At 39.4% G+C, this 236,759-nt stretch overlaps 4 protein-coding genes and 2 pseudogenes across 13 annotated transcripts in view; 1 reads left to right on the top strand and 5 right to left on the bottom strand.

The window, feature by feature from the left end:
- Window positions 1-4,199: 4,199 nt before the first annotated feature.
- Window positions 4,200-42,272, bottom strand: LOC143736336 (NACHT, LRR and PYD domains-containing protein 3-like; annotated as a pseudogene). Its single transcript, XR_013203413.1, has 15 exons — window positions 41,650-42,272; window positions 32,955-33,071; window positions 31,876-31,960; window positions 29,455-29,650; window positions 28,305-28,730; window positions 19,386-20,760; window positions 18,666-18,733; window positions 16,062-16,232; window positions 15,530-15,697; window positions 15,142-15,315; window positions 14,410-14,898; window positions 13,977-14,150; window positions 13,551-13,724; window positions 4,393-4,573; window positions 4,200-4,208 (listed from the first exon to the last, which is right to left on the bottom strand). The product of XR_013203413.1 is annotated as an NACHT, LRR and PYD domains-containing protein 3-like (transcript).
- A 2,903-nt stretch (window positions 42,273-45,175) lies between these two features.
- On the top strand, window positions 45,176-46,976 carry LOC143735466 (CD48 antigen-like). Of its 2 annotated transcripts, XM_077225653.1 has the most exons (5): window positions 45,208-45,353; window positions 45,437-45,742; window positions 46,386-46,471; window positions 46,568-46,670; window positions 46,768-46,976. In XM_077225653.1, the coding sequence occupies exons 1-5, from the start codon at window positions 45,317-45,319 to the stop codon at window positions 46,950-46,952; spliced, it is 717 nt and encodes a 238-aa protein (XP_077081768.1). In that variant the 5' UTR covers window positions 45,208-45,316; the 3' UTR covers window positions 46,953-46,976. The 2 variants fall into 2 exon arrangements, with proteins under 2 accessions (XP_077081767.1, XP_077081768.1); XM_077225652.1 differs by having other exon boundaries at window positions 45,176-45,353; window positions 46,386-46,670.
- A 7,459-nt stretch (window positions 46,977-54,435) lies between these two features.
- On the bottom strand, window positions 54,436-72,266 carry LOC143735477 (uncharacterized). 7 transcript variants are annotated; one of them, XM_077225671.1, is made up of 7 exons: window positions 71,691-72,266; window positions 71,136-71,278; window positions 69,911-69,982; window positions 69,317-69,646; window positions 57,489-57,623; window positions 56,800-56,899; window positions 54,436-56,427 (listed from the first exon to the last, which is right to left on the bottom strand). In XM_077225671.1, coding segments are annotated over exons 2-7 (684 nt in total). In that variant the 5' UTR covers window positions 71,182-71,278; window positions 71,691-72,266; the 3' UTR covers window positions 54,436-56,426. The 7 variants fall into 7 exon arrangements, with proteins under 7 accessions (XP_077081786.1, XP_077081787.1, XP_077081783.1 ...); XM_077225672.1 differs by having other exon boundaries at window positions 71,136-71,209; XM_077225668.1 differs by having other exon boundaries at window positions 71,136-71,204.
- A 2,806-nt stretch (window positions 72,267-75,072) lies between these two features.
- On the bottom strand, window positions 75,073-229,704 carry LOC143735398 (uncharacterized; annotated as a pseudogene). Its single transcript, XR_013203164.1, has 65 exons — window positions 229,657-229,704; window positions 228,673-228,802; window positions 227,401-227,499; window positions 226,950-227,024; window positions 223,102-223,203; window positions 222,802-222,858; window positions 222,466-222,567; window positions 222,244-222,345; window positions 221,771-221,872; window positions 221,549-221,650; window positions 220,917-221,018; window positions 217,935-218,036; window positions 214,258-214,374; window positions 213,750-213,834; window positions 213,034-213,229; window positions 211,109-212,936; window positions 209,645-209,815; window positions 208,967-209,137; window positions 208,687-208,866; window positions 208,331-208,501; window positions 206,466-206,639; window positions 206,117-206,290; window positions 205,369-205,905; window positions 204,215-204,388; window positions 202,171-202,341; window positions 200,213-200,386; window positions 199,893-200,063; window positions 199,592-199,762; window positions 199,306-199,476; window positions 195,206-195,376; window positions 193,750-193,923; window positions 193,268-193,435; window positions 192,633-192,806; window positions 189,517-189,681; window positions 188,025-188,198; window positions 187,686-187,856; window positions 187,368-187,538; window positions 186,424-186,597; window positions 186,012-186,182; window positions 185,040-185,213; window positions 184,745-184,918; window positions 183,821-183,994; window positions 135,558-135,728; window positions 135,194-135,364; window positions 134,797-134,970; window positions 131,073-131,246; window positions 130,619-130,792; window positions 130,265-130,435; window positions 129,898-130,071; window positions 129,346-129,516; window positions 124,555-124,728; window positions 118,295-118,465; window positions 98,820-98,993; window positions 98,443-98,616; window positions 90,692-90,862; window positions 90,288-90,458; window positions 89,731-89,904; window positions 88,272-88,445; window positions 87,846-88,019; window positions 87,305-87,478; window positions 87,043-87,216; window positions 81,241-81,414; window positions 77,302-77,463; window positions 76,510-76,652; window positions 75,073-76,128 (listed from the first exon to the last, which is right to left on the bottom strand). The product of XR_013203164.1 is annotated as an uncharacterized LOC143735398 (transcript).
- On the bottom strand, window positions 137,641-176,538 carry LOC143735404 (NACHT, LRR and PYD domains-containing protein 3-like). The gene is made up of 11 exons (XM_077225520.1): window positions 176,257-176,538; window positions 175,659-175,794; window positions 166,574-166,675; window positions 157,846-157,944; window positions 157,245-157,349; window positions 155,751-155,849; window positions 155,137-155,241; window positions 154,064-154,180; window positions 153,552-153,636; window positions 139,574-139,769; window positions 137,641-139,475 (listed from the first exon to the last, which is right to left on the bottom strand). The coding sequence occupies exons 2-11, from the start codon at window positions 175,715-175,717 to the stop codon at window positions 137,641-137,643; spliced, it is 2,802 nt and encodes a 933-aa protein (XP_077081635.1). The 5' UTR covers window positions 175,718-175,794; window positions 176,257-176,538.
- A 2,690-nt stretch (window positions 229,705-232,394) lies between the features above and the next one.
- LOC143735780 (uncharacterized) overlaps window positions 232,395-236,759 on the bottom strand; it is a 6,039-nt gene continuing 1,674 nt past the window's right edge. The window contains exon 2 of the mRNA XM_077226025.1: window positions 232,395-236,410. Coding sequence (XP_077082140.1) covers window positions 234,996-236,410 — 1,415 coding nt within the window. The 3' untranslated portion in view covers window positions 232,395-234,995. The remainder of the gene's footprint in view (window positions 236,411-236,759) is intronic.

Below are 236,759 nucleotides of genomic sequence, written 5' to 3'. Positions count from 1 at the left end.
AGCAGGAAAAGCAATCACACATAGAGCTGTCCAACACTATTTCTGCTGAGGACTTGTATGTCAGTTAAGACAGATAACTGTCAGTGAGATGAGAATGGGTTATATGACTTATGTCTTCATATAGCCTAATATTCAGGCCAGCATGGTTCTTCTCAAAGCCAGCTCATACTGTTGTGAAATTTTAAGTTTAAGCCTACAGCTTTGGAGAATCTCAACTTACAAACAAAATATTATCAACTTTATATTTTTAATATGCCTTACAACACCATGGCAAAAGTGAAGATTATAATCACTAAATGAAATACATTAGATAGACTATCTAGACGGGATAGCAATAACTTCAGACAAGGAGGAGGATGGCCAGGCTACATAAATGCTGTGAGTAAATACTGAAGCTTAATTAGATGGGAGAAGAGACTCATCAAAGCATTATTGTCTAATGTACAGAATACCAAACATAATGACATTCTTACTTGGATGCTTCTTTGCAGGAATTGTTTTGCTTGGATGTTGTCTTTGCCAGGCAAATGTGTGCATTAGTAATAGACATATAATTAACTTAAAGCTGCAGTCCGTAACTTTTTTGGGTAAAATTATCCAAAATAAATTTTTGAGCAAGTACATAACCAGACAGTGTTCAAAACTGCTTGCCTTAGCCCGATTCAAAACGGTAAGCTTGTAATAATGTTTGTAATTCCAGTGGTACTGGTGGATTTCCGCGGGAAATTCGAGCATGTCTTTGCGTCATTACATCACATCTGTACACATAAAGAAGGAGTCTCGGCTAGGCTATATTGCGTGTGAGGATGTTGGAGGTGGAGATTTATAGCCTTTTCTCACAGCACTTGATACAATTAAACTTAGCAATTTGATGGCAGATCCAGAAAGGTTCAAGCGACAAACACCAGTGACAACTGGAGATTCAACCGTTGTAAAATGCAAAAGACATCGTTCGGACTTCGAAGTGGCTACAGAAAAAAAGAGACTGCAACCGAACCCATGCAAAAACAAGGATAAATATCAGAAGGGCATTAAATGTAGTCAAGGAATGCTGATGTTGTTAATATTACCATTTTGAGAACAAAGTGTAATTTGCACGGTTTGACGTGATACTAGAAGCAATCGTTAGATTTAATCAGCGTGATTTACTGCAATGTTTTTTTTTCCCTTAGTTGGTCAGAACAAAAGTGGAATTTACTTACTTGTTCAGATTACATTTTCCAGTGAAAATCTTATGTTGGTCATACTTCTAATGACAGTATCCATAGATTTTGAACACAGATACACAGTAAAAACTACGGCCTGCAGCTTTAATGCAAATTAAAATATATATACATATTGATAGTATTAATTTGAATCTGTTTATGTAGCCCATAATGATTTTAATCCCAACGTAATTATGTTTCAGGCCTGAAGACTAATAATCCACCTCGTCTGAGCTCTGACCACATTCTCCTTCCTCCTCTTTTCCACCTGTAAATAAAACAAAATTAATCAAGGTATTCATATGTATTAATCAGTATAAATACATAAAAGCTAGTATAAAAACTTTACATTTGTAAAAGCAATGCTACTTGAAGCGGTTTAAATTTGCTATCAAATAAATGCATGCGTGTATAAACGCATTGAATTCATAATTGCTGTAGGTTTTGAACAGTGTTTGCATTTATGAAATGCTGTTTGGCATCATCTCACCAAAAATCCCAGTTGTGAGTTAGTTCAGTTTTTCTTTTTTTGTGTGTGTGCTGACATTCATAGTTGACAACAGAGTTTATTTGAATATAATGTTAGATTTTGGTATACAGACATATTTCTAAAAAACACAAAACACAAACACAAATTACGTTCATATTTTTGTTGGTGTTAGCATGACTGTAACAAAAATATTTTTACTCACCTCAGTTTACAGTTTGAGTCTTGAAGCACGTCAATGAGCTGTTCCTTTGAGTCGCCTGTGTTATTTTTACTCATCAATCTCTTTTAAAAACGTCAGTGCTTTTGTGTATGTCAAAGACTGAGTTAAAGAAGAAACGTCTGTGATTCCACAGTCATTTAGGCTAGAAAGAGACAAACAAACAGAAAAAGAGAGAGTTCACCCAAAATGTGAAACTTTTAAGGCATGGTCATATTTACCATGAAAAATAAAAGCACAATCAAAGTGTCAGGGGTAGAAGGTTCTGCAGGTACACATACATTCTGCAACTTATTAATGATATTTTTCTGCAAATATTATTCTCATTATCTCATTAATCTGATTTAATTACAGTTAATGTTATTTAGAATCACATCAATTCTCAAATTTTAGAAAAAAATCAATGAGAAATATTTAATAAAAATGCTCATTTTAGTCAAAATATTTTGCTCTCATTATGATTCTTGTATGTGTATGTTACTGACCTCAGTCTCTACAGTTTGAATCCTTCAGTATGTCAAAAAAGTGCTTTACTTCTGTGTTTTCTATTTTATTTCCACTGAGGTCCAGCTCTCTCAGGTGTGAAGGGTTTGATTTCATAGCTGAAGTCAGGATGAGACACTGTTTCTCTGTAATAATGCATTCACACAGACTGTAGACAAAAAGGACAATGGCTCAGATCCATGTTACGTACCTGCAAGTTATCATGATTAAATGCCATACAGTACACTAATACAGCACCAGACACCTGTAAACTTAACAATATTACAATAAACCAACAAAGAAGCATAACTAGGATTTGAGGATACTAGTTACAACCCATGTCGGCAGCCATCTTCAAAAGTTTGTGCACTATCAATGTATCTTCAGATGTTAAAATGCAAGAAAGTGCAGAGCTATAAACTATGCAACTTGGGCCTTGTTATCATAAAATATATAACTAAATAGTGAACTTTAACTGTACAGTGTAATATTACTAACTCTAGTATTTCCAGCTTGCACTGTGAATTTATCAGTAGATCACACATGTTTTCAACTCCAGAGTCTCCAAGTTTATTCCCACTCGGGTTCAGTTCTCTCAGGTGTGATAGGTTTGATTACAGAGCTGAAGTCAGAGCAGAACAACACTCATATGTCATTTCACAGTATCTTAACCTACATTGGGAAAAATGAGACAAACACTTCATTATGTTTCATTCAAATATCATCTTTTTTCATGTACACTCTCGGGCAAAAACAATGGTCTAAGCCTCAAAATAGTTAAACACTAGTTTTTAATAGTCTTAACCGCAAATTATTGGTCAGGAAATTAGCTAAATTTAAGCAAATTTATTACTTAAAAAGCCATTGCTGTTTCAGAAAAAAACCATCAAAGACAGAATGAAGTTTCTGGGAGAATATGGGAAGTTTGATATAGAGTGGTTCAGCAGATATGAGTAGATTGATGAATCGCAATGAAACATGAGTTGCACGGTGAGGCTCTAGAGTGGTGTCTTCGAAGATCTGGTGAGAAATATAATAAGAAATGCATCTCTACCACAGTAAAGCATGGAGGAAGATGTGTATTGTGTGGAAAGCCTTATTAGTTGCCAGGATATGTGAGCTGCTTCACTGTGAAAAGTCAATTCATGTGTTGGAGTACAGGCGAATATCACAGAATGACTTGCTTCCCACAATTGAATTTTTTTTCCCAAAGTTGTTATTTTTCAACAAGACCCAAGTTCCAGCCCAAATAGCAAAGAAAACCATGAAGTGCCTTGAGAATAAGTCCATCAGGGTCATGTTTTGACTCGGTCAAAGTTAAGATTTAAACCCTATATATTTTGTATTAAATAAAACTCAAACGACCTGGGAGACATCTTTCAACTGCTTATGAACTGTTTGGAGCCATCGACATTGAGTGGAACAACACTGACTCTTCTTCCTGTAAAAAGCTGTGTGCAAGTTGGCTGAAAACAAAGGGAAAGGCTATTCCAAGCTATGTTACTTTAGTAATTGCGCAATTTTTGTTAATTGCCTGACCAGTGATTTGAGAATAAAAAGGGTTAAGACAACTATAAGAACACTAAATATTTGTGCCATTTTTGGCTTGCCCCCTTTTTTTTTTGCCCAGGAATGTAGTTGAATGTTCCTCACCTCAATCTCTCCATTTTACAGTGTGAATCCTTCAGTGCATCACATAAGTGCCTCACTCTTGTGTTTTTTAGTTCATTCAGGTCCAGCTCTCTCAGGTGTGATGGGTTTAAATGCAGAGCTGAACAGATGGTGTTTCTCTTTAATACTGCATTCACACAAACTGAAGACAGAAAGAGAAAGGACAGTAGCTCAGATCTATGATGGCCACCATATTGATGAGCTACAGGCATATGCATAAGGTATAATGTACATCCAGCCAATTGTTATTGCACAATAAACCCTGACAGGGATGTATCCTGGGCCCTGTGGTCTTTAAATAAATAACTAAACAGTAAACTATAAACAGTAAACTCTTGTTTCTCCAGTTTGCATTGAGGGTTCATCAGTAGATCACAGATGTTTTTCACTCCAGAGTCTCCTAGTTTATTCCCGCTCAGCTCCAGCTCTCTCAAGTGTGATGGGTTGGATTTCAGAGCTGAAGTCACAACAGAACAACCTTTATCTGTCATATCACAATATCTTAACCTACATTGGGAGACATTAGTAAAACAAACTCTTCATTCTGTAAAGTTATAGCATCTTCACAACAAACATACAAACAGACATAAAACAAAATTATCTTTTTTTTTAACCAGATAACAAAATACATCACTAAGGTGAAGAATTTTCCACAAATTTAATGTGAACTCTTTACAACAGATTGAGTACGAACGCTGCGATATATTGAGCATAAAAGTCGTTCTTCGCTCAGGTGTGAAAAGAAGTTGCACAGCTGAGCAGTGGTATAGTGATGCAAATATTCAGAAGCTTCCCACACCACTGGTTAGTTTACGCATTCACTTTACATTAATAACAGGTTTTTCTTCAAAGTTATGTTAACAGGTTAATCACAGTTAATAACAGGTTAATCACAGATATGATTAGCAATATTTTGAATTGCTTCAATATAGTTTAATCCCAATATCATTATGATTGTAGGCCTTGTGCTAAAGACATGTATATATTATATTATTGCTTCATCTCTACTTCATCTCTGCTCTAACCAGGCCCTTCTTAATCTATTTCTTCTCCCTCCTCTATGTAACCTGTAAAAAAAAAAAAAAAAAAAAAAATACCATGTACTATGAATACTAAACCAACAATAAACATTAAAAATTACTCATGTGTGCAGGTATGTTTCTATTATTGGGTTTTATTTATTTTGTAATAATAAAATATAATATATTTAATATGTACTTGTAATAAACTTTACATTTGTTAAAGCAATGCTATTTGAAGCTGTTTAAATAGGCTATCAAATAATTGCATGTGTGTGTACAAATTGAATTCATTATAGCTGTAGGCTTTGTTTGCATTTATGTATTGTTTAGCAACATCTCACCCAAAATACCTGTGCTGGTGTTTTTTTTTTAAGTTTTAAAACACAAATATTGATTTTCATTTTTTGTGCTGATACTCGCAGTTCCTATTTGAATATATAATGAACATTTTAAATGTTTAGTATTTTTTTAGATTTCAAATATTTGGAATGATACCAATCCACAGTCTACTTTAAAAAAAAATCTTACCTTGATAGTCATAGTCCACAGGGATGCACTCTGTGTGGTCATTGCCTTTTTTCCCCATCAAATGGCAACAGATTGGCTTTGTGCATGTTAATAACAACACATTGACTTTGATTTGACAATGATTATATGACAACTGACAGTGAAATGAGAATGGGTTACATATACAGGGCTTGACACTTGTTAACTTTTTTGCTCACCAGCCGCAGTAGCTGGTTTTCCAAAGTTAGCCATTCAGCATTTTCACTGGCTCCAATTTTGATACTGATACCATGGGGAAAAACTGCCATATTGATATTTTAAATATGATCTCATAATTTGGAAGCAGCTATATTAGGCTGCTGTGACTTTAAGAACAGACACACGGATCCATTTTACTGTTACACACGCGTTTTCTTTCTGTTTACATTCACTTAAAACATAACTGACTGTTTACGTGTATCCTCACCAAGCCTGGAATTTTGACATTATTTTGTGTGTATTTGACTGTTTAAGCGCAACAAAATCTCAAATTAGTACTGCGAGCAGGGTTTTTCAAATTAAAATACTACAATTGGAAAATGTATATATTAGGCCTATATCCTAAAACTCTATTACTCTAAAAACTCTATAACCCGCCAAAGTGGCTAGTAGAAGTGACTGCTTTACACACCACTGCTGAATTTAATGTCAAGCCCTGGTTACATAATATTTTATATTATCTTTATAATATATTGTCTGTATATTAGCCATAAGTTCTTCTCAAGACTTCTTCTCCCCCCTGAAGGAGGGAACGGAGGTCGTAGTCGACGGTCGACTGAATGGGGATCTCGCTAGAGAGCCTATCCTCTTCGAGTACTATTGAACGAGCCAATGTAATTGGCGTGCGTGATTCGCATCACACACTCCGCCCCCGCGGCGTGGGTATAAATACGGAAGTGGATGCACACACTAGTTGCTTTTCACTGAGGAGCCGAGAGTTACCCGGTGTCAGCGGTGGTCCAGCGGTAGTGGCAAGGGGACTACGTCCTCCGTTCCCTCCTTCAGGGAACGGTGGGTTGCATACGCAACCAGGACGTTCCCTTTCAGTCGATAACGTCAGACTTTGTCGACGGTCGACTGAATGGGGATAACCTTTGAAAACGCCACTAACGCTGCCACCTTCCAGTGCCGAAACCAAAGCCTCCTGATGCCCCTGCAAATTTAAGGCGGGGAAGGACAGGGCTTAGGCCAGGGAAGTCACTGCTGTTCCTACAAGACCACTGGGAAAGCGTTCCCCGTACATTGGAAGGAAGGGACGCTGCGGAAACCATATCCAACCAAGAGGGAGGTAACGTGGAAAATACACATATGAACTGGGCGGAAACCGGGCAGTCTAACATATGGAATGTCACTGGGGTGGCTCCAGCCTAAGATGGGGGGAGACACACCGGACAGTGACGGCAGAGAGACTCTGCCGAGGGAAGACACGGGCTCACCGCAGGGAGCCGTATCGTGGAAGAATACACATATGGGGTCGCCGTAGGGACCGCAACATATGGACCCAGCCTAACACAGGTTCCACACTGCTTACGAGTGGTAGGCCTAACACCAGACGTTCCGCACGTCCGACGTCGGAGGGGTGTGGAGGAACTCAACAGGGTTCAATTTTAAGGGAACTCAACTGGAGTAGAAAGGCGCACGTATCCAGTCCATCGGAGGGGAATGGCGCAGCAAGCCGACACTTGAACCGGGCTCACGGTGAAACTGGCTTCATGAGAAGGGAGCCCACGGGAAGCAGCGGCTCAACTAGGTGTCGTCCAGCCCCCAACTCTAGAATCTGTTTTAGCAGAGCATATTGTCAACGCCCAGGCGGAGCACTTTACACACATCATAGAGGAGCTCAACACCTAAGTGGACATGTTGCATCTCGGATTTTTACCGAAATGAAGGCAAGCACTAGTGTGACTTCGCATGGAAACAGCCTTCCCTCTCTGCTGAATTCCAACAGATATTTGTAGAGCTGGTCTGAGGTCTATGGCTTGCGTTCTGTACACGTCCAAGTGAACGGACAGAGAAGCCAGGGCTGGATCTGCCTCCTCCAGGGCAGCGCTTGCAGGCTCACCACCTGCTCCTATTACGGGAGAGGTAGGAACCTTGGGCACAATCCGAGCCGGGGTCTCAGCTTGTGAGAGTTAGCCGGCCCAGACTCTAGGCACAATACGTTGTCCGAAAGCGAGCAAGTCCCTACCCTCTAGTAGAGACCACGCGAGCAGGAGAACTGATATAACAGAATTTTTAACTCACTGCCTGCAGTGGCTCAGGGGCGGTCTCTGCAGTGCATCGCACCAGGGACAAGGCCCAAGAGGATAAAGAGGGACGCAAGGATTTACAAGACCTTGCTCCTCAGGAACCTGACGATCAGAACGTGCTTCTGCACACTTCTGCAACACGATGAGCATCGTTTAAACACCGAGGCAACATCATTTTGAGAGTGAAGGAAAACAGCCTACTCCAACCCATTTTGCAGGAAAGAAAGCACTGAAGTGATCGAAAAGCTTTCAGGATCTCCTCTGGAGAGAAGACGCACTCAACGACTAGGTTCCACTTCTAAAGGCGTAAGCACGCTACCCATTTCTAGGGGGCGCTCGCAGAAGTGATGGTAACTATCACATGCCTGTGATAGCCACCTGAACCTCTGCGTTCAGATGGAAGACCGCCCGGAATCTCCGGGGGAAGAACACGTGTGACATCGTGCCCCGTCCCTGAAAGAGTTTTCAGGGGAAGTCAGGAAGGCTGTCGATGCGAACCAGGTCTAGTTGGGCCAATAAGGGGCAACTATGAAGACCTGTTCCTCTCCTGACTTGGCACGTAGGTGCAAGCGACGGGCGCAAAAAGACAGGAGCATTGCTCAACACAACATGTAAAGATCACTGGGCTTCAGGAGCATTTTCTGCTCAGCACTTGAGTGTGATAAGTTCACTGAGCTTCAGGAGCATTCCTGCTCAACACCTGAGTGTGATAAACTCACTGAGCTTCAGGAGCATTTCTGCTCAACACTTGAGTGCGAAGAACTTCACTGAGCAACAGGAGCATTTCTGCTCAGCACTGCGTGTGATGAATTCACTGAGCTGCAGGAGCATTTCTGCTCAACACCTGAGTGTGATGAACTCACTGAGTTACAGGAGCATTGCTGCTCAACACCTGAGTGCGATGAACTTCACTGAGTTTCAGGAGCATTTCTGCTCAACATGAAGTGTGATGAATTCACTGACTTGAGCAGGCGCAAGGCGACCATGAGTCGCAGTCGCTTTTAGAAGGCTCACTGGGGTTAAACGCATTTCTGCGGGCCCCTGGGGCAGCTGAGAGCCAGTGTTTGTCCAAGGGTAGTCCGCTCGGTTTATACAAACACTGGCAGGAAGACGAAACTGGAGGGGCAACTGAGCGGCCCCGGAATGGTCATGACCCAGCTGGATCCAGGGGATGGAGTCTCCACTTGCCCTGGCTATAACTGTCGTGAGGCTCGATGGCGGCACGATTGAGTAGAGCAGGAAGAGTGGAACAACGCGTCCTCAGAAGCTTCTGACTCCAAGGAGGAGGTGACGGGTGAGTTGTGACATGCAAGGGAAGCTTGCGCAACGGTCGCAATGTCTAACAACTCGAGGCACGAATGCCCGTGTAGTCGAGGGTCGCCCCGGCCCCCGTTAAAACACGCCCTTTGTACATGGCCCCTCTGTTGAAGAGGGTTTGGCAGCAGACCGGGATGAACTATAGTCACACAGGGTGAACTGCTCTGCCACGATCACCTCGGGACTCGATAATGAAGCTAGCACTGAAGCGGTCACATATGGAGGAAGCCAAAGGCTGCAACTACCATATACCCCAGGAGCCTCTGAAAGTTCTTTCAGTGGGACCCTTTCTCACTTCAAACACCAGCTGAACACATTCTCATTGGAGAGACGTGTTAGACCGAGTCCATCTCCAAAACTGAAAAAGAGATACTCAGCCCGTGAGCGAGATTACTCTCTTCCAGTTGACCTGAAGACCCAACGGGCTCTGGAGCACTCGAGGGGAAGGACACTGTACTGATACTCCACCCTAACACGCAACACACAGGGTGGCCTGCGGTGCGGAAGGTAGAGATCTGAAGCACATGTCTTTCAGGTCGGAGCTGCAGACCGATCTTGGGCCAAGATGGTCACGACCCACCACCTAGTAGCACGAAGAACGAGTTTACAACTGGCCTTCGTACCGGCTGGAGGAGCGGCTATATCAAATCCTTCGCCAGCAGGATAAGATAAGCACGCACAAGTCAGGAGCACTGCTCAACACTCGGTGTGATGAATATCACTGAATTTTCGGGAGCACGTCTGCTCAACACCTAATGTGATGATTATCACTGACTTGAGCGGGGTAGCCGAGCCTGAGGTGAGGCAGCAAAGTAAAGAGAGTGGTGTTAGTGTGCTGTGCAACACTTACCTGTCTCCACTAGCGGCAGGGGGTGCGTGAGAAGGCGGATGACCGGGTCCTCGAACACACCAAGCTGCCTGCTGGCGACCAAGGGGGAGCTGAGGGGTGTAAGGCTATACAGGGTCACACCCGCCAGACTGGCCCTCTTGGGACCCAGGAACAGATGAAATTGCTCTCTCTTTGAAGTGTGGGTACCGGTTGCTCCGTTTTTTTTTTTTTTTTTTTTTTTAGGGAGCCAGCGGCCGAACAGACACACACACAAACAAAAGGCTCCACCCGGCCCTCACCCGGGGGGAGGGAGTGAACCCTTCAGTCAGGTTTTCGTAAATTACATAGCACTGAAAAGGGTTGGTCAAAGTTACCAATGACTTGTTGATGGCCTCTGATTCTGGAGCTACCTCACTTCTCATTCTTCTTGATCTTCGAGCTGCTTTTGATACTGTGGATTATGGTCTATTACTTACCCGTCTTGAAAGTGTCTTTGGTGTGTCCGGGACAGTTTTAAACTGGTTTAAATCCTATTTTACTGACCGTTCCCATTTCATTTCTATGTGTGGCTTTAGCTCTGACACTTGCTCAGTGCTCACTGGTGTTCCTCAGGGATCAGTTCTGGGCCCTCTACTCTTCAATATTTATCTATCTCCACTTGGGCATCTGCTGCAATCGCTTGGTCTCCACTATCACTTTTATGCTGACGATACCCAAATCTACATCCATTCTAAATCTGGTGAAGACATCGATGCTTGTTGTCTTTCTGGCTGTATCTCTGAGGTATAAGCATGGTTGAACAATAACTTTCTTTGCCTGAACAGCGGGAAAACTGAGGTTATGCTTATTGGTTCCCGTCATCAAATTCGCAAAGCGGCTCCACTGTCCCTGTCTGTTGATGGCTCTGTTTTAGAGACCCAAAGTACGATGAGGAACCTTGGTGTAATTTTTGACACCAGCCTCACTTTTGATTTTTTTGTCCAGAGGACTGTTAAGGCATCCTTTTTCCATCTCAGAAATATTGCCAGACTACGCCTAATGCTAAACCTATTTGTCGCTGAAAGGTTGATTAATTCATTTGTGTTCTCACGGCTGGATTATTGAAATGCTGTTTTAGCTGGAGTTTCTAAAACCACTATTAACAAATTGCAATATGTTCAGAACTCTGCTGCCCGGATCCTGACGGGAACCAGGAAATTTGACCATATTACTCCAGTTTTGAAGTCCTCACACTGGCTCCCGGTCAGGTTCCGTGTTGACTTTAAGATCATGATGCTGACATACAAGGTTTTACACGGCTTAGCTCCGCAATACTTATCTGGCTTATTAATCACTTATTCTCCAAATCGCTGACTGCGTTCCTCACAGTGCAATCTATTAACTGTTCCACAAACACATCTAAAATCTATGGGTGATAGGGCTTTTTTCTGTTTACGCTCCTAGACTTTGGAACTCTCTCCCTCCTGAACTAAGGGAAGCAAAGACTCTTGGCATTTTTAAAGCTCTTCTCAAGACACATTTTTTTAAACTTGCATTTGACTGCTGATGTCTCTTTGTGATCACTTTACAGCTATTTTTTATTATTAATGTTGCTGCTTTTGTTTTTATTAACTTTTATTTGTCTTTTCCGGTGGATTGTGATTTTATGTACAGCGCTTTGAGAAGCTGCTTTTAAAGGCGCTCTATAAAATAAAGTTTATTATTATTATTATTATTATTATTATCGTGCCACTCCAAGAGCATCTCATCCATTCCTGGGCGGCCCGCTCCGGAATGCTTTCGCTGTCGCTTGCCACCTGGCTTGGCAGCGCCTGGAGCGGGCTGGGCGTCTCTACTGTGGCCGGCTCCATGCTGAGGCCTGGGTGGAGGCTGGTGCGGAGGCCTAGCAGGAGCGGCGGCCGGGGAACGCCCACGGCGACGAGCAGGCGGAGGAGCTGCCACCGGCGGCGGGTGGAGGCAGCAGCTGGCCACCGGGGCAGGATGTGCCAGATGACCTCCGTCTGTGCTTGAGCGGCAGAGAACTGTTGGATGCAGTTCTCCACTGCGTCGCGGACTAGCCCAACCTGGGAAATTGGGGAGACCAGGAACCGAACCTTGTCCGCATCTGCCATACCAACCAGGCTGAGCCAACGAAGGCGCTACTGGACCACCACGTTGGACATCGCCAGACCGATCACGCACGCTACGACACTCGTGCCCCGGAGGGTGAGGTCGGATGCAGTGCGGTGCTCACCTATGATTACCCTCGTGCATGCCATGGGTGCCCTAGCCTGCAGCAACGCCATGGCATGCAAGAGGAAGCGGCTTGCCCACAGGCTTTGTAAGCTCTGCCCGTTGGAACGGACGAAACTCACAGGCCTTAGGGGGAGACGAGGATCCCCCCAAAAGGCAGCGGCCGCTGGACACAGGTGCACCTGTGTCGACAGACCGCTCCAATGGAGGGACACCTCGCAACCCTTCACCGTTCCTCCATCAAGGGTAATGAGGGGGAAAAGCTATTCAGGCAGTTTCTGGCAGAGAAAGATGCTGTTCACCACCTGATAAGCTCTCCATGCATTTCGGGAAAGAAAGGCACTGGGGCGGCGAGCTGAGAACCAGCGCGGCCCGCCCCAAGACACCAAACTCCAGATTCCAACCGAGACTGAACGGGACACGGTGGAGGTTCCACTCGAGCCCGGCAGCCTCGGCGGCCCGTTTCAGCATAGCTGATAATTCTGGATCCGGCTCGGGCAACATTGAACTCCCGGAGGGAGACAATGCAGCCGAGTCATCATCTCTAGAAGTCAGCTCACCCTGCGATGATGCAATCGACGTCCTGTCCTCCAGGGGAGCCCCGAGTGAAACCGCTGGCCCACCCATTACAGATGGACCAGCAGACAACACAGGAGGCTCCAGTGGTTGCAGTGGAAGGGTACTGAAACAGTGAAGCACTCACTTTTCCGCCCTCTAACCAGCCATCAACACACATAAACATTTAGAAATTTGTTGCTGTTAAAACAGCAGTTGAGAGCTCAAAGCTCGTGATCACCGCTGCACTCGTGCTGTAGAACACCAGCACTGTGAGAGTCTTCCTTAAGAACACCGACACACTCGCTCGTTGTAGACAACAGCACTCTCAGAGACATGAAACGATCGGCTCCGAAGCGAAAGGTAACTAGTGCGTGCATCCACTTCCGTATTTATACCCGCGCCGCGGGGGCGGAGTGTGTGATGCGAATCACGCACACCAATTACATTGGCTCGTTCAATAGTACTCGAAGAGGATAGGCTCTCTAGCGAGATCCCCATTCAGTCGACCGTCGACTACGTCTGACTTTATCGACTGAAAGGGAACAGTAGCTAGAACTGAATAGCTTTTCTCTGTCAGCTCACAATTATTCAGCCTAAACACAAAATAAGCATTATTTATTATTCAATACACGTAGATCAGCAGGTCTTCATCTCTGCTCACAAATGTAGCTGACAGTCTTTTATAATGAATAAACAGAGAAGTTTAAATGTCTAAAATCATGTTCACTCACTTCAATTTCTCCAGTTTGCTATGAGAGTCCACCAAAAGACTGGAGAGCTTCTTCCCATCCAGGTCTCCTAGTTTATCTTCACTCAGATCCAGTTCTGTCATTAATAATGGACTTGTACCCAGAACTTCAGTGAGATACTCACATGCTTCCTCTGCATCAGGACTTTTTAAAAACCTACATGAGGTAGAACAACAGTAGAATGCATTATTAGTTCAAATTAATGATTTAATTATGTTTTGCTATGCCACTTGTGTAAGAAATGAAAATCAGTTGTGTGGTTGTGTTGAATTTCCTTTAAGTGAAATTCAGTAAATTCCTCTTCCAGTCATTCTTATTCTACACTGAACCATTTGACCCCTTTACCTAGTTTCATATAGTGAACTTTATGTTTGTCTATAATTTTTTAAATTGTAAAGCTTTAATTACCTGATAGTTTTCAGTTGATTATGTCCATCCTGAAGTAAATCATTGAGCTCCTTCACTCCTGATTGTCCAGGATCATTTCCTGTGAGATCCAGCTCTATCAGGTGTGAAGGGTTTGATCTCAGAGCTGAAGCCAGAGCTTTATAACCTTCTTCTGTGATACTGCAGTCTGAAAATCTAGAGAAAATATCAACAAAAAAAATTATTACATAATCCCATTGGGGGAAATAAATCATCATAAAAACTTATATTGTGTAGTAAAATAAAAAATATATATTTTGAATTATTTTCTGGTAAGTGAAGAATACAAAATACACCATTACTGCTGAAGCAGATTAATCTCTCTTATTTCTTTAGTTTTCTAGAGGAATCCAACTTTAAACAAAATAAAATGTATTCGATAGTTTAACAAAAATGGTTATTTTAAATAACTCACCTGAGTTTCTCCATTGTGCAGTTTCTATTCTCTAATCCGTTCTGGAGTTTCTTCACTCCTGAATCCTGCAGATTATTGTTGCTTATGTCAAGCTCTTTCAGACTGGAGTTTGATCTCAAGACTGTAGCGAGAGCTGAACAGCTTTCCTCTGTTAGACCACAATTACGAAGCCAAAAATAATCAACAGGAGAGAGAGAATTTACAAACACAAAGTACTTGATGTTACTATTCAGTGATTACTGAAAATCATTGTGTTTTGGTCACCTGATTTCTTTAAGAAACGTTAAATGTGCCATAATAAATTAACAAAATACTCACGCCAGTATGTTGAGTATAGAGTGTTTATCCTGCAGTAGAGCAGCAATCTGATTCACTCGTGTGTCTCCTTGTTCACGATCACTCAGATTCAGCTCTCTCAGGAGTAACAGGTTTTTACCCACAATTCCAATCACATACTGACAGGCTTCCTCTGCAGCAGGACTCAAAAATCTGCAGAAGGGAAGTTGAAGAACAATTCAATTAAATTGCCAACTAAAAGTGGTGTATGTAAAAAAAAATGTTTAATGCTAAAAAACCTAATAGCCTGCTTTTTTATTTAATATATTAATATAAGTTACTGGGATAGTTCACCCAAATATATAAATTCGGGCATCATTTACAAGCTGTTGTTGTATTACTGAAATAATGTTTCTGTAAAAATAATTAGCATGCATATTGCTTATCACTTCTCACCTCAGTGTCTTCAGTTGACAGTTTGGATCCTGTAGTAAATCACTGAGCTTCTTCACTCCTGATTGTCCAGGATCATTTCCTGTGAGATCCAGCTCTATCAGGTGTAAAGGGTTTGATCTCAGAGCTGAAGCCAGAGCTTTATAACCTTCTTCAGTGATACGACAGTTTGAAAGACTAGAACAGGAATGAACATCAGAAAATGAAAATTTAACATTCAGATGATTAATCAATTATTCTTGAATTTACCTGAATATTAAATCATAAAAGAAACTGAATTTTGTTCTTTACACAAATTAATAAAAAAATAAAAATCAAACAAAAACTCATGACTGAACATGGAGGCAAACAAAAGGCCCAGAGACATTTACTATGTTAGACATCCACTCACCTGAGTTTCTCCAGTTTACAGTCCTTCAGCCCATCAGCGAGCAGCTTCACTCCAGAATCCTGAAGATTATTATTGCTCAGGTCAAGATCTTTCAGACTGCTGGAGTCTGAACTGAGAACTGAAGCCAGAGCTAAACAGCTTTCCTCTGTTAGTGCACACTGACTGAGTCTGGAAATAATTAGCTTGTCAATGTATACACATTGTAAGAAAAACAAAAAAACAAATGCAAAATTTACGAGTCATATGAACCAAAAAAAAATCTTGACCACAAATTTCTTCCTGATGAGTATATTAATCTTAATCATTACAATTTCCACATGGTTTTACCATGCATTTTATATGTCTCCTGTGACCACTTATGTTCAGATTTCGTCAAGACACCCCTCTTATTTTGTCACACTCTACATGATTTTCATGTAAGTTCAACTTTACATTATCTTAATAGATAGTATTTCAATACATTATTTAACAACAATTTTAAAAAGAATATCTCAAACAAGTCAAAATTTTTGTCTGTTTTTTCACAACTTACCTCAGTATCTCTAATTTACACTTTATATTATTCAGGCCAGTGCAGAGCACCTTCACTCCTGAATCTTGGAGATTATTATTGTTCATGTTCAGCTCTTTCAGATTGGTATCTGATCCAAGTACTGTAGCCAGAGCTGAACAGCTTTTGTCTGTTAAGTCACAATCATTTAGCCTATAAGAAGGAAAATGTTAAAATATAAAGATAAGATTGAATACATACAATATATTTGCTGAATACCAATATTAAAATATTTTTAATGTATTATTTTTAGATTTATTGTAAATTTACTCTGAGGATGGTGGACTACAGTGACATTTCAACTAAATTTTAAGACTATTTTGAATATTCTGCTAGATAAAAACAAACAAGCATGCTTGAAGAAAAAAAAATGTTTGGGGATTGTAGCTTTAATGGATAGGAGATTCATTAAAGCCATAAAAGTGCATTTCAAGTGTGTGCTTATGTATTGTAGCTAGCCATAATCATCGTAATGAGTGTCTTGAGGTGGAGAATCTGGGGGTTATTGACTTGAAATGGGTGACATAAGCATATGTGTTTTAAATTTTGTAGGTTTACATGTTGTGCTTCTTTCTCTGTTAAACTAAAGTGCCCACTTTGTTGAAAAAATAAAACTTTCTCAGTAATAAATAAACATAAATTCAATAAATATTAGCACTGCACTGAACTGCATTCTTTTAAAAGATTCTTACATTTTAACCCCTGGGGTCGGCAAACGGCGCGTTTTGCTCGATTTTTTTCACAGAGCAGCAAAATAGACTTAAAATACTCTGTCATTTTTGGTCATACAGACTTAAGAAATATGAAAAAATAAACTGTTAAATGTCTACTTTTTTACGTGTTCACTTACAATCAAAATAAAACATTGTGCTTTTGTAAAATAAAGAAAATAAACAGGGTGTGCTTTCTTCCTTTCCGTCTCCGTGAACTTTTTTTCTGGAGCACGTCTCTAAACTTAAACAAAACTCAGTGAATACTATTCACCCAGGCATGAGCAATATATCTTTATAATCATTTAAGTGTGTACTTTTAAATTATCTAATTCAAAACTAAAATAAATATTCTCTGTTTATATAATCTATATAAAAAGAGAGAGATTTGAGTCGTTCTCATTATCGTTCTCGCTGCTCATTATTCTGCTGATGTGACACGCCCACGGAGAGCGCACGCTATTCAAACGCAAATGATCTGAGGCAACACATGCAAATGTGTCAACGCCCACATCAACTCGATAAAACACACCAAGTTTAGTCAGATTAATGTACTATGACGTCTTGCGAGGCTGTGAGGAATAATCCTGTGGAATTTACCTCAGAACAAGTGCTGGTTTATTTTCATTTTGAGGAGCAACGGATCTAGCCGAGAATTGTGAATAGTACGTTTTTTATTCTTGTGCTTTGTTCTAATCCCGATATGGAATAGTGTCTGTAAAGGCAAAAAGACTGTTTAAATTTGAATCACGTTTCTGTGTGTGAATGAATTAACGGCACAGATGAGCGCTGTTGTTTACTATGTTACAGACGAAATATGAAAGACAACATTTCGTAGTTTTGGATAGATTATAAAGATTATAAATTATTTTTACTCTAAAATAGACACCAAATAAGCTTTTGTTAGCCAGTTGCTGCTCATACGTTAAATATATAGTACTGTATGTTTAGTCAAAAATAAACTCATCAACTAAGATGTTATTATAGTGTTTGTTCCAATGTAAGCTATATCAAACTAATTAATCCTCAACTTTAAAATATGTATGATACAATGTATTTGCCTACTTTAAAAAAGAATACATTATAATAAATTTATGGAAAAAAAAAAATTTATTTTCAAGATGTTTCCAACTTTGAACCAATTCTGTAGAATTGCCCATATAGCCTATTTGAACAGGATTTGTTTCCTGGTATGACTATGTAATAAAAAATGTGCTTTTGACTTTCATTTATATTTGGATTATATATATATATATATATATATATATATACAGTATATATAAATATGTCCTCGCATTCTTTCTTGTGTGACACACCTGAATTTAAGGCTCATTATGCAGCTCATTATGCGGGTCATTGTCTTCTCAGGTGTGAATCACGCACCAACGCATATTGCCTTTCCAAACAAAAAGTGTTTTACAAAATTTAAATCAATCTATTGTTTTATGTGAATGATTTTCAGATCATTTTGAAGCAAAAACTCTATTTAGTATGTATTTTGTGGCCTTATTTCAGAAACTTTAATTTTTATTTTTTTCAATAACCATGAACATTATTCTCTCAAAAATACAAACACGTAGATACATGTTGCTCACATATTATGGTAACCCTGTTTGTGCTAAATAGAGTGTAATGACACCTTTGCCATTAATATGTTTAAAAGCATCTGAAAAAAGCACAAATGTCAGGGCATGTCAAAACATCTCAAGGACCCCCAAAACACCTTAGACCCCAGAGGGTTAATTTAACTATATAAGAGTTCAGTTAACCTAATATGGACATATTACATAAGTTCATATACTTATAAAGGATAAATTGGCATGTTGTCTAACACAGTGGTTCTCAATCCTGGTCCTGGGGACCCACAGCTCTGCACATTTTATATGTCTCCTTTATCTGAAACACGCAGTTCAGTTCAGAGCTCTTTCCTAACGAGATGATGATCTGAATCAGGTGTGTTAAATGAGGGAGAGATACAAACTGTGCAGAGCTGTGGGTCCCCAGGACCAGGATTGAGAACCACTGGTCTAACATATACTTATATTTAGAGCTAGATTTACTAAACATGGCAAATTAACATGAGAGAACAATCCCATAAAAGCGCAAATGGGAGTGGAAAGTTCAGAGCTTGATCTACTGATGACACACAAATTAAAGAACACAGATGCAGCCAGATCGTTTCCATAATGACCAAAGCAATATACCAAGAGCAGCGCAAATTAGGGTCATATTTAAGACATGCTTTTTTGGGGCAGTAAATAAGGACGCAAATACCAGTGCATTTTAATAACATTGCGTGATTAATTTTACTTCCCTCTCATAAATTTTGTGCCTGAAAGGGAAACTTCTACTGGATATGCAATAAGATCAACCACAAAAATAAACCTGTCCGTGCCTTTTCAGCACTAATTTTTTCACTGCGTGTCTTTAGTAAATACCGACAGTAGTTTTTAATGCGAAAAGAGGGGTTGCACTGACGCAAGCTGTTAGTAAATCTGGCCCTTGGTATTGATTGAAAATTAACTATAAATTGATTTAATAAATGTACTTTTTAGATGAGAGCAAAAATGTTACTTTATTAAATGACTTAAAGAGCTGTTTTGGAGGTTTTGACGACTTCCAGTAGTCTAAAGAAACACTCTTCTGATTTTTTGAATTTCTGTAGGTCAAACTCCTCCAGCTCCTCCTCTGACGTCAACAACACAAAGGCCACAGCAGACCACTGGGCAGGTGAAAGGTCAGCAGATGAGAGACTTCCTTTGTTATTTTGGTTTTGAATCTCTTTCACCAGAGTTTCGTCATTCAGTTCATTCAGGCAATGAAACAGATTGATAGATCTCTCTGGAGACATATCATTATCTAATTTCTGCTTTATGTACTGAACTATTTCATTGTAGCTCTGGTCACTGCCATCTTGTTGTGTCAACAGACCTCGTAAAAATGGACGATTAGACTGGAGTGACAGACCGAGAAGGAAGCGAAGGAAAAGATCCAGTTGTCCAGTGTCACTCTCGAGCGCCTTGTCCACTGCAGTCTTAAGCAAATGAGTCATGGCTTCATTTTTGTTGTCTTGTTCTGTTGACTCTTGATTAAACACACTTTTCTTGTTGGTAGCTAGACACAGATGTGCATAAAGGGCTGCAATAAACTCTTGAATGCTCAAGTGAACAAAGCAGTACATGGTACCAAAAATGATCCCAATTTCCTGCTTAAAGATCTGGGCACACATGCCTGAATGCTCTGATGCTTTAGAGGCATCAATACCACAGGATTCCAAGTCTGTGTCATAGAAGAGCAGGTTGTTTCTTTCAAGCTGTTGAAATGCCAGTTTCCCTAGTGAAAGGATGGCATCTCTATCCCAAGAAACATCATACTTTCGTTTACTCTGCTGGATCTGAAATCTGAGAAAGTGTGTATACATTTGTGTCAGTGTCTTGTGAGTGTCTTCAGTATTTGATTCCTGCAGTGTTATGGAGGTGTCATCTGCCTGATTGATTTTCAGATCATTATTTCTTTTCTTTTCCAAAATGTTCTGAAGAACAGTGGCTGAAATACAGCAGAAGACTGGGATGTAGCACATGATAAAGAGACTCTTTGATTGTTTAACAAGATCAACAATTTTGTTTGCCATAGTCTCATCTGTGAATCTTTTTTTGAAGTACTCCTCCTTTTGAGCATCATTGAATCCTCGTATCTCTGTCACACGGTCGATACAGTAAGGAGGACTCTTACTGGCAGCTTCTGGTCTGGTGGTGATCCAGATAAGAGCAGAAGGAAGCAGATTTCCCTTGATGAGGTTCGTCAGAAGAACATCCAGAGAGGCTGGTGACCATACATCACGCCACATCTCATTGCCCTCAAAGTTTAGAGGAAGTCGGCATTCGTCCAATCCATCAAGGATGAACAAGACTTTGAATTTATAATTTCTTGCAAGGTTTAGTCCTTTTACCTCTGGGAAAAACTGTTGTTCCCTTTCGTTGTCACTCCGAGTTACGTCGGATGACGACGAATGGGGTTTCGCTTAGAAAGCCTATCAACTTCGATTATTACAAAACGAGCCAATGGCAAAGAAATGCCATGGGTCTGCGGAATTTGCATGGCGTAACTCCGCCCCACCTCGTGGGTATAAAAGGAGGAAGCCGGCAGCAAGCAGATATGTTTTCGCTTCGGAGCCAAGTGTATTCTTCTCTCCACAAGCCATCTCTGAATTGTCAGCTTTACAAACGAGTACCTCGAGTGTTGGTGTGACGGCGATTTACGGCGAGAGCGTGCTTCCTGCTGATCTGTTGCAGTGGTCTGCCAGTCGGTGCGTTTCTCCCCGGGTGCTTCAACACTTGAGTTTTCTCTCACTAAAAGAGCTTACACGTGGCACGTCTTTTTAAAGATGTCTCGCCTGTGTACTTCTGGTTGCGGCAGATTGGTATCGGACTCTGATGGGCACGAGCGTTGCATAGTATGTTTGGGCATTGATCATGCTAGAGCAGCGCTCGTGGATGACTCATGTTCTCTCTGTGGGAACATGACCATCGCGTCATTACGGTCGAGACTCCGTGAACTCGCAAGAGTGAGAGTCCCCTCATCCACCCCCCGTCCTGCGGCTGGTGGCCAGGGTGATCTGAGGGTTACGGTCTGGAACAAGGCGCCGACTATGTGTCCGCGACCCCAGCCCCCCTCTTCAATGACGGTGCCCGCTAGTGAACTGCTGATTCCCGCGGGTCTACCCTCTGGTGGCCCGCGTGCTTCAGTTGAAGCTACAGAGGAAGATGCCATGTCTGTTGCAGCATCACTAGGCGGGTTTGACTCTTCTGGAAGTGAGGGCTCGTCACAGCTGCCACCTTCCGGTGTGCATACGGCTGTGCTCGAGTCTGATCCGGAGATGACGGCCATGCTTTCCCGGGCAGCCGCGAGCATCGGACTTGAGTGGAGGCCTCCACCCTGTCCTGAGCGCTCGCGGCTGGACGATTGGTTTTTGGGTAAGGCCGCCGACCCTCGTCCTCGGCAAACCCCAATACCTTTCTTCCCGGATGTGCATGATGAGATCTCGAAGTCCTGGAAGACCCCCCTGTCTTCTCGGGACCGCTCGCTGGTCTCATCCGCCTTTCCTCCCCTCGATGAGGCAGCTGCCCGTGGGTACACTGGGCTTCCCCCGGTTGAACGCTCTGTTGCCATGCAACTATGTCCTCAGAGTGCTTCTTCTCGGGGCGAGCCTAAGCACCCATCCAAAGCCTGTAGATTTTCGTCGACCCTGGTGGCGAAGTCTTACAGAGCGGCGGGACAGGCGGCTGCTTCACTGCATGCTATGGCCACTCTGCAGGTCTACCAGGCCCAGATGCTCAGAGACATGCACGAGGGTAGGACAAACCCAGGGCTCTTTGATGAGCTGCGCGCCGCGATCGACCTTGCTCTCCGGGCGACGAAGGTTACCGCGCGCTCCCTGGGTTTGGTGATGTCCACAGCTGTGGTCCAGGAGCGACATCTGTGGCTGAACCTGGCTGACATGCGGGACGCTGAGCGGACCCGTCTGCTTAACGCCCCCTTGTCCCAGGCCGGCCTCTTCGGCGGTGCAGTTGAAGACTTTGCCCAACAGTTTTCAACTGCCCAGAAACAGACCGAGGCCATCAGACACATTCTGCCCCGCCGGCCCGCTGCTGCCTCCACCTTGCCGGCCGGGCAGACGCCTCGACCTGTTTCCCGCCGAGGGCGCCCTCCTGCGGCTCCCGCCCCTCCCGCCCGGACCACGCAGCAGCCTCCACCCAGGGCCGGTCGCGGAGGAAGCCGTAAGAAGGCGCCACAGCCCTCTCCTGCCCCGCCCCCCGCTAAACGCCGGGCCAAGCGGCGCTCCTGAGACGGGCTGCTCAGGGATGATGATTGTTTCGCAGGAGGTGGTAGCAGGACCACTCCTTCCCCCGGTGGAGGGCCGGGGGAGAATCTTTTGTTCTCCACTCCCCGCTGCTCACCCACGGGTGGGCAGCACACTAATGTGGTTAAAGTCAGAAACAATCCCCTCTTCCCTGAGCTCACAGAGTTCTCGGGCGACACAGAGCGCCGCCCACAAGCCGTGCTCTCCTCGCCCCCCTCTGTCCCAGAGGCGGTTGACACGGCGTGCCGTCCACGGACCGCTTCGCCCCTGTCCCCCTCTGTCGCCAGACCCCTGGCAGAGCAGGCCCCCGCGGGACGACCAGCCTGGTCCTCCCATGGCCCCCTCTGCCAGGGCGCGGTTGCTAACTGTGCCCCCTCTCCGGGCCGCTATGCCGTCCACATCTGGGCCAGTTACTCCGCTTCGCTGCCCCTCCGGGGGGACGCCTGTGGCTCGCATGATCCCGTTGGTTCAGTTCCTGGGAGCCTGGCTAGAGCTTCCCCATCTGTCCCACTGGATCGCGCGTACCGTCAGGCTCGGCTATGCGATTCAGTTCGCACGGTCTCCTCCCCGCTTCAGGGGAGTCCGCTCCACTTTGGTCGGTGGCAATGCCCCTATCATGAGAGCAGAGATTGCCACCCTGCTGGCGAAGGGTGCAATCGAGACTGTCCCTCCAGCCGAGATGAGGTCAGGCTTCTACAGCCCCTACTTCATTGTCCCCAAGAAAACCGGTGGGTTACGGCCAATCCTGGACTTGCGCGTGCTGAACCGCTCCCTTCACCGGATGCCGTTCAAGATGCTCACCGCCAAACGCGTTTTCGAATGCATACGGCCCCAGGATTGGTTTGCAGCGATCGACCTGAAGGACGCCTACTTTCATGTCTCCATTCTTCCTCGACACAGACCGTTCCTCCGGTTTGCTTTCGAGGGGCAGGCATACCAGTACGCGGTTCTCCCTTTCGGGCTAGCCCTGTCTCCTCGCATCTTCACGAAGGTCGTCGAGGCGGCCCTTGTTCCCCTTCGAGAGCAAGGGGTTCGCATCCTGAGTTATATTGACGACTGGCTGATCCTAGCTCACTCTCGAGATCAGGTTTGCGAACACAGGGACCTAGTGCTTCGGCACCTAGCCCGTCTGGGCCTTCGGGTCAACTGGGAGAAGAGCAAACTTTGCCCCGTGCAGAGGATCTCTTTTCTCGGTATGGACATCGACTCGGTCGCCATGTCCGCGCAGCTTACGAGCGAGCGCGCGCAGTCACTGCTGACTTGCCTAAGGCAAGGCAAGGCAAGGCAAGTTTATTTATATAGCACATTCCATACACAATGGTAATTCAAAGTGCTTTACATAGAAGAAATTAAAATAATCAAAAGAAATCAGAATAATTAAAACAGTTTAGAATAAAAGATAAAATACAGAAATCAGAATAATTAAAACATAAAATAAAATACAGTGCAAACAGTCGGACGAACAGTGGCACAGTGCTCATTCAGTAAATGCACAGTTAAACAGATGTGTTTTGAGTCTGGATTTGAATGTGACTACTGTAGGAGCACATCTGATCTCTTCTGGAAGCTGGTTCCAGCTGCGGCTGGCATAGTAGCTAAAAGCAGACTCGCCGTGCTTAGAGTGAACCCTTGGTATTTCTAGCCGATGTGATCCTAATGATCTGAGTGATCTGTTGGGTTTATATTCACTGAGCATATCTGCAATGTATTGAGGTCCTAGGCCATTGAATGATTTATATACCAGTAATAATACTTTAAAATCAATCCTAAATGTAACTGGCAGCCAGTGTAAAGACCTGAGGACTGGCGTGATGTGTTCATATTTTCTGGTTCTGCTCAGAATCCTAGCAGCAGCGTTCTGTATGAGCTGCAACTGTCTTATGGTCTTTTTGGGAAGGCCAGTGAGAAGTCCATTACAATAATCCACCCTACTGGTGATGAAAGCATGCACAAGTTTTTCTAAGTCTTGACTGGAAACAAAGCATCTAATTCTTGCAATATTTTTCAGGTGATAATATGCTGATTTAGTTATTGCTTTGACATGACTACTGAAACTAAGGTCTGACTCCAGAGACACACCCAGATTCCTGACTTGATTTTTAGTTGTTTGACCCCTAGACTGAATGTATGCGTTCACCTTGAGAACTTCATCTTTGTTTCCAAACGCAATGACTTCAGTTTTGTCTTTGTTTAACTGAAGAAAGTTTTGGCACATCCAATTGTTTACTTCATCAATGCATTGGCAAAGGGAGTCAATGGGGCTGTAATCGTTAGGCGATAGGGATAAGTAGAGCTGTGTGTCGTCTGCATAGCTATGGTAAGCGATTTGGTTCTTTCTCATTATTTGGCTCATTGGGAGCATGTACAGGTTGAATAGGAGTGGCGCAAGAATTGAGCCTTGAGGGACTCCGCATGTCATGGATGTCCACTCAGACTTATGGTCTCCTATACTCACATAATAACCTCTGCCTCCTAAGTATGACCTGAACCATTTTAGGACTATCCCAGAAAGCCCGACCCAGTTTTCCAGCCTGTCAAGAAGTATTTTGTGATCGACAGTGTCAAATGCAGCACTGAGGTCGAGTAGTACCAGCACTGATAATTTGCCTGTTTCAGTATTTAAGCGAATACTGTCCCTCTTGAGAGGTCCCTCTTGGGACCTCTCAGTGGTTCTAACTGCGAATACTAAGACAATTCGAGGGCAAGAGTGCGGCTCCACTGAAACTTTTTCAGAGGCTCCTGGGGCATATGGCATCTGCAGCCGCGGTCACGCCGCTCGGATTGCTTCATATGAGACCGCTTCAGCTTTGGCTTCGCGACCGAGTCCCGAGGTGGGCATGGCAACACGGCACGTTCCGAGTACCAGTTACTCCGACCTGCCGTCAGTTCTTCACCCCGTGGACGAACCTCGATTTTCTCAGGGCCGGTGTCCCCCTGGCACGAGCTTCCCGGCATGTTGTTGTCTCAACAGATGCCTCCACCACGGGCTGGGGCGCCATGTGCAGTGGACATGCTGCTGCGGGCTCCTGGATAGGACCCCAGCGGCTGTGGCATGTCAATTGCCTCGAGTTGTTGGCAGTACGCCTTGCCCTGCACCGCTTCCGGGCGTTGCTCAGGGGTCAACACGAACTAGTCCGCTCAGACAATACCGCCACTGTAGCGTACATCAACCATCAAGGTGGTCTACGCTCCCGCCGTATGTCACAACTCGCTCGCCACCTCCTCCTATGGAGTCAGAAGCATCTGAGGTCGCTTCGAGCCATCTTCATTCCCGGAGCGCTGAACTGTGCAGCCGACGAGCTCTCACGGCTTCAGCCCCTCCCTGGAGAATGGCGACTCCATCCCCAGTCGGTTCAGCGGATTTGGGACCAGTTCGGGGACGCACAGATAGATCTGTTTGCCTCTCACGACTCGACCCATTGCGCCCAGTTCTATTCCCTGACCGAGGGCACGCTCGGCACGGATGCTCTGGCGCACAGCTGGCCGCAGGGCCGCAAGTATGCGTTTCCCCCAGTGAGCCTTCTTGCGCACACTTTGCGCAAGGTCAGGGAGGACGAGGAGCAGGTCATTCTGGTTGCCCCTTACTGGCCCAACCGGACCTGGTTCCCCGAACTAGTACTCCTCGCGACAGCACCTCCCTGGCCGATCCCTCTGAGGAAGAACCTTCTTTCTCAGGGACGGGGCACCCTATGGCACCCTCGTCCCGATCTTTGGAACCTCCACGTGTGGCTCCTGGATGGGACGAGGCAAGTTTGAGTACCCTACCACCAGCGGTGGTGGCTACCATCACTTCCGCTAGAGCGTCGTCCACGAGACACGTCTATGCGTTGAAGTGGAACCTCTTCGTCAACTGGTGCTCTTCTCACCGAGAAGACCCCCGGAGATGCTCGATCAGTGTTTTGCTTTCCTTCCTTCAACAGGGGCTGGAGCGAAGGCTGTCTCCCTCCAGCCTGAAGGTCTATGTTGCCGCCATTGCCGCACATCATGACCTCATCGAAGGTAAGTCGGTGGGGAAGCACGACCTGATCATCAGGTTCCTGAGAGGAGCGAGGAGACTAAATCCTCCTCGTCCTCCTCTCGTTCCCTCTTGGGACCTCTCAGTGGTTCTAACTGCCCTGAAGAGTGCTCCCTTTGAGCCCCTGCAATCAGTCGAGCTTAAGTTCCTGTCTATGAAGACAGCGCTCCTGGTTGCACTGGCCTCCATCAAGAGGGTTGGGGACCTGCACGCATTCTCCGTTGACGAAGCGTGCCTGGAATTTGGGCCGGCTTCCTCTCACGTGATCCTGAGACCCCGGCCTGGATATGTGCCCAAGGTTCCTACCACTCCCTTTCGGGACCAGGTGGTGAACCTGCAAGCGCTGCCCTCGGAGGAGGCAGACCCAGCCTTGGCACTGCTCTGTCCAGTACGCGCTCTCCGCGCCTATGTAGACAGAACGCAGTGTTTCAGGACCTCAGACCAGCTCTTTGTCTGTTATGGTGGGAAGCTGAAGGGAAAGGCTCTCTCCAAGCAAAGGTTGTCTCACTGGATAGTGGACACCATTGCTTTGGCTTACCAGCAGCAAGGTCGACCGTGCCCCCTTGGTGTGACTGCCCACTCCACCCGGAGTGTGGCGTCCTCTTGGGCTCTAGCGCATGGCGCCTCGCTAACAGACATCTGCAGAGCTGCAGGCTGGGCGACACCTAACACATTCGCCAGATTCTATAATCTCCGAGTGGAGCCTGTGTCCTCTCGTGTACTCGCTTCAACCAGCTAGTACCGGACCCGCTCAGGTGTCTTCGCTTGCTCGCCATTCCACTCCACGGACTGGATACGTGCGATATTTTCCTCAGGTGAGCTTCTCCGAAAGCCCTGAGCTCCTCCAGCACTCCTGACGTCGGCGCCAGTGTCTATTGCCTGTGCGTCGGCTAGGTGCCTCCCGTGTGCATGGTCCCTCCCCTGCGCGACCCCCACATGTGTATTTCCACTGTAAGCCTCTCTGAGCGTGTGTCTTTCCCTTGGCAAGCCACCTTGCCACCCCTGGGGTTGAAATATTCCACCTGCGGCTGGACACCCCAGTGTTTTCCATATGCTTCCTTCGGGTCATATGTGTATTCTCTAAGTCCCCCCCCTCCGGGCTGGCATTAATTGCATACTTCCCCTAAGCTTGGGATATGCTTCCCAGTGTACCTTGGTATTCCTGTGTTATATGGAGTCCTTTGTCCAGGCTGACAGGGATCTCGATTTACGCAGGGCACTGGAAGACAGCTGAGAAGGTGGCGTGATTAGACTGGTAACCCCATTCGTCGTCATCCGACGTAACTCGGAGTGACAACGAAAGGGAACGTCTACGGTTACGTATGTAACCCTCGTTCCCTGAGTAGGGAACGGAGACGTTACGTCTGCCTGCCACTTTCCGCTGTACCGCGGGGATCGCCTGAGCTCAGTCTTGGCTCCTCAGCGAAGAAACATATCTGCTTGCTGCCGGCTTCCTCCTTTTATACCCACGAGGTGGGGCGGAGTTACGCCATGCAAATTCCGCAGACCCATGGCATTTCTTTGCCATTGGCTCGTTTTGTAATACTCGAAGTTGATAGGCTTTCTAAGCGAAACCCCATTCGTCGTCATCCGACGTAACGTCGTTCCCCTACTCAGGGAACGAGGGTTACATACGTAACCGTAGACGTTTTTCTTCCTTTAAGTTCATCTCTCTGAATGGAAGAGGAAATATGAAGCTGATATCTTTTTTTCTTTTCCTTCAGCCCAATCCAGAACAAACTTTTGTACAGAGACAGATTTTCCAATGCCAGCAACTCCTTTTGTCAGTACAGTTCTGATCTCTTTGTCTTATTCAGGGGCTTCAAACAAATGTTTGCATTCAATCGGTTTCTCTTGTGAGTCTACACTCCTGAAAGCAACCTCAATCTGTCTGACCTCATGCTCAGTATTGACCTGTTCACTACCACCCTGAGTGATATAGAGATCTGTATAGATGTTATTCAGAAGTGTGGAGTCACCATGCTTTGCAATTCCTTCAAACACACATTGATTCTTTCTCTTCAGGTTAAATTTTAGCTGGCGCTGATGAATGAGGACCAGCTCATCTAAATACACAAACAGGGACGAAACAACAAAGGGATTTAACTTTTTTTCTCTTAAAGGGACATTGTGTAGGAATTTCTCCCATCTAGCGGTGAAATTGTATTTTGCATTCAAACGAATTGTGCCCTCCAGCGCCTCGCTTTTTCAAATGCGTGTTGCATCTACGGTAGCTGTTATGTACCAAAAAGCTATGACAGGGTGTCTTCTAATAGCACTTCAGGTGTCTTCTAGTTTTCCTACGGGTGAACAGGTTTGTTATTTCAAACAAACTGCAACTTGACACAACGAACAAACGAATGTTATATTATGAATAATAACAGTGCAATGCAACCTTTTAAACTTGCCAGGGCAGTGACAAGCGCCTCTCTCTGCTCTGCTCCTCCGTTTATGCTGCTTTCAGTTACGTGACGCTGGCTCTGAACGAAAACGCATTGTGGAAACGCGTTGGCCTAATACTTTTTGACCCTCTCTGCTATTATAGTTTTTCAAGATGGCGGAACTACATGGAAGCCTCAGTGGACCTACCCGTCACATGTATATAAAGATAATAAATTCTTCGTTTACGAGGATAAGTCAGATAATTGGCAGAGGCATTTGTACACCATTGAGGACATATTTATTAATACAAATATTGATGTTATATAATAAAATACATAAAAAACTACACATTGTCCCTTTAAAAATATATGAGTGACAATATGTCAGATTATGTCATGAGCATCTTACCTTCTAGAGTCTATGCGAGGTCATCTTGCTTCATATCTCTCAGGAAGTAGAGCGTGATATCAAGAACTGCTTCTTTGATACTACACATGCCCTCATTGAAGTCCTGCACAAAGTATTGAGTGTTCTCCTTTTGTAATATTTTCTTAAAATTTTCCAGCTCATTTTTCAGAAATACGATTAATTTGTTCTCAAGATCCTAAAAGTACGTAAAAAAAAAGAAGTAGAACAAATTAAACATATGCTTAAAATATAAACATTGTACATAGTACAAATTACAGAAAATCAGCAAATACATTAATGAAGTTGCACTAGTGAGACAAGTTGCACTAGTGTCTAGTAAAATAGACAAAACTAGTTCATTTTTAATAATAATAGTCTATTTTTATTTGATACATTTATGAGATTAAAAACACAACATAACCTAACGTTTTTGGTGATATGTTCTAAAATAAAAGCTGCTCAAAACCAAGATTAAATATGAATAAACAGTAAAGGTATAGAAATAGAGATTATTTTAGAATGTCAGTTAGCATGCAATAAAAACTATTGAAATAAAAATTATTATAAATTTCTTTATTAACACTCTGGGGTCGACGAACGTGCCGACACTTTTGGTGGATTTTTTCCACATAGCAAGAAAAAATCAACTTAAAATACTCCATATTTTTTTGTCACACAGAATTAAGTAATACATTATTCGAAACTGATCAGGGTCTACTTCTATTTGTATACACTCAAAATAACAACAAAACTTTGAGCTTTTGTAAAGTAAAGAAAACAAACAGGGTGCGCTTTTTGCTGTCTCAGTCTCTGTGAAGTGCTATGAGTTTAAGTCACTTACGATGTGCACTTGAAAAGCAAAACGCATCAAATGTTACATGTTTTTAATCTAAACTCACTTCATAATGTCAGACGAGTGTTTGAAATAACTTCCATTTGGGGTCTGAAGTGGCTTATCACAGAATGAGGCAGACGGTATATTATTTTGTACTATTCTATACGTAATTAATACTATGTCGATTAGCATTGCATTATAAATATACTTTATTATTGTGAAAATACCCGAGATGGCTTGAAGAGTACAGATACACCATATATTGTCGCATTTGTGTGTTTATTGTCTTCAGATCTTTTTATTCAGCTACAGCAATAACTGTATTAGAGGTTTACTGTAGACATATGTAAACATATGATAATCCATATATTTTTCTCTACTGAAGTGTTCCTTTCTAGTTATTTATTAATATAGGCCACCTGCATTTTTCCCACAAAATAATTTCTTTTGAAAAGTAAATTTTAATTACAATATAATTATATTTTAAATCTTAAATAACGTATTTTTCATTTAATAATGAAATCGTGTTATTACTATAGTAATAAATCTATTTTTTAAATATTTTTATTTAGTACTAACAATAATAGAAATCATAATAATCATTATGATTAATATCATTAGTCAAACTGATCTATAAGCACCAATTTTTTGGGTCAAATTGTGCAGCCCTATAAGTAGACACAACAAACCTGGTGTTCTTTGTCATTTTTTTTTGGATGTTAAATTGCAAATCGCAATTTTAACCAAAAAGGTTATTCCTAAATCATGCAGCACTTGCTCCTGATATCAAAATGTTCACAGTTTTTACAGGGACCAGATGCCACTGGTGAGTCCTGCAGACTCAAACTTTCAAACAAGTCTCTTTAAACTTTTTTACTCTTATGACATGGTAAATGACAGGTATGTTGAACAGGAACTGTTTCAGGAATGGCACAAAGGTCTGTGACTGTTCAAGTCTCTGTGTTCAGATCAGTGTGCTCAATAACGTGACGTGACACACCAATATTCAAGATGATTCACAGCTCCGAGCATACAGCCTTTGTGACACAAAATATGTCTTACAAATTTTAAATCAATATATTGTTTTATGTGAATGAGGAGGCAGGATTTTCACATCGTTTTGAAGCAAAAATTGTAGGCTACAATTCTAGTTCTACTTCCCAAAAGTTTTGTGAACAAATATTTAGTATGGGTTTTAAGGCCTTATTTCAGCGACTTGTTTTTTTTCCCCTCAAACCCAGCATAAACTTAATTTTCTCAAAATGACTTACTTTTACATACATGCTGCTCACACTTTATTGTAGCAGAGTTTGTGATGAATACAGTGTAATCAGACTTTAGCCATGAAAATATTATCGGTAATAGTAAAAAAGGGTAAAAATGGCAGGGCAGGGTCAAAACACCTACAGGGCCCAGAAAACACCTCAGAGAAATGTTAATTACCAATATATATATATATATATATATATATATATATATATATATATATATATATATATATATACACAAATACACAATTTTACATTTTTTCAATAACATATTCATATTCGTTATAATCTAAATATATAAAAAAATGTCTTTCCTACCTGGAAGATCCATAGGTGATTTTCACTGAACTCCTTACGGAGGCGGTACTTCTGGAATTCTGAGTTTGATTTCTCATATTGAACCCTGTTAGCAAAATAGATTTGGCCAGTGGTTGCAGTAAATTAAAATAAAATTCTGTGGTGTCAGAAAACATTTTAATATATCCAAAGCAATCTGAGGATAAAAGTACTTAGTGCGCAAATATGTTGTATGCTGAGAAGCAGCTTCATACGCAATACAAGACTATTCTTGAGATTAGCATTAACAGTGGGATTTTTTTCTATTGGGGTGTAAGCAATTATTATTTTGTAACTCAACATGAAGGCAAGCATAAATGTCCTTGATCATTTCACCTTGACAAAAGTGCAACACATCAGTGTAATCAAGAACAGGAGATAGAGAAGACAATTGCCAAAACCAAAATTATCACACAATTCACACAACAAAATATTTATTTTTAGCTACACACATTTCCTCTTCAGCCTGTTAAGGCTAACTGGGTCCGAATGTTCTGGGTCCAAATTTATGTTCTGATCGCAAGACACTGAATTTTACTTACAAGAAATGTTCAATATGATTCATATTTTCATCTTTAAATTGAACACGGTCAAACTTGATTTAGAAGATGAAATCACATATCACATTTAAAAAGCAGGGATGAAAAACATCAGAGGTGAAAAGGGTGATCAAGATGTGAACCATTCTATTAAGCTTCTGTTGTTTTCAGTGCGATTGGCTTTTGCCCACTTTCGCAAGCAACAAAAGTAGGCTACTGTAACATGCATTCCATTTAATTACATAAGTAACATACAGTAGGTCCATTTTTAGCCAAATGTCTACACCGTTGTCTCATGACTTATGTCTCATTACTCACAGATCCGAAAGCAAATTGTTTAATTATATTGAGGTTATGACACTATTAGCCTTGCTTATGTTAAATACAATGGAACCATCAGAGGCTATAACATTAACATTAACTTGGCAGTTTAGAGTGAGGAGGTCAAGGCATTGGCATGGAACATTATTTATGTTGTAAATTAAACAGTGCACGGTAAACTGTGGTCTCTTGTGTTCCCACCTGTTGAGAAGAAAAGATGCCAGTTCCAAATCACTCTTCCATCCCTTCTGTGCTTTCAGAGTTTGCCATCGTGTAAATTCTGCACCAATATTTACTGTAGTCTTCTGCTCTTTGTAACTAAACCACACATTAAAAAGAAAACATATGGATTCTATCAGGAACACAGTTGTCTTTATCAATTGGGTCAAACCATCATCAAACCAGAGGGTTATTATTACCCAGCCTTCCTCAATACAGAAACAGAGTTGGTGGGAAATGTAGTTGTATAACCAGTCAATGAATTACTTTCTAACACAGTCTATGTGTGACCAACAAGTCTGATTGAATAGTCACTCTTCACAGACACAGAGCTTAATATATGTGAGCCATAGGATAACACCATGTCTTTAAACTTTAAAGCCAGAAGTTCTCCGTGTGCATTTTGCAGTATTCCTGTTAACAATTAATTATTTACTTTGCCTGTTTCTTTTAATGAAAATCAATTATTAATATTTCTGAAAATGTACATACCTATCCCAAAATTAAGAACTTTTCAGATACTAACATTATCTTCTATGATAGTGGGCAAAACAATCTCAGAAAATGAAGTTTAACATTGAATGACCTTTTAAAGAGTACCTTATCTTGTTCTGTGATTGTTTTATTTATTAAGTTTTATCACAGTTAACACAAATCAATGTAAAACACATTAAATACCTTTTGGTAGATGATGTTTTTTTCTCACTATGTAGGGCCGGAATCTTTCGATTGGTCACTCTTCACAGACACAAAGCTGAAAACATGTGAGCATGTTCTTTAACTAATGACAAAAAGAGAGAAAGAAAAAATATATATACAGGTGATTTGTGGTTTATTGTATTATTCAGTGAAGTTCTATTACATACACCACATTGGAGAAATTAGCTAACACAACACTTCTAAAACACATGAAATACCTTTTGGTTGGTGATGGTGTTTTCTCACTGAGGTTTGGTGGCAAATTTATTGAAATGTCACTCTTCAAAGACACTGAAACATATGAGCCTGATCTTACACTAATGACACAAAGAACAGAGAGAGAGAGAGAGAGAGAGAAGAGAGAGAGAGAGAGAGAGAGAGAGAGAGAGAGAGAGAGAGAGAGAGAGAGAGAGAGAGAGAGAGAGAGAGAGAGAGAGAGAGAGAGAGAGAGAGAGAGAGAGATACGAAGACATAGCACTGTGAATTGTTTCTGCAGTTTAACAAAACCTGTACTGTCTGAAACTAATTATTGGTTCAATGCTTTTTAATCCATGTGTATAACAAATATTGATTTAGGCAGTTCTAAATTTATATTTGAAAATATAAAAAAACACAGCAAGTATACAACACTCCTTGTTAAAAAGGTTTTGTTGATTAAAACGTGTTTAAAGTTAAAAAGTGTTCAAAATGATTAATTGAAAACTGCCTCACCTCTGTTTCTCTTGGAGATTCACTTCAGAGAGAGTTCTTTCCTCGCTCCTCTGACATTACTGCAAAGATCCCAGTGCAAACAGCAAAGCATTGATTTGTGACAAAAATCAGCCACTCAGTATGACCTGGAAATTACATGTAATTAAGATCAATAACATGGTAGTTGTTCAAGAAAAGAAAAGAGACAAAAAGTAAAGTCAAATTAAAAAGTACTTCTATTCAGAATAATCACAGCCTAAAAAAGAGGGGAAATGGGGAAATCCTTCAAAAATATGTTGTCAAAAGTTTTAATTTGTTGCAGCTGCTTGGTCTGTTCAATAACTCTGGAATAAGAACAAGCCTTCTAACTTCTAATTTGAATAATACATGCTTTGCCATTCTAAGTTCACAAGACAGAAAGTGTACATGAAGTGTGCCATTTGACAAAGCATCAAAAATAAGAAATACTCAACTTCATGCAAATGAGAAGCGACAACCACTGGAATAAAATAATGCTTAAGAGACACAATGGAGCATTTAAAAAAACTTGTATCACTATCAGCATAGTAATACAGTAGCAACATCAATAAACTTAATTTAATCTTTCTCTTTTTTCTCAGTTGTGAGTGGATTCTGTTTTTGTCTTTATCATTTTCTTTATAATTAAATTAACCAAATTCGCTCCATGAACTAGCTATCCGTGTGTTTTCTCAACTCTGTGGTTTAAGTTTTTATGTAATAGTTTTGATTACATAATCCTCAATTAAGTAATTCTAGGGAATGTCGAACATTGTTAATAATTCAACCCTTTACTTGTGTAGCCTAAAAAACAGCATCTTCCAATTCCAAGTTAGAAACAGTTAAAAAAAATGTTTTGCCATTGTACATTGTGATAAAAGTAAATCAAAATAATTCCTGCACTGAATGTTTGTATACAACAAAGTTAGAAACAGTTAAAAATGATTAGCTTTATGTGTTGTAGGCCTAAATTCGATGCAGAGGAACAAAGGCTCTACTCTAAACCCCTCCCGAACATCCGAGCTTCACACCCCGTTTTGTTTTCTTCGTAAACCCTAGATTGCATTAAAGTCATGGCTATTTGGAACAATATCTACGTAGGTCTACAACATTGCACTTTTACACAGGCAGCAAACACAACACTAATACAACAACGAAGTAAACAGCTAAACAGGGAACAAACAGTAAAGCGGTTGCTCATATTTATGCTTGTAGAAACTTTCATACTAGGGTAGGCTACAGAAATAATTTCATAAATAAGTTAACTATCACAAAACAACAACCTAAACGCACGCACAGACGTTTAATGAGTAACACGAAAAGCGCGTAACGTAGATAAATTTAGGCTGATCGGAAGACAAAATTCGTGGCAGCCTATAGGCTAATTGATCTCAGAAGCCTACACACACTAAATGACGCACACGCAACAACAACTCAAGACTGCGGCTTTGGATTCAGAGTTAGAGATCCTCTGGTCAATCCCAAATGTCAAGCTACGCCCATGCCTATGGGATTAAATTCCAGAATATCATTATGATTGTTAGTCAGAGCATAAGAAATTTTGGCAGTCATTAATGTATTCATTTCAAATGACATAAACAGCTGAAAAAGCATTACGTGACCAATGACGTTTAGGTTGTTGTGGTGGAAACTCTATAGGCTACCTTTACAGGGGTGAGCGGGGCACAAACTAGCAGGGCTAGTTGTAACACACATGGTTTAAAACTTTCCACACATGCCAGCATGACGAAACGTAGTGTATTTACTAGTTGCCATATCAACACTATATAGAGAAAAAATTGTGCCAAAATTAAAATAATCTTTGGAAGATATCACTTAAAATGTATTTAAACATAGCAAAATTAAATTTCTTACTTGGGCCATTCTACAGAATAGGTGCAAACTGCTGTCCCACAACCAAAAAACACATTTAAAAAGCATTTAAATCAAATTTGAGAAGTTTACCAAGATCCTTCTATTATCTATTGAATCCCACAATAATATTTAAAATATCAGTAAGCTTAATATATATATAAAATCATAATTTATTGGGTACTTTCAATTTGGAGGTGGCTGTCCCAAACCATATCCTTGTGAAAATGAAATTAATTTCTTTTAAAAAGTGACGTTAAAAAAAAATACATTTATTTTATATTTTATTTTTATTAAAAAAAAATGTGTACCACATTTTCATGTCACTACCGAAACAGTGTGTGTGTGTTTATGCATGTACAACTGTTCCGAACTGCACTAGGTAACCATGTGCTGGTTATCATCTTTGAACTATAGGCTCAAAAGTATCTAAAATGGTGACTACCGAAACATGTCATCATTGTTTGGGCTTCTTCTGATCCAGAAGTCTTTGAAGCACTTTTAATGTCTGATCGCTGTTGAGAAAATAATGCGTTTTCTTTTCTTTTTGAAGACATCTTAGAGAAAAGGGAAAGAGAGATTCTGCACCATCAACTATAGGTTACTTCACGTCTGCAATACTTCTTTTCTCGATTAACATGGTTGACTGGGCGTTTTGACATCCTCCATTTAAATTCTTTAGGTTGAAAAAAGAAAAAGTAATAAAGCGTCTCTGTCTGGTAGACATGGAAACGGCGCCGTCTAGAGACACAACATTTCAGTTCATTACAGAAAGTCCACTGTTCATATTTATTATTAGCCTGAAGTCTTCAGCAACATGAATGGTATTTCAAAATTTCTTTTCTCTTATTTTTGGCACTAAGTTTTAACTCTTTCAGCTTCGTTTCTACAAACCGTTTTTCGTAGTATTTTACTGCATCCTATTGCACTGTATAAATTAATTTCTTTATTCTTTAAATATATTTGATATAAATTTGTATTGTTATTTCTATTTCCTATTTTATTTTTATTTAATTTCCTTCACTTTTATATAAAGTAATTTGAATTACCATTTTGTATTAAATATAAATAAACTTGCCGTGCCTTTCTTGGTTATCAGGGGGAAAATTGGATTTAACCCTTAACTCATTTTAAAACACTGTCTGACAAAACATTGCTATTTACAGTTAAGTAATAGTTGTTTAAAAAAATGTAGTACAGGTAAATAATACAAAAAAGTACAATTGTAGCCTACCTATAATTTCAGTAGGCCTATAGCAATGATTCTTTCACAAAATACATGTAATGCTATTTTAACATTTTGTGTAAAACAGTTAATGGAAACGCAGTCAGGAAACAATAAGATTTAAAGACTTCTCAGTTTATTTGCTTTCTGCACTCTCTGTTCCCCAATGAAGTAAAGATTATATATGCTACTTATTGAAAAATACTATAATTTAAAAAGAACATCACGACAGGAACACCACACGGAGAGACAACATCCACGAATCCAACAGGAACACCACACGGAGAGACAACATCCAACGATCTGACAAAGGAGATGAGAGAACTGTGAGAATATATGGTGAGATGAGATCGGCTGCAGCTGGTGATGTGATGACGATCAGCTGGAGCGGATCAAGGAATGACACTCATTCACGCCCACTACACACGTGCTTTCATACAACAACATAAACACGAGACGAGAAGGAAGCAATGAACTTGTATACCGTGACAGTACCCCCTCTCCTAGGAACGCCTCCTGGCGTTCCCAGACTCCCTTACCTGTCGATTGAAATCATCGATCAGAGAGTGATCCAGGATGTCTCTAGCCGGAACCCAACTTCTCTCCTCCGGACCGTAACCTTCCCAGTCCACCAAGTACTGAAATCCACGTCCCCTCCGTCTAGAATCCAGAATGCGATTTACCGAATAGGTGGTCTCCCCATCTACGAGACGCGGCGGGGGGGGAACCGGGACTGGCGGATTAATACGAGCATGAAACACGGGCTTGATTTTTGAAACATGGAAAACGGGGTGAACCCTCCTGTACGCTGGAGGTAAACTAAGGCGGACTGTCACCGGACTAATGATCTTGGTGACAGTGAACGGGCCAATGAATTTGGGGGCAAGCTTATTAGAGACGGATCGGAGAGGAATGTTCTTAGTTGAAAGCCACACTTTTTGACCAACGACGTATACGGGAGGCTTTGACCGGTGGCGATCGGCCTTAGCCTTGGTGCGCGCCCCCACTTGGAGTAGAGCCTCACGGGCTCTAGTCCAAGTGCGGTGACACCTCTGGATTAAGGCGTGCGCGGAGGGGACCGCGACCTCGGATTCCAGACTAGGAAAAATAGGTGGCTGGTAACCTAAACTACACTCAAACGGAGATAGGCCCGTAGCCGACACTGGTAACGTATTGTGGGCGTACTCCACCATGGAAATCTGTTGACTCCAAGAGGAAGGATTCTTAGAAACCAAACATCGCAACACCCTTTCCAGATCTTGGTTGGCTCTCTCGGTCTGACCATTGCTCTGGGGATGGAACCCTGAGGACAGACTAACCGTCGCCCCCAGTAACTTACAAAATTCTTGCCAAAATTTGGACACAAACTGGGGTCCTCTGTCAGAGACCACGTCCATCGGGAGGCCATGTAAGCGAAAGACGTGGTCAATGACTGTCAACGCTGTCTCCTTAGCTGAGGGTAATTTGGGTAAGGGAATGAAATGAGCCGCCTTCGAGAACCGGTCCACCACAGTCAAAACGACTGTGTTGCCCTGGGAGGGCGGGAGGGCGGTGACAAAATCTAGAGCGATATGGGACCAGGGTCTCGAAGGGACAGGCAGCGGTTGAAGGAGCCCATCAGGCGGACGATTGGAAGTCTTACCAGTGGCACAGACCGAGCAAGCCAAAACAAAACTGTGGATGTCACGAGCCATAAGTGGCCACCAAAATCGTTCCTTGACTAAAAACTTAGTACGATTAACTCCTCGATGACAAGCTACGTTGGAGCAATGACCCCACTTTATAACGTCGGACCGTAATCCCTCCGTCACAAATAAGCGATTCGGTGGGCAACCGGGCGGAGGCATTACCCCTTCTAAGGCCGTCTTGACCTTCGATTCGATCTCCCATACGAGTGTGGAAACAAATAGGGTTTCCGGTAAAATGCACTCGGGAGTAGACGGGCGTTCGGAACGATCAAAAATGCGAGATAAAGAGTCGGGTTTGATGTTCTTAGAACCCGGGCGGTACGAGAGAGAAAAATCAAAACGACCGAAAAAAAGTGCCCACCGAGCCTGCCTGGAGTTCAATCTTTTGGCGGTTCTGATGTACTCTAGATTCTTGTGATCGGTCCAGACGATAAAAGGAACCCCCGCACCTTCTAACCAATGACGCCATTCCTCCAACGCTAACTTGACTGCCAACAACTCCCTGTTACCAATGTCGTAATTGCGTTCGGCTGGGGATAAACGATGAGAAAAAAACGCGCAAGGATGCATCTTATCGTCTGCGGGCGAACGCTGGGACAGGACTGCTCCTACCCCCACCTCTGACGCGTCGACCTCCACCACGAACTGACGTGAAGAATCAGGGGCAACGAGGATGGGAGCTGAAACAAAGCGGCTCTTGAGTTTGGCAAACACAGCCTCGGCTGTATCTGACCACCTGAACGGAGTTCTGGGGGAGGTCAAGGCAGTCAGAGGTGCGGCTAGTTGGCTGAAGTTGCGAATGAAACGCCGATGGAAGTTGGCGAACCCCAGAAACCTCTGCAGGGCCTTACGGGAATCTGGACTTGGCCACTCTACCACAGCCTTAACCTTCTCAGGGTCCACACGCATTCCCTCAGACGAAATGATGTATCCTAGAAAAGGAACAGACTGTGCATGAAAATCGCATTTCTCCGCCTTGACAAAAAGCCCATTCTCTAGCAACCTCTGAAGCACTCGTTGTACGTGTTGCACATGTTCCTGGAGAGACGAGGAAAATATCAATATGTCATCCAGGTAAACATATATGAACTGATCTATCATGTCTCGCAACACGTCATTGACCAGTGCCTGGAAGACTGCTGGGGAGTTGGACAGCCCGAAAGGCATGACCAAGTATTCAAAGTGCCCCCTGGGGGTGTTAAAGGCAGTCTTCCATTCATCCCCCTCCCTAATGCGAACCAGATGATAAGCGTTACGCAAGTCCAATTTCGTGAAAACGGACGCTCCCTGCAACCTCTCGAAGGCTGAAGACATTAACGGCAAAGGATAAGTATTCTTTACCGTGATGTTATTCAGCCCCCGGTAGTCAATACAAGGTCGCAGAGACCCGTCCTTCTTTCCCACAAAAAAGAACCCCCGCCGGAGAAGAGGAAGGACGGATGAAACTGGTTGCCAGAGAATCAGAAATATATTTCTCCATAGCCTCCCTCTCCGGATTGGAAAGCGAATATAACTTGCCCTTAGGCGGAGACTTACCTGGCAGTAAATCTATGGCACAGTCATAGGGACGATGCGGAGGAAGAGAAGCAGCCCGAGACTTACTGAACACTTCCTTCAGATCGTGGTACTCCTCGGGCACGTTAGACAAGTCCCCTGCCTCCTCCTGTAACACAAAAACAGGCACAGACGGACAAGCAGACATCAGACAAGACTTATGACATTCCTTGCTCCACTCCAGAATAGCTCTTTGCTGCCAGTCCACACGAGGGTTGTGATGAATGAGCCAGGGGTGTCCAAGAACTACAGGTGCCAGGGGGGAATCCAGTATATAAAAAAAAATAGTTTCTGAGTGATTGCCTGAGGTGATGAGTGTGATGTTTTCGGTGATGAGCGAGATGATGGGAAGTTCTTGACCATTTAATGCGTGTGCTGCAATCCTCTGTGTGAGTGGTTTAAGGGGAATCTGAAGTCTATGTGCAAAAGTACTGTCCATAAAATTACCCTCAGCCCCGGAGTCCAGAAGTGCTTGACAGTCGTGCTGGTGAATTGACCATCTCAGTCTTACCGGAAGGAGGGTAGATGTGGATGAGGTCTTCTCGGCGGAGATCCCACCCGATAGTAGCCTCATACTTACTATCGGGCTTGGCCTTTTACCGGGCAGTTGTAGGCAAAGTGTCCCGAACCTCCACAGTATAGGCAGAGGCCCTGGGACCTCCGCCTTTCCCTCTCCTCCCGGGAAAGCCGAGCTCGACCCACCTGCATGGGTTCGTGATCGAAGACTGGGCTGACCACGTCCCTGCCACTGGACCGTTGACCCTCTGCTCCAGCTGGAGACCGAATGGACGGTGTTCTTCCCCCGACTCTGGTGATGCGAGCGTCCACCCTCAGAGCAAGCTCGATGAGTCCATTCAGCGTCGTGGGGAGGTCCAGGGCGTAGATCTCCCTCTGGACGCGGTCAGCCAACCCATGCAGGAACATGTCCCACTGCGCCGCCTCGTTCCACTGGCTTTCGGCCGCCAGGGTGCGGAACTCGATCGAATAGTCCGAGACCGACCTGTCACCCTGACGGAGGTCGGCCAACACCCTGGCAGCCTCTCTCCCCGCGACGGCCCGATCGAACACCCGTCTAATCTCTGAGGAGAGTGCCTGGAACGAGGCACAGCAAGGGTCTTGATTTTCCCACACCGCTGTCCCCCATAACGCCGCCTTTCCGGTCAACAGAGTAATGACAAATGCCACCTTGGCTGGCTCATTATTGAAAGTTCTCGGTTGCAGTGCGAAATGCATGGCACAACGTGTCAGGAATGCTCTGCAGTAAGCAGACTCACCAGCGTATGATTCCGGAACAGGTAGGCGTGGCTCTGATGTCGTAGCGATCTCTGGTGGTGTGGGGGGAACAGCTGGTGTGGGTGGCGCAGCGGGAGCACGAAGTAGTTGGATCTGCTGGGTGAGCTCGGACACCTGCGTCACCAAAGCTTGTACCGCACGACCCGTGTCCCCTAGATTCCTCTCCTGAGAATCCATTCTTCTCGCGCTGTGCTGAAGGAATTCCTCCAACGAGGTCGGCGAACCTGCTGCTTCCATAGCATGGTCAGATCGTTCTGTCATGGTTGTCAAAAACAGGACGGAAGCAATCGCAGGTCAAACTCAGTTCTTTATTGAACAGTGAAAAGCACGACAGGAACACCACACGGAGAGACAACATCCACGAATCCAACAGGAACACCACACGGAGAGACAACATCCAACGATCTGACAAAGGAGATGAGAGAACTGTGAGAATATATGGTGAGATGAGATCGGCTGCAGCTGGTGATGTGATGACGATCAGCTGGAGCGGATCAAGGAATGACACTCATTCACGCCCACTACACACGTGCTTTCATACAACAACATAAACACGAGACGAGAAGGAAGCAATGAACTTGTATACCGTGACATAAACAGAATAATGTTTATTCTTAAACAGTTCTTCTCAAAATCGCTTGTATGACTTTTTAAGTCTCAAGTCTAAATACAGCTAGTGAACTAATGAATATTTCAAACAAATAAAAAAATCTTGTTTTTAAGCTGTACTGTATATAACGTATATAAATGTTAACTGAAATGATGGTATGAAAAATATATTTTAAAAAAAAGTTCTTGTAAGAAACAATGATTTAACTTGCAATTTAGACAAAGTATACAGTATACAGTATGTATAATTTGTTATATTCATGTTCAGTTTTCTTGAAATATAATAAAAAGAGTGCAGAATATCATGCCGAAGTAATGAATTAAATACTAGCAGGGAGTGAATACACACTCTGAACTTTAGATTCTCTGTGAAAACACATTTACATTAAATTGTACACAGAACATGAAGGGTCAGTTTGTGTCTGCTGAGATACTGTCAGACATCTACAGGATGTGGTCTAATGGAACTCAGAGACAAAATAATAAAGTTCAGTCGGTATGAAATGAGAAGTTAAAATAACAACACAAAGCTCTTTTTGTGAGTTCTGATACATCCACATACTAATTTACTGATAAAGTGATTTGGTTGTATAGAAATAAGGAAAGGTTTTGTTAATGCTGTTGTTCTCTAGACAGGGTCTGTAACCACAGAGAAGAGAAGATGCTGAAATAACCACAAGAACCGAGACCATCTGCAAACATTAGCTTTAGATCAGAGAACAGATATCCTTAGTTTAAGACTTAATGATACAGAATCATTATCATAAAACATGAACTCCAAACATGATTGCTGGACTGTTTTGTTTGGACTATTGGAATTAAAAGTGGTAAAAAGTGAAATGAGAAGCGAAATAAAGAACCGAAAAAATAGTGACCAATCACAAACAAAAAGCGAACTTTTTTTCTGCTGTGCTTGTATGTTTAGTGCTTATAAAGGCCTTCTTCTGCTAACACAAATCTGACAGAATGACTTCCCATCAAAAAAGCTTTACTGTGGAATAAAAACAGTTAAATAAAGTTTTCTCTTGCAAGATATATCATGTTTCCACTGAATATTTTAAACACTCTCAGCTCAGTTTCTGAGTTAAAGTGAAACCTGCTGCGGTCGAGTTTATTTCAGGTTAGTTTAGTGGAAGACTGACCCAAATGAATGTGGTTTCTGTTGAGTGGACAAACATCTTTCTTCGTTTTACTGTTGCATGTGTGCGGTTGACTGATGTGTATAATCAGCAAAGACATTATTTTCCTTTAAGTCAGATTTCCACTCTACACAAAAGATTCACTGTAAAAAAAAAGTATAATGATTTGCTAACAGTGGTATTTGTCAAACCCATCATGCATCATTCAAGAGCCTCTTTATTTTCTCTAAACAGATTGACAGATGATCATCTCAGCACTAAATAAGACAGCAGTATTAAACCAAACGTCGACTGCACGTTTTTAAGACAATCACTTACACCTATGGTCACTTTGACCTGGTCAATACTGACTGACTCATTCATAATATGACTCATTTACAAATAAACCTTTCATTTCAAATGACCAACTTTATTTATTTTACAACTGTTTAATTGATTTTGTTCCTATACAAATTGTGTGGATCAATAGAAGGTAATATTATAAATCTAAATTGAATAATGCAGATTAAGAAAAATACATCAGGTAGGCCAATAAATGGGGTTCAGCACATATGAGAGCTCAGACTCACTCTTGACAGCTTTAGAGTTTTTTGAAAATTACAGAATTTATACACATGCGTTGAGTTAATTCTTAAAAACTATACACAGGCTTTTGGTAAATATGTGATTCTGTTTATGATTTCTTTATACGTAGAAAATTCTTTCTAATAGACTTTAAAATAATAAAATATTAGCAAATTAAACATTGCTTGAAAAACAAATTGCTTCAGAATATAGGCCTACATATGTTTTGAATGGTCGTTGATTTAAAAACATGCTAAATTGTCCGTAGTGTGTTGGAGCAGAGCTGGACCTGAACTGTCTCCAGGAACCAGATTGGGCAGTGACAGTCCTCATCTAAATAGTCAACATGTCGGTGGATGGAAGTCGGCAATTCTCGTTAAATGAGACACAGGTCAATAGATCTGTGACCACTTTCTGTACATACACAATTACAGTTGAATGAAAACCTTATTTACCATGTCAGTTATATTATCCGACTTGTTAACCATGAACTCAATGACGGGATTGTCAGGTCTGTGTAATAAAACCAGCCCAAACATCAATCAATAATAGCCATTAAAAGTCAATAAAATTCCACTGGCCCTATCCATCAATACTCAACATGTGCCACTCCCATAACTAAAATACATATTTTACAGTCACTGTTAAGCTTTATACACAATTTCAACTTAAATCACTAGAAGTAATCATAAACATTCTGTTTTTATAAATAAGCTTATAAATGATACTGCCCATATGAACTGGATATCCGAAAGCACAACCGGACTAACCTCTCTAAAACTCTCATTGGTTGAACAGATGCATACGTCACCACACGTTGCAGCGAGGACTAGTTCACGACCACAGGCGCGCGCACAATAATGTGGGTGTGCAGACTGTCGGAGTTCTGATGGGTTTTATGATAGGCTCTAAACTTTAGCGCTTTACGCAAAATAAACGTATTAATTACCTTTTAATGTCACATTAGTTTTAATTCTCGGAGGCTTTACGAAAATGATTCGCACATTTGTTTTGTTCTTTTTGTTGTGTGGTAAGTTTATTTATGGTAATAGTTGTATCACAAAGTAAGAAAATAAACTTTAAGTATTTAAGTCTTTTGATTTTGTTTTGCAGGTGTGTTTGATGTTGAGTCACATGAAGTTTCAGTGATGGTGGGAGATTCTGTCACTCTGGACTCTAATGTTTCTGAAATACAACCAAAGAATGAGATCGAGTGGAGGTTTGACGGCATTCGCATAGCTAAAGTAATGAAGGGCAATCCTACTTATTATGATAATGCGAGATTCAGAGACAGACTGAAGCTGGAGAGAAATGGATCTCTCACCATCACAGACACCAGAATCACAGACACTGGAGTCTATGAATTAAGTATTATTATTAATAATGAGATAACCAAGACGTTCAGTGTTACAGTTTATGGTGAGTAATGTATTTACAGAAACATTCTAGACTGTGGTCCCACTTTAGTTAAAACAGCATTTTGACTTTTTCACCTATTGCACAATGTGCATTAGCATGATTTTCTGTTTTGTTTTTTCAGATAAAGAAGCATACTTTGTGATATACTTTTATTCCTGAAATGAAATGTTATTTAATTGTGAACCAACGTAACTCATTCCATTAGATCAGGGGTTTTCAAACCGTTGGAGCCTTTCCACATTGTGGATGCCTCTGTCTCATTTGAAACACCCAGTTCAGGTCTCACAGAACTACTAACACTGCTTCTTCACTCGAGGCTGCCTACACTTGACGTGAAAAGCGACCATTGCAAATGCATTTGTTCTTCATGTCAGAAATGGCTTACATCAGAGATAGAAAGGGGGATCAGTTCACTGTGGGGAATTTGTTATCACGTTGCCCCGCTCTGCATCCAGTGTAGACACCATCAATCATTATAATGGGTTCTATTTGCTTTTGTCGCATCTCATCCGGAGTAAACACGGTGTGAGGGAGAGTTAAAAAATGTGCAGTGCCTGATAGGTCACTTAAAACACTAACAAATAAAACATTCCTCTTGTTACTCTTAATGTACCGCGGTTTCATCTTATTTCATGTTTTGCAGCTCCACTATCCATTCCTGTCATTACCAGTGACATTTCAAAATGTTCATCAAGCTCAAAATGTGCGCTGCTGTGTTCAGTGATGAATGTGAGTCATGTGACTATCTCCTGGTACAAAGGAATCAGTGTGTTGTCCAGCATCAGTGTGTCTGATCTCAGCATCAGTCTCTCTCTTCCTCTGGAGGTGGAATATCAGGATAACAACACATACAGTTGTGTGGTGAACAATCCCATCAGCAACCAGACCAAACACGTCTGCATTACCGATCTCTGTCGTTTGTGTACAGGTACATTTGCTGTGAAGTTATCATTTATTTATGAATCAGTCTCTGTAGTGTGATATTAGTGTATTTACTGTCTGAACATTTTGTTTCTATGCTTAAGTTCTCTCTTCAGATGAAGTTCATAATTGTGAAAGCACTGAAACTGTGATCCGATTGGTCGTCACTGCTCTGGTTGGCGTGTCCGCTGTGGCTGCTTTCATTGTGCTGGTTTATGACATTAAATCAAGAAGACTTGAACTGGAGAGATATCAAACCCTCGATGATGGATCTAATATTCTAAAATAAGAATAAACAGTTTGTGTTTTTGAATCTCTCTCTTCGTTTTTCTTTTAGGAAAATTTAATGAAATATATAAAATATTTTCATTTTCACAATGACAATGGTAGATGATCATTTTTAATTCTAAATCAAAACGCAAAATTGCTGATTTTATAATGGTGTAAAAAGGCATTACACCATTAGGACCATAGTTTCAGGTCTTGTGTTTCAGGACTCTTATTTTGACTATTATTGTTCCTGCTGTTTGACTTTCTGTGATTAATTCCTGTTTCCATTGCTACCTTGTTTGTTCCCATAGTTACCCTAGTTAGTCACCATAGCAACTTATTACTACCCTCACCTGTTTCTTGTGGCAGCCTTGTTATCTTGTGTATTTATAACCCAGTGTTTCTTCTGTTCTTGGTGTTGTCTTCTATGCATGTTATGTGTGTGTTTTAGTTCTATTTCTCCCGTGTCTGGAATAACCTGTGTTCTGCCTTACTTTTGTTGTTTTGTTTAAATTTGTCTAATAGTTCATTTATGAACGATCTGTTCATTGTGTCACATGACAAAATGAACTAAAGACTATGAAAGTAAATTAAATAATTATGTTCGCTGTAAATTATCTTTGGCTGCATTATAATGATGTCTTAATTCAAAATATGATCAAGATTGTGTAGGTGGATGTTTTCAGGGAATTTGGCTGTTAAAAGTATAACATTTAAAGCCTCTTAAATGAACGAAATGACTAGAATAAAGATTTATTCATGAACGAGATCAAATGATGGTGACTAATGATGGTAACTATGGAAACTAACAAGGCAACAATGGAAAGAGGAACTAAACACAGGAAGACAAACAGCAGGAACAACAATACACTTCAGAATAAGAGTCCTGAAACACAAGACGGGAATGTTATTGTAGTGATCTTTTTCTTTGTAGAAAAGTTAGAAGCTCAGACCAGGAGACGGTGGAAGTTTTCCAACCAGAAGTTCTTTATTGCTTGTCGGTAGCTGCAGTCATTCCAACATCGTCTAACTAAGGGAACTTTACATTGTAGTTTATATACATTTCAAGGGGGAGGGATTACATATAGGTGAAGACTTCTCTGAAACAAAGCAAATGTAAATAAGGTATACAGATTGTGGAACCTGCTCAGCATGAGACACGAGAACAGGAAAGGCCTAGCCTTCTCGTACTGAGATGGGACAGTCAGGAATATGATGCTGGGAACCTCTACCGTTTGCAGAGATTTCCTGGTCTCATCATTTATAAACTTTACTATTGTATTGGAAATCTAAATTAAACATTTAAATAAAATTTGTAATCCTACATTTTCCCCTTTGAGAGTTCTAAATAACTCTCACAAAATACAAATTTAAACACTTAAACAAACATGCAATTTTAGGGTCCGTGACGTCCCTACGGGTAATAATCTTCAGTCATCTGGTGTAATTTTGCTGAAAGATCAAGAATGTCTTGTTGGACCACCATGTTTGTGCACAAGTGAGTCCTGGAATGCAGTCATCTTCGGATGTGACATGCACACTTTCTTTCCAGCAAACAAGGCATTTGTGACATATTCATCAGCTCTAAGAATATGTTGTTTCTGGAGTCCGGACTTTGTGCGATCTTCATGATGTGTAGTAGTAGGACAATCTTGATCATGTCGATGGATGATTGAAGGTTTCGTATGTGAGTCTCTGCGTTGTGTATTTTTTTCTTTTGTGATAGTTGGTTCGGCAGTGGGTCTAGTTGTTTTCTGGAGGTTGTGGCTTCATACGCAGGTGAGGAGGTTGATGCGTATGGGTCTCGGGACAGTCATCAAGTGGTGTCTGCACAGAGTAAGAAGGAAAAAAACAAAAGACAGTAGAGCAGTATTTGTTCAAACACTAGGATTGTGAACTTTTTTTGAGTCTGCTAGACAGTGGAGCAGTATTTGTTCAAACACTAGGGTTGTAAACTTTTCTGAGTCTGCTATTGTTGTTTCCTCTTTCCCTATTTCTTAAACCTTTGACACCTAAGGAACAGTGAGCTAAGGATGGACTAGGATAGGGCCTATGAGGGAATCTTCACCACAGAGTTTAACCCTCGAAGCCTGTTGCATTCGGTTCTTCTCTGGGCTCCTCACTGGTTCCGTGTCCTAACCTATCCCTGTAGGTGGGGGAAACAACTCTACAGTGTGTACATTAGTCCAGGTTTCTCCTTCCCTGACACAATACTGCAGCTGCTGCAATCAACATCACTTAATGTGGTCCATGCCACATAGGAATTACTTTCAATTACTTGAGCTGAACCGTCAACAAACAACTCAAAATCTGAATTCTCTGTGGGAGTTTCTTTTACTTCCCTCGAAGGTGTGTATGTAAGCGTAACACAATTGTGAGTCATTTCTCCTTCATCCTCTAACAAATTCTCAGTCATTGCAGACATCATACATGAGGATGGGTTCTTGACTGGTGCACGCTGTAAAACAATGTTTGGGGCTGTGGGGGTAGTTAACCCATTTCCCCAATGGGAGGAGGTGACAGAAGTTTCTTTTGTTTCATTCATCAGTGTGGACACTGCATGAAGGCATTTTACATTTACAGTCTGACCTAACATCATTACTGATGAAGGGCCTGTGCTGTAGCATAACATTTAAGGCTGTGAGTCTACTTTAACCAGTGTCCCCCAAAGGAAGAACTGAGATAGTCACTTTCCTTTAGTTCTATTAAACAAAAACAGAAGTCTTTTATCTCTGTTGTAAGTTACTGGGGATATTAAGCACTCACAGCCCAAATGGTTAACACATCAACCAGTTTAATGATGAGGGGAGGGGCTGCTTCAGAGTAGCAAGCAGACTGAGTAGGAGCTGAGTAACATTGTTAACTTGTTTAAAGTTCTTTTTGTTTTTCCTACACTCCTTTCTCCAATGTCCATGTTTACCACAGTAATAACAACTGCTGCCCTCTCTCTTAGGACATTTGCGTTTCTGTTGATTCTCTGTGTTGACCTTAAAGGATGCTGCTGCAATTTTTACTCTTGCCTTGACATCAGAATCTCTTTCCCCAGTAGCTAACCTCTTCAAGTTGTTTTGTATGGTTCTAGTGGACCATGTTAAGTCTAAGAAAGGCAATGCTTTTCTATTTTCTGACAACAGACCATCAAACCATGTGCGAACTAGGGGACCATTATCTTCTAGCACCTTCTCTGAAGTGTCAGCTATACCACTGTATGCTGCTGCTGACTGGCAAAATCTTTGAGTGTACTCAGTAACAGTTTCACCCTTCTTCTGTAAACAACTAGTGATCTTCGACCAGTCAATTTTGGGTCCAACAATGTTCTTCAACGCTTTCAGAACTCCCTCTCTCAATTCATCTTTTCTGGCATGTTGTAGTTCAGAAGTAAAAGCAGACTCAAAACTGCTGAATTCAGATTCAGTTAGAATTTGTGACATCAGCTGTGTGACTTCTGCCAACGACATGTCGTAAAGACGCATTTTACTGATCAATGCCCTTCTAAATTCAGAAAAATCTGTGCGTACTGAAGGTAAGCTTTGGGATAGTCTTTCTATGTTTCTAGGTCCGAGTGCTTTGGCAACAGTTTGGTTTTGGACAACAGAAGTGTTGGGAGGAACACTTTCAGTTCCCTCAATTCCCTGAGATCTTCTTGCAACACAAACCTTTACTGAATCTACAGGCTTATCAGTTACTGATGGGATGTCTACATCTGTTTCAAAGAATGCGTGTAAGTCAGGATAAGTTTCATCTGACTGTTTGGTCTTCTGAGTCACATTTGGTGAGGCCTTGTTATGGTCATCCTTAGTGTGCATTTGTTTGTTCTGTTCTTTTAATTTAGCTATACACCTAGATTGTTCTTGTGTAATGGATAAGCTAAATTCCATGTGACAGAAAATAATGCCTTTTATGTTTCTCTTCCTGATACATGCACCCAACACCTTCTTGCATTCTTCAATAGACCATACTTTTTCTGGGTGAATACCAAATTTCTTTCTCAAATCCAATCTGACTGACTCAGTCACTATGGAGTCCATCTGTTCTCCTAACAGTGTTTTAAATTCGCTATCTGACCACAAAGGAGTAGCAAGACCACCTTTTTTAGTTGTGGAGATTAGTCTAGCACTTTTCTTAATCATTTTGTGGATTTCTTTGTTACCACACAAACAAACACTAAACTTCTCTAATCACAGAGGGTACGCTTGTTAACACAAATCAACTATTGTTAAACTTCCTTGTTACCAACACATCACAAACTATTAGTACGTTACGCTAATCTTCCCTAAAAGAAAAATGCAAAAGGATCTTTCACCTTCTTAACTTTTAGAGGATAAAACAAACAAAAAACACTAAGTCTTCTCTGATCAAAAGAGGCTACACTCGATAACACTGTAAAGAATCTTAGCTCAGGTTTGGGGAACAAATATTCAACAATTATTAATTTGGAATCAACAGTGATGGAATATGGGCCTGAACTAGATCATCATACATAAAATTCACCCAAATAGGGATTATATAGCTCACGCGTCTGCTTCAGAGATATATAGTTAATTAACACAACGAATTGTAATTAATTAAGTATATAATTCATATGCAGGCGGGCTATATTAATTTTCGGAATACCTTAATAGAGTTACTGCAACTGTTATCCCAACTATTCAGTTCGTCCACCGAGCTGCTTGTTCGATATGCGTTACCAATTCTCAAAAAGGTTTATCCTTAGTATCAGTTTACTAATCAAATTAGTTAACTTTATCAGTATCAGCTCGTAGCTTTAGATCGTACATTAAAGAGGCTTTGTTCCGTGACCAACAAACAGAGACAATCAAGAGTATAATGGGTTTAATAAAAATGAACTAGACAATATAACTACATGTAAAATGAATATATCGAACAATAAAAACAAAAACAGTAGGAAAGAAAAGTAGAAGACAGGAAAACAAAGATTGTTACCACAGTTGAACCTTAAGAACCAACAAGGAAAATACACACTTTAACGCGCTGGAATCTGGATTGAATTATACTTGCACTGGACCTTTATGTCGCTGGACAAGCCGGCGTGTGTGGGTGTGGATGTCCTCGTAGTTGGTGAGCTGGAAGCGTCCTTTCGGTGTTTCGAGGGCGTGTTTTGCTCGCGGGAAATTCGAAAGTCTTAAAGGTATGCTGTGGAGGAGTCCTTTCACCCGGAGGATATAGGACTTCTATCAAAACGTAAAATGCTGTGTTCGGTCTGCCGACAAGAACTGAGCATCAAATAAAAGACTGAGTTAAACGTAAAATAAAACCGAAGATAAAATAAAGCGACTAGGTCGCAGGACATACACAGGAAGAATAGCACGAAGAAGAGAGAGAGTTGAGCCGTGTCGCGGTCTTTTAAAATGAAACTAAACGCCCCTTTCTGTGGAAGCACAGTCCAATAGCAACTCACAGATTTTTGGCGCCCGATATTCCCTTTGTCTTAATCTGATGACCTCATTCGCGTGTTTTATGAGGACGAGCGTTTGGCCTTTCACTTACAAAGATGGGAAAAACATAGTAGAATATTTTTTTCATTAACTTCTTACATATATTTGGCTCGAGCAAGTTGAGCGATTTCGTTTAATACCAATCACTCCGTGTTTGTTACGCATACAAGGATATATATAAACTCTTAGACCTTTATAGAAGTCCGCAAGGTTCAACTACATAACTAACAGTCCTAGATAGACAGGATACGGTATAAACTTCAAACATACAGGAATACATCATGTTTACATTTCATAATCACTCATTTCTGGGTTTTAATGTTATAGATGCATATATGTGTGTGTGTGTGTGTGTGTGTGTGTTGTCCATTTGCGCATCTGGCATTCCTTCCTCGCTGGGGGGGGGGGTTTGGAGATAACGGTCTTCTTGGATGTTGGCTCGCGAACAAATCAGGATCGCGCGAGGATCTCTGTGGGGACTCATTACGCTGTAAAGGTGTCACAAACTAATCTGCCCTCCAGACTGGCTGGCGCTAACGGAAGATTTAGAATTGGAAGAGTCATAGGTTGGGGCTTTAGAAACCCCTGTTAACGTGTGTTTATTGTGTTAAGGAATGCTGACTCCATGATTCTGCGCTCATACTCTACACACAGTTAACCTTCCTTGCCCAGAGTAAAGGGTAACACACAAAATATTAGCACATTACGCTAATCTTCTCTAAAAGGAAATGCAAAGGATCTTTCACCTTCCTAACTTTTAGAGGATAAACACATCCCTGTTTGAACAGAGGTTCAACAATATTAACACGTAATGTTAACCTTCCCTAACTTTAGAGGATACCTTCTCTAGCAACGTAGAGGCTATACTTTCATCTTTAAAATAAACTTTTAAAGGGTAACTTTGTTAGCCAGACACTGCAGCTGTCTGATAACTGTTCTCTGACGGCGCAGAGATTTGTACTGGTCTTCAGTGGTTCTTTGAATAGAGTGAAACTCACCAAATCGTTGTTTATACGGAAAGGATTCCGTCTGGAACTCAGTCAAAAAAAGTTTGTTCTTTGTTGAGCTTTGAAGTTTCAGGATTCAGTTCTGGAACTCAGTCTTTGTTGAGTGGAGATTTCAGTTCTGGAACTCAGTCTTTGTTGAGTGGAGATTTCAGTTCTGGATTCAGGTAAGATTCTCTCTGGAATGCAGTCAGATCTTTGAGCTTGAATTCCAATCTGGATTCAGGTGAAGTTAATTCTATCCGGAATGCAGTCAGATCTTTGAGCTTGAATTCCAATCTGGATTCAGGTAAGATTCTCTCTGGAATGCAGTCAGATCTTTGAGCTTGAATTCCAATCTGGATTCAGGTGAAGTTAATTCTATCCGGGTCACGGCACCATCTGTAGTGATCTTTTTCTTTGTAGAAAAGTTAGAAGCTCAGACCAGGAGACGGTGGAAGTTTTCCAAGCAGAAGTTCTTTATTGCTTGTCGGTAGCTGCAGTCATTCCAACATCATCTAACTAAGGGAACTTTACATTGTAGTTTATATACATTTCAAGGGGGAGGGATTACATATAGGTGAAGACTTCTCTGAAACAAAGCAAATGTAAATAAGGTATACAGATTGTGGAACCTGCTCAGCATGAGACACGAGAACAGGAAAGGCCTAGCCTTCTCGTACTGAGATGGGACAGTCAGGAATATGATGCTGGGAACCTCTACCGTTTGCAGAGATTTCCTGGTCTCATCATTTATAAACTTTACTATTGTATTGGAAATCTAAATTAAACATTTAAATAAAATTTGTAATCCTACATATGATACGGTTTCTTTCTTTGTGAATTGTTCTAAATTTGCACATATTGCATTTGAATTGAACCTTGAACCATTACAAGATAATGCTGCCCCTCCAAGTTTTCAAAATGCCAGTCACACTATTCTATAAACGGGCCTTTTTAAATTTGATAATATTTAAATGTTAATACTTTTATGATATGTATGCCGTATTAAACCTAATTTATATATATGCACGTCTGCTCATAGAATAATCATTCACATAATCACAATTTTTTTATTTAAATGCAAACAAAAGTAGAGCATATATATGTACAGTATGTGTTTCAATTCAACATATTACTTAACCAATTTGACACTAAATCACACAGGACAGAACTACATGAGGTAAGATACACTGTATATTTGGCACATATACAGCAAAAAGTATGTGGACACCATCTTCTAATTAACAGGCTTGGTTATTCCAGTAATTCCAATGAAGACAGACCTTAATTCTACAGCATACGATTACATTCCAGAGAACTATTAAACCGAGAACAAATTAAACCAAACCACAAATTAATTCAGACCATTTTGAAAACCCATTTGACCAATTAAACAGTGAATGATTAAATATCATCACTAAGGGGTAATTTACATGGCATTGTTTTCAACTAAAAACAAAACTTTTTGGGGGGTGTTTATTTACAACAACAGCGTTTCTTTTTGAAAACCTTAACATCTGCATGTAAACTACAAAAATGTGAATTTGTGAAAACTGACATCATGCGCATGCCTATTATGCTTTCAGTCTATAGATGTAGTGTTTCTTTACAAAGTGACATCGCCAGTTACTGGCCTGGCAGCATAATACAGCATTTTTTTTTTTTTTTGATCTGTGTAAACAGGGATTATTTTGACAATGTTGTCGCCCGCCCGCAAAAAGCGCAAATGAAAAACCACCGTATTTAGTACATCATTGTCATGTAAACGTACCCTAATTCTGAACAGCTGACATAAATACTGGACACACATCATATTTGCTGAAATATTCTCAGGTAAAATGTTTCTCAGGTCAGGAGTTTTCATGGTACGTACAGCCATAGTCACAGGCACCACTGTATTACAATGTCGACAGGCTGGTGATAAACATATAGGCTAGATTATGCATTTATTTATTTATAAAGAGAACAGAAATTAAGCAGATTAATGTTTTTTTTCCCCCACAGTGACAGTGTAAAGTCTAAAACACATCCTTTTGTGTCTGAACAGGCAAATATGAACAATATGATCTTTGCCTCGGACAGATGATGGGCTGCGTCTGAAAACTGATAAATGCTGCCTTCGGAGGACACATTCCAAGGTTGGAAGGCATCAAGGCACGTCCGAACGCAATATTAGTTTCACTTCCTGTCTCCTGAGAAACCTTCATCTGATCAATTTTTGAAGGCAGCAAAGATGTATTCTTCGCTGCCTTTGATATCCCACAATCCTGTGCTTTCAATTCTGTGACAGTTAAGCTACAAAAATAAAGATCTGTCAAAAAAAAAAGCATCTGACAGTTGCGGTTGGTCATCAGTTTGTGTGTAAATGTACATTTTGATCAGCATTTTCAACGTATGCTGTCATTTTTAGCAAGAAATTACTACTGTAGTTATTAAATATTCACTTAGTAATGGGAGAAAAAAAATGCAATGCTTTTACGTTCTCTCACAAAAGTTTTTGTGTTGCCCAAAAACTTTCTGTTCCCACAAGAAACTTTGCATTCCCCCGTCTGTTCTTTGCGAGCAAATGCAAAGTTTCTCGGGGGAATGCAACATGCTTGTCAGAGAACACAAATGTATTGACGTAATTCTTTCTCCCATCTCATTTTTTTTTTTCCTTCACCATGTTTCTTTAGGGGCTCCTTACTTTTGGGCCCCACTGTACACATAAAAAATAATATACAAAATAATCAAAATTATATACAAAGATTAATCAAAACTACAAAAAACAGTAAGTTAACAGATTATAGCCCTCCACATTACACTGTCCATTCAAAGATATTTTTGAGTAAGAATACACTGATCAGTGTAAATGACAAACTATCACATCAACTTTATAATAAATGAAAGCATGTTTCTCTATTTATGCTAAACCAAATGGAAGTCTTTCATTTTACAGTGCAAAATGTTTGATTTTCAAACACTGGTAATGTGTACTGATTATGATCTACTGCTGCTGGGCATCTTCGTTCCAATTACAGCATTGCATCCTGCTCTTTCTCTGTACCACCATCTATAATAAAACACAAAAGAATTACAGACGTTAAAAGAGACAGAGAAATAGTGATCTACATGTAATGCTAATGCTACAAATTTTGGTGTTTTCTGTATGCAAGATTAGTTATTTTTTACATTCTCTAACTGGTTAACTGAAATGGGAAAATTAGTACATAAGAGATTTTAAAAGAAATGTGTGCCATGTTTTTGATGTGAAAATACTTTGTTTTCCCAGTTTAATATGCATAAACATGTTGAATTATATTCTGCTGATGGTGATCAGTTGAAACAAGAAGAGAAACACAATGATGTGTCAAAATTTAGGCCTTCTCTTTTCAATAAATAATACAATTACAAATAATGATAAATTGAAAATGTTGAAATATACCATATACTTGACACAGTATCTGCATTGTGTTCCTGATCCAGGCATTCTTTCTCTGTGGGGTTTGCATCGTCTCTCTGTGTGCGTTCTCTGTTTCCCCCCTCTATCCAAAGACATACAGGAAAGGTCAATTGGAGACAGTAAATTGCCCTTAGGTGTGAGTGTGAATGTGTGTGCGAGCGCTGTGATGGACTGGCCATCCATCCAGGGTGATTCCCTGCTTACGGTCCAAGACACTGGGATAGGCTAAAGCATCCCTGTTACCTAACATACAGTAGGACAAGTTGTTTGGAAAATGGATGGATGGATACCATGTACTCCACTTCATGTCAACACAGAGGAAAACTGGGTTCATCAAGTCAATTCACAGGGACTTTAATATTTGTAATGGTGTTTGATGTCTGAATGAAGTCACATCACACACACACACACAGACACACACGGACACACACACACACAGAAACCAAACACAGATTAATCTGTCCTAACTGTTCTTAGAGTTCAGATATCAGATGCAGATGTGATCAAGTAAAATAGCAGGATCTTACTCAGCCAAAGGTATTTCAGTGGTATCTATTACTTTACCATCAGTCTGGAGTATTTTTTACAATGAGAATAATTTATAATAAAACAGGGTAGTTTTACAAGAAACTTTCATGCTTGAATTGGACGTTTAAATTCATGTTACTTACTCTTCCTGCTGGGACAGGATACTTTACAACACTTCTGGATCAAAATACAGATTCCGATTCCGATTCCGATCACGATCACGACTGCAACAATTGTCAACACAGTTGTTTTCCATTGTGAAGGCTGGGGGGGGAGCTCTGTAATAGTTCAGCAGAGACATTAATGATACACTCCTGCTATTCTGACCTTATATGTTGACAGACAGGCTGATTTAATATTTTATTTAATTCCCAATGCCTAATACATATATGACTGAACATTTACATGAGGCTTTTAATAAGACTGCAGAACCCCGTCACACATCTGCCGGTGATCAACACCAGCAATCAGTCCTTCTCAAAACTTGCTCATTTCAATATTATGTGGAAGAAAGATGATATTTTGAAGCATGTTGTAAACCAGACAGTTTTGGTTAATACCATCCATGTTAATGCACAAACCCCCCCCCCCAAAAAAACAGACACATTTCTCAAATCTTCTTTTATGTTCCACAGAAAAAAGAGAGAAAAAAAAAATATTTGGAATGATATGAAGGTGCATAGCCTAAATGATGACATTTTTCATTTTAGGTTTCACTTAATTATAATTGCTAGTTAATGGAAATATAATGCCATACATTTTTGTTTACATTAATGCAAAATTAGGTGTGAATGTAAGCATAAAATATGACGACTTGATAATTAGGCCTATAAAAACCAACAAAATCATTAAAAAAACGATATATTATAGAAAAGCTTGAGCCACTCACCACTAACCGCAATATGGAATTTCCTGTGTAAGATCGTGCTGCTGTTGTTGATCTCCAGATCATAGTCTCCAGAATGTTCAATTTGGATGTTTCTGATGATGAGGTCTCGGGTATGATCATTCAGTTTGACCACGTTTTTCCAACTCGCATCAATACTGCCATTTAATCCATTAACTTGCTCGAGACCATCGATGGTTCCAAAGTTTGTAAGTTTACATTTACTGAATAATTTTACCATCAAAGTATTAATTCATATAGACTTACAATATGTCATTTGAAAGCTCAAAGGCTCAAGATTAGAAATCTACAGTCGTAATATTATACCGATATTATATTATATCGATAACCTCTTTTTTAATACGTATCAGGAGTTCGTATAAATACACACAACACCGAAACGGGAGTTCTGGACTGTTTTGTCCAGTGACGATGACGGATTCAGTCACGCAAACATCGGTGTAGAGTTCATGATAATTATCCAGAAGACAAAATCGGTTAGACTTTTAGTTTAAAAATTGGAAATTTCAGACGAATACTGAAACTTTAGCTTTGTTTACGTAACATTCTCCTGAGAGAATCATGTTTTTTTTATTGTCCAGGAAATTATGCACTCCAAGGTTATTTCGGTGGTAAAACGCTATATTACCATGTTTGTTAGAGTCTTATGAACACAATAACCCCGCCCCTGAGTTCTTTTTACAGCGCTGATTGGTCAGTGACTCAAAAAAATTCTAGCAATGTGACCTAAAAAAAATCCTGTAATATTCACTCAGTCAGCTAGTAGTGGAAGTTATGTAAAATTTAAAAAAAAATAATTACAGAGAATAAGAGAATATATGGATTGTTTGGATTCCTCGTTCAGCCATATGTAAATGTTCAAGCATAGAATTTTGTACTAAGGAATCTTAATTTTTGTATTCTTACTGAAGTTTCCTTGTGTAATTCATGGGCCACTGGCATCACGCAACAGAATTGCACAAATAGTAGGCCAACAGTATTGAGTAGTTTTTTTTTAAACACTCCCCTCATCTTCTATTGGTTGCTCAAACAGGTAGTCCTGCCCCATTCTCACCCCATATGTTGAGTTAATGTTGCTTTGTCAAGCTGGTTGAAACAGATCAAAGTTTGGAAAACAGCACAGTTTTCCCTTTTCATGGAAATCTATGAATGGCTCACTTAGTTGATGCTGCAGAATAAACTGGGAGAGGAAAATATATTTTAACATTGAAAACACATCACTTTTAGATCTTAAAATCAACATGAAACAAATTTAGCAACCCATTTTTAATGCAATTTGATGCGTTACTGAAATGGTATATTCAATGAGAAAAAAAAATAGGGCAGGACTTGATTTTATACATCAGAATTAATTCAATGGTAAAAAAGCAAGCGTTCCATATTAGAATGGAGCCAGACCAGAATGTGACTTCCACAATATCCTATAAAGAATTGCTGTTCAAAAAGAAACTGAGAAATCAACAGACGGAAGTAAGAAGTGCAAAACTGTGAATGTATGTAGAGTGGATGGCAAAAGAACAGTTTGAAATCTCAGATTTGAACATATGAATCAAACTTCAGAATGACCTGACATGAGAAAAGCCAGGTTTCTAACTTGATGTGTCACTGTGCTTTCAGAACAAATATGAATGTTTTAGACAAAACAAGACTGTTTTAGTGTTCATACAGCCACAACAATGGTGCTTAGTGTCAATCATGTTATGCGTTTCACCTCATATTAATTACTGCTATTTTGAAATTACTTGTATCAAGAGCCCTTTTTAAAAGTTGTATTCTTCAAGAGGAAAACCTAAGGAACTCATTTTTTAGAGGCTCCATCTTCAAATTTGATTTATAACTTGGTCAGAAGAACTGTGGCTTGGACTTTATTGCTTATTAAGTTGTTCTGGCACATTTTCATTTATTTACTCCTAAATATCTTTTATGTAAATACATTTACTATTACTTTTCAAAATATTTAAGCCTCTCTTATTCTTTGTGTACACTGAAATAATTCCTTCAGATACTCGTGAAACAAACTCTGAACTCTCATCTTTCTAAAGAGCTGTCAGTTATGCTTGTAGTTCAGAGGGTTCATGAACTGTGACTGTTTTAGTCTGTGTATGTCAGGTTTGGGCTTGAGCTCAACTAGTGGGGGCGACTGTTAAAAGGTTAAGTCAGCAATGATGATGCCTCGATCTCTAAACTTCCACAGTATCTGATCATCTTTCTCTATTTTAGTAACACCAGTCTGTAGAGCGACAGTATCTCCCTCCATCAATGACACTGACACCACATCATCTGTCACAATAACAAACACAATAGCATTTAGTCTATTAACTCTGTCATTCTACCCATTCATCTTTTGCAGTTGCTTTGCAAATATATATTATGAAAATCTACACAATTACCTGAATTGAAAATGGTTATAAAATAAATCTTATTTTGAATGTACTTCTGGAGTAATAGTCAATTTTATACAGTTCCATTATGTCAGATAATATACATATTTATATTACAATTTTATTGTGTTCTCTTCTCAGAATAAGCACACTGTACTCTGAATATCTTTGCTAGTTGCTGATTTTATTTTGAACTATTTATTTTACAGAAGAAAAACAAAATCAAAATCCATCTATACAGGTGAGACATGATCATTTAGCAGCATAATCTCTTTTTTGAAATGTTCTCAGACAATTAAAGGTGCAGTAAGCGATTTCTGAGATACTGTTGATATTGGAATTCAGCCCAAACAAACACACCCTTTATTGTTCCGCCCTAAATATGCACAAACTCGTAACATAAGAGTGGATGTCTCTTTAGGTAAAGCAAAGCAAAGTAATTCTTTGACAAAATGAAGAGAAAGATGTTGAATGAACTACAGGATATAAAAAAAGCTCGGTACACAGTAGTGTATATATATTAGGGGTGGCACGGTACATGAAAAAACATCCAAACCGTTCGGTTCGCTTGTCTCGGTTCGGAGCGTGTGTGCTTCGCACGGTTCGACGCATGCGCAATGTAGCTTCATGCCCGTATGTGACCTCAGACATTGTTTTTCCTTTTCGCGTGAAATAAGAGTTGTGTGGACATACATATAGACAGTAAAAGTGGAGTACGGAGTGCTGCAGGTCACGTCACGTGTAGAAATAGCAAGTGGGAGAGATAAGGAAGGCTGCCCGGAGTTGTATAAGTCCGGTGTGTGGGAACATTTTGGATTTCATGTTACCTATGATGACAACGGAAATAAAACAATAGATAGAACTGCGACTGTGTGCAAGCATTGTGCAAAATGCATTCAATATGCTAATGGAAACACTTCTAATATATGTCAGTTCATCTGAGAAGACATTACGCCAATGTGTCGGTAGACAGCGTAAGCAGGAGAGAGCCAGTTAGGAAACAACTTCTACTGTCCGCAGCATTTAAGCAACCTCTCAGTGATAAGTCGGACAGGGCAATAGCCATAACTAAAGCACTGGGGATGTTTATAGCAAAAGATATGCAACCGTACAGCGTGATTGAGTGTGAAGGATTTCGTCAGCTGATGAAAGTACTCGAGCCACGATGTAATATTCCCTCCCGCTGACACTTCAGCACAACTGTAATTCCAAAACTGTATGACGAGACACGAAAAGAAATTGACAAAGAGTTGTCCGACACAGCCCACTTAGCTCTCACTACAGATGGATGGACCTCCAGGGCTGAAATTTTCCTCACGGTGACCGCTCACTATATTACTTCGGAGTGGGAAATGAGAAGCTGCGTTTTGGAAACACCCCCTTTATGAAAGTCATATCAGTGTGCATCTCTCTGAAATGCTGTAAGACGCGGTGGCGGAATGGAAACTAGAGAGGGCCAATAGCAGAATTCCTTTTACAACAGATAATGCTAAAAATATAGTGAATGCTATCGATTTACCAGCGGGACTTGGGCCACAGATCGGGTGCTTCGCACACACAGTTAACCTTACAGCCAAGAGTGCAATCTCACTAAACCAAGTATCCCGACTCCTGGGGAAGGTATCCCGACTCCTGGGGAAGGTATCCCGACTCCTGGGGAAGGTTAGGAAGGTGGTTAGCTTCTTTCACCGAAGCACAACAGCTGCCCATGCTCTGAAAACCAAGCAGGATATTCTGGAATTTCCTGTTCACAAACTAATACACGACGTAACAACTCGTTGGAACTCCACATATGACATGTTAGAACGTTGTGTAGAGCAACAGGCTGCCATCTACTCTGCCCTGATGGACAAGGATATGAAGAAAGTCAAGGACATTTCCTTGTTAACTGAAAGTGAGACAAAACTGGCAGAGGGCCTTGTTAATATACTCAAACCTCTGAAGAATGTAATAACCCTCATGAGCACAGAAACAGCACAGTTTCAGACCCTCAGTTTCAATGATTATCCCACTGCAGAAGATGATACTGAAATCCATGATATCAAGTGCAGAGGACAGTACCACCATCAAAGAAGCTAAGGCAGCCATCACTAAAGACCTTAAAGGCAGATACAATGACCCCGGTGTTCAGGATTATCTGCACAGAGCCACAGCAATGGATCAAAGGTTTAAGTCCCTGCCTTACCTGGAACAAGCCTGTGTTCAGAAAATCTACGATGATCTCACCACGGACATTGTGGACATTGAAAAGCAGGCATTGTGGAGTTTTTTTTTTGTATATCTAACGTAAATTTAATTTATCATCAATTATCCTAATGATAATTGCGTTTTTTAAGTATTTTTTCCATCTATTTGTGCCTTTGTAATATTTTTCTATTCCCCACTGTCCAGTAGAGAATAATTGCTGCCATGAGAGCTATTTGTTGTTATTAACATTTCCAAAATGGCTATTTTTTCATATACTCATCAGGGTCAACGCAGTGAAGCCCAAGCGGCCAGTTCATCCTCAGGAGTGGAGCCAGGGCCATCAGAGACCTCTCCTCCCCAGAAAAAATCTGCCATGACAATGGTATTTGCAGAATTTTTTACAACAGACGAAAGCAGCACAAAGCCTTTGTCAGACATCATTCATGAAGAGGTCACCTCATACAAGGCCACAGGCTGCATCTCTGTAGATGAAGACCCACTCGCATGGTGGAAGAGCAATGAGCATAAGTATCCTCACATTGCTAAGTTGGCCCAACGTAACCTCGCTGTCCAAAATACATCTGTGCCAGATAAATGTGTTTTCTCAACGGCAGGGGACATAGTCACTGCAAGTAGGTCTCGGTATTCTCGCAGAAGAATATGAAAATAAAGTGAACAGAGGAGTGTTGTTTTTAAACAGTGCAGTGTGTTTGATTTTTATGCAACATTTTATATTGATAGCCAGCATTTTTGTTTTTAAGTTTTTAATATTTAAATATATACATTGGCACTTTAAGTTTAGATAAGAACTCCAGTCATATGTTTCCAAATACTGCACTTTAAATTCAAGTGAAAAAAATGTATCCTCACTCTCAGGGAGTAGAAGCATTGTTGATACAGTTTTTGTTTTGAGCTGGTTGAACTTATGCTTAACTTTATGATTATGGCCTTTGCAATTGTTATAGCCTCATTATAGGCCATCATGTTTAACATATTTTGACTTGTTTAAAAGACAGAGCTTAAAGGGTTAGTTCACCCAAAAATGAAAATGATGTCATTAATGACTCACCCTCATGTCGTCCCAAGCCCGTAAGACCCCCGTTCATCTTTGGAACACAGTTTTAAGATATTTTAGATTTAGTCCGAGAGCTTTCTGTCCCTCCATTGAAAATGTATGTACGGTATACTCTCTTTGTCCAGAAAGGAAATAAAGACATCATCAAAGTAGTCCATGTGACCTCAGTGAGTTAGTTAGAATGTTTTGAAGCATCGAAAATACATTTTGGTCCAAAAATAACAAAAAATACGACTTTATTCAGCATTGTATTGTCTTCCGGTTCTGTTGTGGATCCGCATTTACGAGTCTGCAGTGACGCTGCTGACGTAAGACGCTGCTGACGTTTATCTGGTACGTCCGTGTATTCGGGTTCAAATAAATATGGCTGGGCAAAAAAATGCAAGTCTTCCTCTGTGTGGAAATCCTTAGACATGTTTGCGAAGATTGTTTTGTTTCCAGAGTGCGTCTCCCTCAGACTGTAAACGAAACTCGGCCGCACCAGACACACGTCAGCAGCGTCTTACGTCAGCAGCGTCACTGAACACGGATCCACAACAGAACCGGAAGACAATACAATGCTGAATAAAGTCGTAGTTTTTGTTATTTTTGGACCAAAATGTATTTTCGATGCTTTAAAACATTCTAACTAACCCACTGATGTCACATGGACTACTTTGATGATGTCTTTATTTCCTTTCTGGACAAGGACAGTATACCGTACATACATTTTCAATGGAGGGACAGAAAGCTCTCGGACTAAATCAAAAATATCATAAACTGTGTTCCAAAGATGAACGGGGGTCTTACGGGCTTGGAGCGACATGAGGGTGAGTCATTAATGACATCATTTTCATTTTTGGGTGAACTAACCCTTTAACCTGTTAACCGTTTCCAGAGCGTCGGCGCACTGAAGCGGTTTTTTTTTATTTAGTTCAAATTTACTATCAGATTTAATGTTATACCTTGACAAACTATACATCATTAAAAAGATATAATACTCAAGATTCAGTATTTGACCACTATTGTATTCTGAGAAACTTATAGTGACAGTTATGTCTTAATTTGTGTCAGGAGTTATGAAATGGAAAAATGAGTCGATACCTTTAATATGAATTATGAGCGTCAGCTGGTCCATTCATAAAAAACACTCCGTGCTGTCGTCATGACAGCGATTCACAAAACTTCGTCCCTCAGGGCTTTAGCTCAAAAATGTGCAGACTTGGAGAAATATTGATATATTCTCATAGATTCACATCATATTTCTATAGACAGGAATAATATTTGTTGAATTTATACCCAAATGCGTCGATGTAATCATTATGATCGCTTCTTACTGAGATGTGCTGTGTTTTCAATTCATACCAATAGCCTGAGGGCGCTATATGCACAATAACAGTCCATATATGGATCACGAAGAAGACCCATAGTCATGTGACATTCCAGGACGTCACTGATACAGAAAGTAGCTGACAGAGATCGCTGTAACATGCAGATAAAGATATTTTGAAGACAATAAACATGATTGCAATGATATTTGAGTTACCTGTGTTCTTCAAGCCATGCCAGGTATTTCATAATAATAGATTATATTTATAATGCAATGCTAATCGATATAGATTTCATCATCGTGCAGAACACTATAAATAATAAATTTTCTGTCGGATTTTTTTTTATCTGAAGCCAAATTAGATCACAGAAGATTATTTAAAACACTCGACTTGCGTTATAAAGTAAGTTTGGAGCACAAACATGGTTTCAATCTCATAAATGGTCGTGTATTGATGGTGTGCTAAGCTAACATGCTAGCTAGCCCAGGTGCACCTGCCACCAGCAGTTATTGTTTTATGATTTTTTTCTAAATAGGAATGCTTACTGAAATGTTTCAGTGCATTTGATACCAGTTTCAAATATTTAGTGAGAACTTTGATAAAAGAAATTAGGGTTTGAAACCCTATGAATAGCCTGTGAATAGCCAGTCGTTAGTAGCTATAATGCAGACAAAAGAAATGCATATTTAGAGCCATAACCAGTCTGGAGAGGTGTAAATGTGTGCAAGGAGAGACTGACTCTGAATGGGGCTCGTTTGCACCACAAAATAATAGAGACAATAGACTGATTAGATGACTCAGAAGATAACTAAACATCAGTTTGCATTTTAGAGTCTAATCAAAATAAAGTAATTTGACATGATCTTGAAAAACATTTAACTAAATACAGAGTTTTAGACTTATCATTTTCAGATTTTAAATATAAAATGGTCACACATATGGCTTTAGCTGCAGTGCATTTCTAGATTGCTCCAGGGCCAACTTCAATTTTATTTTTATGAAGATGTTTCATGAAAGTAAATTTCTAATAACTTTACAAAACTTTGAAGCTATTTAAACATTTTTTTTTCATTATGACAATAATTATTTCTACATTTACAATAAACTACTAGGTGTCAGCTTTCAAATGAGATCATACTTGTGCTTTTAGTGCAAAGGGTTCATGAACTGTATCTGTTTAAGTTTGGGTATGCCATTTCTGGGGATTTTTCAAAAGTGGCCTTGAAGGTTAACAGGTTAAAGAGTTCCTCTCTTTTTTTTTTAAATATATTTTTTTGTAAGAGCTACACTGAAGTTGGCAGTTTCATAAATGCAAGTTCATTTCAATCTTTGTGTGCTAAAAAGGCACGTAAGTTCCTGTAGAGATAGCAATACACATTCTCCTTTTTTGCCAAATAATCGAAAAGCATGTCATCAATGTCTTCTCTCTTGCTGTATCAAAATCTCACCTAGCTTTCCTCAGAGATGGTCCCAATAATGTGCTTAAAGTCAAGTCAAATTCAGTTTGTGCACGATTAAATGATATAACTTTTATTAATGATATAATATTTTTTTCAATATTGTATCCTAAATTGTGGATAATTAAGCTATATATCATATGCTGAAGTAAATTTCTGGAGTGTAAAAGATTAAAAGAAAAAATTACAACAAGAACCATACAGAACCGAAAACCGTGACCCTAAAACCGTGATACGAACCGAACCGTGGGTTTTTTGAACCGTGCCACCCCTAATATACAGGTCCTTCTCAAAAAAATTAGCATATTGTGATAAAGTTAATTATTTTCCATAATGCAATGATAAAAATTAAACTTTCATATATTTTAGATTCATTGCACACCAACTGAAATATTTCAGGTCTTTTATTGTTTTAATACTGATGATTTTGGCATACAGCTCATGAAAACCCAAAATCTCAAAAAATTAGCATATCATGAAAAGGTTCTCTAAACGAGCTATTAACCTAATCATCTGAATCAACTAATTAACTCTAAAAACCTGCAAAAGATTCCTGAGGCTTTTAAAAACTCCCAGCCTGTTTCATTGCTCAAAACCGCAATCATGGGTAAGACTGCCGACCTGACTGCTGTCCAGAAGGCCATCATTGACATCCTCAAGCAAGAGGGTAAGACACAGAAAGAAATTTCTGAACAAAAAGGCTGTTCCCAGAGTGCTGTATCAAGGCACCTCAGTGGGAAGTCTGTGGGAAGGAAAAAGTGTGGCAAAAAACGCTGCACAACGAGAAGAGGTGACCGGACCCTGAGGAAGATTGTGGAGAAGGACCGATTCCAGACCTTGGGGGACCTGCGGAAGCAGTGGACTGAGACTGGAGTAGAAACATCCAGAGCCACCGTGCACAGGCGTGTGCAGGAAATGGGCTACAGGTGCTGCATTCCCCAGGTCAAGCCACTTTTGAACCAGAAACAGCGGCAGAAGCGCCTGACCTGGACTGTTGCTCAGTGGTCCAAAGTACTTTTTCCGGATGAAAGCAAATTTTGCATGTCATTCGGACATCAAGGTGCCAGAGTCTGGAGGAAGACTGGGGTGAAGGAAATGCCAAAATGCCGGAAGTCCAGTGTCAAGTATCCACAGTCAGTGATGGTCTGGAGTGCCATGTCAGCTGCTGGTGTTGGTCCACTGTGTTTTATCAAGGGCAGGGTCAATGCAGCTAGCTATCAGGAGATTTTGGAGCACTTCATTCTTCCATCTGATTTCATTTTTTTTAGCACGACCTGGCACCTGCTCACAGTGCCAAAACCACTGGTAAATGGTTTACTGACCATGGTATTACTGTGCTCAATTGGCCTGCCAACTCTCCTGACCTGAACCCCATAGAGAATCTGTGGGATATTGTGAAGAGAAAGTTAAGAGACGCAAGACCCAACACTCTGGATGAGCTTAAGGCCGCTATCGAAGCATCCTGGGCCTCCATAACACCTCAGCAGTGCCACAGGCTGATTGCCTCCATGCCACGCCACATTGAAGCAGTCATTTCTGCAAAAGGATTCCCGATCAAGTATTGAGTGCATAACTGAACATAATTATTTGAAGGTTGAATTTTTTTGTATTAAAAACACTTATTTTATTGGTCGGATGAAATATGCAAATTTTTTGAGATAGGAATTTTGGGTTTTCATGAGCTGTATGCCAAAATCATCAGTATTAAAACAATAAAAGACCTGAAATATTTCAGTTGGTGTGCAATGAATCTTACATACCTGCACACCTGCAACAAACAAACAGTGACACTCAAAACTGTCCTGTTACTATAGCTAACATTACAACAACAGCATATCTGTGTGAAACACAGCAAATCCAGTGTTACTCACGTATAGAGCAGAAACAACACAACCTTGGCGTCTGTTTTCAAGCCTTCCCACTTAGGTCTCTCCAGCACTGGAAAGCTTTTCTAATATTAACGCAGGTCCTAAAGGTCCATATAACGATATGACGACCGAGTGCAAGCGAGTCACGAGCCATCCCGCTACACAGCCTCTATGTGGCTATTAGATGACGCGAACAGTCAGGGAGAAGTGAGCTCTGTGTCTTGCTCACAATGAAGCCGGCCTTTGAGAAGATGCACTCTGATGACGTGGATGCGGAATTTAAGTTAAACATGCAGTACTAATTTAGCGTCCACACTCCGCATGAACACTTGGATATGCACCTAATATTAGCGCACATTTATCTAGGTTATCGTTAAAGACAGAGCAAGTGGCTACATAAAAAGTCTAAGGTTAGGATACTACTTGCATGTTTTCAAATCATATTTGAGGTTGCACATCACCTTTTTGTGGTCATTCTTTACCCTCTTGGAAAGTCCTCACACTTTGGATTTTCTGCCCATATTACCCCATGGACCAGCCGTGGTAATGATCTGTCACTGTTTTTTTTTTTTTTTGCGACTTATAAAACTTATACGGCCAACCCTCTTCTTATCGCTTAGTTTACTATTAGGGGCCAGTCCTACAAATCTCCCTCTTGCTCACTCTCTCTCCTCCCCCATTATGATTGGACACATCCCCTACTGGTCTGATCCACTTTTAACAGCGTTTCTCAGAAATCGCTTACAGCACCTTTAATTATCACATTGTAAGACTTGAGTTACTCACCACGGACAGTAACACTGAATCTCTTTGTTGTCTCAGTTGTGCTCTTGATCTTTAGTTGATAAAGTCCAGTGTGTTCAGTTCTGATGTTTCTGATGGTGAGAGATCCAGTTTGTTTGTCCAGCTCCAGTCTGTCTCCAAATCTCTCATCTTCCTTAGTAGAGAAGATCCCAGCTGCTTCATTCATGTTAGCTATGATAGAGTTATCATCTCCAAACTTCCACAGTATTGTATCTTCTCTCTTTATCTCAGTAACATTAGTGTTTAAAGTGACAGAATCTTCCTCCATCACTATCACCGTCTTCACTCCGTCTGCCACAGCAACAAACACATCTGAAGAGAGATTGCAAAGTGTTAATTTATGTGCTGTTATTATTAAATTTTTTTTTTTTTATATAGCTAAAATTTCCAACCGCAGTCCCTGTGGGTGGGGATACAATACTGCTGAAAGGCAGTGTATTCACAAAGAAAATAAATAAGGACAACATTTTTTATTTTTAAGTTAACTATCCTTTATAATATGTACTCACAGTATTGCAATATACGTGGTGCAATCTATTATAAACTGTAAAAAATAAAAGGGAAGAGAACACATACTCATGCCAGAATATTGCTCAATCCTCGCTGGGTTGGATTCATCATTGGATTTGACATGACCAGATGGAGAAACTGGAAAACACAAGAGAATAAAAATAAACTACACAAAAAACGATTTGTAAAAAAATAGTTATTTTCACAGCTCTTTTCTACATGCTCTTGTGATGTGTAGTAAATGTTAAATATGATTTATATTTAACAAATATGATAATGCATTATTATAGACGCTTTTAGAAACTGAGATTTATTTTGTATCTTTCTTTAGTATTTCTATCCTGCTAAAACCGGAAGAAATAAGTTTGTGTTGTACTCAGACATTTTTTACAGTCTGTTAGACACTTGGTGTGATAGGCTACGTGCGCAACCAACTTGCCCTGAAAATATTATTTTTCACTAAATTGAAGAAAAAAAAATCCCCCGATGTATTCTTTGGCTTATACAGTGACGTGATCAATAAAATCTTATTCAAATTAGTGAGAAATTAGTGCGTCCCCAATTAGCAATTACATCCGTAGCCTATATTTTGAAAATATTCCTTTTATTGCACCAGGTCAAACAGTTCCGTCCATTTAAGGAAAAAACGTATTTGGATTTTACAGTGGTGACTCAACAGCATAGAAAGAAGCGAAGCAAAACATGTCATATCAGGCCAAAATCAGCATGACTCGCCACACACACACACACACACACACACACACACACACACACACACACACACACACACACACACACACACACACACACACACACACACACATCAAGATTATACATAAAATCACATTATAAACCTTATGCGTGTCTCAAACTTTAGTATAGGTGAATGTTGTCACATTTATCTCATACAAATAGATATAGTAAACTGTGAACGTTACTGTAAAGTAAGAGTGCTACTACTGACACAACCTACCCCACGACCAGGCTGAGTTAGATATATTCATTCTCCAGACGCTTGTCCATAAATGATGCACAGAATATTATAGGCCGTCAGCGACCTCTAGTGTCTATATCGACAAACATACACAGACAAACAACCAACTAACCCCCAAAAATATACTTAAACTGGTGCCATGCGATTTATAACAACGTCTATTTGACTAAAATAATACAAGATTGTATTTCATAAAACACTTGAGATATTAAAAACAGGAGATAGAAGCAAATGCGCATTTTTGTGGCTTATAATGAAACCGAAAGTGTTGAATATTAATACAAATACGTGTCTTACCGTCCATGAGTAATACAACCCCCAAAAGAAAGGAAAGGTTCCTCATAGTGATGCCGTTCCTGGCCGCATCTAAACTGAATGACAGCAGTGATTCAGTTTAACCTACTGATGATGGGTGTCAAACTGAACAAGTCACGTGATTTCTGCGAAAGAGGATGTGTTACGTCATAATATTCGAAGTGAACCTGGACTAGGTCAAAAGGTCAACACTTTTGTTCATGGTATAAAATAGACAGACACACTTGAGCATGGTATAAAATAGTTTTTTTTATTCGTATAGTTAGTTAGTTCAGATTATTGATTTATAGAGTGTGACTTTTGTTAATAAAATGACCCAATAGGAATAATTTATTTTACAATGTTTAGTCATTAGCAACAGTCATCGTTAGCTATTCTAGACCACACACGTATTATGATGCCACCGTTTATCAAAACAGTAGCTATAGCCTATTTCAGAACCATGCAAGTTCTAAATTATGAGAACGTAAACAATGATTTAAATAATAAAAAAAACACATCTCATTAAAATAATAGCCTAATAAGTAGCCTACTTACTTGATGTTTGAAAACTGGGTGACAAAGGATGGCGGCTTATGGGACACAAAATAGTCTTCCACATGTGCTAATTACCAGAAAAGCTCAGGTAAGCTATTCGCTTTCCGCATACCGAGAGCACGAATGGACACGTACCACACATGCGCACTACCAAGTGAAGACTTCTTAAAAGACTGCAAACATGTAATTTTCGGACGAGTAAAGGAATGTTTTTTTTTTTAAATTTCCAAGTGGTTTTCTCGTTTACTGATTCAGATATCGGCCTCTGCCTGACTGTCTGTTCGGTGTCTCGTTTAAAAAAATAAAATAATTAAAATTAAATTACAAAAATACAATAAACACTGAATATCAATTGACATAGGCTATCTGTAACGTTATTTTGAACGTAGGTGAATGCTCATCCACTAAAGGGGCTCCGTTAGAAGCGTTACAAGACCAAGGGAATTGTTAATTTTGATATCAAATCTTGAATATTCACTGCAAATGGCGTAACAAAACATAGGATATCAACAGCTACCCAGTTTGATTGGATATTGTACAGCCTGATAACTGATAACAGGCGGAGCAAGCGGCTGGTGATGACTGTGATGAGGTGAAAGTGAAACTATAAAGCGGAAACTAACGTCAACGCACATTAAGACGTTTCATAATAAAAGTCTTACTAGTAAACACATACCGCATAAAGAGAATTTAGAACAACTTCCAAGAAGTATCATCACTGGCTTTCTGAGTGCAAAAAAACTGCCTGCCTCCAAGTGAGCATTCTTTTCCTTAGCTGTGCAAAATCCTCATATTGTCCTACTGATATTGTGCCCCCTCGCATCTTTAAGGAAACCTGGGAGACAATTGGCCCGAATATTTCAAAAATCATAAATAGTAGTCTGGCAGCAGGTGTTGTGCCAGCATATTTTAAAGAAGCAGTTGTGGAACCCCTGATTAAAAAAAGAAATCTGGATTCCTTGGTTTTATCCAATTACAGACCTATCTCGAAGCTTCCTTTTATCTCAAAAATTTTAGAGAAGACTGTACTTTTACAGTTGCAGTCTTTCTTAGATGTACATGGTATTTTTGAGATTTTTCAATCTGGTTTTAAGGCACTTCATAGCACTGAGACTGCACTTTTAAGAGTTTTTAATGACCTGTTATTAACCACTGATTCTGGTAATTCTGCCATACTAGTGCTTTTAGACCTCACCGCCGCATTTGATACAGTGGACCACGCAGTTCTTATCTCGCGTCTAGAGCACAGTGTTGGTATCAGGGGCACTGCTTTGCAGTGGTTTAAGTCATATTTGTCTGGAAGATGCTTTTCAGTAAAGCTTGGGGACTTTGGTTCATCTACTGCCCCCCTTATTTGCGGTGTTCCACAGGGCTCAATTCTTGGACCACTTCTCTTTTCATTATATCTCCTTCCCCTAGGAAGCATAATTAGAAAGCATGGCATCTCCTACCATTTCTATGCGGACGATTCCCAAATATATCTGCCCCTTAAAAAAGGTGAAAACTCCCTCGTACCTCTACTAGAGTGTTTAAAAGATATTAAAGACTGGATGTCTTCAAACTTTTTAAATTTAAATGAAGATAAAACTGAGGTCATTGTGTTTGGCCCCAGTCGGGTCAGTGATAACATTTCTGTTGACCTGGGCTACCTGCAACAATTTGCGAAACCCGTAGTGACAAATTTGGGTGTGAAAATGGATAGTGGTTTTAAACTTGATAAACAGATAAATAATGTTGTTAAATCCAGTTTTTATTATCTGAGGCTTTTAGCTAAAATTAAACCGGTTTTATCTCGTAAGCACTTTGAACATGTGATTCATGCATTTATTTCAACACGGTTAGACTACTGTAATGCGCTTTACATTGGCGTTGACCAATCCTCTCTCTCACGCTTACAGTTAGTACAAAACTCGGCCGCTCGTCTTTTAACCTGAACTCGCAAGCATGAACACATTACACCAGTGCTGGCCTCGCTCCACTGGCTTCCGGTCCATTTTAGAATACATTTTAAAATCTTATTGTTTGTTTTTAAGTCACTAAATGGGTTGGCACCTCATTATATTTCAGACCTCTTACAAGTCTATACCCCCCCACGATCCCTTAGGTCTACTGACCAACTTCGGCTGGTCACTCAAAAAACCAGGTTAAAAACCAGGGGTGACCGTGCTTTTGCAGCAGCAGCACCCAAACTGTGGAATGAGTTACCATCACAGGTCAAATTATCTCCGACCATTGAATGTTTTAAATCTCGTCTTAAGACACACTTGTATGCCCTGGCTTTTAACCCAGCTTGAGAGCTGTGTAGTCTTGTTGTTTGATGTGTTTCCATGTGTTTTATATTAGTGTTTTTTCTTGTTCAGCACTTTGTAAACTTTTGTTTTTTAAATGTGCTATATAAATAAAAATGGTATGGTATGGTATGGTGCAGCATCACCACTCCATGTTGATCCTTGCAGGAATATAATACATATGATATATTTAAATATAAGTATATATATATATATATGTGTGTGTGTGTGTGTGTGTGTGTGTGTGTGTGTGTGTGTGTGTGTGTGTGTGTGTGTGTGTGTGTGTGTGTGTGTGTGTGTGTGGCAAAAAGAGGAATTACTAAAGATCTAGTGTAATGACTAATTCTCAACCCAGGAATACCAACCCAATAAATAGGCTGCACAGATTTTCCCCTTAATAGGACAAGAGACGTGCTGAATAAATTGTTTTTTTTTTTTAAAGGAAATAAATATAATAGTTCAATACAAAGACACTACGAGAAAAATATGTTCAATGTATTAAAAGAATATGGCGCTAATCAGCACAAACTTCACATATTAAAAGGATTAGTTCACTTTAAAAAAAAAACTTTTGCTGATAATTTACTCACCCCCATGTCATCCAAGATGTCCATGTCTTTCTTTCTTCAGTCGAAAAGAAATTAAGGTTTTTGATGAAAACATTCCAGGAATTTTCTCCAAATAATGGACTTCAATGGGCCTCAAACGGTTCAAGGTCCAAATGACAGTTTCAGTGCAGCTTCAAAGGGCTTTAAACGATACCAAACGATATCTTTTTTTGCCATTAATAAACCCCTGTTTGAGTTATTTGCTGTCTCCTATTGGGTTCGTCCTTCATCCTCATAACAACTATAAGTAACTTTGCAACAGCATGTCTTATTCTAACACGAACCCTAATCTAACAGTCTACTAATACTCTAATCAGAGTTAGTTGACATGTAGTTGCAAAGTTAATTACTGATAGTTAGTAGATTGTCTATAGATCATCAAAATAAAGTGTAACTAAATATGGATACATTCTCATGTTTATCAGTGTACCACATTTACTATATGTATGATGTTAGTACAATAGTCATTCATGGCACAAAAACAAAAAAGGTAGAAGGCTTGTTTAATTTTGTCTTACAAAATTTTGACACTGTAACACACAATACATTTTGTGACTAAAAAAAACGAATAAATAACATTAGCATAGACAGTTTTTCCAGAAGGTCTATCTAACAGTAATATATAATATACCAGGTACAAATTTTACAGACATTAATCATATGTATAAAATGTTTTACAAAATAAACTGCATAGTCTTCACAGTATGAATTAAATATACATCGATCCTTACTAAAACTGCTAAAGTAATTAATTCAGTCAAGAGCAGGGAGTGATTTTCTCTTTCTTTTGTTGTTTAAATAATATTAATGACTCAGACAGCAGCAGGGACTGGTTTATGTCACATACCCTTAGAAAGAATGATCTTTACACTAAAAAAATGCAATCTGAGGCACTTTGACTCTCTTCCATCTCACTATACAGTTATCCTTTCAGCCAGAGCAACGAGTAACATGATCCTGCAATACCTAAGGCTGCCGTTGAAGGACTGCATTTCCAGGACCATAGCTTTTTATTTTGTTGTTGCTACAGTATGTACTAACACTTAGGACTATTTTATAGCACTAACATTTCAATTCGGTATTTGTGTTTATTAATTGTTTGGAATGATATACTGTTTTAATTATTCACATTTAATTTGTTCTCCTAACTAACCCTTAACCCTAAAGATAATCATTGGCAACCCTCTTGTAATGTTTAACCTAATTTGTTTCAATATATGAGCCTCTGTATTCTGGTATTCTTAAATTCACTTTTCTTATAACTAAAGTTATTTTTCAAAGCTGAAGTAAGCAATTTTCTGTGTATGTGCGAGACTTCAGTTCCATTAGCTGTTTCATAAGTAGAACAATAACAAAGTGCAATAAATGGTAAAACTATTTGCACTAAGTATTCAATTTGACAATTACAATTAGCAACATTTTAATTGCTTCATTATGGATGAATTTCATCCCAACATCATCATAATGTAGGCCTTATACTGAAGACTCACATATATTCCTACTAATCCACCTCATCAGGCTCTACTACCTCCTCGATTTCACCTGAAAAAACATAAAACAAATTAATAATTTGTATGAATACTAAAACAATAACCATTCAACATAACTCCTACATGCACTGTATATGCATGTTTCTATTAATGCTGCATCATTTAATGTGAAAGTCGGAATCTCTTCCTCCTGTAAGCATTGATTAGTAATCTTTTTTTAAATAGTAAAACATAACAGCTAGTATGATCAACTGAACATTTGTTAAAGCAATGCTATCGGAAGTGGTTTAAATTTACTATAAAATGAATGTATAGCAACTTGAGTTCATAAGCTGTAGGTTTTGCAGTGTTAGTAATATTGGCTGTAGCAGTATATGAAACAAATTTTAATTTACTACAGTAGTATAGTGAGAACCTTCTGAGGATCTTTCACCTGATCGTGACTGCTTGTTCTGTTGATTTTACAGGTTCTTCGTGATCTCCTGAGAAATCCATCCACCAAGGTTACCCATGTTACAAATTCCACCAATGAGGTTTGCATCAGTGTTGCAGCCAAGCAAGCTGTCTTTCTTTAGGCTGTAAGGAGGAATTAGAAGAGAAAATAATCAGTTTTCAGGGGAAACAAGTTGCAAAGTAGTTACTATATTTCAAGTACAAAGTGCAATAGACTAACATTACTAACTAACATTGAATTTCTGTAATTAGACTAGTTGCTGATTTTACATTATTTGACGTACATCTCTAATAGGGGTGGGAGATATATGTCACTTTTTTCTCAGGCAGGATCACGATTCAGAATCATATCACAATTCTTTTTCATGTTTGTTTTTAACAATATTCTTCAAGTCACTGAGCGGTACAACCAAACTAATTCCCCAATTTAAAAATAGTAAAAAGGTAACATAATTAAAGAAAATGACAGACCATTTAGGCCAATGTAGGGGTGGGCAATATGACCAAAATCTTATTTTACTTTATTTTATTTCATTATTTTATCTTTGTTATTAAAGAAATTATCAAACTACAAATAATAGTAAAAGTTACAAATTTGTTTAATAAAGTGTGCTGCAACAAGAACCTACATCTTCTCTGCTTCAGCCTGCTTGTGACAGATATCACAAACCCCTAATTTATAAACATTATTTTTGTTTAGAATATATTACATTTAAACTTAAATTCCTGTTTGTTTGTGTTAGTGGAACTGCAACAAAGGATATTTACTCACCTCAGTTTACACTCTGAGTTTTGTAGCACGTCAACAAGCTTCTGCTTGGAGGATCCGATGGTATTTTTACTCAGATTAAGCTCTTTTAAAAACTGCAATGCTTTTTTCCCCGCCAAAGACTGAGCCAAAGAAGTAACATCTGTAATGCCACAGTCATTTAGGCTAGAAAGAGACAAAAAAAAACAAAGTAAAAGTGTGTACTCTTTTTGTGAAGAAAAAGTAGGCTACATACTTCAGTGTGTAGCAGAAGAGTATACAAGCTTTAGGACATAGGCCTACACTACTTCGTCATAACTCATCTTTAACGGACAGCTCTGTCACTTATGCCGAGTTCACACTGAATGATTTTAAGCCCAATTTTCGCTCGCCAACAGGTTTTGTGAGATCGCAATAAATGCCAATTTCGGCAAATTGGTGCTCGTTCACGTGAGTGACAATCATGCAGTGTGAGTGATCAAAGACGTGATCAGATAGAATCGCAGACGAGTCGATCCTGGTGTGTGAAATTGTTGACTGAAAACTACATTGGCGATGACCTACAGCCAATGAGAGAGCAAGCAGGGAGGAGTTAAAGACCAGAATATCAATATTTTAATATATTTACAATTATATCAAACAGAAACAAAGCACAAACATTTGCTTGACCAGCAGCAACAGCAGCATATTGCAAAATTATTTATGTACCCCCAACTCTCTTTGCAGAACACACAGTCCTTGCTCCCCTCGTCTTCCCAACCTCATTTATTTTTCTCCTTTTCGGTGCAAATCAGCGCACAGGCAATTTGAATATAATGATCCATTTAAAAGTTAATGGCTAAACATATCATTACAAAAGTTCACAATGCTATTACAGATGAAATTAATGTGGATAACATTGAATAAATATATTTTCGTCAAGTTAGATAGTGGTAATTATTCACTTAAACCCCTTTATCTAAACCTCTCTATTTAACAGTTTACGAATCCGTCATGTTTGTAGTTTTTAACACTTTTTTCCCATGTTTGTAGTTCTAATCGAATTCTCGCTCAAGTCGCAATGGGTTATGGGCAATATCAGCTGTTATAGTGTGCATGGATCAGCACTTCGGATTCTGGAATACTCATTTCAACATACGATTTAGGACATACTAATTCTATTTTCGAAATACTATTTAGGACGGATAGTATGCAAATTGGGACGCACCGTATGGAAGTAAAATAATGCCAAATGTTTTTGAAACAAAAAGCATGTTGAATTGCACTACTTGAAAAAAATATGCATTGCATTAACCCTGCTTGTATTTTTATGCATTATATTTTTAGGGCTTGCATTTTTATGGGCTGAAATTTAGCATGGTTGAATATTTAAGCTGTGAATATTTAAATTCAAAACATTTCAAACACATTTTCATTAGTAAAATTTCAATAATCCATATTCACCTTTCATATTTCACATCCAAAATATTCAAACTGATTAAAAATACAACCTATAATATTCAACAGGCGGTTTTCGGTCCATTTTATTTCGCTTTACAAATTCGCTTCCACAAATTCAGTGGTTCAAATTCGACAGTAAATTCAACGTTGACATCCAGGAACTGCAGGAAAGGCAGTAGATTACCGAGCATAATCTCCATCTGCTGTTAGTCGACCTCACCAGCAGGGGGTGCAAGCGCGTGTTGTTGACAAGGCCAGAGCAACAGTTAGAGCAAGCCATTCATTCATAAAAACCCATTTACAACAATGTAAGTGTATCTGTGATTATTATGACGTCTGTTTTATGTGAAATTCAGTGTCTTCACGATTACTTTTCCTGTGTAGCCTACATGCATCTTTCTCTACCGTGAACGAGATTATAATGTTAACCTTATATTGCGGCGATTGTGCTGCATGCAGAAGGCTACTAGGATTTCCCTCAATACTTCCCCTGCTGGACATATAAAACGCTTAACGTAGCTTAATGGACTAATACAGTGGTATAAAAGACCAAACTCGCATGCAAGCAGAAGGACTCAGAATATGAACTTAACGCGCAAAGTTTAATGCTCAGCGTTTCTCAGTGATACTGCCATAAGTTGGCTTGACATTGGACATTCGCACATTTATGGACCGTCTCTAAAGTTACATACGACATTGGTATACACGTTTCTAACTTCAATAGCATTTGAAGAGAACGACTTGCAGTCCTAAAACCAACTGTAAAGTGTTCATGTAGTGATAGGCATAATGCGCAATTTATTCAAATAAATTGAAGTTTGCTATTGAAGTTAGAAACGTTTAGGCCTATAGGACTACCAATGTTACTTTAGAGACGGTCCCTAAATGTGCGAATGTCAAGACAATTTTACATTTAGTCATTTAGCACGCTTTTTAACCAAAGCGACTTACAGTTAAACTAACAATATAGGACACCAATATGAAAGTGCTATGACCCTTCCCATTTTAATCTAATGCAGTACATGTATGTAGGCATACTTCCCCAATAAGGTGCGAGTTAAGCGTTTTGTCCTGACAGAAGGGGAATCCTTGAGTATGATGAGGTATTGAGGGAAACCGATTACAATCCCGTTCATGGTAGAAAAAGCTGATAACATGTAAGGCTACACAGGGAAAGTAACAATGAAGTTAATGAATGGAACATAAATTTTGTGCAGCTTTTGTGCCTTTATCATTTTTTCAGCATATTAAGGCTACTGACCCAGATAATCATCACAAAAAACATAATGCATGCTCAATTGTTGTAAATGAGTTTTTTATGAATGAATGGCTTGCTCTAACTGTTGCTCTGGTCTTCGTCAACAACACGCGCTTGCACCCCCTGCTGGTGAGGTCGACTAACAGCAGATGGAGATTATGCTCGGTAATCTACTGCCTTTCCTGCAGTTCCTGGATGTCAACGTTGAATTTACTGTCGAATTTGAACCACTGAATTTGTGGAAGCGATTTGCAAGCGAAATAAAATGGACCAAAAACCGCCTGTTGAATGTTATAGGTTGTATTTTTAATCAGTTTGAATATTTTGGAAGTGAAATATGAAAGGTGAATATGGATTATTGAAATTTTACTAATGAAAATGTGTTTGAAATGTTTTGAATTTAAATATTCACAACTTAAATATTCAACCATGCTAAATTTCAGCCCATAAAAATGCAAGCCCCACAAATACGATGCATTAAAATACAAGCACTTAATGCAATGCATATTTTTTTTTCAAGTAGAACAATTCAACATGCTTTTTGTTTCAAAAACATTTGCCATTATTTTACTTCCATACCGCATGTGATGAAAGACGTTTAGTGGCAGAGAAATTTCCTAACATGAATTTTGCATCAACATAAAATCTGACAGGAACATTTTCAGTTGCTTGATTTGCTCGTCAAAGCTACACAATATTTAACAATGAATGATGCTATTATTCAGATTCAGTTGGTCTCTACTCCAACTGGTCTGCCACTTCTTAACAGCATTGGTCAAGAACATAAAGATCTGCAGAATAAAGGGGCTGTTTGGTAAAATGTCTTTCACACATACTTCACATATTCACTCCTCTGCAACTTGTTGATATTAATTTTCTGTAATAATCCTATTAATTACGCATCCCTCATACCTCCTACTTTTGTTTAAGCTCTGTTTGGTTTGATGCACATGCCTGCAGTTTTCCCGCTGCTGTTTGCTCGGTGGTCGAAAGCATCTTATCATACACATTTGTTACTGACATAAGTTACTGACTGACAGATGTTTCTTGTGCCACAAAGCACATACAAAGCTTATTGATTATATTACCACCCGACATAGTGGTCTGTGACACTATGACCAAAATTGATAGTTGCGGTTGATACTCGGGTGTCAATTTAAGACCCTGCTTTCATCAGATAACTATAAACAAAGCCTGAGTTCACATTATATTTGTGAAAAATAATTCCTCTAATGTCAAAGTGATTTTAAGGGGGTGTTCCTCACCTCAGTTTCTCCCATTTACAGTTTGGATTCTTCAGTACTTCACACACGGCCTCTAGTCCTTTGTTTTCTAGTTTATTCCCACTGAGGTCCAGCTCTCTCATGTGTGAAAGAGAGAAACACAGAGCTGGAGTCAGGACGACACACTGTTTCTCTGTAATACTGCATCCACACAGACTGAAGACAGAAAGAGAAACAACAAATGCTCATGAGGGAGTTAAAATACATGACGAATGCATCAGTAAATGTCATACAATATAATGGTACAACAACAGAAACTTGGAAACATAATTATGGAACCATAAACCAAAACCAAAGCATATGATTTGAGGAAACACTGAAATCATTTATTAAAGTTAAATAATTAAAGTCATTTAAGTGTAGTTTACCATCACTAAATACAAATTCTAAGACTGGATTTAATCTCAACCTGTAATAAAACAATAAATCTGGAGAGAAGATATAAAAAAGAGCATAGGACACCACCTTGCCCAGACTTCTATCCTCGTTTATCTATGCATCCCTCTCAACCGGCTCACTCTCCTTTCCCAATGACTAAGTCACTGAAAGTTCACCAAGAATGTCTATATCCAACATGATGTATCTTGTGAATCTGTTGTTTTTTCCCCCTTCGTGTTTGGTATCATTTTCAGGGTCTCAGTACAATTGGTTAAATGGCTCAATTTCACAGCAGTCATTTGTTTTTTGAGAAAGATTGAAAACTTATGAGAATTCTGTTCTCCTGATGTGGGAGGTGTCTCTTTACGATATCTGATGATCATTTGCGCACAGGAAGAGGCCTAACACAATTCCAAAAATATGTGTGTAGTAAATATTTACAGCTCTTTTGTTCTGGTCTGGGTATTTAAGAGAAAGTGGCAGAACAGTCTGTAGCCAGAAATTCCCCACGCAGTGCTGTGTCAGTTCTGCACTCAGAGACCTCACTATCCTTCTTTCACAGTCAGGTGCTATTCTTACTATTCTGTCTTTGAGCAATTGATGTTATGTATTTATTATTTCTGAATTGGCTTCTAATTGTTAGTGTAATTGGCATGATACATTTTTACCTGACAAATAAAATGTTAGATTTGATTTATTCTGTATTCTCTGAAATCATGACCAGTAGATTAAGTAGAGTATCATGTTTCTGCAAATCTTCATCAGGATAGAAAAAACCGAAGACCCAAAGTAAGGAGAATGTGGCACATCATCTGTTTTGATTTCTGACTATCACGACTTAACAAGTTGCAGCATCGTGACTAAGATAACTACATTTTTGTATGAACAAGCATGGAGCGGTTTGACTGAAATGTATTAGTTAACCCTATAAATAAGATTAGAACTGACGAGTTTCTCAGCAAACACAGAATGTTGGCACAAAGTACCCAACCTTCTAACAATGTTTTAACAACATGGCCAAAGGATTGCTATAACTACGTTGTGTGGTGAAGGATGTTACAGCGTTGTCACAATGTTGACATTTAACCACCGTTCAGGGCAATTGCTTAAGGTTGTGCCGAGGGTGTCTGGACAACCACTGGACGACATATGTACTCGTCGTCACTGCCCTGAAGCGTGAATCAGCCTTTTAAATTTCAACCAACATTGGGCCGTCTCATTCGTCATCAAGCAAGGATACACGAGTATTGTTAATTTATATATTATTATATTACATTTATATGTATAATAATGGCGTGTTAAACTCTGTGTGGCATTGGGTCCCTCATGATTGAATAACTGAAAGTATGGGATACTCAGCATCCTCACTGAAAAGACCTACACGCATTTTACCTCACCCACGCTGTTGGGCCCACAGGCGGTCCCTACAAAATTTAGCTTAAAGCTGCAGTACAAATGACGTTTTGATAAAAAAAAAAAAATTATTACATTAAATTATAGGAGCAAATAAATCAGTGTTCAAAACTGTCTCCATGCATTACCCCAATTATTTCAGTTTGACGTCATTTGTCTTTTGATGTTACATTATTAATAGTTCTGACACCTATTTCGCCGGTCTGGACGGTATACTCACCGCGTCCGCAAGAGCGTGGAGGTGTGTGCGGCAAAAATGACGTCATCGCCGTGTGGGCGGTCGTAAGCGTTGAGTGCGCAATTTCGCACCATTTCGTGTGGTGGTGTGCACACCATTTTTTGCAACTTTTCGCGTGGCTCCGCATCCGAACATGCACGACTTCGATCCGAGTCTGGCTGAGCAAGTACATCTCACCACACCGGCACCCAGTTTTTACATGTTTGCATTGTTACACAGCGAGTCTACAATAGCAGACAAGCCCTTTTAATGAAAATAAAGGTCCATGTTTTATAGAAAAGTTCACGAACCTAAATGAAAATGTTTAGTGAAGTTAGAAAATATGTAAGATATTGTCACATGGCTGTCCTGTCTTGTGTTGCACATGGGTGTTTTGTTATTTTGGGCCATGTGCTCTGGTCGTTGTCTGATCCCTCCCCCTCGTTACCTGGTTATTGTTTGAGTTCTTCCACCTGTCCCCTCTTGATTTGTTCCCTTCTTAAGTCTCCTCTTGTTTGCAGTCTTGGTCGGATCGTTTGTCTAATGTCTCCTGTTTCAGAAGCAGAGCCAGTGTCTGCTGTTCAAGAGCCGGAGGCAGAGGCAGAGGCAGAGCCAGTGCCTGTTCCAGAGCCGGAGGCAAAGCCAAGGCCTGTTCCAGAGCTGGAGCCAATGTCTGTTCCAGAGCCAGTGCCCGTTCCAGAGCCAGTGCCCGTTCCAGAGCCGGAGGCAGAGGCAGTGCCCGTTCCAGAGCCGGAGGCAGAGGCAGTGCCCGTTCCAGAGCCGGAGGCAGAGGCAGTGCCCGTTCCAGAGCCGGAGGCAGAGCCAGTGCCCGAGCCGGAGGCAGAGCCAATGCCTGTTCCGGAGCCGGAGGCAGAGCCAGTGCCCGTTCCAGAGCCGGAAGCAGAGCCAGTGTCTGCTGTTCCAGAGCCGGAGGCAGAGCCAGTGCCTGTTCCAGAGCCGGAGGCAGAGCCAAGGCCTGTTCCAGAGCTGGAGCCAATGTCTGTTCCAGAGCCAGCGCCTGTTCCAGCGCCAGAGCCAGTGTTTGTTTCTGTGTTTGTGTTTTTTCTTGTGACTGTTACAGTTCATGTGTCTGTTCCTGAGCCGGTGTCTGTTGTTCCTGAGCCGGTGTCTGTTGTTCCTGAGCCGGTGTCTGTTGTTCCTGAGCCGGTGTCTGCTGTACCTGAGCCGGTGTCTGCTGTACCTGAGCCTGAGCCACCGTCGTGGCCGCCAGAGGGGTCTTCATCGCCCTGGCCGCCCGAGGGGTCTTCACCGCCCTGGCCGCACGAGGGGTCTTCACCGCCCTGGCCGCCCGAGGGGTCTTCACCGCCCTGGCCGCCCGATGGACTGTCTGCTTCGCCCTGGCCGCCCGATGGACTGTCTGCTTCGCCCTGGCCGCCCGATGGACTGTCTGCTTCGCCCTGGCCGCCCGATGGACTGTCTGCTTCGCCCTGGCCGCCCGATGGACTGTCTCCTTCGCCCTGGCCACCTGATGGACTGTCTGCTTCGCCCTGGCCGCCCGATGGACTGTCTGCTTCGCCCTGGACGCCCGATGGACTGTCTGCTTCGCCCTGGCCGCCCGATGGACTGTCTGCTTCGCCCTGGCCGCCCGATGTACTGCCTGCTTCGCCCTGGCCTCCCAGGAGTAAGCGGTCTGTCCCTCCCTTCCCGCCCTGGTCTGTCCCTCCCGTCCCGCCCTGGTCTGTCCCTCCCGTCCCGCCCTGGTCTGTCCCTCCCGTCCCGCCCTGGTCTGTCCCTCCCGTCCCGCCCTGGTCTGTCCCTCCCGTCCCGCCCTGGTCTGTCCCTCCCGTCCCGCCCTGGTCTGTCCTTCCGTCCCGCCCTGGTGTTTCCTTCCTGTCCCGCCCTGGTGTTTCCTTCCTGTCCCGCCCTGGTGTTTCCTTCCTGTCCCGCCCTGGTCTTATGGAGCGTCTGGTAGCCGCTCCGTAGGGAGGGGGTAATGTCACATGGCTGTCCTGTCTTGTGTTGCACATGGGTGTTTTGTTATTTTGGGCCATGTGCTCTGGTCGTTGTCTGATCCCTCCCCCTCGTTACCTGATTATTGTTTGAGTTCTTCCACCTGTCCCCTCTTGATTTGTTCCCTTCTTAAGTCTCCTCTTGTTTGCAGTCTTGGTCGGATCGTTTGTCTAATGTCTCCTGTTCCCGGAGATTCCCCGTTTCATGTTAAGGTTTAGTTGTTTCATTCTTATTTATTGTGTTTTTCCCCCTCGTGGGTTTTGGCTTTGTGTTTGTTTATTTTTGTAATAAATTACCATTCTCTGCATTTGAGTCCTCACACCTTTTTTACCTTGCACGTTCTGTGACATAACGATCCGACCAAGACTGCAAACAAGAGGAGACTTAAGAAGGGAACAAATCAAGAGGGGACAGGTGGAAGAACTCAAACAATAATCAGGTAACGAGGGGGAGGGATCAGACAACGACCAGAGCACATGGCCCAAAATAACAAAACACCCATGTGCAACACAAGACAGGACAGCCATGTGACAGATATAGCCTACTTAATTTAGCTGTATAGGCTATGTTCTCATATCCATTAATTTTTTTCTAATGTCACAAGTAATAATCTCAAGGTTTACTGCTTTACATTTACAGACGCTATTATCCAAAGTGACTTAGATTGCATTTCAAGGTACACATTTTACATTCTTATCAGTTCTTGCTTTCCCTGAGAATTGAACCCATGACCTTGGCGTTGCAAGCGCCAACACACTACTGTTTGAGCTACAGGAAAGCTGTAGCATGATTCTATTGTACTTCTCACCGCTGCTTCCTGATGGTTTAGAGGACAATTACTCTGAATCGCCCCCTGTTGTTTCAAAGAATGGTACAACAAAGAGCGCGTCATTTATATGCCTCGTCCGTTTGGGGAGGTGCGCGAGCAGTCAGTGGAGGCTTAATATATTGTGTGAATTAAACATAGTTGAGCAGAATTTATGCTGGTGTAGTTTATCATTGCTATTATACAGCTATTATACTATTATACTGCACTTTGGTCTTATTTTTGTAGCTTTGTCAGATTTCAGCATTTATAATGGTAAATAATAATAATTCGTTACATTTATATAGCACTTTTCTGCGTACTCAAAGCACTTTACATGCAAGGGGGAATCTCCCCAACCACCACCAATGTGCAGCATCCACCTGGATGATGCGACGGCAGCCATATTGGGCCACCACACACCAGCTTACTGGATGATTAGGAGGCCATGATGGACAGCGGCCATTGGGCTATTTTGGCCAGGATGCAGCGGTACACCCCTACTCTTTTTCCAAAGGACATCCTGGGATTTTTAGTGACCACAGAGAGTCAGGGCCTTGGTTTAACGTCTCATCCGAAGGATGGTACTCTTTGACAGTACAGTGTCCCCATCACTATACTGGGGCATTGGGACCCACACAGACCACAGGGTGAGTGCCCCCTGCATGCCTCACTAACACCTCATCCAGCAGCTACCTAATTTTACCAGAAGGACTCTCATCCAGGTACTAACCAGGCTTAACCCTGCTTACCTTCAGTGGGCAACTGGTCTTGGGCTACAGATATGGCTGCTGGCTATATTAGCATTTGAAACTTTCTACTGATAAACATCCTGAACCATCAGTCAATTAACTTGTATTACTTTCTTTCTTCAGATGAGGAAATGCCAGAAGATGCAAGAGCTTTGGAAAATGTGACTTTGGCCTTGTTGTCTTAAAATAATAATAAAAAAGTAAACTTTAATTACACTGTAACTGCTGTATAGTATAATGTTACAAACCTTAATTTTTCCAGCTTGCATTCTGTATTGCTCAACAGAGGATAAAGGTTTTTAACTCCAGAGTCTCCTAGTTTATTTCCACTGAGGTCCAGCTCTCTCAAGTCTGATGAATTTGATGTCAGAGCTGAAGTCAGATCAGAACAATCTTCAGCTTCTATACCACAGTTTCTTAACCTGCAATCAGATGAAAAGAAAACTATTCCTTCGTTTTCAATCAAATACTTAAACACTATTTCCTTTCTTGTATGTGAGTGTTACTGACCTCAACCTCTCCAGGTTACAGTGTGAATTCTTCAGAATATCACAAAACAGTTTCACTCTTGTGTGTTTTAGTTCATTGCCACTGAGGTCCAGCTCTTTCAGGTGTGATGGGTTTGATTTCAGAGCTGAAGTCAGGGAGGCACATTGCTTATCTTTAATACTGCATTTACACAATCTGAAGAGGTAAAAAACAGAAAGGACAATGATTCAGATATATGATGATCATCTTATCTTAGAGGTATACTAGTCTTATATTTGGTCTAATAGTCTACAGTTCCCATAATCTGCTTGTAACAGTGTCACACTAGTTCTGTGTTCTAGGAACTGTTGTAGCAGCAGATGTGATTCATAATATTTCTGCAGTACTACATATACACAATCAGTACATTGAAATTTGAAATGAATTAAATTATTTAAATTAAAAGCAATTACTTATTTGTTAGACACCAGTATAAACAATGTAACTCTGTTCTCTTAAATTACATAACTAAACAGTAAACTTTTATTACACTGTAACTGCTGTACAGTATAATGATTCTAACTGTAGTTTTTCCAGTTTGCATTGTGGGTTCATCAGTAGATCACTGAGGTTTTTAAATCCTGAGTCTCCTAGTTTATTCTCGCTCAGGTCCAGCTCTCTCACATGTGATGGGTTTGAATTCAGAGCTGAAGTCACAGCAGAACAACCTTCATCTGTCATTTTACAGGACCTTAACCTACACCGAGAAAGAGAGAGAGAGAGCAGAAAATAAGACAGAAGAAAAGAAAGTAACACTTTATTTTGTAAAGTCACATCACCTTAATGAACACACACAACAAAAAGATAGCCAGATGAAGATAAATCATCTTTATTCCAACAGATCACAACATACTAAGGTGATTAAATACTTAAGCTCATTAAAGTTTTTTGATTTAAATGGTTGAAGTGATTTTAAGCATTTTGATTCTTGTTTGTGAATGTTACTGACCTCAGTCTCTCCAGTTTACAGCGTACATCTGTCAGTATATCAGATAAGTGCTTCACTCCTTTGTTTTTTAGTTCATTTTCACTGAGGTCCAGCTCTCTCAAGTGTGAAAGGTTTGAACAAAGAGCTTGAATCAGACTGAGACACTGTTTCTCTGTAATATTGCATCCACACAGACTGAAGACAAAAAAAGAAAGGACAATGGTCAAATTAAGCTTTGGAAGATTTGGGTCATTTGTCTGACAGTAATTTGTCATTTGAAAGTCATACCTGTAATTCTTTACAACAGGATTTTTCAGCAAAAATGTTTAAGTTACTGGGTATCCCAATACACAATAAGTGTATTGTGATTGTCAAAAAAATTGGTAACCTAACAGAATTTCATTACGTTTAGTGACAACATATTACAATGTTTACATAGTAGGACTGGTAGGCTACAGTTTTTATCAGTGCTTGACACAAATATCAAGATTTCAATTCATAAGCTTGTGATTTGATTCTGATCTTGATTCAGCATAGATTAATTTGGATAAATATCAGGTACAGTAGCTACATGATAATTTTTCTCAAGGAAAATATCTCTCTACTAATGCTGTAAACATACAGGGAGCCTTTCAGCTGGTATTATTATTAAAGGTTCAAATTAACAACTCAAATTAATATAATGTGTTTTTTATAATATAAAGTGATAATATTTTTAGTGATATGAGTAAAAATATAAGAAATATTTAATATAGTCCATATATTTATCAAACTTTTCCTTTCTATGGTTATTTTTCTAGCTAACTACTATAATATGGTCATTAAATGTCTTTCCTGAGGTAATTGTTCTCCAGCTTTTTTACTGACCTCTTTCCATGGTTAAAACACTGATTGATCGATTAACGAGACATGATACATTTCAATAAGTTGTACTGTATCTTTCGACATACCTTCCAATGTTCATTTGAGTTTATTTACCAACTAGTAGAGGAAGAGTGATCAGTTCAAGAGCCGCAACTGAGGCGCTACAGCAATCTGGCATGTTTCATTTCTTGTTTAAATTTTGTAATAAAATTGACAATTTTAGTTCCGGAGCCGGAAGATCCAATTAAGACTTTGTTTCATATTAAAGTAACCTGCTCTGTCTTGTCTGTCGGTGTAAGTGTCCTCTTTTGCTTCTAAATTTTTCACTGAGTGAGAAAATGGATGTGGAGCATGAGAACAGTGTCTGAATGCATGAGAGTTGACAGCCCTGCATATATGTGTAATTCAATTTTAATTATACAGAATTAATCAGTAAAAGTTATTTTAATTCTAATTGTGTATGTTTTTAATTGTCAGCTTAATTTTAATATTTAATTTTATAGTAGTTGCTGAGAGAAAAATATTTAAAAATACTACTGAAATTGTATTATCCACTACTGTAAAAATAATATTAAAAGTAATGTAACATTTTAAACCATTAAATTAAAATACTCACATAAGTTTGTTGAGTTTACAGTGTTTATCCTGCAGTAGAGCAGCGATCTGATTCACTCGTGTCTCTTCTAGTTTACATTTGCTCAGATTCAGCTCTCTCAGGAGTAACGGGTTTTTACCCACAATTCCTATCACATACTGACAGGCCTCATCTGCAGCAGGACTTCTCAAAAACCTGCAGAAAAGAAGATGAAAGTTAAAGGGTCTTTCTGACTTTTAAGCAAGAGTGTGAGAAACATCTGCACATAAAACTGGCTTGTGAAACTGCATGTTTATGAACATCTGGAGACTCATAGACCTGCTTTAGTGAAACAGTGATACCATGAATCTGGACTTGGTGGAAATTAAACTACAGTACATTCAGAAACATTTAATACCATACTACTGAATACCATCAGTACCACTGTACCAAAACAAAACTCTGTTGAAATGTATCATTTATACCACACTTCCCCCAGCTGCAAAAACTTGTATGGCTTATTGTATTACTGAAAACATATTTTGTATGAATATTCAGCCTGAAAATAACTAATTATGTACTTTTTCATCATGTCTCACCTCAGTTTTAGTTGACACTTTGGATCCTGTAGTACATCAAGGAGCTGCTCCACTCCTGATTGTCCAGGATCATTTCCTGTGAGATCCAGCTCTATCAGGTGTGAAGGGTTTGATCTCAGAGCTGAAGCCAGAGCTTTATAACCTTCTTCTGTGATACTGCAGTCTGAAAGTCTACAGAAGAGACAATTTATAAAATGTATAAAAATATAATTAAAAACACAAATTGTATTATGCGCGCGCACACACACACACACACACACACACACGCACACGCACACACACACACACACACACACACACACACACACACACACACACACACACACACACACACACACACACACACACACACACACACACACACTCAAGTTAAGTGCAGTCCAACAATGGTTCATTGAACTCACCTGAGTTTCTCCAGTGTGCAGCTTGTATTTTCTAATGCATTCTGGAGTTTCTTCACTCCTGAATCCTGCAGATTATTGTTACTCATGTCAAGCTCTTTCAGACTGGAGTTTGATCTCAGGACTGTAGCGAGAGCTGAACAGCTTTCCTTTGTTAGATCACAATTACGCAGCCTAAAATGATGAACATGAGAGGGAGAATTTACATCCTCATTTCCAGAAAAATTGGTACATTTTGTAAAATGCGACAAAATCAAGAATCTGATTTGTTAATTCTCTTGAACTTTTGTTTAACTGACAAAAAGGAGAAAATTGTTTTTCCAGTATTTTTTACTGACCAACTTAATTATATTTTGTAAAAATAAACATTCTGATGGCTGCAAAACACTCTGTTGATGGCTGCAAAAAAAAAAGTTGTGACAGAGGTATGTTTTTTTTTAAATATTTTCAATAAGAGACAGATCTGTACTGCAGGTGGAGAGTGTCTACGAAACCACACTGTTGTAGCACGTGCAGAATGCGGCCTGGCACTGTCTTTCTTCCGAGGAAAGATGTCATATTTATGGCAGTATATGTCTCTGTAATAGACGCCTCCACGTCAGTGGTACCTTCACACAAATGCAAGTCACCCCTGCCGTTTGCACTTTTGCACCTCCATACCATGACAGATGTTTGCTCTTGCACCTGTCACTGATGAAAGTCTAGATGGTTCCTTTCAACTTCACCTTTCATTCAGAACTCAATGTCTGTTTTTTCCAAAAACAAGCTGAAACATGGATTCATTTGACCACAGCACACATTTCTATTGTCTTTTAGACCATCTGAGACGAGTTCGGGCCCAGAGAACTTGGCAGCATCTCTGCATAGAACTGATGTATAACTTTCTCCTTGAGTAACAGAGATTCAGGTGGCATTTCTTGATGGAGCAGCAGACAGATATTTGTCTTCAATAACATGTCTTCTTTCAGACTTGTGGTGGAAAAAAAGTCCGAAATACACATTTAGGTCTTTATTTTACTACACTGTGTCTGTTTGCGTGTGTAGACTTCTCATAAATTCATCAAAAGTTGTCGTTATAAATCATCCCACTGCTCCGCGATCGTGGTCTGCACACTGTCATCACACACACCGTTAGAAGGCTATCTCTCTCCTGTACAATACTGCCAGATCCAAATATGGTCATTTCCTTTTTATCAGCAACCAATCGTGAAAGTAAAAGGGGGGATTTAACTCTAAATGCGCAATCTCATTGCCTGATGCTAAATCTTTAAAGCCCTTTTTCTTAAAATGACTTTTCTCTCATACTCCAAGTCCAAAATCTCTTCTTCAGTAGCACCTATATACACCAAACTTTCCAGTCTTGTACCTAGTTATATTATGAAGACATTTACAGAGGGATTTGTAAATATATTATTCCTAGCCTGATTTATGTAACATTTTATTCCAAAAAACATGGCGAAAATCATTTTTTTAAGGCTATTGGCAGTATATTCTGATTTACAGGATAACAAAAGTAGATATCCATAAATCCCTCTGTAATTTTTCCCCCATCTAATATGGGAACACAATGAAAAAATAATTTTGAACCTGGCTTTATCCAATACTCAGATTTCGTTTTTTAAATTATATGCAAATTAGCGCATATTTAATTAGATAATGCCTCATTTGCATATTTAAACATTAAATTACAGAAAACTTGTAATACATTTTTTTCTCATCTTAATGTAGGTAATCAACTGGCAAAGTTTCATGGTGATATCTGCTAGTTAAAAAAATTACCCTATTCACCTGTAGTGTCTCGCCTTAATTCATCGAACTACAATCTAATCTACACTCAAATAGCTAAAACTGATTAGTACAAACATTTAAATTGCACATAAGGCGGTTTTATATAAACATTTTGATTGTGAAATATAGTAAACATTTAAAGGACTATAAACTGTAATAACTTGTTTTCATGACAGATTTATTCAAACATCCATTGAATAATGAAGACACCTGAGCTGAGGCAGCTACAGTGATCTGTCACGTGCATTTAAGAGCGCATAAACATTTATTGTTTAAATTTCATAATAAAATTGACAGAATTTTAAAATTGATACTTTGCTTCATATTAAAAGTTGCAAAGAAGGACAAAGCTTTTTGCGATTTTTGGATGTTTTGTAGAAATTGTTATATTCTCATTGATTTTAGTTCCTTATCTGTGCTCTGTGTACGAGAACAGAGGACCCTGTTTTTCTTTGTTATGTTTATACAGCTTGAGGGTGTGTGTGAGACACTCAGCAGGTGGTTGGGCAAGTGAGCTCAGACTTCAGAGGTGAGAAGACCCTCTGCTTTTGGGGAAGTCATAAAGTTCCTTTGTTCCTCTTGTCTAAACAAGAGATAGAACAGTATAAGACTGTTGGCAGCCCGCTGCTCAAGGTCTCACTCCGCCTACAGCTGGACTGTATGGATGGACTGGGAACTTCTTGCAAGAAAAAATCTTTTAAATACAATTTGAATCCTGATGTGTGACGCGGCGAACAAGACGAGAGACGTGCAGATCCATTTGCAGGGCTTTATTCCAAAACATGGTCGTATACAGGCAAGGTCAACAAACAGCAAACAGGAATTGCAGAGGCATGACACAGAGTTATCCTTAGGGAAAGCGTGGGTCGACGATCGGCAAACAACATCCAACAGGGGCAAGGCAAAGAGAGATAATCCAGGTAATCAGCAAAATCCAAACAAGGCGCTAACAGAGTCCAAAGGGCTAGGCTAGGGGTAAATCCAGGAAACACGGGCTAGAATCAGAACACAGGGAAACAGGCAAGGCAATGAACACTGGATGGGCTCAGTAGAGTAGCTAACACTAGGGGAGCGCTAAACGCAATACAATACTCGGCATCAGGGAGAGAAAGTCCAAGGCTTATGAAGAGTGTGAGATAGTGTGTGATAGTTCTCAGGTGTGAGCGTGATTAGTGGAATCAGCTGTGTGAGTCGTCAATGCAATGAATGATGGGGATTGTAGTGAAGTGCAAGAGTCCATACTGTGATTTGGTGACCTCTGGTGGTGATTGACCGGAAGTGCATGTACCAGATTCGTGACATAGCCCCCCTCCAAGGAGCGGCTTCCAGACGCTCTTCCACAATCCACGATGGCGATGGAGCAGAGGCGGAACAGGGGTCGGGACGGAGACAAAGATCTCTGCGGCAAAGCAGAAGACCCCCAGACAGGAGCAGAATACCACCACAGTAGAGCAGACGAAACAAAAGGCCTCCACGGCAGAGCAGAGCACCACCACGGCAGAGCAGCCTGTGCAGGCGACCAGGGCGGAGCAGGCTGTGCAGTCGACCAGGGCGGAGCAGGCTGTGCAGTCGACCAGGGCGGAGCCGGCCGTGCAGTCGGTTCAGGAACCAAGGGTGGAGCAGGCTGTGCAGGTGACCAGGGTGGAGCCGGCCGTGCAGTCGGTTCAGGAACCCAGGGTGGAGCAGGTTGTGCAGTCAACCAGGGCGGAGCAGGCCGTAGAGTCGACCAGGGCGGAGCAGGCCGTGCAGTCGACCAGGACGGAGCAGGCCGTGCAGTCGACCAGGACGGAGGAGGCCGTGCAGTCGACCAGGGCGGAGGAGGCCGTGCAGTCGACCAGGGCGGAGGAGGCCGTGCAGTCGACCAGGGCGGGGAGGCCGTGCAGTCGACCAGGGCGGAGCAGGCCGTGCAGTCGACCAGGGCGGAGCAGGCCGTGCAGTCGGGACAGGAACCCAGGGCGGAGCAGGCTGTGCAGAAGAGACTGAGGACCATGACAAGAACTGGGACCTAGGGAACACAGAAACACACAAAACCGACAGAGTATCTATGGTCCCAAGGACCAAGGCAGGGAACACAAGTTCGTCAGTACTTTCCCTGTTGACAATTGAGCTGACAAACAGTTCATGAGCATGCTTATTGACTGTAACTAGACTGACAGACATTCCAAAATCAGACTCTGTGGTAGGAACAGGACAGACATAGAGAGCATTCATGGTTTCTGAGTTCATGACAGAAAGGGTTAAGAGTTCAACGGCAGGTCTTTGGGCTGTGACAGGGCTACTAGAGCCCAAAGAGAGCTCGGGTAAGGTTTCTGGGGTCGTGACTGAACTAGTGGGGCACGAGACAGGTTCATAGATTGAAATGGGACAAACACATGGTTCGACAAATACAATGCTTAAATCAGAACTGACAGATAGTTTAAATTCAGACTCAACAGCAGTACTAGGACAGACAGATAACTCCAGTTTAGATTCCTTGATGGAATCAGGCAGGACAGATAGTTCAAAATCAGCCACCTTGGCTAGTTCAGAACACAATGATAGTTCGGCATGGATTGGAACTGGACAGGAAGACATAACGTGAGCAGTCTCTGGCTCGGCAGACGTGACGTGAACTGTCTCTGGCTCTGGACTGGACGGGACCAGCGGTGAAGGTTCTGGACTGGACGGGACCAACGGTGAAGGTTCAGGGCTGGACGGGACCAGCGGTGAAGGCTCTGGGCTGGACGGGACCAGCGGTGAAGCCTCTGGGCTGGACGGGACCAGCCGTGAAGCCTCTGGGCTGGACGGGACCAGCCGTGAAGCCTCTGGGCTGGACGGGACCAGCGGTGAAGCCTCTGGGCTGGACGGGACCAGCGGTGAAGCCTCTGGGCTGGACGGGACCAGCGGTGAAGCCTCTGGGCTTTGTGCGGTGGGCACGACATGTACAGTCCCTGGTTCGGTGGCCATGACATGAGGAGTCTCTGGATTGGTAACAGGGCAAGACGAGGATTTACAGACGGCTTCCAGAGCCGTGACAGGATAGGACAGGAATTCATCAACGGTTACCTCTGACACCTCCGAAGGTTCTGCAGCAGACGCCGCCACCTCTGGAGGTTCTACAGTGGTAGCATTAAGAATCAGGTAAAGTTCATTAACATGACAGGTACAGTTCTCCTCTACGGTTCCCTTGACCGTGACATGACAGGCTGAGAGGACATTGCTGGGCGCTACCACCATACAAGGGGCGGAAGCGAGCACTGCTGCTTCGGGAGGTTCTGCAGCGCGTGCCGCCACCTCTAGAGAAACTGCAGCGGGTGCCATCACCTGGGGCAGTTCTGAGGTGGTATATGCAGCCCAAATGCAACATAGAGCGATCCCCATCATGGGAAGCGTTTCTGACAGGGTAATTAGTGCAGGAACAGAAGGATGAAAGTGAATAGGTTTGGGGATACCAGCTGCGCGTGCAGACCCCAGCTGGGCATCCCTCACACTGGAAACCAGACTAGGAAATCGAAGGACTGAACTTGAATCTCTGGGTTTGGCAGACAGGACGTGAGAAGACTTTGTGTGGTCAGCGGTGCCCTGACGAGACTCTGGAAAATCCGCTGAGATGTGAAGGGACTTGTGACGATCAGTTGAGACATGACTTGACTTGTGATGATTAACTGTGACTTGGCTTGACTCGTGACGATCAACGGTGACTTGGCTTGACTCCTGACCATCAACGGTGACTTGGCTTGACTCATGACTATCAACGGTGACTTGGCTTGACTCATGACTATCAACGGTGACTTGGCTTGACTCATGACGAACAACGGTGACTTGGCTTGACTCATGACGAACAACGGTGACTTGGCTTGACTCATGACGAACAACGGTGACTTGGCTTGACTCATGACGATCAACGGTGACTTGGCTTGACTCATGACGATCAACGGTGACTTGGCTTGACTCATGACTATCAACGGTGACTTGGCTTGACTCATGACTATCAACGGTGACTTGGCTTGACTCATGACGAACAACGGTGACTTGGCTTGACTCATGACGAACAACGGTGACTTGGCTTGACTCATGACGAACAACGGTGACTTGGCTTGACTCATGACGATCATGGTGACTTGGCTTGACTCATGACGATCAACGGTGACTTGGCCTGACTCATGACGATCAACGGTGGCTTGGCTTGACTCATGATTGGTAGCTATGACGGAACGGGATGTTGTTGTGTCCGCCACCTTGTGAGCGTGCTCTGGTACGGTCGACATTATATGAGTGAGTGCGGAGTCGCATTCCTCTGCGACACCCACAGTGAAAGCTGAACCAACAGACACCAAGGCATAATCCATAAACTGACTGAGAGATGAATAGGGACCCTCACAGACTAAACGTGATCTGAGCGGTTTATTAATGCCCTCACAAAAGAAATCAATGAGCACACAATCCGGCAGATCAGAAGAATAGGCGAGATCCAAATACTCTTGTATATATTCCTCGAGCGATCGCGAGCCCTGCTTGAGTCTTAATAACATTCGTGCTGTGTCCATACCTGGCCAATCTCCACAGGAAAAGCCGCTGGATCCTTGTAGGGCCGAGTATTCTGTGACGCGGCGAACAAGACGAGAGACGTGCGGATCCATTTGCAGGGCTTTATTCCAAAACATGGTCGTATACAGGCAAGGTCAACAAACAGCAAACAGGAATTGCAGAGGCATGACACAGAGTTATCCTTAGGGAAAGCGTGGGTCGACGATCGGCAAACAACATCCAACAGGGGCAAGGCAAAGAGAGATAATCCAGGTAATCAGCAAAATCCAAACAAGGCGCTAACAGAGTCCAAAGGGCTAGGCTAGGGGTAAATCCAGGAAACACAGGCTAGAATCAGAACACAGGGAAACAGGCAAGGCAATGAACACTGGATGGGCTCAGTAGAGTAGCTAACACTAGGGGAGCGCTAAACGCAATACAATACTCGGCATCAGGGAGAGAAAGTCCAAGGCTTATGAAGAGTGTGAGATAGTGTGTGATAGTTCTCAGGTGTGAGCGTGATTAGTGGAATCAGCTGTGTGAGTCGTCAATGCAATGAATGATGGGGATTGTAGTGAAGTGCAAGAGTCCATACTGTGATTTGGTGACCTCTGGTGGTGATTGACCGGAAGTGCATGGACCAGATTCGTGACATGATGTATCTTACGCTGTGATGCTATTTTGTTAGTTATTGTTTTTGCCGCAACAGATGGCAGAAGAGATACAAATGTTTAGAGAAGTTTTGTTCATGCATCAACAGAAAAACAGCACAGACTTAGCAAAAAGTTTTTGAAATATTTTTGTTTTGTTGCAAAAAGCCATGAGCCATTGTTGCTTGCAAATACTAGCCTGGTCCCACCAGACTCTCGTACATTTCATTTGTACAGAGAGTCTGGCCTCGCTCCATTGACAAGCGTTAACTTCCTTGTAGGCAGGTACTCTGTTAAAGTTTAAAATTATTGGATCTGCCCAGAGCCACTCTGGATTTGCCTTAACCAATCTCTAACGTTTGGTCGTGACATACGACGACTCAAACTAGCGCACGACATCAACGTCATCGTTCTCAGCCACTCCCTCTGTTCGCTGATTGGAGCGGTAAAAAATTGACCGGAGAAAACCAAGGAATACACCACAAACCCAGACACAGTACTGAAGGAAAATACAAATTGAGCGGAAGTGCGTAGGAAGGCGGAGCCAGGCTATGCAAATACTGCAATCTTTTGGAAATCTTATCTCTGTACTTTTGTCAGTTAAATGAGTTAAATAAAGGTTCAAGAGAATTAACAAATCACAGATTTTTGGATTTTATTGTCCCAACTTTTCTGGAAATGGGGTTGTACACTTACAAAATACTTGATGACAACATACTGTACAGTAATTAATGAGAATTATTGTGTTTTGGTCAACTGATTTTTTTTAGATACCTTAAATGTGTAATTATAAATGAACACAATACTCACGTCAGTGTGTTGATTTTACAGTGTTTATCCTGGAGTAGAGCAGCGATCTGATTCACTCGTGTGTCTCCTATTTTATGTGTATTCAGATTCAGCTCACTCAGGAATAATGGGTTTTTATCCAAATGTCTAATCACATACTGACAGGCTTCATTTGCAGCAAGACTTTGTAATAATCTAGAAACAAAGGAAGTACATTGATAGTTCACAACTGTACACTGCAGAGCTGTCTTCTACAATAACAAAGATCATCACAAAGATTTTCACATCAAATGCAACATAAAAAAAATGGGAACGTAAAGATATGGTAAAACAATATAATTATCTTTCAGATACAATCTTAAAACTATTGCACTTTAATATTTGTAGAAAACATTTACCTCAGTGTCTTCAGCTGATAGTTTGGATCCTGTAGTAAATCATCGAGCTCCTTCACTCCTGATTGTCCAGGATCATTTCCTGTGAGATCCAGCTCTATCAGGTGTGAAGGGTTTAATCTCAGAGCTGAAGCCAGAGCTTTATAACCTTCTTCTGTGATACAGCAGTCTGAAAGTCTAGAACACATGAAAATCTGAATTACTGCTACATTTTAAATTAATTAATGTCGGCCAAAATAGTCTGAATCACAAAATGATTTTAACTAAATCACACTACAGTTGAATACATAATCAGATATGCAGTTAAACGTTTTTTTATTTTTATTTAAGCTTTATTTAACCAGGTGAGCACATTGAGAACACTTTCTCATTTACAATGGCGACTTGAAAACTCCCACAGTAGTTTTATTTAGTCACTAATGTGCAAGTTCATTAGTTAGAATTAATAACTGCACAGCTAGTTTTGCATTATATCATATTATAGTTCCTTATCATATACATCATAAACAGATTACTTAATTTCCCCCCAAAGGTCATTACAGCCTACAACAGCAAACAATACGACAAAAATGAAAAAAAAAAAATGTCTCCATTAAATTACCTTTAACTATCTATAGTATGCATTATTTCTTTCTCCTACTCTTTCTTTTAGAGACTAACACAAAAACAGAGACAACCTACTAATGTTGTCAAAAATATTTTGACTGAAATATTTGAAATGATTCCAATATTTTTTTCTGCTGTATCGATACACAGATACTGCCAGTTCTCTTCTCTCCAATGATGACTTGACATAATTCTCTCACTCACTTGTTGGGTGTTTTGTGTATAATTTTACTCATTCCCGCAGGTATCGCGCTCACACCAAAAGCCTGTGCACCACTGATCCATAAAAGTGACACACATAAAGCCGCCTCTCAATCAGCTTACAAAAAATTTAGTTATTTTTCGTGACTTAATGCACTTTATTCAGTCTTTATTTGAAACTCTAAACAAATTCATGCAAATGGCACTCTGTCCCAAAATGTGTAAACTCTAGAGACCATGACTAATGCAAATACCCATTGCTTTCAGACACTCAGCATAATGTATTTTCTGATGTCAGGAACATCTTTTAGTCCTTATCTCTAAGCATTTTATGTTATTGTATTGAGTATGATACAAAGTTAATATGTATTGATAAATTATTAACTAGTCGCTTGGGAAACTTGAGATTAAAGTGGACAATATTATGAAGCGCTTTGATGATACCGCGGCTACGACAGCGGCACTTGTCGCTTGCCAAGCCGAGGCCAAAACGCGCATCTCCCAGCTGGAGGATGACATCGCTCCGATAAAAGACCGATTGGACGCGTTGGAGAAAGCGAACAAGAGGCTGAAAGATAAATTATCTGAACTGGAATGTCGGCAAAGACGGAAGAACATCAGGCTGTTAAATCTGAAGGAGTCTATTGAGAGTGAGGAGTCACGTGCCGATTTGGGCGGGGTCTGAGCCTGTCGGCCATGATGGTAGGAGATGCTATCGGTTGCCAGGGGCAACGCCTTCAGAACTTCACAGAGGCGCTACTAAACATTCCAGAGCTCTTTAATTTTCGCGCATTTATTATTTTCACGCATTTATTATTTTGGCGGGACAGAGACGGATCTACGAATATGAGGGGAAAAAAGGAAGAAAGTAAAGCAATGCAAAAAGATATGGCGAAAGAAAAGGGACCTTACAGGAACAAGCTCACACCAAGCGCAAAACAGCGGTATTTGGAGAAGTAGCATCAAGATATTTGTTCTTTTGCACTAATAACAGTAGGCCTATTATTATTATTACTTATGTTGTCCAAAAAATATATATTCAGTTCTCAATAAATATTGTTAAGCCATATCAAGTTGTTTCAAGCATTTATTTCAAAGAAATAAAAAAGTAATGAACAAGGCACTCAAACAACACTTTTGCACATGTTCGTTAAGGCACAGCAGAGAATCTTATCAAAGGCATCAGCCAACCAAGCAATCCAGCGTCTCGTCAGGTCAGAGACTTGCTTTCCCTGATGTTGTGTCCATTTCGGTAACCTAAAAAACTGTATTCCATTGTTCCTATGTTTTCCGTATGTATCGTGTGAGGTACTGGAGCAGTTTTTAACGCAGCAGTGACGTCCAGGCATGGTAAAACAGTGCGGAATTGCGAGAATCTCCTCTACTACCGAGTTAACAACACACGTAAACAATCATGTTTTCATTGTTTTGCCGCGGTAATCCTGCCAACATGGCGGAGAGGGGAGGGGCTCTGTACAATGACGACAACTCCTCACTCTCAATAGAAGGGAGTGACCCGCTCGCGGTTTTCGAGGCGTTTCTTCCCAAGCTCCTGCAGCTACCCGTCCAGACCATATCCGTTGACCGTGCCCATCGGGGCTTTGGAGTACCTGAAGAGGATCGCCCGCGTGCTGTGGTCATCAAACTCCAACACTCCAGTGATGTCCTGAAGATAATGGCAGCGGTGAAACGCCTTCGGAATCTTCAGTATGAGGGTCGGCCACTGCGCATTGTCCCAGATGTACCTCCAGACGTTCGGGCTGCAAGACGTGCGTTTAATAAGGTCTGCGCTGAACTTATTAGGATGAACATACGCTTCAGGATGGCTTATCCAGCTACTCTGTTCTTCAAGGTAAACAAACCGCAGAAGTCATTTAAGGACTCAAACAAGGCCGAAGCTTTTCTTTCAACCCTCACTGGACTGGTAGACATTATCAATGTGTTTATGATTGCTTTATTGCCCCTTCTAAGTTCATTACTGATAAATATGCGCGTTTGGGGCACAGTGGGTACTATGCACAATATGTTACATCCTAATTGGAGAGTTGGTAACTTTATCGTGATTGTTAGTGTGGATGTACAACATACCCCCCCCCCCCCCCTCTTATTTCACAGGGTGATTCGGGGAGGGGAGGGTAGGAAAAAGGGGAAAAAAAGAAGAATATGGTCCTAGGTTTTCTGTATGGAATGTATTTTTGCAATCGATTTAAATTACAAAATAATGGGAGTGATATACATAAATTGTAGTATTGAATATGAGAAATTTGAACATTGCCTCTGAACCTCTACCAATACAAGTTGTGATTATTACAACCCCGAAGATCTGAAACAAAATAATGACTTTTCTTTTTCTCTAATGCATCTACATATTAGAAGTCTTAAAAAGCATTATGATGACCTTGTTGCACTTCTCCCTAGTACTGGGAAAAGCTTTGATATCATTGGTTGTAGTGAAACTTGGATGAGTGAGCAAACCTTTTTTCAGATATTTATAAAAATAGATGGATACTCATTGTATTGTATTAATAGGCAGGGTAGAATTGGAGGAGGGGTGTGCTTGTATACAAATTCTCATTATTCAGGAAAGGGGTGTCATGATTTGACAGTTGATGATGGTCACAGTGATTCATTATTCCAGAAGTCAAAATGGAGAGTGGTGCATGTATCAACATTGGAGTAGTATATCGACCACCAAATTCTGACTATGAAACATTTAGAAACCACTTTGATAATCTCCTTTTCTGTATAAATCAGATTAACAAAAACAGTATTATTATGGGTGACTTTAACATTGACATTTCTAATGAAGATTTTAAGGGAACTGATTTTCTAAATACCCTTTACTCCTCATCATTCTATCCTACTATTGATAAACACACGTGTTACAGAGAGAAGTAGATCTATAATAGACAATATTATAACCAATTTACAAAATACTGGTTGTACATCAGGTGTAATATTTTCTGATATCTCTGATCATTACCCTGTTGTGTTTTTTACAAACTGGATAAAAAGAGTGTCAGATCCATGTACTAAAAGGAAGGCAAAAGTTATTAATAACAAATCACTTGCAAATCTAATTCAACACCTCCAAAATAAAAGCTGGGATGAAATATACAATACCCTAGATCCCAATTTTGCTTTTAATTTCTTAATTGATGTAATAACCGATGCTATCAATGCGACTATTCCAGAAAGGATAATCAAACATAAAAAGGAAACTCATCCATGGATCACCAAAGGAATTTTAAAATCTATCCAGAAGAAGGATAGACTTTACAAACAATACAGGAAGAATCCAAATAGTAATAATAAAATCTTATATACACAGTATAAGAATGAATTAACAAATGGACTGCATTTATATAGCGCTTTCACAGACCCAATGGCCACCAAAGCGCTTTACATATTGCCTCACATTCACCCATTCACTCACTCATTCATACACCGACGGCGGTGTCAGCCATGCAAGGCACCATCCAGCTCGTCGGGAGCAGCTGGGGTTAGGTGTGAATAAATTAACAAGTTTAATACGAGACAGCAAAGCGAGTTATTTCACTAATCGTTTTAAAATTGCCTCGGGGGATCAAAAGAAATCTTGGAAGGTGTTGAATGAGATACTTGGCCGCAGTAATAAATCCTCAGTTATCCCTGACATTGTTGTGCCAACCCAATCAAATAATGATACATTACCAGACTTATTTAATAGATATTTTGCCTCTGTTGGAAAGAATCTGTCTCAACAATTTGGTCCACCAGGGGATGCCAACTATAAAACATTCTTGATGAATAATTATCCCAGTTCTTGCTACTTTAGACCTACCTGTAAAATTGAAGTTACTACCATTATTAATAAAATTAAAAGCTCTTATACAGCTGGTGCTGATGGAATCTGTAGTATGATCCTCAAAGTCATAGTGAATGAAATAGCTGAGCCATTTGCTTACATAATTAATTTATTATTGCAGTATGGCATAGTTCCTAAACAAATTAAGGTGGCAAAGATAATACCAGTATATAAAACTGGGGACAAAAGTGATATTCAAAACTATAGACCAATATCAATCCTGCCAACGTTGTCTTAAGTACTAGAAAGGGTGGTTTATTCACGACTTGTAGATTACTTAAATAAACACAACATATTAGAATCTTCACAATATGGCTTTAGGAAGAATAACAGCACCAGTATGGCCATTTTAGATCTTGTAGAAAAAATAAATGATGCTTTTGAAAGAAAAGAAGCCGGTATTGGGGTTTGTCTCGATCTTTCAAAAGCATTTGACACGATTGACTTTCAAATTTTACTTGGCAAATTGTCGCACTACGGGGTCAGGGGTTTGGCTCTCCAATGGTTCAGGGACTATATTTATGGAAGACGGCAATATGTAAGCTTAAATGATATTGACTCTGGATTGGAAAATATAGTACTTGGGGTTCCCTTTCAGTCGATAATGTCAGACGTAGTCGACGGTCGACTGAATGGGGATCGCGCTAGAGAGCCTATCATCTTCGATTACTATTGAACGAGCCAATGAAATTTGGCGTGCGTGATTTGCATCACACACTCCGCCCCCGCGGCGCGGGTATAAATACGGAAGTGGATGCATGCACTAGTTGCCTTTCGCTTCGCAGCTGTTCGTCTTTGATGTCTCTGAAGAGTGCTGTTTTATTCAACGAGCGAGTGTGTCGGTGTTCTGGCGGGAAGACCTCTCCAGTGTTGGTGTTCTACAGCGTGGTGCAGCGGTGATCGCGAGCTTCTCAGCTCTTAACTGCTGTTTTAACAGCATCAAATTTCTATTGTTTGTTTGTGTGTTGACGGTTGGTTAGAGGGCGAGAAGTGAGTGCTTCACTGTTGGTTGAAAGACTATTCAGTGTTTGCCGCGGTCATTCCCTGTGTGCTCCGGCACTGGTGACGGTCCCATTTCCTAAAAGAGCAACACGGGTGTGAGTGCGTCTTTTTCAAGATGCCATTCCATCCGTGCGTTTCTGGGTGCTGTCTGGCGCTATCCCCCTCTGACGGTCACGAAAGTTGTGTTGCATGTTTGGGCTTACAGCATGCCGAGGCAGCTTTCGTGGATGAGTCATGTTCTCACTGCGGGAACATGGCCATCTCGGTGTTGAGATCTAGACTCGCCTTCGTCAAAAGCGTTGGTGCAGTCCCCACAAAGGCCGCCGAGGCGGTAGGGCTCGTGTGGAACCCTCCACCGTGTCCCGAGCTGTCTCGGTTAGATGATTGGTATATCGGGGCGGGCCGTACTGGTTCTCAGTCCGCCGCCCCGGTTCCTTTCTTTCCTGAAGTGCATGAGGAGCTTACGAGGGCATGGATGGCACCTTTCTCTGCCAGAAACCGCCTGAGTGGCTCCTCCCCCCTCACTACCCTTGATGGGGGAGTGGTGAAGGGTTACGAGGCTATCCCTCCAGTGGAGCGGGCTGTTGCGATGCAGTTATGCCCAACGGCGGTCGCTTCCTGGAGAGGTGATCCTCGTCACCCCTCTAAAGCCTGTAAGTTCTCGTCCGCTCTTACGGGCAAGGCTTACAAAGCTTGTGGGCAAGCCGCTTCCTCTCTGCATGCCATGGCGTTGCTCCAGGTCCACCAGGCCCAGGCACTCATGAACATGCACGAGGGTAGTCCGGACCGTGAGCTCATGGGTGAGCTCCGCACTGCAACTGAACTCGCCCTCCGGGCGACGAAGGAGGCAGCTCGCGCGGTCGGTTCGGCGATGTCCACACTTGTGGTCCAGGAGTGCCATCTCTGGCTCAACCTGGCCGATATGAGAGAAGCGGACAAGGTTCGGTTCCTGGATTCTCCCATTTCCCAGGTTGGGTTATTCGGCGACGCTGTGGAGAACTTTGCCCAACAGTTCTCTACAGCCCAGAAACAGACGGAGGCCATCCGGCACATCCTACCTCGGAGGGACGCTGCTGCCTTCACCCGCCCGCCGAGGTCAGATCCTCCGCCTGTTCGTCGCCGAGCGCCCGCAGCCGCCTCAGCTCCCGCCGGACCACCGCAGCAGCCTTCACCCAGGTTCCGGCGTGGAGCCGGCCGCGGAAGGGGCGCCCAGCCTGCTCCAGGCGCTGCCAAGCCAGGTGGTAAGCATCAGCGCAAAAGAAAACGCTGAACCTGGACGGGCTCTCAGGGATGGAGGAGTTGCTCGTGGAGTGGTCGCCGATCCACTCCCTCTGGCTGGTTGGAGGGCCGGCTGGAGTTTTTTGTTATGTGTGTGTTTGTTTCGCCGCTGGCCCCTATAAAAACGGGGCCATATAATTTCACATATTCAGAAAAAGAGCAAATTTTCTATTCCTGGGTCCCAAGTGGACCAGTCTGGCGGGTGTGACCCTGTAATAGTCTTACATCCCCCAGCTTCCCTTGGTCGCCAGCAGGCAGCTTGGGGCGTTCGAGGACCCGGTCATCCGCCTTCTCATGTCCCCCTGCCGCTAGTGGAGACAGGTAAGTGTTGCACTGCACACTAACACCACTATCTCTACTTTGCTGCCCCACCACAGGCTCGGCTACCCCGCTCAAGTCAGTGATAATCATCATTAGGTGTTGAGCAGACGTGCTCCTGACAATTCAGTGATATTCATCACACCGAGTCCTGACTTGTGCGTGCTTATCTTATCCTGCTGGCGAAGGATTTGATATAGCCGGTCATCCAGCCGGTACGAAGGCCAGTGGTAAACTCGTTCTTCGTGCTACTAGGTGGTGGGTCGTGACCATCTTGGCCCAAGATTGGTCTGCAGCTCCGAGCTGAAAGACATGTGCTTCAGATCTCTACCTTCCGCACCGCAGGCCATCCTCGGTGTTGCGTGTAAGGGTGGAGTATCAGTACAGTGTCCTTCCCCTCGAGTGCTCCAGAGCCCGTTGGGTCTTCAGGTCAACTGGAAGAGAGTAATCTCGCCCACGGGCTGATTATCTCTTTTTCAGTTTTGGAGATGGACTCGGTCTAACACGTCTCTCCAATGAGAATGTGTTAGGCTAAGTATCTCTTTTTCAGTTTTGGAGATGGACTCGGTCTAACACGTCTCTCCAATGAGAATGTGTTAGGCTAAGTATCTCTTTTTCAGTTTTGGAGATGGACTCGGTCTAACACGTCTCTCCAATGAGAATGTGTTCAGCTGGTGTTGAAGTGAGAAAGGGTCCCACTGAAAGAACTTTCAGAGGCTCCTGGGGTATATGGTAGTTGCAGCCTTTGGCTTCCTCCATATGTGACCGCTTCAGCGCTAGCTTCATGATCGAGTCCCGAGGTGACCGTGGCAGAGCAGCTCACCCTGTGTGACTATAGTTCATCCCGGTCTGCTGCCAAACCCTCTTCAACAGAGGGGCCATGTACAAAGGGCGTGTTTTAACGGGGGCCTGGGCGACCCTCGACTACACGGACTTTTGTGCCTCGAGATGTTAGTCATTGCGACCATTGCGCAAGCTTCCCTTGCATGTCACAACTCACCCGTCACCTCCTCCTTGGAGTCAGAAGCTTCTGAGGACGCTTTGTTCCACTCTTCCCGCTTTACTCAATCGTGCCACCATCGAGCCTCACGACAGTTATAGCCAGGGCAAGTGGAGACTCCATCCCCTGGGTCCAGCTGGGTCATGATCATTCCGGGGCCGCTCAGTTGCCCCTCCGGTTTCGTCTTCCAGTCAGTGTTTGTATAAACCGAGCGGACTACCCTTGGACAAACACTGGCTCTCAGCTGCCCCAGGGGCCCGCAGAAATGCGTTTAACCCCAGTGAGCCTTCTAAAAGCGACTGCGACTCATGGTCGCCTTGCGCCTGCTCAAGTCAGTGAAATCATCACACTTCATGTTGAGCAGAAATGCTCCTGAAACTCAGTGAAGTTCATCGCACTCAAGTGTTGAGCAGCAATGCTCCTGTAGCTCAGTGAGTTCATCACACTCAGGTGTTGAGCAGAAATGCTCCTGTAGCTCAGTGAATTCATCACACGCAGTGGTGAGCAGAAATGCTCCTGTTGCTCAGTGAAGTTTTTCGCGCTCAAGTGTTGAGCAGAAAGGCTCCTGAAGCTCAGTGAGTTATCACACTCAGGTGTTGAGCAGGAATGCTCCGGAAGCTCAGTGAACTTATCACACTCAAGTGCTGCGCAGAAAATGCTCCTGAAGCCCAGTGATCTTTACATGTTGTGTTGAGCAATGCTCCTGTCTTTTTGCGCCCGTCGCTTGCACCTACGTGCCAAGTCAGGAGAGGAACAGGTCTTCATAGTTTCCCCTTATTGGCCCAACTAGACCTGGTTCCCATCGACAGCCTTCCTGACATCCCCTGAAAACTCTTTCAGGGACGGGGCACGATGGCACATGCGTTCTTCCCCCGGAGATTCCGGGCGGTCTTACATCTGAACGCGGAGGTTCAGGTGGCTATGACAGGCATGTGATAGTTACCATCACTTCTGCGAGCACCCCCTAGAAATGGGTAGCGTGCTTACGCCTTTAGAAGTGGAACCTAGTCGTTGAGTGCGTCTTCTCTCCAGAGGAGATCCTGAAAGCTTTTTGATCACTTCAGTGCTCTCTTTCCTGCAAAATGGGTTGGAGTAGGCTGTTTTCCTTCACCCTCAAAATGATGTTGCCTCGGTGTTTAAACGACGCTCATCGTGTTGCAGAAGTGTGCAGAAGCATGTTCCGATCGTCAGGTTCCTGAGGAGCAAGGTCTTGTAAATCCTTGCGTCCCTCTTTATCCTCTTGGGCCTTGTCCCTGGTGCGACTGCACTGCAGAGACCGCCCCTGAGCCACTGCAGGCAGTGAGTTAAAAATTCTGTTATATCAGTTCTCCTGCTCGCGTGGTCTCTACTAGAGGGTAGGGACTTGCTCGCTTTCGGTCAACGTATTGTGCCTGGAGTCTGGGCCGGCTAACTCTCACAAGCTGAGACCCCGGCTCGGATTGTGCCCAAGGTTCCTACCTCTCCCGTAATAGGAGCAGGTGGTGAGCCTGCAAGCGCTGCCCTGGAGGAGGCAGATCCAGCCTGGCTTCTCTGTCCGTTCGCTTGGACGTGTACAGAACGCAAGCCATAGACCTCAGACCAGCTCTACAAATATCTGTTGGAATTCAGCAGAGAGGGAAGGCTGTTTCCATGCAAAGTCGCACTAGTGCTTGCCTTCATTTCGGTAAAAATCCGAGATGCAACATGTCCACTTAGGTGTTGAGCTCCTCTATGATGAGTGTAAAGTGCTCCGCCTGGGCGTTGACGATATGCTTTGCTAAAACAGATTCTAGAGTTGGGGGCTGGACAACACCTAGTTGAACCGCTGCTTCCTGTGGGCTCCCTTCTCATGAAGCCAGTTTCACCGTGAGCCCGGTTCAAGTGTCGGCTTGCTGCGCCATTCCCCTCCTATGGACTGGATACGTGCGCCTTTCTACTCCAGTTGAGTTCCCTTAAAATTGAACCCTGTTGAGTTCCTCCACACCCCTCCGACGTCGGACGTGCGGAACGTCTGGTGTTAGGCCTACCACTCGTAAGCAGTGTAGAACCTGTGTTAGGCTGGGTCCATATGTTGCGGTCCCTACGGCGACCCCATATGTGTATTCTTCCACGATACGGCTCCCTGCGGTGAGCCCGTGACTTCCCTCGGCAGAGTCTCTCTGCCGTCACTGTCCGGTGTGTCTCCCCCCGTCTTAGGCTGGAGCCACCCCAGTGACATTCCATATGTTAGACTGCCCGGTTTCCACCCAGTTCATATGTGTATTTTCCACGTTACCTCCCTCTGGGTTGGATATGGCTTCCGCAGCGTCCCTTCCTTCCAATGTACGGGGAACGCTTTCCCAGTGGTCCTGTAGGAACAGCAGTGACTTCCCTGGCCTAAGCCCTGTCCTTCCCCGCCTTAAATTTGCGGGGGCATCAGGAGGCTTTGGTTTAGGCACTGGAAGGTGGCAGCGTTAGTGGCGTTTTCAAAGGTTATCCCCATTCAGTCGACCGTCGACTACGTCTGACGTTATCGACTGAAAGGGAACGTCCTGGTTGCGTATGCAACCCACCGTTCCCTGAAGGAGGGAACGGAGGACGTAGTCCCCTTGCCACTACCGCTGGACCACCGCTGACCCCGGGTTACTCTCGGCTCCTCAGCGAAAAGCAACTAGTGCGTGCATCCACTTCCGTATTTATACCCGCGACGTGGGGGCGGAGTGTGTGACGCAAATCACGCACGCCAAATTCCATTGGCTCGTTTAATAGTAATCAAAGATGATAGGCTCTCTAGCACGATCCCCATTCAGTCGACCGTCGACTACTTCCTCCGTTCCCTCCTTCAGGGAACGGTGGGTTGCATACGCAACCAGGACGTTCCTCAGGGATCTATTCTGAGGCCTCTATTGTTCATTGTTTATATTAATGATTTTGTACATTGTTACAGTGATGTTCATAAAATACTCTTCGCGGATGATACAAATTTGTTTGTATCCCACAAACACTTGAATCATCTTGAAAAATTCTTAAATGACAGACTAGTAGAAATAGATATCTGGTTTAAATGTAACAAACTATCTCTAAACATTAGTAAAACCTTTTATATTGTTTTTCGATCTAGTATCCAGAAGTACAGTGATTGTGACATTAATTTAACCCTCTGGGGACGGATTGGGCGGTACCGCCCAAAATGACATACTTTTACAAATGTGTAAATATCTTAAAAACTATTAATGATAGAGAGGTGCGGTCTTTTTTTGCCGTCTTCCTCAGATTCCGCTGAAAACAGTGATAACAAACTTACCCGGCTTGTATACACACTTCCTTGTTGCGAAATACCACTACGTCAAAGGCCAATGAAATCGATGTTGTTTGGCAGATTCATGAGCAACAACCAATGGAAAAATTGCCGATGGAGGAATATTTTTCTTACCCAATCAGAGGAAAGTTACCATGACGTATTCTAGCAAATCGGAGGACTCTGTAGCCTTGCAAGGGGTGGTACTATATACTATTACGCAAACAGCGTTGAGTGGCAGAGACGACAGAAAGCGAACGGACGCATCGAGTATAAAGGCTTTACGGAGCGAGAGCGCACAGAGATATGAGAGAGAGACAGAACAATTATAATATATATATATATATATATATATATATATATATATATATATATATATATATACACATACAATTATAGCATTATTTATTGTTTTAGCACTTTTATGATGGCAAGCAGTAAACGATTTACGGTTGAACAAGATCTGGAACAATTACTGGAGAGTGACGAGGAGAAAGCATTGCTTAGAAAATTCTAAGCATTCCTAAGAAAAACACCTGGGACTATTTGTAAATAAAGTTAAAATTTTCGTTGTTCTTTACACATTTTATTTAACAATTACACATGTATGTCAAGCAAAGGATTTGACAAATATATTTTTTGTTCAAAAACTTTTCACTATTGTTGTGTGATGTGTGATTTTCAGAAATAAATGCCAAAAATCGAATTTCCGTTTTTGAAATTCTCTAGTTTATTGTACATTTTCACTCATACTACCTTTATAAACATATTACATGCGTGCTTATGTTAGCTTAGGGTCTTCTGAATCCATAGATACCAAACACATAGTGTTCCATCTCCATTTCATATAGTTTATAAGCCCAGTTGTAAATATAGTGAAAACGGACCAAAAAGAGCTTAGTCCCCAGAGGTTTAATCATAGATGGTAGAGCTATTCAAAGAGTGGATGCAATAAAATTTCTTGGAATACATATAGATCAATTTATAAATTTTAAGGAACATATTAATGAGTTGGTTAAAAACTATCCAAATTTGTGGGTTTGTTCTTTAAAGTGAGACATGTGCTCCCATTTGATGTACTCTTGTCCCTGTATAGGACTTTATTAGAGCCTCACTTGATTTACTGTAATATTATTTGGAATAATACTTACCCTACTTATACTGAGAAACTATTGATATTACAAAAGAAAGCCATAAGAGCTATTACATGGTCCACACGTAACTCTCACACAAATGCTCTCTTCCATGGATATGGCCTACTAAAGCTTCCTGAATGCAACCTTTATCATAATGCATGCACAATGTAGAATGTTGTCAATAGGTTAAACATTAGATTGTGTGAGCTCATTCCGTTATATACTCCTTTTCAAAAACACTACACTAGACATAAGTTGCTCTTAAAAGGTAAATGTAGGAACCTCACAAGTGCTAGGTTTAGTGTATGCTACAGTGGCCCACAATTATGGAATGAGCTGGATACTAATTTAAAACAATCAGCCTCACTATCTATATTTAAAAAGAATCTAAAGCAACAACTACTTGAGAGATATAAACCCAAGGGGATTGGCGGCTGAAGGTTAAACCCCTTTCACTTGGTACAAGGATTAATTCAATTTGAGGTGCAAATGTACAATGACTGTCAATTTTTTGGCTGATGCAGGTAAATATTTTGTATATACCCACAATTTAATGAATGGTTGCTCCGTGTATCTAAAGTTGGACCGCTCATATGGGTGGGGAGGTCTTGGTGGTGGGATGGACCCCTACTTATAAGCTTTTGCTTCTTGGAGTCCTTTTTCACAATACAATACAATTGTTTTCCTGACCAGTTGTTGGTGCAGGTTACCTGAATCATGGTGTACTATAGTAGTAGCTGTAGCTGGAATTGTAATTGCAGACTTGGCTGGTGGAAAGATGGCGCCGGTGTGTGTGGCAGGCCGTCTACTCTCGGTGTTACATGTCATGTTTTTATTGTTTGTATCGTTTTTATTGTTTCCCCTGTCGTCTTTCTGCCACTCTCTTAGTGTTTACGAACGTCAACAATTGATCGACATTTACGAACATATGCCCAAACCATATATGACTCATTATGAGACCCTCTCTGAAATTGAGAGTTTTAGTTTCTACTTACCACCGGATCCCTCTGGTCTCCCTGAGTATCGATGCTGGCAAATGTTTAACGTTTCTGGCAGACGACGCAGAAAAAGGCGCGGTAAACGGGCAGGACTGGCCATAAGAATAAAGCTGGCCCTGACAGCGGGCTGCTTCACACATTCTGTGCTGGCTCACAACACAATCGACGCAGTACGAGATCTACGGGTTATACAGCGATCCAGAGCTTTCACTGTGTACATCCTGCCCGACATACCGAACTCTGCCTGTCGTCATCAACACAACTCCCCTCGGATTCGGCGAAGGAAGGCTGACCATCGCTATCTGCGTCCGTTCCGCAGATCGTCACAAGTTCAGCGAGAATCTCCGAAGCTCAAGATGGCGCTAGTCAATGCTCGCTCCCTGGTCGACAAAACTTTCATTCTCAACGACTTCATCACTTCAAATGATCTGGAACTCTTCTTTGTGACTGAGTCATGGGTAAAATCAGGTGACCCAAGCCCTTTTTCTGAGCTTGTGCCTCCCAACTTTGAATTTTTTAATACTCCTCGTCCTACGGGGCGAGGAGGTGGGCTTGTGACGGTTTTTAAAAATAACTTGCAATGTAGACTACTGACCACTACCAGGCCTACTAGCTTTGAGGCCCAGTTGATTAATTTGACCTCATCGAATCCTGTACTGATTATTTTAATTTACAGACCACCGGCATCGAACAACAATTTTATTGAAGAGTTTGATGACTTTTCGGGGGAAATCCTTACTAAGTATGATAGTATTTTAATTTTGGGCGATTTCAATATCCATGTCTGCTGTGCAGCCAATGCTTTAGCAAATGATTTTTTAAACCTAATATCTTCACTAAACTTTGTACAATGGGTAAATGGCCCGACTCACTGTCATGGTCATACATTAGATCTGATACTGACTTATGGTTTATCGGTTGCTGATGTTGTCATGAGTGATATTTCCTTTTCTGACCATAAACCGGTACTGTTCTATACTATTCTCCCTTCTTTACCTAGTACCAAGCCAGCTCAAGCATGCTGGTCTCGTACTCTGACTGCACAATCTTGTAATGCATTTTCTAATATGTATCTGAAAGAACATCAACCTCTCATCTCGGACTTGCTATTACCCCAATTGAGTGTTGATGATCAATTGCAACTGTTTTATAATAGATGTGGTAATATTGTTGATGCTATTGCGCCACGAAAACTCGTTAATCGGAAGTGTAAACCCCAACCATGGCTAAACAACGAGATTCGGGAACTCAGACAGCAATGCCGTAAATGTGAACGAAAGTGGAAGAAGAACGGTCTACAGGTATCATACGAAATGCTGAAGACCTCTTTACACACTTTCCAAAAGGCTGCCAAGAATGCAAAGGAAAAATATCTATCGGACATCATAGCACAAAATTCTTACTGTTCTAGAGTTTTATTTTCAACAATAGATTCTGTTTTAAATCCTCCGACCCAGATATTTCCAGAAGTTTCATCATTATTATGTGAAAACTTTCTTAATTATTTCTCAGATAAAGTGAAAAAGGCACGGGCTCAACCATCTACAAACTCAAATTCTATTACAGACTGCATATTATTCACTACGCAGTGGAGTGATTTTGAATTGATCTCCTTACAGACATGTAAAGAAGTCACTCTTAAATTAAAATCTACCTTTTCACCTCAGGATGTTCTGCCTTCACGGTTTCTAAAACAAATCTTTGACACAATTGGATCTGATCTTGTAATAATAATAAACAACTGTCTCTTGACAGGGACAGTTCCAGATACTCTAAAATTAGCCTCAGTGTCACCGATCCCAAAAATACCCTCGCCTGATCCTTCAAACTATTCAAACTTTCGACCAATTTCCAACTTGCCGTTCATATCAAAAATTTTAGAATTTTTTTTATTTATGCAGCTTCAAGATTATTTGAATAGAAATGGCATTTCAGATATTTTTCAGTCTGGTTTTAAAACTTTACATAGTACAGAGACTGCTCTTCTGAAAGTTTTTAATGATATTTTAATGTCCACTGACGCTGGTAACATCGTAGCTTTAATAATGCTAGATCTCAGTTCTGCGTTTGACTTTGTTGATCATGGTGTCCTCCTGTCTCGTCTGGAGCAATGCATTGGTTTAAGAGGCACTGTACTTGACTGGTTCCGGTCCTTCTTGTCCAACAGAAAATTCTCCGTAAATATAGGGAATCACTCTTCCACCGTAGCACAGGTTATATGTGGTGTCCCTCAGGGTTCAACGTTAGCACCGTTGCTGTTCTCTCTATACATGCTACCTATAGGTTCCATATTTAGAAGATTTGGAGTGTCTTATCATTGCTATGCTGATGACACGCAGCTATACATACCATTTAAACGTGATAAGTCTGCGTTAAAGCAACTGACGGATTGCCTTCAAGAACTGAAAACATGGCTCAATAAGAACTTTCTCCACTTGAACGATGATAAAACTCAAATAGTCCTGTTTGGGCCAACTGAGAAAAGTGACCTGAGCAATGTTGACTTGGGTTCGCTCACTTTATATCGCTCACTTTCGGCAAAGAACCTGGGTTTTATATTGGATAGTGGCCTAAACTTAAACAAACAAATAAATACAGTTGTCCGTTGCAGTTTTTACCACCTCCGGAGATTAGCGAAAGTTAAACCTTTCCTAAGTAGGAACAGTTTTGAGATTATAATTCATGCCTTTATTTCATCTCGACTTGACTACTGTAACTCGCTATATCTAGGACTACCTGCGTCATCTATTCACCGACTTCAACTGGTCCAAAACGCAGCTGCCCGCTTGCTCACAGGCACTCGCAAACGGGACCACATCACGCCCACACTACGTTTACTGCACTGGTTACCAGTTCAGTATCGTATTGATTTTAAAGTCTTGCTGTTCGTGTATAAAGCACTAAGTAATCTTGCTCCTCAATACCTTACGGAGCTGGTGACGGAACACAAGCCAATCAGACTGCTCAGATCACAGTCTAATCACCTGTTACGAGTACCCAGATCCAAGCTGAAATGTAAGGGTGACAGAGCCTTTGCGGTAGCTGGCCCCAGGTTATGGAATAAATTGCCATTACATATTAAAACAGCGCCCACAGTGTCTGAGTTCAGAAATCTTTTAAAAACCTACTTGTACTCTTGTGCGTTCAATGTCTTGTGAAAGTTGTTTTTGATTTTTGTATGGATTTAAATAGCTATATTTTTTACAGCACTTTGGTCAACCAAGGTTGTTTTAAATGTGCTTTATAAATATAATAAACTTGAATAAGTACAACCCCAAATCAGAGAAAGTTGGGACATTTTGTAAAATGCATTAAAATCAAGAATCTGTGATTTGTTAATTCTATTTAAACTTTTTTTAACTGACAAAAGTACAAAGAAAAGTGTTCCAATGTTTTTACTGACCAACATAAAATGTATTTAGTAAATATGAACAAATTTTGATTTTGATGGCTGCAACACACCCCAAAAAAGTTGGAACAGAGACAAAATAAAAGTGAAAAGATTTTCCAATTTAGATTATCCAACTCTTTTGAAACAGTCCACAATGAGCAGGTGAATTGGTAATAGTTGAGGGTATCATGTTTGGGTGTAAAAGTGCTTCTCAGTCTTTTTAAGCAAAGATGGGTCATGGCTCATCACTTTGTACTAAATATCATGAGAGAATTGTCAAACAATTAAAAAAATCACATTTCTCAATGCAAGATTGCAAAGAATTTATGTCTTTTATCATCGTCCATACATAATATTGTCACAAGATTCAGGGAATCCAGAGAAATCTCAGTCTGTGTTGGGTAAGGCAGGAGACCTCTGAGCCCTCAGATGGCATTGCACAAGATACCATCATGCTAATCCGTTAAATACAGCCACATGTGCTCAGGAGTAATTTGGAAAACCGTTTTCACTGAACACAGTCTGACTCTGTATTACGAAATGCCACTTGAATCTCTGTTACGCAAGGAGAAAGCTTTACATCAGTTCTATGTGGAGATGCCGGCGAGTTCTCTGGGCCTGAGCTCATCTCAGACGGTCTAGAAGACAGTGGGAATGTGTGCTGTGGTCAGATGAGTCCATATTTCAGCTTGTTTTTGGAAAAAAATGGACACCGAGTTCTCAGTCCCAAAGACGAAATGGACTAACCAGACTTTCACCAGCGACAGGTGTGAATCTGTGCTGGTATTGAGGTGCATCATTGCAAACGGTATGGGTAACTCACATTATTGTGAAGGTACCATTGACATGGAGGCATGTATTTGGATTGTACAGAGACATAAACTGCCATCAAGATGACATCTTTCCTGGGAAGCAAGACAATGCCAGGCCTCTATTCTGCACATGCTAAAACTGAGTGGTTTCTAGACACTCTGCACCATAGAAGGGATGTGCCTGCCTGTTTACTGCAGTCCAGATATGTCTCTAATGGAAAATGTATGACCCATCATGAAAAGGAGAATCAGGCAACGATGACCACAGACTGTTGAGCGGCTGTCTTGTATCAGACAAGATTGGGCAAATATTCCACTAGCAAAACTCCAACAATTAGTATCCTCAACTCCCAAATGATTAAAAGTGTAATTTAAAGGAAAGGTGAAGTGACACAGTGGTAAACATGTCTCTGTCCCAACTTTTTTGGGGTGTGTTGCAGCCATTAAAATCAAAATTTGTTCATATTTACAAAATACAATTATGTTGGTCAGTGAAAACATTGGAAAACTTTTCTATGTACTTTTGTCAGTTAAAAAAGGTTTAAATAGAATTAACAAATCACATATTCTTGATTTTAATGCATTTTACAAAATATCCCAACTTTTTCTGATTTAGGGTTGTATTATATTTTGTAACTTGTTACGTCTGTAATATGTTACCTCCAACAACTGGTCCTGATGTAGCAATAAATGTAATGAGTGGCATTGTGAAATAAAATAAATAAAATAAAAAAAACTATAATACGTTGTATCCATTGTGTTACCGCAAATCTGCATCAGATTAGTAACAGATTAACCTCCAGTTGAGAGTGAAGAATAGGGCACACCAACTGCAATTTTAGAGTTCCGGCTAATATTTGGCACTAATTCAAGTGTACTAGGTCTGTAAAGACAAAAAGGGAATTTCCGTTTAGGACAGCAAAAGGTTGCTCGACCAACCTAAATAGGGTGAGTCTTACCTCTGTTTAATGTAATGTTACTCTACCTACTGTAAGTGTACGTGGGAAACCATGCATGACCAAACCAAACCAAACCAAACCAAAGCTACTATCAGATAATTAATATTGGTCGGCTTAAATCTGTAGTAGTGGCCATGACCTCTGACTAGAGAAAGTGTAATTTTAAGTATATACAAATCCATGTGCGCTATTCAAAATATCTTAGATAGAGTAAGCGTGAATGCGACCGTTACAATACATGTTATCAAATATCAATATTTTTCAAGGTATTGTATCGACCTACACAAAAACTAGATGTAGTACTCAATTTTAATATGCTTAATCTCTCTTTCTAATTACTGCACAACTATAATTCTGTTACTAGTTCTAAAATGGCACATTGGATTTAGAAAAAAAGGCTTGGGTTGTGTAGAAAGATGCCTAAGAATGTAGGAAGCTGTGACTGTTGCAAATGTTGGTTTGAGTTTGTTCTAAATATCATGCTTAATCTAGGAAAATTTTTATTGTGAACCAGTTTTATTACAGTTATAGTTTTTAACCAATGTCTATAAAAAAATAAATACAAAATTCTTACATTTTATCCCCCCATTTTTTGAAGTGAGCGGACTCAAATATAAATAATTGATATGTGATTGCTGTGGGGTTGAGTGTAGTTGATGGTGAAATGTACTCACTTCAGTATCTTCAGCTCACACAGAGGATTCTTCAGTCCCTCACAGATCTCTTTGACTCCTGAGTCCAGCAGACAGCTGTTTTTTAGATTAATCTCTTTCAGGATGGTTTTGGAGGAGAGAACAGTAGCTAGAACTGAACAGCTTTTCTTTGTCAGCTCACAATTATTCAGCCTAAACACAAAATCAGCATTATTTATTATTCAACACACATCAGATCAACAGGTGTTCATATTTTCTAACAAATGTAACTGGCGGGCTTTTATAATGAATAATCAGAGAATAATGTATAAATCATGTTCACTCACTTTATTTTCTCCAGTTTGCTATGAGAGTCCATTAAAAGAGCAGAGAGCTTCTCCCAATCCAGGTCTCCAAGTTTATCTTCACTCAGATCCAGTTCTGTCAGAAGTAATGGACTTGCACCCAGAACTTTAGTGAGATACTCACATGCTTCCTCTGCTGCAGTACTTTTCAAAAACCTACATGAAGTAGAATTACAGATTAGATAATCTTCTAATTTTTTACAACCGCTCTTCTGCGACACTTCTTTTTCATAATGCATTACTTAAAATCATAATAGTAATTTTACAAATTATGGGACTCCCTTGAAAACGAGACGGTACATGTCAAGTCACCTTCATTTATTTAGCACTTTCAACAATATAGATTGTTTCAAAGCAGCTTTACAGTGATAATAGAAAATTAAAGTAACCAAGATTATTTTGGCTTTACTGCAGCTCTAGAATAAATTTATTGTCCAGCTAAAGTTAGTTTTGATTGTTTCACATCCGTTGCAAAGATCATTAGTTATTAACTTAGGGGGCCCCTAACACGACCCCGTTCTAACAGAAAACCCTTAATGCGCTCCGGTCTTTACAAATTGACCTAAAAAAATTACTCGTCTGGCCTTAAACAATTATAACACACAATTATAACACATTTATCGTTTCTGCGTAGCCATGTGAACTGGAATTATTTTGACAACGTTTTATTTGTATAGAGGTAAAGGGATAGAAGGAGGCCTTCACAGGGGAGAGACGAGTTGACACTTCAGGACTGCGTTGTCATCGTGTCCAGGCGCAGTTTCGGTTTGGATCCGACTGACTACGGTAAACCTTGGTATAAACAGAGAGACTAATATTAGCATAGATGCCATCCTTCTTTTGATGTAACAAGTACATCAGGAACCGGGCTAATATGGTCATACTTCCTAGTTCTGGTAAGAACTCTAGCTGCTGCGTTTTGGACCAGCTGTAGTTTGTTTATTAAGAGTGCAGGGCAACCACCCATAAGAACATTACAATAATCTAGCCTTGATGTTATGAACGCATGAACTAATTGTTCCACATTTGTCATTGAGAGAATATGACGTAATTTAGATATATTTTTAAGATGGAAGAATGGCGTTTTATGGATACTAGAAACGTGACTTTCAAATGAAAGATCTCATGGGGTTTATACTAATAAATTGAAATTTAACCTTACGGAGATCAGTGATGTGTATGTTTTGAACTAGTAATTCAAAACAAGCAGATTCTTTTCACCCTTTGTATGGAAAATCTCAGATGCAACACTTTTAACCAACTTTTAACCAAGTTAGTCTCTCATATTGCTCTGTCTGGAGATTATTTCAAAATCTATGCACCTTGTTGCATTTTATTTGGACATTTAATCAAAATACACTGCTTTAAGCAATGATATGCCATCATCATGTAATATACGTAATATAGAAAACAGAAAGATATGTTTTGTTGTTTTCACTTAGTACTTAACACATAAACAGAATTCATAAACAGCATACATTTACTTACAATAGATGAACAAAATTAAAATGAGCCAAAAAGTAATACTCCCACAGAGATGTGATATGAAAATTTGGTCTAAACACGTGACACTGCTTGACAAATATGCCAAATCATTATCAGATTTTCTCTGGTAAACACAAATATACCACAACTACTTATTTGATAAGTATTATATTATTAAATATTATCTAAAAATATTAGTGGAAATTCTCTTAGTTAAATCTTCCCTAGTGATTGAAAAATAATATATCAGCCACTGATATATTGTGCACCTCTAGTACAGTGTAGTACAGTGTAGTATTAATGTGTAGTTTATGTAGCATCTAGTTAAATTTACAGTTACAATATTGACTTTGTTTCATTGAGAAAATATGCATTGTACAAATAAAAGAAATAAGTATAATTTCTCAAAATTATGTATTCATTTGTATTGTCATTGTCTCACAAAACTTGTGTCAGACTCAAATTAAATTGAATTTCTCATGAGATTAATTTCTTTGAATTGCAATTCAGCAAATTGCACATTTTACCCCTCTACCTAGTTTCATACAGCTGAAAACACATCAGTGGCTTATTTTAAAATATTTTAGAGCATTTATCACCTGATGGGCTTTAATTTACAGTGTCCATCCTGCAGTGAATCACTAAGCTCCTTCACTCCTGATTGTCCAGGATCATTTCCTCTGAGATCCAGCTCTATCAGGTGTGAAGGGTTTGATCTCAGAGATGAAGCCAGAGCTTTATAACCTTCTTCAGTGATACTGCAGTCTGAAAGTCTACATATGAAAGAAGCACAATGCATGTTACACGCTAAAATAAAGAAAATAGACATGTATAAAGTGAGATGTTATGATCTGAATCATAGGAAAAATAAATGTAATACTAATTAGAAAATAAAAACATTGCCATGGAAAGTGTGAATAATGTGCCAATTTTCTTATTTTAATATTGTCAAATATATTATACAAATATATAATATTCTCAACCCATAAATGAGCAAACATCTGCAAATCTGAATTTAATTTTTTTTTTATAGAATTTAAAAAAAATTGCAATGTAAATGATCAAACAAAAATGGTAATTTCAACCTCTATCACCATCATCAAAGGTTAATCTAATCAAATTGACATTTACACATGTATATTATCATCATGCAGATATGTAAATTAATGAAGATACACATTTCAGTTTTTCCAATCTGCATTGTGTATTTTTCAACAGATGACAGATCTTCCCCATTCCCGAGTTTCCTAGGTTATTTCCACTCAGATCCAACTCTATCAGGTTTAAAGGGTTTGAATTAAATGCTGAAGTCAGAGCAGCAAAACCTTCTTCTGTAATACTGTTATTATTCAGCCTGAAGAGAAAGAAAACAAAGACAGGAAACATTCTTCAGTTTATCTTTAAACCTTCTTTAATGAACAGCAAAGATAGCCTTAATTGCTTCCGCTTGTATTATTGTCATTAGAAGGTTTCTCTGGATAAAACCATTTAATAAATGATCACATTTAGATGAATACATTAACTAAACATGTTAATCCTAACCAGTTATTGAAAATACAATAATACAAAAATGTTACATTTAAAATATATTTTAATGCAAAGTATAAATATAAAAACCATGCAACATACTCACTGAATTATATTCAGTTTACAGTGTTTATCCTGCAGTAGATCAGCAATTTGATTCACTCGTGTGTCTTCTAGTTCATGATCACTCAGATTCAGCTCTCTTAGGAGTAATGGGTTTTTACCCACAACTCTATTCACATACTGACAGGCTTCATCTGCAGCAGGACTCAAAAACCTGCAGATGGGAAGTTGAAGCAGGATTAATCCTTAGGGGTCTAAGGTGTTTTTGGGTTTCTTGAGATGTTTTGACATGCCCTGACATTTGTGTTTTTTTCAGTTGCTTATAAACATATTAATGGTAAAGGTGTCATTACACTCTATTAAGCACAAACAGGGCTACCATAATATGTGAGCAACATGTATGTACATGTTTGTATTTTTGAGAGAATAATGTTTATGCATGGTTATTGAAAAATGAAGAAGACAATGACCTGCATAATGAGCCTTTCATTCAGGTGTGTCACTGAGAGGGAACCACAAGAAAGAATGCGAGGACAAAAGATGCTTATATTGACCTATTAAGATTTTGTTTAAATCTACCTTGTAAATAATCTTTTGCTATTTTATTAAAAAGGTTACAATTACAACAACAATTACAATTTGAACAATCTTTCAAATGTGTAATCTTTCTTTGTAAAAAGTATACATTTTATCATACGTATTTCAAAGTTAAGGATCCATTAGTATGAATATTGGAACAGACACTATAATAACATCTTAGTTGATAATTCAATATACCTACTTTATTTTTGACAAAACATTGCATACTATATATTTAACATATTTGATGTGGCAGTAGTCTTTTTTTACAGTAAAAACTTTATAATCTATCCAAAACTAATCAACGAAATCTTGTCTAAAGATTCATATTTCATCTGTAACATATAGTTATGACATATTAGCATATAAATGTTAATTTGCAGTTCAATACGTTGCTTATACAAAGTTCAATATATTTCAGTTGATTTTTACTCATCTCAATATAGCAATATAGTTTGGTAAAAGCTAAAATAGTAGATGTGTTCATGTAAAAAATAACATGTTTACTAATGTAAAAATGAACGACACAGATGTGTGCTATTGTTTACTGCCGTTCATTCATTCATATTTAAACAGTCCTTTTTCTCCTCGAAGTGAAATTAAACCAGCACTTCTGAGGTAAATTTCCCAGGATTATTATTACGATAGTATTATTCCTCACAGCGTAGCAAGACGACGTAAAGTACATGATTCTTATTAAACTTGATGTGTTTTATCAAGCTGATGTGGGCATTGACAGGTTTGCATTGATTGCCTCAGATCATTTGTGTTTGAATAGCGTGCGGTCTCCGTGGGCGTGTTCACATTTAGCAGAGAGAGAGTTGAAATGAGAACGACTGACATCTCTCTCTCTTTTCATACAGATTACATAAACAGAGAATGTTTGTTTTCATTTTGAATTAGATAATTTAAAAGTACACACTTAAATGATTATAAAGATATATGGCTCATGCATGGGTGAATAGTATTTGCTAAGTTTTGTGTAAGTTTAGAGACAAGCTCTAGAAAAAAGTTCACGGAGATGCAGAAGCAGAAAGCACACCCTGTTTATTTTATTTATTTTACAAAAGCACAATGTTTTGCTTCGATTGTAAGTGGACACATAAAAAGTAGACATTTTTTAGTTTATTTTTTCATATTTCTTAAGTCTGTATGACCATAAAGGAAGGAGTATTTTAAGCCTATTTTGCTGCTATGTGAATAAAATCTAGCAAAACGCGCGCATTTGCAGACCCAAGAGAGATAAATTCAGTTTGTTTATCAAAGTCTGTGTAAAGAAGAATTACATTTGATCAAAATAAATAAATAACAAAAACGTGTAAAATGGTTTATCTTGAATATACTTTGATGTAATGCATTTTTTATAATTTTTCTCATCTCACCTCAATGTCTTCAGTTTACAGTTTGGATCCAGTAGTAAATCATTGAGCTCCTCCACTCCTGATTGTCCAGGATCATTTCCTCTGAGATCCAGCTCTATCAGGTGTGAAGGGTTTGATCTCAGAGCTGAAGCCAGAGCTTTATAACCTTCTTCAGTGATACTGCAGTCTGAAAGTCTACAGAAGAGATATTTCAAAGTCTTGATGACTGAATATGTAGAAAATGGCATAGAGACCGTTAATATGTTAGTATTATCAACGTATTCATCAATTCACCTAAGGTTCTCTACTTTAAAGTTTTCTTTCAGTCCATCGGAGAGCAGATTCACTCCGGAATCCTGCAGACTATTATTGCTCAGGTTAAGATCCTTCAGACTGCAGGAGCCTGACCTGAGAACTGAAGCCAGAGCTAAACAGCTTTCCTCTGTTAGATCACAATTCCTGAGCCTGAAATAATAATAACAACAACAACAACAACAACAACAACAACAACAAAGCATCAATGAAGACACATGATGAAACTTTTCACACTATTGCTTTGATTGCTGTGGTGTTGAGTGTAGCTGATAGTGAAATGTACTTACTTCAGTATGTTCAGCTCACACACAGGATTCTTCAATCCCTCACAGATCTCTTTAAGTCCTGAGTCCAGCAGACGGCTGTTGTTCAGAATCATCTCTTTCAGGATGGTTTTGGAGGAGAGAACCGTAGCTAGAACTGAACAGCTTTCCTCTGTCAGCTCACAGTTATTCAGCCTAAACACAAAATCAGAATTATTTATTACTTAGCACATATTCAACACACATCAGATCACCAGGTCTTCATATCTGCTCATACATGTGACTGACAGTCTTTTATAATATATAAACCGAAAAGTTATAATGCATAAATCATGTTTACTCACTTGATTTTCTCCAGTTTGCTATGAGAGTCCATCAAAAGAGCAGAGAGCTTCTCTCCATCCAGATCTCCTAGTTTATCTTCACTCAGATCCAACTCTGTCAGTAATAATGGACTTGTACCCAGAACTTCAGTGAGATAGTCACACGCTTTCTCTGCAGCAGGACTTTTCAAAAATCTAAACAAAGTATATTATCATTTTATATCACATAATCTTAAAATGTAATGCCTTTTGCAGCTCTATTCCTTTTAAATTGGCCCAGTTTATTTGCATAGTCTGTGGTGAGTGTCTTAGTGCAAAGTTCTTATTTAGGTTCTTTTGGAGAAAATTTTTTCGATTCTTTTTTAACCAGAAGCTAACATTCACTGTGCTGTTCTCTATGAACATTCTGCTCTCATTCTATTAACAAGTTGTAGTACAGTGACACCTTCTGTTCAAAGTTAAGTATTGCATATAAAATGGTTTAAGTCCTTATATGACATTACAGCAGCAGAAGCAGGGATGAATATGTGGTCACGGCTACTATTGATCCTTGATTTAAGTTGATTTCAAGGCACTTTCAGTATGTAGATATTGCTAAATAATTCCTATGCATACTTATTTTAAATTGTTATATCTTATATGCCAGATGCTAATTTATTTTCTTACACGATCTGTTTCTGATATAGTTGATGCTAACTATAGCCTATGTGATGTAGAGCCTTTTTTGTGCTTTTGTGAACGTGTTATTGACTCATAAAAATTACAGAATTCTATTGTAAGGGTACATTCTACAGTTTTATGTTATTCCTTGGACAGCAGTAAAGGTTTGAAAACCATCCCTGCAACTATTGTCTATGGGAGGCATTATCTGACTGCATACTCAATCAAGACTGGGACTCTCTTGTAGTTTTCCTGTTTGCTTAATGTTTTCGATTTGTTTGCCTCGTCTGGACTGCCTGCCCTGTTTACTGACCCTGCCTGTATTTCTATACTGTTTTCTGCCTGCTGTTTCATTAAACACTCTGAACATGGATCCGCATGAGCTTTCTGAGTCTTCATCATTACAGTTATATTGTAATGTTAATGATGTCATTCTACAGTATTTAAAATGTTTATTACATTTGTATAAAACATTTGATTTTATGACATTTTATAGGGACAGACAGTGTTTACAGTAAAATGAAACAAACAGATTCCACTGAATGGATGTAACATGTATGTTCTGGGTCAATGAATTTTCCCTTCATTGTGTATTTGGTTCTGTGACCTAGTTTTCCTTTGTCTGTTTAATTAGTCATTTCATTCACCTGTATATTTTTAATTAACTATTAGTTCCCTTTGTTTGATCATGCTTATAAGCCTTCTGTTCTCCCTCAGTGTTTGTCGGTTAACGTTAGCCTGCGTGTTACTCCAACGTTTATTCCCCGTTTCCAGAATATTGTTATTAAAGTCTATCTCCTAATATTATTCCTCGTCTTCGAGGGTCTTATACTAGGGATGGGCGATCTTCCCAACATTTTATATCACAATCTTTTTGTCACAAAAACAAAACAAAAAAGCGATCTGAATCGCAATCCTCCCAATTTTTTAAATGTAGCCTACTATGGAGAATATCCAGACTGGAAAAAGCCTATGGACTTATCTATTTGCACAATGTAAATTATGAAACATCAGTTGTCAAAATAGTCATTAAACTAGTGGTCGACCAAAATGGTGTGTTTTTTTATTTTTTATTGCTGATGCCATAATCAAGAATCAAAGGGAAAATCAAGGGTTTAAAGTTTGTCCATCATGGGAGTGAAGTTGAACTAATTCACACGGACTGTCCGTCACGCACAGTAACACGTTGATGCAGGTTACAAATGCACACTTCAGAATATCTGACAGCTGGATTTGATTAAATCTGTAATGCATTATATAAATGGGGATTTGCTGAATGTTGACGGTAAATGAGAAAGTATTAACAGCGTTTGCCTTTCTGTTAGGAAACTAATAAAATAAAAGCAAACGCTATAACGGCATTTGTCACATTTTTGCTCGTAACTTCATGAAACATGCTCTAAAAGTGGAAAATGGCACATTAGCTTACAGCACATTCTCAATAAACCTTTATTACAGTGGAATTGATTACCGGAAATGCTCGTCGAAGCAGTGGAACAATTCTTTATGTATATTTTTAATGTTCTGTTAACAACAAGCAGAGATGTATAGTAACGAAGTAGAACTATTTCACTACTGTACTTAAGTACTAAAAGGCTGTATTTGTACTCTACTATAGTATTGTTTTTTTCTCCTACTTCCACTTTTACTTCAGTACATATTTTCAATGAGTTTAATACTTTTACTCCGATAAATTTTTATGTGCTGCATCGTTACTCGTTACTATTATAAAAAATTTACGAATCATTCCAAACCCGGTAGATGGCTCTGTCACCAGGTTTGATGAAGCTGGCTCATCATTGAGCGAATCAAGCGATCAAGAAGACCACGCGTGCTCCCGTTCTGCCTTTCGCTCTGTTGCCTGCCTCCATTGAGAACACTTGAGATTTGTTAGTTTGTTTTGAGATGGAAGAACCAGAAACACCACCTTCAACCTCAAGTGATCGTGGTGGTGAGGAAGGAGACCCCTGGCCCTAGAGTCCATGTTTTCATTTGTCGGAGTGAAAGACAATTCATATAGAATGCGCGAGGACGCTGACGCACTGAATCGTTCTTTGTTTTTAATAGTTCAAAGTTACTATTAGATTTAATGTTATTACCTTGACAAACTATACATCATTAAAAAGATATAAGACTCAAGTTTCAGTATTTGACCACTATTTTTTCTGAGAAACTTATAGTGACAGTTATTTCTTAATTTGTGTTAGGAGTTATGTAATGAAAAAATTAGTCGATACCTTTAATATGAATTATGAGCGTCAGCCGCTCTCATTCAGAAAAAAACTCTTTTGAGGTCGTCATGAAAGCGCTTGACCAAACAGTCCCTCGGGCTTTTAGCTTGTGCAGTTTTTGACAAATATTGATAGATTCTCATAGGTTTACGTCAGATGTCTATAGAGAGGAATAATATTTATTGAATTTATACCCAAAATGGGCAGATGTAATCATTATGAGCATTGGATACTCTGATGTACTGTTTTTTCAATCCATACTGGCAGCCTGAGAGCACCCTGTGCACATTTAGTCCATATATGGAACACATGAAGAAGAGCCATATCATGTGACATTCCAGGAACTCCCTGACATAAACAAAGCTTTCAGATATCACTGTAACATGCAGATAAATACCCAATAAGCTGTGGAGAAAAAAGGCACAAGCAGGGAAGAGAAGGGTGAGATCCTTTACTACATAAAACAATACTTGTACTTTTACTTTCAGTACTTGAGTAGTGAATTTAAAAAAAAACTACTTGCAATACTTAAGTACATTTTTTTTAATACTTTAGTACTTCCACTTAAGTATTGGTGCCTAAAGAGCACTTCAACTTCTACTCAAGTCACTTTTTTGATAGAGCACTTGTACTTTTACTCAAGTCTGTGTCTCTAGTACTTTATACATCTCTGACAACAAGTTGAATAAACGCCTCTTAAAATTAGCATCCGCAGGATGATTTTAAAATCCAGACATTTTCAGAGACAAGAGATATTCTGATCGTTACTGTGTACAGGATTTTCAAACTCAAAGAAACTTCAAGTTTCAAATAGTGACCGCGATGTGCAGTGTGTGTGAGAACTGAAGTTTAAGATCAGAATGAATATTTTTTTAAATTATTTATTTTTGAAATATAATTATTATTATATATTATTCATTGACAATCATTTCACTGTATGTAATTCATACATTTATGCCAACATTTATCACGCTGCCAACGCGTTAACCTACAGTTTAAGATTAATTAATTAACCATTATTAATTCATTCATCTATTTTCGTACTGCTCTTGCGAAAAGAGTTTTAGTTCAACCATGGTAACCACAAATCAACCATGGTATAGTTTAACTATGGTAGGCTGGCTATTTGTAGTATAACTAATACAAATGATAATTAGTTTGGGGGGAAAAAAACAAGGTTCTAAATTTTTCTATAATAAAACCATAATTAATTTTTGTAAGTGTGCTTATCAGTGAAATTCTGTTAAAAATGTAAATTCAACCGGTATGAAATATGATCAGTAAAAGAAAACAATGTTAATGAAGATGAGCACTGGACTGCGTCAGGTTAGTTTGGAAATAAATCCATCTATTATTCAGAATGCACATTTGAAAGGGAAATATATTTATAGAAGGAACATTTCAGCTGGTTGAAGATATAATGTAAACATCCTCAGTTTTGAAATGCATAAGTCTACTACACATGAATGTACTCCTACGTAGAAGGACCGCTATGCCGCCGTATCAGTCACACCCATGCTTTCCTAAATTCTTTTTGTGTAGGGAAATCATTAAAATTATGTAAGGGTGTCTTCCATGTTTATAATTAGAGCCGCCGAATGGCTGCAGTAACATCATCGAGAGGATTCAGGCATTAGTTTTGATTGTGTTCAATTTGATGTGATAGTACCAGAAGTAGCGATACACTGCTTCACTTTCCAGAAACGGGAAGTGTGATAAAGGTCTATTAAAACTGGTTGACTGGGTTTTTTGAGACGAGTCAGTTTATTTTTCAAAAACATTGATGCATCATATTCTAGGTATTTTTTCTAGTCATATGTTCATAATGTCATAGACATGTTTTCATGTTATATCTTTATTTGTCAACATGAATTTTCGAAACTTTTCGTTATGACACACTTTATAAATTTAAAAAACTCACCTCAGTGTTAGTTTACAGTCGGGTTTTTGTGCTACATCAAGGAGCTCCTTCACTCCTGATTGTCCAGGATCATTTCCTGTGAGATCCAGCTCTATCAGGTGTGAAGGGTTTGATCTCAGGGCTGAAGCCAGAGCTTTATAACCTTCTTCTGTGATACTGCAGTTTGAAAGTCTGTAAAACAAAAATTAAGTGTAGCGTCAGTTCTGGCAGGTCACGTTAGTCAACTCGTATCAGCTGACTCCCACCTGTATGCTAATTGTGAATCGTATTTTGACGATAATGGTCCTGACAGAAATAAGTTGTTAATTCTTTGTTTGGACAGAGATTAGTTGCAGGCTTATAAATGCATTCTGACAAACTACTTGGAACAACTAAACCACATTTATACAATTTATTTAGTTACATAGTATATTGTGATATTTAAAATCAATGACATGAAAAGTCAAAAGGTTTTCAATTTAAGCCAGTTTAATTTTCAGTTATTCTGATAAAAGGAGCATTTACAAATGCATATTAACATTCAAAAATGTTGATAAATCAAAAAATACACACTTGAGTTTCTCCAAACTGCATTGTGCATTTTTCAGCAGAGGACAGATACTCATTACTCCTGAGTTTCCTAGTGTATTTCTACTCAGATCCAGCTTTATCAGGTTTAAAGGGTTTGAATTAAACGCTGAAGTCAGAACAGCACAACCTTCTTCTGTAATACCGTTATTATTCAGCCTGAAGAGAAAGAAAACAAAGACAGGAAACATTCTTCAGCGTGTTTCAGCCACAAACACTACGATAATAACAGAGAGAGATACATCTAAGATGGTTAATTTAATAACCCTCCAAAACAGCAATAACAGTATTTGATTAGACTCTGAAATAGATTAGATACTTTGCAGATAATATAACAATATAAAATACTCACAGTAATGTGTTGAGTTTACAGTGTTTATCCTGCAGTAGAGCAGCGATCTGATACACTTGTGTGTCTCCAAGTTTACGTTTACTCAGATTCAGCTTTCTCAGGAGTAACGGGTTTTTACCCACAATTTTATTCACATACTGACAGGCTTTCTCTGCAGCAGGACTCAAAAACCTGCAGAAGGGAAGATGAATTAACTTTGCATACTGAAAAACAGCATCTGATTTTGATAGAAAATGTGTAAAAAATGTTTCCTTTTATTTCTTTTTTTTGATCCAACAGCCAGTATTAGTTTAATAATATTTTTGTAAACAAGTCACCTGTATTTATTTTTTGTATTATTTCATCGCCTCTCACCTCAGTGTCTTTAGTTGACCGTTTGGATCCTGTAGTAACTCATTGAGCTTCTTCACTCCTGATTGTCCAGGATCATTATCTCTGAGATCCAGCTCTATCAGGTGTGAAGGGTTTGATCTCAGAGCTGAAGCCAGAGCTTTATAACCTTCTTCAGTGATACTGCAGTCTGAAAGTCTAAATAATAAAACTGTAATCAATTACTCATTTAATTATTTCAAAATTTCATTATCAGCAATACACCTTTAAGACATTTATAATGTGCAGCACTTCAAAAAGATCAATATATTTTTCAGTAGTTGTATAACATTTTTATGTATGTTGTGCACCAATGCATTCACTGCTGACTACCTTATCTGTCAAATAGTATGTTTATCATATTTTAAACTTTTTTTTTTTTACAGGCCAGCATTCAGGCTTCAACTTTGATTCATGTTTACATTAACTGAATTCAGACCTGAGTATCTGCAGGGTACACTGTGAATTTCCCAGTAGAGTGGAGACTTGTGTTACTCCAGAGTCTCCTATTTTATTCTCACTCAGATCCAGCTCTCTGAGGTTTGAAGGGTTTGAGGTAAAAGCAGACGCCAGAGCAGCACAACCTTCTTCAGTAACACAGATGTTATTTAACCTATAGAAACAATGTGAAAAATATAGCTTCACGCAGCAATTAACTGGGTTCAAGCGCTTTAAGGCCTTCAAGCAAATGCGTAAATAGGTATTATGTTTTATTTAGCAAATATGTAACCACCTAGAGATCATAGATGGAAACGACCATATACAGCCAAAACAGGCAATTTACTAAGGATATATATGTGTAGTCAAGTCAATGGAGGATGCTGCCGAGGATATCCTTAGGCGCCATTCACATATAGCGCCTAAAAACCATAGACAGTAAAAAAATGGACACTGTGACCCCATAGACTTGAACAGAGAAAAGTGAAGTCAATTAGAAGCACTCACTTCCTGATAGCCGAGCGCACTGCGCAGGCTCAAACTGAGCTTGACGACGTAGATGTGACGTGAGCAACCGTTCTGACAGCTGTACGTCTTCTAGTAGCTGTGCCAAGAGGAATCTGAATCATTCCCTTCCGAATCTTACAGAGACGGAGAGCCTGAGTATTAGCTGTCCATGAGCAGCAGGAGCAACTTTACAACTCTCTATGGGCTTCTCCCTTGACTTTATGCCTCCACGTCCCCCCGATTGCCTGTGAGCTTCTACTTCTGTCTATATGGTAATTTCTCCACTGTGCGACAGAGTCGCGTGTTATGACGCAATCGTTAGCCTATTTTTACAAAAACTGCTTCTACGGGGCCATAACGTAAGATACAAGGTAATGGAGCCTTTTATCCTTTGTCGTGTTTCTTTAGAAATAAACAATGGACAAATGGAGTCTTTAACAGCCTCAGATCTAAAGTTATTTGCTGTCAAAGTGACGCCAAAATGAATGGGAGTCAATGGAATGCTAACAGCAGGTGAAGGCTTGTTAGCCAATGGCGGCCCCTGGGGAGACTTTAGGGGTGAGATATTCACTCTTACCTGTACAAGTGTGGTGTGGATTTTATTTTTTATTTTTTGCATTATTATGGTGTATAGGGAACCTTTCATTTTTTGGGTTCATTTTATTTATTCTTTTTCTTTTTCTTTTAGGAACAAGTTTTGCCAGTTTTTTGAGTGAAATCAAATGAGACCAGAATCCATGTATTTAATAAAAGTAATGCTTTGTTTATAGTAAATTTGCCTTAAGTATATTCATTGAATTGAATTGCCGTACACATGAAATCCTCAGGTGATCTGGGATTTCCTACCCAAATGAAATTAGAGTAGCATAGCCAAGAGCAGTTAAAGGGGTGGTTCAGAATTTTGGACATCGGGCCTCATTTCCAAGTTAGCCTTAGTGTTATTTATCAGTCGAGACAGTTTTCAAACATTTTCATCCAGTCGTTCCAGTTGCATAGTTCGCCGGTGCTAGGCTAGCGAGAGTCAACGGTATCTGCTAGCCTGCCATTAAAAACAGTTTTACCCACTCCACAGTACACCAGAAGCAAATAAATTATAATGCCAGACTATCGATGTAAATGTCTGTTGAGAGAATAATGTTAGAAATCAAACTACCCTTTCATCACATTGCAATAGTTATTCTTTGTTCCCTGTATTTATTAGCACAGTCTACAGCAGCGGCGGAGTGATATGTAGCTACCTAGGCAACCGAGAGAGGTAGTGAGAGAGAGAGGTATAGAGAGGTAGTACAGGTAGTCCCGACTGTAGTGCACTTCTGTTCTGTGTTTACTTTTCAGCGTAGTACTACTAACCGGAGCAAAGTAAAATTCCGCCGCTGATGAGAAACTAGTTCCTGTAAATGTATTGCGATCATTGAGATGCAAGAGTAGTTTGATTTTTAACATTATTCTCTTAACAGACATTTACATCGATAGTCTGGCGTTATAATTTATTTGCTTTTGGTGTACTGTGGAGTGGATAAAACTGTTTTTAATGGCAGGCTAGCAGTTACCGTTTACTCGTGCTAGCCTAGCACCGGCGAACTATGCAACTGGAACGACTGGATGAAGTTGTTTGAAAACTGTCTCCACTGATAAATAACACTAAGGCTAACTTGGAAATGAGGCCCGATGTCCAAAATTCTGAACCACCCCTTTAAAAAGCATCCCTTTTTGCCCCATTACATATGTTTTAGATTTTTCACAGTAATCAAGGTAGAGCCAAAAACCTAGGACTAGATCACAAAAGTAGATTTTTGAAATATTTAAAGCTGCAGTCTGCAGTTTTTCCTCTTTGTCGCCATCTCTGTTCGAAATCTGCAATTGCAGTCATCCGCGGCATTATCAACTTTACTTGAGTTGTACCTCGGCATGGCACAGCGCGGATGAATCCAATGTTTTGAGGAGAATGTGCAGCTGTCAATCACCGCGCGGTGTGGATACTGGCATTCACAATCACAGATTCTACTTTTTGGAAGTATGACCAACATAAGAATTTTCACCCTAAAATGTAATCTGAACAAGTAAGTAACATCCACTTTTGTTCTTCTGACCAACTAAGGGGAAAAAAACCATTGCAGTAAATCGCGCTGATTAAATCTAACGATCGCTTATATCACGTCAAACCGTGCAAATTATACTTTGTTCTCAAATTGTTCATGTTAACAACATCAGCATCGCGTGATTACATTTAAAGCCCTTCAGATATTTATCCTTGTTTTCGCATGGGCCCGGTTGCAGTCTCTTTTTCCAAACTCTCAGTCCAAAGTCTTTTGCATTTTACAACGGGTGAATCTTTAGTTGTCACTGGTGATTGTCGTTTGAACCTTTCTGGATCCGCCATCAAATTAATATGTTTAATTAAATCAAGTGCTGTGAGAAAAGGCTATAAATCTCCACCTCCAACATCCTCAATCGTAATATAGCCTACTAGCCGAGACTCTTCTTTATGTGTACTGATGTGACGTAATGACGCAAAGACATGCTTGAATTTCCCGCGGAAATCCACCAGTACCACTGGAATTAAAAACATTATTACAAGCTTACTGTTTTGAATTCACGCTAAGGCAAGCAGATAGTTTATAGTTTTGAACACTGGCTGGTTATGTACTTGCTCAAAAAATTATTTTGGATAATTTTTAACCCAAAAAAGTTACGGACTGGTCCTTTAATGAAGATTCGATTGACAGCGGTGGTCCTAGAGGCAAAGTTCCTCAGAATGAGGAGTTCTACCATATGGTATGAATAAGGTGGGAGTGCACAAAAAATAGAATAATATACGATCCTTTACTCAAATATATAAGACACTTGAGGCTGCGACAAATGGTTTAGGAGTTATTAAACATTAAGTACTTTTGCTTGCTGTAGCGCCACCATCAGGCAGATTGGGGTGAGCCTTGGTGATGATGTAGATGGGGTGGGTATTACCATACCTCAAAGTTTCAAGTCTCTTCAATTTACAGTTTGGTCTGTCTGATCAATTTTAGGTGAGAATGCCTGATCCTTGGAAATTTTAACAATTACAATAGGGTTTCACCGCTTCGTACTTGAACCTCTAAAAATGACAAAAAAGCGATAATATCCCAATCTAAGCTATGCATACAATTATACAACTAATAGCTTGGCTACTCCTTTTATACATCAATGTGATATTTTAATTATTTTTTTTTAGATTTACTTACTTCAGCTTTACCAGTCTGCACTCTATATTTGCAAACAGAGACGAGATGATCTTCATTCCTGAGTCTCTGAGAATACTGCGACCTAAATCCATCTCTTTCAGATTTGAAGGATTTAAATTTAAAGCTGCAGCTAAAGCATTACAATCTTCTTCTGTTACCTTGGTGTTATTCAGACTGTATAAAGAGAAAACTAAGTGTCAGTACCTTAGTAAAGATGTTAGTCCGATACTACTTTTACTGTTACGTTTATTACATATACTACTGTAAGCGACCATTGATAATGATGATGCAATTACAAAAGAAATATAATTTGTTCAGCACTCATCATTTTCACATAATAAATAAAATACAAGTTTAAAGCACTTGAACTTGTCATCGTATCAACGATACAACTTACATCAGTCTGTTGAGTTTACAGTGTTTATCCTCCAGTACAGGAACAAGTTTCTTCAATGCTGAATGTCCCAGTTGACATTCATTCAGAATCAGCTCTCTCATGAGTAACAGGTTTTTACCCAGAACATTAGTCAGATTCTGACAGACTTTCTCTGCTTCAGGATTCAAAAACCTGCAGAATGGAAATTGAACCAAATTTAAATCAGTTCGCAACTAAGCTTGATGTAGCATTTGATTCTAATGAAAAAAAGTCTGAAATGGTTAATCTTGAATTTTTTTTTTTATTGAAATATTTCAGTGCTACAGTACTTTCATTAATTAATTTGCCTACATATCATTTATTTTGCATTATTTCATAATGTCACCTTATTGTTAGTTTACAGTCTGGTTTCTGTGGTACATCAAGGAGATGCTTGACTCCTGATTGTCCAGGATCATTTCCTGTGAGATCCAGCTCTATCAGGTGTGAAGGGTTTGATCTCAGAGCTGAAGCCAGAGCTTTATAACCTTCTTCTGTGATTCTGCAGTTTGAGAGTCTACAGAAAAAGATTTCAATCAAACATTGATCACTGAATTTAGAGACAAACGAAATGCCCAGTTTTAGACACAGAAAGTCTAGAGTCTAAGATTAATATGTTAGACATTAAATTACCTGAGTTTCTCCAGTTTACAGTTCTCTTTCAGTCCATCAGAGAGCAACCTCACTCCTGAATCCTTAAGATTATTATTGCTCAGGTCAAGATCCTTCAGACTGCTGGAGTCTGAACTGAGAACTGAAGCCAGATCTGAACAACATTCCTCTGCTACCACACACTGGCTGAGTCTGAAAAATAAATGTCAATGTATTTGACTCAAACCAGCTTCACCAGCGTGAGGGGCATGCTAGCAGACAATAGCTAGGACCTCTTGAGGCCAAAGGAGTGAGGTTTACTGCACAGCTCTTACTGTTTGGCCTCTGTTATAGTCTCATTGTTTGTCTCTCACACGTCTCATGATTGGTTAACATATAGCTAGCTGGATATCACGATCTTTCCTGATTCTTAAAACTCTTTTTATTTTAACCTTGCCACAAAATGTTTTCCTATGTAATAAATCACGTATTTTCTACAATATAGAAAAAGCAGGGCAGATAGATTTACAACTAGGTAATGCAAATTTTAATTCCTAGGTTTCATGAATTCATTATGGCGAACTACCATTAACTGTCAAACTGAAGGAGATGCAAATTAAGCATATTTGTTTCTGAAACAAAGTAGATAGTAAAGTGGTAACCAAATTATTAGTTATTACAATTTAGATTAACTCTCTCTTTCTTAGCATTATTCCTGCTAATTTGCAGGGTCCGCTTTGATTTGGCACAGATTTTACGTCGGAAGCCCTCCCTGTCACAAACTGAGAGTGCTAGGACACATTCACAATCACACACACACTGACACTACGACAATTTGGCATATCCAATCCACCTTACCTGCATGTCTTTAGACATGTATAAAATTTATATTAACAAACTGATAATATTAAAATACATTATTTATACACAGACTTTGTTAGGTATATCTAAATCACACCTTTTGTCTGCTGTCACGTAACTTACCTCAGTATCTCCAGTTTACACTTTACACTCTTCAGTCCAGAGCAGAGATGAATTACTCCTGAACTCTGTAGATTATTATTGTTCATATTCAGCTCTTCCAGATTGTTATCTGATTCGAGAGCTTTGGCCAGACTTGAACAGCTTTTGTCTGATAAGTCACAATCGTTTAAACTACAAGAAATTTAGAATACAAAGAAAAATTGAATACCAACAATGGATTTGCTATACAAATATAAAAAAAAAATCAATTTATTAATTTTATACAAACGATAAATATACGAAAGTAATATTAAGAGATCAAATTCAGTATACTCCCTAAAGATGATGCATACTATATAAATTTAATTTTAAAGATGTTTCAACCTCTACAAAAAAAAATTTGTTTGAAACATAGAATTTCCTTGGTGCTTAAAAATAGTTTAAACATTTTTAACTATCTTAATAATCAATAATGGTTATAGATAACCATAACAATTGTAAATTAATATGATTAAATAACATTCATAGTGTAGCGCACATACTCTTTATAATCGTTTTTAAAATTGCTGTTTTATTTTGCACTGGCATTCATAGGTTTAATGTGGGGAGTTTCAAAGACCGGGCGAGGAACTAGAGAGTGAGTTAGGCTGTTGCGCCTGTGTTATATTTGTTCTGCATTACGATTAAAAGTTCAGAAACAGAACCAGGGCCCAGTGTCCTGCAGAGTTTAGCTCCAACCTTAATTAAAACATCTGAACCAACTAATCAAGCTCTTCAGAATTACTTGAAAAGCACAAGATGGAGCAGATTGGATATAAACTTTGTAGGGCAGTGGGCCTTCAGGAGCCGGTTTGAAGACCTCTGCTTTAAATTACTTACAGAGCTTTTTTGGAGAGTTTCACAACTTCCAACAGTCTAAAGAGACACTCGTCTGATTTCTTGAATTTCTGAAGCTCAAACTCCTCCAGCTCCTCCTCTGATGTCAACAACACAAAGGCCACAGCAGACCACTGGGCAGGTGAAAGATCGGCAGAGGAGAGACTTCCTTTGCTAAGTTGAGTCTGAATCTCTTTTACCAGAGTTTGATCATTCAGCTCAATCAGACAGTAGAACAGATTGATGGATCTCTCTGGAGACAGATTTTTATCTAATTTCTCCTTTATGTACTGAACTATTTCCTTTTTGCTCTGGTCATTGTCATCTTGCTGTGTCAACAGTCCTCGTAAGAGTGGACGATTTGTCTGAAGTGACAGACCGAGGAGGAAGCGAAGGAAAAGGTCCAGGTGTCCAGTTTCACTCTCGAGCGCCTTGTCCACTGCAGTCTTGAGCAAATCAATCATGGCTTCATTTTTGTTTTCCTGTTCTGTACACTCTTTAACAAACACACTTTTCTTGTAGGTGTCTTGAAACAGATGTGCATAAAGGGCTGCAACAAACTCTTGAATGCTCAAGTGAACAAAGCAGAAAGTGGTCCCAAGAATGATCCCTCTTTCCTCCTTAAAGATCTGAGTACACATGCCTGAATACACTGATGCTTTAGAGACATCAATACCACAGTCTTCAAGGTCTGTGTCATAGAAGAGCAGGTTGTTTCTTTCCAGCTGATGAAATGCCAGTTTCCCCAGTGAAAGGATGGCATCTTTATCCCAGGAAACATCAGGTGCGTATTTTCCATCATACTTTCTTCTGCTCTGCTGGATCTGAAAGCGTAGAAAGTTTGTATACATTTGTGTCAGAGTCTTGGGAGTGTCTTCAGTATTTGATTCCTGCAGTGTTTTAGAGGCTTCATCAGACTGATTGTCATTATTTCTTTTCTCTTCCAAAATGTTCTGAAGAACTGTGGCGGAAATCCAGCAGAAGACTGGGATGTAGCACATGATAAAGAGACTCTTTGATTGTTTAACATTGTCAATGATTTCATTGGCCAGATCCACATCCGTGAATCTTTTCCTGAAGTATTCCTCCTTCTTTAGTGCATCATTGAATCCTTGTACTTCTGTCACGCGGTCGATACATTCAGGAGGAATCTTAATGGCAGCTGCTGGTCTGGTGGTGATCCAGATGAGAGCAGAAGGAAGCAGATTTCCCTTGATGAGGTTCGTCAGGAGAACATCCAGAGAGGCTGGTGACGATACATCACGCCACGTCTCATTGCCATCAAAGTTTAGAGGAAGGCGACATTCATCCAATCCATCAAGGATGAACAGGACTTTGAATTTATTGTTTCTTGCAAGGTTCAGTCCTTTTATCTCTGGGAAAAACTGACTTATAAGACTTGTGAAGCTTTGTTTTTCTTTCTCCTTTAAGTTAATCTCTCGAAATGCAAGAGGAAATATGAAAGTAATATCCTGATTTTCTTTTCCTTCAGCCCAATCCACAATAAACTTTTGCACAGAGATGGATTTTCCGATGCCAGCAACTCCTTTTGTCAGTACAGTTCTGATCTCCTTGTCTTGTTCAGGTGCTTCAAACAAATGTTTGCATTCAACTGGTATCTCTTGTGATTCTTGCCGCCTGGCAGCAGCCTGAATCTGTCTTACTTCATGTTCTGTATTGACTTGTTTACTCGCACCCTGAGTCATATAGAGATCAGTGTAGATGTTATTCAGAAGCTTGGAGTCACCGTGCTTTGCAATTCCTTCAGATACAGATTCATACTTCTTCTTCAGGTTTGATTTTAGCGGTCGCTGATGAATGAGGACCAGCTCATCTAACACACAAACGAGAACATAAAACAGATATGCATCATTTTCTCTTGTACATTTTATAAGTGAAAATGACAGATTGTTATGCCCATGAAACTCTTACCTTGTAGAGCATCTGCAGCATCAACATACTTCATATCTCTTAGGAAGTAGAGTGTCATATCAAGAGCTGCTTCTTTGACATCACACATTTCCTCTGTAAAATCCAGCACAAAGTATTGGGTGTTCCCTTTATTTAACATTTTCTTAAACTTTTCCAGCTCATTCTTCAGAAATATGATTATTTTGTTCTCAAGATCCTGAAAACAAAGCAAGAAAAAATATGGTTCAACCAAGTAACCAAATCCTATACGCTTTGTTATATACATTTAAAACCTGTTGTAGTAATAAATAAATTTACTTGTAGTACAAATTACAGGCAAGCAACAGTAAAATGCACTAATTTAGTTTGACAATATTGAACATATGTAAGGTAAAGTGGTGGTGAATACAAAAACACAAACAGCAGGTCCGGTTCCAGAATCAAATCAATGAGGGTGCTTCTAAAATGAATGAGGCTGCTCTGGTAAAGTGCAGATGAAGGCTGAGCAACGGCTCCACCATAGCATTGTAGGCTACAGAGGGACAGTTACGAATATTTACAAGTCATCACTTTTACCAATAATTGGAAAATAAATTTCAATAATATTTTACTATAAATATTTTTCTGTTAATCTATTAGTCTCCCTTTACATTGTTTTTTGGATCAATGTCCCATTACATCGACATATGTGTTTTTATGTCATGTCCTGCTGAGAACCAAAAAAAAGCTTTAGGTTATATTTAGGTTAGCTTTTTTTTAGGTCATTACATTGTTTCGAGCATTAGAAAGAAATGGATTAAAGATCTATAAACTGTATCTAATTTGCATATTAATGAGTTTTTTAGGCAACATGTAATGAAAAAAGATGTGTAATAATGGAAATAATAATTGAGAATATTTTTATAAGATTATCTCATTATTTCATAAAAATGCCAGACCTAAAACTGTGACGTGTCAGGGAAATTCACTAAAATATGATGAGGCAATACATCTATCCCTGGATCTCAGGAGAATATTTCTGTCTCGTGCAGAGTGATTTCAGCATTTATATGTTTGCAGCACGCAATTGGCCGTCGGTTCTCTGAGCAGTATGAAAAACAATAGTTTTAATCAATGATTATATAGACTGTAGCCTCGAAAACTATGGAGCTTATAATATGACAGAATGATTTGAATTTGAATTGTGTAAATTTAAATTATTGAAAAGTGTAATCTGACTAAATTGAATATTAGCCTATATATTAGACTCACTTAGTGCCTGTTCTTTTTGCACCCTGCACTTAGCCGTGTTGTGTGAAGGCATTGTTGTATCTTCAGTTAATCACTTTTCGTAATTACTGTTATGCTTTCTGCTTTGGTGAGTTTGAGTAAACACTATATTGCCATTTAAATAGTCTCTTGAGCCATACACTGCCTTGGAATGATTTTATGCATTGTATCATTGTCTTGTGTCTTGTGAACTAGTCATTCAGCTTTTGACCAATAGTGATTTGGCATGTCAAATCCCACACCTGGTGGGCCTCAGTATTTTGTGTGTGTGTGTGTGTGTGTGTGTGTGTGTGTGTGTGTGTGTGTGTGTGTGTGTGTGTGTGTGTGTGTGTGTGTGTGTGTGTGTGTGTGTGGGTATGTGTGTGTGTGTGTGTGTGTGTGTGTGTGTGTGTGTGTGTGTGTGTGTGTGTGTGTGTGTGTGTGTGTGGTCTGGTGGTGCGAAGGTCAGCTGCCTGCACTTTGCTGGTTGTCACTATATTTTTTATCGCCTCCTTTGGATGGTGAGGTTGTCAGGTGAGTAGCATCTGCCTGCAAAAACGGAGGCTGCATTTTCAGGACCCCACTTCTAGGACCGCATTTCTAGGACCCTAGGTTTTTAGTGACAACGCCACCTACCGAATTAGAGGACCAGCGAAGATGGATGACATTCAGAGTGTGAGTATCAAATGCGAATCAATTTTTATTTGTTTAACTTTAAAAACAATTGTGATGCATTTCATTGGAAATTTCATTGGTGATTTGCTAAACAGTCTTGAATGCATAGCCATCATATATGGCCTCTAATGCTGGAAAATGAATTGTTAGCACGTTCATTTAACGGAACTGTTGCATGATAAGCCTGTGTTGACTTATTTACAGCACAATAAACTGTAGCATGTCCGTTCTGAAAGCTTGTTAATTACTCATTGTTTTTCCATTTTAATTCAGTTAAAATAATCTTAATGTTTTCACTGTCACATGCTCACAGTCAGCCTGTTTAACGTTACCCACAATACATGTTATGTGTACGTCTCTTCATTTTGACATGGTTTTATAAAGTTGGATGAGACAAATACATTTTAATAGTCAGACATATCAGAGAGGCCATTATAATTATTGACTGTTAAAATCCCACGTGTTAGATTGTGTCATTTAGATTGAAGTTCTGTCTATGTGGTTCACGTCATGATCAAATTTGTTTTTGTGTGTGTTCAAGTTCAGTTGTTATATATTATTTTGTAAAATATTTTGTGTGTTCAAGTTCAGGTGTTATATATTATTTTGTAACATACACAATCTTAAATCTACCCCCAGAGTCATCCTTGACTTCCCTCTGTACTTGAAAATGTGGTCCATCTATAGTGACTGAAAAGACTATAACATGATTCCTTGTTCATTTTACTTGAGTTATTATAGTATGCTACTTAGACCCAATAATTTCTCAACATTCCTAGGAACCTGGTTTAATTGCAATAAAGAAAGTTGTATTTGGGTGTAATAAAACTTGGAAAAAAAAAAACTAATGTAGTTAAAACTGGGTGGAAATACTGCCTTGGTGGCACTTTTTTCGGTCCTCCAAAACTAGGGTCCTGGAAATGCGTTCCTGGGACTGCGGTTCTCCGACTCGGTAGGTGGCGCTTTCACAAAAAACTAGGGTCCTAGAAATGCGGTCCTAGAAGTGGGGTCCTGAAAATGCAGCCTCCGGGGCTGCAGACAGATAATATTGTGTCAGGTAGGGGAGGGGGGCCCATGAGCTTCAGTGCCCAGGGGGTACTAATCCAGCCTTGACTAAGATCAAACTTATTTAAAAAAAATGAACACTTAAAATTAAATCATTAGACTTCATGAGGAGGCGGGTTTTATGACCTATACTGGGACCAGCCACCGGGGGTGATCGAGACGCTTTGGCTTCACTTTTCAGCACTTGTGCGGCACACTTGGCACTCTACGAGGCACCTCTATGCGTTGAAGTGGAACCTATTCGTTGACTGGTGTTCTTCTCACGAGGAGAACCACCGAACTTGCACGATCAGAGCCTTGCTTTCCTTCCTGCAAGATGGGTTGGAGCAAAGGCTGTCTCCCTCCACCCTTAAAGTGTATGTTGCCGCTATCACCGCACATCACGATGCAGTTGAAGGTAAGTTGGAAAAGCTGATTTCTAACATTATTCTCTCAACAGACACTTACATCGATAGTCTGGAGTATAATTTATTTGCTTTTGGTGTACTGTGGAGTGGCTAAAACTGTTTTTAATGGCAGGCTAGCAGATACCGTTGAATCGTGCTAGCCTAGCACAGGCGAACTATGCAACTGGAAGGACTGGATGAAATTATTTGAAAACTGTCTCCACTGATAAATAACACCCAGGCTAACTTGGAAATGAGGTCTGATGTCCAAAATCCTGAACCACCCCTTTAATAATATAATACAATTCAACATGTATACATCCCACATTTCATTGTGCAGTTAATATTACTAGGCTAACATTACAGTAAATCCATATGGTAAATGGTGGGAATTTGAAGACGGAAAAGCCTTCTGACTAAATCGTTGCGCACAGTGTTTCTCCTTTTTGTCAGCGCTGTTTCATCTGCCTTTAAACTGGTTTAAATCACTGAGACATGTGTTCTTCGCTGAATTCAAACGCTTCTCACTGGATCTCGTGACCGAGACCGATCAGAGTAAATGCATCTGCTCTAGTGAGCTTGCGCTGCGCTGCTGTTTGGACTTTGAGCCGAGCAGATAAATGGTCCGTGTGGCGTGTAGTTCAAATGAGTTGCGTTCCGCTTTTGGCGCATAAACATTATCGAACATTTATCGTACTCTTGATATCGTTTTATCGAGAAAAAATCATATCGCGATAAGTATCGTTATCGTTTTATCGCCCAGCCCTAACTGCAGTGCAGCCTAAATGCTCAGTTCGACCTCTACTCTTCCCTGTGGATGAACTGTGACCTACTTTCTGTATGATCTGAATTTCCGCGTTTGAAGTTCCAAACTAATTTCTTCTTCATTTTGAAAACTTGAATCTGTATTTTTGAAAACTGGATATTTGCAGTCTAAGAATTCAGAAAAAAAACCCCAGCTGTTTGAAAATACGTCTATAAAATTCAGCCATAAAAACATTTCAGTTTGTTAAATTTAAAATGTTCAATGTTCGTTTAAAGAAATCAAATTCAGGACTATTTAAAATTCCACATAATATTCAATTTTGTTAGATTACACTTGTAAATAATTCAAATTTACACAATTCAAATTCAAATCATTTTGTCATATTATAAGCTCCATAGAAAACGAGCAAGGACTGCTACAGTCAGCAAAAAAGCTGTTGCTTTGTCAGTTCATCACGATCTCACAAAGTTCTGTTGTAATAAATGAAGCTGTCAACAATGCACAATTAATCTCTTACTTACATCGTGTCTACACTTTGTTAATGAGAGGTTTTGCGATCCTGCTTAACTCAGCACTGAATAAAAATTTGGAGTTTTGAGAGGTGAGTGGATTCTGACTACCTAAACACCTCTGATTGGCCATTTTGTTAATGAGATCAACAACAATGTATGTGATTGGCTACATTAATTACTGCGGCAAAAACAGGCTTGTTTGAGATGAGCAAAATCTGCGCAGAACCGATCACCAGTGATCAGTGCATCAGTTGCTCCAAAGAGTATAGAAGAACAAGAGGCGAAACTCGGATGCTTTTTTGGTAACAGCCACTGGGTGGCGCTTCGGTAGCGCGGCCGCCATTTTGGAGTGAAAATTCCAACTGGAGTTACTGGACAACAGCACAGATAACAGTTTATCCAAACATTAAATACACATTTGAGGTAGTTTTTTCTTGCTTTATTGAGTATTTCCCTTTTATGCAACTTTATAAATTTACAACTATTATTTACCAACTCCACTATGCCTGAAATATATTTTGTACGTTTTAATCCCCTGGATCATGCTAAACATAATGATCTTATAGAACATGATGGACAGTGGCTGTGTTTTTTTGTTGCATAGTCTTGCTTTAACGGTCATTAATATAAGATAGTACTGAAAAAAAAAAACAGTTGACTGTAAATCTATTCTATTGCTGTTTCATAGCCTATTTATTGTCCAACATTCCAATTATCTGATATAGCATGTCCTTTACTTAATTTTATATGTTGGTATTAATTCAGTGTTTGTAATGCTAATACTAAAGGTTTTGTGGAAAAAGTAAAAAACTTGTCTAAGTCTGTGAAATAAACTGTTAAAAGGGATTTGATGATCACTAGTCTATTGTACGTTATTCTGTGTTGTCATTATTCAGTTTGGATTTGATCTTTAATGTACTTAAAGAAAAAATATAAAAAATATATATATAATTTACAAAGTAGCTGATATTGCTATAGCGACAGCAAAAAGCTAGTGGATAGTGATGGGAAGTCCGGCTCAAAGAATCGTCTTTTAGAGCGGCTCGTTCGCGAACGACACATACACACTAGTGGACTGCCGAGTCGCTTTCACCCCAAAATGGCGGAAGCGTAGCGCTGCTGCTGGGCGCTGGTGTTGCAATGGAACGTTCTATTGGCTTTCACTTCTTGTCAATATACGTTCTTTGGTTGCTCTCCACCGACTGCGCTGATCAAAAGCATGATGGGAAATGACTTGCTGACGACACCGCTTAATGTTGATTGGTTTAAACAACCGTGATGTATTGTTCTCTTTTAAAATGTTTGATTTTAAAACTCGGATATCATGTTTTATGTGTATAGGCCTATGTTATGTGTGAATATTCCCAAACTCTCGGACAGTGCGATCTCTATGGGTTATGCAATGTAATTTTATTATATAGGCCTAGGCCCTAATGTGGGACACTGCCTAATGTGGGACACCTAAGCTCTAGTGTTTGTAGGTCCCCCACAAATACATGAATGACAGTGAAACTATGGGTAGGGGTAGGCAAGTTCGGTCCTAGAGAGCCGCTGTCCTGCAGAATTTAGTTCCAACCCTAAATCAAACACTCCTGAACAAGCTAATCAATATCTTCAGAATTACTAAGGCTATAGACAGGTGAGGTTTTTTTCAGTGTTGGAGCCAAACTCTGCAGGACAGCGGCTCTCTAGGACCGAACTTGCCTACCCCTGGGTTAGACAAAGCTATGGTGTCATGTGATCAAAATCACATGACCTATCAAATGTCCAATCATATTTGAGGGTGGAGCAATCATCAAACAGGAGACACCTTGCGAAAACCATATGAAGGTTAAAGGCAGGGTAGGTAGAAATCCCCAAAAATACTTATTTTCCAAATTTGTTTAAACTGTCTTTATATGTCAATGCATAATTAAAATGTAAGTACTCTGGAAAAGAAATTATAAAAATCGAGTGTCTGTAGTCATCTCAGGACTGCAATAAACACAGCTCATTATTCAATTAACTCCCACCCCCTCCCTTCTCGGCTCCTTCCAAAGCCACGCCCCCAAAACACGAACGCGCGATCCCGGCCGTTCGCTCAGCTGGAAGAGTCGGACGCGTTTACCAGGGCCGAGCAGAGAGGAGTGCAGTGCATGTAGTGACATGTCAGAATCACAAGTTATAAAATAACTAACTTTATCAGTATGAATGTAACAATTAACATGGCTGTTAGTACTCACTATCAAGCTTGCAAATCGAAACTGGTAAAGTTTAAAATATTTTACTAGCTCGTAACGGAATCAAACTCAATAAGGCAAAGCTATAAATAGCTTAATTGATACACGTTTGCCATTACTATCAGTTACACTGTGATGAAGGTGAATTTGTAAGATTCATAAAATAAGATTGTTTCAGATAAACTGAGTAACATACACTCAAACACCTTCTCAACTGCATTGCAGACACAAGATAATCTAACACACTCACACACAACATATATTGTATAACACATACAGATACAACATAAAGACATAGTAGGGCTGGGCGATATGGCCTAAAAAAAAATCCCTGATTTTTTCACAAAAAATCTGATTTACGATTTAAATCGATTTTTTTCTCTACGTACTTAAAATCAATCTGCAGATGACAAAGAAATTGTTCAAAACAAGTTTTAACTTTATTTTGTTTTAATATTCCCTTCTGGGATTTGATCTCCATTAAAGTGCAATCAGAAACAACAAGCCAAAAAGACAAGAGGACAGGCCCTGTCTTTGTAAACAATGAAAATGTAACATAAAATAAAATGGCTGGATTGGGATTGGGGGGAATGTGTAAAAAAAACAAAAAATTTGCATCACAATAAGTGTATTGTGATAGTCAAATGATTTGGTAACTAAACATAATTTTATTAAGTTTACTGGTTTGCTACTGTTTTTATTATTGCTTAACACAAATTTCACAATTTCAATTCAATTCTTGTGATTTGATTCTGATCTTGATTCAACATAAATTCCTTTGGATAAATAGGTACGTAGTAGCTACGTACTACTACCTAAGAACTATCGTATATACTACTATCTAAAAGTAGATACGTTAATGTGTTAATTGTTCTCCCAAAAAAAAAAATCACCTAATGCTGTAAACATACAGAGAGCCCTGTCAGCTGGTATTATTAAAGGTTAAAACTAACTCAAATTAAATATAATGCGTTTTTTATTTTATAATGCGTCTAACTAACATGCGTGCTATGGGTCATTAAAAGCCATCCTGAGGTAAATATAACGTTACGTGGCATATGTTGTTCTCCAGCTGTTTTATGGACATCTTTCCGCGGTTGAAAAACACTGATCGATCGATTTTATTACATCTCGGTAAGTTTGTAGTAAAGAGTAACAGATGTTTGGTTCACGTGCCGCTTGAACTGAGATCTGTCAGCGTTCTTTCACGTCACATTTACAAGCGCCAAAACGGTGTTTATTGTTTGAATTTTGTAATAAAACTGACAGAATCTGAGAGCTGAGAATCTGTTTCATATCGATAGTAACCTGCTCTGTCTTGTCTGTCGGTGTCAGTGTTCTCTTTGCTTCGCGATTTTTCTCTGCGCGAGAAAATGGATGTGTGTCGTGAGAGCGTTTAAAAAGTGACAGAATTGCGTCTCTCACAGTGAACTCGTGAGAGTTGGCGGCCCTGCAGATTCAGCTTGTAAATGTTTTCGGCGGGTGTGCTTCTGCTGCCGCGGTCTTGCACATTTGCCATGTTGTTTGTGTATCTCTATCATGGCAAGCGCTGAGCCCGGTCGGAACTACGGGAGCCCAGATGGGAGCGTCGGCGGTTGTTAAAGAAAAAAACGATTTTCATTTAAAAAATCGGCGTAAACTACACATTCGAGTTAATCGATAAAATCGATTTATCGCCCAGCCCTAAGACATAGGTAAACATATGTAGAGCATATAACAACAAACCAAACGTGAAAAAATGGAGCAGGTAGAGTTCACGGTGAACAGGAACAAAGTTTAGGCAGAGGGTAAAGCAAGGTAGCCTATACAAATAGATCCCCTACACTTTTTAACCTAAATTTGGCGAAATTAAACAAAACAGCTTTCAACTGCAGATAGGCCTATTGCTTATTTATCGGCTCAACCCTGGCTCACTAACAGTAACGTTATACCAGTCGACACCAAAGTTACACTGTCATAGCTAAGCCAGTGTAACGTTAGTTATGCTATGTAACGTTAGGTAGCTATATTAGGTAGCTACGTGTGCTAGTGATACATGCTTCATTAAAAAATAAATGCAATCAAAATGAAAACAGCAAGATTACCTGTCCAGCAGAAATAAAGCCATCATGGAGTCACTTTTCAGCCCCTTGAGATCCCTCAGTAGTCGCCACCGCTGGAAAGCCACGCCGATATTGACTCTCGTACGATTTCTTTATTTATCCAAAGACTTTTTGTTCATAGCCTTTTCAAATACTGTCTTCCTTTTTTTTACTTGTTTGACTTCGCTGCCTCTATATGCAGGTAACGTTACTGAGAATATTGACTGTTCTTTCTCTGCCATAATTGTTATTACTAGCTTACGTGCCTCTTCAAACGGGTGCGCGCATTTGGGCTGCTCCTGTATCTGCAGAGGTGGTATCCATGGTAGCGAGGGAGAGTGACAGTCGCCCCAGCCAATCATTTCTTTCGTCCCGAATGGAATAATGAGCTGTGTTTATTACAGTCCTGAGAGAACTACAGACACTCGATTTTTATAATTTCTTTTCCAGAGCACTTACATTTTAATTATGCATTGATATATAAAGACAGTTTAAACAAATTTGGGGGAAAAAATTCTACCTACCCTGCCTTTAATGACATAGAGTTTTGACAACTTTGATGTTAAGGAGTTAAATAGATTTTAAACAAAGCAATCCTGCTACTTTTTAGCCTAATATGCTTATGAAATGTTTTTCCATCAAAAAATAGTGTAACTTTATGTGTATAAACTATATATTTTATATTTTTATCAAATTTCCTAGTGTCCCACATTAGGAAATGTGGTTTCCAAATCCGGGACAGCATGATCAGCCTAATGTGGGACAGTACTTCAATGAGTCAAAAATGTGTGGTGCTCAGTCCTCACCGCATTGGATTGTGGGAAATAGTGCTTCAACAATAGGCTTGTTTAAGATGCGCCTTGCCTCGCCTGAAATGTAGTCGAGAGAAGGCGGTTGCAGTGAGCGGAGTAGTGAAAAAAGCGCAGGCAAGCCGGACAGATCTCTCTTCTCGCAGTGGATCAGACACCTGTGAGATCAAAGGCGGATATCGCGGGATTCACGCCCATGCACAGTAACAGTAGGCTTGTTTGAGATGCGCCTTGCCTCGCCTGAAATGTAGTCGAGAGTAGGTGGCTGCAGTGAGAGGAGGAGTGAAAAAAGCGCAGCTAAGCCGGACAGTTCTCTCTTCTCGCAGTGGATCTGACACCTGCGAGATTACTGATGTATATCGCGAGATTCTCGTGCACAGTGTTGCTAATAAACTGGATGTAATTAAGTTCTGTTGCTTTTATATGAAAATAAATAAAATGAACAAGACACCCAAAGTACTTTTTATTTAATTCCATTCCAAATAAGTGTTTATCAATCATTTTTTCTTTAATACATAGATGGTGAGTTTAAACTAGAAATTACTTTAGAGCTTTCTCATTTCTGCTTATTTCATCCTAGTTTTAGGGCGGTTTTCTTAATTTTTTTAAAATTAATCATTACTTGAACAAAACATATTAAAATATTAAGACAAAACTATATAGATGAATTTTAAAATGAAATGAAATTATAATAATTAGATAAATTATATAGGTATATTATTTTTTATTAAAATATATTATTTAGGCATTAACTCAATTGAATGTGTTTTACAGCCAGGTGTTTTAATAATTTGTGGCATTGTTGTAAACTGTAAGGATGAGATGGTAATTTGGTGGATGATTTAAAAATAATCGTTAATCATCTGTAGGTAGCGTATTCATTTGAATGTAATCATAACGGTCGCCTGAGGGCGCGCAACGACCACGTCATCTGTGAGCTTGAGAGTTTCTAACAATTTGAATGGATGAATTTCCAAAGCTGGCACGGAGGTATATATAATTACAAAATAAAGTCATTATGATTGTTATTGTTGTTAATATTATTTTATAAAGTAAGTAGCATAAGATAAAAGGAGTTTTATCACTACGTGTGACGAAGCCGTTTCTGCGTCATCGACATTATATCAGGCTTGTTTAAGATTAGCAAAATCTGCGCAGAACCGATCACCGGTGATCAGCGCGTAAAGCATGCCGGTTAGAAATGTGTCCCGAGTGCGGTCCGCCTTGCTCTGATGTCATGCTGGCGTGTGTCAAAAAGCTCTCGCGAGCGCAAGGCGCACGTGTCGGATTCTGCAGTCGCGCGCAGTTGCTCTCCACCGACTGCGCTGATATAAAGCATGATGGGAAAAGACTTGCTGACGACACAGCTTAATGTTGATTGGTTTAAACAACCGTGATGTATTGTTCTCTTTTAAAATGTTTGATTTTAAAACTCGGATATCATGTTTTATATGTTATGTGTGAATATTCCCAAAATCTCGGACAGTGCGATCTCTATGGGTTATGCAATGTCATTTTATTATATATGTAAAAAAACACATAGCCTATGCCTGTATTAAAGAAAAAATGATTGATAAACACTTATTTGGAATGGAATTAAATAACAAGTAGGCTACTTGGGTGTCTTGTTCATTATATTTATTTTCACATAAAAGCAACAGAATTTAAACTACATCCAGTTTATTAGCAACACTGTGCACGAGTGTGAATCCCGCGATATCCATCATTGATCTCGCAGGTGTCAGATCCACTGCGAAGCGAGAACTGTCCGGCTTGGCTCCGCTTTTTTCACTCCTCCTTTTACTGCAGCCGCCTACTCTCGCCGATATTTAGGGCGAGGCAAGGCGCATCTCAAACAAGCCTATCGCCACCCCCTTAAACATGACGCAGAACAAAACGGACTGTGATTGGATGCGTTGCATGTCAATCAAACGTCCTCTTGGGCGGTCATTGGCCAGGAAGTGCTGTGATGATCAGTATTCTGCCATGACCATCAGTCTGAAGGTTTTGCTACGCGAGACTACGTGAGATCCAGCTCTCCGATGCACATTAGGCTTGTTTGAGATGCGCCTTGCCTCGCCTTAAATGTATTCGACAGTAGGCGGCTGCAGTGAGGGGAGGAGTGAAAAAAGCGCAGGCAAGCCGGACAGTTCTCGCTTCTCGCAGAGGATCTGACACCTGCAAGATCAATGATGGATATCGCGGGATTCACGCTCGTGCACAGTGTTGCTAATAAACTGGTTGTAATTTAAGTTCTGTTGCTTTTATGCAAATAAATATAATGAACAAGACACCCAAAGTACTTGTTATTTAATTCCATTCCAAATAAGTGTTTATCAATCATTTTTTTGTTTAATACAGACATAGGCTATGTGTTTATATATATATATATATATATATATATATATATATATATATATATATATATATAAAATAAAATTACATTGCATAACCCACAGAGATCGCACTGTCCGAGAGTTTGGGAACATTCACACATAACATACACATAAAACATGATATCCGAGTTTTAAAATCAAACATTTTAAAAGAGAACAATACATCATGGTTGTTTAAACCAATCAACATTAAGCTGTGTCGTCAGCAAGTCGTTTCCCATCATGCTTTTGATCAGCGCAGTCGGTGGAGAGCAACTGCGCGCGACTGCAGAATCCGACACGTGCGCCTTGCGCTCGCGAGAGCTTTTTGACACACGTCAGCATGACATCAGAGCAAGGCGGACCGCACTCCGACACATTTCTAACCGGCATGCATTAAGCCTAGTTCACACTACATGATTTTAAGCCCGATTTGTAAATCGTTGAGCTCGCCGACAGGTCAGGGTGTTATGATGTGCAAATCGTGGGGGATTAGCGGGCGATAAACGCTCGCCAATCTGTTAGTATGAAAGAGCCAACAACGCATCAAAGACGCTTGCAGACACCTCACAGAGGCGTCGCAGAGCCTAGAAAAATATCTAGCATGCTAGATATCCAGAGCTGTTGCACAACTCAACCTCACTGATGTCATGAGCAACAGCCAATCAGAGCAAGGCATGGGTTGAGGTCACCGGGTAAATATTACGCGGGTAAATACACGATTTTTGCCATCAGCCAAACATAAACATGCAGCTACATCTCCGATATAAACATGCTGTACTCACCTCCAACTCTCTCTGTAGCACAGACAATCCCTGCTGTTCGCGTATGCGGATCCACTCTTTCGCCCATACTCTCTTATTTTTTCTTTTTTTGCGTTTTTTTCTCAGAGCAAATCATCGCGCAAACAGTTTGCAGCACTAGTTTCTGTCTGACGTCCATATTCGCGGCCGTGTTGTGTTCTTCTTCGCTGGGTATTTGCGCGCGTGCTGTTTCGCCTCATTTCCGGTTCGTTTTATCGTGTGATTTTTCGTGACAAAACGTGGTTTGTAGTCAAGATAGAATCGTTGGGTGACAGAGTTGTTGTCAACTCGTGTAGTGCGTTACCTCCTGCTGCGGATCAATCATGTTGTGTCGTGTGGTGTGAACAGCTCAACAACTTGAACACTCCTGATTTCACAGAGAGCAAGTCATGTAGTGTGAACCCCACAGTTCAGCCCGACGTTTTAAAATCATGTAGTGTGACTTTACGCGCTGATCACCGGTGATCGGTTCTGCGCAGATTTTGCTCATCTCAAACAAGCCTATTGTCAGCGTCCGAATTTACTCAATTTCGTTCACTCTTTGCAGATATTGTGCACTCAAATGCCACTATACAGGGATTAGTAAATGAGTGAACAAGTGAGCGGTTTCGGACACAGCTATTGTAAATAGATACATCTGACTTTCTCCAGACTAGAGCAGAAACGCAAATATGCACTGTAGCGTTTGCCAAATCTGTTTTGCCAAAATAATATTACAATTTTATTATATATTATTACCAGGTATGGATCAAATCCAATAATCAACATGATTTGTTGGTATCTCAGATCATGTGTTTTTGTATTCACGGCCATAAAGTTTTCCTGCTAATGGTCATAAAAATGACAAAACTCTCAGTCATCTATAATTTTATTTCTGAGTTTGACTTTTATTTTTGAGTTGAGATTTGAAAATTAAGGGATTGTTAGAACATAAGTAGCCTACCCTAAGCATGATTCTAATTGTTTTAAAATAAAAATAAAAATACAATTTTACATCTGTTCAATAACCTATGTGTTTGTTTTAAAATAAATCATAAGCATTTATGTTTGTTTTACTTACCTTGAAGATCCAGAGGAGATTGTCTTTGAAATTCCTGCGGAAGCAGTGATTCTTCAAATCTGAGTCTGATTTCTCAGATTGAACCCTGGTAGAAAAGAAAGGTGTTTTTTTTTATTTTTTTTTTGCATTTCAATCCATAGGCTACTAATGGCTCAACAATAAAAAGTTTTGTAGGGGCAATATCCTCTTGGTTGTAATAATAGACTGTAATAATAGACGTATTCCACTTGAACCTGATGACTGAAATTTATGATCTCATTGCAAGGTGCTGAAATTAACTTAACATTTTTTTAAATTTAGATTTATATTTATAAATGGATAACTGCAAATGGTCAGTTTGCTTCAAAAGGCACAGGTACATTACATGTAAAGAAAACATGTTATATATCATGGCTTATTAAGTCTGAAAAGAAATACATATTTTGACAAAGTAGATCCTTTTAAGATGAATAACTGATTTCATTTATGGTAATAAATTGTAAAATGTAAACCGTGGTATATTGTGTTCTCACCTGTTGAGAAGAAAAGTTGCCAGTTCCACATCACTCTTTAATTTCTTCTGTGCTTTTAGAGCTTCCCACCGTTTAAATTCTGCACCAATATTTACTGTGGTATTTTGCCCTTTGTTACTAAACCACACACAAAAAGAAGAAAATCACATCAAAATGTACAGGTTCACAGTTGTCAATTTCATTTGGTCAAACCATTGTAAAACCCGGCTCGATCGATCCAATGGCGGTATTCGATTAGCGTAGAAGGTCTATGTGTGTTACTGTCTTTCCGCGTGGCAAAGGGATTTTTATTAAATGCAATACACTTCTCTTATGTATTTTCTCGTTATTTCATCTGACTCCATAATGAAAAGGTTTTTAATGATATCTGTGCATCATTAAATATAAGTGAAAGTTTGACTTATTCCTTTTAACTCTAATGAAATAATATCAAAGTCAGTTAGAAGAATCATCAAATGTAACAATTTATTATGTCAGGTAAATTTATCATCAGTTCAAAGATAATCAATACAAAACATAAAATGTTCTGGAAGACGAACCCGACATTAGGAAATAGGCTACGTGAAGCTGAGAGTCTCGCGACTCCCAGCCTCATGGGTTGATCTGAGATACAGAAAAAGCCCCGATCCTTCCGCTGCATTTCATTATATAGACAGACCTCTTTCACATGGAAACATGCTAACAATGGCAATTTGCATTCAGAATTTACAGCTTTTGGGGGGGTAGGAAGACCATTTGCCTATCTTCCTTTGTGTGCCAGTTTCTCTAAACTCTTAAAACCTTATTACCTTCCGTTTTACTTATTTGGAAATTAGACATTTGTACCATTTGTACCTTTTGATTCTTGTGGGAGTTTGGGTGATCTTCCCATGTGGGATGAGATGAGAAGGAGAAGTGTAGCACGAGGGGGAGTTCAAATGTTAATTTGCTTCGTTCTCTCAGAGTGAGAACACTATCTTCCAGTTTTTCCAGTCTTACACCATTGTCAAACCAGCAGCTTACTACTACCCACTTCATCAGTACAGAAAGGAGGTTGATTGGAAAAGCAGTTTTATAAAGAACACAAGAAATACCTTTTGGTAGATGATGGTGTTTTCTCACAGAAGTGCGGTCCATCACCTTTTGAATGGTCAGTCTTCATAGAAACTAAGCTGGATACACGTGAGAACGATCTTTCACTAATTACACAAAGAGCAGAAAGGAAAAAAAAAAACTTTACTACAGGATACAACAGGTTGATTTAAAGAGGTTTGACGTTGCAAATGGTACTTATATGTAATATTGCCCCTGTGTGTAATGTATTTATACTTGACTGCCTGTTCTGTATTTCCACTGTGGAATGTAGTGCCCTATAGTGGCTACCTGTGTAATTTAATGGCCAAGTTCATTAACAAGTACAGCCGTTTTCAATTTTCTTTCAAAATACTTTGATTTAATCTTATATTTAGTCAATTTCTAGTACATACACCAAGTTCAAATCACTGCATGTTTGTGTAACGTGTTTGTTCTGTTTTGGTTTGGTTCTGTCATTTTCTCCTGTGATCTTCTGTGTGTTTTTTTTGGATTCTCATTCACTTTATATAGACACACACCCCGTGACAGTTACATGTGATGACAGATTTTACTTTTTTAACAATAATTAATCAATGGATCGCCTGTAAGACGCTTGTAGAAACAAATGAAATACCTTTTGTTACATGGTGTTTTCTCACTGAAGTTTGCTCCATCATCTTTTGACTGGTCACTCTTCACAGACACAGAGGACAAATGTGAGCCTGATCTTACTCTAATAACAAAGATACAAGATAAGAGAAAAACACTTTACTATAGGAGATACTTCAGTCTCATTTGAAAAAGGTTTAATGTTGCATATGGTAATTAGATGGGTAGATGGAAAAAACTAGAGCAAAGGAGGCTTTCTTTGAACTCTCCGCCTGCTCTTACACGGCCAAGGAGGCCATCCCTGAACACCCTCTTTGCCCCTGTTCTGTCACAGCCAAGGAAGCGTTCATTGAATTGTCTACCAGAATGAACTGATGGCCAAGGAGGCCGGCTCCGTGGTGCTCCCCTGCTCCACCATTGAGGTCACCAGCACCGCCAGCTCGACCATATCTCACCAGCAACGCCAGCTCCACCATCATCAGTCATCAGGTCTCCAAGTCATCAGCTCAGCCCTGGCCACCTGTTCTGCCTGCTCTGACAGTGCCCCATGCTCCCTGCTCAGTCTTCTGACCCTCTTCCACTCCACGGACCAGGCCCACCATCCCTCCCCCTGGACCGCTTCTGCTCCACCACCCACCTGGATTTTGCTGTGCGGTTTCGCTTAGCACGAAGCATCTGGAAGCTGCTCTTAAGGGATTGGGGCTCTGTTATTCCCCATGTCTTGTCTGAACATTTGTGTTATCCCCTGTTCCTGTGGCCATGTTTGTTGTTTCCCCTGTTGGTTAGCCTTACCGAGGTGCGTCTTATTAACTCGTTATCTTGTTAAGCTTGTTTGCCCCTGTGTATAGATAGCCCTTGTATTTCACTTGTTCTTGGGCAGTTGTTGGATGTAGACGTTTGCTGTTCCTCATGATCATTGTTTCCCAGTGTTATTTTGTTCCAGCTTTATGTTCATTATTAGTTGTTTCATTAGACACCCCTACACTTGAATCCTCATCTCAGTCTGATTTTGTTTTGATTGGTTCCTTTGTTTCTGTGTTATTACTTATTGGATCATTGTGTTAATTACTTGCAGGTGTGTCTTATGTCATTAGTTCTTGTGTATATATAGATCACATGTTTCCATGGTTCCCTTGTCTAGCACAAGCCAAAATATCCTCTTTCACCATCTACACGACAACACTGCAACAGGAGTTTATAAAAATCTTCACCCTGACAGGAGTTTTCAAAAAGGTTCGGTTTCAGTGACCGGATATTGCGTTTGCGAATGGACGAAAGGCCAAACGCATAGAAAAATCTGCGTATTTGAAAATACCCGTGTTCATGTTCATGTCTCTTTTGCCCTTTGTTACTAAACCACACACAAAAAGACGAAAATCACATAAAAATTTACAGGTTCAAAGTTGTCAATTTCATTTGGTCAAACCATTGTCAAACCAGCAGCTTACTACTACCCACTTCATCAGTACAGAAAGGAGGTTGATTGGAAAAGCAGTTTTATAAAGTACACAAGAAATACCTTTTGGTAGATGATGGTGTTTTCTCACAGAAGTGCGGTCCATCACCTTTTGAATTGTCAGTCTTCATAGACACTGAGCTGGATACACGTGAGAACGATCTTTCACTAATTACACAAAGAGCAGAAAGGAAGGATACAGGTTCTACAGGTTCCTTTAAAGAGGTTTGAAGTTGCAAATGGTACTTATATGTAATATAGCCCCTGTGTGTAATGTATTTATACTTGACTGCCTGTTCTGTATTTCCACTGTGGAATGTAGTGCCCTATAGTGGCTACCTGTGTAATTTAATGGCCATGTTCATTAACAAGTACAGCTGTTTACAATTTTCTTTCAAAATACTTTGATTTAATCTTATATTTAGTCAATTTCTAGTACATACACCAAGTTAAAACCACTGCATGTTTGTGTAACGTGTTTGTTCTGTTTTGGTTTGGTTCTGTCATTTTCTCCTGTGATCTTCTGTGTGTTTGTTTTGAATTCTCATTCACTTTATATAGACACACAACCCGTGACAGTTACATGTGATGACAGATTTTACTTATTTAACAATAATTAATCAATGGATCGCCTGTAAGACGCTTGTAGAAACAAATGCAATACCTTTTGTTACATGGTGTTTTCTCACTGAAGTTTGCTCCATCATCTTTTGACTGGTCACTCTTCACAGACACAGAGGACAAATGTGAGCCTGATCTTATTCTAATAACAAAGAGACAAGAGAAGAAAAAAAACACTTTACTATAGGAGATACTTCAGTCTCATTTATATACCAGTAATAATACTTCAAAATCAATCCTAAATGTAACTGGCAGCCAGTGTAAAGACCTGAGGACTTGTGTGATATGTTCATATTTTCTGGTCCTGCTCAGAATCCTGGCAGCAGCGTTCTGTATGAGCTGCAACTGTCTTATGGTCTTTTTAGGAAGGCCAGTGAGGAGTACATTGCAGTAATCCACCCTGCTGGTGATGAATGCATGCACAAGTTTCTCTAAGTCTTGACTGAAAACGTACTCGGTTACTAACGTAACCTCGGTTCTCTCTAGAGAGGGAACGAGTACTGCGTAATATCTTACGCTATGGGGAAAACCTCTTTTCCACGAGATATTGAAGCCAAAAATTATCCTTTAATTTTGATTAATGTAAAACGCTGTGCGGCAGCGTGCAGACATAGGCAAGACGGCTCGCGCGCCTATTGGCTGCCCTGCGGCAACAGCAGCAAGCCTATCGAGAGAGGCCCTGCGTGACGTGACATCCAATGGGGGTGCTTCGCGCCCATTTCGTCGCGTCCCGCCAGAATAGGCGTGGCCTTGGCCTATAAATACGCTCGACAGGCTGATACAAACTGGTTTTCAACGCTGAAGCGAACCAGCGCTGTTGTATGCACGGCAAGATACGCAGTACTCGTTCCCTCTCTAGAGAGAACCGAGGTTACGTTAGTAACCGAGTACGTTCTCTTACGAGAGTATCTCTCGTACTGCGTAATATCTTACGCTATGGGGAACACAATGTAAGACGCCGTGCGTACTGGGATCCGACACCAAAGTCCCAAGGGCAGTAGCCCGGGGCTCATATAGTGCATAATCACCGTAGACTCACAAAGAGTCGGAGAAGAGAGGCTACCAGCATCATTCCCCACGAAATAGCATCCCATAGGAGCTAGTTATGTCAACAGTATATCCCGCAGACAGGGTGAACGCGTTCAGCCTGAACTGGGCAAAAATACGGGCTATTCAACACCCATGGAGCTGTTCCATCGATCAGTGAGCGATACTCAATCAAAACTCAGCATTCTGCGCCGGCGCAGCGGGACAGATAGTACTGAATTCTAGACCGACAGCAGCTTGGCCTGTAAGGCGGGAACTTCTAGGTTATAGAACCTTATAAATGTAGACGGCGAGGCCCAGCCCGCCGCCATACAGATATCATGCAAGGAAATCCCACTAGACCACGCCCACGAAGAGGCCACGCCTCTCGTGGAGTGCGCTCTGACACCCAAAGGACACTGCAGGCCCTTAGAAGTGCAAGCCAGCGCTATGGCATCGACTATCCATCTGGATAGGCTCTGTTTTGATGCGGCCAGTCCCTTGGAGCGTCCGCCAAACAAAACAAAGAGCTGCTCGGTCTGCCTGAAGACAGACGAGCGGGACACATAAGCCCTCAGCGGCCTGACGGGGCAAAGGAGATTAGCATCCGCTTCCTCATTGTTCACCGGGAGGGCGCACAGGGAAATAACCTGGGCCCTGAACGGTGTGTTGAGGGATTTTGGCACGTACCCGTGCCTTGGTTTGAGTATGACTTTTGAGTCATTAGGCCCAAACTCAATACAGGACGCGCTTACTGAAAGCGCTTGCAAGTCCCCCACGCGCTTCATTGAAGCAAGAGCCACAAGAAATACCGTTTTGAAAGACAGGTGCTTCATGTCTGACAAATGGATTGGCTCGAATGGGGCACCTTTCAGGGCTTCCAGAACCGTAGAAAGGTCCCACATAGGGACTGAGGGAGGTCTGGAAGGATTCAGCCTCCGAGCTCCCCTGAGGAATCGCACGACGAGGTCGTTCTTCCCCAGTGATTGGCCAGACGTCGGTTTTGCAAACGCCGCCACGTATACTTTGAGCGTGGACGGGGTTCTACCCTTATCCAGCAGCTCCTGAAGGAAGGAGAGCACTTCCGTAACCCCGCAGTCTACGGGTGAAAAGCCCTGAGCTTGACACCAGGTAGAGAACACTGACCATTTCGAGGAGTAGAGCCGTCTAGTAGACGGGGCCCTAGCCTGCGTGATCGTGTTTAACACTCCCTCCGGGAGGTTAGCGGGTACCCGTTGATGGCCCACACATGTAGGGACCATAACTCCGGGCGAGGATGCCAAATCGAGCCCTTTGCCTGAGAGAGGAGGTCTCTCCCCACCGGTATCGGCCACGGGGCAGTGCTGGCCAGCTGCATCAGGACTGGGAACCAGGTTTGGTTCGTCCATAGCGGAGCCACGAGCAGCACTGGGCATCCATTTTCCCTGATTCGTTCCAGCACTTGAGGCAGGAGCGAGACGGGGGGAAAAGCATAGAGGGGGCGTCGGGGCCATACGTGGGCCAGCGCGTCCCTGCTCTTGGAGAAAAAGTTCGGACAGTGAGCGTTTTCCTGGGACGCGAACAGGTCCACCTGCGCTCTGCCGAATGTCTCCCACAGCAGTTGGATCGTCTGCGGGTGCAGCGACCATTCCCCTGCTGGGACATTGTTTCTGGACAGTCTGTCTGGTCCCAGATTCAGGTGACCAGGCACATGCGCTGCTTTCAGTGAAAGCAGGTTGTGCTGAGCCCAGCCCAGGGAAGCGTTTCGTCAGCCTGTAAAGGCTTCGGGACCTGACGCCGCCCTGGTGATTTATGTACGCCACCACTGACATGTGTCCGACCGGACTAAGACGTGGCGGCCTTTTATCTGGGGACAAAAACGCCTTAGCGCGTTGTCTACTGCCAGCATTTCTAGACAGTTTATGCGTAGGAGCTTCTCCCGTTCTGACCACTGGCCAAAGAACGGTCTGCCCTCGAGCAGCGCTCCCCACCCCGAGGTGGAGGCGTCCGTGGACACCACCATCACACTCGAGGGAGTCCCCAGACTCACGCCTGACTGGTACCAGTCGGCTTTTTTCAAGGTTTCAGAGCCGAGACGCATTTCCTGTCGACCCTGAGGCGAAACAGACCAGCGGCCCAAGCCCGTGCTTTTTTGAACTCGTGCTTTCAGCCATAACTGCAGTGGGCGCATGCGAAGCAGGCCCAGCTGAAGTACTGAAGATGCTGAGGCCATGAGGCCCAGCATTTTCTGAAACCGTTTGAGCTGGACTATAGAGCCGCGGCGGAAGGATTTCACGGCGCGCTGAATGTTCAGTCCTCGCTCCGGCGACAGACGTGCTGTCATAGACAGCAAGTCCATCACTGTTCCCAGAAAGGAGATTTTCTGGCTGGGAGACAGCGAACTCTTCGCCCAATTGACTGTGAGACCCAAATTCTCGAGATGCTCGAGTAATGCGGTCTTGTGTTCTATGAGCTCTGATCGTGATCGAGCTAGAATCAACCAGTCGTCCAAGTAGTTCAAAATTCGCATGCCCTGAAGTCTCAGGGGTGCGAGAGCCGCGTCCATGCACTTTGTGAATATACTGGGTGCTGGAGACAGGCCGAACGGTAGGACTGTGTATTGATATGCCTGGCCCTCGAAGGCGAATCTCAAGAATCGCCTTCGTGATTGTGACTTCGTGACCTGTGACGTGACGCAATCTGTATTTGGAAATAGGCGTCTTTCAGATCTATTGACATGAACCAGTCTCCCTGGCGCACGTGCGCGAGGATTTTGCTGGTTGTCAGCATTTTGAACTTGCGTTTCAGAAGCGCTTTGTTCAATTGTCGCAGATCTAGAATGGGTCTGAGACCCCCGTCTTTTTTCGGTACCAGAAAATATCTGCTGTATACACCCCCTTCGCTCTGAGATAAAGGTTCTATGGCCCCTTTGCTCAGTAGTTTCGCTATTTCGGTTCGAAGTAGATGAGATACTTCATTGTCCACCGTGGTTTCGACACGCGCCGTGCAACGGCGGGGACGTCGAGCAAACTGTAGCGAATAGCCTCTCTTTATAGTGTTCAACACCCATTCTGATACCCCGGGAAGCATTGCCCATGCATTCGCGTGGATAGCTAGAGGCAGAATGATATCCGGGCTATGGCCGCGGCACAGCGGCGGCTGCAGAGCTTCGGTGTGCTGAGACATGAACACTGTGTTTAAAGTGTGCGAGGCGGGGGGCGAGCCGATCACGGCGGGCAGCCTGTTCGCACTCGCTTTCTCTATGACAAATTGTGGAGAGAGAACGAGCGGGACAAACCCCGTAGGGTTCAGCGTGTCTGAGAGTGAATGTGGGCGCGGGACAGCGGGCACATTTACTGCACTGAAAACACCGTCGGCTTGAGCTGACTGAATATGTGTTGGTTTCGTTTTTACAGAAACCGTGGGACACGCACTGTGTAGTGTTTGTGGGCACTGTGTCGTGGGCACATTCACTACGTTTGCACAATCGACATGAGTCGATTTTATTTGTGCTAGCCCTGAACTGTGGCGGGCTGTGTCTGTGTGTGGGAATGGGCACTGTGACGTGGGCATTCTTACAACACTCATAACACCATCGGCTATGGCCGGGACACCAGAAAATGCACTCTTTATTGGATTTATCTGGGTCGCCGTAAAAATGGCGTTAATGTGCAGGCAAGCGGGCTGTGGTACCGGCTTGTTTACTGCGAAATACACTGGAACAGTCACATTGTTTGGAACTGAACGAGCGATAGGTTTCGGTGGAGTCTGGCCACGGCGAGACTTAAACACCGTGGGTCTTAGCTGACTGTATGTGTGTTGGTTTCGTTTTACAGAAAACGTGGCACATGCAGTGTGTAGTGTTTGTGGGCACTGGGTTGTGGGCACATTCACTACATTTAATGCACAATTGACATGAGTCGATTTCATATGTGCGAGCCCTGCACTGTGGCGGGCTGTGTTTGTGTGTAGAAATGAACACTGGGCTGTGGGCATTTTTATTACACTCAAAACACCATCGGCTGTGGCCGGAATACCAGACAATACATTGCTTATATGATTTTTCTGGGTCGCCGTGGAAACAGCATTTGTGTGCAGGCAAGCGGGCCATGGTACCGGCTTGTTTACTGCAAAATACACTGGAACAGTCACATTTTCTTGGAACTGAACGAGCGAAAAGTATCAGTGCAAGTCTGGCCGCGGCGAGACTAAATTTTATCTGCTGCGAGAGCTGGGATCGAACACGGGTCTCCCGTGCGATGGCTGTAGGTTTCGCCACTGAACCACAGGGGGAAACGACAAAAGCTTAAAATAGCTCGAGCATATAATAGAGCGTCATCACAGTTTTGTGTGTGTTGGCGTTTGTTTGCATGCGTGCGTGTTATACAACAGGCTCATTGCTGCAATATTGACATTTTCAGCCGCTCAAACTAAGAGGAACTGAGAAATGTTTGAGAAATGGAGATTGGTCCGGCCTCGGCGGGACTAAAAATACACTCTATCCTCATTTCGCCGATGACGCATGCCCACGGGGGGCGGGGTAGCTTTCTTATAACGTAAAGAAAAGCTAGCCGCGGTTTAATGCTGGCCCGTTTCCCTGACGACTCGCGGGCAGAAGGGGGAGATCCACAGAGCTCGCCCAATCCTCACTGTCCGACGCGGGGATATAGCAGCTGGCCTCCTCTACAGATGCAGCTATCTCGTCGTCATTAATGGCGGAAGCGGCGGCGCGCGGCGGCCGTTGTCCGTCAGTGAGCGACTCGATTGAAGCTGGTGAAGCTGGCGGGCGAACCGGCGAGCTTTCACGGCTGGAGAAGGATCGGGGACCCGCTGAGTACGGCGCTTTGCGGCGCGGCACTACAGCGGGCGGGAGTCTCACTCACCATGGCAATAGCTGGCCTCCTCTACCGATGCAGCTATCTTGTCGTCACTAATGGCGGAAGCGGCGGCGCGCGGCGGCCGTTGTCCGTCAGTGAGCGACTCGATTGAAGCTGGTGAAGCTGGCGGGCGAACCGGCGAGCTTTCACGGGCTGGAGAAGGCTCGAGGACCCGCTGAATACGGCGCTTTGCGGCGCGGCACTACAGCGGGCGGGAGTGCAGACTCGGAGAGAAAATGCCAGGCAAGTCCTCAGAGTCACCATGGCAATAGTTCCACAGGAACGAAGCGTCTTCAAAAAGACGCTTGCTCTTTTAGAACAGATACAAAACAGAGATAGAGTGTGAGTCGCAGCGGCGAACACACACTCAGCAGTGAAAAGGATATGAACGCCGGAAAGCGTAGCAGGTACGGCGGCTGAAGGCGGCGAGGTGTAGGCCAGCGACTTCAGGCTCGAAGGCTCGTCCCGCAGAAGGCGGGGCTTACAATCAGACGGCGCGGCTTCTCACTCCGGATCCAGCGATGCAGTAGTGCGTCGCTGAAGAGTTGAAAATCAGTTTGTATCAGCCTGTCGAGCGTATTTATAGGCCAAGGCCACGCCTATTCTGGCGGGACGCGACGAAATGGGCGCGAAGCACCCCCATTGGATGTCACGTCACGCAGGGCCTCTCTCGATAGGCTTGCTGCTGTTGCCGCAGGGCAGCCAATAGGCGCGCGAGCCGTCTTGCCTATGTCTGCACGCTGCCGCACAGCGTTTTACATTAATCAAAATTAAAGGATAATTTTTGGCTTCAATATCTCGTGGAAAAGAGGTTTTCCCCATAGCGTAAGATATTACGCAGTACGAGAGATACTCTCGTAAGAGAACAAAGCATCTAATTCTTGCAATATTTTTTAGATGATAGTATGCTTTAGTTATTGCTTTGACATGACCACTGAAACTAAGGCCTGACTCTAGAGTCACACCGAGATTTTACTTGATTTTTAGTTGTTTAACCCCTAAAGAGAAGGTACAGTATGCATTCACCTTGAGAACTTCATCTTTGTATCCAAATGCAATGACTTAAGTTTTTTCTTTGTTTAACTAAAGAAAGTGTTGGCACATCCAATTGTTTGCTTCATCAATGCATTGGCACAGGGAGTCAATGGGGCTGTAATAGTTAGGCAATGGGGCTAAGTAGATCTGTGTGTCGTCTGCATAGCTATGGTAAGCAATTTAGTTATTTCTCATTATTTGGCTCAGTGGGAGCATAAACAGAATAGGAGTGGCGTAAGAATTAAAACTTGAGGAACTCCTCATGTCATGGATGTTCACTCAAACTTATGGTCACCTATAGACCTTATGCGCTAGAGAAACAAGGGCGCGTGCAGCCATCTTTAGAATATTGTCTTTGAACTTCTGTATTTGCAGTGGTTCTGTATATTTCTATGGCATTGCTGTCCAGAAGTAATTAGCTTTTGAAGTGGATTTACTTAATGTAAAGTTAACGAAAGTTATCATGATGATTGTAATGTTTAAAGCAGATGTCTTAACAAATGTCAGTAGACCGGGAAGATTTTAAAACGAGCCGTTCATTCATAAATACGCAAGATCGCTGTAAAATACATACCGGAAGACAAAACACAGCAAGCGCAGTGCTGAAAGGTGCAGGGCTACATAAGGTATATACTCACATAATAACCTCTCCCTCCTAAGTATGACCTGAACCATTTTAGGACTATCCCAAAAAGCCGACCCAGTTTTCCTGCCTGTCAAGAAGTATGTTGTGATCGACAGTGCAGTCAAATGCAGCACTAAGGTCGAGTAGTACCAGCACTGATAATTTGCCTGTATCAGTATTTAAGCGAATATTATTTATTATCTTTATGGGAGTTGTCTCTGTGCTGTGATGCAGTCTGAAACCAGATTGAAAATTGACAAAGGATCCATTCGAGCTTAAGAATTTGTTAATCTGATTGAAGACAACTTTTTCAATAATCTTGCCTATAAAAGGAAGATTTGTGATTGGTCTATAGTTGCTTAATATGGTCTAATCCAGATTGAACTTTTTCAGGAGGGGCTTATACTGCAGTTTTGCAGAAAAGTGAGGCATTTACCACTTCTAGAAGATCTGCTTCTAAACAGTTAAACATACTTTTGAAAAAAAGATTTTGGAAGTGTCTCAAGGGTGCATGTTGAGGTCCAGTACAGTTTCTTCCAATATTTTGACATCAATTTCTTCGAAATCAGACATATTAACTACTTTACTACCCAAGCGCAACTCAAGGATGTATTGATCACCTTTCTGATATTATTGATTTTCTCAGAGAAGAAGGAAGCAAACGCACTGCACTTGCTGTCTGAGAGCATTTCTCTGGGAATGAAACTTGGGGGTTTGTCAGACTCTCTACTGTAGCAAAAAGAGTGTGTGTGTTTAAGTTGCTGTTTATAATATTCAAGAAGAAAGTCTGTCTTTGCCTAGTTCCAAACTGTCTCGCGATATCGCCATGACGGAGCGTGAGGGTGAAATTATATCTCTTAGGCTATCTTGTAGAATGCACGCTCAGCACCGTCATGATGCATGATGTGTGCAAATTAGGCTGCATACAATAGCCTGTCTCCTAATATAAAATGTGAGACTGATCTTTCACTAACAACACAAATGTAGTTCTTTTTCACAAAGGTCTCATTTGAAGAAGTTTATCTCAGTAAATAATTAAATACAATTTAGCAAACAATAACAATGCATTATTATTGTTCTCCTACCAACGAAAGGTGAAATTAGTTAATCACAATATTATAATGCAATTGTTTGATTGAGAAACAAAACTTTAAGTTTTATGATAACTATTCATTAAAAAACTTTAACACCATCTTTGTGTAACCAACAGTGAAAAACGTATGAAATACCTTTTGGTAGGTGTTTCTTGAGTGAAATATTGTGCATCACTTTTCGACTGGTCACTCTTTACAGACTCTTTAGAGCAGGAAACCTCTAAGTCTGATCTTTGCCTAATAGCACAAAGAGGAGAGAGATAAAAACATTTTACTACATGGGGTACTTCAGTCTCATTTGAAGAGGTTTATTGTTGCAAACAATGATTTAACACAAACTATAACTGTGCATTATCGTCATTTTGTTTTTATTTATTTAATAAATAATAAGCGAGTAACTTCATACTCTTGGCGCTTTGAGTATGATTGGATGGAAAGAAGTTCTTCTTAATTTTCTTTTACATTACCTATCCAGAAATTTCACTGGAATTTGGAAGACTTTTATCCAAAGCAACACATATTTATTTCAAGATACATAGTGCATCCGGAAAATATTTACATTGCTTCACTTTTTCCACATTTTATGTTACAGCCTTATTGAAAAAAATATTATTTTTCATTATTTTCCCCTCAAAATTCTACAAAAAATAGGCCATGATGAAAACATGAAAGAAGTTTGTTTGAAATCTTTGCAAATTTATTAAAAAAATAATAAACGAAAAAAATCACATGTACATATGTGTTCACAGCCTTTGCCGTGACACTCAAAATTGAGCTCAGGTGCATCCTGTTTCCACTGATCCTCCTTGAGATGTTTCTACAACTTGATTGGAGTCCATCTGTGGTAAATTCAGTTGATTGGTGTAGCGTATGGACAATGTCAGGATGGCTCGCTCATTCCAACATGCCAAAAACCTTTTAACCCTTTGAGTTTTGCCTATAACTCAACTAGTGAGCGCCAAAAAGTCTCCATCTAATGGGTCCAAATTGTCCATTGACACTTTTGTGGCGTGCACGAAGGAAAGCAAATACCCATAAAACCAGCGATGAGCGAGCTTCAAATAGATGTTTATCAACTGAACCCCACCCCTTTCCGGCAAGAAAGGACTCCGAATGAAAACGCACACACATACAGACATTCCTCACGTTTAAATCCAGAAATGGGTAATTCTGAAAAGAGCACGATATATTCCTGTATACCTATGTGTACTGCTTTCATTTTAGTATAGTTATGACTTCTCTAGATTTGTTAGGTAAAACCCTAAATGCCTATATTATGTATATGAATATAACTCAGTATTCCTATTCTTTTTCCATATCTTTCTTGTTGTAATCTCCTCAGTCTCACTGAGTTGGTCACGTACAGGAGATTACAGTAAAATGTATGATTCTCTGTGCACGGCTTTCTGGAGTAGAATCACATTTTCTTACAAGGTCATAAACTACGTTTTGACAAGACAAAGAGAAGGGTTCGCGCTCAAAAATCTGTAAGGTGATTGGTTATTCTGCTCCAAAGGAGGTGTGAGCTGTCTTTCTTAAAACAAAGGTGATGGCCCGAACATCTTTCCTTCGCTCTTCCTGTCGTGTCTTCGTGGTGCTTCGTTTTGTCTTGTCTTCTTATTCTCTCATTTTACTTTCCTTTTTGAGTTTAGCTCAGTCTTTTATTTTCACTCTAGCTTGCTTTTCGTGTTTGGTAGAAGTCCGGTTCTACGAGGGAAACGAACTCTTCCTTATAGCTTTCAAGACAACTTACTTTCAGTTTTGAATTTCCCACGAGTGAAACGCGCATCAGAGCGCTTCCAGTTCAAGAACCGCAACGAGGACCGAACGCGCGTCCAAGCCTTATTCAGTGACACAAAGATCCATATGAAAGTATCGTTCCATAATTCAAATGTATTAAGTGCTTGCCCTGTTGATGCACAACATGGGTCTAAAGTGACCCGACTGAGTTTTTATTTTCTATATCTTTACAAGAAATTAATTCAATCATTTAGTATTCCAGGTATTCTTCAATTAACTTGTTTTTGATCATCACAAATCCTTATTTTTATTTTTCCTTTCTTACTTTTTAAATAAAAAATGTTTTTGTGTCACTACCCTTCTAATGCATAACATGGGTGTAACGTAATGCGGTTGAAGTAAAGATGAGGCAGGATCCAACTGCACCACACGCTTTAATTAACAAACTACAAACTTTACAACAAGCAAGACTGGATACAGGGCTCGGGAACAGGAACAACCAACATCACATTAAACAATAGACAAGAACTCACAAAGACAAGACTGAAACACAGGGCCTAAATAATCAGGGACAAACGAGCTAAACAAGGGGGCGTGGGAAATCAGAAACACCTGGGATAACTAATAGACAAGACAGGGAACCATAGAACAAGACAGGGCACAAAACCACTTCGTAACAATGGGTCTAAAAAGACCCATATTCATTTCCTATGTAATTTCAGTCATGGCTAATTGTTTCTTTTCTGAATCTTTAAAATATATGTATTTTAGCATTTGTTATTCCAGGTATTCATTAAATATCTTGTTTTTGATTTCCACAAATCATTATGTTTATGTTTCCTTTCTTACTTTATAAACAAACACAGTTTCTGTATTTCTACATCAATTTTACATACACAGGTCTAAAATGACCCGTATTCATTTCCTATGTAATTTCAGTCATAGCTGAGTGTTTCTTTGCTGAATCTTTAAAAATATAGGTATTTTATCATTTGTTATTCCAGATATTCATTAAATATTTATATTTATGTTTCCTTTCTTACTTTACAAACAAACACAGTTTTTGTATTTCTACATCAATTTTACATACATGGGTAAAAAATGACCCGTATAGAAACCATTGATATTTGTACATTTTTGCAAGTAGGAACATATTTACTGCATAAATACTATTACTATAGTATTACATACTATTCACCTGCCACACATTTCACAACTCAACACAGCTGCTTTTGTATATTTGATGCAAGTCTTATTTTATTTTAACCACAGAAAATATTTGATATTTTGTAAAAGATAACTGGAGATAATATTTGAATATTAGGCTAGGGTTACCTTGACCATGAAATCTAAGTGAGAAATTACTAGTGAGAAAGAGAAACATATCCAATACTATTAGCTAGCTAGCTGTTGACATATTCTATTCTAGCTAATGTTAGCTACACTAAAAAAAGATGGGTTTTTAAAGGGGAACTCCGCAACCCTAGCTATTTCTTCGCTGATTTTCACTTTTGTTGTCGCATGTTTTCTCAATGAGCTCCCCCTACAGCTTTGAGGAGTATATTTCACAACAATGTCGTAAAAAAACTCACTTGCGGCACCCTCCTCCCCCTTTCTACCGCTGCTCACGTGCATTTGTTATTATCGGAGCCGGCCAACTTTATCGTGTAGAGTATGTCTACCGAGTTGGGTAATCCTTCATACACATTGAGCGCGGCGTGTGTGTTTATGTCGAATTGCCATAAAGCAGTTTGTGTTTCTCGCTCGTTCTCGCTTCTCACGAGACTTCCTATTTCCAACTTACCGGGACGTTAGTCCTCATGTTGCAAGGTTGGTTTTCCGCCTAGGAACGTTGGGGGGAGCAGGGAAAGTCACCATTCTCACCAGAACAGGTTATTAAACCATCCAAATGATTTCTAAATGGTTTTATTAAGTTGAAATAGTTGCCGAATGCCCCTTTAAAGCTTAATTACATGTAATAGACCTAAAAGTTCTATTAAGAACCGTATAGTCTTGAATAAGCCTTCGTATGCTGAAATGGTTCTATGTGTTAAGAGTTTAGGGTCCTTTATTTCCCGCCTTTTTGATTTTAAAATCTGTAACTGTCAAAGCCACCTGAAATAACATAGGAAATGAATACGGGTCATTTTAGACCCGTGTATGTAAAATTGATGTAGAAATACAAAAACTGTGTTTGTTTTTAAAGTAAGAAAGGAAACATAAACATAATGATTTGTGGAAATCAAAAAACAAGATATTTAATGAATACCTGGAATAACAAATGATAAAATGGATATATTTAAAAAAAATCAGCAAAGAAACATTCAGCCATGACGGAAATAACATCTTTTTAGACTCATGTTGTGCATTAGAAGGGGTTTTCATAACTTGTGCATCAAAGGGTTAAGGCGTTGTGATTCCTTGCTGGCTCTCTAGGGTCAAACTGTTTGTGAAGTTTGCTATTTCTGTGATCTGCTTTCTATCTCTTCCTCGTTTACATTTTTTAATTTAATTTAAGTTTGTTACCCTCTCCCAACCCTAGACAGGGAGAAGATTGTAATGCCATCTTTGCCCTATTATTACAATGAATTTTGTATAACTCCCTGGACATCTAACCTTTGTCCTTTTCTGCATCTTTTTGAAATATGTTTTTGTTTTGTTTTTAAAAACGGGTACAAAGTTGATACCAAGACAGATCCTTAATGTTTAACACCTCAGCCAATAAACCTTGATCACTATCAGCATCTCTGTGACCTTACGAATGTAAAACGCCTTTTTGGCAGAGAAACTAAAGTTGTAACTGAGAAGCAGGACACTTTGTTTTCAACCATACACCTTAACTGGTTTATGAACATGACACTTCTTCATTTCACTTTATTCCTGAGTGTTTGTTGCATTCTATAGATTCATATATACACTAACACTAGGTAGTATCTATCTTACTGAGCTTCATAAAGGGATAGTTCACCCAAAGATGAACTTTCAGTCAGGACCACTATCGTCTAATGCGATTGACAATTAGCATACAGTATTGACAGTATGGTTCTGTTCCGGGCAAGAACTCCCTGCGTATATCCATGCAGCCTAGCATGGATAAGAGCAGGGAGAGCAGCAATAACCCCCCTTAGGGTACACAGAACAGAACCAACATGAATGTTTTGCAGATATCATTAATTCAAGATTTTAAAGAACAACATAATTCGAGGATTTATTCTGATTCAAAGGGCAATCAATCCTGACTGACGAGAGGAGGAGCTGGGGATGAAGGAGGGTAATTAGCTCATAAGAAACACAATAGCTGCTGATAATATTGAAGGAGCTTATATATGTATGCAGTGATAGGCGTCGTATTCCTATAAGTAGACGTGGATCAGCTGAGAGTCAGCTCATGCGAGTTAACTAACGTGGCCAGCCAGAACTGACGCTACGCTTAATTTTTGTCATCATTTACTGCTTTCTCTGTATGAGTTTCTTTCTTCTGTTGAACACAAAAGAAGACATTTTGAAGAGTGTCAGAAACGTCTCAGGTTACGTATGTAACCCTGGTTCCCTGATAGGGAATGAGACGCTGCGTTTGAAACGCGATGGGAACGCTCTGCGTGATTACGTCGTGAAGCACGTGTAAAATCAGTCCAATGGAAGCGTCATAGACCAGGAAACTATAAAGCAGCCCTGAAATCAGACCGCGACAGCTTCTGAAAAACCTGAAGCAAGTCGATCAGGGCATGCAGGAAGTATGGCAGGCAAACGCAGCGTCTCTTTCCCTATCAGGGAACCAGGGTTACATACGTAACCTGAGACGTTCCCTTTCAAGGGAACTCGAGATGCGTTTGAGACGCGATGGGAACCCCATACCCACTACGCCATAGTGACAAATGGCCGTTCTGTGTGAAGTCCTCCGCACACTAATAAGCAATCAACCTCGCCCCAGGAGTGGAGAGGTCAAGGTCATAAAACCTGACAAATATATGCGGAGAGGACCATCCTGCCGCATTACACACGTCAAGAAGGGAAACTCCCGAAATTAAGGCCATAGAGGCCGCCATACTCCGAGTAGAATGGGCCCGCACAGCCATAGGTGAAGGCTGTCCGGCCGCTTCATAAGCCAATGAAATAGCCTCGACTATCCATTTACTCATCACCTGTTTAGATGCAGGGCATCCTCTCTTGAGTGACCCAAAACAAACAAATAGGTTAAGCTGTTCCTGATCTGGGGTATTAAAGGGTGGAGGATAAAAGGCCTGCCGCACTATTGGGCCCCCAACATTTAGTGGGACCTTAGGAATATAACCCAGTCTAGGGTAGAGGAATGCTTTCACCATACCAGGTGCAAATTCCAGACATGAAGGAGCAACCGAGCATGTAAATCACCAATTCTCTTGATAGACGAAATAGCAAGGAGAAATATAGTCTTTAGAGTGAGGAATTTTTCTGAAACCTCCTCGATGGGCTCGAAGGGAGCCAAGGCCAGACCCTCAAGTACAATGGCCAAATCTCAAGCCGGTGCTCTAGATTGCAGTGCAGGCCTGAGCCTCAATATACCACGGAGAAAACAAATAATTAGAGGATCTCTCCCAAGAGAAGAAGCCCCGAGAGGGGTGATAAGCAGATATAGCCGCTACGTACACCTTTAAGGTGGAGGGAGATAATCCAGCAGAGAAACGGTCTTGTAGGAAATCGAGAACTGTACCAACCGGGCAGTTAACAAGATTTAAAAAACGTTCTCCACGCCATGTAGAGAACAGTTTCCATTTCAATGTACATAGTTTTCTTGTGGAAGGAGCTCTGGATTGAAGGACGGTCTCAACGACCTCAGTCGAGCTGGACCCCCTCAGAGGCCAAGCCCACCGTTTCCACAACTCCGTTTAACCCTTTTCTATTATGTGCAGGACCCATAGAGAAATATTTGGCAGAAGTTTCCACGCTGCCAGAAATTACGATAAGGGAACCAGTCTCTCGAGACTGGCCTCTGGATTTGATTGAACAATCATTTCGGTGCCCTGAAGCGGCGAACCGGCAGGGAACAACCAAACTGACCGTTCTACAACCCTCCTCAGAGGATTGCACGGGGACGCTGACACCTCGGCGCCCTGAAGCGGCGAACCGGCAGGGAACAACCGAACTGGCAGCGCTGCGACTCTCTGAGGAGGGTCGCAGCGCTGCCAGAGGGCAGCGCCCCAGAGGGCGACGAGGAGAAACGATTTCTCAAAACCGTCCCCGTTTTTTTTTTTTTTTTTTTTCATTCGACAGGACTTCTTGTCTAAGCTTTATTAGAGATGACGACAGTCCTCAGATCTTGCCTACCTCTAACTAGCTTAGTTCCTACGACCCTCCTCGGAGGATCGTAGGAAAAAGCAGGCACCTCGGCACCCTGAAATGGCGAACCGGCAGGGAGACCGAACTGACTGCTCTACGACCCTCCTCGGAGGATCGTATGGGGACGCTGACACCTCGGTGCCCTGAACGGCGAACCGGCAGGGAACAACCGAACTGGCAGCGCTGCGACCCTCCTCAGAGAGTTGCACCCCAGAGGGCGCCGAGGAGAAACGATTTCTCAAAACCGTCCCTACCCCGGAGGGGACCACCCTTAGAAGCCTGATAGCCTCGGCATCAGGTCTTCTTCTTTGCACTCTATGCCAGTTTCAGGAACATAGATTGGTGAGGAGGAAACCTCTGGAACGCCGCTGAAAGGTTTAGTTTTCTTGAAAGCGGAGTGTCCAGAAGAACAGACATTTTTATCTTTTCTTTTTCTTTATTTTTATATCAGAAAAACGTATACATATAAACATATATATATATATATATATATATATATATATATATATATATATATATTCTCGAATATATTCTCGAATAGAGTCAATGCTGACATCCTCACATCTATGTCCTTAAATACTTTACCCACCAGTACTGGCTAATAAAATGTATTTTTTATTAAAGATGGCTGGTGGGTAACGACAGGGTTAAAATGATGACGCCCGACTCGGGAAAGAGAAAGCACGCAAGCGTCTCTATAATCCAAGGCACTGTCATACCATGATACTTAATACCCATAACGTTACTCTAGTTAGACGTTTGGGAATTAAACACATAAAATAGTAACCGGTTTATTGCACGATCTCGACCCCTCAGTGTGGAGATAGGGAAAAACCAGTAGTCCCCAACGAGGAGGCTGAGATACAGAGTTTTCCTGTTTTTTTTTATTTTTTATATATATTTCATCTAATAAACTCTTTTTATTTTCACTCTCATAATGTTCAGCTGTCCAGTAAATATTTAACTAGCAACAGCATTAGAAAAAACTCATTTTAAAAGCTCCTCTTTATTCAACAGAGTTATGAGCTGCCTATTTATTGAAAAATCAAACATCTGCCTTTTTCTTAATATTTTTATTTGTTTTGTTCACTTTTTCTTAACAAAAAACTAACAATACCAATTCCCCGGAACTGGAAATCGCAGCACACTGGATCTGCAGGTGAAAGCTGAGATAGGGCGGGGCCCGTCCCAACCCACGCTGTCAGATCCGTTTGCAAACCCCAAAATGCGAGTCGCCGCCGTGTCTAGGCAACAGCGGGACCCGCGCGGGGAGCGCGAACCGAGCCGCCCTCCTCAAAGAACGATTGGCGAGAGCGGAGCGTCTTTATTGATAGACTCATACAATGCTCACAATCAGCCCCCTCGAGGACTGACTGGGCATGCTCCACTCCCAAACAAGCAACACAAAGCTGATGTGTGTCCCCACCCGTAATATAACGAGGGCAGGGAACAACACACCGTCTATAATCTTGCTTGCTTGCCATAATAATGATAGATATATTGGGCTTGACAGACAACAATAAATAGACAAGGACAGATATACAGAGAGCGCTTGCTGAAGATACAGAAGCTGTCGCGGTCTGATTTTAGGGCTGCTTTATAGTTTCCTGGTCTATGATGTCACCTATGTCGTAGTGGGCTTCCATTGGACTGATTTTACACGTGCTTCACGACGTAATCACACAGAGCGTTCCCATCGCGTCTCAAACGCAGCTCGAGTTCCCTTGAAAGGGAACCAAACAGTTGAAGGTAGCCATTGACTTCCATATTATTTTTTTCCCTATTATGGAAGTCAATGGCCACTGTCAACTCTCTGGTTACGAACATTCTTCAAAATATCTTATTTTGTGTTCAACACAAGAACGAAACTCATAGAGGTTTGGAACAAATTGTGGGTGAATAAATAATGACAGAAATACAATTTTTGGGTGAACTATACTATAATTTAATGATGGAGCTGGATTATCACTTCAGCTTATCATGATTTCAGTAAAGCATATAATGAATCGTATACTCAAAGTTTATGATTGTTGATTAATGATGACTGTTTGAGAAATAGAACTAAAACTTTATGACAAATACTCTGCCTAATGGTAGAGTTACAATTTTGACACTTCAGTACATAGTGTTTAAAATGACTGTCTAAAAACAGACGTGGTCTTACCTCTGTTTCTCTGAGACACTCATCTTAGAGAGAGAGAGATTTCCTCGCTCCTCTGTCATACTGCAGCTAAACTTCCATTGAAAACAGATCAGCACTGGGATCGATGTGTTGAAGGCATTCAGCTGCTCAGCACGACCTGGACATGACCATAATGTTATGAGGTGAATATAATTATGAGTGTTGAGGTGGTAACAAAAATCTGCATAAAAATAATATGGGTGTAACCAAATGTTTAGGTGCATTTCAAATAAATCTTCAAAACAAAACAAAATAAAAACAACTTATGCAAGGAGAAACACTTTTTTCAGCACTGGATCAAAACATTGAAGGGAAAACGGAACATGTATATTGCAGTTTTATATGATTTTAATTTACACTCATATTTACGTATCCACCACCGAACCATATCTTTTCATTTGATTTCACATCATTTGATCACGTTGCTCAGAATTCATTGTAGGCTATTAATTTCAAATGCTCCCACAATAGTTAATTTTAATATAGGTCATTGTGCTATGTGAACAGAAAAGTTATATTTAATTATAGCTGACATTTGTTACATTTTACACAAACAAAAATACATTAAAGCATCATTTACCATGTGCTTGGGGTCTGATTTCCCGTTAGAATGCTTTCGATTTTGCATCATCACAAAATAAAAGCCTAAAATAAAAGGAAGGATTTTAAAAAAAAAATGCCTCGTAATATTTGTATTGAAAAAGCATTAACTGTTCTTTAACGTATTTATCAAAAAATCAAAAATAAACTTTCTGTCAGGACCACTATCGTCAAATACGATTGACAATTAGCATACAGTATTGACGGTATGGATCTGTTCCGGGCAAGAACTCCCTGCGTATCCATTCAGCCTAGCATGTATAAGAGTAGGGAGTGCAGCAATAACCCCCCTTAGTGTAGCTACACAGAAAAGTACCAACATGAATGTTATGCAGATATCATTAATTCAAGATTTTAAAGAACAATAATATTCGAGGATTTATTCTGATTCAAGGGGCATTTTATTTTATTATAGGTCATTGTGCAACGTGAACGGAAATGTTCTATTTAATTATAGCTGACATTACATTTTATTTGACACATAGGCAACAAAAATACATTAAAGCATCATTCACCACGTGCACGAGGTCTGGTTTCCCGTTAGAATGCTTTCAATTTTGATTTCATCACAAAACAACAGCCAAAAATTAAAGGAAGGAATTTAAAAAAAGGCCTCGTAATACTTACTGAAAAAACATAACCTGTTCTTTAACCTAATTATCAATAACTGTAATCGAGGACGTTTTAAAAAAAACTTACTTGCGTGCTGCAGTTGGTCTGGAGCGTCAGAAACGATTTGCAAAAGGGTTTCTTTTTCTCTTTTACTATTAGTCACATGATATGATTACACCCAGAAGTGACCTTTGCCAACAACTAGTGTTCTGCTACATTTACGTCACTTCTGTGTCTTGAATTTTCAGTCAGCCTTGAATTAATTTGTGTTAGTCAGATCTTTATCAAGTGCAAAATTTTGATGTCAGCAAACCAATTGTGAGATGTGTTTATATAAAACTGACAGAATATTCCCTCACCAGTAGTTTAGTTGCCTTATAATTAGGCCTACATAATCTCTGTAAAGTAACAGCATAGATGGCATAGATTTGGCCAAACTAAATGTAATCATTAAAATAATTTAATAATTGTTTATTATTAAATCTAAAACTTGTTTTATAATAGGCCCACACAAATAAAATAAAAGCAAGAGAAAGGGTATTCAGGTGCTAGTAAAGTGTAGGTGAATCCTGTAAGCAAAGGCTCAAGAACAACAATGTACAAGTGAAGATTATAAGATTTAGTCACTACATATAACTGCAACAGAATTTCAAAACACAAAAAAATGAGGACATGGACATGAAGACATCGCATATCAAATAGCAGTGACAACACGGAAATGGCAACATTTCCTGATATTAATCAATTACTCTCCATTTGCAATTTGTGCCCATATTCTGAGATCAGAACAGTTCATATCTAAATATAAAATGAACATTTTAGATTTTGTTGTACAGACATCACATCATCACACATACTCATGTATCCCCAGATAGATAGATAGATAGATAGATAGATAGATAGATAGATAGATAGATAGATAGATAGATAGATAGATAGATAGATAGATAGATAGATAGATAGATAGATAGATAGATAGATAGATAGATAGATAGATAGATAGATAGATCTATATATAATTTTTGTCAGGTGAGGATCCTGAGAAGAGCCACTATAATAACTATAATTTTAATTTGTATTAAGTCAGTTATGTGATCTGATAATGCACCTCTATATCTATCTATCTATCTATCTATCTATCTATCTATCTATCTATCTATAGATCGATCGATCGATAGATCAAACATAAGAGATCATTTCTAAAATGTGTAGAAATGTAAAATGAAAGTATGGTATTAATAATATACAAAATGACAGATGCATTCAATAAATTATTTTACTATCACATTTTATACTTTCACTTTCAATGGACATAATTTGATATATTTGTGTGCTAAATTTTGATTAGCTAAATCAGCTCTAAGATTAGCAGCATGTTATTTGCCTCATTATGGATGAGTTTAATTCCAACACCATTCTGTCTGTAGGTCTTTTACTGAAGAGCCAGATCTCTGGTCGTAACGGGGTTCAGATGTTATGGGAAGAAGGAGGCGTGAACCGGCGAACATTCAAACATTTTAATAATAAAATAACACTAATACAAAAACAAAAGTAGTAAAAGTAGTAGACGACTGCTGGCCACACAAAACAGAAACAAAATGCAACATAAAATCAGGCCTGTTCCTCTCTCGCTCTTCACAGTCGTCGCTCCTCCTTTTAAGCTTCCGCTCCTCCGTGAGAGATGCGTCTCACAGGTGACATTCATTATCACTCACGCCACCGGCCTCACGCCGTTCTCTCACGTCCCTCGGCCTCGTCCTGCTCGCCACTCTGGTTTTTGGACCCGTCTGAGCTCTGAACAGACTTAGCTTCTTCCTCCTGTATTCCATCTGCAAACAAACAAAACTATGAGTTGCATGTTTCTACTAATGCTGTATCATTTCATTTAAAAGTCTGAATCTCTTGACCCGTGTTCATTAGCAATTATTTTTAAATAGTAATACATAAGAGCTAGTATAAACTTATATATAAATAAATAATTTTAATAATAAATTTAAAAAAATAAATAATATAAAACAATGCCTTTAAAATTTTATATCAGATAAATGCATGTGTATGAACACACACTATGAGTTCATACTGTAAGTGAAAACAGCACTAGGTAACACTTTTCTGCAAAGATTTTAAACTATTTTTTGTGCTTGTATTCTCAGTCGAGTTCATATTTGAATATATAAGGTAGAGTTTAGATTTTGCTGTACAGACATCACATTATCACTCATCAGACACAATAACATATTCTGATAAAGACAGTAATATAGTGAAGCTTTTCTGAGGATCTCTCACCTGATGATGATGGGTTTGTTCCAGTTGATATCACTGGCTCCTGAGGTGTAGGTGTAAACAATTCACTAATTAATTTTAGACCAGCCGTGATATAGCTTTCTCTGTCTAGGCTGTAATGAGGAATCAGAAAAGAAAATTATCAGTAATGGGTGAAACAAGTTGCAAAATTATACTATATGAATGAGTGACAGCATTCTATAAGTTAGTAATTTGCATAAAAACACTCCCAAATGATCTCCTCTGCAGCCTTTCTTCACTGTCAGCAAATGTATTATGCTCTCTAAAGATGTGCTCAAATTTTTTCATCCGTTTACAACAAAATTAAGGATGAATTGATTAACCCTTGTGCATCAATTAAAAAAAGTTACACGTAGGTACATTGAGGACAAAAATGTCAGTGTCAAAAAACTGTCAGAAAAATTTGAAGCTTGGGAGCACAGACTTAAGTTTGGTATCATTTTAAAGAAGACCCTTGGCAGATTATTGCTGAAGTAAAAACAAATGAATAAGTAAGTCCAAAAAAAGGTTATATAGGTTTAAGTTTATGAAAATTATTTATGAACATTATTTTATATAAAATATATATTTTATGAAACAAGTTAAGCTCTAAAATGGCTAGAAAATCAAAGCCATAAATCTAAGTAAGTTGTGTTTCAAATTTGAAGTTGATAACTGAATAAATTAGCTTTTGGTAAGAGTTTGTTTGGGCGCTGTAACAGATTTTCCCCAATGGGTGCCAGCAAAACTCCACTGGTGCACACATTAATTTGATTCATTTGCAGTTCTCAATATTACAAACACACACACACACACACATATTTTTTTATAACACACATACTAACCACACTCTGACATCCATACCAACACACCCACACAAATATCATTGCATAATTTATCCAATTGGCTCTATAATATGCCGAAGCAGAAAACAGGAATAAAGCGAGTATTTGCTTTATAGGCCAAACCTGAAAAATGGCACCGTCTGATAAAAAATAGTAAAAATTTAAATTTTGAAGCCTTGCCAACAGAATGAAAGCCACTTAAAGATTGCATCATTTTATAGTTAAATGGCCCTGGGATAAAAAAAATTGCAGTTTTAATGGGTTTCAAAGGGGACATTTTTGTCCAAAAGGCGCTGGAGGGAGTATTTTGTGTACCTAGTGCAAAATACATTTTTTAAAGGAAATGGTGGTGAAATAGTAAAATTCCAATAAAAATACACCAAATGTTATACAGTTAGCATTAACACAGGCAAAGGGATAAAAAAAAGAACTGAAAAGGACAAAAATGTCCATACGGATGCACAATGATTTGTTTGAGAAAATTTTCACTATGCACTATGGTTGGTGATTGAGAATAGTTGTTAAAATGTAATGCAATTTAAACATTATTTACATTGATATGTATACCTGTGAGTTCTAGCGAGTCACTGTAAAGGAGAAAAAGGCTGACAAGCTTTTAAATGTTATAAATGGAAAGGAGCAAATACACACGTTAATTTTGAATAAAAATTGAATAAAAAGTATCAAGATTTTCCACTAGGTAAAGCTTGCCCAGTAGTTTAAACGTGTTTGTAGTGGTTAGGGCATTGCAGGAGTCAATGGAATAGAGTACTCGACTCCATTTAGTTTACATCAAAACAATAATACAAGATTGCAGTCATTAAACACTTAATTTATTTTCCCCCCCGAAACAAAGCCTTAAAACCCCATTGTGTTTTCAACAGTACACGTTTAGCGTGGCTGTCCAAATCAGTCCAATTTAGCTATGACTTTCACACCTGCCTCATTCAGTTTGGTTGAATCGCACTAGAGTTCATTGTCCCCCTTGGTGCGGTTCGTTTGGGCTGGTGTGAATGCAGCAATCGCACTCGGGTGCGCACCAAAAACGGACCAAACAAGCGTACAGAGACCTCCTTGAAGAGGTGGTCTCGGTTTCAAACGAACTCTGGAGCGGTTCATTTGTGGTGAGAACGTGATCCGATCTCGAACAGACACAACTGTCAGCTGCGCTGTGCATTATTGGATGAGGACTATTGTTGTTGACAGTTTGCACGGACAAACTTGGAGTTGTGAGGAGGTGCGGAGCCTCATAGAAATTTGGTCTGATGACCATATTAGGTCATAACTTTCAAAAATTCGAAGAACAGTAAAATCTTCGCTTTGTTTAGCAAACAGCTCAGGGAAAGGGGGTTTCATAGATCTGTGGAAGTTTCCCACACGTTAATTCTGACCAATCGTGCAGTTATGGAAATACGTTCAAGGTACATCAGTGATGTGAATGTTGTCATGTGACTGCATTTTGGTTCTCAACTGATTCGGACCAGAGCAATCAGTGTGGTGTGAAAAGGAACCAAAACGCCTGAAAATGCTACAAAGTATAATTTTTCGCCCTTGGTCCGGACCATATGAACCAAACTACAGATGTGAAAGCATAGTTGCTTAATTTGCTTTAATTGATGAGCTATCAACATTGCTAGCTGTTAGCCGTTTTAACGGCTGTTAGCCATGTTAGCCGGTAACTTTAGCCTTATTTTACAGAAGGGAAAAGTCATGAACAACAGCCGTGGTCGAATATTATGTCAGAATTAAATAATGGTATTCTTTGAATCTTGTTATAATAGTCAAGTGATGGCACTCAACACACATGATCATTGTCTTAAAAGGTTGGCCAGGAGAGTTAAAGATACTAAAAATTAATACAATATGTGTTTATTCTTGATGTGATTTTTTATGATTTATGGTTAGTTTAATGATTATGAACAAAAGGTTAACCATGGAAAACCAAATCTATATTTATTGCATTCACATAACATCAATTAAACTAAAGCTGACATGGAGGTATGTATAAACTCGCGTTGTAATACAAGCGTCCAAATTCCTCGCTTCATTTCGTTCACTCCTTGCTTATTCAGTGCACTCAACTGCCATGCACTATTTAGGGATCAGAGAATCAGTAAACAAGTGAAAGATTTCAGATAACGAGAATCGATTACTATGCTTGAGTCGACCCCATTTGTACTGATTTTAGCAGAAGTTTTTTTTGTTGTTATATGAAATTGTAATAATTTTCTACTAAAGCAATTAATAAAGCAGGCATTGTTCCATACAGCTGTGGTTGTACAGTATCAGATTCAGAGGGGGAAAGCTCTATTTTATACCACAAAGAGACATGTACTCACCTCAGTTTACAGTTTGAGTCTCGTAGCACTTCACTGAGCTGCTTCCCTGAGTCCTCTATTTTATTGTTTCTCAGATCAAGCTCTTTTAAAAACTGCAGTGCTTTTGTTTTAGACAAAGACTGAGTTAAAGCAGAAACATCTGTAATGCCACAGTCATTTAGGCTAGAAAGAGACAAACAGACAGAAGAAGAGAGATCATCTTACTTTGACCAGATCACAAAAATCTAAGGTGAACAATGTGAACGTTTCACGAGATATTAAGTAGGGATGCACCGAAACGTTTTTTTGAGGGCCTATAAGTGACTGAAACAGACGTTTAATTAGCACTTCTCCAATGGCACACTTTGTGTTCAGCGTCTATTTCATGCACACAACGTGGACAAAATCCAACAGTTATACATGTCAGCTGTTTGGACACTAGCTCTGGATTGACAATGTTTATTTATTTATTTTTTTCATTTAAATTGGTAATGATATGGTTTCCTAGATCTAATTTCTTTGAGTCTGAACTGTTTTCTGCTGATGAGTAAACAAAACTTTTGTATTTAACTTGTTTTTGTAGCATGCCTACCATCCAATAATGGCAAAAAGCTTTGTTACTTTTAATATGAAGCAAAGTCTCAACTTTAAAATACTGTCGATTTTATTACCAAATTCAAAAAATAAATGATGTTTTGACACACTTAATTCGCTGTGATAGATCGCTGTAGAGCCTCAGTTCAAACGGAGCATGGATTAAGTGCACATGAACCGATCATCTCCTCTTTACTATTAGTTACAGCACAAAATAAACATGGGTGAACACCAGAAGGTATGTTGAAAGATACATTACAACTTTATTGAAATTAATCCTGTCTCATGTAAGTCTCATGTAATCCTTCAGTGTTGCTTCAGCTTGTAGACTATACACTTAATGTTACTTTTACATTAAGAAAGCTGTTCAATGTCCATAAACTCATAAACTTAGTTAGCTAGAAAAAAATAACTCTAGAGAAGAGCATTTTGCTAAATATATACACTGTTTATTCATTATGTTTTTCCTTAAACTATATAATGAAGACATCCCAAAAACAGGTTATGCTTGAATAAATCCGTCATGAAAACAAGTTATTACCATTAATTGTTGTTTAAATTTTTATATTTCACTAACAAACTGGAGTAGAAACTATTCTGTTATTAAAAAGTTGATTTAAAACTCGCCTTAGGTGCAATTTAAATGTTTGTACAACTCAGATTTATCTTGTTTGTACAACTCAATTTTATCTATTTGAGTGTTGGTTATTAAATAAGTTTCATTAATTAACTGATTATTAATTTGTAATTTATATGTCTGTTTCAGTTTTTGACAAAGTGCATCCTGAATTTTTTATTTCGGTTTTGACGCAGAATTTTCAATTCAGTGCATACCTAATATTAAGCATATAAAGTGTGTTATTTTAAATTGTTTTAGGTGAATATTACCCACCTCAATCTCTCCAGTTTACAGTGTGAATCCTTCAGTACATCACATAAGTGATTCACTCCTGTGTTTTCTAGTTTATTCTCACTAAGGTTCAGCTCTCTCAGGTGTGATGGGTTTAATTTCAGAGCTGAAGTCAGGATGAGACACTGTTTCTCTGTAATACTGCATCCACACAGACTGAAGAAAGAAAGAGAAAAGACAATGAGCCAGGTTTAGTAAAATGCATTCCTAAACACACACTTAATACAACAAAAGAAGTATAGGTTTCATCAAATGTACAGTAGATTGAGATATTAAGAACAATTAATAAATTAATAATTTTAATAAATTAATTTGAAAAACTAACATTTAAATATACTATATTCACAATTTGAGTTGTGATTTGATATACTATCTCACAAATGTGAGAAAGTCATGAATCATGACGTGCCGTTTACAATCCCTAAAGACAAATTTTGCTAAGTTTGCATTAAAAACTGGACCATTTTTTTAAAATGATTTTTATCACTGAATTATGGCATATTTCAGAGTGAACTGTGGAACAAAAAAAAATGCAGGGCATCTTGTATCTTCCACCATACTTGGGAAAGATTACTTGATTTTTTTTTCAGTCTATTGTTGATTGGATGGAGACAAATTAGCAATGAATACTGTAATGGAGGCAGCTCTGAATGCAATTGGACTTAATGGAAGTGAAGTGCATGGATTTATGTATAAGTCATTGATGTCAAGTGAGCAGATCTCAGAAAGATCAAGTTTTATCTAAAGATTACAAGGGCAAATTACTTTATGGTTCATGCACAATAAGTGCAGTAATATGCACTAATAAAATTAAAGTTTTGTATATTTAAAATTTTTATACCAACTTTATACTAAATATATACACTGAATAACATGGTATCTGCTGTTAAGTATATAGTAACTTACTCTAGTTTTTCCAGCTTGCATAGTTTTTTCATCAGTAGATCGCTGAGGTTTTTCACTCCAGAGTCTCCTAGTTTATTCCCGCTCAGGTCCAGCTCTCTCACATGTGATGGGTTTGAATTCAGAGCTGAAGTCACAGCAGAACAACCTTCATCTGTCATTTTGCAGCCTCTTAACCTATATTGAGAGAAATGTAAAATTCAAATACCAAAACATTTTTTTTCAAGGCTTTGGTTTAAACTATATAAGTGATTTTAAGCATTTTGTGCCTCTTTAAGCCTAGGTGAATGTTCCTCACCTTAATCTCTCCAGTTTACAGTGAGAATCCTTTAATACGCCACATAAGTGATTCACTCCTGTGTTTCTTATTTCATTCTCACTAAGGTTCAGCTCTCTCAAGTGTGATGGGTTTAATTTCAGAGCTGATGTCAGGATGAGACACTGTTTCTCTGTAATTCTGCATTTACGCAGACTGAAGACAAAAAAAAAACACTGTAAGTCATAATGCACAGATCCAATCTTTTGACCATATCCGTTTTTTTTTTTTGGCCCGCCTATTTACATTCACTTTAGACAGCACTGGTATCCAATATCTTTGTTTACATTAATTCCCCCCCAAATTGATTTTCAGTGATCGTTTTACAAAGGTAGACCCTGGTTTTGAATGGCCGTGCTGTTAAAATTATCTATATAATTCATGTCGGTTGGTCATGATTATTTGCCAGCATGGACAAGAGAATAGCTATCATGACTGTTTTGTCATGTTGAATGTTTTGAGAGAGAGAGAGAGAGAGAGAGAGAGAGAGAGAGAGAGAGAGAGAGAGAGAGAGAGAGAGAGAGAGAGAGAGAGAGAGAGAGAGAGAGAGAGAGAGAGAGAGAGAGAGAGATTGATAGTAACTCCCTCTTCAAGAGCAGAGACAAATCTGTCGTGCTTCATATATGCTGTTATCCTTTTAATATTACTTCCAATGTATACTATATGTATACACACATTTGATTTTTAAAATACTTTTTATAATATAATACTGACTTGATAACTAATCAATTTCATGATGATCATAAATTAAAAATACATTTCAGTACAAATTAAATAATTTGTGTCTTGTTCAAGCTTGACGTCACTAGTGTCCACAGAGCTTTGGTTAGAAGCTTGATTCATTTTAATACATTTTATTGTGGCTCTGTGAAAGGGAATAAGACTCACTCAGAGAAAAAATATGACACAGTATGGTCAACAAAAAGAATATTTTAAACCATGTCAAATACTCACTGAAGTATGTTAAGTTGACAGTGTTTATCCTGCAATAGAGCAGAGATCTGATTCACTCGTGTGTCTCCTAGTTCACGTTCACTCAGATTCAGCTCTCTCAGGAGTAACGGGTTTTTACCCACAACTTTATTCACATACTGACAGGCTTTCTCTGCATCAGGACCCAAAAACCTGCAGAAGAGAAGATGAAGAAGGATTCGATTCAGTTATGACACATTTATGGTATAATGGAAACTACAGAAAATAATAATAAAAACATCTTGAAATAATTTAAATGTTGATACAACAACAAATTTAGAAATATATTATATTGAATATATATATATATATATATATATATATATATATATATATATATATATATATATATAATATGCCTGCATATCATTTGTGTTATTTCATCACGCCTCACCTCAATGTTTTCAGTGAAATGTATCGATCCTGTAGTAAATCATCGAGCTGCTTCACTCCTGATTGTCCAGGATCATTTCCTGTGAGATCCAGTTGTATCAGTTTTGAAAGGTTTGATCTCAGAGCTGAAGCCAGAGCTTTATAACCTTCTTCTGTGATACCACAGTATGAAAGTCTATAGAAAAGAGAATTGAATAACTAAACACTGAAAAAAAAATTATATTGTAAAAACATCAAATGCATCCCAAGTAAAAAAAATAAAAAAATAAATAAAACACTTATTTCATACTAAGAATGCATAACACATAATAATAATAATAATAATAATAATAACAATAATCATTAATAATAATCTTTACAAACAAATATCTTGGTTAGGGAGGCACATACAATGTAAGTGAATGGGATACAATTTTGAAGGCCATAGTGTCAGCCATCAAAACACTGAACTGGACTAGATACAAAGAGCAACAGTATGAACACAAACAGGTCTGAGACCACATTCCTACTTACGTGGAACAAAAAAGGATCAGAGTCCTCTTTGAGGGACAGGGACAGTGTGAAAGTAAAGAGAACTGGGTCCTTTTTCACTTGGTTCACCTCTTGGTCTACTTTAAGGAGTCTGAGTTTGGTTCTTTTAAAGAGGACTCAAGTGTGAAACGTATTTACTGACATATCGCTTGAGACTTACTGATATACATATTACAATTAAACTTTATTCGGAGTACTTCTTTATTGCACAATTCCCAATTCTTAATATTAAGCCTAAAATGTGTTTTAATATCACTATTAGTAAGGATAGTATGATCAATGTATAAAATCAGTTTTTAAATGCAAGATATTCAAAGTACATTTCTTTTCTTTAGTTTACTAATAATAAAATATTTAAACTTTGACCAGAAGATAATTTCATTATCAAAAATAAACAGTGGCTCATTTAATCACCTGAGTTTCTCCAGTCTACAGTTTGTATTTTCTAATGCCTTCTGGAGTTTCTTCACTCCTGAATCCTGCAGATTATTGTTGCTGATGTCAAGCTCTTTCAGACTGGAGTTTGATGTCAGGACTGTAGCGAGAGCTGAACAGCTTTCCTCTGTTAGACCACAATTACGCAGCCTGAAATGAATAGGATGAGGACAATTTACAAACACAAAGTACTTAATGCCAATATTCAGTGATTACTGAGGATAATTGTGTTATGGTGGTCACCTGATTTCTGTAAGATACTTTAGATATACAATAATAAAAGAACACAATACTCACATCAGTGCATTTAGTTTACAGTGTTTATCCTGCAGCAAAGGAACAAGATTCTTCACTTGTGTGTCTCCTAGTTCACGTTCACTCAGATCCAGCTCTCTCAGGAGTAACGGGTTTTTACCCACAACTTTATTCACATACTGACATGCCTCATCTGTAGCAGGACCCAAAAACCTGGAGACAGACGTTCATTAAATGGCCAGTAATGTCAATGACACACAGTATCTTGTGAAAGTGCCTTCAGTCATTTCCAAGACACCATAAACCAATTTTTGATGGCTTATTTCTCTCAGCTAAAACAGTTTTGAAACTACTGGACTTTATTATTTTAAAAACACTCACCTCAGTGTCTGCAGTTGAAACTTCGGATTATGTAGTAAATCACCGAGCTCCTTCACTCCTGATTGCCCAGGATCATTTCCTGTGAGATCCAGCTCTATCAGGTGTAAAGGGTTTGATTTCAGAGCTGAAGCCAGAGCTTTATAACCTTCCTCAGTGATTCTGCAGTTTGAAAGTCTACACACACACACACACACACACACACACACACACACACACACACACACACACACACACACACACACACACACACACACAAATTGAAATAAAATTGTGGATCCAATTTATTAATTAGCTGAATCGCTTATCAGATACACCGGTAAACCACATTCTGTCATTAATGTCTAAGTTGATTATAATTAAATAATGGTCACCAGGATCTTCACTTTCGTGAGGTCAAAGACTCAATGAACTGGTGCCATGTTAAATCTGAAACAATCTATGCCAACCACAAGCCTCAAAAAAACTTGTTTGTTATCATTTGTTGAGTTGACATTGTTTTAATTGTTACCCTAGAAGAGAAGTGACTCCCCCAGTGTAGCCTGGTTTCTTTCAAAGTATTTTTCTCCTGCTACAACCATATTTGATATTTTTTCTATTCCTTGCCACTGTGACCTCTGGCTTGATCACTGGGGGATTAATGCAACACGTGGTGACATTCTAGCAGCTCCCTGTTTAAACTACTTAGAAGTCGAGACGTTTTATGACCAAAATCTGTTATTAAAACGGTAATTAGGGCTGTCAAAAGATTAATCGTGATTAATCGCATCCAAAATAAAAGTTTGTGTTTACACAATGTATGTGTGTGCACTGTGTATAATTAATTTGTATATATAAATACACACACATGCATGTATATATTTAAGAAATATTTGCATGTATGTACTGTATATATTTATATATAATTTATATTATATATATATATATATATATATATATATAAATATTTTATATATAAATAACAAATTTTTCTTAAATGTATTCATGCATGTGTGTGTATTTATATATACAAAATAATTATACACAGTGCACACACATACATTGTGTAAACACAAACTTTTATTTTGGATGTGATTAATCACGATTAATCTTTTGACAGCCCTCATAATAATACATGTCACAATCTACATGTCACAATCTGTTTAAAATTAGAGATGTTACTAATTGAAATGAAATCCTTACCCTGTGTTTTCTCTTAAATTACTGCAAATTTGAAAAATGTTAAACTCGCATCAGACTAAGAGAGACAGCTATTTTCATCATAAGATAATCGATCATATCTTTGTATGCTTTTAGATAAATCTTTACTGTTGCTTAGAAAAACAACAACCAATATTTAAATCTCTTAATAAAACAGGTAACCAAAAAATATTAATCTCTTAATTACCTTTGAACGCTGTGTGCCCGAGTCTCTGTGGCACTAATATATGTGCTGAATAATACTACACAATAAAGCTAGATCTGGTTTGTGTAGCCGATGGTGAAATGTACTCACTTCAGTATCTTTAGCTTTGAATTCTTCAGTCCCTTACAGATATCTTTGACCCATGGTTCCAGCAGACAGGTGTTGTTCAGGTCCAGTTCTTTCAGGATGGTATTTTTGGAGAGGACAGTAGATAGAACTGCACAGCTTTTCTTTGTCAGCTCATAATTATTCAGCCTAAACAGGAAGATCTGATTTATTATTCTTGTTTTCAGCAAATATTCAACACATCAGTTCAACAGCTTTTTATATATGTTCACACATTTGGCTGGCAGTGTCAAAAAGTGCTATTATCTGTAGCACTTCAGAAACTGTTGCTGTCATGCACCAACTGGAGATAAAGCTCAGGTGAAGCATTATATATATAATTATATATATAATATGAAGCATATTATATATATTATATATGGGCTAAGCCAAAATTGCGTATTTTTGTGATGATAAAACCGGAATATGGCACAGAGAATTATGTTGTATATAACTTGTCAAAAAGGCAAAGATCTCTGTGTGCTCAAGTGAGATCAGGGCCCTCATTTATAATCGTTGCGTACGCACAAAACAGGCCCTGAAAGAGGCGTACGCCACTCCCGACGCATAAGTTGTGATTAATAAAAACAAACTTGAGGGGAAAATTTGCACACCTGCAAGAAAACTCTGACTCATGCGTACGAACGTTTTGGAGATGGAGCAGTTTTGCGCCACCGATGGTGAGCTGGAGTTAAATGTCTTTTTGGTCACTTTTAAAAAGAAAATCTAAAGAAAATTATACATATACAGAAAGATAATACAAATATAATTTCACTCACCAAGCCTATCACTTGAAGCAAATTATATGGGTAGCAATATTCAATTTGAAATGTAATATGCAAAATGACAATGCAATATGTAAAATGACAAAGCAATATGTAAAATGCAATGCATTTCTGTATTTAAATTTACATTTTCCATTACACTTGTGCAACGTTTGGTGCAAAATGAAAATGATAATTCAATTATATAATTTACATTTGCCATTTCGTATACTAGTTTTAATATGTAAATTGAATACATAGTATGCATCCATCCCTTCTTAAATGTCCGCGACAGCGAGAACGTTGGGCTGTTTAGTGAAACTGACGCATAGGGATATAGCCTATCTAACGGCAGATGAAGTAAAACGGTAAATCGTCATTATAAGTCCAAATCATAAATCAAAAAACAGTGCATGTTCACAATAACAGTTTAAATAAATAAAATAATGATTTAAACTATGTTTTACTTCTGATACAAACATTTAGATTAAATATGCCATTCTCATTAATGGAGTTAAACATTTAAACTACATGAAATCATTACTGACAAGTAACAACATTTTTTATATTCAATAAATATAAATATTTGTTGTGGATGCAATGCTTTTGAACACTTTTCCTCTGGCATGCTGTGTTTTAATGTTTTAACTACAGAGATAATTCTTATCATGATAATAGCAGCTTGTCTGAGAAAATAGTTTTTTTTCAAATAATGCACAACAAAGTCTATCTGTTTCCATTTAAAATATAAATCGTGGATGAATAATCATATGAAAATGATATGCAAATGATGATATGCATAGTAAAACTAGGCGTTGTAAGCTCAATATACGGGTATTTCGGGGAGGAGACACATGCGCACAATCTTCCCCTGACTGGGATTTATAAAGTGAATTCTACGCAGGTTCTGGCGTACGCACGGTTTTATAAGTCTGAATATTTTTTTGCGTACGTTATTTCTGGCTTTCGGGCGCACAAACACTTTTAGTAAGAATCCTACGCACAGTTTTATAAATGAGACTCCTGTTTTAACTTTGACTGTTGAAACAGAACGATATGTTAATTTAGAAGAGGAAAAAACGTATCTGTCCCATGTGTTGTTTGAATGATATAGAAAATGAGTTCCATTATGTTTTCTACTTTCTATTTTATTGTGAACAGTGTGATTTTTTTGTTTTGTAAGATAAAATCAGAGATTGATTTGGTAAATATGGATGATGCACAAAGATTGAGATGGCTGTTCACATGTGAAGCATATAAATTAGCCAATTATCTTGAGAAAGCCTGGGAGAAGAGGAAAAAATCTCTTTATCGAGATGATCTGTAGATAAGGATTTGTTTGTATATGCTGTGTGTGTGTGTGTACTACAGGTAGTATCAAAAATATCACCACAAAAGGAGTCCACAAAAAAAGAACCTTTTGCCATTTGGCATGTAAACTCTCAAAAAGTCTACCTGGCAATGTATGAGGAATCAGACACACCTCTGTTTAAAACTAAATTAGAGACGTCTCAATAACTATTTACTTTGCTTTTCTTCCAAATTGATTTATTCATCTAATTATTATGTGTGATAGCACCATAACAGATGTCCATGTTAATTTCTGCTTAAAAATACATGCTAATATTTTTCATGTTGCTTTCCTTGTCTATCTCAGCATCTCTTAAACTGTCAACTAAAACCTGCTGCCTGCACTGTCCAGACAATGAGGACTTCAATTCTCCATGACCATCTTCTGTTTAATGAATCACATGACCTGCATAACCTTTGGCAACAAATGAATGTCCTTATGACACAAATAAATAGCTCTGAGGAAGATGGGCTTCCCCAGCTGGGTATGATTCCTATATTTGTATACTGTTGTATATGTATATGTGAGTCTAAGAAAGGCGCGTTAGAAATAAAATGCATTATTATTATTATTATATGAAGGCTTTTTGCTCTTCAATACCTCAATGTTAAAAAAAGACAGATTTTCTGTAAAGCTGGTTTGAAACAATGTGTATTGAGAAAAAGGATATACAAATAAAAATATTTAAGGAATGATCCCGAAAGGCAAGCCATTTACTGTTGCTCAGCAAAAGCTTGTGACACAATCCAATCATTTCAACGAGAATCAGCTTAGGAACTACAATGACGGATGAAACACTGACTCTGGGAGCGTCAGTTTTGTATAACATTACTCCAAGATTATAAAATTATCCTTAAAAAAGGCTGTTTAAAAAGCAGTTAATGTTGGTTGGTTGGTTGGTTGATTGTTTCACATGCAAAACTTCACAGAGCAACGGTAAATCTCCACACAGCGAAGGTATAATGTACAAAATCATGTTTACTCACTTTATTTGATCCACTTGGCAATAAGAATCCACCAGAAATGCAGATAGTTTCTCCCAATGTTGATCTCCTAGTTCAATTCCGCTCAGATCCAGTTCTGTCAGCAGTAAGGGATCTTTTTTTAGAACTTTAGTTAGATACTTACACGCTTCCTCTGCAGCAGCATTTTTCAAAAAGCTACAGAATGTAGAAAAAAAATCTAGATTAGAAAATTTTCTTATAATTTTGTACATTTTACATCATCCATCCTCTTTATGTGTGCAGAGCAGTATTAAAATGTAGTAAAGTGTGTCTGTTTTAAGTCTGAAGTTATGATAATTCCCACAAGTTTATACCCTTGAGTGAAGATTTATTATAAATAATAAATTGGAAATAAATAAGCAATGTCAAAATTATGTAGTAATTTATGTTTTTACATAGTTCTAAAACTTAGTTCTAGTTCAAAATGTGTCACACAGAAGTGAAAAAATCTTGTGTTGAAAATCTTCGAATTGCAATTCAACAAATTCCTCTTTACAATGCTATACCATCTTATTTGTGTTTTTTTTTTTACTATAGTTTTTTTGACTATAGTTTTTTTTGACACTCCTGACTCCATGACTGTGGCTTATTTTCAAATATTTGAAGGCTTTTATCACCTGATCTTTAATTTAGACAATCCACTCCACAACATATCAGTAAACAGCTTTACTCCTGATCGTCCAGGATCATTTCCTTTCAGTTCCAGCTCCTTCAAGTATGAGTTTGATTTCAGAGAGGAAGTCAAAATCTCATAACTTTTTTCTGTGATACTGCAGTCTGAAAGTCTGTACGAAAAGAGGCTTATGTTAGGTATTGCATGTTCTAGGATATAAAACAAATAGAAAAATTATTATTTAGAAAAATTATATTATAGAATGTGGCAAAATGTGCCTATTTGCACAAAGTTTGCACCAGCGATATACATACAACAAATGCCTTAACATCAGCTTAATTTGAATTTCTAAATATTTCTAACAATATTTAAATATAGCATATGCAAGTAGGCTTTTTAGACTTTTCAGTTAATCTAATCAATTTAAAAAATTTACATTTACAAATGTATATTAATATGAAGAAACAGATCAATTAAAATACACACTTCAGTTTCTCTAATCTGCATTGTGGATTATCCAACAGGCAACAGATATTGTTAACTCCAGAGTTTCCTAGTTTATTTCCACTCAGATCCAGCTCTATCAGGTTTGAAGGGTTTGACTTAAACGCAGAAGTCAGAACAGCACAACCTACTTCTGTAATACTGTTATTATTCAGCCTGCAGAGAAACAAAAAGACAAAAAAGATTGTAAACCTTAAATGTTCTTAACTGGTTAAACTGTTTCTCCTCACATTATCATCATTTGTATCAAAGTTTGTGCCAGAACACACAATTATGTGGGTGGCAATTAGTTATTTGGGGGGGGGGGGCAATTAGTTATTTTCACACCAAAACTACCTTAATTTGGAAGAGATGGAAACCCATGGCATTAAACTCAGAGTGGTTTGTTTCTCGAATATATGCGTTTCAATGTCAACACTATCAATGTTGAAATTAATCTGCAGCAGTCAGGTGATACATGTCAGTGCTCTTTATGTTGTTTATGTTCATTATTATTGTAATATTATGTGCTTTGAGACATGAGGTAGTTTAACGCAGGCTCTCATCTTGTGACGCTTTGCAGAATCTGCTGTGTGCGTTCATGTGTTTTGAAGGAGACGTGGCTTTAGAAACGCTCTGAAGGGAGGGTGGGATCTCATACTTTCAAAACTAGCTCGCTCTTGCAAGCCGCTCAAAAATTGCCTACCCTATCTTTAAATCAAATCAGATATTAGTCAGATTAAGAAGTTGTATCATAATCAGTTCATAATATAGACAAAAGTGATCAAATAAAATGAGGAGGATCATGCAATTCTGAAAATTGTCTCCATGTTTTTAGCTCTATATGAGCTCAGTGATTTTTTTTTATGATTGTTTTTTAATAATCTTTTTGATTAGAAAAAAACGTTTAATCAAAAGTCGTGCTAGTGATTTGCACACTGCCCCTGCTACACAAGTGAATGTTTTGCTGCTTTTCTCAATGTCTCCCATTGAAAATGAATGAGACTTTCATAGCTGCTGCGAACCCTTTTACATCCTGGTCCGGAAGTGGGTGTATTTTTGCTTTGATAAATAAATACATATAGATGAATACATACGTTAATCTAAACCAGTCATTAAAATACAGTATACAACAAAAGTTATAATTTTAAGATACTATAAAGGGTATTTCACCCAAAAATGAAAATTATGTCATCAATTACTCACTCTCAAGTTGTTTAAAACCTGTATTAATCTCTTTCTTGTGCTAAACACAAAATAATATATTTTGAAGAATGTGGGTAACCAAATAGTTTCTTTTCCCCATTGACTTTCATAGTCACCATTCCTTCATGTTCATCAGAATAAAGAACCTCATACAGGTTTAGAACAACTTGAGGTTGAGTACATGACTTTTTGTCATGTTGGGTCCATCTTTTTAATGCAAAATGATAATATGAAAACCATGTAAAACACTCACTGAATTATTTTCAGTTTACAGTGTTTATCCTGCAGTAGATCAGCAAGCTGGTTAACTTTATTTAATTCTAGTTTATGGTCACTCAGATTCAGCTCTTCCAGGAGTAACGGGTTTTTACCCACAACTTTATTCACATACTGACAGGCTTCCTCTGCAGCAGGACCCAAAAACCTGCAGAAGAGAAGATGAAGCAGAATTCAGTTTAGTTATCAAAGTTGGTGTAATGAAAAAATGAATTTGATTCAATTAAAAACAATGTAAAATGGTTTATAATGATAATTTGTTACATTTATTCAGCACTTTGCGCTCTGCATTTAAAGTACTTTACAGGGGTGGGGGGGGGGGGGATATCATCAACCACCACCAATGTGGTGCTACGGCAGCCATGGTGCATCAGAACACTCATCACACACCAGCTTATTAGTGGAGAGGAGACAGAGTTATGAAGACAATGAGTATATATAGGGATGATCAGGAGGCCATGATGGTGTGATAGATGTTTTAATTAATCAACTAACACTTTGTTTTTCTGGCAGGAACAACATTCATATGCTTTTGAATTTGAAATGTATGTTTCCCCTTTAGTTGAAAACTCATGACTTTGGTTGTGTGAGTGTAAAAATAACAAATATGGGAAATGAAACTAGACAGGTGTCTACTTGAAACCTTGTTATTAGTAATCAACAAAAACAGAATTTGCTCCAACCTAGTAACAGGCGAGTTTGCATATGAAGAACCAATCAAATTGTGGGGAAATTATGTAATTTATCATGTAATTTTGCCATACCCATATTCTATAATAACTGTTGTATTCGTGTTTACTGGTGGGATTCTCAATGGAATTTGTCTGAGATCCTCCAGCCTTTCTTCTTCTTGGGAAAGATTCTCTGAGAACTGCTCGAGTACTGCTGTATATTATTGCTGCGCAGCAAGTAAGTTAGATAGGGAGCAAGTTATTTAGCGAAACACTAGAGACCTTACCACCAAGTGATAGTGTGGAGCGAGTTAAGAGCACTAGAGACCTTACTACCAAGTGATAGTGTTCGATAGGGGATGAGACGTCGTTCGACTCTTTGTGAGACTCTTAAGCGGGGTTAGATTGTTGTCAACCTGCGCGTTCAGAGGCAACTCAACTGAGTATAATATTATTTATTGAAACACTAGAGACCTTACCACCAAGTGATAGTGTTCGATAGGTTCAGATGTCAAGGACACTCGGTTCAACCTAAGTCAGGTTAAGGGAAAAATATACCACAATGGACAGAGAGCAATGAGCAAATTTGGCCAGGATGCCGGGGTTACACCCCTACTCTTTTCCGAAGGACATCCTGGGATTTTTAAAGAACAAATATAGTCAAGACATTGGTTTAACATCTCATCGGAAGGACGTGCTTGTTTCAGTATAGTGTCCCTACACTGATAGACCTTACCAGGCTTTTTTACAGTAAAAAAATGTAAGTATGTTAATGTAAAAATGCACTAAATTAAAATTCAAGTTAACTAATTTCACTTGCAGAAACCGACTGCCTTAAACTGACCAACTGTCATTTAAATGTATTAACTAAAATGTATAATGCACAAATAATGTGAGCAAAGTATTACTGTGAACTTATTTCATTTGAGACCACTAAAAGAATATTTTATATAAAAAGATTTCCACTGGAGGAAAGCAATAACAAGACGTTGGCTCAAACCTGAGCCACCCAGCCATACTCAGTGGATGGACATTGTGCAGGAAATATTCACCATGGAAAGAATGACTTTTATTCTAAGACTGAAAGAAGCTGAATTTAAAGAAAAATGGGGCAAATGGATAGCATATAGAATAGCATTAGAAACTGTGTAATCTGATGGTTTTTATTTTTTATTTCATTTTTCATCATGACATCTGGTTGCTGTCTTATGTTTGATTGTTCATTTTTATTTTATTTTTGCATTTTGTAATAATACTGAAAATTGAGATCACCATGCTTTATGTTTGAACTGCCTAAAACAATAAAAATAAAAGTGAGAAAAAAAAAGATTTCCACTGGACCAGCAACTACACAGTCACTGCCTGTTAAATTAAGCAACATGCAGCATATCATCTATTTTTTTAGATCTTCTCCTGGACTGAAGCACAGGCTCTACACTCCCAAAACAAAACTACATTTTATTACTGTTAAAATACATTTTGTGGGTCTTTCCATCTTACACTGTTAACCCTTTCAAACCCACAGGAAATTCCACACTACAAAAGTAACATTGACGAAGTGTTGCAGCGAGATAATTAAGTGAATATGTAAGTGATTGCTGAGCATTAGTGACGAACACCTGCTGTTAACAAGCAGAATTACTGAAGGAAAGAGGAACACACAAATCAGAAAATAGAGAACCACACGAACTACAACTGACTTCCAGCCATTACACATTATTACACTTATTATTAACCAGTATGACTTTATTTCTGTCATACATCTACAGAAGTTATTGAGATGTTTACTTGAAAATTTTTGGTTTATAGAGATCAGTGTTTTTTGAGATGCTGACCCTTGACTTTTTAATATCAGTTTTTATCTTGCTGCTTGAACTGTGCTTTTGCAAGCCACACTTGTGCACACACACAGTTTGTGAATGCAGTTGGTTATATTGATTATGATGACAAAATAATCATATAACCTGTTCATTCACTAATCTTTTTCAGAGTTTAATCCTGTATCAAAAGGGTTACATTACTACCACTGTGAAACTACAGAAATGAGTTAGAATGACAGTTTTTTTTAAACACATCATGCACAACCAAAGAAACAGAGCTACACTGTCTAGTAGGAACATAGAGATATCAAAAATCAGCAAATGTCTCTCAACAATGGTGTCAATATTTTTTTTTATTTGATGTATTCATGCAGCAGTGCATGCTGTGAGTTTTATACTATCCTGTAACCCAGCATACATTGCGACATGAAACTTCTGATTGTCACCATTGTTGAGATTCATATGCTGATTGTTGATGCAGAGATACAGCTCTATCTGTATCTGAGTCAAGCAGGAGTTCAAAAAAATTGTGTGCACTATATGATTTCAATATCCTTCAGAATAACTGATTACAGAAACATTGCTGGATTTCATGTTGTAGATTCACAGATACATGATACTTATTATATACCCATAAATTCAAAGCTTATACACAGGATTAGATCAGAGAATCAGACATGTCCTGAATTATTATGGTTACAGCAGCAAGAGAGAGACTAATGGATAAAAGTCAAGGGTAAAGAGACCAACTAAAGCAAATACTGATCTCCATCATGGTGACTTTACTATATTCAATAAAACATCAACAACTAAATATCTGTTAATTTCATTGAATGAAAAAAAAACTGTTTTCACACTCAAGTGTGTCTGGATTTCAGTTGTAGTTTGTGTTTCTCTTTTTTTCTGTTCTTGTTTCTCTGTCCTTCAGTGATTTTCAATTATTTTCATTTAAGTGGACTATATTAGAGAACTAATGTAGGGAATAGTGAATGATGGTATAGGGTGTGATTTGGAAAACAGCCTCTGAGTGTCGATTTTGAGCGCTGTTAATTCACAGTATATTCCTGTATGCCATTTTCTCGAAAACAACATATATAATCCAGAATTAATTGTTTTCTAGGGTATAATACTGTTTTAATGGAAAATGGTATGATACTGTCAGAATTTGAGAAGTCTCTCACTGCAGCCTACGGTGGACATCCAACCCAGCCCACATCCAAGTGTGATGTCAGAAGCCACACCCATGTCCATAGGTCATGTCAATCACAGTACTGATTGCCTACACCAAACACTGATCCCTAAACCTACCCATCACTGTAACCTAACGCCTAAAAAAAACCTTTTAATCTAGAACCTACATACTGAAACCCACCTAAAACCTATTGGCCATGTGAGTGGCTTCTGACATCACACTTGGATGTGGGCGGGGTTGGATGTCCACCGCAGGATGCAGCGAGCCCTACTTGGAGAATTTGGCCTTTTTTACAGCAAGGTAAGTGACCAGGCTCAACCCTGCTAAGCTTCAGTAAGTTTATCTTGAATATAATTTGATGTAATGTATTTTTTTACAATTCATCTAATTTCACCTTAGTTTTAGTTGGCAGTTCGGATCCAGTAGTAAATCATTGAGCTCCTTTACTCCTGATTGTCCAGGATCATTTCCTGTGAGATCCAGCTCTTTCAGGTGTGAAGGGTTTGATCTCAGAGCTGAAGCCAGAGCTTTATAACCTTCTTCTGTGATACTGCAGTCTGAAAGTCTACAGAAGAGAGATTTAAACAAAAAAATGTATGACTGAACATGGAGAAAAAAGACCTAGAGACATTTAATATGTTAGATTATCAACTCACCTCAACTCAACATCATCAACTCACCTGAGTGTCTCCAGTTTACAGTTCTCCTTCAGTCCGTCAGAGAGCAGTTTTGCTCTTGAATCTTGCAGATTATTATTGCTCAGGTCAAGATCCTTCAAACTACTGGAGTTTGAACTGAGAACTGAAGAAAGAGCTGAACAGCTTTCCTCCGTTAGATCACACTTACTGAGTCTGGAAAAATAATAATAATAATTATTATAATAAAGCATCAATGAGCAATGGAACTTTTGCACATAATCAAATAGTAATATTCCTGTGATTGCTGTGGTGTTGAGTGTAGCTGATGGTGAAATGTACTCACTTCAGTATCTTCAGCTCACACACACAATTCTTCAGTCCCTCACAGATCTCTTTGAATCCGGAGTCCAGCAGACGGCAGTTGTTCAGATTAATCTCTTTCAGGATGGTTTTGGAGGAAAGAACAGTAGCTAGAACTGAACAGCTTTTCTCTGTCAGCTCAGAGTTAATCAGCCTAAATACAAAAACAGCATTATTTCTTATTCAGCACATTTTCAACACACATCAGATCAACAGGTCTTCATATCTGCTCACATATGTGACTGACAGTCTTTTATAATAAATGAAAATGCAATTATAATGTATAAAATCATGTTGACTCACTTAATTTTCTCCACTTTGCTATGAGAGTCCATCAAAAGAGCAGAGAGCTTCTCTCCATCCAGGCCTCCTAGTTTATCTCCACTTAGATCCAGTTCTGTCATTAATAATGGACTTTTATCCAGAACTTCAGTGAGATACTTGCACGCCTCCCGTGCAGCAGGACTTTTCAAAAATCTAAACAAAGTATATTATCATTTTATCTCACATAATCCTAAAATTGAATGCCTTTTGCAGCCCCCTTCCTCTTTAATAGGCCCAGCTAATTTACATAGCACGTGGTTAGTGCAAGATTCTCATTTTAGTTTTTTTGGAGAACATTTTTAAATTCTAACAACATTCTTTTTATGTTTTATTTTTATAACCAGAAACCAACATTCACAAAATACTAGAAGGAATATATATATACATACACGTGTGTATATGTGTAAATAATATATAGACAATATTATGAATAAATCAGAAAATTTAATGTTAAAATATGTTATTATACATTATTTTAAATGTTTATCACTTTTGTATACAATATTAGATTTTATGCTATTTCTAAGGGACATACAGTGTTTACGGTAAAAGGAAAAAGATTTAATTTGTGCACTTAAAGTATGGTAACTGATTAAACACTTCTGCTGTGCTGTTAAACCGATGAGATTATGGCTTATGCAAAAAACATGTTTCCTCCCAAATTAATTTACATATTGTGTGTGATGGAAATGTTATTTTAAATTTGTAATTTTAACCCAATAAACCTGAAGTGTACAAATCAGAAGTGTCAGTACCCAGTTTGTTTGGACCAGCTTAATCCTCAGAATCACAACCTGCAAGTATGAATAATTATTGATGTATACATTTTCTACTGGGTGTTCAAAATATGTCTTTCTGTTTTTATATTTTGTAGGTCTCCGGTTAATCGGCTAACTCACGTTATAAGAGTTCTGATAAGCAGCTGTGGGCCACTATTACCTTAAACCGTGTCTATTAATGCAGATTGTCGTCTTACTACTTTGAGTTAAGAAAGGATGGAGTCAGATTTGTTTTACAAATATTTATGTTAATTCAGTTATTCATGTTAGTGCTCTGGTAACGTATGCACCGCTATTGCTACTGTTCCCACATGTGCACAGCAATAAATTAGAAATATAGGCTACACATCGATTTGTTGATGGACATACACTTGTTAATGCTGATGGTGAGGGATTACAGTTGCAACATCTCATAATGTACCTCAACATGAGTAGCATATCACTGAGAAATGTCCAGCTCGAATCGTCCTTGCGATGGAGGATGGAGTTGAATAACTAGATCTTCCAATGTTTCATCATCGGACTCAGGTTCGGATTGATAGAGTAAAATCAACGTTTAAAATAGCCTTTAAAATAGCATAATTGGGGCACTTTAAAGCTAAGTAACCATTTGGATGAACTCTTAATGGGTGCCGAGTACCCTCTGAAATGGAGTGTACCGCCGGCGGGCAAAACCTAGCCACAAACAAAAAGGCTACCTTGGTTGCAAATGCTGTAAATTTTGATTACTTTATGCTATCACCACAAAATTTGATCCAGATGCAAAGCACATGTAGAGGAACTTTTTCAAAACAGAACTGTACTCCTACCTTATGTCTTTCCTGGGTGATTGCATGTCATGTCAAATAAAAAATATATGTAACATTTATTTTGAGCACACTTGTTTTTTGGTATTTTCTCAGCTTTTTCTCAGCATTAGAATGTCCAAATGTAATGATATTTTTTTTCAAAAAATGTAAAAAGTTTTTTTTTTATCAAACGATACCTACCTTTTGACTCTCCTTGCTATAGTTTTGGAAGTATGAGTCTTTACTTTTGTGTGTCGCTCAGAAAAACCCCCCAGCTTAAAATGCCTTCAGGGCTTAAAGGGTTAAGTATATATTTAAAAATTAAGCATCTGATGGTCTTTAATATGTAGCATTCGTTCAAACTACTCACGTTGGTGTTAATTTACAGTTGGGTTTGTGTGCTACATCAAGGAGCTGCTTCACTCCTGATTGCCCAGGATCATTTCCTGTGAGATCCAGCTCTATCAGGTGTGAAGGGTTTGATCTCAGAGCTGAAGCCAGAGCTTTATAACCTTCTTCTGTGATACTGCAGTCTGAAAGCCTGTAAAACAAAAATAAGTTGTTTACTCTTTGTTTGGACAGAGATTAGTTGCAGGCTTTTAAATAAATTCTGACAAATAACTTAGAACAACATTAACTAAACCATATTTACATAATTTATTTACAGTGGGGCCAAAAAGTATTTAGTCAGCCACTGATTGTGCAAGTTCTCCTACTTAGAATGATGAGAGAGGTCTGTAATTTTCATCATAGGTACACTTCAACTATGAGAGACAAAATGAGAAGAAAAAAAAATCCAGAAAATCACATTGTAGGATTTTTAAAGGATTTATTTGTAAATTATGGTGGAAAATAAGTATTTGGTCAATAACAAAAGTTCAAATCAATACTTTGTAACATAACCTTTGTTGGCAATGACAGAGGTCAAACGTTTCCTGTAAGTCTTCACCAGGTTTGCACACTATAGCTGGTATTTTAGCCCATTCCTCCATGCAGATCTCCTCTAGAGCAGTGATGTTTCGGGGCTGTCGCTGGGCAGCTGTCCCTCCACAAATTTTCTATGGGGTTAAGGTCTGGAGACTGGCTAGGCCACTCCAGGACCTTGAAATGCTTTTTACGGAGCCACTCCTTCGTTGCCCGGGCGGTGTGTTTGGGATCATTGTCATGCTGAAAGACCCAGCCACGTTTCATCTTCAAGGCTCTCACTGATGGAAGGAGGTTTGGGCTTAAAATCTCACGTTACATGGCCCCGTTCATTCTTCCCTTAACACGGATCAATTTTATGTCCCCTTTGCAGAAAAACAGCCCCAAAGCATGATGTTTCCTCCCCCATGCTTCACAGTAGGTATGGTGTTCTTGGGATGCAACTCTGCATTCTTCCTCCAAACACGACGAGTTGAGTTTTTACCAAAAAGTTCTATTTTGGTTTCATCTGACCACATTCTCCCAATCCTCTTTTGGATCATCCATATGCTCTCTGGCAAACTTCAGACGGGCCTGGACATGTACTGGCTTAAGCAGGGGGACACGCCTGGCACTGCAGGATTTGAGTCCCTCTCGGCGTAGTGTGTTACTTATGGTAGCCTTTGTTACTTTGGTCCAAGGTCTCTGCAGGTAATTCATCAGGTCCCTCCGTGTAGTTCTGGGATTTTTGCTCACCGTTCTCTTGATCATTTTTGAGATCTTGCGTGGAGCCCCAGATCGAGGGAGATTATCAATGTCTTGTATGTCTTCCATTTTCTTACAATTGCTCCCACAGTTGATTTTTTCACACCAAGCTGCTTGCCTATTGTAGATTCACTCTTCCCAGCCTGGTGCAGGTCTACAATTTTCTTCCTGGTGTACTTCGACAGCTCTTTGGTCTTGGCCATGGTTGAGTTTGGAGTGTGACTGTTTGAGGCTGTGGACAGGTGTCTTTTATACAGATAACGGGTTCAAACAGGTGCCATTAATACAGGTAACGAGTGGAGGACAAAAGAGCTTCTTAAAGAAGAAGTAACAGGTCTGTGAGAGCCAGAAATCTTGCTGGTTTGTGGGTGACCAAATACTTATTTCCCACCATAATTTACAAATAAATTCTTTAAAAATCCTACAATGTGATTTCCTGGATTTTTTTTTTTCTCATTATGTCTCTCATAGTTGAAGTGTACCTATAATGAAAATTACAGACCTCTCTCATCATTCTAAGTAGGAGAACTTGCACAATCAGTGGCTGACTAAATACTTTTTGGCCCCACTGTAGTTACATCATTTATCATGATATATAAAATAAGTGGCATGTGACTGTCCACAGAGTGAAACTGAGGTGAAAAGAGTAATACTTAAATTCAAGTATTTCTGCAGTAATTCTGATAATAAGACCCTTTACAATTACATATTAACGTTCAGAAATGTTGATAAATCAAAATACACACTTAAGTTTCTCTAATCTGCAATGTGGATTTTTTAACAGAGGACAGATCTTCATCATTCCAGAGTTTTCTAGTTTATTTCCACTCAGATCCAGCTCTTTCAGGTTTGAAGGGTTTGAATTAAACACTGAAGTCAGAACAGCACAACCTTCTTCTGTAATACTGTTATTATTCAGCCTGCAGAGAAACAAAACAAAGACAGGAAGATTCTTCAGTTTGATTTAGCCACAACAACTACAATAACAAGAATATACATAAATGATTGTTCAACTAATCATAGCCCTCAAAAACTTTTAAAACTTTTAAGTACCTTTATGATACTTTGCAGAGTATAGTCATAAAAAGCTTCATCAATATCCAGTCTGACTGCATACGAGAGCAGTGTTATGTGTTCTGTGTAATTTACTACTATGCGGATCGGATCATCAGTCAATCAGGACACAGCGCATTTACATTTGTTCACATCATGTGGTCTGTATAACGATTTCTGTTTCCAGCTAAATATTTAAATTAGGTCTGTAATAGGCCTTTATCCCGGAGTGTGAAACAACTCTCACTTTATCCTCTATCAGTGGCAGTGACCACATAGCATGGGATTTTTGTGATTTATTCCTATACAATCAATCTCAAATTCAGTACTTAATCTAATAGTTTGAGTTTCCCAACAATAATCTTATATATGATGAAATAAAGAAAAATGTTATTCCGAAACATTGCATGATTGAAAAGAGTGACGCAAGTATTTATATAGCCTACAGTATGTCAAAAATGCAGAAAACAGTATATTACACAGTCCTTAACGGGGACGGTTCCTATTGTGGACACGTTGAAACAATAAAAACATAAACAGTAAAATTAAAAATAAAATTCATAGTGTATTTTTTCTCTGGCAGTAGGTGAGCAGCGTGCAGCTATTTATTTAGATCTCACCATTGATTAACACCGGCAATGCTGACAATGACCTTATTCAGATAATCTTGCACAATTATAATGAAAGATGATAACGCATAAGAAAGATAATGCAGCCTCTATTGTTGTTGATTCTTTGCGGAAGTCTACCGGAAGTTAAGTTTGGGCCACAAAAGTACACATGTGCAGTAACATTTATGTATCTTGTTGCTGCTGAAACAGTCTATATAAAAATATAAAATACTCACATCAATGTGTTGAGTTTACAGTGTTTATCCTGCAATAGAGCAGAGATCTGATTCACTCGTGTGTCTCCTAGTTTACGGTCACTCAGATTCAGCTCTCTCAGGAGTAACGGGTTTCTACCCACAATTCCAATCACATACTGACAGGCTTCATCTGCAGCAGGACCCAAAAACCTGCAGAAGGGAAGATGAATCAAGTTGAATTCAATTCACTACTAAACATTGCTTGATAAAAAAACAACTGATTTCTGATGTAAAAAAATTCTTGAATTTGTTTTGACCCGACAGATAGTTTTTAGTTAAATAATATTTATATAAACAATTATTTATATAATAATATAATTTTTATATACTTTTATCACGTCTCACCTCAGTTTTAGTTGACACTTTGGATCCTGTAGTAAATCATCGAGCTCCTTCACTCCTGATTGCCCAGGATCATTTCCTGTGAGATCCAGCTCTATCAGGTGTGAAGGGTTTGATCTCAGAGCTGAAGCCAGAGCTTTATAACCTTCTTCTTTGATACTGCAGTCTGAAAGTCTAAAAAATAAAACTGTAATCAATTACTCATTTAATAAAAAACAATATTTCATCATCAGCATTACACCATTAGGACATTTATAATGTGCAGCATCTCAAAAAGAGATGCATTCACTGCTGACTACAGTACAGTACCAGCCAAATATTATGTTTACCAACATTTGAAACTTTTTTTACAGGCCATTCATGTTTAGATTAACTGAATTCAGACCTGAGTATCTGCAGTGTACACTGTGAATTTCCCAGTAGACTGGAGACCTGTGTTACTCCAGAGTCTCCTAATTTATTCTTACTCAGATCCAGCTCTCTGAGGTTTGAAGGGTTTGAGTTAAAAGCAGACGCCAGAGCATCACAACCTTCTTCAGTAATACAGATGTGATTTAAACTGTAGAAACAAAGTTAAAAGAAAAAGAACAAAGTGATAATACCCAAAGTACCCAAGTAGCTTGGATACTACTCTTATTCATCAATATGAGATTTGAATTAAAAAAAATTACAGTTCAGTTTAAACTGTAAAAACTGTACCAGTTTCTTTGTATTACACATTTAGATTTACTTACTTCAGTTTTACCAGTCTGCACTCTACATTTGCAAACAGAGACGAGATGATCTTCATTCCTGAGTCTCTGAGAATACTCTGACCTAAATCCAGCTCTTTCAGATTCCAAGGGTTTGAATTTAAAGCTGCAGCTAAAGCATTACATTCTCCTTCTGTTACGTCGGTGTTATTCAGACTGTATAAAGAGAAAATTAAGTTTCAGAATTACCTAAATGAAGAGGTGCTACATACTACTTTTACTGTTACTTTTATTACACATACTGTAAGGGACAATTAATAATAATGATGATGCCAGTACCCGTGCGGGCAAAATGAGTCGCAATAAGCACATTTTCTAAAATAAGTTATTGTTGTTTTCTCATTCTCTGTAAAAAAAAAAAAAAAAAACTTTCAAAATTTGTTGGAATCACAAAAAAAAGAAAAAAAAAAAAGAATGAGCTCACCTATTTGAAGTCAATAGAGTCAGCAAAGTCCATTTTAAGATAAATCGAGTTAAAGTTTTCTGAAGGTTTGAAAAGTAAATCTCCTAGCAACCATACCTTAAAATTCCTGGTAATAAATCCAAATATGGCACACACCAAATCAAAACCCATATCTATAGCATATTCAACTTCTTTTTCCATCAATTCTTGATACCACAATTGTTTGATTAAAATGAATGAAACAGACATTCGTCATCGTTTTGTTTACATCAGCATTAGTTTGAAAATCACATTTCATTGGTTCAGACTCATGCCATGGAGATTTCGCTATGAATATTCACAAAGTTGGAATGCTGCGCTTTAACTGTACATTCACACCGCCGCCGACACCGCCGCGGCCGCTCTGTCAAGGACGCTTGTCAAAAAGCACGGGGAAGCTCGTTAACGCTTTGGACGCTCTGACGTAGCAGGGAGAAGAGAAGTGTCACAACATGAAATGTAATAAACAGAAAAAACAAGCAATACATTGAAGAAACCTTTTATAATGACAGCATTTTTATAACCGTTTTGGTCACATTTGGTCGGGGAAAAAAATAATAATTAGCTATTATTATTATTATTATTTGCATTAGGCTATTATTTGCATTAGTGCAATTGGTCAAATCGTTGTCACCGTGAGCAAATGAATTGCGAAGTTGTTGTGTTTGGTGCTACTTTACTGTATTTGCGGAGAAGACGTCGGACTTGGAGATTTTGGGTTCATTGTTGTGAAATTATTTTTCTCCTAGTTAAAAATTTTTTCGGAACTAATGTTTTGGTAGGAACGAAAGTTCACATCGTATGTTTCTCCGGAATCAGCCAGAGTGAAGGACGTCTTTATTCTGATTGGTTTCTGGCGTTTTGCCGCTGCTTGCCGCTGAACCGCGTCATAGCTCATTACCATAAAGTTGAGCTTCTTTCAACTTTCTGATTGACGCTCAAAACGCTCAAAAACGCGACACCGAGGGATTTGACGCTCCTTGCAGCTGAGAGAAGCCAGCTTCCATTGAAAATGAATGACTTCCGGCCGCTTTGGAAGCTCAAGTCGGCGGCGGTGTGAACGTACAGTAAAACGATACGAATCTTGTGCTGAGGGAAAGCGGCAGTCATCGAGAAGCAAGCAGAGAAAATAAACATTTTTCATGGACAAAGGAAAGGTACTCCTCTCCGAAAACATACAAATATAAATACTTTAAGATGTTTACTTGCTATTGGAGCATTGGGATCACTAGACAAGATGATTTTCACAAAAACTAATTTTTGTGAAAATATCAATTTGTTTGAGATTGAGAATTGCTTGTTTTGCCTGTAGCTCGTAATTAGACTGTGCGTATTCAGACTCGTTATGCCAGCACATAATGACATATTCCTTTGAACTTGTCATCATAACAATGATACAACTTACATCAGTGTGTTGAGTTTACAGTGTTTATCCTCCAGAACAGGAACAAGTTTCTTCAATCCCAAGTGTCCTTGTTTACATTTATTCAGATTCAGCTCTCTCAGGAGTAACAGGTTTTTACCCAGAACATCAGTCAGATTCTGACAGACTTTCTCTGCTTCAGGATTCAAAAACCTGCAGAATGGAAATTGAACCAAATTTAAATCAATTCGCAACTAAGCTTGATGTAGCATTTGATTCTAATGAAAAAAGTCTGAATTGGTTCATCTTGAATTTACTTTTATGGAAATTTTTCAGTGCTACAGTACTTTCATCAATTTATTAGCCAGCATATCATTAATTTTGCATCATCACGTCACCTTATTGTTAGTGTACAGTCTGGTTTCTGTGGTACATCAAGGAGATGCTCGACTCCTGATTGTCCAGGATCATTTCCTCTAAGATCTAGCTCTATCAGGTGTGAAGGGTTTGATGGGTTTGATTTCAGAGCTGAAGCCAGAGCTTTATAACCTTCTTCTGTGATACCGCAGTTAGAGAGTCTACATAAAGAGATTTCAATCAAACATTGATCACTGAATATAGAGACAAACAAAATGCCCAGTGTTAGACAAAATAGAGTTAGAGTCTAACATAACTCACCTGAGTTTCTCTAGTTTACAGTTTTCTTTCAGTCCATCAGAGAGCAGCATCACTCCTGAATCCTGCAGATTATTATTGCTTAGGTCAAGATCCTTAAGACTGCTGGACACTGAACTTAGAACTGAAGCCAGATTGGAACAACTTCCCTCTGTTACCGAACACTGGTTAAGTCTGAAAAAAAAAGGTTGTCAATGTATTAGATTTTTAACCAGCTTCACCAGCATGTGAGGCATGCTAGCCATCTTGGGGCCAAAGGAGTGAGGTTTACTGCACAGCTCTTACTGTTTGGTCTCTGTTACAGTCTCTTTGTTTGTCTCTCAAACATCTCATGATTGGTTAATATATAGCTAGCTGGATATCGCAATCTTTCCTGATTCTTATTACTCATCTCTTTTCATTTGAACCTTGCCAAAACATTTTTTTATATGTAATAAATCACGTGTTTTCTACAATATAGAAAAAGCAGAGCAGATAGATCTACAACTAGTGAATAAAACATGTAATTTCTAGGTTGCATGGATTCATTATGGTGAACTACTTTTAACTCCCCTTATCTGTAAAACTAGTCATCAGTCATTACAATTTATATTAATTAACTTATGGCATTGAAATCCATTATTTATACACACACTTTGTAAAGTATAACTCACACCTTTTGCCTGTTGTCATACAACTTACCTCAATATCTCCAATTTACACTTCACACTCTTCAGGCCAGAGCAGAGATGAATTACTCCTGAACTCTGTAGATTATTATTGTTCATATTCAGCTCTTCCAGATTGTTATCTGATTCGAGAGCTTTAGCCAGACTTGAACAGCTTTTGTCTGTTAAGTCACAATCGTTTAACCTACAAGAAATAATTTAGAATACAAAGAAAAATGAAATACAAACAATGGATTTGCTATACAAATATTTTTAAAAAAATTATTAATTTCAGATGAACGATAAATATACGACAGTGATATTAAGAGATCAAATTCAGAATACTCCCTAATGATGATGCATACTATAAGATGCAAGCAGAATACCAACTTGCCATGCTGTATATAAATATAATTTGCAGAATTTAATTTTAATAATATTGTGTTTCTTCCTCTACAATTTTTTTTTGAAAAATGTAATTTCATAAGTGCTTAAAAATAGTTTAAACATAGTTAACCATGACAATTGTAAATTAAAGGGGAACTCCGGTACCTCACATACCTGTATTTACTTCCTGTTTTCGGGTTGAAATTGCCACAGTAGTCGATTGTCGAGCGCACGCACTCGACAATCGACTACTGTGGACTTCGACCGAAAACAGGAAGTAAATACAGGTATGTGAGCTGGCTGAATTAACATCACTTTTAATCATATCTTTCACATCTACTGCAGTCGGATTCACCATGTTCACTCTGAATAAAATCACTCACATGGCTGTGTACTTGTAATGACACATCAAGGATGTTAAGAGGATAAAATCAGGTTTAAATCTTGCCCCATTTAAGTCAACGGGGTGCAAATTTTAAAAAGAGGATAACACAGTGTAGGCAACACCGATTTTTGTCGTTGTTCTCTGTACTGACAGCACTTCAAATTTACAAAAAAATGAGCTCAAAGTTAAAATTGACCTGAGTTCTCCTTTAATGTGGTTAAATAACATTCGTAGTGTAGCGCACAGACTCTTTATAATCATTTTTAAATTGCTGTTTTATTTTGCGCCAGCATTCATAGGGTTAATGCGGGGAGTTTTAAAGCCCAGACGAGGAACTAGAGACGGAGTTAGGCTGGTTCACCTGTGTTATATTTGTTCTGCATTACGATTAAAAGTTCAGAAACAGAGCCTCCTTTGTCTGTCGTTCATCAGACATTACAATATACCTATATCTGGTATATGATTAATAATTACTTATGGAGGTTTTTGATTAATGTATTTTCTTTTTAATTACATTTCAGTCTATAAATCATGTTTTCAACCTGGCCTCTGGAGGCCCAGTGCCCTGCAGAGTTTAGCTCCAACCTTAATCAAAACATCTGAACCAGATAATCAAGCTCTTCAGGATTACATGAAAATCACAAGATGATGCAGGTTGGAAATGACCTTTGTAGGGCAATGGGCCTTCAGGAGCCAGGTTGAAGACCTCTGCTTTAAATTACTTACAGAGCTCTTTTGGACATTTTCACAACTTCCAACAGTCTAAAGAGACACTCGTCTGATTTCTTGAATTTCTGAAGCTCAAACTCCTCCAGCTCCTCCTCTGATGTCAACAACACAAAGGCCACAGCAGACCACTGGGCAGGTGAAAGATCAGCAGAAGACAGACTTCCTTCTCTTAGTTGAGTCTGAATCTCTTTTACCAGAGTTTGATCATTCAGCTCATTCAAACAGTAGAACAGATTGATGGATCTTTCTGGAGACAGATTATCATCTAATTTCTTTTTGATGTACTGTACTATCTCCTTGTAGTTCTGGTCATTATCATCTTGCTGTGTCAACAGTCCTCGTAAAAGTGGACGATTGGTCTGGAGTGACAGACCGAGAAGGAAGCGAAGGAAAAGGTCCAGATGTCCAGTTTCACTATCGAGCGCCTTGTCCACTGCAGTCTTGAGCAAATCAATCATGGTTTCATTTTTGTTTTCCTGTTCTGCAGACTTTTGAACAAACACACTTTTCTTGTTTATGTCTAGAAACAGATGAGCATAAAGGGCTGCAATAAACTCTTGAATGCTCAAGTGAACAAAGCAAAAAGTTGTACCAAGAATGATCCCTTTTTCCTCCTTAAAGATCTGGGTACACATGCTTGAATACACTGATGCTTTAGAGACATCAATACCACAGTCTTCAAGGTCTGTGTCATAGAAGAGCAGGTTGTTTCTTTTCAGCTGATGAAATGCCAGTTTCCCCAGTGAAAGGATGGCATCTTTATCCCAGGAAACATCTGGTGTGTATTTTCCATCATATTTTCTTCTGTTCTGCTGGATCTGAAAGCGTAGAAAGTGTGTGTACATTTGTGTCAGAGTCTTCGGAGTGTCTTCAGTATTTGATTCCTGCAGTGTTTTAGAGGCATCATCAGACTGATTATCATTAATTTTCTCTTCCAAAATGTTCTGGAGAACAGTGGCTGAAATCCAGCAGAAGACCGGGATGTAGCACATGATAAAGAGACTCTTCGATTGTTTAACATTGTCAATGATTTCATTGGCCAGATCTACATCCGTGAATCTTTTTCTGAAGTAATCCTCTTTCTTTTGTGCATCATTGAATCCTTGTACTTCTGTCACGCGGTCGATAAATTCAGGAGGAATCTTAATGGCAGCTGCTGGTCTGGTCGTGATCCAGATAAGAGCAGAAGGAAGCAGATTTCCCTTGATGAGGTTCGTCAGAAGAACATCCAGAGAGGCTGGTGACGATACATCACGCCACGTCTCATTACCATCAAAGTTTAGAGGAAGCCGACATTCATCCAATCCATCAAGGATGAACAGGACTTTGAATTTATCGTTTCTTGCAAGGTTCAGTCCTTTAATTTCTGGGAAAAACTGACTTATAAGACTTGTTAAGCTTTGTTTTTCTTTCTCCTTTAAGTTCATCTCACGAAATGCAAGAGGAAATATGAAAGTAATATCCTGATTTTCTTTTCCTTCAGCCCAATCCACAATAAACTTTTGCACAGAGATGGATTTTCCTATGCCAGCAACTCCTTTTGTCAGTACAGTTCTGATCTCCTCGTCTTGTTCAGGTGCTTCAAACAAATTTTTGCATTCAACTGGTATCTCTTGTGATTCTTGCCGCCTGGCAGCAGCCTGAATCTTTCTTACTTCATGTTCTGTATTGACTTCTTTACTAGCACCCTGAGTCATATAGAGATCAGTGTAGATGTTATTCAGAAGCTTGGAGTCACCGTGTTTTGCAATTCCTTCAGATACAGATTGATGCTTCCTCTTCAGGTTTGATTTTAGTGGTCGTTGATGAATGAGGACCAGCTCATCTAACACACAAATGATAATAAAAAAACAGATATGCATCATTTTCTCTTGTACATTTTATAAGTGACAGACAGATTTTTATGCCCATGAAACTCTTACCTTGTAGAGCATCTGCAGCATCAACATACTTCATATCTCTCAGGAAGTAGAGTGTCATATCAAGAGCTGCTTCTTTAATATCACGCATTTCCTCTATAAAGTCCTGCACAAAGTATTGTGTGTTCTCTCTTTTTAGTATTTTCTTCAACTTTTCCAGCTCATTCTTCAGAAATATGGTCATTTTTTTCTCAAGAGCCTGAAAACAAAGCAAGAAAAAATAAGGGACAGACCAAAAAAAGTAACCAAATCCTATACCCTTTGTCAAATACATTTAAAACATGTTAAAATTTAAACAATTTACTTGTAGTACAAATTACAGACAAGCAACAGTAAAAATGCACTCATTTAGTTTGACAATATTGACCATACGTAAGGTAAAGTCGTAGTGAATACAAAAACACAAACAGCAGGCTCTGTTCCAGAATCAAATAACTGACGGTGCTTTTAAAATTATTGAGGGTATTCTGTTAAAGTGCAGATGAAGGCTGAGCAACGGCTCCACCATAGCAGTTTAGGCTACAGAGGGACATACTATATGCAACAAAATAAATCTCTAACTTACTGTACATCGTGTCTACACCTTGTTTGTTTGAGAGGTTGAGTATTTTTGAGTTGAGATTGAAAAATTCGGGATTGTTAGAACATCAGTTAGCAAGTTTTAAAAATAAAAATTAAATACAGTTTTAAATTTGTTCAATAACCTGTTTTTTACTTACCTTGAAGATACAGACCAAATTTTCTTTGAAATCCCTGCGGAAGCGGTAAATCTTCAAGTCTGAGTCTGATTTCTCATATTGAACCCTGATAGCAAAATAAATGTGAATTTTATTTGTTTGTTTTTTTTTGGGGGGGGGGGGGCATTTCAATTCATACTAATGGCTCAGTTACAAGAAAGAGCAGAGTTATGTGGGGGCACTATCCTCTTGGTAGTAATAATAGACTATTGCATATACAGTATATTCCACTTGACCCTGATGACTGAAATGTATGATCTCATTGCAAGGTACTGAATTTAACTTTCAAAAATTGTCAGTGTGATTTATATTTATATGGATCACTGCACACGATCAGTTTGATTCAAAGGCACAAGTACAGTATATTGAACAACCATGTAACATATCATGGCTTATTAAGTCTGAAAAGAAAAAATAATTACACATTTTTACAAAGTAGATCCATTTAAGTTGGAAGTGAATGGTAAACTGTGATATATTGAGTTCTCACCTGTTGAGAAGAAAAGATGCCAGTTCCACATCACTCTTCAATTTCTTCTGTGCTTTTAGAGCTTCCCACCGTGTAAATTCTGCACCAATATTTACTGTGGTCTTTTGCCATTTGTTACTAAACCACACACAAAAAGAAGAAAATCACATAAAAAATTAACAGGTTCACAGTTGCGTTCAGTCACGTTAGTGAAATTCGCATTAGCTGACTCTCAGCTTATTCATGTCTACCTATAAGTATATGACACCTATCACAGCATCCATATATAAGCTCCTTCAGTATTATCAGCAGCTACCGTGTTTTGTCATGAGCTAATCACCCTCCTCCATCCCCAGCTCCACCTCTTGTCAGTCAGGATTTGGCAATCTGATTCCCCTTTGAACCAGACTAAATTCTCGAAATTATGTTGTACATTCAAATATTGAATTAATGTTATCTGCAATACATTAATTTTGGTTCTGTTCTGTTTAGCCTAAGGGGGTTATTGCTGCTCTCCCTGCTCTTATCCATGCTAGGCTGCATGGATGCGTAGGGAGTTCTTGCCCAGAACAGAACCATACCGTCAATCCTAACTGTGGGCCCTATTTTAACGATCTAAGCGCATGGTCTACACAGCACACAGCACAAGTGCACTTAGGGAGTGTCTGAATCCACTTCTGCTAGTTTAACAATGGGAAAAATGGTCAGTGCGCCCGTCGCATGGTCTAAAAGGGTTGTCCCTGTTCTCTTAATGAGTAATGGGTGTGTTTTGGACGTTACGTGCAAAAAACCTATCAGAGTGTAATTTCCCATTCCCTGAAAAGCCAGTTGCGCTCGCACCATGACGGATTTGCTATTTACATGGTGGAATTTGCAAGCGGAAAAAGTAAACGCGTCTCCAGAGAGCAAATGGATCTGCTTGTGCGAGAGGTTAAAGCGTGCAAGCCAGAGTCGGCGCCAGAGCAGATCTACTGGAGGGGCATTGGGTCATCCGCGGGGGGGCACTGCCGTTTGAGAATTTTTTTTTCTGCTAACACAGCAGAAATGCTTTAAAAAACGAAACACGTTTTTTATTTATTATTATTATTTGTTAATTGCGAATTTGTGGTTACTTTACAAATAAATAATTTTACACAAAAAAAATATTAATTTATAGAAGTTTGATTTAAAAACGATTGTATTGCTTCCGCGTGAACATAACTGTGTCCATTGCATGCTCTGTTTTTAATGGCAACGGTGTGCTATACTTAGCAGCGGTCTGTTATCAAGAAATTATAACGTTACATTAGAATTCAACCAAGCCATTATTTCATTTAAGTTAAAATTTGTACATTTAATATTGAAAAAAATAACTAAAAGGGATATTTTTTTTGGACACGCCATTCAAAGTGCTCGTTGACTGCGATCTGTGGTGCTGATAGTGTTCTCTAGTGGCTCGCGCTGCCACAAGAAACATCTTCCCACGGACGCCCGCTTGATCGGTTGCGGAGAAATCTCTATTCGTACCGGTGAAATCACAAAGTAAAATGCACTCAAACATGTCCCTGACAACCACTGATAAACATAATCGGTTTTAATGAGGGGGAAAAAAAATAATAATTATGCGAGTGTGTGTTAGAACCCAGAATCTCTTGCACGCTAGTTCAAAATTCCACCACTGGACCATTCAAGAACTTACAAATAAAAATTGGATTGAATATATTTAACGTTATTTCTTCACGTGAAAATTCTTGGCACTAACACATATTAGATCTCATTAGACAAATTAAACACAATGTACTATTTAAATAGATTGCTGGACATTTGGTGTTGTATAGCCTACATCTGATTTATGATTTAGCATTGTATTAGAAACTCTGGTAGGAGGGGCATCAATGAGCGCTAGGGGGGGCACGGCCCTCGAATGCCCCACCATAGCGCCGACCCTGGTGCAAGCAGACCATCTACGGGACAAGCCAGATTCCATCATATCTTCTTTATCTACACAATATTAACATTTTCCAATGTAATACTTTTTATTTGTTTGCCTGTTCTGTATTTCCACTGTGGAATGTAGTGCCCTAGTGTCTGCCTGTGTAATTGAATGACCATGTTCATTAACAAGTAAAGTCGTTTACAATTTTCTTTAAAAAATCTTTGATTTATTCTTGTATTTAGTCAAGTTCTAGTACATCACACAAGGAAAGTCTGCTAGTTCACTTGCTTTGGTCCGGACAAAATACAATGTTGATTTATTTTGTTTAGTGTGGTTTGCTTTCACACACTGCCCTTTTTGCAAGTGGACCAAGATTTGTAAACAAAACAAGAGATGTGTGCTAAAGTCATCCATTCATTGGACAAACATGAATGGATGTTTCCATCCTTCCGGACAAACATTCTCAGCAGGGAAAAGCAGGAAGTGCAAAAACAGGCAATTTATGGAGATCTTTCTTTTACCGATTTGGTGTTATCAGCTACTAACGCAATATGAAAAAACTTATGAGCATCATATGATACAATGTCATCTATACGATGTTGTAATTAGGATTTTGCGAAGCCGAAGATGTGCTGCAAGATGGTTGCGGCGGAGAGAGCATTGTAAGACTGGAAAAACTGTAAGGACTTTAAGAGAGGGCCACTCTCTGAGAAAACAAAGGAAATTAACATTCAAACTCCCCCTCATGCACTATTGAGACGAAGGTCTCACCTCTCTCATCCTAATCTACATGGAAGGGATCTCCCAAACTCACACAAGAATCTAAATGGTTTAATGTGAATGATTATCATCGAATTTTATACATGTTTGATATTATTTGAAATGTCTTGGTGCGACTGGTACAGATCTCTCATTCCCAAAGAAGTAAAACAAAAGTTAATAAAGTTCTTAGGAAGTTTAGAAATATCTAAATATCAGGTAAATTTCCACTGTGAATGATGCTTAGATTTGAAATGGGGTCTAATTATATAATGAAACGCAGCGAGAGCTCGGGGCCCTTTCTGTATCTGAGATCGGCCCGTGAGGCTGAGAGTTGCGAGACTCTCAGCCTCACGCATTTCTTGTTGGGTAAAACTTTTTCTTCTTTGTTCTAGAGCATTTGATGTTTTACATTGATTATCTTTGAATTGATTATGAAATTGTAATGATACATTTACCTGACATATTCAATTGTAATATTTGATTATTTTAATTGACTTTGACATTATTTTCATTCAAGAGTTAAAAGAATAGTAAAACATTCGCTCACATTTAATGATACACGGATATCATTTAAACCTTTTTCATTTATGGAGTCAGATGAAGTAACGAGTAAATACATATGAGAAACTGTATTGAATTTACACAAAAATACTTTGTGGCGAGAAAAGACAGTAATACGCAGAGACCTTCACCGCTAATTCGAATACCGCCATTGGATCGAGTTAGACGGCTTTACAACATGCTCTTCACTGATAAAGTTCTAACATTATTAAAAACAAGTGAACAGTCAGAAATAAAACAGTCAGCCTCTCTTTCTCTCTCTGCGCGCGCGTTTTATTTTTTATGCCTCTTCTTCTGCGTTTACAATTGTTTGAATGTGTTAACTGACAAGACAAACATGTCCAATATGAAAAATATAAAAAGAGAAAAACACTTGACTACAGGACATTCTTCCAGCTACATTGTCTATCGCTCACACAACAGCTAACGTACAGTATTTGAGTCTTTTGTTAGATGTTACCTTTTGTTAGATGGTGTTTTCTCACTGAAGTTTGGTACTTCACCTTTTGAATGGTCGCTCTTCACAGACACAGAGCTGGACACATGTGAGCCTGGTCTTACACTAATGGCACAAAGAAAAAGAAAAAACGTTTTACTTTAGGAATTACTTCAGTCACCTTTGAAGATAAGTTGCAAATGGTAATTCAATAAAGAATAACCATGCATTTATTGTATTAATAATTAATAGGCTTGATATGTTGAACTTCATTCCTGTACAAACATATACTATATTAAGCAGTAAATAAAGTATTGAATGCAAATTATGTTTCAATGAAATGCACACGGGTTCTCACTTTCAACTTGCCTCTGTAAAGACTCTGGGGCGGATCTAATCCGTGGGGAATTTCCATATCATAATTAATAATTGGTAATTAATAATTATTCATACATGTTTAGATTAGATCAGTCTTACATGTTAATAAAACTCCCGATAAGGGATGATATGTCATTTTACCTGCATGCATGTCTGTGTATCCTTGCACTTAACCACAAGTTGATTGCAATTAACTACACGGACCACGTCTTACAAAACAGGCTAAATTAATTAGCTCAATTGTCAGACTAATATTTGTGGGAATCCACAATATCATCTTACTTTATAGGATTTCAGGAAAAGCAATTCTGTGGCCACAAGAATTGGGTTTCCTGCCCTATAAACACATACTCTTTAAAGTATCTTTAATTTGTAAGCTTGTTGCTATAAGATCTTTTGACACTTAAGGGACTTGAAAATGAGCAAAAAGGCAGTACATCAATCAAATGAATATAATGAATTTAATAAGGCAGAACTACTTATGTATTTACTACGGTTACATGGGATATATGTATTTACAAACATAATAAACAACAAAACACGATAAGGCATCGATGAACGAGAAATGCATAGAGTGTGGACAATGGAAACACGTGTGAGAGGGGAAGAGGGAGAGAGAGAGAGAGAGAGAGAGAGAGAGAGAGAGCATTGGCAACATTCCTCCTGACAGTCCCCTGTCTGTAACAACACGAAAACATCATCTTAATGCTTCTTAGAAGCTCTATAAAGAGATATACTTAAGTTTCTGGGTCTCTGTGTGTCGCGGCATTCCTGCGCGTGCGTGAGCGGAGTCCTTTAGGAAGCGTCACTGGGTGCTGCTTGGCGCGCGTGTTGAACGGAGTTTCCAAGTCTTTGGGGTAACATTACCAAAGGAAAATAGTTCGGCTAAGTTTGTTTCACTTTGTGGAAGTGAACAGAGTCGACTACGGAAAACAAAACTTTGACTAACAAAGAAAAGAAATAAAGATCTCTACGGGGAAATCACGCGGAGTTAACGTCACATCTTCGCATGGCTGGTGAAGAAGCGTGTGTGCGTCTCTCGCCACGTGGTCACGTGCGCGTGTTTCTCCTTCAAAACGAGCGCGCGCTCGTTTAAAGGTCCATTGTAGATGGATTTGCTGAAGAGATATGTCACGCGGTGTTCTTTTCACTCGTCGATTGGAATTAAACACGGAGACTTATCTAAGACTGAAAAACACAAACTAAACTAGAAACAAATAAAAGAAAGGCGAAGAGCTCGCCCGGAGGCGAGACCTTACATTATGACACAAAGACAGGTGGAATAAGAGAGCGAGCGGAGGGGGGAAGCGTCATTTATCACCTTGGAGAAATCCGGCCTCTTCCTCTTGACTTGGCCAATTAGAGGGTTGGAATTTCACAGGCGGGACTTTGGTTTTTATTGCTCTTTGTCTAAGAGAGAGACATTTGAAACCCTAATTTTGTCGGTGTTTAAGAGCAGAATCTTCACAATTCTTATAATACTAATGTGTCACAAGTTTAGCAAAATGTAATGTCAATTAACAAATGGGGAATGAAGATTGGAGTTTATCGAGACCAAACTTGCCTCAAATGGATTTGGTTAAACATTAGTTGTCAAAGTTTAAAACATTATCGCATTAGAGTTGTCGAGAAACATAGACCAAACCACAAAAAGGCAACTCATGAAATAGGGAACTTAGATACATTGTTCATACAATTCTCAAGTGGATATATAATAGCATATATATATATATGAATACAGGATTCATTTCTCCTCCTTGGTTAGAATTCAGAGAGGGCCACAGTTCTGTGAACATTCCTTTGAGTCGTGAACGCTGTTATCTAAGAACACCAGTGATGTTAGTTTTGGTCTCTTTTCACTCCAAAGATGGAAAACATAGTAAACTATATTTTACTGGATATTACTGTACGTATTCTGATTGATCACACCGAAAGCATTCTGGAGGTGTCCAGAACTATGTGTACAAGTTATGGGAATAGACAGTTATATTTAAAATGCATAATGAAGGTATTTATAATTCACTTTAAGCTACGATAAAATCAAAGTCATTCCAATGTGACATGGGCAAATGGACACACATAAAAACACATTGAATATATCTGGTTAAATGTCTTTTAAAGAAAAGAACTTTCTTTTCGCTTTGGAATCAACTTCCTTTGGGACATTCCGATCAGTCATAAAATGTCTTGTAATCGGACACCACGCTCTGTCCTGAGTGTGGTCTTCACTGGTGGGGGAATGTGTGTGTGTGTGTGTGTGTGTGTGTGTGTGTGTGTGTGTGTGTGTGTGTGTGTGTGTGTGTGTGTGTGTGTGTGTGTGTGTGTGTGTGTGTGTGTGTGTGTGTGTGTGTGTGTGTGTGTGTGTGTGTGTGTGTGTGTGTGTGTGTGTGTGTGTGTGTGTGTGTGTGTGTGTTTGGGTTAATTTACATTCAGAGATTTTTGGTCTTTAGCAGGATGTATTTAGTTATTCAGATTCACCCACTTAGCCCAGTCCTTACAGCTCCAAAGGATTAATATTACACAGCCATTGTGTTCAGTAATTTATTATTGCATTTAGTCAAGTTCTATCACATTTACCACAGTGAGATGATTAGTTAACATTGCTGTAATGCATAACATATGAAATACCTTTTCTCAGGCGTTTTTTCCTCACTGAAGTTTGGTACTTCACCTTTTGAATGGTCACTCTTTACAGACACAGAGCTGGACACATGTGAGCCTGGTCTTACACTAATGGCACACAGAAAAAGAAAACATGTTTTACTTCAGGAATTACTTCAGTCTCCTTTGAATATAAGTTGCAAATAGTAATTAAATAAAGAATAACCGTGCATTTGTTGTATTAATAATTCAAGTTCTGGTTTTAATTGACTTTTTTGTCCACATTGTGCAAAAATTGTCTCGGTCTCCACCATACAATACATAGCATAATTTAAATAATGTAACATAAACCATGTGGAATATCCTTTGTTGTGTGACAGTAATTCTTCACTGAAGGATACATGTGAGCCAGATCTTTTACTAATAACACAAAGAGTAGAGAGTAAAGGAAATGTTAACTACAGAGTCAGATTTAGTTAATAAATACAATTTACTGCAACAAAATTTTAAACATGTATTATTATAATTTTCTCAACTGTGACACTAGAAAATTAATAAACACGTTTTAAGACAAATAAACTGGATGTTTTATGAAAAATATTTATTGAAATACTTTCTTACAGTATATGTGTAGCAACAATAAGACACCCATTAAATACCTTTTGTTAGATGGTGTTTCCTCACTGAAGTTTGGTACTTCACCTTTTGAATGGTCACTCTTTACAGACACAGAGCTGGACACATGTGAGCCTGATCTTACTCTAAATGACACAGAGCAAAAAGAGCAAAAACACTTGACTACAGGACATCCTTCCAGCTACATTGTCTAACGCTCACACAACAGCTAACGTACAGTATTTGAGTCTTTTGTTAGATGTTACCTTTTGTTAGATGGTGTTTCCTCACTGAAGTTTGGTACTTCACCTTTTGAATGGTCACTCTTCACAGACACAGAGCTGGACACATGTGAGCCTGATCTTACACTAAAGGCACAAAGAAAAAGAAAAAACGTTTTACTTCAGGAATTACTTCAGTCACCTTTGAAGATAAGTTGCAAATGGTAATTCAATAAAGAATAACCATGCATTTATTGTATTAATAATTAATAGGCTTGATATGTTGAACTTCATTCCTGTACAAACATATACTATATTAAGCAGTAAATAAAGTATTGAATGCAAATTATGTTTCAATGAAATGCACACGGGTTCTCACTTTCAACTTGCCTCCAAAGGATTAATATTACACAGCCATTGTGTTCAGTAATTTATTATTGTATTTAGTCAGGTTCTATCACATTTACCACAGTGAGAAGATTAGTTAACATTGCTGTAATGCAAATCATATGAAATACCTTTTCTCAGGTGTTTTTTCCTCACTGAAGTTTGGTACTTCACCTTTTGAATGGTCACTCTTTACAGACACAGAGCTGGACACATGCGAGCCTGATCTTACTCTAAATGACACAGAGCAAAAAGAGCAAAAACACTTGACTACAGGACATTCTTCTAGCTACATTGTCTAACGCTCACACAACAGCTCACGTACAGTATTTGAGTCTTTTGTTAGATGTTACCTTTTGTTAGATGGTGTTTCCTCACTGAAGTTTGGTACTTCACCTTTTGAATGGTCGCTCTTCACAGACACAGAGCTGGACACATGTGAGCCTGGTCTTACACTAATGGCACAAGCAAAAAGAAAACATGTTTTACTTCAGGAATTACTTCAGTCTCCTTTGAATATAAGTTGCAAATGGTAATTAAATAAAGAATAACCGTGCATTTGTTGTATTAATAATTCAAGTTCTGGTTTTAATTGACTTTTTTGTCCACATTGTGCAAATATTGTCTTGGTCTCCACCATACAATACATAGCATAATTTAAATAATGTAACATAAACCATGTGGAATACCTTTTGTTGTGTGATAGTGTTTCTTCACTGAAGGACACATGTGAGCCAGATCTTTTACTAATAACACAAAGAGTAGACAGTAAATCAACTGTTAACTACAGAATCAGATTTAGTTAATAAATACAATTTACTGCAACAAACATACATTTCAACATGTATTATTATTATTTTCTCAACTGTGACAATAGAAAATGAATTAACACACGTTTTAAGAAAAAAAAAAAATGTTTTATGAAAAATATTTATTGAAATACTTTCTTACAGTCTATGTGTAACAACAATAAGACACCCATTAAATACCTTTTGTTAGATGGTGTTTCCTCACTGAAGTTTGGTACTTCACCTTTTGAATGGTCACTCTTTACAGACACAGAGCTGGACACATGTGAGCCTGATCTTACACTAATGAAAAAAGAAAAGAAAAAAAAATATCTCTACAGGAGGTTCCTCAGTATAATATATATATATATACAGTGAGGAAAATAAGTATTTGAACACCCTGCTATTTTGCAAGTCCTCCCACTTGGAAATCATGGAGGGGTCTGAAATTGTCATCGTAGGTGCATGTCCACTGTGAGAGACATAATCTAAAAAAAAATATCCAGAAATCACAAGATATGATTTTTTAACTATTTATTTGTATGATACAGCTGCAAATAAGTATTTGAACACCTGTCTATCAGCTAGAATTCTGACCCTCAAAGACCTGTTAGTCTGCCTTTAAAATGTCCACCTCCACTCCATTTATTATCCTAAATTAGATGCAACTGTTTGAGGTCATTAGTTGCATAAAGACACCTGTCCACCCTATACAATCAGTAAGAATCCAACTACTAACATGGCAAAGACCAAAGAGCTGTCCAAAGACACTAGAGACAAAATTGTACACCTCCACAAGGCTGGAAAGGGCTACGGGGAAATTGCCAAGCAGCTTGGTGAAAAAATGTCTACTATTGGAGCAATCTTTAGAAAATGGAAGAAGCTAAACATGACTGTCTATCTCCCTCGGACTGGGGCTCCATGCAAGATCTCACCTCGTGGGGTCTCAATGATCCTAAGAAAGGTGAGAAATCAGCCCAGAACTACACGGGAGGAGCTGGTCAATGACATGAAAAGACCTGGGACCACCGTTTCCAAGGTTACTGTTGGTAATACACTAAGACGTCATGGAACTAGAACTTTTTGGTCATAATTCCACTTGCCGTGTTTGGAGGAAGAAGAATGATGAGTACCATCCCAAGAACACCATCCCTACTGTGAAGCATGGGGGTGGTAGCATCATGTTTTGGGGGTGTTTTTCTGCACATGGGACGGGGCGACTGCACTGTAATAAGGAGAGGATGACCGGGGCCATGTGTTGCGAGATTTTGGGGAACAACCTCCTTCCCTCAGTTAGAGCATTGAAGATGGGTCGAGGCTGGGTCTTCCAACATGACAATGACCCGAAGCACACAGCCAGGATAACCAAGGAGTGGCTCTGTAAGAAGCATATCAAGGTTCTGGCGTGGCCTAGCCAGTCTCCAGACCTAAACCCAATAGAGAATCTTTGGAGGGAGCACAAACTCCGTGTTTCTCAGCGACAGCCCAGAAACCTGACTGATCTAGAGAAGATCTGTGTGGAGGAGTGGGCCAAAATCCCTCCAGCAGTGTGTGCAAACCTGGTGAAAAACTACAGGAAACGTTTGACCTCTGTAATTGCAAACAAAGGCTACTGTACCAAATATTAACATTGATTTTCTCAGGTGTTCAAATACTTATTTGCAGCTGTATCATACAAATAAATAGTTGAAAAATCATACATTGTGATTTCTGGATTTGTTTTTTTTAAGATTATGTCTCTCACGGTGGACATGCACCTACGATGACAATTTCAGACCCCTCCATGATTTCTAAGTGGGAGAACTTGCAAAATAGCAGGGTGTTCAAATACTTATATCACTGTATATATATATATATATATATATATATATATATATATATACACACATGAATTGTTCTTCACTCAAATACAAAAGGAGAAATTGATTCATTGAGTGCAGAACAATGCATTCAGCACCACTCCAAGACTACCCAACACGACTGGCTTTTCCCATCTATATATCATGGACTTTCCCAAGTATGTTTTTATTGGTTGTCATGGTTATTTATTTTATAACTATATTTTTTATGGTTAGTCTTCCGGCACCCTGGCTCCACCTCAGCTGCTCTTCACCATGGCTCTGCCTTGGCCTTTTGGTCTTCTGGTGTCAACTGTGGTGCATCCAAAATTGCATACTGCCTGAATAGGTACTAAATTTGAACTTACTTTGCAACCCTAAGTAACCCCAAAGTAAAGAGTCCATCGAATGAGCACTTCAGAATCTCGCTGGAAGTAGCAAGTCATCCTACTCCACTCAGGCTCCTCCCTCCATCATCTGCTGATGAGTCCTCCTCCTCCTGGCTCCTATCTGGGTCGCTTAAGGCACTCTCAATCCACCAGAGCCCCTCTGGTCTGGTCCACTACCTGATCACCCATGGTCTCTCCCGTCGACCATGCTACTTCCCCCACCCTCCTTCCACTTTTATTGTTTCTCTCACGGTGCCAGGAGGCGGGATAATGTCACGTTCAATTTTGACTTCAGTTTTATTTTCATTAACTTAAATTTTTTATCAATATTTCCTGAGTTTCCTTGGTTGTCTTGGTTACAAAGAATGCTTTCATTGGACATGGTTCCCTATCAGTCAGTCATGTAAACTAAACGAGCCAATGCATATTGGTGTACGAGATTTGCATCACGCCCCCTGTCCCGCAAAACGGGTATATAAGAAGACGCGTGTGCGATCACACTTCAAGCTTTTGCTTCAGAGCCGAGTGTTTCATACTGATCCTGCTCTGCAATCATCCTCGAGTGTGCTATGAGTTGGGAGAGTTCTTCAGTAAGTGTTGGTGTGACTGTGCGTCAGCGGTGGTTGCTTCCAGAGCATTTCCTACCCCTCCTGCAGTTCTAAAATAGCATTGTTGCACACTGCAGACTTAAATACAGGTCTTGCAAGTTGTGCTGCGACCATTCCCCTGGGCGCTTCAGCAATATTAAAAGAGCTATTTCCCTAAAAGAGTAAGCACGGGTGTGACGTTGTGTCTTTTTAAATATGTATTCCACCCATGTGTTTCTGGATGTGGCCGTTTCCTGGCTCTGTCTGACAGTCACGATCGCTGCTTCATGTGTCTGGGTTTAAAGCACGCTGAAGTGGCTTTTGTGGATGAGTCATGTACCCATTGTGGGAAGATAACCATCTCGATGCTGCGGTTGAGACTCCAATACCACAAAAAAGGTGTCGTGCCCTCTGCTATGCCCTGGTCTAGTTCCTCTGCCCAGCAGAGGGCTACTTGGTTGAATAAACGGGTTGACCTGTGGTTCACAGTAGGGCTGTGAAGCGATTAATCGTGATTACGCACAACTAAATTAAAAGTTTGTATTCACATAATATATGTGTGTGTACTGTGTATAATTATTATAAACACATTTTTCTTAAACATATACATGCATGTGTTTAATTATATAAACAAAATAATTATACAAAGTACACACAATATCTCACAAAAGTGAGTACACCCCTCACATTTCAGCAAACATTTTAGTACATCTACTCAAGGGACAATATTAAAGAAATGAAACTTATATATATTTTAGAGTAGTCAATGTGCTGCTTGTATATCAGATTCAGTATATATTTACTGTCCTCTGAAAATAACTCAACATACAGCCATTATTTTCAAAATAGCTGGCAACAAAAGTGAGCAAGACTGAACTTGGATCTGCGTGTCTTAAATCAGTCAGTTTTAAAGTGCCCTCTAAAATTTTTGATGCAGAAACGTATTTTCAAACGCATTCAACCTCATGTTTGAACCTGATCTACCTGAAGGATGCTTACTGTCATGTCTCGATCCTCCCTCGACAAAGAAGACCATTAACAAGTTTCTGAATATTTTGAATAAAAAAAGAAAAACTAAATAAAAGCGATACATCTGTCATACAGCAATATTGTGGCTGTGGTCATGTGACAAGCATGACATGTTGCCATGGAAATAATAAGGGGAAACGTTAAAAAAAACTGACCCTGGGTGTCAGCTAGAATCATTTAAACTTACCCGGGAAAGGGTTAAATACCTTTTGGGAAATGATTTGTTCTCGCTGAAGTTTGGTCCGTCACCTTTTGAATGGTCACTCTTCATAGACACAGAACTGAATACAGAAAAAACCCTCTTAAAAAGAGATTCTTCAGTCTCAATTGAAGATCATTTGTCCTTCTCACGATATGGATGTATGGATGTGTTTACTAAGATTGTTTTTTCAGTCAGTCAAAATAATTCACAATTTCACATACACCACAATGAAGAAATTTAAATAATGTAACTTAAAATACATGTAATATCTTTTGGTTGGTGATGGTGTCTCCCCACTGAAGGATACATGTGAGTCTGATCTTTCACTAACAATCAGAATATTAAAATGCAATTGTTTGTTTGGGAAACAAAACTTTAAAGTTTTATGATAAATATTTGTTTCAAAAATGTAACTCAGTCTATGTGTGACCAACAGTGGAAAAAACATGAAATACCTTTTGGTAGGTGTTTCTTCAGTGAAATATGGTACATCACCTTTCGACTGGTCACTCTTCACAGACTCAGAGCTGGAAACCTCTGAGTCTGATCTTTCCCTGATAAAACAAAGAGGAGAGAGAAAGAAAGAGAGAAACATTTTACTGAATGGGGTACTTCAGTCTCATTTGAAAAGGTTTATTGTTGTAAACAATAATTTAATACAAACCATAACTGTGCATTATTTTTCATTTCATTTTTATGTTGTTTTCTTTTAACCTGATATCTGATAGTAACTTTATACCTTCATAAGTATGATTGGATAAAGTTTTTTCACATTACTAGCATCAACCTATCCAGACATTTCACTGGAATTTGGAAAACACTTTTATCCAAAGCAACATATATTTAATTCAAGATACATGTTATCAATTTCCGTGATCTTGTGATACTCTTTGAGTTACTGCAATATTAAAACAGGAACAAAGTTGTGACACCTGGCAGATCCCTAATGTTTAACACCTCAGCCAATAAACTTTGATCACTATCTACATCTCTGTGACCTTACAAATGTAAAATACCTTTTGGTAGAGAAACTAAAGTTATAACTGAGATACAGGACAACTTGTTAATTTTCAATCCTTCACCTTTACTGGACTCTGAACAAGCTGATTTCTTCCTTTCATCTTATTCCTGAGTGTTTGTTGCGTAGACTAATACTAACACTAAGTCTGATCCTCCATCTTACTGAGCTTCATAAAGGGATACTTCACCCCAAAAATAAACATTTTGTCATCATTTACTAACCCTCAATTTGTTCCAAACCTCTATGAGTTTCTTTCTTCTGTTGAACACAAAAGAAGATATTTTGAAGAGTGTTGGAAACCAAAAAATTGATGGTAGCCATTGACTTTCATAGTATTTTTTTTTCTTATTATGGAAGTAAAAGGCTACCGTCAACTGTCTGCTTTCCAAACATTCTTCAAAATATCATCTTTTGTGTTCAATGCAAGAAACTCATACAGGTTTAGAACAGCTTTAGGATGAAAAAAAGTGAACTATACCTTTAATGTGGAGCTGCATTATCACTTTAGTTTATCATAATTTCAGTAAAGCATATATTCTAATGAATGGTATACTCAAAGTTTATGATTGTTGATTAATGATGACTGTAAATTAAACTAAAACTTTATGATAAATACTCTGCTTTACGGTACCAGAGCTACAATTGTGACACTTCATTGAGTTCATTCATGTTTAAAAGGACTGTCTGAAAACAGACGCGGTCTTACCTTTGTTTCTCTGAGAGACTCATCTTAGAGAGAGAGAGATTTCCTCGCTCTTCTGTCATACTGCAGCTAAACTTCCATTGAAAACAGATCAGCACTGATCGATGTGTTGAAGACAGCTGCTCAGCACAACCTGGACATGACCATAATGTTATGAGGTCAATATAATTATGAGTGTTGAGTTAGTAACAAACAAGCTGCATAAAAATAACCTGGACTCTGAAACAAACATTTTCATTTAGTGTAACCAAATGTGTTTAGGTGCATTTGAAAGAACTCTTATAACTTTAAATATAAATACATAACAATGCAATGAGAAACACTTTTTTTCAGCACTGGATCAAATCATTGAAGGGAAAACTGAACTTGTATTGCAGTTTTATATGATTTTACACTCATATAGGCTATATCCACCAACGAGCCATAGTTCTTTTCATTTGATTACATTTACATTACATTTAGTCATTTAGCTGACGCTTTTATCCAAAGCGACTTACAATTGCTATATATGTAAGAAGTCACACGCCTCTGGAGCAATTAGGGGTTAAGTGTCTTGCTCAGGGACACATTGGTGTCTCACAGTGGATTCGAACCCGGGTCTCTCACACCAAGGCATGTGTCTTATCCACTGCGCCATTACATCATTTGATCACGTCATGCTCAGAATAATGTAGGTTATTAAACATTTTTAATATGTCATTGTGCTAATGGGCCGGAAATGTTATATTTAATTAGGTGACATGTGTTAGCTAGATTTGACACAAACAATAAAACATTAAAGCATCGTTCACGGGTTTAACTGCATACGGGTCTGATTTCCTGTTAGAATGCTTTCGATTTCGCATCATCGCAAAACAGCCACAAATAAGAAAGAAAATGCCTCATAATAGGCTACTTGCATTGAAAACATTTTTACCTGTTCTTTAACGTATTAGGCTAATTATCAATAACTGTAGGGCTACTCTGGGACGTTTTAAACAAACTTACTTGCCGCGCGTCGGTCTGGAGCATGCAGAATGGTTTCTTTTTCTCGCATTTACTGCTAGTCACATGGTATTGAGATTGAGGAGTCACGTGCCGATGTGGGCGGGGTCTGAGCCGGTCCGCCATGATGGTAGGAGACGCTATCAGTTGCCAGGGGCAACGCCATCAGAACTTCACAGAAGCGCGACTAAACATTCAAGAGCTCTTTCATTTTTGCGCAGTCATTATTTTCGCGCATTTATTATTTCGGCGGGACAGAGATGGATCTACGAATACGAGAAAAAAAGGAAAAAAGTAAAGAAATGCAAAAAGATAAGACGAAAGAAAAGGGACCTTACAGGAACAAGCTCACACCAAGCGCAAAACAGCGGTATTTGGAGAAGCAGCATCAAGATATTTGTTCTTTTGCACTAAGAACAGTATTGTTATTTTATTATTATTACTTATGTTGTCCATGAAACTTATGTTGTCCGAAAAAAATACATATATATTCAGTTCTCGATAAATATTGTTAAGCCATATCAAGTTGTTTCAAGCATTTATTTCAAGAAATAAAAAAGTAATGAACAAGGCACTCAAACAACACTTTTGCACATGTTCGTTAAGGCACAGCAAACAGTGACAACTTATTAAAGGCATCAGCCAACCAAGCAATCCGGCGTCTCCTCGTCAGGTCAGAGACTTGCTCTCCCTGATGCTATGTCCATTTCGGTAACCTAAAAAACTGTATTCCATTCTTCCTATGTTTTCCGTATATATCGTGTGAGGTACTGGAGCAGTTTTTAACGCAGCAGTGACTTCCAGGCATGGTAAAACAGTGTGGAATTGCGAGAACCTCCTCTACTACCGAGTTAACAACACATGTAAACAATCTTGTTTTGCCGCCGGAATCCTGCCAACATGGCGGAGAGGGTGAGAATCCCGCAAGATCCCGTGATATCGAGGGGAGGGGCTCTGTACCATGACGACAACTCCTCACTCTCAATACAATTACACCCCCACCTTTGCCCACAACCAGACTGTTCTGCTACATTTACAATCTTCAATGCCTGTATATTTATTCACGTTTAAGCATTGACTGGTCGTGTTACATCATACCCATGCCTTAAAGCTTAGCTTAAGTCACTTCTGTGTCTTGGATTTTCTTATCAGCCTTAAATTAATTTGTGTTAGTCAGATCGTTATCATCTGCAAATCATGCCGTATGCAAAACAATTGTGCGATATATGTTAATATGAAAGGTTTATGTGAAAGGTATCCCCTCACCAGTGTAGCCTTTCTTTATTTTTTATTTTAAATAGGCCTATTCTAGAACATCTGCCTGTGAGATGTTCGGGTGCCTCGAATTGGTTTATAACGATGGATAAGTTTAAGTAGCCTAGTTTAACTTCACTCCACTCCAGCCTGGACCCCTAAAGTAACATTATGCGCGATTTAAAAATAAAATAATTCATTACTTGACGGTGAATATACTGCGTTTGTCTACAAAACACTTTAATTTTGGTTTAAACATAAAATCTGCAGCTGTTGCTTAAAGTCCCTAATAAAAACAAATTGTAAAAAATAATTTAAAATAACAATTGCTACATTTAGCATGACTCACCATTCTTTCTCATTCACCATCTGTAAGGAAAAGGAAGATTAAAAAGAAATACATACGCATAACAAACAAATACATACATTCGATTTATGTGATGGCTATCTTCCACATTTTGCCCCAAAAGTGCTTGCTATTTGGGAGGTTATTCTACGTAGACCCTAAAGGGATGCAAACATCCTAAGTCTCCTTCAGATGCGCTCAAAGAATCTGCCCGTATGTTGTATTAGTTTGATAATTTAAGAAATTCATAATGAATAATAATAAAGCAAGATACCCTGTTGAAATATGTGAGATATGTGGTTTATATAAACTGCAAAGGTAAAGTATAAATTAAAATTATTGTGATCGATGTGAAGGGGGAGAAGAATTTATACATGCATTGATAAAACACTTCCGCACCTGTGTATCCTCGCTCATAACTCCTCAGGAAGCCTCCTCACTCCTCGATCCTCTTGGAGCAATTAGAGAATTGAGATGTCCTTCCAGGCCACCTGTGCGGGATGCTTTGCATTGTGTTTAAACTTTATCTTTTAAAATGGATAATTTCTTGAATTTTCTAAAAAACGACTTTTACTTGTATCTTTAAAGTCAATTTTTTTGGGAGGAAAAAGCTCAGTAGAATAGATTAAGCAAAAAAAGCCTTCACATATAAAAAAGAAATATAACACAAACACATTTCCAAAACTGTAAAAGGTTATGTTATATAAAAATAAAACATTCATAAATTATTTTATGATTAACATATTACTGTATTCAGTGAACTCATTTATAAACACAAATAATAATAATAATAATTATCATTATTATTATTAAATTTAGGCTACATATTTAGAAGATGCTTTTATCCAAAAAAAGGAACAAAGCAATCCGTCAAATATCAGTCATAATAAAGGTTAGACAATAATAATACAGGACTATAAGATTATCACAAATAAACAAGATTTTGACGCATATCCAAGTGTTTCTGCAGAGTGGAGTGCGCTTGCTCGCATCATTCAGACTTACTCTGGCATCACCATTTTGTAAGAGCTAGGCATTTAAAACAGAGCAAACAGTTAAAAAAAAAAATATATATATATATATATATATATATACAATATTACCTCGTGAAAGCTGTTCATTTTAAAAGAATGAGTCAACATGAGGGTGAAGTAATTTTTATTTTTGAATGAACAATCTTTTTGAAATGGACCCATGAGTTAATAACTAATATCAGAAACGTGTAAATGCTACAAGAGCAAAAACATGTTCAATGACAACGTTGTGCACACTTTGAAACCGCAGCGTGCAACTTCGAATAAGCAGACTGTTATCGTTCATAGCGTGGACGCAAATATAGTTATCATTCTTGGTGTGAACGGAACCTTTAGCCTACGTTCATACTGTCAGTCCAAATACAATTTTTGTGCATATCCGATTGAGATCCGATTCAAGTCTGAATAGCCAAAAATCCCATGAAATGTGGACATTCAATTATTCCAAACGGTTTTGAAATGACAGTGTGTACGTAGCCTAAGTGCTCAATTCTGAGTTTTGCATAGCTGTTCACATTGTTTTATACGAGTGAACAGATCATGTTGTGAACTGACCCTCATGCGCAAAGACAGGGTTGCCAGGTTTTCGCAATAAAATCTGCTCAATTGCTTCTTAAAACTAGTCAAATATCATGTTAGGTCACTGTAACCCACAGAGTTGAAAAAGAACCAGAGGCAACGGTTAAAAATATCCCAATTCTGTGGGAAAACCGCAGACTTAGACACATTTATGTAGTGCACTGTCATACAGAAATAAAAAGTGGAGTACAATAAAGGGGTGGTTGATTATGATTTCATTTTTCTAACTATAGTTAGTGTGTAATGTTGCTGTTTGGGAATAAACATCTGCCAAGTTACAAAGCTCAAAGTTCAAAGAAAAGGGATATATTTTCTTTTACAGAAATCACTTTTTAAGGACTAGTCTAGAACAAACGACTGATAAGGACTACACAAGCTTTCTCCCGGGTCAGTGACATCACAAACCCTAAAATGTACAAAAACCCCTGTCCCAGGAATCACACAACAAAGGGGTGAGTCCAGTGTTGAGAGGAGGTAAAGCTGTTGCAGTAGAGCACATTTGGGACTCTGTTCAAGCTGTCACATCTGTCTTTTCACATTTATTGCAATATAGTATGTAACAATTGCAATAGCATTTCACTCTGTAGGCATCATACAACAGTACCCAAATGAGTGATTTATAGATTATCATGACAGAATATGCTAATCAATTACTTGAAGATAGTTAAAGGTGCTCTAAGCGATGTCACACATTTTTTAGGCCAAAACATTTTTGTCACATACAGCAAACATCTCCTCACTATCCGCTAGCTGCCTGTCCCCTGAACACACTGTTAAAAAAGGCGGTCTCTGCAGACTCCCCAGGCTCCACAAACGGCAACAAAACAAACTGGGTTAACCCGCACCACGAAACATAAACTGTTCCAGCCAATAACCGACCAGAAGGATTTGGGGCTTGGGTTTGGGGGGTTAGTGCACGGATGAGGAGGAGGGAGGGTCTAGCTAACCTCCGTTTTGTTTGACAATACTTTAAACGTCAACAAGAAGTGACGTCACCCGACATTGCTTGGAGCACCTTTAACCCCACATCAGCTACATAAATTCATCAACTAATTCAGAAACGTCCAGTTGCACTCTATATATGTCACTTCTTCTTGAGTCTCTCCATCATTGTCCAACTACGGTTTGAGAGACTCTACTTGGGAGTAGTCTCTCAGAGACTTATTTTACATCTTGTAAAAAGGGACATGATACCACCCTTTTAAAGTAAGTAATTTTCTGACGAATGTTGATCTCGAGTGACGTAAAAGTTGTATAAATTCGGATATGACTTCAGACTGTGGTCGCATTGCTATGGAGCTCATAATATAACAATACAATTTGAATTTGAATTGTGTAAATTTGAATTATAAGTGAATATTATGTGTCAATTTGCATTGCTCTTAGGTGTTTTTTTTTTAAAACTGAGTACTGAACATTTGAAATTAAACAATGCATTTTCAAAAGGCACAAATAAATATAGTTTGGCCTGGTTTGGAACATAGTCTAATGGTTGAACAAAATTTTAAAGGAGTAGTTCACTTTCTAATGAAAATTAGCCCACGATTTACTCACCCTCAAGCTAAGGTGTATATGAATTTCTTCTTTCAGACTAATACAATCGCAATTATTAAATATTTTTCTTACACAAACTCATGCACGATTTTGAGATTCAATATTTTGGTTGCAATCCACTGCCATTACAAAACTTGGAAGAGCTTGGATATTTTTTAATATAACTCTGATAGTATTCGTCTGAAAGAAGAAAGTCATATACACCTAGGAATACTACGCAAGACTAAAGGCGGATTTATAGTTCTGCATCGGACCTACGCCAGAGCATCTACGCTGTAGGCAATGCGTTGGTTTTCATATATACTTCTGCGTCGTTGTCTGCGTTGACGTGCAATTACACATGCATAGGGAGCATGTGAAACCCGAGGGAGCGGTTCTAGCAGACCAATCACAGCAATCACCGCGTAGAATTGATGCGACATTTTTGGAGAGGTACACGTCAGGGTACGCCGAAGGGTACGCGCACTACACACAGCCTATAACGTAGCTATGGCGCGAGTTTGACGCAGAAGTATAAATTGGGCTTAATACTTAAGCAGTTCGCATCACATTTTACATACTCATCTAAACATCGCTCACAGCAGCGTAGGCAGTGTCTCAATGTTCGCCAAAAGTATACCACATTTTTTTTTAGTATGACGCAGTAGAGAACCTGAATTATTAAAACTCTTCCCGCACTGATCACATGTGTACGGCTTCTCTCCGGTGTGGATCATCTCGTGTCTTTTCAGATTTCCTGATTGGCTGAATCTCTTGTCGCATTGTGAACACTTGTAAGGTTTTTCTCCAGTGTGAATTCTCTGGTGTTGTTTCAATATTGCATTTGTAACAAAGGTCTTCCCACAATCAAAGCACATGTGATTCTTCACACCACTGTGACTTTTCTGGTGTATTTTTAAAGTACCCATCTGAGTAAAACTCTTCCCACACAAAGAACACATGTAAGGCTTCTCCTTTGTGTGGACTTTCAAGTGGATCTTCAGGGATGATGGTGAAAAACATGATTTCCCGCATTGATCACAGTTATATGTTTTTTCGCCAGAGTGAGAACGCAGATGTAATTTAAGTGTGAATGAATGTGTGAAACTCTTCCTGCACTGGTCACATGTGTACGGCTTCTCTCCAGTGTGGATTCTCATGTGATATTTAAGGGTTCCTTTTTCTTTAAAACTTTTCCCACATTGATCACATTCGTGTGGCTTCTCTTCAGTGTGGACCCTCTCATGTTTTTTCAGATTTCCTGACCAAGAGAATCTCTTGTCGCAGTGTGAACACTTGTAAGGTTTTTCTCCAGTGTGAATTCTCTGGTGCTCTTTCAATATGGCAGCTGTAATAAAGGGCTTCCCACAATCAATGCACACATAATCCTTCACACCGCTGTGTATTTTCTTGTGTATTTTGAAATAACCCAGTTGTGAAAAACTCTTTCCACACAAAGAACACATGTGAGGCTTCTCCTTTGAATGAACGTTCGGTTGGCTCTTCAGGGAACCTGCCCTAATACATTTATTACCACATTGATCACAGTTAAATGATCTTTCTCCAGAGAGAGAGCAAATATATAGTTTAAGACAGTTTGCTTGTGCAAAATTCTTCCCGCACTGATCACATGTGTGCGGCTTCTCTTCAGCATGGATCCTCTCATGTCTTTTCCTATGTCCTGACTGGCTGAATTTCTTGTCACAGTGTGAACACTTGTAAGGTTTTTCTCCAGTGTGAATTCTCTGGTGCCGTTTCAATACGGTAGCTGTGGCAAAAGTACTCCCACATTGATCACATGTGTGCGGCTTCTCTCCACTATGAATTCTCATGTGACGTTTAAAACATTGTTTGTATGGAAATCTTTTTCCACACTGAGGGAAATCGTTGATGGCTCTTCTCCGTACACATTTACTTTCAGTCTGTGAGCAACTCAAAGATTTTTCTTCAGTTTTGACATGTTTCTCCTTCACTTCATTCAGTTCTTCTCTCTCATGTTCTTCCATTAGGTCTAAAATGAAATTTAAAAGTCAAAGATAAAAAAAATTTAAGACCGAAATGTGAATTCATGGACATTTGCTACGAATGCTGTACTTTTATGAGTTTTTAAAATAATTTATTTATATGCGATTTAATCTGTAAAACTGTACAACAGTTAAACTGTAAAAGAAAAAGTGTCATGTGACACACATACAATAAAACCAAGTGGCATTTACTCTGCGGTGCATAAAACCACCAAATTAATAAAACACAATATATTGACCTGCATTCTTTTTTCTACCATGCGCTGTGCAAATCAAGATGAGTGTGAAACCAGACCAACACTGCGCGGGGAACAATCGTGCTTGGACCTAGCCTAG

The sequence above is a fragment of the Siphateles boraxobius genome, unplaced genomic scaffold (assembly GCF_051911475.1).
Source record: "Siphateles boraxobius isolate OS27281-9 unplaced genomic scaffold, OSU_SipBor_1 13, whole genome shotgun sequence".
Taxonomy (NCBI): domain Eukaryota; kingdom Metazoa; phylum Chordata; class Actinopteri; order Cypriniformes; family Leuciscidae; genus Siphateles; species Siphateles boraxobius.
Note: the sequence above shows the minus strand (reverse complement) of the source record. Positions and strands in the feature narration are given on the sequence as shown.

Excerpts from the sequence above, each read along its gene's own strand:
- LOC143735466 (XM_077225652.1), top strand. The coding sequence starts at position 45,317 with ATGATTCGCACATTTGTTTTGTTCTTTTTGTTGTGTG. Across the intron at positions 45,354-45,436 it reads TTTGTTCTTTTTGTTGTGTG|GTGTGTTTGATGTTGAGTCA; the intron begins GTAAGTTTATTT and ends TTTGTTTTGCAG. Across the intron at positions 45,743-46,385 it reads GTTCAGTGTTACAGTTTATG|CTCCACTATCCATTCCTGTC; the intron begins GTGAGTAATGTA and ends CATGTTTTGCAG.
- LOC143735477 (XM_077225668.1), bottom strand. The coding sequence starts at position 71,754 with ATGTGGAAGACTATTTTGTGTCCCATAAGCCGCCATCCTTTGTCACCC. Across the intron at positions 71,205-71,690 it reads ACCCAGTTTTCAAACATCAA|ATGCGGCCAGGAACGGCATC; the intron begins GTAAGTAGGCTA and ends CATTCAGTTTAG. Across the intron at positions 57,624-69,316 it reads ATTCAGTGTTACTGTCCGTG|AGCTCCCCCCCCAGCCTTCA; the intron begins GTGAGTAACTCA and ends GAACTATTACAG.
- LOC143735404 (XM_077225520.1), bottom strand. The coding sequence starts at position 175,717 with ATGACAGAGGAGCGAGGAAATCTCTCTCTCTCTAAGATGAGTGTCTCA. Across the intron at positions 157,350-157,845 it reads AAAACACCATGTAACAAAAG|TGAAAGATCGTTCTCACGTG; the intron begins GTATTGCATTTG and ends TTGTGTAATTAG. Across the intron at positions 139,476-139,573 it reads TGCTGCAGATGCTCTACAAG|ATGAGCTGGTCCTCATTCAT; the intron begins GTAAGAGTTTCA and ends TTTGTGTGTTAG.